The sequence below is a fragment of the Zootoca vivipara genome, chromosome 6 (genome assembly GCF_965207765.1).
Source record: "Zootoca vivipara chromosome 6, rZooViv2.hap1.1, whole genome shotgun sequence".
Lineage (NCBI taxonomy): Eukaryota > Metazoa > Chordata > Lepidosauria > Squamata > Lacertidae > Zootoca > Zootoca vivipara.
The window spans coordinates 9,665,661-9,948,495 of record NC_142589.1 but is presented as its reverse complement, the minus strand read 5'-3'; the positions used below and the strand labels follow the sequence as shown (position 1 = coordinate 9,948,495).

The 282,835-nt window shown below is 47.8% G+C and overlaps 12 protein-coding genes across 22 annotated transcripts in view; 5 read left to right on the top strand and 7 right to left on the bottom strand.

Moving 5' to 3' along the window:
- The window catches only part of CAPZB (capping actin protein of muscle Z-line subunit beta), a 69,760-nt gene extending 68,604 nt beyond the window's left edge, over window positions 1-1,156 (bottom strand). For both annotated transcript variants that reach the window (XM_035117843.3, XM_035117844.3), the window contains exon 1: window positions 993-1,156. In XM_035117843.3, coding sequence (XP_034973734.1) covers window positions 993-995 — 3 coding nt within the window. In that variant the 5' untranslated portion in view covers window positions 996-1,156. The remainder of the gene's footprint in view (window positions 1-992) is intronic.
- Window positions 1,157-9,098: 7,942 nt separating this feature from the next.
- MICOS10 (mitochondrial contact site and cristae organizing system subunit 10) lies at window positions 9,099-30,955 on the top strand. Its single transcript, XM_035119965.3, has 4 exons — window positions 9,099-9,174; window positions 24,736-24,783; window positions 26,751-26,860; window positions 30,712-30,955. Exons 1-4 carry the CDS (start codon window positions 9,108-9,110, stop codon window positions 30,718-30,720), a joined length of 234 nt encoding a protein of 77 aa, XP_034975856.1. The 5' UTR covers window positions 9,099-9,107; the 3' UTR covers window positions 30,721-30,955.
- Window positions 30,956-39,332: 8,377 nt separating this feature from the next.
- Window positions 39,333-62,229, top strand: NBL1 (NBL1, DAN family BMP antagonist). The gene is made up of 4 exons (XM_035121127.3): window positions 39,333-40,447; window positions 56,114-56,309; window positions 58,518-58,629; window positions 60,311-62,229. The coding sequence occupies exons 2-4, from the start codon at window positions 56,140-56,142 to the stop codon at window positions 60,554-60,556; spliced, it is 528 nt and encodes a 175-aa protein (XP_034977018.3). The 5' UTR covers window positions 39,333-40,447; window positions 56,114-56,139; the 3' UTR covers window positions 60,557-62,229.
- A 4,589-nt stretch (window positions 62,230-66,818) lies between these two features.
- On the top strand, window positions 66,819-81,297 carry HTR6 (5-hydroxytryptamine receptor 6). The gene is made up of 3 exons (XM_035121128.3): window positions 66,819-68,138; window positions 79,385-79,543; window positions 80,151-81,297. Exons 1-3 carry the CDS (start codon window positions 67,407-67,409, stop codon window positions 80,559-80,561), a joined length of 1,302 nt encoding a protein of 433 aa, XP_034977019.3. The 5' UTR covers window positions 66,819-67,406; the 3' UTR covers window positions 80,562-81,297.
- Window positions 81,298-81,655: 358 nt separating this feature from the next.
- On the bottom strand, window positions 81,656-117,955 carry TMCO4 (transmembrane and coiled-coil domains 4). 4 transcript variants are annotated; one of them, XR_009557816.2, is made up of 15 exons: window positions 113,295-113,446; window positions 110,425-110,612; window positions 109,238-109,412; window positions 107,091-107,118; window positions 106,144-106,279; window positions 103,928-104,025; window positions 102,401-102,544; window positions 101,107-101,226; window positions 98,583-98,747; window positions 96,004-96,140; window positions 94,939-95,023; window positions 89,705-89,822; window positions 88,244-88,361; window positions 86,542-86,647; window positions 84,607-84,733 (listed from the first exon to the last, which is right to left on the bottom strand). XR_009557816.2 is itself a non-coding variant. In XM_035121124.3 (14 exons), exons 2-14 carry the CDS (start codon window positions 110,598-110,600, stop codon window positions 84,302-84,304), a joined length of 1,932 nt encoding a protein of 643 aa, XP_034977015.1. In that variant the 5' UTR covers window positions 110,601-110,612; window positions 117,640-117,955; the 3' UTR covers window positions 81,656-84,301. The 4 variants fall into 4 exon arrangements, 3 of the variants coding, with proteins under 3 accessions (XP_034977015.1, XP_034977016.1, XP_034977012.1); XM_035121124.3 differs by lacking the exons at window positions 86,542-86,647; window positions 113,295-113,446 and adding an exon at window positions 117,640-117,955 and having other exon boundaries at window positions 81,656-84,733; XM_035121125.3 differs by lacking the exons at window positions 86,542-86,647; window positions 113,295-113,446 and adding an exon at window positions 117,640-117,777 and having other exon boundaries at window positions 81,656-84,733; window positions 110,425-110,609.
- A 4,270-nt stretch (window positions 117,956-122,225) lies between these two features.
- Window positions 122,226-125,017, bottom strand: RNF186 (ring finger protein 186). The gene has a single exon (XM_035119993.3). It carries the CDS (start codon window positions 124,991-124,993, stop codon window positions 123,956-123,958), a length of 1,038 nt encoding a protein of 345 aa, XP_034975884.2. The 5' UTR covers window positions 124,994-125,017; the 3' UTR covers window positions 122,226-123,955.
- Window positions 125,018-129,036: 4,019 nt separating this feature from the next.
- On the bottom strand, window positions 129,037-139,973 carry LOC118086839 (tumor necrosis factor receptor superfamily member 8). The gene is made up of 8 exons (XM_088670985.1): window positions 139,949-139,973; window positions 138,044-138,199; window positions 136,135-136,228; window positions 135,770-135,984; window positions 134,319-134,486; window positions 131,620-131,645; window positions 130,638-130,848; window positions 129,037-129,859 (listed from the first exon to the last, which is right to left on the bottom strand). Exons 1-8 carry the CDS (start codon window positions 139,971-139,973, stop codon window positions 129,612-129,614), a joined length of 1,143 nt encoding a protein of 380 aa, XP_088527111.1. The 3' UTR covers window positions 129,037-129,611.
- A 23,526-nt stretch (window positions 139,974-163,499) lies between these two features.
- MIIP (migration and invasion inhibitory protein) lies at window positions 163,500-181,934 on the bottom strand. 4 transcript variants are annotated; one of them, XM_035120921.3, is made up of 10 exons: window positions 181,899-181,934; window positions 179,256-179,501; window positions 176,789-177,265; window positions 174,656-174,758; window positions 173,870-173,981; window positions 172,259-172,323; window positions 170,926-171,055; window positions 169,521-169,617; window positions 166,602-166,709; window positions 163,500-164,218 (listed from the first exon to the last, which is right to left on the bottom strand). In XM_035120921.3, exons 2-10 carry the CDS (start codon window positions 179,409-179,411, stop codon window positions 164,195-164,197), a joined length of 1,272 nt encoding a protein of 423 aa, XP_034976812.3. In that variant the 5' UTR covers window positions 179,412-179,501; window positions 181,899-181,934; the 3' UTR covers window positions 163,500-164,194. The 4 variants fall into 4 exon arrangements, with proteins under 4 accessions (XP_034976812.3, XP_034976809.3, XP_088527641.1 ...); XM_035120918.3 differs by having other exon boundaries at window positions 163,500-164,056; XM_088671515.1 differs by having other exon boundaries at window positions 179,256-179,426.
- A 1,406-nt stretch (window positions 181,935-183,340) lies between these two features.
- On the bottom strand, window positions 183,341-209,450 carry MFN2 (mitofusin 2). Of its 4 annotated transcripts, none has more exons than XM_035117777.3 (19): window positions 209,303-209,450; window positions 205,894-206,015; window positions 203,366-203,544; window positions 202,647-202,782; window positions 201,022-201,184; window positions 199,468-199,592; window positions 198,140-198,248; window positions 196,337-196,444; window positions 196,091-196,244; window positions 194,756-194,823; window positions 194,241-194,362; window positions 193,305-193,431; window positions 192,357-192,461; window positions 191,784-191,886; window positions 190,632-190,852; window positions 189,878-190,033; window positions 189,158-189,354; window positions 187,892-188,026; window positions 183,341-185,942 (listed from the first exon to the last, which is right to left on the bottom strand). In XM_035117777.3, exons 3-19 carry the CDS (start codon window positions 203,538-203,540, stop codon window positions 185,873-185,875), a joined length of 2,274 nt encoding a protein of 757 aa, XP_034973668.2. In that variant the 5' UTR covers window positions 203,541-203,544; window positions 205,894-206,015; window positions 209,303-209,450; the 3' UTR covers window positions 183,341-185,872. The 4 variants fall into 4 exon arrangements, with proteins under 4 accessions (XP_034973668.2, XP_034973670.2, XP_088527640.1 ...); XM_035117779.3 differs by having other exon boundaries at window positions 209,384-209,444; XM_088671514.1 differs by having other exon boundaries at window positions 209,167-209,405.
- Window positions 209,451-211,543: 2,093 nt separating this feature from the next.
- On the bottom strand, window positions 211,544-239,829 carry PLOD1 (procollagen-lysine,2-oxoglutarate 5-dioxygenase 1). The gene is made up of 19 exons (XM_035117780.3): window positions 239,361-239,829; window positions 234,736-234,827; window positions 234,056-234,192; window positions 233,356-233,519; window positions 231,847-231,959; window positions 231,139-231,202; window positions 229,153-229,250; window positions 228,300-228,401; window positions 225,773-225,904; window positions 225,502-225,623; window positions 225,016-225,120; window positions 224,213-224,338; window positions 222,544-222,685; window positions 221,706-221,819; window positions 220,822-220,887; window positions 219,345-219,449; window positions 217,275-217,421; window positions 215,837-215,962; window positions 211,544-213,190 (listed from the first exon to the last, which is right to left on the bottom strand). Exons 1-19 carry the CDS (start codon window positions 239,440-239,442, stop codon window positions 213,035-213,037), a joined length of 2,193 nt encoding a protein of 730 aa, XP_034973671.2. The 5' UTR covers window positions 239,443-239,829; the 3' UTR covers window positions 211,544-213,034.
- A 441-nt stretch (window positions 239,830-240,270) lies between these two features.
- Window positions 240,271-248,366, top strand: KIAA2013 (KIAA2013 ortholog). Its single transcript, XM_035117781.3, has 2 exons — window positions 240,271-241,813; window positions 244,896-248,366. The coding sequence occupies exons 1-2, from the start codon at window positions 240,793-240,795 to the stop codon at window positions 245,753-245,755; spliced, it is 1,881 nt and encodes a 626-aa protein (XP_034973672.3). The 5' UTR covers window positions 240,271-240,792; the 3' UTR covers window positions 245,756-248,366.
- Window positions 248,367-249,742: 1,376 nt separating this feature from the next.
- On the top strand, window positions 249,743-265,339 carry LOC118086840 (uncharacterized). Its single transcript, XM_088671512.1, has 8 exons — window positions 249,743-250,351; window positions 252,574-253,654; window positions 257,357-257,491; window positions 258,918-259,092; window positions 260,381-260,479; window positions 261,368-261,459; window positions 262,631-262,768; window positions 264,473-265,339. Exons 1-8 carry the CDS (start codon window positions 250,215-250,217, stop codon window positions 264,782-264,784), a joined length of 2,169 nt encoding a protein of 722 aa, XP_088527638.1. The 5' UTR covers window positions 249,743-250,214; the 3' UTR covers window positions 264,785-265,339.
- The last annotated feature ends 17,496 nt before the right edge of the window (window positions 265,340-282,835 follow it).

Sequence of the window (282,835 nt, the reverse complement as noted above, 5' to 3'; positions counted from 1 at the left end):
CACAACCACTGCCATCCTACTTGCCCTCTTGCCCTCAACACCACCATTGCCTCCTCCAAGGCCTTCCACCTTCATATGGCGGCTTTGGCTACATAGTGTCACCACAAAAACAAGCTGCACCCTGCAGTCCTCTATCTGTCCTCTTCTCCCACATCACCAATTCAGCATGCAGTGGGGCGGGGAGAAAAAGCAACACGGGGAGGAACTTCCCTTCCTGACAGATACACCCTCTTCCCATTTCCCCCGCCCAGGCCTTGCCTCTCCCCCAGAGCCACACCCAGCCCCTTGCCTCTTTTTGCTCCAGCCCGGACCCTGACAGGAAGCACAAATCACTCACTCTCCTCAAGCCACCACTACCCGACTCCTCTCCCCCAAAATCCAAATGAATATCTGGGTCCTCCTACTCCCCCCCCCTCCCCAGCGTATCTACAACGCCTCCCCACTTTTAACTCCACCCCAGGCCCTGACAGGAAACACAGGTAACCGTCGAAAGTGACACCCAGAGTCTTCTTTCCTCCCCGGTCCCCTCTCCCCTCCACAGTGGCCACTCCCCTAGGAGACCTCAGACTGGCCCTTCCTCCCCACTTCCAGGATCCGACAAGAAGCGCGAATAACTCTTTCTCTCCCACACCCAGCCCTGCTCCAGAACCTGATCGTGTCCTGGCTTTTATCCCCCGCCTCGCCTCACCACCCCGATACTGGCCAGGAGCACAAATAACCCCCTCGACACCACCACCCCTGATTTCCCTACCAGCAGCCGCCGCACCTGGCTCCCCCGGCCCCCGAGCTGTAACCCCTGCCTGTCCCCTTTTCACCCCAGACAGGAAGCACCAACAACTCCCCCCGTGAGCCCTCCAACGCCACCTGGATTCTATTCTCCGCCTCCCCCCGCTCCCCTCAGCAGTGGCCCCTCCCCCCAAGAGGACCCAGGCCGGCCTTTCCCTCACAGGAAGCGGCTCCCCACTTCCCCAGAGGAGTCGCCGTCTTCTTACCATGATGCCTCCTCGGGACGGGGCCTCTCAGCAGTGGCGGGGGGGGCGGGGGCGGCGACGGCGGTGGCTCTTCAGTCCCTCCGTCCGGCCTCTCCGAATTCTGAGCCAGGCCGCAGCCCTCCTCCACCGCCTCCCTTCTTCTTTTTCTTTTTGCCACTTCCGCCGTTGCCTAGCAGTAGCGCATCCGGGTCAACGGCGCGCGAGCGCGCGAGAATAGGAACAGCCGCCGCCGCCACCGCCCCTCAGCTCGTCAGCCAATCAGAAGGCGGCTCGCCGGCCATCGCCAAGTATGGAGCTGGAGGCGGCGCGCGCGGGGGAAGGAGTGGGAGAGACCATTTTCGGTATGAATGGAAAGGGGGAGCAGGCGCAGGTATGGGAGGGACCATTTGGTTAAAGAGGGGAGGGGGATCTCAGAACAAGGGGATACGAAGGGTTTGGAAGGTAGAGTCCATTGGGAAGGCTACTGAGTGGGGAGAGTGAGCGCAAAGGCGTAGGAGAGACCATTATGCTGAAGAGGGGAAGGGGATATTCAAAGCAAGAAAAGCTAGCTGGAGTGGGAGGAGGGTTTGGGAAGGGAGAGACCAACTAGTGGGTAATAGAGAGAGGGGAAAGCATGATGTTCTGGGGGGGGGGGGTTGACTCAAGTTGGGAAGAGCCTGTTTCCCCTTAATCTGCAACATTTACCCAGAGTTTAAAGGCAAGGAGCTCCTCCCCCTCCGCTCCCCACTGCTTGATCCCAACAAGAGGTTCAGAGAGGGTAGACTGCTCCTGAGCATGGAGGTTTTTTCCCTAAATGTCATGGCTATTATATTCCTTGGGGAATTCAATACATCATAATATGAGCCTGCTGGGTCACACCAAAGAGACAATCTAGGGCTAGGCCATTCTTCAGTCTTCCTACATCCTAAACCTGTGGGTTTAAGCAGGAGTGGCACTATTACAACTGTGAATCTTTAGAAGCAGGAGACCTGATGAAGGGGCATCAGCTTTCCATGCAAAGCGTCCAAGATTGTATCCCCAGCATCTCCAGGTAGGGCTGGCAACATCCCTGCCTGAAACCCCAGAGAGCTGCTGCCACTCAACAATGCTGAGCTAGATGAACCAAATGTTTCACTCAGTATGTGGCTGCTTCCTGTGTTTATATAGTCCTAATAGGATTGTTTACCAGCAATGAGGGGTTGCACTCCTTCTGCAGGAACAGTTTAGAAGTTTTGGGGTGCTCCTAGATCCATCACTTGTCAGAGGCCCAGGTGACCTCAGCAGCTCGGAACACACGTTTCCAACTTTGGTTGATGTGTCCACTATGACTGTTCCTCAACAGAGAGAGGCTTGCCATAGCAGTCCATACATTAGTAATTTCACAATTAGACTACTGTACAGTAGCTGCAATATTCATGGCACTTCACCACCTGATTTCTGCAAATCAAGGCACGAGAGTGGGGCAGACAGCCTCTGCCTTGCTCCATTAGCAACTCTATATACCACCTTACCCTATCTTCCTATTATGTGCTTTCCCCATAACCAGGAAGTGAGATGAGTACTGTAGAAACTCTTGCACTTTCAGCAGGATTCAAAGACATTTCCTGGATAGATAACAGAATCAGAGCTGGTGCAGTACAGTATTTGATATGGATGGGACGGGGTACTCCAATATATTGGAGCTGTAACAGGAACCCCATGTCCCCAGGGAAGAACTGTTTCAGTTTTTCCACAGACATCACATCACACCTGCAGACATGGGTCCTGCAGGCTGGAGAACTGCTTTGATCTCACTGTGAATTGTGTTACGGCAGGCTGCTTTGTGGCTGGGAGCAGAAAGGCTGCCTGCTCTTGCAGAATTGGTAAAATGCCCACTGCTATGGATGGAGGACAGCCTTTCTGTTCCTCTATTGTTCCATGGATTCACCCTGCCCCCTCTCTCGCTGTGCCTGCCTTCTGTTTTGATCTAGAGGTTTCCCTAAAATTAATCCCGGTACTGGTGCATGCTGACAGTTCTCGGTTCAAGTCTTTCCCCCCTTTCTTCCGGGTTACTGATGCGCACCAGCGCATAGGTGCATGGATTAAATCACAGCTTCAGAGAAAAATGTTGATCATAAGAAACAGCCTTGCACAGAGTTAAGTAGAGCCATAGCTACATGGGGGCTATCTGGGGTTTTTTGCCCCTGGTGATGCCTCCAGCCTGTGTGTAAGTATGGAAATGCGTGGGGGGGGGGTGCGTACTAAACTGGGTCTTTGACCCGGGTGAAATAAAGCCTAGTTTCACCCCTGGAGACCATTGGTCCACCTAACTCATTACTATCCACACCAAGGGTAGACAAATTAGTGCCCCCATGTTTGTTGCCCTACAATTTATGCTTGTTCACATCATCCTTGACCACTGAATTGCCTTCTCTTTTTCCTTACCTCCCGCACACACATCTCAAGGTGACGTTCAAAATGCAATAAAGACAGCTTTAAAACTGCTGGCATGAACACATATAAACTTAAAAGCAATATAAAGAAGACACCCATTTTTCCAGCTGCAAAGGCCTGTTGGAACAGAAGTGCCTTCAGTTGTTGTTGTTTTAATGCAGATAAAGTGATTGCCTGTAGTTTCTTGGCATGGTTGCTATTCCACAGCAGAGGAGCAGCTACACTGAAGGCCCTGCTGTGTGATACGGTGGAGTGGGCTCCTGAGATCTTTTTAGTTTAGACTAGAAAAGGCAAGCAGGAGGTGACATGATAGCAGAAAACGATGCATGGCATGGGGAATGCAAATAACCTAGTCCTAGAGAAACTTGTCTCCCTCTCTCATAACACTAGAACTCGTGGACACCCAGTGAAGCTGAATATCAGAAGATTCAAGGCGGAGAAAAGGAAGTCCTCCTTCATGCAGCGCATAGTTAAACAATGGAACTCACTCCCACAAGAGGCAGTGATGGCCACCGGTTTGTATGGTTTTAAAAGTGGATTAGACATATTCACAGAGGAGAGGTCTATCAGTGGCTAATACCTATATCCTCTGCCTCCACGGTTGCTGGAATACCAGTTGCTGTAAACCACAGGAGGGGAGAGCGCTCTTGTGCTCTAACCCTACCTGCCGGTTTCCCAGAGGCATCCGGTTGGCCACTGTGAGAACAAAACATGGTCATAGCAAATATTATTGAAAAGTATTCAATTATCTGAGGTTCCCCCCCCCCCGGAAGAAGCTTGCCCCCCGCAACTTTGATTTCCTAAAAAAAAAACCTCAACAACTTTGGCTGCCCCCCTCCAAACCCAAATCCTGGCTATGCCCATGGAACAAGATGTGGGAGAAGTGCATCGACTGGATAGCTCCGTTGGTTAGAGCATGGTGCTGATAACACAAAGGTTGCAGTTTTGATCCCTGTAGGGAACAGCTGCAAAGGAGGTCGGACTACTAGATGATCCTCAGGGTCCCTTCAAACTCCTATGATTCTATGCCTAGATGAGCAATTGGCCTGATCCAGCAGGCTCCTCTTATGTTTAGGAGAGCTTATGTGCAAAAGAGCTTTCTGCGTTCCTGATCTTGATTACTTGGTACTCAGCAACATCCAGCTGTCTGTGCTCATTTACCACCCTGTGAGCCTTAAGCTTTCATTCCCTCCATGCAGAGGTCTTCCCCCACCCCGTGTCCTACAATGCATCGCCCTAGGCGTTCACTCCATCCTCTTCCCCACCAAACAAATGTGCTCATTTCCAAACGGGCCCTGCCATAAACATCCACATGCATGCAGCTGGTCCTCATTTCAGACCGTGTTCTCTCGGAGGCTGGAGAGCGCAAACATTTTTTGGCCGGTGAACTTAAATGCAAATATTTGGGGCAAAAACGAAAAGCAGCTGTTTGATCCTTTTTATACCTCTTCTTAAGAGCAAATGCAAACTCCCGCCTTCCACCACCCCAGTGCTTGTCTCTGAGCCATAAAGGGGGGGAAAAAACATCCTTGCCTTGAACTCTGGGTGTGTACTAAATAATGATTAAGGAAATGATGCTATGTGGACTAACGAATCATTCAGGAATCTCTATGGCCTTTTGAACACACATGGAGTACCACCTTCCACGGAGTGGGGGGGGGGGCGAACTGAATCATGAGCCAAAACAGAAAATCCTAAGTGATCCCCCCCCCCGTACCCTTGGCTTATGAATTATTTTTTAAGGTATTCTGTTATAAAGGAGAATGGAGGTCCAAGATGAATCCCAGGCAGTGTCTACAAGTTCTGTCATTATGAAAGAGGGACAAAAACTTATATGCACCTTCTCCATGTCATGACTAATTTTGTAAACTTATTATCACCTTTTATAAACTAAAAAGTCCCAAATGCTGCAACCATTCTTTGTAGAGGAGTTGCTCCATCCTCCTGATTATTTTGAGCTGCCTTTTCGGAATCTTTTCCAACTTTGCAATATCCTTTTTGAGGTGAGGCAACCAGAACTGTACGCTGTACTCCAAATGCAGTCACATCAATGGTCTGGCTCCATATAAAGCATCTTATTAGATTCTGTATCTCCCAGTTACAAGCATACTAACAAACATAGTCCAAGAGGTTAGCTTGATAGCGCTTAACCTGTTCACAAAGGCACCCCATATGCATTTAATAAGGGGTCTTTTGGATCGCATGGGCAGTTAAAATCAATTCCCATTCACGTACTTCCTCTCTCTGTGTTACAGCAAAGGTGGTGGTGGTGGGGAGATGCTGTCTTTATGAGCATTGGAAAGCATTTCATCACAGTGAGCCAGGATTTCTTCTTTAAAAGGGTTTTTAAAGACTGTGGGGTTTGCGGCAGATCTCCCAAAGATTCACTGCATGTGGAAAGAAGCCATAACCACCGGCCTTAAACAAAGGAGTGCTCTCTTTAACTTAGTAACCCCCAAATGTTAACTATGGGACAAGTTAGATCCACACATGACAAGTTTTCCCGTCCGTGCTTTAAGATCAGTCTCTGAGGCCCCACTGGCATCTGATTGTAGTGCGCTTTGGTAGCCTGTAGCTTAGATTACTGCACATGGGGCTACTACCAAAGACTGTTTGGAAACTGCAGATGTCATCGGATGGATTATTAACTGGGACCAGAGTTCTTTGAAAGAGGGACTGGTGGTTAAACCACTCTGGGAGGTCCAGCTCCGAGGGCCTTCTGGCGGTTCCCTCACTACGAGAAGCCAAGTTACAGGGAACCAGGCAGAGGGCCTTCTCGGTAGTGGCACCCACCCTGTGGAATGCCCTCCCACTAGAGGTCAAAGAGAACAACAATTACCAGACCTTTAGAAGGCATCTCAAGGCAGCCCTGTTTAGGGAAGCTTTTAATGTTTGATGGATTTCTGTATTTTAATGTTTGATGGATTTCTGTATTTTAGAATTTCTGTTTTGTTGGAAGCCGCCCAGAGTGGCTGGGGGAACCCGGCCAGATGGGCGGGGTATAAATAATAAATTATTATTATTATTATTATTATTATTATTATTATTATTATTGCTCGGTGAGGGAAACAGGAACCCTACTAACAAATCTCAGCACTACAGTCCTCAGGATAATTTGGGGAAAGACGTTCCTGTTAAAGTGGTACATGAGTGCTTTAAATGTATGGTGCGGACGTGACAGAGTGGTTAACTTGTTATTTACTAATCACTCTGAATGTGGCTTCTTCAAAAGCTTACTCACCATCATGCTATGAACCTGGTTCCCCTCTGAATCCCCCCTTGCCCTTAAAAATTCCTCTCCTTTTTCCTTATTTATTTATCAGGCTCGGTATTATGAAAAGTGCTTGTAAAAGTCATGAGATGGCGGCGGGGAGGATTTGGAAACAGAGTCATCTGATAATAAATATCCACAATTGCATTGGATGGGTTTAATTGCTGGTGTGTGTCCATGGCAACTGAAGGGGGGGGCGGGAACCTGACCTTTTGTATAAATTTTTTTGCTCTGCCATCAACTTTCTTTCCCAGGAGGTGGGAAATGGATTCAAGGCTGCTAATGGAAAACGTCTTCCAGACTGCTCTTTGATAGCCTGGCGACTCCTGGATTAAAAAGCAGCAGACGAAATTCACCAAAAAAAGAAAAAAAAAGTCAGACTTAGGAAACAATTAGATGGGATGTTTTCCATACCTCTCAAATAGAATTTTGCACCCTGGGGAATCTAATGCAGGATGACTGCCAGAGACCACGGGTGGGAGAAGTGAAGTTTTTTGGGATAATACGATCCATATTCAAGAATGAAATCATTCTCAGTGAGACTGATACATTTAAATTGGTATACTGTTGGTATATTACCAGTTATGTCATCACACAAATCCAGTTGAGAGTAGGCTGCGCTGGAAAGGGTGCAAACCAGATTGGCACCAGGTTCCACATGGTGATGGTCCTGTCCTGTGGTACAGGCAGTGTTGCCATGTCACATGGGGCAAGTCCCATGCCAGGCATGCATGCAGCCTCATAAACCTATCCTCCCCTTGAGCCCAGCCTGGTTCTTTTTCTTCCTTTGTGGTGCTTCTATTCACTAAGCCCTGGAGATGGAGGTTAATTGGGAATGGGGTGGGAGCAGAAGAGCAGAAACCCCCACTATTAGAGTCTTTGCCATAATTTGTAGGTGGCTCCAGGCAGCCAGGCTAAAGCTTGCAAGCTGTGTCCACGGTTATCATCATCATCATAACTTAAATGTTCTCTCACCTACCTGGCGATTCAAGACCTTCCCTTGCCACCTGTGGGAGCTGGGGAGGAGACATGCAAACCTTCAGGCTTGAGGTTAGTCCTGAAGGTTTGGCAACCCTAGGTACAGACTTGGTGGGTCAGTTTTTCTGTCTGATTGGTTACAACCATCAGCAGGCAGTGAGAATAGCATAAGACCTTGAGAACGTATTGATATTTACAAAATATTTTTTAATGGCATGTTATTGCCCTCCAATATCAGAATTGGTTCATTGTGCATTGTGAATGCACTGACCCAAATTGTATTTTGCATGTTCAGTTTTAATCATCATGCAGGTGCATAGATTCCTTTTAATTTTGTTATTTTAATACAGTATGTTACTGGAATATATACTTTTGATTGAATAAAGTATATATATATATATATATATATATATATATATATATATATATATATGAGGGACACGGGTGGGTTATATATATATACTATATATATATATATATATATATATATATATGAATGAAACCAAGAGGCAGGGAGGGCGATACTTTTACACACACTCCGCACCATTTCACAGATACAAGTAAGGACATTCTGTGTGTATTTGTAACTTCCTTATCGTTAACACCAACAATTGCAGCTTAATTTGCACATCACTCTTCTCTCCCATCTGTATGTCAAACTGAAGCTAAGTGGAGTTTGCTTTTTTACAAGTAGGGATATTGTTTTTACTGTTTATTTAAAATATGAATATATATGCAACAGATAAAGTAGGAATATGTGATTGAATGTATATCCTTTTATTTAACCCCCCCCCCCAGCCCCAGCTAGCTCAGGGCAACATACAGTCTCCCCAGTCACCCATACATTGTTTTTAATCTTCAGAACAACCCTGCGAGGTAGTGTAGGCTAAGTGGCTGGCCTTACCTCACATAGTGAGCTCCATGGCTGTGGGGATTTGAACCCAGAACCACCCTATGCCCTTGCCCAACAAAGTAACGTGGTGGGTTTGTTTTTGATCTGCATTTACACTCATATCTTTGGAAAAGGGGTTTGTAAATACCACACAATAAAACTGACAGGCTGAAGGGCCACGTGTGCTTTCTGGAGAGGAAGATGCCCGCAGATTACAATCAACGAGGCCTGCAACCTAGGATGCCTCCTTCATCCTAGCTAGCCTTTCTCTTTCGGGCCTAGCCGGTTTCCGCCCCAAGGTCAAGCCTCCGGCCCAGGTTGCTAAGGATAACCCTGGCTACCCTTGGCAACGGGAGCCAGTTATGCCGGGTGGGGCAGCGGAAGCTGAGGCCGCGAAAGCGGAAAACCTTTCTCGTCCCTTCCCTTCAACTCCTTTGGACGCTCGCGAGAGCCGCCCGCTGTCAGCTACAGCAGCAGTATCTCTCGCGAGACTTAATGCTTAAGGAGGCGGGCGGGAAGGCTGAGTGGCAGCTCTTAGAGGGAGCAGGAGGCGGTGGCCAAGATGGCGTCGGAGGGTGATTTGGGAAGGAAGTGGGACCGGTGCTTGGCTGACTCCGCCGTCAAGCTGGGTAAGGGGGCGAGGGTGGGAACTGTGGAATAGGGAGCGGGAGGGGGCTCGCCTTGTGTCTAGGGTGTGGTGCTGAGGGGGAGGAAGACCTGGGTTAAGGAAGGGGCAGCCCTTGCTCTAGCCCTGCTCAGGTTATCCTCGCCTGGAGTGAGGCCTCGTGCATTTAGCAGCTATGTCCTTAGGATTAGAGGGCCGGTGCCTGGCTTGCCAATAAATCGTCATGCTGCAGGGATAAGTTATTTATGCACGCACGCAGTTTTGAAAGGCATTTTTTAAAGGAGTTGCAATGCATCCAAAACATTGCAACCCACTTTAAAAAACCAACCAAATTCTTAAATACGGCAGCCTGCTTTTCAAAAGCAGTCATTGTGTATATATATATAATATCTTGCCCCCCTCATCACAGACCTTTCTTCCTGTAAGGAGGGGAGGGAACTCTGTTGCAACAGAAAAATAAATATATGCCTTGCTTTCCACCGGATCCTGCCTCCATTCATTCTTCTCTGACCGATCATGGACATAGGGGACTCAGAGTCCCATGGGGAGTTGGGCAGCAAAAGCCAGACCCCAGTTTTTACTAGTTACAGGTAGGTAGCCGTGTTGGTCTACGTAGTCGAAACAAAAAATAAAAAAAATTCCTTCCAGTAGCACCTTAGAGACCAAGTAAGTTTGTCATTAGTACAGTATGAGGCTTTCGTGTGCATGCACACTTTTTCAGATATGTACTGAAGATCTTCTTCAGATCTTCTTCAGCAGTAACAAGAATCATGCTGTCAGGGTGTGTTTACAGGTCTGGTGGAGGCATAGTTCATTGGTTGAGCGCCTTTTTTGCATGGCAGACGTCACATGTTCAAATCCTAGCACATCCAAATAAAAGGATTGTGGGTGAGCCAGTCTGGGAAAGACTGAGATTCTGCTCCCTGGAAGCGTGGGCGGTAATGTTCAGTTACAAAATAACAGCAATATGTGTATCATTTCTGTAATTTTAAGCCGTTTGAACACGCCATCATAGCAGTTGTTGTATCAGTCCTGTAAGGTGGGGGAGCCCTCAGTATGGGGGTGGGGATAATGCTGTCAGAGTGATTTGCCTAAAGCCACATGGTTTTGTCCTTGGGCTTGGCAGAAGTGAAATCAAAACTAATAACTGTAGATCTGTGGTGTTATCTTTTAGCTACTACAGTGGTACCTCGGTTTATGAACACAATTGGTTCCGGAAGTCTGTTCATAAACTGAAGCGAACTTTCCCATTGAAAGTAATGGCAAGTGGATTAATCCGTTCCAGACAGTCCGCGGAGTAACCGTTCATAAACTGAAGCGAACTTTCCCATTGAAAGTAATGGCAAGTGGATTAATCCGTTCCAGACGGGTCCGCGGAGTACTTAAACTGAAGCGTTCATAAACTGAAACATGGGTGTAATTGGTTCCGGAAGTCTGTTCATAAACTGAAGCGTTCATAAACTGAAGCGAACTTTCCCATTAAAAGTAATGGAAAGTGAATTAATCCGTTCCAGATGGGTCCGCGGCGTTCATAAACCGAAAATTCATAAACCGAGGTGTTCATAAACCGAGGTTCCACTGTACTACCAATTCCTAGTTGATGGGGCCATTGCAGGTTATTGATGGTAGGGGGTAGGTTCACTTCCAACCACAGTGGTGCCCCTGGCTTTCCTATATTTATTTTATTTGTTGCATTGCATTTATATCCCATCTTTTTCTCCAAGGAGCTCACAGTGACATACATACCCCCCCCCCCATTTACTCCTCACAACAACCTTGTGTGAGGTAGGTTAGGCTGAGAGGCAGTGACTGTCCCAAGCTCGCCCAGTGAGCTTCATGACTGAGTGGGGATTTGAACCCTGGTCTCTTAGGCCTTAGGTAAAGGTAAAGGGACCCCTGCCTATTAGGTGTAGTCGTGACCAACTCTGGGGTTGCGACACTCATCTCTCATTATTGGCCGAGGGAGCCGGCGTACAGCTTCCAGGTCATGTGGCCAGCATGACAACGCCGCTTCTGGCGAACCAGAGCAGCACACGGAAACACCATTTACCTTCTCGCTGTATTGGTACCTATTTATCTACTTGCACTTTGATGTGCTTTCGAACTGCTAGGTTGGCAGGAGCTGGGACTGAGCAAGGGGAGCTCACCCCTGTCGTGGGGATTCGAACCGCCGACCTTCTGATCGGCAAGCCCTAGGCTCTGTGGTTTAACCCACAGCGCCACCCGCGTCCCTTCCCTTAGGCCTTATTCCAACACTAATCAGTATACCACACTGACTCTCATATGAACCGATCCTCTGACACTGAAAAACCAGGCTGTCTTTGACAAAGGTTTTGCAGGGGACTGTATGACTAAAGTTGGAGGATTCTTTGTGGTGTATGAGAGAGAGGGAGAGAGAGAGAGGGAGAGAGAGAGAGAGAGAGAGAGAGAGAGAGAGAGAGAGAGAGACCCCTGTCTCATAGTGACAAATCATTTTGCTACCTTTTAGTCACCATTCATAGAGCTTTCAGAATTTCAAAAAGTGTCTCACCTAACATTCTCTTCTTGTAATGCATTACAACAAGCCTGTGAGGTAGTCCAGTGTTATCCCAATATTGCAGGTTTGGGGCTGAAAGGGGAGTTGCTTTCCTAAGGTCACCTAACAATAACAAGTTTATTGCGAGTGTGAAGTTTGATCTGGGGGACACACCTACCTACTGGGGAGAGGTTTTCCCCATGGAATTTCTGCTTGACCCACATCTGTTAAACACGCACATCTGTCAAACAAAAAGGTGACCACCTGAGGCACAGGAATGGGTCGACATCCAATGTGAATGGGTTGTATGTGAGTTCTAACCCATTGAAATTAATAACTGACTAACCAAGTTCACTTATTTCAGGGGGCCTACCTACTCTGAGTAGAACTTAGTTTGCAGGAGACTGAGGTATTGATGAGAGTTGGATTTCTCCTGAGGTGTGATATGAGGAGGAACTTGCCTAAATGAGATCCATGTTGGTGCAGTAGATAGTGTGTATGTTGGATTTCTGCTGGGAAGATCTGGGTTCAAATACCAACTCAGCTATGAAGTTCTGCCTTGGGCGGATCCCCATCTCACAGTAGGGGATAGAGAAGGCAGTTGTTCTCATGTCCTGCTTATAGGCCTTTGGTGGGCCTCTGTGAGAACAGGATGCTAGACTAGTTGGGCCTTGGCCTGATCCAGCAGTCATGCTCTTCTGATGGCTGTGAAATAGAAACCTGAAGGGTGGGTGAAGGGGTGGGTCTGTGTTGAGACACAAGGAAGCAATAGTTGGGAATAGCTGGACTTATTTACTGGTGCTTGCTTAGTACAGGCAGAGAATGAGTTCAAACTAATGTGTAAATTTGATCCCCCACCAGCCCCTTCTTGCCTCTGGTTCCTATCACCTCCATCTTGTCAAAAGGTTTTCTTAGCTTGGCTGCCTCTTGGGATTTCTTTCCAGTCTTTGACCTGTCCTGCAAAGCTATTACTGTCTTTAGGACATGTGTGATCGTATTAATCCCAGCCAAATTAAAATATTTCCCCTTCCCTGAGCACTTAGGAAGTTTGTGAACATTCTATGCCATCATGTCAGCTCAGCCAATCTGCATTGGAAGCCGCAAATGCTATATAAGAGGTGTCCTTTGCCCAATTTTTGGCATGCTCATATCCAGGCTTGGTTATGGTTTGGGGGTCACTAAGTTGATTTGTTTTCGTTGTCACTGATGAGCATTAGTGAGAAGAGGTTGGGACTCTGCCCTCTTTCCCAAGGTAGGAGGGTGGAGGGTGGCCGCCTCCCGATGTGTCTTGTTTCACCTGCACTCCTACACTGAAAACCTCCCATGAACCCCTTTGAAATTAGTTGTGCAACATGTTCCCAGTAATATTGCGCCCAGAGTTGGCTGCGGTTTTGAGGTTTCTGTTTGCAGCCAACTCATCCGTTCCCATACCGGGAGAAAGTGCTTTTAAGTTTTGTGTTATAAGACTTGTTTACATGCAAGTGGGGTGGGTAAGAAGAGCAAGAAGAAATAACAATGATCCAGTTTGAATTGCAAATGAGTTAATAATTCGATTTGTGCTTGCTGTTGCAATTTTCTTCTCCTCTGGCTTCTTCTGGGTAGGTATTAATTTGATTTTAAATGAGCAGGTGTCTCATGCTTTGTAAGAGGGATTGAGGATGTGATAAGAAGGTTTCTGGATTCATAAACAACCTAAGTAGAATCCTGCTGGATTAGGCTAAAGAGAAACTATCTCTGGTCCAGCACCTGTTATAGCAGTGGCCCACTAGATGCCTCCAAAAAGCCCACAAGGAGAGTATGGAGGCATCGGCTCTTCTTCTTCTTCCTCTTTGGCGATCACTCGTAGCTGAGTAAGATTGTCTTCCATAAACATGGTTTTAACAATGAGTCCATAAGTGACTGTGGAGGCCATTTCTGAATACACACGTCCTTCCACAGTGGGGACATTGGTTTCCGGGCGGGAGTTGATCATGGTGTGGATTTGCCAAGTGTGCCTTCCTCTTAGCACATTTCTCCCTTGCGCCCTGAGTTCGAGTGTCTTCAAAGCCCATGACACCTTTGGTAAAGGCTGTTCTCCAACTGGAGAGCTTGCAGGCCAGTGTTTTCCAGTTGTCAGTGTTTATACTACATTTTTAAAGATTTGCCTTGAGACAGTCTTTAAACCTCTTTTGTTGACCACCAGCATTACGCTTTCCATTTTAAAGTTCGGAATAGAGTAGTTGCTTTGGAAGACGATCATCAGGCATCCGCACAATATGACCAGTCCAACGAAGTTGATGTTGGAGATTTGAACCCAGGAACTTCTGAATGCAAAGTGGATACCCCGCCACTGAGCTATGGCCCTTCCTTTAGAACACATAGGAAGCTGCCTTTGACTGAGTCAACTGTCTTATCTAGGGTAGTGCTGTCCACGTTGACTGACAGCAGCTCTCCAGGATTTCATACAGGACATTCCCAGCCTACCTGGAGGTGATGGGAATTGAACCTGGGGCCTTCTGTGTACAATGTGGGTGCTCTTCCACTGAACCGTGGCCCATGTTTGTCCCTAGCACCTGACAGTCATAGGTAAATTGCGTTGGAAGATGAAGGGACAGTTTAGTGGTTGATAAGACTTCCCCTTCATGAACTTGTTGTAATCTTTTCATAAACCATCTACAAAGTATTGATGGATATTATCAGAGTTTAGAGCAATTCCATAGTCAGACATCTTTAAAACAAAGCATAATCACACAGCAAAGTGCCTGTGGGTCAGTGCCCAAAATCCCCTAAGTGCCAGACGCATTTTGCTATTGGCACAGGCCCAATTGCAACCATTTGGAGATCTCTGGATGCTTGGTTGGTGACTGACAATCTGCCTGGCCCCTCCAGCTTTCTTAAGCAGGTAAGCAGAAGAGCTTATTCATTGCATTTATATGCGTACTTCTGCATCTTGAGAGGTGGGTTTGGTGAGCCCCTTTGTGCACAGCAAATTTTGAGGCTGTTGAGTTAGATGTGAGTGTGTGCAAGCTCTTGGGTTTCACAGACTTCACAGTAAGGTGAAGTGATGAAAACTTCTGTGAAATGTGAGAGCTTGCATCAATGTGAAGCTGTCCCGTTTAAAAAGTCAGCATTTGACTTATTTGTGGCTGGTACTGCAACTGTCCCTTCTACTACAAGGTATTTGGTTTAATACCTTACTCTTCATCCCCACCAGTAACCAAGCTTAAGTACTGCATTTGCCTTTGTTTGCCCCTTGCCACCTACCTACCTCTTTTCTGTTTTTGCTGCCGACAGCTTGGGAAGAAGTAGCCTTTTGCAGATCTTCATAAAGAGACAAGTTATCTTGATGGTGTTATATATCAAGTATGGGGAACCTTTGGCCTTCTAGATCAAGCTTCCTCAAACTCTGCCCTCCAGATGTTTTTCGCCTACAACTCCCATGATCCCTAGCTAGTAGGACCAGTGGTCAGGGATGATGGGAATTGTAGTCTCAAAACATCTGGAGGGCCGAGTTCGAGGAAGCCTGTTCTAGATGCTTCTTAACCACAACTCTCATTACATCCTTGGCTATTGGCCATCCTTGCTGAGGCTGGGAGTTGTAGTTCAGCGACATCTGCAGGGGCAAAACCTGCGCACACCGGTTCTAGATGGATCAGTTGTCTCACCTGGTAGAGTATCTGATACAGTAACTAGCCATGATGGTTCTGTTTCTGCCTTCACAGTCAGAGACAGCAGTGCTTCTGAATACTGGTTGATTAGTCCACAGCAGTGGCAAACAGTCGGATGATCTTGCCTCTGTGTGAGGCTGCAGTAATGAGGGAACCATTGAGAGATGGGGCCTGTTGTGCCAATGGGGGAACCATTCAGCATCTGACACTGTTGCCCTCGTCCTGCTTGAGGGTTTCCCACAGGCATTGGCTGCTGTGAGAACAGGAGCCTGGACTAGATGCTCCATTGGCCTGATCCAGCAGGCTTCTCTTATGTCCTACGCTCATAAGCAGGGGAAAGATCTTAGCTTTGCAGGCTGCCCTCACAATAAACTGCTGCAGAGGAGCATGTAGATCCCCTGTCGGTGTGCATGCCCCCAGCTCTTGCTCGAACCAAACACACGCCTTGTTCTGAGGATTGCGCAAGGCAATTGACTCAATTTTTCCCAACCGAAGCCCTGCCAGAGGTTTCCCAGCAGGAGTTTCTCACCACCTGCTTGAACTGGGCCAGAGTCGTGTTTAGGCACAGGCACTTGGCCCAGAGCGTGAAAGGGAGCAGTGATGCTTATTTCACATGTATCAGGAATTAATGACATGCACGCACAGAGCCAGGGCCGCAGTTGCAGTGGTAAGCATAAATGAGCTTTGCCTAGTTGACAGTGGCATTCCAAACCCACCAGGTCCCGCATAATTCTCTGGGAGCAGTTTCTGATTTCCTTTTTTGCTGAATCCAAACATGCAGGCCTGATAAATCCTTAAGATGTAAAGCCATTTAGAAATAAAAGTCCATATATTTATTCAACAAAGTTATTTTATGAAAAAAAGCAAAACATGACTTGCAAAAACTTCAGGAAAACAAGCAACAAGGCAATGAAACAATTTTTTATTTTTTAAGATTTCCCCAGGGTATCCTGAAAATATATTATGAAAATCTGTATTCCCATACATAGAATGGTATACATCTGTAAAACATGTTCTTATAAAGTGATCCACAAGAACATGCTTTACAGATATATACTGTTCTATGTATGGGGATACATCTAAATTTTAGACATCTAAGTCTGAAAAAAGTGGGGTGTGTGCTTGATTTGCTGGATGGTTTGCTGCTCTTTCTGGTAAGCTTCTACTGGGTCAGGTGCAGAGTGCCTGCAGAGTTGATGTTTTGTTTAAAAAGGAAAGGGTTATGTCCAATCTTAGTCCTACCCACAGTAGACCAACTGGAATTAGTGGGCCTGAGCGCTTTATTTTCAATCAGTCTACTCCGACTGCAAGTAGGGCTAACACTCCAAACCTTATTTGGACTGAAAACTCTGGGTTGTATCTCACGTTAGTCCTATTCAGAGTGGAGTGGACCCATTGAAATGAATGGGCCTAGATAAGCTATGTCCATTAATTTCAACGAGTCTACTCTGTTGTTTGATACAACCCTCTTTGCCTCCATTTCTTACCCAGGATAAGTTTCATTTTATCAGGAGCCTTGGAGGAAAAAAACTCTCCTGTATTGCTGTTATAAGTGGAGGTGGGAAGTGAACCTGATAGCTTCTCCTGATGACGTGTGATGTGAAAGGCATCCCTGTTACATATGCTGAACACATCCCTGTTCAGCAGCGGCAATGCCACTGCTGAGATGCGGGCTGTTTTTCCCGGTGGGGAGGGCACAATTCCACTCCACTTCCACAAAAGGAGCTGCGAGCCGAAACAGCCCTTCCTCATCCTTCAAAAGCAGTGAAGTTGGGCTGTTCTGAAGTTGTCATAGTAGTGGGTTTGGAAACAATTAAATGAAGGAAGTGATCTAAGGGGCTTTAATCCACTTGTTGGTGGGCAAGTGACCAGGAGAAAGCTGCTCCTTTCCTGGCAAGCATATCTGATGGCTCCCTTCTGGGCACCCACTCCTTTGCAAGCCATGTTTTCCTGTAGAGCCACGCCTGTACATGAACTGGCAACAGCCTGCAAGTTGATAAATTGCCCACTCCTCTCTGGAAGACACTAATGTGCCTTTCGCCTCTAATCCTTTGTTTGTTTTGACATCTTGGAATAAAACACTTCAAACTATTAAATATTCCTTTTCAAAATACAGGTTTTTAAATTATAAGGATTTTCTTTTGAGGGTGGGGAGGTGATCAACTTGACCTTCAATTGTAGTTTCCTGCTGTTTATAATTTAGGGGATTTTCTGCTTCTATAGTCAGAGATAACCACTCAGATAGACATTGGACAGGTTCATGGCCTAACATCATGTAGGGTTGCCATACGTCTGGAATTATTCAGCCCCCTTAAGCTGTGCCCGGACGGAAATGTCCGGGAAAACAACCTTGGGCAAAGGATTTTCACTTTTTGAAATATGGCAACCCTAGCTAAATGGAGCTTCCAGGTTTGGGTTGGCCACTGTGAGAACAGGATGCTGGACTAGATGAGCCACTGGCCTGAGCCAGCAGGCTTTTCTTAGTTTCTTAAGAGACCAATCTGTTCTCTTCTTGTAGGTGGGTGGAAGGTAATTAGGAGAAGTCTTATTCAGCATCTGTTCATCTAATAAGCGGTGGAATAAGTGGGGGGCAGTAAAGGGGGGGTGCTGTCCGGCTTCCCAACAGCTGCAGCTGTGGGGGTCCGATGCCTGGGGAGAAGGAAAGCTTTGAGGATCGGTTCTGTGGGAGTGAAATAATACTGCAGATTGCTTTGAAGTCTGAAGCTGGAGCAGAGAGTCTGGGAAATTGCCTGTGCCCCTGTATTCCTTCAATTCTCAAACCCAATTCTGACTAGTTAGCATGAGTCTCCAAACTGGAAAATACATGGTGACTCTGAGGGATCAGGATTAGTCTTCCAAATAGCCCTTCTGTCTCCAGAACTTGACTGATTTGGAAGACCAAATCAGTGTCAAGCTGATCAGAACTGTATGAAGAGCCAGTTTTGGTGGCAAATGCAGGTGTGGGGGTGGAGAGAGAGAGAGAGAAAGGAGGTATCTGTATGCTCAGGGGGGACCCCAAGTGTTGGAGTAAGTAAGACCTGGGAGGTAAAGGTAAAGGGACCCCTGACCATTAGGTCCAGTCGTGACCGACTCTGGGGTTGCGCGCTCATCTCGCATTATTGGCCGAGGGAGCCGGCGTATAGCTTCCAGGTCATGTGGCCAGCATGACAAAGCCGCTTCTGGCAAACCAGAGCAGCACATGGAAACGCCGTTTACCTTCCCGCTATAGCGGTTCCTATTTATCTACTTGCATTTTGATGTGCTTTCGAACTGCTAGGTTGGCAGGAGCTGGGACCAAGCAACGGGAGCTCACCCCGTCACAGGGATTCGAACCGCCGAACTTCTGATCAGCAAGCCCTAGGCTCAGTGGTTTAGCCCACAGCGCCACCTGGGTCCCAAGACCTGGGAGACCAGGGTTCAAATCCCCACCTGGCAAAGAAGCTCACTGGATGTGACCTTGGGGCCAGTCACTGCCTCTCAGCTTAAACTACATCACAGGGTTGTTGCAGGGATTAAATGAGAGGGAGAGCCATTAATGCCATCTTGATCTCATTGCGGGGGTGGCAGGTGGGGATATAAGTGCAATAAATACACAAGTGCACGGCATATTTTATAAAGGAAACCCCAAGGGGCAACCTTCCTTCCAAATAGCCAGGTAACGGTAAAGGGACCCCTGACCATTAGGTCCAGTCGCGGACGACTCTGAGGTTGCAGTGCTCATCTCGCTTTACTGGCCGAGGGAGCCGGCGTACAGCTTCCAGGTCATGTGGCCAGCATGACCAAGCCGCTTCTGGCGAACCAGAGCAGCACACGGAAACGCCGTTTACCTTCCCGCTGTAGCGGTTCCTATTTATCTACTTGCACTTTGACGTGCTTTCGAACTGCTAGGTTGGCAGGAGCTGGGACCGAGCAACGGGAGCTCACCCCGTCACAGGGATTCGAACCGCTGACCTTCTGATCAGCAAGCCCTAGGCTCAGTGGTTTAACCCACAGCGCCACCTGGGTCCCTTAATAGCTGGTATATAACCGTAATAAAGCTTTGATTTGATTTGAACTTTAGGCACCAGGCGAAAGTGTTTTTCTTCAACCAGGCATCCGGCTGATTAATAATGTTTTTTTAAATGTGTAGGGGTTTTTTTGCTGGTGTTAGTCTTGTTTTTGTTTTGTGTTCTCATTTTGTATTTTTTTCATTTTGTATTTTTATCTACTTGCACTTTGTGGTGCTTTCGAACTGCTAGGTTGGCAGGAGCTGGGACCGAGCAATGGGAGCTCGCCCTGTCGCGGGGATTCAAACCTTCTGATCGGCAGGCCCTAGGCTCTGTGGTTTAACCCAATACAAAGCAGTAAACTTATCAGCCAAGGGGTGTTGAATTTCAGATGTAAAGGAAAAATTATAGTGGGGGGGGGAAGAGAAAGTGAGTGTACTGGAAGAGGGCAGAACTGGCTTTCTAGAACACTTGAGTAGCAGCACCTTGGTGAAGGATAAAACTGCATGATTTTGTTGCAAATGTCACTTGTCTGCATTAAAATATGGCCAGTGCTTATATTAAAAGAATGTAGATTAATTGCCTACGCAAACCTGACATTTGGCAGGATTGCAGCTATTGGAAAAGGGTCTTCTTTTTTCTTTGAGGAGATGAGAGGAAAGGGGTGAATTGACAAGAGGACTTAAAAGAAAAAACCCATTTTTTATGAAATTGGAATGACATTATATATGCCAATGGCTAGTGTAGCACGTGCCTTTGGTTTGGGAAAAAAACTTTGTATGTAATTCATCTTTCTGTGTCATTGCTCCATTTGCAATACTTACAGTGCAACAGGGACCCAGGTGGCGCTGTGGTTAAACCACTGAGCCTAGGGCTTGCTGATCAGAAGGTCAGTGGTTCGAATCCCTGCGACGGGGTGAGCTCCCGTTGCTCGGTCCCAGCTCCTGCCAACCTAGCAGTTCGAAAGCACGTCAAAATGCAAGTAGATAAATAGGAACCGCTACAGCGGGAAGGTAAACGGCGTTTCCATGTGCTGCTCTGGTTTGCCAGAAGCAGCTATGTCATGCTGGCCACATGACCTGGAAGCTATACGCTGGCTCCCTCGGCCAATAATGCGAGATGAGCGCCGCAACCCCAGAGTCGGTCACGACTGGACCTAATGGTCAGGGGTCCCTTTACCTTTACCTTTACAGTGCAACAGAGTAAACTTTGGAGGTGAAATTAATCTGTGGCAGAGAAGATTGGCATTTGGCATGGGGTGGGTGAGGAACAAAAGCACAGTTCCTGCCTCCCCAAGGATTGAGGAAAGATGTTATGGCCTGGCTGAACTAATTTCAAAATCCAATTTGAGGCTTTTCCAATTTTCTGGGAATTGTACTCCAGAACATCCAGAGAGCACCAAGTTGGTAAAGTTCTGTATGTTTCGTTCAGGAACGTTCCCCGTGCATCGATGGGACCCACAAATGGTGTGTGAGGCCCTACCTCAGTGCTGGGTCAATTGGATAGGGTTGCCTGGAAGGCCCCTTTCCTCCAGGCCAAGTGGCCGAAGCCATCTCAAAGAAGAAAACCACTTTCCTCCACTCTTCCCCTCCTCTTGTGCCTCTCCTGGCTTTGGAGGGAGGGAGGGAGAAGCCAGAGGGGGTCTGGGACTGCAAGATATTTGGCTTTTATTCCCTGTCTGTTTGTTTTCCTTGTAAGTGAGAGCTTTCATCTTTTATTGTTATGAAGTTAAAGGCTGGCCTGGAGGTGCCGGTCTTTAGTGAAAACAGCTGCCTGCTGCAGTCCCTCGATGTCCGCTCGGTCAGGTGGGAGGCCCTTCTGGAGCAGCGCCTTGTCCTCTTAAAAGGAAATTGAGCGTGCAGCTCCCCAAAATGGCAAAAGCCACCGGCTGGTGTGGCTTTTTGCCTCTTTGCTGGTCCCTTTGTACAGTACCGTCCGTAACCAAACTGGCAACTTGGCCATTTCACCTCTAGGGACTTATTTTGGATGAGACTCATTTGTTCCAGCAGCGTTTGTGTCTAAGAAAATCCCCAGTGGGGTTGGACACACACGGCTTCGAAAGATTGACTCAAACTCCCCTTTGCTTTCTTGGCGACATTAAGGAGATGACCGCAGAACCACAACAACCTCCTGGTTGGACGAAGAACTGTCCACAGCAACAGTTTCATAGATCTTAATTCCTGTTTGTGCTTTGAATTTCTTTTTTTTGGGGGGGGGGTGTCTGTTGAATTGCAGACCAAAACTGCCCTAGATAGAAATTATTTGAACTGAGCAGCTGGTTGGGCAGAGTGGGGAGGGGGGAACATTTGCCGCATTTTCTTCTCAATAAATACTGGCGATGCCCTCCATTATAACCCTTAGCATGTGACATCAGTCTTTATGGCCCTCCAGGTTGCAGTGGGAAGCTGGATAGGACATTCTTGAAAATCTCCCAAAGTTGCCTGAGCCTCACAGCCTCTGCCCCAGAGCTGTGGGGCCATTCCCATAAGAAGCTGCCCTGTTATTGAATCCAGCACATCTTCCTCACCTGATCCAGTCTTCACCAACCCTGTGCCCTTGTAGATGTTGCTGGGCTACAGCTCTCATCAGCCTCACCCAACACAGCCCATGGTCAAGGATTTTATATACTGTATATTCCTGCGTATAAGACTACTTTTTAACCCAGGGAAATCTTCTCAAAAGTTGGGGGTCGTCTTATATGCCGGATCGTATTTCTTATACGGCGAGTATATCCCAAACTCTATATTTTAACTGGAAACATTAGGGGTAGTCTTGTAGGCCCAGTCGTCTTATACGCCGGAATATACGGGTAGATGATATCTTGCTCTGAATCTATTCACGGGGGATAAAGTTATCAATGGCTGCTAGCCATGATGTCTGTGCTCTGCAGGCTCTTATGTTCACTCCTAACACATCTGGAGGGCACCAGTTTGATCTACTTAGAGTGATCTAGTTGTCCCCTCCCCCAAGCTCTGTGGTTATCGTATTCTGGGCAATCATCGGACATTGGTTTTTCCCTAACAGGATGGAAAATGGAAACGGAAGCAACTGTTTAAAGGTCGGTGTTCGCGTGATGCACAGTCCATCTCCCATGTAAACCATTTCTCATTGATTAGCTAACTTGTTTAAGTTGGCAGAGGGGGAGAGAGAGAGAGAAGCCATCCTTGAGCAGGAAGTCTAAGGCTGGACCGCAGCATGACTTGCTGAGCTGGACAGTTTGAGCGAACCACCCATCTCCTCGGTTCCCCGCCTCCCCCAGTTCTGCGTGTTGAAATAATTATTTTCTCTAAACAGCCTGATTTCCAGCAGTGGTACTCGAGAAAGAAAGGAACGGCAATCTGTAGCAAGGGAAGGAGTTTGTTTGAGCCTCGGGTCAAGGGGGCCAAACAGTTTGTGCTTTTGATGGATCCGTGCAGATGGTAATTTGGGTTTAATAGCATAAACACCCTCTCCACACACACACACACCCAACACCAGCTGTTCCATGGGGAAGCTGGAGTAGGGTGGGGAGACATCAGCCATTGCTAATAGTCGTTTGTGACTTGATGCCTGCTTGACTACAAATTCTAGGTGCCCCCCCCCCCCCGGGCATCTTTTTTAAATTAAATTTATTTTCTAATTTTAAAATTACAAACCCACAAAAATCATGCTTCTAGCTGTGTGGTAACACTGGTTGCAGTATCCAATCACCCCAATCAAAAGGTTCTGTAATGTGATGGAGGCAATGACTATGCTCTGCCTCCATGGTTGGAAGCAGCAATGCTTCTGCTGGAAACCACAGGAGGGGAGAGTGTTCTTGTGCTCGAATCCTGCTTGCGGGTTTCCCTTTGGGGCATCTGGTGAAAACGTCATGCTGGACTGCCTGACCCAGCAGGGCTTTCCTTAATAATCTTTATGGTGGATAATATCCTGTCATCTCTTCTATCTTGCCAGGAATCATCTTGCAGTATCTCACAATCCTGGGGCACACCATCTAAATACGATTTCAGATCTTGTCTGCCCCGTGCCCCGCTGCCAAGATAAACAATGAGTTCCCGTAATGGGTTCAGCTTAAACTAAGATGTGTAAGATATCATCTAAATAAAATCTCAGGAAGAACTTCCTGCAAAATCCACACACTGTATTGATCTGTGGCATCTTCTTCCAAATCCAAATCTATGACTTACGTTGACCTATAAATGGGACTCTACAGTGCTTAGCCTCGGGACGTGACAGTGTTCCAGAGCATGGGCAGAGTGCTTGCTTTACAGCTGCCATGAACAATAAACCAGCCATGTCGGTTTGGGGCCTTGCACGCTCAATTTCCTTTTAAGAGGGCAAGGCGCTGCTCCAGAAGGGCCTCCCACCTGACCGAAGGGACACAAAGTGAATGCACCAGGCAGCTGTTTCCACTAAAGACCAGCACCTCCAGGCTAGCCTTTAACTTCATAACAATAAAAGATGAAAGCTCTCACTTACAAGGAAAACAAGCAGACAGGGAATAAAAGCAGAGCAAAGGGCCCCCTTAAGTTCCCACCTTCCCAAGCCACAATGAGCGCTAGAGGACGGGGAGACCTCAAAGGAAGCAATTTTCCTCCGAGACTGCTCCGGGCTGCTTGACTTGGGAATAAACTGGCCTTCCAGGCGACCCCATCCTGTTGATGCAGGGCTGAGTTAGCGCTCCACAGACCATTTTGGGGGCCCATCAATATCTGGAGAACATTTCTGAAGGTCGCTGCCTCCAGGTTTACATCCAGAGTGAGACGTGCCAGGCTTTCCAGGGACTGCAACTCAGGGCCAAAGGAGCACATCCTCTGTGTGTAGAAGGTCCCACGGCTGAGTCTTGGGTACAAGGCCTGGGGAAGCCTTTGGCAAGCAGGATAAGCACTGGGCTAGCTTGGCCAATGGCCCAATTTGGCATCAGGCGTCCTTAGGAGGCCTGTAGCAAACGGTAGGCACTCCTGCTTCGCATGTGAAAGGTTGCAGTTTCAGTCCCTGCCGTCTCTACTAGTAAAAGCCAATAAGCCTTTTCCTTCTGTTGCTGTACTTTTGTGCACTTTTGTTTTTTTAAAAAAAGAAAGGGAGAGGCAGTGATGGCCATCAGCTTGGAGAATTGGACAGATTCAGGAAGATTAAGGCTATTGATGGTAGCTAGACACAATGGTTATGCTCTGCCTCGACAGCTGGAGGCACCAGTGGTTCTGCATACCAGTCACTGGAAACCACAGGAGAGGAGAGGGCTCTTGCTTGTGGGTCCTGCTTGTGGGTTTCCCACTGGAGCATCTGCTTGGCCACTGTGAGAACAGGATGCTGGAGTAGATGGGCTATTGGCCTCATCCAGCAGCGTCTTCTTATGCCCTGTAACAAATAGTATTGTTCCCTTGTGGGCATGTGGAGAGGCCTGGCAGGCTGTGCTAACTCTTTCCTTCCTCTTGCAGGTGCTGGCTTTGGGTTGGGTGTTGTCTTCTCGGTCATCTTCTTCAAAAGTAAGTGATGGGTAGCGGCCAGGTGCATACCCCGCTTCTGCTCCAGGCGCTTGTCTTCCTGACATCCATTCTGAGGGGACCTTGTGCCACCATCCCTCCCTTTATGCTTTTGGAGATTTGCCGGCCAATGAAGATGGCAGGGTAGCAGGGACCCATAGCTTAGTGGTTTGCATGTGAAAGGTCCCAGATTCAGTCCCCAACACCTCCCGTTAAAAAGATCAGGTAGGCAGCTGATGATGAAGACACTTCTGTGCCTGAGATCCTGGAGCTCCACTGCCGACCAGAGTTGGAAATATTGGGCGAGTTCAACCATTTCCCCAACCTGGTGACTTTCCAGCGGTTGCTGGGAGCCCCACCTCATGTGAGCCCCCAGCCAGCGCACTCGCAGGGTCGATGACCACTGATGTGTTAGTAACTCTATGTGTGTTTTGTAGCCTAAGTTTCAAAGGCAGGTTTGGTAGCCCCTTCTAAATAAAGATCCTCCTCTCAACATACTGCGGTATTTGCTTTCTCTAAATAAAAGCTGCCTTGTTGACATCAGGATGGGATTTGAGCACACGGGAAGAGCGCTTTCCAACAGCCATTTGCAGCTTGATAAACATTTTTAATATATATTTATGCAATACCTTCCTTCTGTTTAAAAAACAACAAGCACTGTGGAGCCCATCTGTGTGTCTTCCCCCTCCAAAGCCCAGCACCGTGACCCATTTTTAAAACAGGTTTTACTCCACCATGCATTTTGTGGGATAGGGTGGGGTGCAGGTTTTTAGGATTTGCAAACAGGGATGAGCCACTTGAAAAGATAAACCTAGTAGCTGTGGAAAGAGGGTTTCTTTATAACCAGGGGTGAGGAACCTCCCTTGCTTTGCCACCTTTGGAGGGGGCAATCTTTCAGGGGTCGGCTGCTGTCAGTGGGTGGGGCCCAGGCCAGAGGTGAGTGGGGCCACTTCCCTCCTCCTATTTCCTTACCAGGAGAGGGAGAGTGGCTGGAAGTGGGGAGGAAGAAAAAGCTGCTCCTTTCCTTCCACTCTGCAGTTTTAATCCGAATTCTTAGGCTCAGCACTGCGCCCAGAGCACAGAAACTGCTCATGCTAATGATATTCCCTGTCTCAAAATGCACCTAAAACAATGGGAGTTTCAAACACTGGCTGTGGGAATTAAATGGGGGGGGGCATGTATGCCACCTTGATCTCCTTGGAGAAAAAAGAGGGATATAAATATACAATGCAATAAATGAAATAAACGAATAATAATTTTGTTATAGTGGTCTGCATGTGTCACCTAGTTACAATCCCTCCAACAGCCCTGTGAGGCAAGGGTGGGGAACCTTTATCAGCCCACGTGCCCCATCCCCTCACGGGCAGTCTTCCGGGGGGGGGGGCGGAAACCACATGTCAGTAGTGGGCAGGGCTAAATGCAAATGTGGACAGAGCAATCTATGGCTTTCATCTCTTATTTAGTAGGTCAGCCTGAGGCTTCTGCAGCCTCCCTCCCCAAATGCCTCTGTATTCAGGCAAGCAAGAGTCACTTCTCCCAGTTCAAGGATGCATTCCATCTAGGCAAAAGCACTCAAAGGAGAGTGGCAAGTGGGCCATTGATGGGGCACAGAACTAGGGAGAATTCTAGGGACCACTCAGCAAGGCCTGGAGGGCCATTTCTGCTATAAGGAAAATCCCTATCAGTAATAGCCCCCTGTTTCAGATTTAATCCCGAGAGTCGCTTGCCTAAGACCCACCAGTGGGTCCATAACAGAGATAAGATTTGATCCAAGAACTTCCTCATTCATAGTTCAGTCCCTTAACCTCTCACTGTGTTGCTATACCAGCTATCATTGATGCCCTTGCAGAATTTCATTGCTAATTATCTGGACCTTGATGCAGACCATATTTCATAGTAACATTCCCATCGTTCTTCCATCTCTGTTCTCCCTCTTTCCCTCTCTTCCCTTCCACTTTCTATTGTTCCAGGGAAGACGTGGCCCATCACTCTCGGGTCAGGAATGGGCTTAGGAATGGCTTATTCAAACTGCCAGCATGACTTCCGGTCTCCTTACCTTCTCCATGGGCGGTTTGTCAAGGTGAGTCTGCTTTTGAGAACTACTCTCTTTGGTCACATCCACATAATACATTAAAAGCACTCATATACCACTTTAACTTCCCCAAAAGATCCTGGGGACAGTAGTTTGTTAACTGCTAACTACGGTTCCCAGAATTCTTTAGGGGAACCATGACAGTTTAGAGTCTCTTAAATGTGCTTAAAATGTGACCTTATAGAGATACTTGCTTGGTCTGGGGTAGGGAGTAATTCCTAAAAGAACAGCAGGCACCTTCTGTGCCAACTTTTAAACGCCTGCTGAAAACTTTTCTATTCTGCCAGGCCTATGCGGGCAAACAAGAATACCTGTTTCCACAATGGTTAATTGATGCCTTGTTTTTAACTTCTTTACGTTTTTATTGTATGGTTCTATGTTTTCATTGCTTTAAACCACTTTGATATTTTTTATGGCACAGCAGTATACAAATCATAGAATCATATAAATATTTTTATAAATAAATAAACTCAGGGGAAAGCAGGTAGCCTTCCAGATTTTTCCCCCCTTTTAACTTAACAACTAGTGCAGTTGAGAGTAAGAGGTTTGTGCGTCTAGCAGACGGCCGTCTTGAAAAAAGGTCGTGGGACACTGTTGTTTTTAAAAACAAATGGATGTCTTGCAGCAAAAGCTTTCACATGTTGGAGTCGTCTGTTTCAGACGCGCAGAGCGTTCACACATTTGGCAGAAATGCACACGGCTCTTTGGGGTGGGGTGATTGTAACCAGTGGAACCAAATGGTCACGAAAATTAAGAGAGTAAAAGTCTGTGACAATTATACATAAAGTTTAAAAGAGTGCTAGGTGGTCACAGGGATCGTTTGCAACAGCAATAATTGGGGGATAAATTTCATGCCTGTGGTGGCAGAGGAAACCCTGGTCTTTATTTGAGCCCTCAACTAGAACTATCAAACTTTTGGATTGGGGAGTTGCATCCAGTGCTAGCCCTACCTGTTGAAGTTAATGGGCAGACCTGATTTAGGTTCATTCATTTCAGCGAGCCTATTCTAACTTAGTTGGATACAACCCAGTTTCTGATTCAGCCATTTTCCCACGGTGCAGTAGGAAACCCTGGTCTCAGTTGAGCCCCAGTTTGTAAGAGCCCCATTCAGCCACTTTTCTTTGGCAAGGGGGCTCTGAAGTGCTGTCTCTTCTGATTATAAATCTGGAAATGTAACCAGGGTACAGCTATGGGGATTGGTTGCAAGAGCTTCCTGGCCTACTCAGCCAGGAGTGGGGTTCCCCCCCTCTTGTTGATTTACCGAACCCCCATTCCCTTTGCTTCTCCTCTTTCCTCATCCTCTCAGCCAAACCATCCTTGAGCCAATTTAGCCTCTTTCTTGCTTGCAGGTTTCCTGCCTCCTAATTCTCCCTTGAATTTTCTTTGCCTATTGCTTCTCCACCCTCTTGGAAATTGGCAAGCTTCGTGTTTGCCTGCCTCCCCCCCCCTCCTCCTAGAACCCCAAGATTTACCAGCCAGAGCCTGGTGCAAAAGTCTTATTGTTAGAATTGAAGAGCATTTTCGTCTAGCATCCTCTTCTCTCAGTGACCAGTCAGATACCTCTGGGAAGCCTGCAAACAGGCCCTGAATGCAACAGCAACTCTCCCCACTTGTGTTTCCCATCAACTGATATTCAGAAGCATTGCTGCCTTCGATTGCAGATTCACCCAGAGACCTAACCGTTGATCCTAAACTACATTCTGCCCACCTCTCAGTCCAGCCCTCAATTGTCTGGCTTTGCACACCGTCAGTGCTAATTAGTTTGATGACTTAACTCCCATCAAGCGTTGGTTGTGGCTTTCTTCCAAATGGGAGAAGAAAAGGGACTCTCTTTTCCAGTTGCTAATTCCAATTTGATGACTGGTATAGGTGGGGGGGGGGGTCAGACCCATCTAGCAGCCTCACCGCCGCCTGCCCCCCCCCCCGGAAGAATTGAGGCCTCCAGACCACTCAGCTGTCCACATCAAAACTGCGTCATGCTTCCCGCAATGTTGCGAAACGGCCATATAAAGTTTATAACACGACTCTTTTCGTGGTTTCCCTTCCTCCCACAAACGCACAAAAACTCTCTTATGGAGGAGCAAATCGCAGAACAGCTTCGGACATGAATCAGCCCCTCTAGTATGGCAAGTTGTGACTCTGTGCACTCAACTCTATGTTGCTTAATATTGGGGCTTGGTGTGCATAATACTTTTTTGGTGGGGGATTGTTTTGTGTAAAAAATAGAATTGTAATTCATTACTGCAGGTATAATCAATGCAAATGGAGAGCTAAACAATAGAAATTCATTATCACCTCCATCACCCTCCCTCAAACGACCTAATACAAACTCTCTTGATCTTCAGATATTATATTCACTGTTTACAGAGTCTGTTACATTCCATAAAACCTATTGCTTTCTAAAAAAAAATTAATTACTGTCTATATGGGAGCAAAGGGAAGGAGTTGATAAGGATCCCAGCTCTACAATTCTATGTTTCTGTGTTGCACACACACACACACAAACATATACAGTATTAGCACTTCTTTTTCTTCAAATTGTGGGGGAGCAGGAAGAAAAAATGTATTCTTTTGCTCTTATCATAGAATTTTTTTTATTAAATAAATTTTATTTTTTCAATACATATGAATACAAAATGCAAAAACTTTCCAACCGAAATACAGAATCAACTTATAAAATACAGTACATCAAACTTATAACTACCCTATATCTCCCTCCCTCTCTTTCCCTCCCATTCCCCAACCCCCCTTCTCTTCCTTTCTCCCTTTTTACATCTTTAATACTATTTAAACCAAATGTTTTAAAACAACAACAACAAATGTACTAAACAATAATTTGAATACAATAAACATTATGTTTTTACTGTATCTAAGTGTCTGTGTCGTTTTTTTCTTTTACTTTTCCTCTACATTGAGAATAGGAGGCGAAGGAGAGCCTATTCAGTGTCCTCTATACTTCTTTTTAATTCACCTAACGGACTTCCTGTCAATTCATGATGTATATTTTGGTTTTAAAGACGAACGCACATAACACAGTATAAATCTCTATAGCAATTTTCTAATACGTTCTTACCTCCTAATGTACCAAACTTCGAATCTGAATCTTATCTTTTTCCAATATTCTTCAAATTCAATCGATCATAGAATTGTAGAGTTGGAAGGGACCACGAGGGTCATCTAGTCCAACCCCCTGCAGTGCAGGAATCTTTTTGCCCGACGTGAGGGTCGAACCCACGACTCCGAGGTTAAGAGTCTCCTGCTCTGCTGAAATACCACCAGGCATTTGGCTCTGTAGGCTTTTGAGTGTGTCTTTGCAAAGGCAGCAGTAGCACAGCAGCACCTTTCCTTAAAGCTGAGACTTCCTGGATGCAGGAATCCATTTCCCCTGATGTGCTTGGAGACCAGGGAGTCCTCATGTCAGGGATCTAAAGGGAGGGGGAATAGCTGTGGTCATAGAGCGGGAGAGCCTTTCATATAAAGGTAACTCTTGGGTGGCTGTAAAAGAGGATTGAACAAATCCATGGGGAGGAGAGGGCTGTCAATGGCTATTAGCCACAATGGCTATGTGCTTCCTCGACGATCCGAGGCAGCACTGCTTCTGAACACCAGTTGCTAGAAACCACAGGTGGGGAGCGGGCTCTTGTGCTCGGGTTCTGCTTGTGGGTTTCCCACTGAAGTGTCTGCGTGGCTGCTGTGAGAAGAGGATGCTGGTCCAGAAGAGCCATTGGCCTGGTCCAGCAGGCTCGTAATGTTGCTCTGTTAAAGTTCTGCAGCAGGAACAGACCTGCAACCCTAAGGCCAAATGAGTAACCGCAAGCCGTTTTTTCTTCTTCCACCAGGAGCAATGACGCAGGCCCGACCCACGCCTCTCTTTTGCCAGAGGAACAGCGGCACCTTGGCAATTCCTTGGGAAGGTCGAAGCGTCCCGGCCTTGAGGCAACAGCCTTTGGAAGCGCTCTGCCTGTTGCTCTTTTTTCCTGCGACACCTGGAACCGAATATCTTTTTTTTTTTTGTAATCCCTCTTTTGGAAATGAAAATGGGGAAGGTGCTGTTATGGAAAGTGAAATAAAAACGAGAGTCCACCCCCTTGCCTCCTGCCCCGTCTGCTGTGTGTAGAAAGGGAATGTGTGGGGCGGCTTATTTTTCCGTTTGAACTAGCAGCTGGGGCCACCTGGTTAAGTTCCTCTTTGAAAGCCTCTCTCCCCCCCCAACCCAGTGACAGCTGTCCTCTGTTCCTCTCCCACTTGCAATCAGCCCCCGCTGAAGTTTACAGTTAAAGAAATTTAAAGAAAAGCAGCAGCCCCACCCCATAGATCAACCCCTTTATCTTTGCTGTAGTCTGGAGATGTCCTTTAGCAGCAGCAACTGTCTTAAAAGAAAAAAGACCAAAACTCATTAATGAGCAGGCAGATAGAAGAGGATCTGGGGGTGGGGTCTAGCCCTCTAGCCAGAGGAGGGGAGCGCGCTCTTGTGTTCAAAGTCAGCAGGAGACCCTTAGGCAGGCACCATCCGGTTGGGCACTGAGAACAGGATTCCAGACTAGATGGGCCATTGGCCTGCAGGACTCTTCTGATGTTCTGACCTGCTCTGTATGCCAAAGGCACACAATTTTAGTCTTCGCCATCCAGACAGGGCTGAGACGTAGCTCTGCCAAACCCTGGAGAGCTGCTGCTGCTGCCGCCTGTCAGCATTGACTGTTTCAAGCTAGTTGGGTTGAGGGTCCGACTGCTATGAGGCAGCTCCCTATATTCCTGCGCCTTAAGGGGAGGGCTGTAGCTTAGTAGCAGAGCACCTGCTTGGCATGCAGAAGGTCCCAGGTTCAATCCCCAGCAGCATCTCCCAAGTAGGGCAGGGAATGTCCTCCATTTGAAACCTTGGAGAGCTGCTGCTGGTTAGGATAGACTAGATCAGGCATCCCCAAACTGCGGCCCTCCAGATGTTTTGGCCTACAACTCCCATGATCCCTAGCTAACAGGCCCAGTGGTCAGGGATGATGGGAATTGTAGTCCAAAACATCTGGAGGGCCGAAGTTTGGGGATGCCTGGACTAGATGAACCATGGGCTTGGCTCACTGCAAGGCAGCTTCTTATTTAAACGAGCCCTTTATTCAGAATCATGAGCACTGGAACATTACTTTGCCTTTAGGAGAATCATAGAATTTCAGAGTTGGAAGGGGTCCCAGGGGTCATCGGTTCCAACCCCCTGCAATGCAGGAATCTCAACTAAAGCAGCCATGGCAGATGGCCATCCAAGCTCTGCTTAACAACCTCCAAGGAAGGAGAGTCCACCACCAGCTGAGGGCGTCCGCTCCGCTGTCCAAACAGCTCTTACTGCCAGAAAGTTATTCCTGATGTTTGGTCTGAATCTCCTTGTAACTCGAAGCCATGGGTTTGAGTCCTTCCCTCCAGAGCAGGATAAAACAAGCTCGCTCCATCTGTCATGTGACAGCCCTTGAGATATCGGAAGATGGCTCATATCTCCTCTCAGTCTCCTCTTTCCCAGGCTAAGCAGACCCAACTCCTTCAACCGTTCCTCATAAGGCTGGGTTTCCAGGCTCTTGATCATCTTGGTTGCCCTCCTCGGAACACTTTCCAGCTTGTCAGTATCCTTAAATTGAGGCGCCCAGAACTGGACACAAGACCTGGCCAGGTGTGGTCTGACCAAGGTAGAATAGAAGTAGTACAGATCAGCTGTAGAGAGCATCTCCTTTCTGTGGAGGAGGTCCTCTGTGTCTACGAAAGCTGTTTTGGTGTATATGTCTCTGGAAGGGCCAGTTCACGTAGTGCTGAGTTGATCAGGGCTTGTTGAGAAGAACAGAGGAACATCAGAAACTTTCCTTGTGCTGAGTCAGAACCTTGGTTCATCAATCTGTCTACACTGACTGGCAGTGGCTCCCCAGGGTTTCAGGCGGCGGCGGTGGGTAGGGTGGGGTGGCATTCCCAACCCTGCAGAGAGATGCCAGGGTTTGAACCCTGGGACCTTCTGCCTGCAGAGCTGGCGCTGTGCCACTGAGCCACGGCCTTTCCCCATTCCTTGCATTCCTCGGCAAGCTCCAGAATGCAACCCTGATTCCCTTCCAAACGAAGCACTTGCCCATCTCTCTAGTTTTCACAACATCCTGCTTCCCTAAGGCGCCCGGCTGGGTGCCTCCCTCCAGGGAATCCCGCATGCAGGGCACATAGGCAACCGCCCCACCCTGGCGCCGCTCCCCTCTAATCAGCCATTATGATCCCAATTCAGATCTGGCAGGGGTTAGCAGCGTTCGGGCAGTTTTGTAGCGCCAGTAAACCTGAATCCCTAATGAGAGATGTCATTCCCTTTTCCCGAGGCTTGGAGGAAATGCTTCGATCTCCTCCTTTGCACCTAACCTAACCACACAGACGCCGAGGGCTGTGAGGTTTGTATCTGGATTACTACTATGGAGTAGTTGAACATGGGCAGGCGAGCTGAATGATCCCATAGGCCAGGGGTCCCCCAAACTAAGGCCCAGGGGCCAGATGCGGCCCAATCACCTAAATCCGGCCCGCAGATGGTCCGGGAATCGGCATGTTTTTACATGAGTAAAATGTGTCCTTTTATTTAAAATGCATCTCTGAGTTATTTGTGGGGCCTGCCTGGTGTTTTTACATGAGTAGAATGTGTCCTTTTATTTAAAATGCATCTCTGGGTTATTTGTGGGGCACAGGAATTTGTTCATATTTTTTTTCAAAATATAGTCCGGCCCCCCACAAGGTCTGAGGGACAGTGGACCGGCCCCCTGCTAAAAAAGTTTGCTGACCCCTGCCATAGGCTTTGTGCAAAGCCCTGTATCTGGAAAAGCAGCTTGTCACAGATGTGTCGCCATGCTAGCTTTCTAGATGCAGGATTATTCCCCCCCCCAAAAAAAACATGGAAGAACTCCACCATGCTCATTCCTCTGCCCTGTGTTTTAGATTGGGTCCAGGCCAGCAACAGTTAGATGTAAGAATGCTAGCTCCATAACCTCTCTCTCTCTCTCTCTCTCTCTCTCTCTCTCTCTCTCTCTGTGTGTGTGTGTGTGTGTGTTGGTCTTTGGCGATCACTTGTGGCCGAGTAAGATTGTCTTCCATGAACATGGTCTTAGCGGTGTCTCCATAAGTGACTGTGGAGGCCAATTCTGGATCCACACGTCCTTCCACAGTGGGGGGACATGGGTTTCTGGGCGGGAGTTGGTCACGGTGAGGATTTGCCAAACATCTAAGAATTAGCTTGCCCCAAACTCAGGCGTATTTGTTAGGAGCACCTTGCCTGTAGTGAGCACAGTGCCAAAGGTCTGTTGCGTGGAGGGCTGTTTATTACCTTTCCTTATCGCCGCCACAGCATTTTTCTGTCAGATGATGCCGCCTTTGGAAAACGTCCTTTCGGAGAACAAATGGGAGCCAGAGTATCTCCGCATCCCCTCTCCGTTCTCATCTCTGCATGCAACCAGGGCTGTGATGTCGGAACAAAAGCAATTAACGTGCATGGAAGGCGGAGCACTGGGCTGGTTGGAAAGCGCTCTCTTTTTATGGGGCCCAAAGGAATGCCGAGTTTACTAAATAGCTTCATCTGCAAGCAATCAGATTCCTTCTCTCCCAGCAGCCCCCTTGCTTTTAAGCAGACTGATAGCACTCCTTTCCCCCCTGGCCTTTAAAGCAGAGTGCACAAATTTGACCTTGGAAGGTGTCACTTTAGTTGACAGTACTGTAATCAAATTATTGTTTTGTTATTATTTTAAAAAAAACAGTTTGGGGTGGGGTGTGTGTCTAATTTTAAATGCATTTTGGTCAAGGATAAATGCAAAAGAAATAAGGGCTTGAGCTTTCATAGGGCAATATATTTGTTGGTAGGCTTAAGATGAGCCTGCTGGGTCACAGCAAAGGCCCATCTAGTTCAGCATCCTAATTTCAGAGTGGCCAGCCTGATGCCTCAATAGGTCTGAATACTCTGCTCACCTGAAGTGCTCTGCCACCCTGAAGTTCCCAGAAACTGGCATTCAGAGGCCTCTGACAGTGAAGGCAGAACATGCGTCATTTTGGCTAGTAGCCACCGATATCCTTAAATTGCCTGATCCTCTTTTAAAGCACCCAATTGGTGGTCACCACTGCCTCCTGAGGGAGGGAGTTCCACAGTTTAATTATGTTCTGTGTGAAGGACTTCCCTTTATATCTATCTTGAATCCTCCCAGAATTCAGTTTCATTCGATGGCAACAACTTAAAAGTTGGAGAGGGAGAAAGGCGTTTTCCTATCCAGGCCATGCATCATGTTACAAACTGGACCATGTCGCCACTTGTGGTTTTTGTTCCCTCTAAGCTAAAAGTCCCTTTCCTTGCAGGGGAGTTGCTCTATCCTCTTGATCATTTGGGTTGCTAATTTTCTGAATCCTTTTCGACTCTGCAGTATCCTTTTCGAGGCAGCCAAACCTGATAATGCAGAGCCAGGAGAGCAGTTGTTAACCGGTGACAGCAGAAGAGCCATAACCGATTGAGGCCGGGAAGGAAACATTAAAACCTTGATGACGGATGCCTCGTCCGCATCCATGCCAGCCACCGGCCTCCCCTGGCGCCTTGCCCTGTTTGCCCTGGGCATGACTTGCCAAATGGCAGGGATTTAGCAAGAAAGGGGGGGAAAGCAGGGGCGGGGAACATCTCTCTGTCCAGAGGGGCGGCCACGATGCCAACCTTGGCGCATGGAGCATGGAATGGGGCAGGCATGTGCCGCATTCCGATGCGCTGAGAGACAGACACAGGCGGGGGGGGGGGGCTCTGCTGGGCCACCCACAGTGTGAACTCCCTGCAAGTGAGTCAGATCAAAACTGGCCGGGTGGGAGGGGGCAGCAGAAGGAAGAAAGGAGAGCAGGTTTTAACAGTTCATCTGTGGGCATCTCCCTATCAAAACCGCTCTTGTACGTGAAAAGCAATGCCCTCCTTCTTTTAGGAGCCATCTGATGGAGGCCTGTACGACACCTCTCTGCAACTCCCATCGTGCCCAGGCGGCACGCAGCGCAGGGTTGTTGTGTGAATGAAATAGTGGAGTGGGGAGGACAGCTATGTACTCCATCTCGAGATTCTTGGGGGAAAGGTGGGGTATAAATGTAAATAAAGAATATGTAGATAAAGAATAAATAAAATCCCCAACAGAAATTAAAGCGGGCGTCTAATTTTCAAAGAAAGAGCCGCACGCAAGCCTGGGATTTTTATCTACAAGCCTGGTGTCTCCCCCCACCCCACCCCACCCAAAAAATCTAAAATGGCAAAGGACAGGAGTCGAGCAGGGACACCTCTCTCTCCCTCTTTCTTTCTTTCCCCGCCACCCGGGGTTGACAGCATTGGAGGAAGCAGCTGCCTCTGCTCTGACCTGTGGGAGGCTGCATTTGGGGGGCCTCAGGAAGAGCAGCTTTTGCACCCCGCTGCTGAGGCGCATTCCACATTGTGCGCTGAGCCCAGATGTTTCCAAAACAGCTTTTTGGGTAGAGGTGTGTGTGTGTGTGTGTGTGTGTGTGTGTGTGTGTGTGGAGGCCTTTCTGCAGCCACTGCCAAGGCTCCTTTGTGCCACGGAGGCGGGAGTGCGCATCCTGAGAATGGCAAGGCTGGAAAAACATGATCCGACCAAAGAACCTGCCTAGCGAAGCATCTTGATCCTGAGAGATCAGGCAGGCAGGCTGCGTTAATAGCTTATGAAAGCCTGCTGGATCAGGCCAATGCCTGTCTAGTCCAGTCTCCTATGCCCAACCAGATGCCCATCATGGGAAAACCTGCGGAACCCAAAATTGAGAGCCCTCTCCCCTCCTGCGGCTTCTAGCAACTGGTGTTCAGGAGCATTTTCTGCTTCCAGCCATGGAGGCAGAGCATAGCCTTTGTGGCCAGCAGGCCACTGGTAGCTCTCTCTGAATTTGCCCAGCCCTCTTCCAAAGCCATCCAAGCCCGGACCGGGCCATCGCCACCTCTTGAGGGAGGGAGTTCCGTAGTTTAACTCTGCACTGGGTGAAGAAGGCCTGCTTAAAATCTGCTTCCAGAATCTCTCGACCAGAAGAGGTTGGGTTGCTTGATCATGCAAACAGCCCAGCACCCCGCAGCAGTCGTGTGGGAAGCCCACAAGCAGGCCATGAAGAATGAGAATAAATAATACAATGATCATTAGAATCATGGCTAAAGGATCCTTTGGAGGTGAACACACAAACTCTGCTTGGAAACCTTCAGTGAGGGGGGTGTCCGGGAGAGAAGAAGCAGCCAGTCTGCTCATGCCCCCACCTGTTGAAACATCCACCGCTCTCCCATGCTCAGACTACTCCCATCTCAGCTGCCTCTTTCCCTGCGCAGGTGTTCGCTCTGAGAACAAGGTGTGCAACCTCTATCCGTCGGGCCCTTCGGATCCCTGATCAAGTCCCAACAACAAGTTTATTTTCTCTCTCTTCTCTCCCCCCCCCCGCCCTTTCCTTCTCCCATGTACCAATCCTTCCAGCTCTCACGCCCACGCGGGTCCCTGCTGTGTCTTGACATGTTTGGAGAGTCCTGGCAGTGGCGCAGGGAGCCGGAGCCTCCGATAAAGCCAATTGCCAAGCAGATGGCGCAAGATGAGGCTCTGGCAGAACCCTTCAGTCCGTGTTCCCTCTGTCTAGGCTGGACAACCTGCACCCCTCCAGATGTTGATGGGACTCACTGTTACCCCTGACTGTTGGCCGTGCCGGCTGGACATGGAGTTGGTGTCCAGTGACATCAGGAGAGAGCTGCAGGTCACTGAAAGAGACCATCACTTGCCTTTACTGCCCCCAGCTAGCTCGACCACAACTTGCCATCTTTACAGGATGGGGAATTTGTGGCCACCCAGATGTTGCTGGCCTGTTGGCAGTGTTGGCTGGAGCTCAGAGGAGTCCGAGGTCAACCTCTGGAAGGCAGAAAGTTTCCCATGATGGAACTAGACCATCACTTGCCTTTAGTGCCCCTCACTTCCTGCATCACAACTCTGTCGTCATCAACCTGTTGCTGGACCATGGACCATGATTCCAGGAGCTTGTGGAAACGGGGAGTTCAGCAACATCAGAAGAGCTTCCAGTTTCACATTCTTAAAGCAGACCATCACTTGCCTTTAGTGCCCCATGCACGCTTCCTCCATCACAACTCTGCCATCTTTTAATGAAGCGATGGGGATCCTGTGGCTTCTCCAGATGTTGCTCGACCATTGGCTATGATGGGCTAGATAGAGCTCATGGAAATTGGAGTCTAGCAACATCAGAAAGGCCGCAAGTTCCCCATGTTTGATTTAGACCATCACTTGCCTTTAGTGCCCTTCACTAGCTCTAGCACAACTCTTACCATTTTTCAACGAAAGCAGCGGGAACCTGTGGCCGTCAAGATGCTACTGGACTCCCAACTCCAGTCATCATTGACCACTGCCCATGCAAGCTGGGGATGATGGGACTTGGGAGTCCAGGAACACCTGGAGACTTAAGAACGTACCTTTTCTAGCACACTGTTTCTGACAGCGCTTGGCTAAGTGCCTCTGGAAGGCTCACCACCAGGGAATGAGGGCAATATCCCTCCCTCGTTATTTGTCCCAGCGCACCTGTCATTTGGAGTAGACTGCCTCTGACCATGGAGGTTTTCCTTTACTCTTTTTCGGGGATAAGAAATGTAAGAAGAGCCCTACTGGGTTATTAGTATTAGTGTCAATATTCTGCCTTTTCCCCAAACTGGGAACTCAAGATGGCTTTGCAAGACAGATAAAATACAAAAGACTAAAAACATACAAAAGACAAACATTTTTTTTAAATTGAATTGCAGCAGAATTAAAAATGAAACAAACAACTAATGTCTTTAAAATACCACATTATCCTGGATCCAAGCACAGAGCAAATCTCCCTCCTTGCCGTTTCCAGCACCTAGAATCATAGAATAGAATCATAGAATCGTAGAGTTGGAAGAGACCACAAGGGCCATCCAGTCCAACCCCCTGCCGAGCAGGAAACACCACCAAAGCATTCTTGACATATGCCTGTCAAGCCTCTGCTTAAAGACCTCCAAAGAAGGAGACTCCACCACACTCCTTGGTAGCAAATCCCACTGCCGAACAGCTCTTACTGTCAGTAGCACCTGCTACTCAGAAGCATGTGCTGCCCCCAACCTTGGGGACAGAGCACAGCCATCGTGGCTAACAGCCGTCCATAGCCCTCTCTTTGCCCATGAACCTGCCCAACCCTCTTTTAAAGTTGACCCCAAGTCGGCGGCTGTTGCTACCTCCTCCGGGAGGCGAGTTCCGTAGTTCAGCGGGGCAGGTAGAGTGCCTCTGCCCAGGGAGGCTCTACCAGCCTCACCTCCCCCTGACCAAAGAACCCATCCTCAAAGGAAAAGACTAGGAAATTTGACACACACACACACACACACTTCTCCCTCCCTCATTTCTTGTTTTCCTTGGAGTCCAGACCCCTTTGCCTTCCCAGCCACTTTGCAGGAGTTTCTTGGCCCGTCTCCAGGCCGAGCTGCAACAGCAGGAAAGCCACCTCGCCCTGGAGAGAGAGAGAAAGAGAAAACAGGGTGAGGGCACTATATCTCCCATCACCACCAGCCATCGCCACCCATTCCCCCCTCGTCCTGGCTAGCTGGTTCTTGTCAGCTCACAATATAATCTGCTCCACTGAAGAGGCACAAGAGGCAGAGAGGATTTGCTTCCCACAACTACACCACCTTTCTTTTTTTTTCTTTAACAGGGAGCAGTCAAAGGCTGGGGTTGGTTGATTTACCCAGAGAAAAAGGGAGGAGAGAGACGAGGGGGGTTGATTTACTAGGAGGAGAGCCTGCTGTCTTTCCTTTTTTGAGCCTAGCCAGAAAGCACCGAGAAAGTTCACATCTCCCCTCTCTTCCCCCCCTCTTCTTCTTAGAGTTGAAAAATTCTTGCATTTTTAGGAAGCTTGGATCTTCGACAGGAGCTGCGCCGTACTCTGCAAAACTCTGCTTATTATAATTGGGTGTTTTTTTTCCTTCCTCCAAATTATTATTACGCCTGCACATTGTTTTGAAAGCAGCAGCAGCTCTTAAGAGTTCCTCCTCGCTCCTTTCTTTTCCTAGCATTCTTTCTGCTCCGATCTCTGATTTACTTGGGGTTTTTTTCCGGGGTGGTTTTTTTTTTTTGAAGCTTTCAATAGTTCCACCCCCCCACACACTTTTAAGTATTGACCAAGGGGGAGAGAAAAAAGTCATTCTGAATGGACTAGAGGGTTTCTCCCCCCCCCCGGATTTTTTTTTTATCCTGGTGCCTGGTTTGGAAATAATTTATTTTTCCTCCGTTCCTGAGGAGGAGATAAAAGTTTTGCTGAAGTTCAGGTCGCAAGGAATTCTCTCTCCTTGTCCACCTCCCCGCAAAAATACATTTCGCGTTCCCCTTAAACGTTTGGGATGAACTGGAAATAAACCTTTGGAGGATATTTGCTTACAGAAAGGCCAGGAATCGGATCCCACACTTTACTGGATAATGAGCTGTTTTAATTTTTGAGTGCCCCCCACCCCATTTTAAAAAAAGAAGAGACGAGAATATTATCCAATGAAGTTTTGATGGAACACCTCTCTGTCCAGTCCATTTAATGGTAAGTAAACATTTTTGGATGCCTTCTCTGCTATGGGTTTGTATCCCTTCTGGCTCCCTGTGGGTAGCTGAGATTTAGCTTACTTATGAAGTGTCTTGTGTGACCCGAACGTTTTGCCAATTCTGACATTGGCAAAGTTTGGCGACACAAGATTTTTGACCTTAAATGCAGTGTGTGAAACTTGCCGTACAAAAAAAGGAAAGATTGATATTAAAGCAACAGATTATATATATATATATATATATATATATATATATATATATATATATATATATATATATATATGGGGTTGTATCCAGAATGTCACACTCAGTAGTAGAGCCTATGGGTATTGACAAATGTAGGTCCATTAGTTTCAATGGGTATACTCCTGAGTAGAATTTTGTTGGTGCTATGCTTCTTAGGTCGATATGAAAAGGCATTTAAAAAAAAACACCAGAACGCACATCTGATTTTAATAATGTAAGTTCTCCGTGTTCCAACCTATAGTAACAGCTTTTGAACATCTGTGGCATGATGCTTCTTTACGAACATGATTCATACATCTCAGATGGTGTTGTGTGAGTGGCTTAGATGCCCCATCAGGCTAGAACAGGGAGAGATACGAAAGGAAGTAAGTGGTGGTCATTTCAGGACCTTTCTACACATATAGTAAAAGTGGAACGTAGCCGCCACTTTTTCCCACCCACCAGTGATTACCTGTGCTGATGCACCTATTTCAAAACATCCGCAGATTATATTTTCCAGTGGATTCTGTACTGCTTTTCAGCTGACACCCAACCGTCCCCTTGTTTACTCCATAGTAGGAAGCAGGAGGATTCAGTTTGCACTGAAAGGTGAAACTAGTGAATTTGCGCTTTCCGAGAAAATCTGGTGCAAAGCGAAACTTGTCCGTCCTTCGGAGTTTGCGCTTTGAATGCATTTATTTGACTTTATAAACAACACACAGAGTACAGTCACAGGGTGGCAGGAAAAATAGGTGCAGGATACAAGAATTAAACCCCTTGTGGAACGGCAGATGACAAGTGTCTAGCTCGGCGCTTTTCAAAATTTTGCAATGGGGTTCTCCAGCTGAGTGATGCATTTGAGAAGAAAGCACAGGCCAGGGTAAAGTGTGCAGTAAAACGCCTCTATTAGCGAAAACCACATATAAATATGCATTGTATTAGGGAACATTGCTTTGCAAAAATGCACACATTAGACAAAACTGGTTGCAGACTAAATTGTTGGTGCAATTGCTTGAGGACTTCTCCCATCCGCCCCCCCCCCCCAAGATAAATTGATATGGAAAAAGGTGGAGGGCTGAACTTAAGACCCCTGGGAATGGGATCCTGAATGAGATGAGCCACTGGCCTGATCCAGTGGCCTTTTTGAAAATGACAAACTGAAATGGACAGATCCACGCAACCCTACTCCCTTCATTAAGTGAGTTTATAATTCCTCCAACCGGCTAATTCTGGCGAACTTTGTCAAACACCTTGTCCTATGTTGAATTGTGGCAAACACACAAACCGTCCCTCTGGTTGCTGCAGAGGGAAGCTATCTCTGGGAATCCACACAATTATTTCCAGGCCCGTGACTCAGCCTACTCTTCTGGGGCGAGTAACTCTCAGTCCTAGGCGACCAGCTAGAGAGAGAGGGAGAGGGAGAGAGAGAGAAGCTTGGTGAAAGGGAAAATAATAGTGTTAGATCTTTCTTTTACATCCTGTCAATTTCATGTGTGGAAGGCGGGCAGGCATGCAGGCTAGTGATCTCTGTGGACTTATTTGCAAGGCTACCTTCATGTCCCCCCCTCCCAGCAGCAAAGGCAGAGGTGCCAGCCATCAGACACCCTTGCAAAGTTTCCCCCCTTCCCCTCCACCCTCCAGGGGGAGCCTTAAATGAAAGCAAACCTGTCTCTCTTTTTCTCCATTTATCAAGACCAGATTTTTATACTTCTCTCTCTCCCCCCCCCACTTTTCCTCCCCTTTTCCCTGCTGTGATTGATGGTTTGAAAGAGGAGAAATAGCTCACAAATAGAAATCAGTTACAGATGAAGACGGGGTGGGGGGTGGGGGCTCAGCTTTTGAGTCATTAAAATATTTCCACCTCCCATCTTTTCCTCTCTCCTGCGAAGAAAGAAGCAAATCCGTGAAGAATCGCATTTTGGAAATTTCTATTGTGTGTGCCCTTTCTCTCCCTCCCCCCCCCCACAGTTTTTCTTCTTCTCTTTTTTCCTTAAAAGGGGGGTAATAACTGAGCCAAGAAATCTGAAATTAATTCATTTTGGTGGGGGGGGGATTGGGAGTAAAGGGGAGGGAGAGGGGCTTGAACAAAGAGAAAACAAAAGATTTCCATTTTCAAAGAAAATTTAAAAGGTTGCATATGTTTCAATCTGCATCCTTAGAAGTATTTGCTGTCTTGCTGCCAGGAGATGTTTCAAAACCAGTTTAAAAAACCCAGTGACATTTGCTTGCACCCCTGTAGAAAAACACATATCTGAAGGCATCACAAATTGCTTTTCTTAGTGGGTTTGACTGACAAAAGCAATCTAGGTTGGCTTTGAAGGGCTCTTTCTGCCTCCTGACCTTTCTCATAAATATATAGTTTGTATTCACATCTTTTCACATCCTCTGACCTCCGGGGCAAATTTTTCCTAAATACATCCACATTCCTTCGAGAGGACTTTGCTGGGGAAGTTCCTGTTTCCCTTGAAAAATCCCAGCGGGGTTATTACTATTTTTTAATCTTTCTAAATCTGTCCTCAGTTGTATCAACACCTACCCTTTGAATCGGAGCGAAAATGTTGTGAATTAAAAGCTTCCCCAAATTCCTGATGGCTCGGGAAGATCCAGAGTTTTACTCCATTTTAATACCAATTTTAATGCCCCCCCCAAAAAAACTATGATGGAGTTTCGGTGGGGGAAACCCCATTGAAAAGAGATGAGGTTGTGTAGAATGTTGTGGTGGTGGTTTAGACATCACTCCCGAATTTCCAAAAACATTCCCTCCACTCAGTCATCCCCCAGAGATGACCATTGCCTAATTTTGGCTTTCTAGCTTTTGTGAAAGGTGGTTTAGCGTACACGTCGGCCGGTTCTCGGGGTTTGCATATATTTATTGCTGAACGAAATCCCCCTAGCACAGCCTAACCATTTTTAAACACACCCAGTCAACACAACCGGCTTTTGAGGATCTTAATTTTGTGAGGTCAGATTCTGTAACTGTGCTATCTATCAAAAACTTCCTGAAACCTTAGCGTTACTGGGTTCAGTTCATACCCTTGGCAAATTACCACTGTGAGCGGGGTACCGGCAACTCCCCATCTTTGTAAGATAATGGGCTTGTCCTGTGGAGTGAAGCTGAGAAAGAAAAGCTTTTCTTTGCTATAAAATCTGTGCAGTGAAGTCATATGAGTTCCTTCCTCTTAAGAACATAGAAAAAAATCCCTGCTGGATCAGGCCAGAGATCCACCTAGTGACTAGATCACTACCCCCTCCCCCGATCTAGATCCTCAACTTTTCCCCCATAGTGGCTTGTCTGATGCCTCCAGCATTTGGCATTCGGAGATAGACTGCCTCCAGGTGTGGAGGCTCAATTAAATGGTCACGGGTAATCCTTGCTGGTAGGCTTCTCTCTCCTCCATGAAGGTGCCTAGTCCCACTTTAGAGCAAGCTAAGTCTGTAAGCCACCTGCGCATCTTGTGGCAGTGAGTTCCATCAGTTGTTTTGGTGTAGCGCAAACAAGGATATCCTGGCATCTGCCCTCAACCTTGCTGATTTCGCTTGGGCGGTGGCTCTGAGTTCTTGTATTATGAGAGAGGGCAAAAGCTCTCTTTATTCACGATATTAGAAAATCTCCGCAATATCTATCCTTTCCTTTAGTCACCATCCTGCTAAAAAAAATTTAAAGGCGAAAATCAAACTCTTTCTCTTTTTTCCTCGCAGGGAAGATTGTGGGCTCCCTGCATGATTTGCACCTTTCTTCTATATCTTAGAAAGGATTTTCAGTTTCCTTTTAGGGCAGAGGTGGGGGGCCTGTATACTTGCAGGCTAGTCATTCTCCATTCCGCAACTAGACCTTCGCTTGCCCTTCACTGCCCTAGCTACCCCCTTAACAACCCTACCTTCTTTCGGTGTAGAGGTGAGGAACCCCTGGCATTCTAGATATTGTGCTAGACTACAACTCCCCCAACTGATGGGTCATTCCCTTAATTGGACCATCACTGGCCCTCACTGGCCCTAGCCATGCCCTTCGCAGCTCCGTCCTCTTGCCATGCGAGGGAGGGAAACTTGCAGCTCCCCACGCATTCCTGGACTCCCATCATCTCCCCTGACTGTTGGCCATGCTGACTCAGGACCTGAAGGACCCCACTGGTTCTCCAGCCTTGTCTGGGGATAAAGCCCTTGGAGATGGCTTGGTTGGACTGTGTTACCTGGAGGTGCAGGTGGGCTCAGGGTCCTCCGCCCTCTCAAAATCAACCCACCAGGCAGGCACTGGCAAAAGCTTGTAGGCTTGTCCACACAATGCCCCAATGCCATCCTGGGGTTACTGCAGGAATCTCAGGATGAGAGGCCAACGTGGCCCTTTGGCCCTCTCAGTCTGGCCTTCCCCCAAGCCATGCCCCTCCTGGGGCCGCACCCCTTATCAACCCCGTTCCCCACTCCCCCCCACCTAAAAGGCTGGGCTGTGTCCTTGAACTGTGGCAATGCCTCTTGCCTGCCTGGACAGAGGCCCTACCATTGTCTTGCCAGACTGGTCCATGCCCTGGTTATCTCCCGCTTGGACAACTGCCACATGCTCCACGTGGGACTATCTTTGAAGGTGATACGGAAACCACAACTAATCCGGGATGTGGCAGCTAGACGGGCGACTGGAACCATTTAACACCAGTCCTACATTGTCTCCCAGTCCGTTTCCGAGCACAATTCAAAGTGTTGATGCTGACCTTGAAAGCCCTAAATGGCCTCGGTCCATCTCCACCCCCCTCTGAGGTCCAGCTCCAAGGGCCTTCTGGGGGTTCCCTCACAGCGAGAAGCGAAGCTACAGGGAACCAGGCAGAGGGCCTTCTCGGTAGTGGCGCCATCCCTGTGGAACGCCCTCCCATCGGATGTCAAGGAAATAAACCACAATCTGACTTTTAAAAGACATTTGAAGACAGCCCTGTTTTGGGAAGCTTCTCGTGTTTGAGATGATGATGATGATGATAATGATGACGATGATGTTTTTGCAGTATTTTTGTTGCCCAGAGTAGCTGGGGCAACCCAGTCAGATGGGTGGGGTATAAGACATGAATTATTATTATTATTATTATTATTATTATTATTATTATTATTATTGACTGGTGTGTGTGTGTGGATATATACAGGACCCTTGTGCTCTTAAGTGTGGTTGAAATATAGCCCAGTAAACAAAGGGAACAGTCACACCCATAGCTCCACCCACTTTCCCCTCTAGCCCCACCCACCTTCAGGATGTGGCTCCCAGAAACTTAGCCAAGAGGAGACGTGGCTCTCAAGCTGAAAAAGTCCCCACTCAGCCCCTGACTGGGTCTCAACCCATCCATGAGTCATGGGGGTGAAGAGATTGTGTGAATGAATTGAGCACTTAGCTTATATTTTAATTGCTATTTTGTTAATGCTTTTAATATTGCTTTATGGATTCTAAAAGCAGCATTGATTTGTTAATCACATGACTTGCCATAATTGTGAGGTTTAGCTTATTTTTTTAGTTGCTGTTTTGTTCAGTTTTTTTATAGATTGCAACTGTTTATTATTATTATTATTTTATTTATACCCCGCCCATCTGGCTGGGTTTCCCCTGCCACTCTAGGCGGCTTCCAACAATTACCAAAATACTGTACATTAAAATATCACAGATTAAAAACTTCCCTAAACAGGGCTGCCTTTAGGTGTTTTCTAAATGTCACATAGTTGTTCATCTCCCTGACCTCTGATGGAAGGGCGTTCCACAGGGCGGGCGCCACTACCGAGAAGGCCCTCTGCCTGGTTCCCTGTAGCTTTGCTTCTCGCAGTGAGGGAACCGTTTTATTGATAATTTGTGGATTATTTTATATGATGTATTCTGTATTCGCGACGTGCTAGTATGTTTTATTATGCTATGGTTCTTTATTGGTTGTAAGCCGCTTTGAGATTCATTTGAATGAAAAGCAGCGTAAAGGTAAAGGTAAAGGGACCCCTGACCATTAGGTCCAGTCGTGACCAACTCTGGGGTTGCAGCGCTCATCTCGCGTTATTGGCCGAAGGAGCCAGCGTACAGCTTCCAGGTCATGTGGCAGCATGACTAAGCCGCTTCTGGCAAACCAGAGCAGCACACGGAAATGCCGTTTACCTTCCCGCTGTAGTGGTACCTATTTATCTACTTGCTTTCGAACTGCTAGGTGGGCAGGAGCTGGGACCAAACAATGGGAGCTCACCCCGTCACAGGGATTCGAACTGCCGACCTCCTGATCGGCAAGCCCTAGGCTTTGTGGTTTAACCCACAGCACCACCTGCGTCCCTTTGGCATAAAGATACAATCCACCTGCGTCCCTTTGGCATAAAGATACAATCCATCAAATCAAATCCGTGTGTGCAAATCTAGGGCCAATGCAACCGCTGGCCACCCACCCGTCTCACCCTCTTGGGATCACTGTCAGAGGGAACAAGGAGAGATTTTTTAGAGTCATATAATGCCCAATGCCCCAACAATTCAGCCTCCCCCCCCAAGATGGTCAGAGACTTTCTGGATGAAAGGGTCCCCCAATGAACACGCCTTGCCCAAGGACACCCCAAATTCTGAGGCTGACTCTTCTCCACCTAGTAAATGTGAACATGTGTGTGTGTGTGTGTGTGTGTGTTTAGAGAAGAGGATACAATTTGGGCTGAACCAGACAGGTTGTCCCCCAGAAGTCCAGGAATATTAAGAACAGGATTTTGGGAAGTAATGTAGAGCAGCAACAGATACATCAGAATTAAAAGAAGGAGCAGTTCCAGTGAGATGTTGCTCTTGAGAACAATTTGATCTGAAATGTAGTTACTATTGTTGTTGTTTAGTCGTTTAGTCGTGTCCGACTCTTCGTGACCCCATATATATATTTGGAAACAAAGCTTAACTTGCTTCAGCAAAACTCTTCCCCAAGTTGGTATGTTTGAAAGATTACGAGGTAGGTTGATTTTTTTAAAAAATGTGACAGAATAGCTGAATGTAGGATTGCTTCATGGCAGAGGGTTGGACTAGATGACCCTTGGAGTCCCTTCCAGTTCTACAAATTGGTGATTCTACGCTTGTGTGTGTTCGCGTTTGCACGTACAACCTTTCATTGCCAGAACTGATGATAAGGGTTGCTGTTTACGCAAACGGCACAGACAGATCCCTTCCACAGCGGTGATGAAGTCTATCCTAAACCTCTGACAATGCACAGTCCATAAAACTGTGTCTTTTCCTGAGCCAATTTAAGGTGATGGGAAAGTGTGCAAGGTTTGGAGTTTCACAGGTCTCTTTATTAAGCGGCACTGGAAAAAAACAACAACGGGAAAACCTCAAGCAAGAGAACACGCAAGATTGGTTGTGGGTTATTTGCAAAGTTCACTGACAATGTAGAAGGCCTCTACATTTTATAAACCATCCAGAATTTGCAAGCGGTTAGCAGTCATTATAATGCCGCAGAGACCCCTGATCTTCAAAAAGTCTCTTGCGGGGTTGTGTGCTTTTGTTAATAGTGACTAATTTTTCATCTCCATCCACATCTTTTAAAAAGTGTTTCATGGCTTCACTCCATAAGAGTGGAAATGGAATATTTCTGATAAGGAGCACATTCGTTGGGTGTTTGCATCGAATGCTAATCCTACGTAGAACAGACCCGTTGATGATGAACGGCTCTGGCTAACTGAGGCCTATGAACTTCAATGTGTCTAGGTAAAGGTAAAGGGACCCCCGACCATTAGGTCCAGTCGCGACCGACTCTGGGGTTGCGGCGCTCATCTCACGTTATTGGCCGAGGGAGCCGGCGTACAGCTTCCAGGTCATGTGGCCAGCATGACAAAGCCGCTTCTGGCGAACCAGATAGCACAATGTGTCTACTCTGAGTAAAACTTAGTAAACCACCAGAAAATATTTTGCATAGTTAAGTTTTTACCTCTAACTTCAGTACACTGTATTTTATTGCTATGGCTAAAAAATAAAAATTCTTCCGATTCTGATTCTTAGTTGGAGGCAACATTCAATTCTCCCTCGGCAGCCAGGACCTCAAGAGCTGCCTACATACCGTAATTTAGGTTCTATCTAGAGAGAGCATTCTATCTAGAGAGAGAGCATGGATGGCCACCTATTTTAAAACATTTTTATTTTCTTTAAAGGTTTGTTTTCGTGCTGGGTTCATGCTGTGCAGGGTGACATTAACTGGGACTGATGTCAAGAATTTCTGTCCCGTAAGGACCCAGTTGAGGCATGGCATGGAGATTTATTTGCTGACTTGCGATGTTTGGCAAAATGTTTGTAGACATATTAAAAGAAGTGTAATGCAACTTTTTAAAAATTTGGGGGGGGGGGTTAATGCTTGGCTTCTGTGGTGCTCATACCCTGTGTTAATTAATCTGGAATAATATCGTATTGAGATTCTGTTCCTGCAATTGATGAGGTCTGTTAGAAACCCAGCTTTGCCCAATCTGTCGCTCTTGTAGTGTGAGTCTTACCAAGGTGTGGGAATGGTTGTTCGGTCCAAAAGGCAAGTGATCTGCTATAACACACACTCTACCTGTCTCTTATTTACCACCGTTTATCTATCAGGTGCAGTCACTTACTAAATGCCTTTGCGTGTCACCTGCCCATGCAGTAGAAATTGGAGTTCTTGGGAAAGTCCAGAAATAAGCGGTAAATTGCAATAACTCAGGCCAAAAGAAGATGGATTTCAAATAAATCTTCACAAGGTTTTATTGATGTGATGCGGAGTTTAAATGGGAATCAATCCCAATGTTGAAGGCAAATAAAGGTAAATTCCAGTAAAAATCAGGACAAGGCCCTGTTTCGACTATTCTTTGTCAGCAAAGATTCACAGGTCAAAGTGTACCAAATATGTTTGCCTTGAGATTGATTCCCATTTAAACTCCGCATCACATCAATAAAACCTTGTGAAGATTTATTTGAAACCCATCTTCTTTTGGCCTGAGTTCTTGCAATTTACCGCTTATTTCTGTCACCTGCCCATGGCATCAAATGCCATTGCATGTTGCCCCTTTGAATACTGCCAGATGCCATTGCATGTTGCTTGTCAAAGACTGCTGTGCGTTAAACACCATTGTGTTTTACCTGCCAAGGCCTTATAGGTCTTCGTGCAATTCCATGGCGCTTATCAGCTGCAGCCTCAAGTATTTGATCAATATTTGAGGGCGCCTTCTTTAAAAGGTTGTTAGTGGGAAGTTCTGGAGAGATGCTTCGAGCCTGGCTCTCTCCTGAAGCCAAAGGTCTCGCCGAGGAATAAGCAGGCAGATCTTGCCTTTTGCACAGACACTTTTAAAGACAATCTCGTTCTGTCCAGCACATGTTTAACCTGAAGCACAAAAGAGGGCACTGTTGCGCATAAAATCTGCTCGTGCTGATTTGTAAATATTGATGAAGGTTTAGAAAGAAGACCTGTCCTTTAAATGGAAATGCAATACATCTCCCTGTGATGGGGAGTATTTATGATCGGGATCCGGCATCTGTCAAGTTTTCATTCTTTAGGGTCATAGAATCATAGAATTGTACGGTAGGAAGGGACCCAAGGGGCCCTCAAATGGAGGGCTGCTCCCCCCCTAAAGCCATTCTGGGTGTCAAATTGAGGGCACAGGGACCTTGTCCTTTGCCCTAGGCGGCAAAACATCCTGAGGCAAAGGACAATGCATTTATTGTACCACTTTTAACAGTCGTGGAAACTGTAGTTTGGGTGTTGGGATTGTACCTCGGTGAGATCAGCGCTGTTAAGAAATTGCCGTTCCCAGGACTCTCGTTGACGGTTAAAGTGGCGTAATGGTGTTTAAAATGCACTCTCCCTGCGGGATTAAACACCCCCAGGACGAGAATAGTTTGGGATAGGAGCACAGGAAACCTTCACACCAAATTGGAGCCTAAGTATTATTGTCTATAGATGCGCTGGCTTCGCGGGGTTTCTTTCCCAGCCCTCCCTAGCAATGCTGAGGATTTGAACCCGGGTCCTTCTGCATGCAAAGCAGGTGCTCTGGCGCTGAGCCAGGGGCCCTTTGCAGCTCGCTGTTCTGGACTGGCGTCCAGTCGGGGTTAGGAAACAAGGCCTTCTGCAGATGCTCAAGAGCAGGCATCCCCAAACTGCGGCCCTCCAGATGTTTTGGCCTACAACTCCCATGATCCCTAGCTAACAGGACCAGTGGTCAGGGATGATGGGGATTGTAGTCCAAAACATCTGGAGGGACAAAGTTTGGGGATGCCTGCTCAAGAGCATAGGCAGAGTCTTCAGCAGGATCAGGCCAGAGGCCCATCTAGCCCAGAATCCTGTTCTCACGGTGGCCAACCAGATGCTTCTGAGAAGCTCTCGGGCAGGATCTGAATACAAAAGCAGTCTCCCCTCCCATGGCTTCCAGAAACTGGCACTCAGAAGCATCACCGCCTCTGTCCATTGAGACAGAGCAGAGCCAGTAGCCACTGATATAGTCCTCTCCTCCATGAATTTGCCTAATCCTCTTTTAAAGCCATCCAAGTTAGTGGCCATCACTGTTTCCTGTTGCAGCGAGTTCCACAGTCTGACTATGCGCTGCCTGAAGAAGTCATTGTATTTTACCTGTCCCAAGACAGGTGCATCCCAAATAGCATTCGAAACTCCCATTGTTCTAGGCACATTTTGCAACCGGGAATTTCATTAGCACGAGCAGTTTCTGAGCTCTGGGCGCAGTGCTGCGCCTAAGATTTCAGATTGAAACTGCAGAGTGGAAGGAAAGGAGGACCTTTTCCTAGCCCCTTCCCCCTTCCAGCTACTCTCTGAAGACTGGAGAAGAGATCCTCTTAAGAATATTAGGGGGTGAGCAAGGGAAGTATGGCTTTCGTTTTTTGCAGTCTTCAGATGAGAAGTAGACCATGTGAAAAATGAATATAAGATTTCAGCCACAGCTCATTCTCAGCTTTGTATTCTTGTTATTAAAAAAAAAGCTCGCCTAGACATCCCGCTGTTGCTCCCATAACCTAGGTTAAAGGTGCCATTTAGCTCCTAGCTTTCCTATCTCAGTTTCTAACACTGATCCTGAATCCAGGGACAGTCCCAGATTTGATTGGATCCCAGAACGTCCCGCTTTTCCTTAGGACATCCCTATTTTCATCAGAGAAATGTTGGAGGATGTGGAGTTATGCAACCCTCAAGCTGAGGAGATAAGTAACTAGACAACCTTTAGAAGACACCTGCATAGGCAAGTTTTTTAAAAATAGTTAATGCTTTATTATGGTTTTTATATATGTTGGAAGCTGCCCAGAGTGGCTGGGGCAACCCAATCAGATGGGCACGGTATAAATAAAACAATAGAATAGGATGTCGCTATTTTCCCAGTAGTGATGTACAGAAGTGAGAGCTGGACCGTAAAGAAGGCTGATCGCCAAAGAATTGATGCTTTTGAATTATGGTGCTGGAGGAGACTCTTGAAGTCCCATGGACTGCAAGAAGATCAAACCTATCCATTCTGAAGGAAATCAGCCCTGAATGCTCACTGGAAAAGGACAGATCCTGAAGCTGGGGCGCCAGAAGAGAAGACTCCCTGGATGTTGGGAAAGATGGAGGTCACAAGGAGAAGGGGACGGCAGAGGACGAGATGGTTGGACAGTGTTCTCGAAGCTACCGACATGAGTTTGACCAAACTGCGGGAGGCAGTGGAAGACAGGAGTGCCTGGCGTACGCTGGTCCATGGGGTCACGAAGAGTCGGACATGATTAAACAACAACAACATTTTCATCAGAAAAGGGTTGGAGGGGATGTGCTTAGTGCAACAGCCCACACCATTTCCGATGCTTGTATGGTGACATTTCCACCAAATCATCCTGAGTGTAGCAGTTGTTGCTTTTGATGCCGTCCTCTTTCCCCTGAAATCTCCAGGCCTGCTTACTTCATCTGTCCGTGCGGGTCTGAGCTCGCACGACGGAGGGGAGATCTTTATAAACAAGGCTCAGGGAAAGATTGGGAGGGTGGTGATTGAGGGCTGCTCATGGCTTTGCGTCTTGGCTGCCGTACAAGGGCGGTTGGGCAAGAGTCCGTGTCGATACATGTCTGTTTGGGTACCCAGTTGCATCTTGCCTGTGTACCCGAGACCGGTTTTCTGCCTGTGCCAACGAGGAGTACGAAATCCTCTTGGGGCAAGTCTGTGCAGGGAACCCCAGCTTGACATCTCGGCACAAAGAGTTGCAGTGGCTGGTTTGTTTTTTTAAAGGGCACGAGCTTGCGAAGCCAAGAAAAAATAATGAATGGGTCCTTTTAAAAAATACGTCTTGTAGCTGAGCAACATTTAAAATGGTGTGAGATGTTAACATGCAAAATCAAGAAGAGCCCAGAGAGTTTACCAAGCATACTATATCTTCTAATATTATAAGACCACAAGAAGAACTCACTGGATCAGGCCGACAATTTGTCTAATCATCTCGGTTGGTGGACATTTCCCACTTCCTGTGGCAGTGAGTTCCATAGGTGCTTTTAGAAAATCTGTCCTAAATCCTCCAACATCCCAGTTCACTGAGTGTACACAAGTTCTGATGTTATGAGAGAGGGAGGAAAAACCCTTTCTCTATCCGTTATCTCCATGCTGTGCATAATTTTACAAATTTCTATCATTTCACCTCTCACCTTTTCTCTGAACCAAAGCACTCCAGCTGCCGCAACCTTTCCTCATAAGGGAGTTGCTCCACACCCACCCACCCACCCACCCACCCCCATTTAATTTTGGGCCGCCCTTTTTTCGGAACCTTTTCCAACTCTACAATATCCATTTTGAAGTGAGCCAACAGGAACTGTACACGGTATTCCTAGAATCTCAGAACTGTAGAGTTGGAAGGGGACCCCAAAACCTATCTAGTCTGACCCCATGCAATGCAGGAACTGCAGCAAATGTGGATGTATCACAGATTTTGTATAATGGCATTATGATTTTGAATCAAATGGCAGTTCCATTTTCAATTTCTTTCTCAATACAGTGGTACCTCGGTTTATGAACACAATTGGTTCCGGAAGTCTGTTCATGAACTGAAGCGTTCATAAACTGAAGCGAACTTTCCCATTGAAAGTAATGGAAAGTGGATTAATCTGTTCCAGATGGTCCACGGAGTACTTAAACTGAAGCGTTCATAAATTGAAGCAATTGAAAGTAATGGAAAGTGGATTAATCCGTTTTCAGACGGGTCCGCGGAGTACTCAACCTGAAGCGTACTTAACCCGAAGCATGGGTGTAATTGGTTCTAGAAGTCTGTTCATAAACTGAAGCGTTCATAAACTGAAGCGAACTTTCCCATTGAAAGTAATGGAAAGTGAATTAATCCGTTCCAGGTGGGTCTGCGGCGTTCATAAACTGAAAATTCGTAAACCGAGGTTCCACTGTAGTTATGGATTTCATAGTACTCCTGAGAACCAACGGCACGCATTCTGTATATTAGAAAGTTACAGTTCCTTCCCAACGCTCCAGTCAGATCAAAATGCTTTTGATCACATAGTAGTAATGGAGGCAGTGAAGGCAAGTGAAGGTCTAGTTCAGGGATTTCAAAGCTTGCAAATCATGCGTTGAGGATGGCGTCTTCTTAACTCCAGGAACAGAGCTTGTCCGATACTTTCTCTTTCCTTCTGTTGACCAAAACACACCAGAACCAAAGTAGCTCACTAATTAATCAGCTACAGCTCTGGTTAATTGATCTATTGCTTTAAAGCAGGCACCCCCCAAACTCAGCCCTCCAGCTGTTTGGGGACTGCAATTCCCATCATCCCTGACCACTGGGATGATGGGAGTTGTAGTCCCAAAACATCTGGAGGGCCGAGTTTGCCTATGCCTGTTTTAATGTGTTCTAAACAGCTTTGAATTTTTTTCCTAAAAAATACAAAGCGGTGTGGAAAATAATAATAATAATAATAATAATAATAATAATAATAATAATAATAATACCTCATTCCTGGGAGAAAGGATGGAATAAAAATAAAAATGGACTACAGTGGTACCTTGGTGTCCGTTTGTAAACCAAAACAGGCATGCTTTTGCCAATGGGGCCTCCAAAATTTTTTGTTTGTAATCCAAAAAAAAAAGGTTGCAAACCGGGACACGCACTTCTGGGTTTGACGTGTTTGTAATCCAAAACGTATGCAAGCCAAGGTACCACTGTATTTGGCAGCATGAAGAGAAGTATTACCACGGTCTCAAGCCACCTGAAAAATTATCAGCCCCACATAATTTATTTTAAATTCATTTTATATTTTTGAGATAGTGATATTGCTTCCCTTCATGCTGGTGAAGAGCCAATTTCTTCACATTCTGCTGGTACTAAAGGCAGAAGAGCATCCCAGGAAGATTTTTCTTTGGTCAGTTGGCAACCAGGGATGCTAAGGTGAATAAAATATTTGGGGGGGGGCAGGTAAACCCCACCATGCATAATAGGTCACATGATGCAGCAGATGCTCACTATTTGAATGGCAATGCTCATTAACTTTTTTTGGGGGGGCTCCCTCAAATATTTTAGGGGTGTGTGGAGGGATCTCGACCCTTAGGAGTTGGCTCCTATGTTGGCAATCCCCTACCCCCAAATACATTTTACACCAGAACTTCCTAGTTTGTCTTGCCTTGGAGCTCCACCTACTGGCCACACTCTGAAATATCAGCTTTCCGTTAGAAACATGGAAAACTGCCCCATATACACAAACTGGTGGGTGTTTCTCCAGGGGTTTGGGGTAAGGGGGGGGGTCTATGCAGATGCCAGAGATTACAGCTGGGGCCTTCTGCATGCAAAGCAGATGCTCTGCCCCTGAGCTACAGCCCTGTCCCTGCAGAACAGGTGCTTCCGAATACCAGGGAAGTTCCGAATACCAGGGAAGAATTGCTCCTGTGTTCGAATCCTGCTTTCGGGTTTCCCAGAAGAGGCATCTGGTCGGGCCCTGTGAGAACAGGATGCTGGACTAGATCAGCAGGACTCTTCTATTCTTACGTTCCTAATCCACTCGCCAGCAAGCAATTCCCACTCGCCCATGGCGACTCCCGACCAAGTCCTTAATTACGAGGCTGTTTTAGGTGGCGAGTTGGTGAAACAGAAGGGAACTGTAGTTTAGAAGGGAGTGCCCTGCTCTGATGGTCTAACCTGCCCGACCAAAATGACCAAATGAAATATTTCTCATCTATTCTTCGTATATGCTTCCAATACACAGTGTTTCAGGAACCCGGAATGCATTTCTTTACAGCGTTGTCTATTCCACAGGTAAGATTAAGAACCTCCTGTTTAACCTTATCATTGATTTAGCACAAAAGGCCTCCTTCCCTGGAGGTTTTTAAGCAGAGGTTGGAAGGCCATTTACCAGGCATTCTTTAGCTGTGGTTCCCGCATCGCAAGGGGTTGGATTGGATGACCCTTGGGGGTCCCTTGCAACTCTGCGACTCTACAATTATGTGCTATAATATACAATGCAGATTCTTCTGGTGTTCTGACGCTTCTTATCCTTCTCGAACCCCTTCCCCCCAGTTCTAGGATTTCGTCGGAAAAAGGCCATGATGTTGAAACTCCTGGTGGCCACCCTCCTCCCGGCCTTGATCCTGGCGGCGCCTCCGCCCATTAGCAAGCTGGCCCTCTTTCCGGACAAGAGCGCCTGGTGTGAGGCGAAGAACATCACCCAGATCGTTGGGCACAGCGGGTGCGAGTCCAAATCCATCCAGAATAGGTACAGTACTGGGCCAATGGATCCAACATCTCCAGATCGCCCGGCGCCATCTTCCCCAAGCTGTGTTGCACTCCCAACTTCCACCAGCTCCGGCCAGCAATGCTCCGGAAATTAATTTCTGCCTCTTCCTGCTAACGTATCACAAGTAAAAGCATCGTGGCTGAAAACCGGTTTGTAATTTTCTGCCGCGACGAAACGTGGGCTACATAGCATTGTTAAGGAGTTCCACATTTGTAAGAACTCAAAATTTTATCGTGGCAGCACCCACCCTTTGGAACTCCCTGCCTATTGATATCAGACAGGCACCTTTACTAATCCCCCTTTCATTTACTATACTTTCAGTGCCTGCTTTAAAAAAAACAACACATTTTTGTTTAGGCAAGCCTACCCAGTTATGTATGGTATCAAGTTTATTGCTTATAGCCAAAGGCTGCTGCAATGTATACAATCTAATTCAGTAAAATATATACAAATTTGGTACAAAACTTAGAACATTTACATTATCAAAACATGACCTAATCAGCACAAAGTTATGGAAACACTTTAATATACCAATTGAAACATTAAATAATAAAATTTATAAACTAAAATCACATGGCCACTGATGTATTAAAAGAAATATGAAACAATACAATTGATAATTCTGTACAACTTTGGTGAGAGAGCTGCCTCTTGGTATGGATGGAGTCAGATTAATTCATCTCCTTTACAGTTAATAGCTACCTCAGCAATATAATTTTTCCTAATTTTCCTGGCGGCAGTTGCAAAAAGTGCTACACGCCAGGTCACATATTTATCTGTGCCTGCAAGGAGATAAAGAATCATATCAGAAGGATTGGGGCCAGGGGACCTAGTCATTATACCCACATGTATTCTAATCTGTTTTTTAGGTTATTTAATTTTTAAAAAATGTTTTAAGTTGCTGTTTTTAACTGTTTTTACCGATAATTTTGTTTTATTCTTTTTGCAAATCACTTTGAGGTGGGTGTTGTTTTTACAATCAAGCAGTATATAAGTTTTATGACATAAAACAAACACTCAAAACAAAAGAATAATAAATAAGTAAAAAATGTTGAGAACCCAAGATAGCAATGACCTTTTAAAAAATAGGGATGTGGAATCTATGGCCCTCGAGCTTTTGTTGGGCTTCAGCCTCCATCAGTCGAAACCAGCAGGCCTAATGGTGAGGGTAGATGGGAGTTGGAGTCCGGAAACAACTGAAGTCAGAGATGTGATGGAGGTAGCTAGGGACAGTGAAGGCAAGGGATGGTCTAAGTTTGGGGAACGGGAGCCTGGCGTTCTCCAGATGTTGTAGCACTCCATTTTGCTCTCTAGCACCACCTGTTGGCCATGCTTGGGCCCAGTATGGCCAACGGTCCCCTTCCCTGTATGAAAGGTAGCTAGGGGCAGTGAAGGAAATTGATGACCTAGTTCAGGGGTGGCCAACTACCAAGAGACTGTGATCTACTTTCAGAATTAACATCTGGCAATGATCTACCCCCATTTTTAAGGGGTTCAGCTCAAACTTGTTGAGCTTTTTTGGGGAGGAGGAAAGCCCGTTTTGGGGGGGGGGTTCAGCTCAAAGTTCTTCAGCTTTTGGGGGGATGAGGGAAGCACCATTGGGGGGGGTTAAGGTGCAGGCTTTTGGGGGGGAAGGGAGTTCCGTTTGGGGAGGGAGGAAGGCAAGGGAAGTAGGGGTTAAGTCACTCACAAAAACATCACTATGAATGAAAACAGCCACACAGAGGAAGCCCCATCTTCCCTTCCTGAGTTCAAACAACAATGGAGGGTGGGCTGAGGGGGCGGGGCAGGAGCCAGATTTACAGATGCAGAGGAAAGGGAGCCAGAGATCAACCGTGATCTACCAAAACATTGCGGGGATCTACCAGTAGATCGTGATCGACCTGTTGGACATCCCTGACCTAGTTCTAACTGTTTTCAGACTTCAGTCCGCAATGGACGCAGCCAGCCTATTGCCAGTGGCCAGAGCTGTAGTTGAGAAACCGTTCGAGAGCTGCAGCTTCCCAGACCCTTGCATTAAAAGATGCCAGAGCTGGGATGGAGGTAGCTAGGGGCAGTGAAGGCAAGGGACGGTCTCAGTCCACTCGGGAAGTTTGGCACTCCTGAACACCACCCGCCCCGATTCTGAACCCGACCCTCATCTCACAGGCTTTTAGCATCTTCCTAATCTTCACCTCTCGTCCGCAGAGCCTGCTTGGGGCAGTGTTTCAGCTACAGCGTTCCCAACACCTTCCCACAGTCCACCGAGTCCCTTGTGCACTGCGACTCTTGCATGCCAGCCCTCTCCATGTGGGAAGTGGTAAGTCACGCCGCTCGGGGTGGGAAATTGTGCGGTGATCGTCCAGGGAAGGGCTGTTAGCATCCCCTCTCTAAAATAAATAAATAAATGGGAGTATTCGTGTGGAGGGGGGGGAATTCACTGTGGGGCAGCAAGCAGGGGGCTAGAGTGGGAATCACAAGTGGGAAGAGCGTTGCTGTTGGCTCTGGTTGGCCGATGTCAGTACAGGATGCGGGACTAAGTAGGCCACTGGCCTGATCTAAGTTTCTTCTTAGACCTCGCCCCTAGGTCCACACAAGATGTGGCGATGGGTACCACCTGCAATGGCTTTAGAAAGAGGATTAGAGAAATTCAAAGGAGATAAGGCTATCCCTCGCCACTAACTGTGATGACTGTGCTCTGCTCCCATGGCTGGAGGCAGCAATGCTTCTGAATACCAGTTGCTACAAAAAAAAGCAGGAAGGCGAGCGTGCTTTCATGGTCAGATCCTGTTTGCAGGTTTCCCCATAAGCGGCATCTTGTTGATCCCTGTGAGAACAGGGAGCTGGACTAGATGAAACTTTGACCTGACCCAACAGCAGGGCTCATGATGTTCTATGACGAGGATGAGGATTATAATTATGCCCCGCCCATCTGGCTGGGTTTCCCCAGCCACTCTGGGCGGCTTCCAACAAAATATTAAAAATACAGTAAAACACCAGACATTAAAAGCTTCCCTAAACAGGGATGCCTTCAGATGTCTTTTAAAAGCCAGGTACCCTGTTCCCCCTATTTTAAGACGTAGTCATAAAATAAGCCATAGCAGGATTTTTAAGCATTCAAGGAATATAAGCCACACCCTGAAAATAAAACATAGTGATAGGCGCAGCAGCAATGCCGGCCGTGGCAGGAGAAGGAGGGGGAAAAATAAGACATCCCCTGAAAATAAGCCATAGTGGTGTTGTTGTTTTCTGAGGAAAAATAAATATAAGACAGTGTCTTATTTTCGGAGAAACACGGTAGTGGTTTATTTTCTTGACATCTGACGGGAGCGCGTTCCACAGGGCGAGCGCCACCACCAAGAACGCTCTCTGTCTGGTTCCCCATAACCTCACTTCTCGCAGGGAGGGAACTGCCAGAAGGCCCTTGGAGCTGGACCTCAGAGTCTGGGCTGAGTGATGGGGGTGGAGATACTCCTTCAGATATTCTGGGCCAAGGCCATTTAGGGCAGGCATCCCCAAACTGCGGCCCTCAGGATGTTTTGGCCCACAACTCCCATGATCCCTAGCTAACAGGACTAGTGGTTGGGGAAGATGGGAATTGTAGTCCAAAACATCTGGAGGGCCGAAGTTTGGGGATGCCTAATTTAGAGTTTTAAAGGTCAGCACCAACACTGTGCTCGGAAACGTACTGGGAGCCAATGTAGGTCTTTCAGGACCGGTGTTATATGTTAGGTGATTGTGGTGGCTCCCTGAAAAAAGATGGTGAGCCAAATTTCGGGAGGCGGCGGCCACTGATGGTCGCTAGCCCTGAGAACTACCTACTTATGATTACCATCTGGTGGGAACCGCAGGAGAGGAGAGGGGTCTTGAGCTCAGGTCCTGCTTGAGGGGTTCCTACAGATTGACTGGTGTGAGAACAGAAGGGTGGACTAGATGGGCCATTGGCCTGATCCAGCAGCCAAGCTCTTCCTGTGTGTTCCGACGTCTTCTCCTTCCCCCAGGTGACATTGGACTGCCCCAGCAATGAAGACATCCCCAGGGTGGACAAATTAGTGGAGAAGATCCTCCATTGCAGCTGCCAGGCATGTGGGAAGGAGCAGAGCCAAGAGGGGGCGCTCCTCAACGTCTACGTCAACGGCGACGAGAACCTGCCGGCCGAGGGTCCTCACCCCCACCCCTACGGCCACCACCACCAAGGGGAAGAGGCCTCCAACCACCACCACCATGAAGACGAGGCCAAGGACTGACCTCCGACCTTCCGGGGGTGGACTGCCCCTTCAGCCCAGGCCTTGACGTCTTTCACCCGCCTCTCAAATACCCATCATGCTTTGCTCTTGGCAACGTTGTCGTGGGGAAGCACAGGCCAAGCTGAAGGCGGACCTTTCACCGGGGGCGGCCGATGGGACATTGGGACAAGCTGGCAACCGGCGAGGGAATTGTGGGAGGGGGTGGTTGGGAGGGCGTCATTGATGAAATTGCACACCGCTCTAATATATTGGGGGATGAGGGAAGAGGGAGGGGCAAAATGAGAGAGGGGGTCTCTGGGGCCTTTCCTCTTGAAGGTCCGGCGGACACTCGAAGCAAAAAGATCAAAGGCGGCTTCTCGGTTTCTGGCTTTCCATCAGGACATTTCTCTGTGAAGACTACATATAGAATTGTAGAGTCGGAAGGGACCCCCAAGGGTCATCTAGTCCAACCCCGCCGTGGGTCCAGTTCTACCACTGGGGATCGATCTCGGAGGAGCCAGACTGGAAACCCCCCCCCAAAAAAAACATTTTGACAAAAGAGACTCTCCCCTTTGGTGCTTTTTTAGCAGCAGAAGTGAGACATTTCTTGCATGTTTGTGTTCTGCCCTCACTTGCCTTCACTGCCCCTGGCTACCTCCATCACGACTCTGCCTTCTTTTAATGCAGGGCTGGCGAGCTTGTGTCCCTCCGGGTGTCGCTGGACTCCAACTCCCATCATTCTTGAACAGTGGTCATGCTGGCTGGGACTGCTGGGAGCTGGAGTCCAACAGTGTCTGGATGGGCACCACTTTGGCTATCCCTGTTTGACTTCCTAGCAGCACTTTAATGAATGGAAGATAGAAGGGAGCGAATGAAACTTTACTGGAGAGAACAGGGCGAGAGGGAAGAATCAGGTGGGCCGGCTCCAGACCATTTTTAGCGAGCCAGATCTAGCTCAGTATTGTCAACGCTGACTGGCAGCACTTCAATAGGCTTTCAGCCGTACCTGGAGATGACAGGGGTCGAACCGGGGACATTCTGAATGCAAAGCAGACACTCTTGTCACTGGGTTCTGGTTTTCCTAAATATTCTAGTCCTCATGGTTATGGATAAAGGGGCTGAATCAATGAGGAGGTGCACAGAAGGTAGTCTTATTCCAAGACAGACCACTGGTCCATCCAACCTAGGATTGCCAACACTGACCGGCAGGAGCTCTGCAGGAGTTCAGGCAGAGGACATTCCCACACTTACTTCTTCAATGTTGGGGATTGAACCTGGGAACTTCTGCCTACAAAAGCAGATACTCTACCACCGAGCAACAACCCTTTCCGCGGGAATTTAACGTAATCTGAATCTGACCCAACAATGGGGGTGAGTCAGATTATTGAATGAAGAGTCTGACATCTTGCCCAACCTTTTCCTTGAATTTTTACACATCTTAATCACGGAATGTTTAGAATGAGATTCGAACACTTGCCTATGTGCAAACCCAGCCTCTCTCCTTGTTCTGCTGACTACAACACTCTTCATGGTTTCTCTCTCTCTCTCTCTCTCTCTCTCTCTCTCTCTCTCTCTCTCTCTCTCTCTCTCACACACACACACACACACACACACACACACACGTTATATGCATTTCCATCTTTATCGTTGTGTTATTCATCTCTCTTAATTAAATAAAATAGATCCAACATCCACATACCGTGTCACTCCAGGTCTTTTGTTGAGTGAGACAATATAGTAAAGGTAAAGGGACCCCTGACTGTTTAGTCCAGTCGCGAATGACTCTGGGGTTGCGGCGCTCATCTCGCTTTACTGGCCGAGGGAGCAGGTGTACAGCTTCCAGGTCATGTAGCCAGCATGACTAAGCCGCTTCGGGCGAACCAGAGCAGCGCATGCAAACGCCATTTACTTTCCCACCGGAGCGGTACCTATTTATCTACTTGCACTTGACGTGCTTTCGAACTGCTAGGTTGGCAGGAGCTGGGACTGAGCAATGGGAGCTCACCCCGTCGCGAGGATTTTAACCGCCGACCTCCTGATCGGCAAGCCCTGGGTTCTGTGGTTTAGACCACAGTGCCACCGGTGTCCTGCCAGAGACAATATAGTCGAGAGCAAATGTGTGGGGCTGCTTCCCTCTGAGTCCTACTCAGAGTAGACCCACTGCGGGTAACAGACTTAAGTTGGTCATGTGCAGCAACATCTGTGAGTCTAAAACAGTGTCATACAAGGGGCAGAAGAATTGGACACGTAAGAGAGAGGCAATGGTACAGCAGCATTTTAGATCTTGCTATGCTGAAATTGACCTGCCCCCCCCCCACCATAGGAGGAATTAATTGTCCTGATACAAGGTAATAACAACTACAACAACAACAATTTATTATTTATACCCCGCCCATCTGGCTGGGTTTCCCCAGCCACTCTGGGCGGGCTTCCAACAAAATACTAAAAATACATTAAAACACCAGTCATTAGGAGGTCTCCCCAGCTGCACATTTCCTGATCTGTAGCCTCCCTGGCTGCCCGCACTTCCTGATCTAAAAATGCCCTAGGGGAGGTGTTAGATCATAATGGGAGGAGTTAACTTATGTTTCCCCGCCAAACTTTAATTGGCATACAGGCATCTGGGAGGTCTCCTCAGCTGCCCATGTTTCCTGATCTGAAGCCTCCCTGGCTGCCCACACTTCCTGATCTGAAAATGCCCCAGGGGAGGTGTTATAACAGGAAGAGTGACCTCACAATGTCTTCCCCTGAACTCTGATTGACATGCAGGCACCTGGGAGGTCTCCCCGGCTGCCTATACCTCCTGATCTGCAGCCTCCCTAGCTCGTGAAAATCCATCAGCATTTTTCTAAAGCACCCAGTTCTCCTAAACTAGATATTCTTGCAATCTCCCCCAACATAATGCATTTAGGCCTGTTATTTTCACAGAGATGTGCATTCCTAGGTGCATACTTCCCCTTGACACCTGCACTCTTTCGGTCGGGGAAAAACTGTGTTGCAAAATTCAGGGAAGTGCAGATTCCCGAAGACAGCTGCATTTCAGGACCCAGGTGGTTAGACAGGTGAACAGAACCAAATTTCTTCCCCATCTCCAGAGGCAAAGTTCGCAATCAGCAGAGATGCCTCGCTGCAGGATCAGTTGTTTGAAGTTGGGGGAGAAAGGAACCAAGTCTTTCTCGGGAAATGTGGTTTTTGGGGGAGCAATTCGAAAGGCGGTGGTAGGAGAAAAGGGGAATGGCCATTCCTGGATCTTTATGACCTGGAAGAAGGAGCTGTAGCAGGAGCAAATAGGATGAAAGGGTTATCAAGGGGAATGGGAAGCCGCCCTAGCTCCGCACTCATGTGGAAGCCGCCGCAGCTCTGCATTCAATTCCAGGGTTGCAACTGCCGAAAGCAGAGTCAAAAGAGCTTCCTGCTCAGGGATAGCAGAGCACCTCTGTGAGTTTTGGGGCACAGCAAATGGCATGCCTTTCTCATAGCCTCTTTGTGTGCATGGCACTTATTGAAGGAACACAGGAGAACGCCTTCAGCTACGCCAGAAAATTGGTCCAGCTAGTTCAGTGCTGCTTGCACTGGCTCGCAGCAGGTTTTCAAAATCTCAGGTGTGCTTGTGTGTGTCTTTCCCAGCCCTACCTGGAGATGCATTGGGATTCGAACCCGAGATCTTTCTGCATACAAGGCAGATGCTCCACCTCTGAGCTACGTGAGACTTTCAATTCCACCGCCTGGACACACATTGGATCCAAATGAATGTCAAGGAGCATATGTTGGAGCCAAAGGAGTAATAGATTTCTGGGATCTGTGGGTGGCTAATCAAACCCATCTCCCCTCCTCGATGGCCACCAGGTGGCACTCTAGGTCTAGCAAAGCTCCATGGGATGGGAAAGGGAGTATTTGTGGATACAAGGAATCTCTTCCGATTAAGGTCAAGCTGGTGTCTCCTGCTAAACACTTGTGCGAAGCCAGGAACGATGTCCTTCCTCCAGGGGGCGCAAGAGAGCACAGAGCTACAGGGATTTCTCTGCCCCCCCCGCCCTGCCCCGGGCATCACAACCTACGACCCTGTAACAAAGGTGAGGCTAAGAGCAACTGGACCACGTTCATGGCTAAACTCGTGAACCAAGGGCCTTAAAAATGATGAGGACTTAAGGCTACAGCTTTGTTAGCCTAATAGTTACAGCGGCCCTGCCCTTTCCAGGGTTTCAAGCAGAAATCTTCCCCAGAGATTGAACCCAGGGACAACTCAGGGTCTCCCCCTCCAAACACCCTCGCAAACACCCCTGTTTACAAGTCTTGGGCGTGAGCTCCTGGAGGCTGCAAGCAGCGAAACAGAACTGCTGCTGGCTGTAGTGAGGGGGAGTAAAGGCAAGTGATGGCCAGTGTTGTGGCGGAGGCAGCTGGGGCAATAAAGGCAAGCGACGGGTCTAGTTTGGGAAAGGGGAACCTCTGCCCTCAGGGCGTTGCTGGCCTCCAACTCCCCACAGCCTCAGGCAGCAGATCCAGTGAGAAGCAGCGATAGGATTTGGGAACACCAGGAAGGTCTCAGCTTCAGCATCCCTAACGCAGAGGCAGTTCTCGGCTCACTGGGCCATTGAGCTTGAGGAGGTTGCCAACGGGGAAGGTTGGCACCTCAGTGGCTGAGCAGGCACCTGCAGCCAGGAAAGGCCTGCTTCTAGATCAGGCAGATTTGTTTCTTAGTTACTGCAAGGAGGGACAGATTTACAAGAGGCCACGGAGTCTGCTTCTCCAGGAAACACGAGGCCAGAGCCTTGGGGCAGCCTCGGAGCGGTTTGAGCAGGATGCAAAAATCTGAGGGGAGGGAAAGTTAGCGCAGGTTTAAAGGAGGGTAGGAACATCCATAAAAACGGCTCGTTTTGTAAAAGCATCGTTAACGGCCTTGCCGGATCAGACTGGACTGCGTCCTGCCAGACCAGGATTGGGGAACCAGGTTGTTGGCCATTTTGGCTGAGGCTGGAGTGAGTTGGGAGTCCCAAAATTGCATGGAAGGCACAGGTCCCCATTTCTGAGCAGGGCCATCACTTGCCTTCGCTGCCCCTAGCTATTCCCCGTCACAACCCTGCCTTCTTTTAATGAAGGAATGGGGAACTGCTCGAGATTTTTTTTAGGGTGGGGGTGGTAGGCAATGCTGGCTAGAGCTCTGTGAGTCCTTGGAGAGCTTCAGATTTGGAAAGAATGGTCTATCACACCTCCTCCTTACAGTGCAATCCTGTACATTAGGGTCGGGGAACTTGTGTGTCTCCAGACAAAAGAAACGACTTACTCACGCAGGGCATAGTTAAGCTATGGAACTCACTGCCACAGGAGGCAGGGACAACCACCAACTGGGATGGCTTAGGAAAAGGGCTATCAGTGACTACGAGCCAAGCTGGCTAGGCTCTGCCTCCACAGTCACAGGCAGTGATGCTTCTGAATATCCGTTGTGGGAAACCGCAGTGGGGAAGGATGAGCTTGCGCTCAGATCCAATGGGGCACCAATGGATTCAAACTGCAAGAAAGGAGATTCCAACTAAACATTAGGAAGAACTTTCTGAGGGCAAGAGCTGTTTGACAGCGAAAAGCCGAGGGAAGGATGGGATAGCCTTCTGCCATCTGCCAGGGATTCTTCAGCTGTGATTCCCGCATTGCAGGGGCTTGGACTAGATGATCCTTTTGGATGGGGGGGTCCCTTCCATTTCTGGTTGGCCACGGTGAGAACAGGATGTCGGACATGGTAGGCCGTAGGCGTGATCCAGCAGACTCCTGTTATGTTCCCTGCTTCTACAAATAGAATTATAGAATCATAGAATCGTAGAGTTGGAAGAGACCACAAGGGCCATCCAGTCCAACCCCCTGCCAAGCAGGAAACACCATCAAAGCATTCTTGACATATGCCTGTCAAGTATCTGCTTAAAGACCGCCAAAGAAGGAGACTCCACCACACTTCTTGGCAGCAAATTCCACTGCTGAACAGCTCTTACTGTCAGGAAGTTCTTTCTAATGTTTAGGTGGAATCTTCTTTCTTGTAGTTTGAATCCATTCCAAGGGAATGACTCCAGGATTCTGAAGAGTTTGTAAAATGTTTGTAAAATGTTTAAAAACAACAACAACAACAACAACAACAACAACAACAACAACAACCACCCCGTAACTGTTTCTATGCTGCATTGGGTGATTGGAGCCTTAACTGCCCATGAAGGGGAAACAAACTCTGCGCACACACACAAGTTGGCATGCGGCTCCTGGAAACACCAGCTGCACACTCAGTGCTTCCTTCCCTCCCCACACTCAGCCGAATCTTCAGGGTGAGAAAATGCTACATCCTTTGTAGCAACAGAGCAGAGCTTTTGCTAGAGCGAGCGAGAGATAGATGCAGGAGTGGCGGAGAGGCATCGGCGGTGCTGCCAGCCAGCCAGCCACATCCGCGGCAGCGAGGAGAAGAGAGAGCGTGCCTTCTTTTCGTTTTCTTCTGCACTCCAGGAGAAGATCTGCAGGGAGCAACGTGAGGAGCTGAGACTCAAGACGGTTGCCGTGGGGGTGGGCAGAGAGAGCTCAGAGGATTGTGGCTTCTGTTGCTTCTCTCTCCCCCCCCCGACTTTCCCGGTTTGCCTCTTGATGGCTCGGAGGCTCCCGACTGATTGATGGGGATCTCCCTCCTCGCGGAGGAACGCTGTGCAGCTCTGGCTCCTGGCAAAGAGCAGGAGGAAGGAGAGAGGAGGAGGAGGAGGAGGAGAGAAGCAAGGAAAGAGCGAAAAGGGCACCGAATCCGTTTGCATCCTCCGAACGGCGAGCTCTCGGTGATGATCACCTAGCGCCGGCGTTCGGCCGAGCCGCAACACCCCCCTCCCTCCCGCCAGGCTCTCCTGTCTTGTCAATGGAAGGGGAGCTGGGGGGCAGCAACGCCAGCGTGGCCGGTGGGGAGCATTCCGTGCGGAGCGGCAGCGCTTGGACAGCCGCCTTCCTCGGCTTCATCATCCTCTTGACCATGCTGGGGAACTTCTCCTTCATCCTGCTGATCTTCACCCAGCGGGCGCTTCGCAACACCTCCAACTACTTCCTGGTGTCTCTCTTCATGTCCGACCTGATGGTGGGCTCGGTGGTGATGCCGCCGGCCCTGCTGAACCAGCACTACGGCCGCTGGGTGCTGGACGGCGCCTTCTGTTCCGTCTGGTTCGCCTTCGACGTGATGTGCACCAGCGCCTCCATCCTCAACCTGTGCGTCATCAGCCTCGACCGGTACCTGCTCATCATCTCCCCGCTCAGGTACAAGCTGAGGATGACGTCCTGCAGGGCTGTGCTGCTCATCCTGGCCACCTGGACCTTAGCCGCCCTGGTCTCCTTCCTGCCCGTCGAGATGGGCTGGCACAAGATGGAGTTCGGCCCGCGCCCCTTCAACGCCACCCTCCAGGCCGAAGAAGCGGGGCAGTGCCGCGTGGCGGTCAGCCTGCCCTACGCCCTCATCGCCTCGGGCCTGACCTTCTTCCTCCCGTCCGTCGCCATCCTCTTCACCTACTGCCGCATCCTGCTCGCCGCTCGGAAGCAGGCGGTGCAAGTGGCCTCCCTTACCAACAACGTGTCCGTCGCAGCTGGCGAACCCGCTCAACAGGTAGGTCCACGTCGCTCCAAGTTTCTAACTGGTTTCTGACAGGCGTCAGGTCTTTGGGCCAGGTTCCGAGGCCCAGCTGTACTTCTCTGTGGGGGTGGGAATAAAACTCAGAGAAGGTCACGCAGCTGTGCTGTCAGAGGATTCCCCCTCCCAGAGTCCTAAGAAGAGCTTGCTGGACCAAGCCAAGGGCCCATCTAGTTCAGCATCCCGCAAACAGGATTCGAGCACAAGAGCATTATCTCCCTCTGTGGTTTCCAGAAACTGGAATTCAGAAGCGTTACTGCCTCTGACTGTGGAGGCAGAGCATAGCCATCCACTGATAGCCATCTCCTCCATGAATTTGTCCAATTCTGTTCTAGAGCAATCCAAGTTGGTGGCCATCACTGCCTCCTGCGGCAGGGAGTTCCATAGTTCAACTCTGCACCGTGTCAAGAAGTCCTTTCTTTTTATTGCTCCTGAATCTGCCAACCTTCAGCTTCATTGGATATCCACAACTTCTAGTGTAAACGAGAGAAGCAGGGAAACTTTCCTCTACCCACTTCTGCCATGAGTAATTTTATAAACTTTGATCATGTCACCTCAAGCCAGAGATGCTGGAAGGAAGCACCTCCTATTGATAGGCAATCCTGCCCATTTCAGTCTTTCTCTGTTCCTTGACTTCCCAATCTTAAGTTCGCTTTGTAGCAAAATAATAATAAAGTTCTTGTGAAAGTTCACCAGCTTTTCGGGAAAATCTCTCCTGACAGACTCATGACTGTACACAATATCCCCTAATGGACGCATTCTTTGCAGAGTGATCTTCCCTGGCAGAACACACTTTCCCTTATTATTTTCACAAATGGGTGGATTTTGCGTGCATGCCTTAACGTGATATATGCACTTTATTTTATTAAGCATTACTTGGCTGGTGAAACAGTTGCAAAATTCGGAGAAGTGCGAATTTTTACGGATGGCTGAGTTCCATTTCACAGATTTTAAAACAAAGTGTGAAACAGACAGATTCTCCTTTAAATTTAATTCCCCCCCCAGGCCATTTCCCTCTATTGCTGCAAGGCCTCCCTGGTCCCCTGGTGCGGACATGGGGGGACACTCTCCCACCCCCAGTAGTCTTCTCAACTGCCTCAGGCAATGCAATTCCTTAGGCCAGTCAGCCCAGAGCAAGACAGATTCATCCAGTCCCCCTATTGTATTATCTGCGCTGAGAGTGATCAATCATCAAAATGAGCAGCTCATTGGGGCTTTTGTCACCTTCCAACCAGCCACTATCACACCATGACAACCAGCACAATTAGTTCATTCAAGGGGGCAAAGCCTCAGAGGAGTCTGCCCATTGCCTCCCTGTATGAGTCGCCCCTGCAAACCCGAAACCCCGGGGAGCTGCTGCCAGTCAGTGTAGACAGTACTGAGCTAGATGGACAAAGGGTCTGGCTCAGTGGAAGGCCGTTTCCTAGGTTCCTCTGTCCTCCCAACATCTCACTGTAAGTGGTTTACAATTGTTAATATTAATATTGTTGTCAACTGCCCTGGGACATGAGGGTGAAAGCAGGTAATAAATCGTAGTCGTCACTCCCCAGTATTTGCCACCTGAGGCAGCCACCCCAAACCACTTAATGATAGGGCTGGCTTGGTGCTTTGTGTGATATCTCCTGCAAGGAAAGCATCTTCTCCGGCTCAAGAATCTGGGAACATATGCAGGAACCGGAAAACAGTTTAAGATTAACCTGCATTTTTTCTTCTTGGCGGTGGTGGTGTTTGGAAACAGCTGGGCTTCTTTTTCGGAAGTCCTGTCAGAAGACAGGTGATAAAACCCGCAAATCCGGTGTGACTTGCTAGTTAACGGCTCAGTTTCCTGCTCGAAGTCAGGTGCTGTGTTTTCCCCAGATAAGGCCAATTCCTTTCATCTGCCTCCTCTTCCATTTCTCTCCCCACCGCTGCTTTTGGGTGGCTTTTGTGGGGAAGAGACAATCTCATTATAGAGAGAACAAAGTGCTCTTCGACTAACTTTGGAGCGGCTTTACAACAACTCAAGGGAGGCCTGTGTCGGAGAAAGCGTCTCTCAAAAACTGGGCTTTTGTGAAGGTTTTTGCTGCTGTTGGTGGTGGTGGAGACACTTTCCTAAGCTTGGAATCCCAAATCTGCTAAGGAACTCGGAGGACACCTAGACCAACCCCCAGAACCAGAGCCAATGATTGGCTGAGGCAGAGCTAATGAACGGCAAAGCCAACTCAGGGCAATTTTTACCACATCTTCCTCCTCCCTGTTGAGGTCTACAAGGAGCAACATGAAGGAGGAAGATGACAGGCGTGGCCTTTTAATGAGAACCTCCCCAGCTTGTTATTTTCTTTTAATACTTTAAACTTGTCAACAGACTAGAGGGCCTTGGCAGAAAGGCAGTCTAGAAATGCATGCATGCATGCATCAATCAATTGGTCAATCAATTACCAGTACTCCATACTTCTTGAAATGGGCGCGCAAACGGAAACCCAGCTGAAAACCTTTGAACATCAGACAGCTCCAAATTCGGCAATGCCATTCTCCAATCAGAAATGTGTCCATCAGCAGTAAAGTTGTGCATATTCTTCTGCAAATGACCTACCCTCATCCCGAAGTGTGATGTTAGGGGAAATTGTTTTTTTGGGGGGGAGTCTAGCTCAGGAGAAATGGACACTAGATAGAATTAAAAATGAAGAACTGAAGTGATGCAGTAATGAGGCAGGCTGAATTCCAGTGCAGAAAATTGAGGAACAGAAAGAAACTGAAATTGGTATGTTCACCAGTCCCTAGCAGTTGAGAGTAGGAAAGGGCCTAGGTTTGTGGCCATCACTGTCTCCTGTGGGAGAGAGTTCCACAGGCTAACTTTGCGCTGTGTGAAAAAGGGCTTTTAAAAATCCTTCCCGAATCGTCCAACATTCAGCTTCCACTAGTTTCCAGTGCTACAAGGCAGAAGAATCGTTCTCCATCCACTTTCTCCATGTCATGTAGAATTTTATAAAGGTCTACCATGCAGGCTCTAACTCGCCTTTCCTCCAAACCGAAAAGTCCCAAACACTGCAGCTTTTTATAGAATCATAGAATCGTAGAGTTGGAACGGACCCTGAGGATCATCTAGTCCATCCCCCTGCAATGCAGGAATCTCAGCTACAGCATCCACGACAGGTGGCCAGCCAACCTCTACCTAAGGAAAGAGAGTCCACCACTTTCCGAGGGAGTGTGTTCCTTTATCTTCATAGGGGAGTTGCTTCACCCCCGATCATTCTGCTTGCCCTTTACGTGACGCACAGCAATTCCTCCTTATATACTTATATAAGCAGATAGGAAACACAGGAAGTTGCTTTATTCTGAGTCAGGACACTTGGTCCACCTAGCTCAGCACTGCCTTCACTGACTGCCAGCAGCTCTCCTGGGTTTCGGACAGGGTTCTGCTCCAGTCCTACCCGGAGATGCCAGGGATTGAACTTGGGATCAAGGAACACACATTTCTGTTTTGCTTGGGGAGAGAAATCTCACCCTTTTCTCACGCTCTCTTTGTCTCTGACTCTTTTGTTCTCTCCTGAAGAAGATAGCTGAAGCCTCCGAAATGAAAACAGTGGAGGAGGAGGAAATCTGTCAGGCTCATTGTTGGAGAATATTGAGAAGCTGCTGCTCATCATGTAAAGCGGGGCGGGGAGGGGGGAGCAGCTACTCCGGTCCCCCCGCAACCCGGTGCCATGTGTGAGTGGGCAGCAAGCAGCCGCTGCGCAGGGAAGAAAGAGAGCAGGCAAGGGACATGGAGCAGTGACTCCAAAAGCTCGTTTCCTACGCTCCAACTGTCCCTGTTTACCGAGGGCAATGGCTGTGCACAGCACGTGCCTTTTGAAATGCAGATGACACAAAAGGAGGAGGCAGGAAAGGTTACTAGTCCTCATGATTTCTGAATGGAACCTCCAGGGACAGAGGCAGCCTACCTCTCTGGGGCTTCTCGTTGGGGCATTTTGGCGGCCTCTGTGGGGACAGGGTGCTGGATTAGATGGGCTTTTGGCATGATCCATTATTTTATTTTATGAGAAAAAAAATATTTTTTAATAATTATTGCTGTCCTTCCACCAGCAGATGAAGATGGTTTTATTCCAACAAGACTTCCAATAATGCTGTTCTGTCTTTATCACTTGTATTTTAAAATTTGCTTCTTACGTTGTTTCAGTTCGATTAGAATTCAATAGAAACATTTCTATTAGGGAATGTTAGGCGAAGAAATTAAGGCTAGAGAGAGATGCTTGATGATGTATGCAACGGTAGCTGGTAGACTCCTTATCGTGAAAAATTGGAAAAAGCGACAAAGTACCTAGTAAAGAGGATTGGCTAGTCAAATTGATAACATATCAAAACTTAGCAATAAAAGCCGGAGAAATAATAATAATAATAATAATAATAATAATAATAATAATAATAATAATAATTTATTATTTATACCCCGCCCATCTGGCTGGGTTTCCCCAGCCACTCTGGGCGGCTTCCAACAGAAAAATAAAACACAATAATCTATTAAACATTAAAAGCCTCCCTGAACAGGATTAAATGAGGAGAGAACGGAAAAAAGATTGGGAAATGTTAAAACAATGTTTAATGAAACAGGTAGAAAGAGTCAATCTCATAGCAGATGTGTGAAGGGCCCAAAAAAATACCTAAAGGAAAGAAAAACTTAGTAAAGAGTATGCATTGTAACAAAGATATATAAACCGAAATAAAGGGGAAGGTTGGAAGTCACATGAGGTGGAGGGGTGGGTGGGGGTGGGATGGAGGTGTTATTTTTGCATGTGTGTTTCCCTTTTTTCTGTTCGTTTTTCAAACATGATTATTTTGTATTTGGAGGGAATTTTATTTGTTCCATTTCCTTGCTTTTGATTTCTGTTGGACTTTTGTTTATGTTTGATTAGTTCTGTTTGATTTGTAATTTGTAATTTATAAATTCAATAAAGTTTCTTTTTTAAAAAAAAGAGAATTCAATTACTGTACTTTTTAACGATCACTTTTTATCACGTTTGCATTTTATCTGTGTCGATTTAATTTGCGCGTAAGCTGCCTTCTGGGGGAAGAGGCGGAATATTAATATTAATATTAATTATAGTTACAATACATTGCCTGCCTTTCATCTTAAGGCCCCGGGGTCAGTTGCCACAATTACAATCAAACAATTAAAATGCCATCTTAAAAAGATTTTAGAACAACTTTTCATTAGGGCATTAGACTGTCTGTCATGACAGCAGGATGCTGGACTGATCCAATAATAATAATAATAATAATAATAATAATAATAATAATAATAATAATAATTTATTATTTATACCCCGCCCATCTGGCCGGGTCTCCCCAGCCACTCTGGGCGGCTTCCAACATAAGAATAAAACACAATAATCTATTAAACATTAAAAGCCTCCCTGAACAGGGCTGCCTTCAGATGTCTTCTAAAAGTCTGATAGTTGTTTTCCTTTTTGACATCTGTTGGGAGGGCGTTCCACAGGGTAGGCGCCACCACCGAGAAGGCCCTCTGCCTAGTTCCCTGCAACTTGGCTTCTTGCAACGAGGGAACCGCCAGAAGGCCCTCGGTGCTGGACCTCAGTGTCCGGGCAGAATGATGGAGGTGGAGACGCTCCTTCAGGTATACTGGACCGAGGCCATTTAGGGCTTTAAAGGTCAGCACCAACACTTTGAATTGTTTGAATAGAACTCTGCTTTCATTTATACTGTACGGAGGCCCTTAAGCAGGTTCAGCTGAGGGGCAGGAAATAGATTCGAGGGAGAGCGAACAAAGCAGCATGCAGAGACACACCGAGTAATTCCAGACTTAATGGCTCGTGGGTTAACATGGCAGCTGCTCGTATCAGAAAGCATCACACCTGCGGCAGAGTATGAACCACTGAACGTGTTACTCATTTGTTTGTTGTATTTATACTTGTCCTTCCTCCCTTAGAAGCCCAGGCAGGCAGAATAAGATGTACAAATCAAAACATTTCAGAACAGATCGAAACCCTCTAAAAACCAATGACGATTGAAAACATCCACAGGCAAGAGGTTGCTTCTTATGCTACGCTGAAAGAGACTTCGTGTTAGTTGGACAGCACTAAAGTGCACTGAAGTGCACAGTCTGGTGATTTCTTTAACTGTGGTGTGGTAAAGCTGCAATGCTCTGGTTAAAAAACAACAACAACACAATGCCCATTTGGGAGGGAGCCCTACATTTGCAAGGGGGCAGGGGAGAATGCCCAGATTAATCCGCACCTCTCTGGAAATTAATCTTCATAAGGACGTAAATAAGTAAAAACTTGCTAGCCAGCCCAGTCTAGCTAGCTCCAGACTCCCAGGATCCTGCTCTGCTCATGCTTGCCATGTTGGGAAAATCTAATTAACCCCGTTGCCAAGTTCAATCAGCACTCGGACATGTCAGCAGGGCATTTGGGGGGGGGGGTTGAAGATTGGCAAACTATGCGATGAATAACATAATCTTTCTCCCGGCATTTGAGGATCAGATGCATCAGTAAGATGAAAATCAGCCTCCCCGGCGCCGCACTTTTCTAATGTCACCCTCTGACAAATGACTAATGTTCTAGGCAAGCGAGATTTAATTTGCCAAGACCATTTAGTCACTAGCGTGCTTGTGAAGGGGAAATGGAGCTGTTCCCAGGTCTTTCTCTCTCCTTCACTCCCTCCGTGTGTGTGCTGCAGTCAGCATGTGCAAGATCCAAATCTGGGAGCAAGGATCCAGCTTCCCAAGAATGCCAGCTTGGAATAATAAAACACATGTCAAGTTTCTGCTCCTTACAGGTGCAGAACCTAGCTTCTCGGCTTTCTTTTTTATCTCCCCCATTTCCCTTTAAGTTCCTTGTCCTCGTAGTTTTCCTTCCCTCTCCTCAAAAATAAGAGGCAACATGCTGCAGACAGCTTTCATTCTCCAGCAATCTCATCTATTGACCCCTTGTGCCCTACAGGAGAATGACAGGCATAATTACCTTTAAACGTTTTGGAGGCGGAACTTCAAAAACTCCCCATGTCAGGGCCAGACAGGTTATTTTCCCTTTTGGACAGTGATCAATATTAGCCGGATACCTGCAGCTTTTATTGCATTGCCGTAATTAGCACAATTCCGCTCCCCTCCTTCATTTACGTAATTGACTCGGCACCTTTGGTAAACAACATAATTGCTATGTTCCTCAGTAAATAGCTAATCTCAACTCCAACACCCCATAATTGCCCACCCCATTTATTGCAAACAATCACAAGCTAAAAGGGTCACAATGATGTTTTGCAACTTACAAAGCCATCATCAACCCTTCCATTGGGAATAATTGAAAGAACCAGGAGAATTGTGCAGGAAAAAGGACAGTGAGTGTTGAAAACTATGACTTGAGTTGTTTTAATCCATCCCGTTAAATTGCCTCAATGCGACGCTCTCTTGCTGGTGGTTAGCTCAAGGGGACTCCAGCTTCCATCAGCCCCAGCCAGCATGACCAATGGCCAGGGACGATGAGGACCACAGACCCACAACACTTGGAGGGCCACAGGTTGCCCACCCCTACATGAACTGAAGGCAGATGGAGGTAGGTGGGAGCAGCAAAAGCAAGGGATGGTTTAGTTCAGCGATGGGCAACCATTGATCCCCAGATACTGTTATTGACTCCAGTGCCCATCAGCCCCAGACGCCATGGGCAACAGTAATGGATGATGAGAACTGTAGTTCAATGACATCCGGAGGAGCACCAATGGAGGAAGGCAGCCCTAGTGCTGGAATGTGGACAGAGGAGAGTGAACAAGATGATCAAGGGCCTGGAAACTAAGCCTGATGAGGAACAGTTGAGGGAGCTGAGTATGCTTTGCCTGGAAAAGACTGAGAGGTGATTGGAGGATGGAGCAATGTTGTTTCCCCCTGCTCTGGAGGGTAGGGACTCGAACCCATGTATTCAAGTTACAAGAAAGGAGATTCTGACTAAACATCAGGAAGATGCTTCTGAGGATAGAAGCTGTTTGACCTTGGAACAGATTTCCATGGGAGGCAGTGGACTCTCCTTCCTTGGAGGTTTTTAAGCAGAGGTTGGATATGTGTCATGGATGCTTTAGTTGATATCCCTGATATGCAGCAGATTAGACTAGAAGACCTAACTCTACAATTCTATGATTATCTGATTGCAAATGCTGTTATTGGTCACTGATAGCAATAGACAACATCTTTGCTGCAGGGAGAAAAGAAGGACTTCACTTCTCCTCTGCTTCCCAGGACAGGGAAAGAGAAAAGGGAGATGGCCCTTCACCTCTGTCTGCCATCATTCACTAGTCTAGTCCTCAAGACCACTAGGAAACTCTGGGTTGGTCTCTTCTAGATAGCAATGGAGGCATTTCAGCACCACGGACAGTGGCCACTGCACCATCAACAGGGAGGGGACGTTGACTGGCAAATCCTTTTAGCCTCAGCCCATTGAAGGGTTTTGATATGGTGAATGGTCTCCCTTTAACAAAGCTTTTAAAATACCCCTGCAACTTACTCAAACCTCTAAGGCAGCGCCTAGTTCAGATGGTGATGCCTGAAACAACAGTCAGAGACACCTATAATTTAAGCCACTGGAAGGCTACCACCCCATGCTGGAAGGTTACAGCAGCAGGGGGGGAAAAAGCCCCAACAGTTATAATCCTAAATGGTGCTGCTGCCCTTAGTCCTCAGATTATAAACATGCCCTCACAGAGAAAAACTGAATCCTCACCAATCAAGCTTTTATTGGTTTGTTTAGCAATTAAGGCTCATGGCTCTTCATAAGTAAACCTCTCCCCATATGCAGATTCTGCCCTGGGAAAATCGGAACCCAGCTCTTGTAATTCCTTCCAGAAATGAAAACTTCTTTGCACATCATTTGCAACACCCACCTAGTGCATGATTGGCTGCTTTGCGCCAGGCGGTGAATCACAATGCAGGTTTGAGAGGCCTGGGCTGCCTTGTGGTGCGGACTCAAGCTCAGAACAGGAGAGACTAAGGACCAGTATGCTATGTTCTAGAGCTAAGTCCACAGGAAATGTCAACATTCACTTACTGCCAGGAGTTTTTCAGATGCCATATTCTATACCGACTAAGCAAGGGTCACTACAGCAAACCTCTACATGCTGAGGGTGCCAGAACCTCTGTTCAAACAGCCACACACTTCATTGCTGGGCAACAGCCCTTGGTGATATGGAATGCATGGCCACCATACCAAGATTCTAGGAGAGACAGTTTGTCATAGTAGTCTTCGACCTGGGAAAACAGGGTTAAAAGCCCCACTCAGCCAGGAGACTCCCTGGGTGACCTTGGGCTAGTCACTCACTTTCAGCCTAACTGGCCTCACCAGATTCTTGTGAGGAGAAGACAGGGAGAAGGAGAAATGTGGACCTCACCTTGAGCTTCTTGAGAAAAAGGCAGGATATACATGCCATAAACAGATCCATAAACCAGCCGCCCATTATTTCTTCCACAGGATTTTGTACTTGATAGTCCCCCATGCTAGACTGAGAATATCCCTTCCAACTTGCCTGCATTTAGACACAGCCGCAAGATTAAAAGTGAGGTAAATTTGGGTTCAAGCAAGACCCGAGGCTTAATGGCTTTACTGAGGCCTCAGGAACAGACTGGGGAAACAGGGGGAAGGGTCTCCTCTGCAACAAATAATTTGGATTTCCTCTTATAAGCAGACTCCCAGAGTGCAATAGCAACAAGATAAAATAAAGTACTTCTCCACACAAGCATGTAGTTAAACTATGGAAGTAACAGGTAGGTAGCCGTGTTGGTCTGACGTAGTCGAAACAAAATTAAAAAATTCCTTCCAGTAGCACCTTAGAGACCAACTAAGTTTGTCATTGGTATGAGCTTTCGTGTGCATGCACACTTCTTCAGATACTATGGAATTCACACCTGCAGGAGGCAGTGAGGGCCACTAACTTGGTTGCATTAAAAAGGGTAGTGGACATCTTCTTGGACTCTTGTCAATGACAGTGTGTGTGTGTGTGTGTTTTCATTACATTCTGTATTTACAAAGTAAAGTATTATTGTTCTGGACTATGGAGGTGAAGAATCGCATCCCTAAATTGTGCCTCTAGACACACTAAAATAAAAACTTTAATTTGCAAAACAAAATAATATTGAGGATGTATATGCATGCTATGGATCTTTTTCGGCAGAGTACCCCCCGAAAAATCAGGGTTTATTTAATTTAGAGATGATGCAGTGATAATAACTGACTGCTGGGAGAAAGAAGGAGCTCATGATTTGCCAACTGAAATATTCAAGGCTTGGAAAAAGAGAAAGAAATCTAATTAAGAAGCCTCTGTAATCAATAGCAAAAATCTTGTACCGTACGGCTGAGCTGAAAGGTATGATGGATTAATTAGATTTCATGAGCCTGGATTGCTTTCTATTGAGGGTAGAAGGAACAATGGAATTGTACAGTTGGAAGGGACCCCAAGAGTCATCTAGTCCATACCCCAACAATGCAGGAATCACTGCTCAACAATCCTTGACAGATGACTATTGAATAGCACTATTTAGTGGGAAGGGACGCCAATGAAAATCCTCATTCTTACATATTTTACATGGCTGTTTATCCGTATGTATTTTAAAATTTTATATATGGATGTTTTATGATGGCCTATATTTGTAATGCCTAACAAAGGTTTGGCGAAGTAAGACCATCAAATCACCTCTCAGTCTCCTCTTCTCCTGACTAAACATACTCACTTCCCTCTACCATTCCTCCCAAGGCTTGGTTTCCAGACCCTTTATCATCTTGGTCACTCTCAACACACATTCCAGCTTGTCAATATCCTTCTTAAATTGTGGTAGTCAAATCTTGGGTGTTTAACGTAATCCGTTCCGGAATCCCGTTCGGCTTCTGAAACATTCAACAACAAACAGAGGGGCGGCTTCTGATTGGTTGCAGGAGCTTCTCTGCACTCAAGTGGAAGCTGCGTCGGACGTTCGGCTTCCAAAAAACTGGAGCATTTACTTCCGGGTTTTCGACGTTTGGGAGCCAAAACATTCCAAAACAGAGCTGTTGGGGAACCGAGGTTTGATTGTACCCAGAACTGGTACCGCTAGGCCACCTCGGACTGCATTAGCCTTTTTTTGATGCTGCATCACACCGTCGACTCAAATATAGCTTTTGGAGCCGTGCTCTAATCTGATCAGAAACGAGGAGCACATTTGTGTATGTGTGCCTCTCTCTTCCTCATGCGCCACCTTGCCTTTCCCTTCATAGGTCCACAGAGTTCACAACCAATCAGCGGCCACGAGCGACACCCGAAAATTGGCCAACAAGCACAGCAAGAGAGCCCTGAAGGCCAGCCTAACTTTGGGCGTCCTTCTGGGGATGTTTTTCGTGGCCTGGCTCCCCTTTTTCGTCTGTAACGTGGCCCAGGTAAGTCCAGCTCAGCTCTCCAGAACCATGTCTGGTGGTGGAATCGCGTTCGGTGGGATTGTATTCAGCTCTATGATTCAGTATGGTGTAGTGATTAGTGCAGGCATCCCCAAACTTCGGCCCTCCAGATGTTTTGGACTACAATCCCCATCTTCCCTGACCACTGGTCCTGTTAGCTAGGGATCATGGGAGTTGTAGGCCAAAACATCTGGAGGGCCGCAGTTTGGGGATGCCTGGATTAGTGTGTTGGGCTAGGACAATCTACAAAAAAGAGAGAGAGGGGTTTGACTCAGTATGGTCTCGATTTATATTGTTTCGTTAACAATAGTACAGTTATCTCCCTTCTGTCTCAGCCGCAGTGGCCACGATGAAGAAATTTCCATAGCGCTTTAGATTGATGTACACCCCGTGGGTGGGAGCTGTATGTGGAATGCAAAAGGCTTTCCAAAAAGCCTGTTTTGATGCCCTGCAGATGGCTGCATGCAAGACTTAACACCTGCACAGGCATTTGCCATTGGGATACTGCACTTTATGCCTGGCGATGTTTTGCAGGGAAAGAAAAGGAAGTCCCGTAACATTAACCCTGCGCGCTCTTCCTTCCCTCCAGGCAGTCTGCAAGTGCATCTCGGAGGACTTCTTTGACACCCTGACTTGGCTGGGCTATTGCAACAGCACCATGAACCCAATCATCTACCCGCTCTTCATGCGGGACTTCAAGAGGGCCATGGCAAAGTACCTGCCCTGCTGCCGGGGGGCTTGGGACCGCCGCCCCAGCCCCATCTCGCTCTCCATGAGGAACTCAAACAGTGGGCCCCGGCCCGGCACGTCCCTCAAGAACGTCCTGGCGCTCCCGGGGGACACGGACTCGGCCGACTCCGTCACCCAAGTCCATGACGACTGTGGTCAGCGCCTGGGGTCCCTCCCAGCCACGGGGGCCGATTCGGTGACGCTTTTCCACCTGGAGCAAGCCATGGAGCAGGAGCTCCGTATCCACCATCTGAACACCCCCATGGACTGAGATGGCCTGCCTGGGCCTCCCACCTGCCCTAGACATTCACAAAGGATCTTGTGTGGTTAAACTATGGAACTTGCTCCATAGGAGGCAGGCGCGGCCAATGACTTGGCTGGCTTTAAAAGAGGATTGAACTAACTTGTGAAGGAGGGTAAGGCTGCTGGTGGTTATGAGCCACAGTGGCTGTGCTCCACCCTCCACGGTTGGAGGCAGGGATGGTTCTGAAAACCAGCTGTTGGAAACCACTAGAGGGGAAGAGTGTGCTCTTGTGCTCGGATCCGGCTTGCTGGTTCCCCACGGTGGTTGGCTGCTGTGAGAAGAGGAAGCTGGACTAGATGGGCCTTGAGCTTGATCCAGCTAGGGCTGTTCTTCTTCAGAGCTCTGGGAAGCATCTGCCGCAGGCAGCCATGGTGTTGAGATGCAGGTCGAGCTGCCCATCGCAGTGGCAAACGGTCAGATGCTCTCGACTCTATGTGAGGCACAACAGCTAAGCAGAAGCATGGCAGAATAATGAGGGAACCGTTGAGAGACGGAGCTTTTTGAGGGAGGAGGATATAAAGGCGGCAGGAACGGGGGCGATGCTTCTCTTTCGGCCATTATTTTCATGCAGACCTAACCAGAGTGTGCAAACTGAAATGCAGTGCTCTTTCCAAACTTGCGTCTCTCCGGATTTTTGAAGCGTAGTTTCTCTCCAAACAAAGATCGGGCGCATGAGTGTGTAGGCATTAGCGTGAAGCACATGGGGGGAAAAAACTGTGTTATGTTTAGCTAAAGCATACAGGAAAGGTATTCCGTTAGGGGAGGCTGGTTGCAAAGAAGCACCCATTAGGAAAAACTGCATTCGAAACCTTTTCTATAGGACACATGCAATTTTTATAGGAAAAAATATGTACTAATCTTCATGCAGACTTAAAAAAAAACAAACCCCACCAACATATGCAGAAATGGAGCGAATCAAACGTCAGATGGGAAAACTGAGACAAAATGAATTGACAGTCCCTGCTCAAGGATTTATATCGTTGTGTACGTGAACTGGAAATCTTTCTTGGCAGAACAACATATATACTCCTGACACATAAATTGATCCCAGGGTTCATCACTCTGATTTGAAAAACAACTAGATTTTATTTATTTATTTTAAAAGCCAGGTGTGAGGGAGGCCAGTCTATGTCTGCACCCTCTCAAGAAACCAGTGTCAGTTCTTGCGTAGGCGATATAGCTTGGGAGTTCCTTGCAGGGAATCTGAATTTTCTTTCTTGCTTGCTTGCTCTCTCGCTCTCTCCCCGCCCTGCTTCCCCATGATGTGGTTTGCTAACCATATCTCCTTCAGTTTGCATATCTCTATCAATTTTCAGAAACAGCAGAGTGAGAGGTGTGTGTTCCGTGTTTTAAAAGAAGGAACGCCTAGATTCTGCTAAGAAGGGACTGCCTTAATTTCTGTAAAAGGGCCTCCAAGGAATTCTATTTCTCCCCAAATTGATTTGTTTGGTCTTACTTGTCTTCTGGCACTTTCTATCGTATGCTGTAAAAAGGTTTAAGCTGCCTTTGTATGGAGCCACAGAGATTCACCTACAGTTTGTATATGTGCCAAATTTGGCACCAGCGTGGAAAGACTTGAGGAGAGATTGCTTCTGGCTGCACCGGTGAGCCTGTCTTTATCTCCCACTGCTTCCCAGGAGAGACTGGATCCCGATCCAGATTGCACCTGTGTACAAATTCTCGCCTTCTGCACACGTGGGCCTGGGGGCCCACTTAAGAATGCAGGAAGCAGATGCAGTCATTTTCCGTTGCCCGGTAGGCCACCTGTTTCTCGTGATTCACAAAGCAGAACAGGGACCAGCCATCCTCCTATCTTGGGCCGATGGGACCCAGAATCCCTTTCAACAACACCCAATAAAGAGGATTTAAAAACAGCGAGAGGCCTGTTTTGGATGACAGCTTTCTCGTGAAATGAAACAAGGCCACTGGATCTTTCATGTACGGGTGTGTGGAGAACTGGCTTTTGATTGACACTCTAGCTAGAGTGCAAGACCCTGTGATGCATGGAGATATAATCTCAGGTTCATTCCAATACAGCCTTTTCTTCCAAGAGTGTAAAATGATTCAAGACGTTAATTCGTTATTTGTTATTAACCTTTCTTACATGCGGCGGCGGGGGAGCATTTCCCAGTAAAATCATGCCACCCTGGTATATCTCAGACCCCCAACCCGACCTGCTTAGCTTCCTCCACAAGCTGGCTAAATTCTGTGCCTTCAAACAGTGCCCCTCGGGGGGGGGGGTTGCTCAGTCTTCCTGAGCAAGGATACCCGCAGCTTGAAGGGTCATGCAAAGCCTGATGGGATACGCAGGGCCAGCCCCTGCAACAGGCAGGGTGAAGCAGCCGCTCTGGGCAGCGGAAGCCCCAAGGCAGCACCCCTGCCTGTGCTCCCCACCAAGTCCAGAAACGGCAGAGAAATGACGCCAATTTCCAGCAAGATGGCACGATCTCGCCGGAACCCGCCATCGCTGTCTCTGCTGCTTTGTGCCGCCGCCACACAACCTAGGTAAGGGATGTTTTGGTGGTGGTGGTGGCAGGGCGACACTTTCCATTTCGCCTCAAGCAGGGAAACGGGGCACGTCACATCGGGAATATGTTTTGGGAGTTTCCTTAGAGGACTCGCACAGAACTTAGTGAGGGAGGCTAATACGGAAAAACAAACAGATGTGGTTTGTGCGAGCGGATGTCCGGGGGTGGTGGTGGTGAAGAAATCACAACTTTTGTCCCTCTCCCCACCCAACCCCCTGTCTTTTCAACCTGTGCAGTTATAAATAAAAGAGGTATATTTATTTTCTCCTTTCATATGAACCTTGCTATGTCTCCTGTGCAATCCCTGTTCTAGATTGAACCTGGGACTTTCTGCAGGTGCTTTGCCACTGAGCGAAAGCTCTTTCTCTAAAAACACTGCAAGGTTCTAGTCCTCAATATTGTCCATAAAGGGGATGGTCTATGAACCTAGGGAGCTGCCTTATATCATTATGTCCATCCAGGTCAGTATTATCAACACTGACCAGCAGTGGCTCTCCATGGTTTCAGGCAAGGGACATTCCCCCCACTAACCTGGAGATGTCATAGAATAGAGTTGGAAGGGACCCTAAGGTGCTGCAATGCAGGAATCTCAACTGAAGCATCCATGAGAGATGGTAATCCAACCTCTGCTTAAAAACCTCCAAGGAAGGAGAGTCCACAACCTCCGGAGGGAGTCCGTTCCACTGTCAAGCAGCTGTTAATGTCAGCCTGCTCGGTCACTGTGCAACGGCCCGTCCCCTCGGGAGAGTTCTAGATTGGCAAAAGGGACAAGCTTCTTCATACAGATGTGGAGTTACGGAATGTGAGTTACTGTAAGGCACGGCGATGGGCACTGGATGGATGAGTAGAAATTCACAGAGAAGTTGAGAGCTGTTTGCCATTGTAAAGTAAAGGTGGAAAGCTTCCATCCTCGGGGGGCAGGGCACCTACTCACCCACCCATCCCAGTTACCGTACAGCATGGAAAACAACAACTGTGGACAGCTTACTTCCATCACGCTCTGCGGCTGATGTTCTCAGGGGCGGACGACTGCTGGGGAACAGAGAATCCTAGCAGATCGATCTTTGGCCTGCTCCTGCAAAGGCAAGTCTTTGGTGTTCTTTGAAAACTTCAGCAAGGGCTGATGGGAAGACTCAGTGCAAACACTACAATAACCATCATGCTGCGTCACCTCAGATGTTATCTGAGAGTCAGAGGGGTGCTTGCGGAGCTGGAAAGTTCTTGGGAATGTGACGAGCTGGTGGGAAGAGGCTCTTCTAGCCCAGCTGCGTCCTGGTCCCTTGCGGCACTAGAGATTTCTCCCTGTCCAGAAACCGCCTCTGCTGGCGGTCGGGGGTCATTTGGGCCCAAACTGTGGCTGGAAACCGGCTCCCAGACCCAGTGGTCATCACCGTTGACGTCGCCTTCATTGGTACTGTCAGGCCCTTCCTCTCCCACGATGCGTTGCTCTTCCTGAGCGTCACATGGTACCAGCCCCGGGTCCTCCTCCTCAAGCTCAGTGGAGAGAGTGGCGAGGCTACCCTCCTCTTCCAAGCGGCACTGCTTTGTTTTGACACCCACGGCTTTCAAGATCGTGTCCATCTGCTTCATGTAGTCCAGATGGCCGCTCACCTGGAAAGAACCGCAGAGTTTAGGGACACAAGAAGACGCCCAAGACTGAGTCTGACCTATTGGTTCCTCTAGCTGAGTGTAGTCCACATTGACCAGCAGAAACAGCTCTCCGGGGTTTCAGGCAGCGAACTCTTCCAGCCCTACCTAGACATGCCAGGGGGATTCAGAGAAACCTAGAGCTGGAAGGGTCCCTCGAGGGTCATCTAGCCCAACCCCCTGCAATGCAGGTACTGTACTTCCGTGTACCAAGCAGGTGCTGCGTCACTGAGCTACGGTCCTTTCCTTAAAAACGAAGCAAGGTTTCTAGTCCCCATGAGGTTGGCTTAAATACATGAAACTGCTTTATCCTGAGTCAGACCTGTTCGTCATCTAGCTCAGTACTGCCAGCACTAACTGGCAGCAGCTCTCGGGGGTTTCAGGAAGGGAGTCTTTTCCCAGCCCTACCTGGAGATGCTACCGGCGGAGATTTTGAACCCGGGACCTTCTGCATCTGAAGTAGATGCTCTGCCGCCGAGCCACAACCCTTCCCCAAACAATGCCACCAGTTAGGAACAAAGCTTTAGTGCAGAGGGTCAGGGGCACAGGAGGAGAAAGGATGGAAGAGACTCCATTGTCTCCATTATCAGCCCTGCCTACTATTTGAAGGTATACTGCTCATGGAAATGGAGGCTCTATGCAGCTACGGTTTCTAATAGCCTCTGACAACAGACCTATCTGCCTACGCCGCTGAGGTTTTGTCAGGAACACTTTGACATTTGAAGCCACTTAGAACTTGGCACGAACAGCTCGCTGTCGTATTTTTAATCCACATTTTTTTACGAGGCAATCTGCAGCCATATGGCTCAACCGGTCTTTTTCTCTTCCCGGTTTTGGAGAGGTTAGAACTTTTAATTAAAAGGGGCTGTTGAGGGCTTAATGGAAGGAGACTCCAGATGTTGGTGGGGATCTTGAGAAGCGGAAGGTGGGAAGGGCGGCCCTGTTCTCCTCTTTAACCCCGTTTGGTTGCTAAGGAGACAGAAATTAAAAATCAGGCAGAGGGATAAAAGAGGAGAAGACTCTAAGTGTGAGAAGAGGGCAGCATTACTCTTGTGGTACTGGGGCCGCAGCAGCTTAAGACCTCTCTTTCTATCTTTTTGCATTATGTAGGCCTGGAAGGAGGCAGGCCCAGAACAGCTAATCATGCAGAGTCACGGCAGGCAGACTCTCCCTCTTGCCACATCTCTGCACAGGGAAGCGGACCAAAACGTTCAGTCACGGGTCACATCCACTGAAAGCACATCACTTTTCCCGAAAGTATCGCGGGGACCACAGTCCACCCCTCATGGTGCCACAATTCCCAGCACCTTGAACAGAGTACGGTTCCTAAGATTCTTGGGGATGGGGGAGGGAAGCCATGTGATTTAAATATGCTCAAAATGTATGGAGGAGAATACCGTATTTTTCGCTCCATAGGACGCACCTAGTTTCTAGAGTAGGAAAACAAGGGGGGGGGGGGAAATTGCTTTCTTGAATTGTCCTAGGCATAGCAGCCAACTCCTGGAGGCCTAGGTGCCTTTGCCCCACCCCCACATTAAATATTTGAGGAAGCTTCTTTTGCAAAGGGGGAAAGCTCCATTTTCTTGAGGATCAGCTCAAAGTTGTGCAGCTTTTTTTGCAAATGGGAAAAGCCCCGTTTGGGGGGGGGGGTCAGCTCACAGTTGTGCATCTTTTTTGCAAAGGGGGAAAGCTCCATTTTTGAGGATCAGCTCAAAGTTGTTGAGCTTACCTTGCAAAGGGAAAAAATCCTGTTTTTATGGGGTTGAACTCACAGTTCTGCAGCTTCTCTAGGAAAGGAAAAGGACCCATTTCTACAGTTTCCAGACAGATAATCTAATCAGCCAGTCACATGTCGCTGGGGAAACAAGCAGCCTCTCTCTGCAGACAACAATTGAGGGAAGGGAAGGGAGGTAGCTTGCAATCAGCATCTCTTGCAATCAGCTGCTGAGTGGGTCCTTTCAACACACTCTTCCCCTCTTGTTAGCCTTTAGCTCTTTCTTAAAAAAAAAAGCAGGATCTGCCTTTCGCCCCTGGGCAATTCGGCTCCAGGGACCATGCATTCGCTCCATAAGACACACAGACATTTCCTCTTACTTTTTAGGAGGGAAAAAGTGCGTCTTATGGAGCGAAAAATACAGTAAAGCATCGCTGCGTTTCAATCTGCTGATCGTTTCGGGAGGCGTGAATGAAGCAGGTTTGCCAAATCAATTTTCTCCCTTGTTCATACCCAGCTCTCGGTACTAAGAGTCCCCGACCCTCTCAAACACTGAGATTAGCAGAGAGGCCCCCCCCCCTCTTGGCAGTTCCTCAGAACCTGGTAGCTGTGGCAGCCCAGGAGAGAGCATTTTCTGTGGCAGCCCCTGAGCTTATTTTATTTTATTTGGAGTATTTGCGTCCAGCTCCTTGGCTGAACTGGCTCCCAGTGTGGCTCATGTACAATCAGTAAGTGCAAGCCGATAGGCTTACAAACTATAGGACACAACACAAAAGGAAAATGGGACAGGGAGGAAAGGGTGGGGGAATCAAACAGGCCACCAACTCTTATTTGGTTGTTCTTCTAATGAGCAGCTGGCACAGTTCAGTGGGAGGTGATGCCTATTGGGGGAGCCAGCCTGTCACAGCAGAGCCGATGCAGTGAGCCTTCTGCTTTCTGTCTTTCCCACGGAGTCAGTGTGACGGAACGGCTGCTCCCCAGTGAGGGAGAGGAGGGCTAAGCCCGCAGAGATGCAGCTGGCAGCTTCACTAGGCAGTTTTTGTCATATGCTGAAGATGCCCCTCTATCCTGGCCTCTGACACAGAGGTAGGTTTTCAGAACCCATCCCATTCTTGCAATTGTGTATTGTTTTGGACTGTTTTTAAAAGTTGCATTTTAAATTGCTGGGACTCGCCCCGGCGGGGCCTTAGGGTGCAGAGCAAGTCATCAAAATATTGTTGCATACCACCCCAATCTCTGAGAGGTGCGAGATTCCAGCGGTTCCGACCACTTACTCAGGGTTCGGTTTCCTTTGGAATCAGGCACAGCGGAGCCAGTTTAGGATACATGCTTTATTGACGCATATACAGAACCTGAGCCTACAATGGAGGGGTTCACACCACTAACACCCCAGGAGGGCCTTGCTTCCCCCATAGTTGCAGCCTCAGATTCCAACAGAAATCAGGCATGGCTCTGTCTCCCAGCTGCCCAGCCTGCAGCCTGCCAACTTCTAGCTCACGCAACTCAACTCTCAACTTCTGGCCTTTGTCTTTCTACCTAGCAATGAGTTGAGGGAACACAGGTCTCCCATTTGCCATCTGGCACGGGGCCACTTCCTTTGTTACTTTACTGGCTAGTCCAGGAACTGAATCCTTGCTTATATTTTAACACTTGCGGGGTCCAGGAACCAGAAAGGTCTCAAAATACAGCCCTCTGGCTTGGGAGAATTCAGCAGCCATCACTGACGTTTACTGCCTGCAGGACTGAAAAGCGTTACTTACGATCGACGAGAGATCCACATTCACCATTCTCCTGTCGTCCAGGTTAACTGGCTGAAGTCCAGCGACGTTGAGTTGAACAGAGGACGTCCGGTAGACATATCTCAGCAGCCAGTCTCCCCTGGGAGGAGAAAAAGGAACCACCACTACTGAGCAGCCATATCATTAAAACGACTGAAGCATATAACCGGATGGGCCACCAAACCCAGGGATCGGGATCCCTGTGACTCTCCAGATGCTGCAGGCCCATCATCCTGGAGCATTGCCCATGTCGGCTGGGGCTGATGGAAGTCCAACTGCACCTAGAGGGGCACAGGATCCCCATCCCTGAACTAGGCCATCACTTGCCTTCATTGCCCCTAGCTCCCGCTATCACAACTCTACCTTCTCTGAATGCAGATGATGCTGGACCACAACTCCCACCCCTCCGTGGCTGTTCGCCATGCTGGCTGGATAGCGGGCCAGCTCTGCAAGTGATGGCAAGTGATGGTCTAATTCAGGGATGGGAAACCTGGGGAGCTGCAGATGTTGCTGAATAACAACATCCATCTCTCCTTGGCCATTAGCCATGTCATCTGAATAGCTGATAGAAGTTTGGGTCCAGCAACAACTAAGAGGTTGCCAGGTATCACACCCCTGAACTAAACTGCCACTTGCCTTTACTGCCCCTAACTCCCACCATGACAACTCTGGCTTCATTTAATACAGGTCTTTTTTTTTAAAAAAAATAACCTTTATTGAGATTAAAACAATACTATACATAAAATACATACAAATAAAAACTACAACCAAAACATAAATCAAATCCGCCATTATACAAATCTTACATTTTCTTCTTATAAGTTGACTTCCACTCATCTTTATCCCGTGCTACAGATATACTTATTTGTACTGCTTTGAATCAATTTCATTTTGGAATCTCTACAGAATATTTGTTGTAAACCCAAGTCTTTTCAGATATTCTCCAAATTTTCCCCAATTATGATTAAATTTCTTATAGGTACCCCCTCTTATTGCATTTGTCAGTCTGGCCAATCAATGTAACTGATTACTTTTTCCTGCCAATCTCTAATTGTAGGCGTCTCCTGTGATTTCCACAATTTAGCGATTAAAATCCTTGCCGCTGCCACTGAGTACAGGAATGCTTTTTCGTCCTGTTTATCAATTCCCTCATCTACCATGCCCCATAGAAATGATTCTGGAGTTTTTTTTATGTTGTATTTGAGTTTGTTTGTTTTTTGAAAAAAATACATTTAATACAGGTCTGGCCCTCTTCGGTGCCTAACTCTCCTTCCTTCCTTCCTTCCCACACACAAACAACACACCTCGCCTCCCAGGAAGAATATCAAGGCAAAGACATCAGACCCAGCAATCTTTTTCAAGAGACCATCCAAACCACACGCTAACTTTTCCAAATGCTTACAGAAAACCAGCCCGCCCGCCCCATTTTTAGGGCCTACAGACCTGCAGTAGCCGTTGATGATCCTACCCGAAACGACCTTGGCAATTTGCTTCCAGTATTTGGCTTCCCCTTCCACTGGTGCCCCCAGGAGGACCACATCTTCGACGATGCCTCTGCAGTCTGAGAAGAGAGGGAGCCCACCCACCCCACAAAGCATCAGTGAGACGGCCTTGGAGGACAATGCTCCAGAGATGTGGCGGCGTCTTGGGAATGGCTGGTTGCTGCTTTCGAAACGCCGCTTGGGGAATCTGGCGCCACGAAACACAACAATGTGTGTGTGTGTTTACCCAGAAGAAAGCTGCACTTAATTCACAGGGACTCACTGCCACGTAACCATGCATACGGGGAGGCAGTCTCAAAGAGGGATCCAGATTCAATGAATGCCTAGTTTTATCCAGATTCTAGCAAAAGCCAGTGTGGCCTGTTGGTTAGAGTGTTGGACTAGGAACTGGGAGACCAGGGTTTGAATGCCCACTAGGCCCTGAAGCTCTCAATGGGTCACATTAGGCCAGTCACTGCTTACCATCCTAACCTACCTCACAGGGTTGTTGTGGGGATTAAATGAGGAGGGGGAGAACCATGAGCGCCAATTGGAGCTCCTTGGAAGAGGAAGAAGGTGGGATAGAAATGCAAGAAACACACAAGCGAGATGGACACCGAGGGTTGTCTCCAATGAAGGGCACATTCACACCTTATATTTGCTTTCAACAAACATGGCTTCTCCCAAAGAATCCTGGAAGCTGTAGTTAGTTATGGGTGCTGAGAGTTGGTAGGAGATTGCCTCCCTTTACATTCCCATCCCAGAGCTACAGTTCCCAAAGTTCCCTGTGAAGAGGGATGAACAGTTAGCCACTGTGGGAATTGGGAGTTCTGGGAGAGGAATAGCGGTGCCCTAACAATTCTCAACAAACTACAGTTCCAGGCTGGGAACGTTCCCCTACCTGAAACCCCAGGGAGCCGTTGCTGCCGGCCTGTGTTGACAATACTGAGCTGGATGGACCCACAGCCTAGATTCTTTTCCTCTCTTTCGAAGGACCACAGCTCACAGCACCTGCTTTGCATGCAGGGGGTTCCAGGATCAATCCCTGGCATCTCCAGGCAGGGCAGGGAAAGATCCCCTGCCTGAAAGCAGGGAGAGATGCTGCCAGTCAGTGTAGACAATACTGAGCTAGATAAGCCAAAGGCCTGATTCAGGATAAGGCAGCTTCTTACATTCCCAGGTGCGAGCGCCTGAATGTCTCCTCGGGAGCAGGTGCCACTGAATTCAATGGGCCTTAGCCCCTGCTAAGCACATAAAGAATTGCAACTTTTAATTGTCCGTCCCTCCATGCATAGCAGGAGATTGGACTAGATGACCGTTGGGGTCCCCCCTTCCAACTCAACAATTCTATAATACCTGCTTGTACCCAGGGCTAGTCCTACTCAAAGGAGACCCATCAAAACCAATGGACATTACTAAGTTGGGTCCATGTCCTTCAATGTGCTTACTCCCAGTAGGACTTAGTTAGATAGAACCTTTGAGATTTACTTATTTTTTCCCCCAACACCCAGAGTACAACCAGTACTCAAGCAACGGGGAAGACAATTTTTTTTAAAAAAATGATTGCAAATAACTATCAAAGCAGCTGCAGGCAGCCCTCAGGAGCAACTCAATTTACAATCTACGTTCTGATTCTTGGATTTTTTCCTAGAAGGGTCTTTTTTTGTGGGAGGGCGGAAGAGGGGGGGGGAGAATAAAGAGGAAACAAAAAAGATAAGACACTTCCAATTTGTCATTCTGAATGATCCAATTTGGGCAGATTGTAAGACTTATTCTAAGTGCATGCCAGAGAAAAAAGGAGTTGGCGGGGGGGGGGGAGCAATTTCTGCTGCCCAAAAAGGAATTCATAAGCCTGATTTGACTCATCCTAATTTGAATAGCAGCAAGGTTCTTTTGCAGAAGAAGTTCAGATGAGGGGAGGACGGATTCTGAGTGAGCATCACATTCAGGTAATGTGATCATCGCGTTTGCAGCTTGCGGCTCCTGACCTTAAAACCACCCCCTGTTTAAGACTGGACAGTGGGTGGTGGAAGGGTTGGGGTTGGAGGGAAGCTCCAGGCTGAATGGGGTGCATTCTGCATGGAACCTCCCCCCCCCAAAACACACAGCTACTGCCTAGTGCATTGGATGCTGAAGGAGCAACTGGAAATCAACAGAGTCGCCAGAGTTGCCTGGCAACCTCCTCCTCCTCCTCCCTCCTCCCCATCTCATCTTTCGGCCCCTGCACAGCCACCCAGTCTTAAGCCTGCGTGATCGAAAAAAAGGAGAAGGGAAAGAGGGCTGTGCAGACGTGCCACTGGGCTAGACTACTGCAGCACAGTGCTTGTGGGGCTGCCTTTGGAGACGGCTTGGGAAAAAATCACAGCTAGCTCACAACCAGGGAATTCGTCGCAGTGGTGCCTTGGCAAATGGGCTGGCCCTTGGGTTTGCTGTTGGGCTGGATGCAATTGCTCTTTTTCCTCGTTAAAGCCCTTGGTGGTTTGGGTCTAGCCCAGGCATCCCCAAACTACAGCCCTCCAGATGTTTTGGCCTACAACTCCCATGATCCCTAGCTAACAGGACCAGTGGTTGGGGAAGATGGGAATTGTAGTCCAAAACATCTGGAGGGCCGAAGTTTGTGGATGCCTGGTCTAGCCTGTCTGCACCCAAGGCTTTTTAAGAACTTAAAAACATAAGGAGAGCCTGCTGGATCACACTAATTGCCCGTCCTGTTCTTGCAGCAGCCGACTAGGTGTCCCAAAGGGAAACCCGCAACAGGATCCGAGCACAAGAGCCCTCCCCCCTCCTGTGGGATTCGGAAGCAATGCAGATTCCAACGAACGCAGAGCAGAGTCATCATGCCTATTTGCCATCAATAGTGCTCTCTTCCATTAATTTTTTTTTCCAATCCTCTTCTAAAGCCATCTATCTTGGTGGCCATCCCTGAGTCCTGAGAGAATGTCCTTAGCAGGTGCTGAATAGAGTGCAGTAAAGACACCTTCCTGGTGCCAAGAGGCATAGAATCACAGAATTGTAGAGTTGGGAGGGACCACCAAGAGCCATCTAGTCCAACCCCCCCTCCAATGCAGGAATCTCAGCTAAAGCATCCAAGACAAATGGCCGTCCAACCTCTGCTTAAAAACCTCCAAGGAAGGAGAGCCCAGTGGGAGTCTGTTCCACTGTCAAACAGCTCTTACTGTCAGAAAGTTCTTCCTGGTGTTTAGTCGGAATTTCCTTCCTTGTGACTTGAAGCCGACTTGGTTCCGGTCCTACCCTCCAGGGCAGGAGAAAACAAGTTTGTTTCCTCTTCAGGGAGTTCTAAAGTGAATGTGCTGCAAGGAGGGGAGAGGGCTCTTGTGCTCGGGAGCTGCTTGCAGATTTCCCCATTGGCATCTAGTCAGCCAATGAGAGAACAGGATGGACTAATGGGGACATTGGCCTGATCCTGATATGTCCTTGAGGCTGAGAGTTGAGGCTGGGGGCAGCAGGAAGAAGCAAAGACAAGGAGCGGGAGTTGAGGGCTGTGGATTGCCACGCAGCGATTTCAACGCAGCACCCGGAAATATTGGTTAGTGTCCCTCCCTTTTCAGTGGGGATGCGCCTCGTTATATTAATTGGTACAAATCGTCCCAACATAACCGTCTGCGGGAAGGAAGACTGGGACACACACACACGCATCGACGAGAGATCGTGACCATTCGATTCCTCGTTGCCGCCAAGTGGAGCTATTAATATGGGAGGGTGCGGCTCGTGTTAACAGTTGGCAGATGGCTTTCCAAGTTAAATAGAAGAAGTGTCGGGCATGGGGGTGGGCAACGGCAGCCGAGAACGGCGACTTTTAAGGAAAAGGAGGAGGAAAACAGGATGGTGTGCGAGGATGCAGAGACTGCTCGGGTGGACTTTTAGCAACGGATGCTGTTGTGACGAAAGAGCCTCTGTGGGAGGCTTGGAGGCGATCCCAGGAAGCCTGACGCCATGACACTTCGAGGAGGAAGGCACCAGCTTTTTGTAAAACGTTGCCTGGACTGTTACCTATGTACCTGGCCAATAAAGTGCACTGGGCAGGACGGGGCCTCCTGCAGATGCTTTCTTTATGATGGATAGGCCTTTAGGGTGTGGCCCCCTGCAGTGGTACTGTACTCTTGGGTCCAGATAGCTCCATACTGCCAGCACTGACTGGCAGCAATGGCGCATTCCCAGCCCAACTGGAGATGATGCTGGGGATTGAGCCAGGACCTTCTATAAGCAAACAGGTGTCCTTCCCCTTTGACAGGGTTTGCCACCTGCACAGGCCTGCAGCAAAACCAGGTTCTTTCAGGAGTGCACCTGTAAGTTACATACACCTTTTGCCACGTCCCTGAATTGACCCTAGCCAATTCAGATGTGCAGGGTCCCTTTGTGGTAATCACAAAGATTACCTCTTCTAAGATTATGTGATAATCTTATAATTATGTAATAATAATAATTAGGGTGCATTGCAACCCGAGATCATAGAATTGGAAGAGACCACAAGGGCCATCCAGTCCAACCCCCTGCCAAGCAGGAAACACCAGCAAAGCATTCCTGACAGATGGCTGTCAAGCCTCCGCTTAAAGACCTCCAAAGAAGGAGACTCCACCACACTCCTTGGCAGCAAATTGATCTCCGCACGTCGCCTTTCAGCTGGATCTATTTTCTGCGTGTGTCAATTCCTTTGGAGTGAGCCAAGTTGTGTTTCCCCTGGAGTTCTCCTTGTACCTAGCAGAACATGCGCCCCATTCTCTCAAGACAGAGTTGGAAGGGATCCCCAAAGGTCATCTGGCCCAACCCACTGCAATGCAGGAAGCTCCTTGTGCTTTCAGTGTGCCTAAGGTTCTCAAAATTGGGTCTCCGGCTGTTGTTGGGACTACAACTCCCATCATCCCTAGCTATCAGGACCAGTGGTCAAGGAAGATGGGAACTGTAGTGCAAAAACGGCTGGAGACCCAGGTTTGGCCTAAGTGGTCGGTTTTGGAGCCGCCTCCTTTCATTCGGATTGGCCCCTGTTGGTACAAAGGGTGAGAAGACTCCTTTTCAGTGGCTCCCCCTTTCATGCTGATTGGTCGGCCCTGGGATGCTGGAAGCGGAGACCCTGCTACAAAAATAGCAAGGGGTCTTTGAGACACACACCCCACGACCATGGACCACTACGCTGCTGATGAAGAATGAACAGTGTCTCAGCTTATCTCCAGCACGCACCTTCCTCCTTGGCCATTTCCTGGAGGCAGAAGTAGATGACCCGGGCGCCAAGACTGAAACCCATCAAGGTAACCGGCCGCTTGCCCTGGAAGGGGAAAGAACAGAATGACAGAACCCAAACAAGCTTAAAATCTCAAGCTCCCTGCCTCGAAAAAGCAGTAAAGATTACCACTTGATAGTGAAAAAGAAAGAAAGATTTTGCCTGGCTGGATCATGTCCTGGAAATTTGGTGATGCTTGCCTACATGCAGGGGCATTTGGCATTTGCAGGGATTGATCGACGTGACAGAGAGACTGTGTTTAAACCGTGTTTTGATGTATTTGCCACCCTGAGCTCCTCTGGGAAGAAATTCATTAACAGCAATGATTTGCGGTGGGTTAGACTAGATGACCTTTGGGTGCGTTCCAACCTGACAATTCTACAATTCCGTAGTGGCTGAAATGTAGCCTACTGTACAGATGTTAAGAGTCGTAAATCCTCACTCAGCCATGACTTTAGCATGGCCACTGCCCCTCTCAGAATAACCTACCTCACAAGGTTGTTGTGATGATTTATGGATTGGTGGAGAACCGGGCATGCCAACTTGAGCTCGCTGGAGAAAAAAAGGATGAGCTACAATTGCAGTAAATAAACTGAAATTGATGAGCCTCAGTTAGTCATGCCCATTCATTTCAGTGGGTCTGTTCCGCGTAGGACTAACACTACCACCGTGATAATAAATGTTTTCCCCACAATTCTTTCTTCCTGAGGATAAGCAGATTTACTTATTCATTGTGTTCCTATTGCACCTCTTATTCCAAGGAGCTCAAGGTGGGTTTCAATCAATCTCCACAACAACCCTGTGAGGTAGCTCAGGCTGGAAGAGTCACCCAGTGAGCTTCATGGGTGAGTGGGGGGTCTGAACCCTGGTCTCCCAAGTACTAGCAGTTCCAACGCTCTAACCGCTACACCTCACTGCTCCGCCAACTGAGCCAGGACCCCCTCTTACTACAGAGATCCCACAGAGATTTTTCCCAGCTCAGACACACTTGGACTCGGGTTGTGACCGTCAAACCACCTTCTTACCTGGTGCCGGCTGAGCAGGATTCGAGCCAGGTGTTTGCCGACCTCAGACGAGCGGTGGAGACACACTCCCCAGGGGTTATCAATCACGCTGGCCACCGTGAGCAGGGAGGCAGGTAATGCGAGAGCGGTGACGATGCCTGGGGGGTGGGGGTGGGGCAGGGGAGAGGAAACAGGACAGCTGGAAATCAGAAAGCTACATAATAATAATAATAATAATAATAATAATAATAATAATAATAATAATAATAATATATTTATACCCCGCCCATCTGGCTGGGTTTCCCCAGCCACTGTGGGCGGCTTCCAACAGAAAAATGAAATAAAACAATCTATTAAACATCAAAAGCCTCCCTAAACAGGGCTGCCGTCAGATGTCTTCTAAAAATCTGGTTGCTGTTTTTCTCTTTCACATCTGATGGGAGGGCATCCCACAGGGCCGGCGCCACCATTGAGAAGGCCCTCTGCCTGGTTCCCTGCAACTTGGCTTCTCGCAACGAGGGAACCACCAGAAGGCCCTCGGCACTGGACCTGAGTGTCTGGGCAGAAGGATGGGGGTGGAGACGCTCCTTCAGGTATAGAGGACCGAGGCCATTTAGGGCTTTAAAGGTCAGCGCCAACACTCTGAACTGTGCTCGGAAACGTACTGGGAGCCAGTGTTATGTGGTCTCGGCGGCCGCTCCCAGTCACCAGTCTAGCTGCCGCATTCTGGATTAGTTCTAGTTTCTGGGTCACCTTCAAAGGTAGCCCCACGTAGAGTGCATTGCAGTAGTCCAAGCGGGAGATAACTAGAGCATGCACCACTCTGGCGAGACAGTCTGCAGGCAGGTAGGGTCTCAGCCTGTGTACCAGATGGAGCTGATAGACAGCTGCCCTGGACACAGAATTGACCTGTGCCTCCATGGACAACTATGAGTCCAAAATGACTCCCAGGCTGCATACCTGGTCCTTCAGGGGCACGGTTACCCCATTCAGGACCAGGGAGTCCTCCACACCTGCCCGCCTCCTGTCCCCCACAAACAGTACTTCTGTCTTGTCAGGATTCAACCTCAATCTGTTAGCCGCCATCCATCCTCCAACTGCCTCCAGGCACTCACACAGGACCTTCACCACCTTCACTGGTTCTGATTTGAAAGAGAGGTAGAGCTGGGTATCATCCGCATACTGATGAACACCAGCCCAAACCCCCTGATGATCTCTCCCAGCGGCTGCATGTAGATGTTAAAAAGCAATGGGGAGAGGACAGAGCCCTGAGGCACTCCACAAGTGAGAGAGCCCAGGGGTCCAAACACTCATCCCCCACCACCACTTTCTGAACACGGTCCAGGAGGAAGGAGCAGAACGACTGCATGACAGTGCCCCCAGCTCCCAACCCTTCTAGACGGTCCAGTAGGATGTCATGGTCGATGGTGTCAAAAGCCACTGAGAGATCCAGCAGAACTAGGAAACAACTCTCACCTTTGTCCCCAGCCCGCCGGAGATCATCAACCAGTGCGACCAAGGCAGTTTCAGTCCCATGATGAGGCCTGAATCCTGACTGGAAGGGATCCAAATGGTCCTCTTCTTCCAGGCGTGCCTGGAGTTGTTCAGCAACCTTCCATACCAATGCAATACAATGCAAGAAGGCTGATCGTCGAAGAATTGATGCTTTTGAATTATGGTGCTGGAGGAGACTCTTGAGAGTCCCATGGACTGCTAGAAGATCAAACCTATCCATTCTTAAGGAAATCAGCCCTGAGTGCTCCCTGGAAGGACAGATCGTGAAGCTGAGGCTCCAATACTTTGGCCACCTCATGAGAAGAGAAGAATCCTTGGAAAAGACCCTGATGTTGGGAAAGATGGAGGGCACTAGGAGAAGGGGACGACAGAGGACGAGATGGTTGGACAGTGTTCTCGAAGCTACGAACATGAGTTTGACCAAACTGCGGGAGGCAGTGCAAGACAGGAGTGCCTGGCGTGCTATGGTCCATGGGGTCACGAAGAGTCGGACACGACTAAACAACTAAACAACAACAACAAGCTGTCTCTGGTGAGGGCAGCATCTGCACTGATTCTAGTTCTAAACCGCATTGAGGTTTTATTACAACCAAGCAGCATATAAACCTTTTGGAATGAAGAAAATAAAGCAGATAGAGTCCTGCGACTTTCTTCTTTTAAATGTGTTGGGGATTATTGAGTTGTCTTTGTTTTTAATTTTATTAAGTATTGGGGGGGGGGTTATACTGTAATTGTATGTTGTGAACTGCCCTGAGATGATACCGTATAATAATAATAATAATAATAATAATAATAATAATAATAATAATAGAAATAGTAATAATAATAATATTTATACCCCACCCACCTGGCTGCGTTTCCCAGCCACTCTGTACAGGTATGGGACAGCGTACAAATTTTAATAATAATAATGACTAGGAACTTGATTTTCTTTTTAAAAAAGAAACGGTAAGTATATCTGGCTATCCGAGAGTCATGGGATAATTGAGCGAGAGGGCTTCAAATTGAAGCAACCGGTGGATGGAGGAACATAGACTAATCGCGGGGAAATAACCGCCCAGAGTGGATGACCACCAACCACTTGCCTGATAAGACAGTGAATTTCAATGCTTCCTGAGCCACGACGTTGACCAATCCATTCAGCAAAGAGTCAAGGGTGTTGCCCAGCTCCATCAGGTACTTGCTCTCCCAGGCTAAGCAATACTGTTCTTTGGACTGCAGCAGGCTGCTCCAGGGAGCCGTGAAACTTCCTAAAGGTAGGAAGAAAAAGTTGCAGACACAAAGAATTAATAAGACACAGATGGGAAGGGGGCGGTGCAGAATCCATGCATAACACACACTTCCTGAAGCAATAAGCGGGCTGAAAAACGCAGCTGCCTTTCAAACGTCATGCTCTCCTGAATTTTGTAACGCAGCTCTTTAACAAATATTGTGTATACACAGAAAGAAGTGTTTTTAGGGAAGCATGGACACAGAAATAGGAATCGGGGGGGGGCATACATAATGCATTATATTATGGGGAGGGGGGACCGGCTTGCAAAAATGAACATACTGTATTAGGCAAAACGTGTGTCTTAAAGAAGACTGTTCCCCAAAATGCATGCAGATTTTGGTGCTATTTAAGAAATGCAAACTGACGCAAGAGTGCGATGTGCTGAATTCAAGACTGGAAAGGTGAGAAACGGGGAGGAAGCAAAACTGCAAGATTCAGCCACCCTCTGATGCAAACAGGCTTTGCTTTGTCATGGTCGTGGATAAAATTTTATCTCTCTATTTATTTAGAGTTTCAGTGCCCTGCTCTTCAGTCCCAAAGGCTCCCAGAGCGGCTTACGAACCATCAAAACAAGACAGTCCCTACCCTGCAGGCTTACAAGCTAAAAACCGCGACACACAAGGGAAAGCGGACAGCGAGGGAAGAGGAAAAACCAAAACTCAGGCATCAGTTTCTAAACAGTTGTTCCTATAATGACCAGCTGGCCCAGTTCAGGGGCAGGAGGTGCCCGATGGAGCTGCGCTTTTGGCAAAGTTGATGGAATGAGCCTTCTGCTTCCCATCTCTCCCAATGAGGCCGTCTGATGGGATGGGTGCCCTCAGGTGACAGTTGCAGGGAGAGGAGGCCTGATCTGGCACAGCAGAGCCGAATTAGGGAGCCCTGCTTCCCAGTTCTCCCACTGCTGGAATGTCTACCCCCAGATGATAGTTGAAAACCCCCTTTATCAGGGGTCAACAAACTTTTTAGGCAGGCGGCCGGTCCACCATCCCTCAGAACATGTGGTGGGCCGGACTATATTTTTTTGGGGGGGGGGGGGTGAACGAATTCCTATGCCCCACAAATAACCCAGAGATGCATTTTAAATAAAAGGACACATTCTACTCATGTGAAAACATGCTGATTCCCGGACCGCCCACGGGCCGGATTTAGAAGGCGATTGGGCTGGATCCGGCCCCCAGGCCTTAGCCTACCCATGCCCTACGTCAACCCTGATAGGTTGGCCATTCAACCCTGATAGGTTTTCCTCCAACTCTGCTTTAACATATAGGTGTTTTTCTAAAAACAAACAAACAAGCAAACCCTTCATGCTAGGATAACTCCAGAGGTGTTGCAGTTTTGTGGTAGGGTATTGAACCAGGTCTTGAAAGATCATGCCTGCGCTGTGCATATTAGTGCTGGGAGCAGATTCCTCCAAGGCAAAGGGCCAGCAACACTGCGTTGTAAAGTGGTGGCTGGGCTCCTCTGCTGCCTTCGAAACCTCTGCAAGAGCACATTAACACCTTCACCCTTTCACCCAGGAGTTTCTCCCCACAGCTCATGGGACGCCGCTTGTTATTAAGAAAATAAACTGGTGGGAAAGGCAAACGGAAATAGATTGTAAAAATAAAACAAAACATCTTTTGTTTTATAGAGCAAACAGGTTTAACGAGAACAGCGTCCTTGCGAGACTTAAATAGCAAATTGTCCCCACAAGCAGCAGAGCCAGGAACATTTGCTAAGACAAGAATCTACCCCGGGCGAGAGTGTTTACGGGATCAGATTGTAAGACAAACAGTTTTGGGGGGGGCATGTGTTTCCAGATGAAAACAATCCCATCTGTGCACCCAGGAAAACTTCAAACCTGCCATTGATACCGTGCCAATCTGACCCACAATTCTGCCCCCTGCCAGGCTTCGGCCCTGCTATTGGCCGTGCTGCTGTGATGCCATGGAATCTCCCCAAACGTTGCTGGTAGTATTGGGGACACTCTCGATTTCTGATATTCAGGCCGTTGCAGATGTGGTTGAGAGGGAGGCAGGAGCCAGAAGGTTTGGGCAGATCCCCAGTGTTCACAAAAGTACAAATATTTTTAGGAGGGAAAAGGCTAAGTGTGAATGTGTGGAGGGGGGGGGGCGGCGGCGGCCGGGGACCAAAGCAGCCCGACGGGGACTGAGCATGCTCAGCAAGCCACGGAATGTTGATTTGTTACAGTGGTTGTGGTAACCAAGAAATGGTTGGGGAAATGAATATGCTGAGAGAAGGCATGGCTGAATGCCAGGAATGCTGGACTGGGCGGCCCCACCGCACGCTGCAACATTTTTGCTGCAGCGCTCCCCTTTTGCTTGCCTCTTCCTTACCATATTTGCCGGTCGTGAGCCAGCCGGTGATGGCTATGGTGAGGTGGAGCTGCCTCCCTTCCGTTAAGGGCAGGAACTCAAACTCTTCAATGGCCCCCACGCGCTTCTTCATCTTGTAACCTAAACGGAAGGGGGGGGGAACAAGAGCCCCTCTTATAGCTTGCCCTTTGTCCGCAGGCCTCCAGGGCAGGTTACGTGGCGGCCAAGTTGCATAAATGGACATTGGGCTCAACCAATGAGAATAATAATTTATTATTTATACCCCGCCCATCTGGCTGGGTTCCCCCAGCCACTTTGGGCGGCTTCCAACAAAACATTAAAATACAGAAATCCATCAAACATTAAAAGCTTCCCTAAACAGGGCTGCCTTAAGATGCCTTCTAAAGGTCTGGTAATTGTTGTTCTCTTGACCTCTGGTGGGAGGGCGTTCCACAGGGTGGGTGCCACTACCGAGAATAAGATCCGTTGACTGTCAAACCAGCCACTCCCAGCTTTACTGCATTTGCACAGCGAGCAATAATTTTTAGAGGCTGAGCTGCGGAAATAGCCAAACACATAGGAAATAAATAACAGCGAGGAAAAACATCATGGGGACCCAAAGACAGGGTTTGGGTCACAGATTTGCCGCTGCCTGTTGTATCTTTTATTTGCACAGCGACTGTGGACACAGGATATGTGGATTTTGTATGTTTTGGATGTTTGTTTATTTTCTTTTTCTCTTTTCTTTTCTTTATTTTTAAAAATCAAATAAATAAAAAGATTATAAATATAAATAAATACACTGCTTGGCAGCAGCTCTCCAAAAATTCAAACAAGGTCCGTCCCCCCCGAGATGCTGGAGATTGAGCCCGGCCCCTTCTGCATGCAACGCTTCCCCACCTGAAATCCCGGAGAACTGCTGCCAGTCAGTGCAGACAACACTGAACCAGATAGTTGCAGTTTGCGCAACCCACTAAGGAAGGTAATAAAAATTCAATAAATGGTAACGGTTAATTGAACATTTGTTAAAAATCCAATTAAAACGTTTCAGTTTGATTAATTCAAACTTGATCCAGTGACACCAGTTTTGGGAACTCTTGATAGTCATGGACACTCGCTTGCCTCCGAGCGCCCCCTGCCAGGTAATCCCACCACCCCTACCACAGAGGGGGCTACTGCCCACTTAGGGAACCACTGGGTTAGGGTCCCTAAACAGATAGGTGGACACACTGCCCCCCTGCTTCCCCCAAGAGAGCCAGATGCATAGAAGAAGAGCTTGCTTTGCCCCCAAGGAACACCCAGTGATGTGGCTTACCTGTGAGTCCAGCTCCCGCAGCTCCAAAGAGCGACCCCATGACAGCCATCCCGGCCACCGAGCCGAGGGCAGCGGCCCCAGCGCTGCCAATGATTGCCGTCGCTCCCGTTGCCACCAGGGGGGCAGCCAGGCCCCCTGTCAGACCTAAAAACAGAGTAGATGTTGTTTCAACTCCTGGCAGAGGGTCGAGTGAAGGGGAACCTCAGACCTGGGAGCAAAGCGCAGATCCCCAGACCCTTTAGTCTCAGGGTCGTGGGTTTGAGCCCCACGTTGGGTAAAAGAGTCCTACACTGCAGGGGGGTGGGACCAGATGATTCTCGTGGTCCCTTCCAACTCTACAATTTAGGATCCTATGAGGAACGGCTTAGGGAGCTGTGTATGTTTAGCCTGGAGAAGAGAAGGGGTGATAAAGGGTGATATGATAGCCATGTTCAAATATATAAAAGGATGTCATGTAGAGGAGGGAGAAAGGTTGTTTTCTGCTGCTCCAGAGAAGCGGACACGGAGCAATGGATTCAAACTACAAGAAAGAAGATTCCACCTAAACATTAGGAAGAACTTCCTGACAGTAAGAGCTGTTCGGCAGTGGAATTTGCTGCCAAGGAGTGTGGTGGAGTCTCCTTCTTTGGAGGTCTTTTAGTGGAGGCTTGACAGCCATCTGTCAGGAATGCTTTGATGGTGTTTCCTGCTTGGCAGGGGCTTGGACTGGATGGCCCTTGTGATCTCTTCCAACTCTATGATTCTATGATTCTCTGGACTTTGGGAGTCTCTCATTCCTTCTCTCCTAAACCACTGAAGTCATTCATTCCGCAGACCAAAGCTCTAATTCGAAAAAAGAATTTCTACAAAACAAAAATAAACTTTTGTCCAAACTTTTGTTATTAGACTGGGAAACAAAAGACAAGCTTGTTAAAGCCTCAATGACACACTGGGCAATAGATATAGGACACGATATAGATTTTAACCTCTGGGAAAAACTCTGGAAAAGTGACTTGAAGTCTACAGGATATTATTCTTTGAAGGAGAACTACTTGAAAATCATTTACAGGTGGTATTTAACTCCGAATAGGCTTGCTAAGATGTATAAGACTGAATCAGAAAAGTGCTGGAGATGCAAAAAAATTGATGGAACATTCTTTCATATGTGGTGGACTTGTAGAAGGGTAAAAAGAGTATTGGGAAATGATCCATAATGAATTGAAAAAAAGTTGTGATTTCATGTTGTAACCACCCTGAAACCTGTGGGTATAAGGCAATATACACATTTAATAAATAGTAAAGCCATCGTAACTCTGCCTTCTTTCAATGCAGGGACGGGGACAGCCCAGGTTAGCTGCTGAGCAACGGATCCCATCGTCCCTAACTGTTAGCCATGTTGGCCAGAAGGGTGGGAGCTGGAGTCCATCAAAATCTGGAGGGCCACAGGTTAACTAGGCTGGGTCTGGAGGAGCAAGTGGCCGCAAGAAGGTGAGAAGCCGGCTGCCCCTAGCTGGCACGGACAACAAATGGGGGTGCGGTGTCACTCACCTATTACTGTCCCCCCACCAACAGTCGCCAAGCCAATCAACAGGTACCTCTTCAACCTCCTGTTTTTCTCTTTCTTCTTCCGTGCAGCTGCTGCCGTCCTGGCGGTGGCAGAAGAGATGGGCGTGAGAGTCTCAACAGCACCTGCACTTCAGAACTCCCTGCCTTATAATTGTGACTTCCCCAAATCTCTTCCTCCTGGTTTTCCTGACTTCTCTAATCAATTATGGCGGGTTTCTACTCTAGTTCAAAATCTTATTCTTACACTATTAACTTAATCCTCCTCCTTCTTCTTGCCGGCCTCCCACGAGCCCTCCTCTGCCACCAGAGGGACTCGCGGGGCCCAGCACTTCAAAGGTTCCATTTTTTGTGTCTGGGTTTCCCTCTACCCCCTCCCTTATAATGTTAAGAAATTAAGATCTGGGAAAAATTAATTTAATTTTTCTTTTTCCTTTTTTTCTTTTTTCCCCTATTTTATTGTTTTTTTGTTGCTGTTTTTTGATTGTTATGCTGAAGAATCAGCTGGGGGAAAACCGAGCCCCAGAGAACCTCCATCCCTGTCCTCTCAGTGGCAGGGAGGGGATGAGGGGGGAGGAAGGAGGGGGGAGGAAGGAGGGGGGAGGTTAAAACCCAGCTAAAAATGGACCCCTTTGGTTCCCAATGCTCACGGGCACTACTGGTGGCAGAAGTGGTCTTGTGGGTGGAGGGAAATTGCAGGGACAGAGTCTACATTGTATGTTATGTTTGTCTTCTTTGTATCAAAACCAATAAAAATTATTTTTTAAAAAAATAATAAAATAATAAAAAAGAACTCCCTGCCTATTGATATCAGCCAGATGCCTTCATTGAACTCTTTGCAGCACCTTTGCAAACTGGTCCCCCCCCCTTTTATTTTAAGAAAAGGGCTTTCATAGCACTGCGCTGCTTTTACCCTCTGTATTTTACACACTTGGGTTTTTTTATATCGTTTCGACTCTATTAGAATTGGATTGCTTTTTAACAATTATCTATAATGTATTATTTGGGGGGGGGGGACGCGGGTGGCGCTGTGGGTTAAACCACAGAGCCTAGGGCTTGCCGATCAGAAGGTTGGCGGTTCGAATCCCTGTGACGGGGTGAGCTCCCGTTGCTCGGTCCCAGCTCCTGCCAACCTAGCAGTTCGAAAGCAAAGTGCAAGTAGATAAATAGGTACCGCTACAGCGGGAAGGTAAACGGCGTTTCCGTGTGCTGCTCTGGTTTGCCAGAAGCGGCTTTGTCATGCTGGGCACATGACCTGGAAGCTGTACGCCGGCTCCCTCGACCAATAGAGCGAGATGAGCACTGCAACCCCAGAGTCGGTCATGACTGGACCTAATGATCAAGGGTCCTTTACCTTTATAATGTATTTTTAGCAACCTGAGTTTTATCTGTGTTGCTTTAAGTTGTGCAATCTGGGGGGGAAAGATGGGGTATAATAATAATAATAATAATAATAATAATAATAATAATAATAATAATGCTTATTTTTTATGGCTGAAAACATAACCTGAAATTATAATGGTAATAAAAGAACAGTACTGGCAATACTTACCTTGAAAATCCTTCCTAGCGATTTGGCAGCTTGTGTAGTGAAAACAGCAGCTATTAAAATATGTACACAGGCAATTTCCCAGAAGACCAATAACAGCAGCTTGAACCTATTTGTTTAAGGGAACAACCCTGCACCTCTGGCTGGCAGCTGATTTTTCATAGGGACCAGACTTGCAATTGCGCAAGGTTTCAAGGACACCTGTGGCAAAGGGGTTCTTAAACCCTTCCCAGCATGAGGACGTAAACGTTGTGCTGTTGTTTTTTTTTAAATGGCTACTAGCCACTATGGCCATGCTCTGCCTCTACAGCTGGATACTAGTTGCTGGAAGCCGCAGGAGGGAAGAGGGCTCTTGGGGCGTGATCCCTACTTGTGGGCTTTCCAATTGGGGCATTTGCTTGGCCACTGGGAGAAGATGATGCTGGACTAGATGGGCCACTGGCCTGATTCCTTGCAGGGCACTTCTTATGTTCTTACAAAAGAACTCTCCTTCCCTGGAGGTCTTTAAGGAGAGGTTGGATGGCCCACCTGCCATGGATGCTTTAGTTGAGATTCCTGCATTGCAGGGGGTTGGACCAGATGGCCCATGGGGTCCCTTCCAGCTCTACGATTCTATGGCTCTATGAAAGCATCTCTGGGGAAACAGCCTTACTCAGATTCCTCCTCCTCTTCCTCCTCTTTCAGGCACTCAAGCAGACGGTCCTCCGAAGCTTCCAGTTCTGCCGGGGGAATCCGCAGCAGCCAGGCGATGTGGGAGAGGAGAACCCTCGCCCGGGCGTCGTAGGCGCCTGGAAGGCAAGGAAAGAGCAAAGGGCCATCAGTGTCTCTCCCCCCTCCCCTTAAATTTTATTTATGCTTTTTAGATTTATACATTTCACTAATTGTCCAATCATTATAACATTTCAAAACTTGACTTCCTTCCCCCTCTTTCTGCGGTTCCTTAAATTTGTTTTTAATATCTTCTGCATATCCAAATTAACTTAATTTGGTCATTTATTCATCTTTAAATATATACTCTTATAAAACTGCAGGTTATTACAATAATCCTGTCAATGTTCTTGCCTCTTATTGTCTGACAAGGTAATCCTTATTGTCCCCTAGTTAATCCCCACTTTAGGAACCATTGGTTTAGAGCACGCATAGGCAAACTCGGCCCTCCAGATGTTTTGGGACTACAACTCCCATCATCCCTAGCTAATGGGACCAGTGGTCTGGGATGATGGGAATTGTAGTCTCAAAAAAACATCTGGAGGGCCAAGTTTGCCTATGCCTGGTTTAGAGTGTCGGACTAGGGCCTGGGAGAGACCAGGGTTCAAATCCCTCCCACCTGGCCATGAAGTTCACTGGGCGACCTTGGGCCAGTCACTGCCTCTCAGCTTAACCTACGTCACAGGGTTGCTGTGGGGATTAAATGGGGTGGGGAACCACGTATGCCAGTCTGAGCTCCTTGGAGGAAATGGTGGGATAGAAATGCAATAAGCCACATAAAATCACACCACATTTCCCTGAAATCATTTCCAAGACTGTTGTCTGCTTAACAGTTTTATATTTTTGATAACAACTCAGAGGAGAAAGGGCCCCCCCTCAAATCTCACTTACCGTCCTTGAGAGAGAAGGACACAAGATCCTAGAACAGAAGAAGGTGGGGGGAAGAATGATGAGAACATATTAAAAAGGGAAGCCCTTTAAGTGCAGGCTTCTGAACATGCACAAAAGTCTCAATTTAAAATGCACTTGATCTTTGGCATTGATGTGCCCGCGTAGTTAGCCATAACCCCTGCAACCAACAGCTAATCTTTTCTCTGAGAAAATGGGGGTACACAAAATAAAATGAAAAAAGAAGGTTGTGTGCAATTTTATTCTCATTCAGGCTAGGCTAACTTAGGGTCGGCCGATGCTAAAGTCCTTCTTTGCAGAGTTAAAGCTGTGCAACTTGCTTCCATAGGAGGTGGTGATGGCCACCAATTTCCACGGTTTTAAAAGAGGACTGGGCAAATCCATGGAAGAGAAGGCCACTAGCCACAATGGGAATATCCTGCCTCTGAATGTGAGTTGCTGAGAACCACATGTGATGTGTTCAGGTCCTGCTGTGGGGCTTCCTGCTGGGGTATCTGTTTAGTCACTGTGAGAGCAGGATGCGGGCCTGAACGGGTTATTGGCCTGATCCAACTTCCTTGGCATATCAGTGGATACCGAAAGGATCCATTGAAGGTGGAAAATCTGAAATCTGTGGTAGCTCAGGACAGAACAGCTGCTCAATGGTGCAAGTTCTAGTTATCTCCAGCTTGGAGTGCTGCAATGCACTCTATGTGGGGCTACCTTTGAAGGTGCCTCTGAAACTGCAATTAATCCAGAATGCGGCAGCTAGGCTGGTGACTGGGAGCGGCTGCCGAGACCACATAACACCGGTCTTGGAAGACCTATATTGGCTCCCAGTACATTTCCGAGCACAATTCAAAGTGTTGGTGCTGGCCTTGAAAGTCCTAAACGGCCTCGGTCCTGTATACCTGAAGGAGTGTCTCCACCCCCATCGTTCAGCCCAGACACTGAGGTCCAGCACCAAGCGCCTTCTGGCGGTTCCCTCGCTGCGGGAAGTGAGGTTACAGGGAACCAGGCTGAGGGCCTTCTCGGTAGTGGCGCCTGCCCTGTGGAACGCCCTCCCATCAGATGTCAAGGAAATAAGCAACTATCTTACTTTTAAAAGACATCTGATGGCAGTAGGGAAGTTTTTAATGTTTAATGCTGTATTGTTTTTAATATTTGGTTGGTAGGTGCCCAGAGTGGCTGGGGAAACCCACCCAGATGGGCAGGGTATAAATAAATATATTATTATTATTATTATTATTATTATTATTATTATTATTATTATTATTATCATCAGAGGAGACTATTCCGAGTAGTTCAGAAACAAGCTAAGCAACCACGTGGCTTATGCATTGTTAGTCTTAAGTTATTTTGAGGAAAGGCCACCTTTTTCTAACTAGAGGTCAAAAGCTACATTACTAAAAGTTCACAGAGGTCCATCTTGAATAAAATCATCTGCATATAGCTGGAAAACTACCATATATACTTGAGTATAAGCCGACTTTTCCAGCACATTTTTAATGCTGAAAAAGCCCCCCTCAGCTTATACAGTACTCGAGTGAGGTGGGAGGCGAAGGCGAAGGGACGAGCGGCCCAAAAGGAGCCCTTTCTCGCCGCTAGTCCCGCCGCCGCCTGCCTTTTGCAAGGGCAGGCACAGGAGCTGTGGTTAGGAGAGGCGCCAAGCTGTGCGCGGCAGAGGCGGCGGCAGAGGGATGAGCGTCACGAAAGCAGCCCTTTCTTGCCGCTGGACCCGCTGCTGCCCGCCTCTCGCTGTCGGCGGTGGCAGAGGAGGAACAAGCAGCCTGAAAACAGCCCTTTGGGGCTGCTCCTTCCTTCACCGCCGGTTTGTGGTGTGGTGAACCAGCTTATACTCGAGTCAATAAGTTTTCCCAGTTTTTTTGGGTAAAGTTAGGTGCCTCGGCTAATATTCGGGTCGGCTTATACTCAAGTATATATGGGTAAATATTTTTTTTCCTTCTCGCTTTCTCTCTCTTTAAAAAGCATAGCAACTTGTCTGCAGATTACGAAAGTGCAAGTAGATGGAGGATCTGCACCAGAGATCCTTCCAGTTAAGTCAGGCTCAACAGCAGTAAATTTTTGCCAAAGCATTATAACCTTTTCTCGGCTTCTTCACAGCGGTGCTAAGGTGGAGTTGAACCTACCTGTGTAATGATGCTGGGGTCATCTTTCATGAGCGGCTCCTTCAAGAGGATCTGTGCAAAGGTCTCCGTCCCTTCGCCCCCCAGACCACCAACAAACGCCAGCATGGCAGGCAGGACGGCGTCTGAAAGCTGCAGCCATTCCACCAGGCTCTCCACAAAACCCGTCCTATACGGCCTTCAAAACGTATACAACAAAGAAGACAAAAATGGTAAGCAAGCAGGGCCCAAGCACAAAAGCAACTCTCCCCTCCTGCCCTTTCCAACAGCTGGTATTCAGAGCAGACCAAAAGCCATCCTAGCTAGTAACCATTGATAGGCCTCTCCTCCTCAAATTAATCTTCTTTTAAACCTTGTTTTCCCCTGCTCTGGCAGGTAGGACTCGAACCAACGGCTTCAAGTTACAAGTAAGGAGATTCCGGCTAGACATCAGGAAGAACTTTCCGACAGCAGGAGCTGTTTGTCAAGTGGAATGGACTCCCTCGGGAGACGGTGGACTCTCCTTCCTTGGAGGTTTTTAAGCAGAGGTTGGAAGGCCATCTGTCACGGATGCTTCAGTCGAGGTTCCTGCACCGCAGGAATCCCTTCCAACTCGACAATCCTATGATTCTATGATTCATCCAAGCTGGTGGCCATCACTGCCTCCTGTGGGAGGGAGTTCCACAGTTTAACTCTGTGCTGTGTGAGGACGGACTTTCTTTCATATGTCCTGAATCCCAGTGTTGAGTTTCATTGGATGCCCCCCCCCCAGTTCTTGTCGTATGAGAGAGGGGCAGAAAAGCTTCTCTCTATCCAGCGTTTCTGTGATGCGTGTCATTTTACAAACTTCTATCATGTCGCCTTTTCCTCGCCTTGTCTCTAAACTAAAAAGTTTTGCACACGACTTTGAGGGAAAAACCTTTCCCCAAAGGGGAGTCGCTGCATCCCCTCGGATCATTTGAGTTGTCCTCTGAAGCTCCTACTCCCCTCATTATCTTCACAACCCTGTGAAAAAGGTTAGGTGCGGAGATAACAACTGCCTCAAGTTCACATTGGGGAGCTTCCTGGCGGAGTGGGGATTCTCCCCAGCCAATGTGGTGCCCTCCATAAGCTGCAGACTACAACTCCCATCATCCCCCTCCATGCCATCAGGAGGAACAAGCACAGAACAGAGCAGGACTTGCCATTCTCTCCTTCGCCCGAGAGCCTACCTTTCCTCTTCCTCAGGAAACAATGATGCCAAAGAGACAGCGCAGAGGGCTGCGTAGGCAAACTTCCCCGGGTCGCCCAGCTGCCGGCCCACGCATTCGGACGCCTCCTCCTTTTCCGGCTGTGGCTGCGCCAATCTTCCCCAGGGCCTCCACCGCTGCTGGCGGTTGGCTGCCATTTTCACCAGCTGCTGCAGAAAGGAGATATGTACAGGGAATAAACATGCAAGAATATATATCTATATCTATATCTATATCTATATCTATATCTATATCTATATCTATATCTATATCTATATCTATATACACACACACACACACACAGTGGTGCCTCGCTAGACAAATTTAATTCGTTCCACAGGTCTTTTCTTATAACGAAAAATTCGTCTAGCGAATCCCATAGGAATGCATTGATTTTTTTTGAATTTTTTTCTGCCCATAGGAACGCATTAATTGAATTTCAATGCATTCCTATGGGAAACCGCGATTTGCTAGACGAATTTTTCGTAAAACGCATTCGTCTAGCGAGGCAACCTCTGCTAGAAAAAACCTTTAATTAAGCGGAAAATTCGTTAAGCAGGGCATTCGTTAAGCGAGGCACCACTGTGTGTATATATATATATATATATATATATATATATATATATACACACACACACATACAAACACAAATATACAGTCGTATCTTGGTTCTCGAATGTAATCCATTCCAGAAGTCCATTCGACTTCTGAAAACGTTAATAAACCAAGGCGTGGCTTCTGATTGGCTGCAAGTGCTTCCTGCACTAAAGCGGAAGCCACGTCAGACGTTCAGCTTCCAAAAAAACGTTCAAAAACCGGAACACTTACTTCTGGGTTTCCGGTGTTCAGGAGCCAAAACATGGGTACCAAGGTGTTCGAGAACCAAGGAACAACTGTATCTAAAACTTCTCTGTCCGTGCCATGGATAGAGTCCTGGAGGTGAGGCAACCCTAATATATAGAGACACCTCTATTGGGTCGATGCATCTGAGAAGTTGTGGAGCCCCTTTATGAATGCCAATATTACTGGGATAAAGGCGCTGTTCATCTGTACATGAGATTCATTTTTCAGGGCCTTGCTGGTGGAACCGTAATCTGCCTCAACATAAACCCAACGTGTTGTCCGCGCAGGGCTGCAGAAGTCACAAAAAATGAACCTGTGCTCCAGAACTGCCATGGGATTACAGAGCCTGTTTTGCACTACGCTGATTGCTTTAAAGCTGTCAATAAACTTTCTTCCATATAGCTGCAATGGAGAAAACTACGCATTGCATGACATTTCAATAAGGACATTCCTTTATTACACATATAGTGGAACTGTCAATTCCAAGACAGCCATCGCCACGAGCCTGGCAAATCTGACAATCAAATCACACGAATATTCTTTCTTTATGTGAAGACGACTTTTAATCTCGCTGTTTTTCCTTTCATGACCTGGACTTTCTTACTTAATCCGGATGTAGCTGCACTTATTTTACCTATTTGTTCTGTTTTGTGTGTGTTCATTTCCATCTGTTGTCATAATTGTTCTGTTTTTTATACATTATAAAAAGAAATTTTAAACACTCTTCACACACACCCCAACAAAACCCAATTTTCCTTCTTTTTTTTTAAAAAAATGACTTGTTCTGGGTGAGATCCTAAAGGTAAAGGTAAAAGGACCCCTGACAGTTAAGTCCAGTTGCAGACGACTCTGGGACAGCGGCGCTCATCTCACTTTACAGGCCGAGGGAGCCGGCATTTGTCCGCAGACAGTTTTTCCAGGTCATGTGGCCAGCAGGACTAAACCGCTTCTGGCGCAACAGAACACCGAAACCAGAGCAGCACACAGAAACGCCGTTTACCTTCCCGCCACAGCGGTACCTATTTATTTACTTGCACTGGTGTGCTTTTGAACTGCTAGGTTGGCAGCTGAAACAAAGCAAAGGGAGCTCACTCTGTCACGGGGATTCAAACCACCGACCTTCTGATTGGCAAGCCCAAGAGGCTCAGTGGTTTAGACCACAGCACCACCCGCATCCCAGGCAAAATCCTAGATCTCATAATTATAGCAGAGCAGATTTTGATTGAATGTTGGCAGAGGCTTCTTGATGGCTCAAGCATTTTGATGAAACCAGTGACTTTAGTGTTTGTCTCATCCTTGGTGGCGGTCTCTGAGCAGAGCGGCCAGACGGATGTGGCGCAGGTTCGTGATCCAATAAATAAAGACTGCAGTGATGTTGGCCCCCTCCCAATCTATGAATTCCAGAGAAGATGCTCAGCGGGGTCTTGGCTAACAAGGCAGCATGCAAGCAACACATTTTAAAACTGACAGCACGGAGCCTACATAGCCCGGCCCAGTCTATCTTCTCCTCTTAACAGGGAGTAAGGTTGTTGTTGTTATTAAGATCATTATTATTTCTTAAAAATTTTAGACCACATGGTTGCAAAAAAAGTTTACAAAAACAATAAAACAATAACATTATCAGCAAGAAAACTCTACAACAATAATTTAACACTTTTAAAAAGTTAAAGTAACTGTAGGCTAAAAACAAGTTAAAACTCGCATCAAGTTTTCAAACTTCTAAAACTCTGTAGAGCTGCTGCCAGCCAGTGTAGGCAGTACTGAGCTAGATGGACCACAAGTCTGCTCAGTATAAGAGAGTATCCTATGTCTTGAGAGAAGGGACACAGCTTAATGCAGAAGCTCCCAGGTTCCGTCTCCAGGTAAGGCTGGGAGAGACTCCTGCCTGAAAGTCTCGAGAGCTGCTGCCAGTCAGTGGAGACAGTACTGTGCTAGATGGACCTGAGTCTGCATGACAGCTTCCTAAGTCCACTTCCTCTGTCCAGGTATGCCTCCTTTTACAGACTAACCTTCCTGCTTCCTGGAGAGAGGTGACCTCGAGCATCCCGCAAGCTCCAGACTATTTTGTTTATTTTCATTCTCCTCCTTTCTTTTTTAACGACCTCCCAGCTCTTGACGTTAGCCTGAAGGACAGCTCATGGTCTTTGCGTCCTGATAACGCGACCGTCACCCACAGTAAAAATTAAAAGGTGTGCCGCAATCTTGCCTGTGTGTACACACACACACCCCTTTACGACATCAAATCCAAACAGAGGGAGTATTGTGCAAGGACTTGAGACTGACTCCAAGAGCCTGCAAAACTCTGTTCCTCCCCTGCTCTATTTCCCTTCTATCGAAATATTTCCAGCAGCGTCTGAACCCCATCTGAAACCCTGGGGAGCAGCTGCCAACGGGTGCAGACAATGCTAAGCTAGATGGACCAACGGTCTAGCTCAGGGGTAGGCAACCTCAGGCCCGTGGGCTGGATGCGGCCCATTTGCCTTCTCAATCCGGCCCACGGACAGTCTGGGGATCAGCGTGTTTTTACATGAGTAGAATGTGTCCTTTTCTTTAAAATGCATCTCAGGGTTATTTGTATGGCCTGCCTAGTGTTTTTACATGAGTAGAATGTGTGCTTTTATTTAAAATGCATCTCTGGGTTATTTGTGGGGCATAGGAATTCGTTCATTTCTCCTCCCCCCCCCCAAAATAGTCCGGCCCACCACATGGTCTGAGGGACGGTGGACCGGCCCATGGCTGAAAAAGGTTGCTGACCCCCTGGTCTAGCTCCTATGCTCCTATGAAATTTGGAGGCAAAGTCGCAAGTCAAGGTGTCACAGAGTTGCCCCCCCCCCTGCCTTTCAACCTCGCAAATTATAAATCCTTCGCCCTGTTCATCACATCACCAGAGGGAAATATGTGGGGTATCAAGGAGCTTCCTTGCAGCTGCACAACTGATCACTAGGGACTAGTCACACCATTTTGATTTTTAAATTTAGAGTTGTGGGGGAGGCAAACGACAAGTGGTGGCTGGTGCCCATTGGGCAGATGGCAGGGAAGCCGGAGTTGGCACCAGAGCCAATGGCAAATATTTCTAGTTCTGTCCCCTTCCTCCAGATTAAAGGTAAAGGGACCCCTGACCATTAGGTCCAGTCGTGACCGATTCTGGGGTTGCGCACTCATCTCGCATTATTGGCCGAAGGAGGCGGCGTATAGCTTCCAGGTCATGTGGCCAGCATGACAAAGCCGCTTCTGGCAAACCAGAGCAGCACATGGAAACGCCGTTTACCTTCCCGCTGTAGCGGTTCCTATTTATCTACTTGCATTTTGACATGCTTTCGAACTCCTAGGTTGGCAGGAGCTGGGACCAAGCAACGGGAGCTCACCCCGTCACAGGGATTCCGCCGACCTTCTGATCAGCTAAGGACCCTTTTAACCCCCAGGGAGTGGGCAAATAAAACTCCCCTACCCCTATTTAGCTGACCCTAGCAACACAGAAAACTGAAAGCTGCCTTACACAGAGCAAGAACGTTGGTCCATCTAGCTCAGTACTGCCTACACTGACTGGCGGCAGCTCTCCAGGGTTTTATGCAGGGAACATTAACAGACTACTGGGAGATGCTGCTGAGGAATGAACCTGGGGCTTCAGAGCAGATGCGCTACCAACTGAGCTACAGCCTTTCCTAGTTTGTCTTGGAGGGAGTTTTTCGGATCACCTGCTTTTGAGGCACAAGGGTGGCTATGAGCAATTATTCTTGTTGTTGTTGTTTAGGCTGCTCATGTGATTTTGAATTTCTTTAGTGGGGGCGGGATCGGGGCCAGGAGGAAGAGAAGTGAAGAGGAATGTAGCAAATCTGTAAAAGGGGGGAGGAAATCATATAACCTCGTGAAATATGTCCCATGGCTGCTCGTGATTAGCTGTAATAAATCTGTTCCCATCCTTTAAGGCAGCGGTGCCCAAACTTTTTTCAAAGAGGGCCAGATTTGATGAAGTGAACATGCGTGAGGAGCAACCAAAGTTGCTGAGCTTTTTTTTTTTTTTACAATTTTAACCCAAACTTGTTGAGCTTTTTAAAGGATTTTATCCCAGGACATATACTGCCACGGGGGCCAGATTAAATCAGATTAGGCCCCCCGGATTAAATCGGATTAGGCCCCCGAAACGGACTTTGGAAATGCCTGCTTTAAGGTTACCCTCTGGAACTCACTCCCACATGCTTTTGAACACCAATTGCTGGAAACCACAGGACGGGAAGGTGCTCTTGCCCTGCTTGGGGGTTTCCCATAATGGGCATCTGGTTGGTCACTGTGAGAACAAGATGCTGGACCAGATGGGCCATTGGCCTGATCCAGTGGCCTCTTCTTATGTTCAGGGACAGCTGAAACTGACAATGCTTTCCTTTCACCTTCAAACGTAAAGGAAAAGATACAGTGGGGTGAAGGTGCCTAGACATAAGAAGAAAGGGGGTTAAGCCCCATCACCTGCTGTGTCAGGGTGGGGTTGTGCCTGTGGCCCATTGCAAAGCGTGGACCAGCATCTAGGGCAGACCCTCCGTCTGTCCCTATTTTCCAGGGACGTCCCTGATTTAGAGCAGCCATCCCGGTTTCTGATTTGATCCTGGAATGTCCCACTTTTCCTTACCGGTAGGATGTCCCTATTTTCATTGGAGAAATGTTGGAGGGTATGGAGTAGTTATCCGACCCCATAGCAGTTTGAAGGCAATCCTGTATAGGGAAGTTGTTGTGTTTTTGTTAATGTTTTTAAATGTTTTTATATGTGCTGCAAGCTGCCCAGAGTGGCTGGGCCAACCCGGTAAGATGTGCCGGGTATAAATAGTAAAATTATCATTATTTTCATTGAAGGAATGTTGAAGGGTATGTTAGGGCAGGAAGTGTGGCTGGGGTAACCCAGCCAGATAGGTGGGGTATAAATATTATTATTATTATTATTAAGATTGTCTTCTCTGGGGTGTAGCGGTGACGTTCAGAGTAGAGTGGGAGAAACTTACAATTCCCCAAAGGGCGGAACACATCTTAGCTGAAGTTCTAATTACAGGGCTTTAAAATTGTGCGTGGGATTTCAGTTATATAGCAGGTAAAAAGGGGTTAGGGGGTGGGGGCTTCTGAAGAATTTATTCTTCATGTGACAATAGCAGCAGGCTGCTATTTTCAGCGGTGAAAAGTGTGCCAATACCACCACCACCACCACCACCCCCGCCCCCAGTCCATGAATCACCCTGTCCTATCCATGCCTTAGTTTTATTTTTTTAAAGATGTAAGAGGGGCATTGTGTCTGGAGCCGTCCGTCCGTCCGTCATGTCCGCAGCAGAAAATGAAGGGTGAAAATTGAAGGCGCTTGCTTGCCACAGACACCATTTGGTGATCAAAAGGGACTAGTCACATGCATTGTATTGCTTTTGTTTCATATAGAGAGAGAGCTGGACCATAAAGAAGGCTGATCGCCGAAGAATTGATGCTTTTGAATTTTGGTGCTGGAGGAGACTCTTGAGAGTCCCATGGACTGCAAGAAGATCAAATCTATCTATCCATTCTGAAGGAAATCAGCCCTGAGTGCTCACTGGAAGGACAGATCGTGAAGCTGAGGCTCCAATACTTTGGCCACCTCATGAGAAGAGAAGATTCCCTGGAAAAGACCCTGATGTTGGGAAAGATGGAGGGCACAAGGAGAAGGGGACGACAGAGGACGAGATGGTTGGACAGTGTTCTCGAAGCTACCAACATGAGTTTGACCAAACTGCGGGAGGCAGTGGAAGACAGGAGTGCCTGGCGTGCTATGGTCCATGGGGTCACGAAGAGTCGGACACGACTAAACAACAACATATATAGAGAGAGGGGGTTGGAAAGAGAAACTCATGTAACGACCTGCTGACTTTTGGAGCCTCTTACTATTTATTTTTATTTTATTTATTTATTGAATTTATATATCGCCCTATACCCTGGGGTCTCGGGTGGTCCACAGAATAAAATCAAGATATAAAACCCACAAAACACATAATAAAAATAAAAACAAAAACCCAATAGCCCTGTCAGTGGGAACAGGAATGCCTTTGCATTTACACCAGTATGTCCTGAAATTGATGCAAAAAGGGGGGAGCAAAATTATTGTAATTTTTGTTTTCTAAGCCCCACCAAATGCAATTGGTAAATATCATTTGAAACCCACCAGCACTCCCCTTTTTATCCCTCCTAATATTGGGCGGAGGGAAAGTCTGCTACTGTACAGTACAGTCGAACTTTTTTTGGGGGGGGGAGGCAGCAGAAAGCCACGCCCCCACCCCTTAAATTTATTTTAGGAAGTTTCCCTCCATCCCACACCGCGGTCTAAATCCTCTCCCCTCTGCCTCGAAGCCCCACCTGGCCGCCCTCGAGGTGGAAAACGGCCACATCCGGACTCCCGACTCGTCCCCGCCTTCCCCGCGACGTCCACCGGCCGAGCGATCACTCCAGTCCGAGGCTGAGAAAAGCCGGTTTAGGCCCGTCGTGCGCCGACAGTTGCGCGAGAGCGCTACTCTGACAGGGCACTTCCGGCAGGAGGCTGGCGTAAGCGGCACGCGAGGGAGCGGGAGACTGCGCAAACTTCGTAGCGAACGGAAGGAGAAAGGCTCTCAAACTGGACTCTAGACTTGGAAGCGCTGATTTTGCCTTCCGATAGTTTCATTTTTGGGTGGGTGGAGCATGCAAAAAAAAAAAAGCAAAGGCCTGCCTTTCATTTCGGGGAAGGGAATTCCAAGAGGGGGTTGCCCAAGATTGCAAGAGTTTGGAAAAGTTTTTTTTGAAAAATATAATTTAATTGGAGATTCCTTCATATGTATTTTAATCCGTTATTTGCTGATTAACACGTTGCACAGTGCTCCTTATTGAATGTATATTTAATGCAATAGCATGTTTTTCAAAAGTATAAGCTGCACGGTGAAAATATGCCTTCATCATGTTATAAAATCATATGGGGGGGGTAAAGATTATTTAATAGTCTCTAGGCTATACGTTTAATTTGCTTACGGAAATTGCCGTTACGTTTCCATAAATCATGAATAAATATAAATATTGCTGTGTAAGTGTTAAAATCACAACCTAACCGTGCTTCAGAGTAAGAAAGTATTTTATATTATTTTCCCTTTCTCTCTTCCTCATTTTTTAATTTAAGAAACAAATCTATCCTCATCTTGGGATTTCTTTTTCAATTTATTGCATTGACCGGATTCCAAGTAAAAGGTTAAATACTTAGATGACCTCCCTGACCCGATAATAACTAGATAAACTGGGCTCCCTCTTTAAAAACAGCAGTGAGGAACCTTTTTTCAACATGAGGGCCACATTATCTTCATTGGAAGCTTCTGGGGGCCACAGAGGGAGGGGGTAATAATAATAATAATAATAATAATAATAATAATAATAATAATAATAATAATAAATACACCACCCATCTGGCAAAAGCAGGCTTGAAGTTTTCTGGGCTTAAAGCACAGGATGCTGGTGTTAATCTAGGGACAGAAATGCCAGAATGGCACTGATGGGTTTTTGATGTGCCCATATCTCCTTGTTCCAATAGGAATAACCCACACAGGTCTGTCCATCCTAACCAGCATTGCTCTTCTCTGGCAGACAGATTTCTTTTTAAAAAAATTCTCATCCTACCATGGTGAGATGTGTCGCATACATTTCTATTTAAATCACAACAATTATTTTTAATTGTTCACCTGCAAATAAATGAGCGTGTGGAACTTTCTGCGCAAATCTGCCCCCCCCCCCCGATGCAATTCCTCATTTCCCAATGCAGAAACAGTCACCTTGCCTATATAAGTGGCCCTTCACAGACGCTTCTGTCTATGGACCTCACCAAAATCCAAACCAGAAGAGTTTGGGGTTTGTTTGTTTTTTGGCATGTAGAAGGTCTCAGGTTCAAATCCTGGCATCTCCATCTGAAATCCTGGAGAGCTGTTGCCAGTCAGTTGCGGGGATCCTCATCCATAGGTGCCGAATGTGGCCCTCTGGGCCTCTCCATTTGGCCCTCAGGGCCTTCCCAAGCCACACACCCCACCCTCCCAGGCCATGCCCCTTTCCAGCCCTGCTTTGCACCCTCCTTGAATGTTTATGCTAGGCTGAAAAGTATGTCCTTGAGCTCTGACCATGTCTGGAGGATAAGAGGGTGCGTGTCAAACTAACCTACTGTACAGAGGCCAGTGTTTCCCAATTGTCAGTGTTTATACTACTCTTTTTTATTTGCCTTGAGACAGTCTTTAAACCTCTTTTGTTGACCACCAGCTTTACGCTTTCCATTTTTAAGTTCAGAATAGAGCAGTTGCTTTGGAAGACGATCATCAGGCATCCGCACAACATGACCAGTCCAACGAAGTTGATGTTGAAGAATCATTGCTTCAACACTGGTGATCTTTGCTTCTTCCGGTACACTGATATTAGTTCGTCTGTCTTCCCAAGTGATGTGCAAATTGGCAAATCCACACCACACTGTGATCAACTCCCGCCCGGGAACCAATGTCCTCACTGTGGAAGGGCGTGTGGATCCAGAACTGGCCTCCACAGTCACTTACGGACTCATTGTTAAAACCGTGTTTATGGAAGACAATCTTACTCTGCTACGAGTGATCACCAAAGAAGAAGAAGACAGAATAGAGGCCAAATTTGCATTTGTTGCTTCGTCTACTGTTGGCTATGGCTCTGCCCACCACTGGCTTGTGGCCTCCAGAAAGTTGTCCAAGAGGAAATGTGGCCCTCAGGCTGAAAAAAGCTCCTCTGCTCTATCATCTTCAATACTGAACTAGATGGACCATTGGCCAGGCTTGGCTTAAACCAGCTTTCTGAATCCCTCCTGGCTTTGTGACCCTTTATCCCAGGGAATCAGGTGCTTAACTGATTATTAGCCCTGTCCCTTTTTTTTATGGATACCTCATATAACAGGCCCTTCCTCCTTTGAAGCCTGCAAAGCTCTGTGGAAATGGACCCCCTATTGTTCTTAAGATAAACCCATCCTCACCCACCAGCTGCCAGTCTTCCCTGCCTCTTCAGAAGCTAAAGCTCTCTGCCGTCTTCCTATTAATATTATTTTTAGTAAGCTTTGCATTGTGACTGATATTCCGATTCTTTTCCCCGCATGCATGTGGGAGGGAGGGATGGACTGGCCCGTCAATCCCAATTTTCTGTTTCTCATTTCCAGGGCCTTATATTCAGCTCCCCACATCTCTACAGCAATCCTCAATTTAAAATAAATAAGGAAAAACCTCAGCATGGGGCTGCCCTTGGAGAACAGGGAAATTCAACTGGTTCAGAATGCAGAGGGCAGATTGTTGACCTGGGTCCCATTTAGAACTCACAAAACCTTGGCTTTAAAATAGCTGCACCGGAGGCTGGTTTGTTTCTGAGCAAGAACATCTTGGTACATTGTGCGCCGTGGACCAGATTTGTGACCTGCTGCTCCAAATGTATCATCTAAACAAGAGCACCCACAAATGCTTTGATGAAAGCATGTCAAGAATGCTTTGATGGTGTTTCCTGCTTGGCAGGGGGTTGGACTGGATGGCCCTTGTGGTCTCTTCCAACTCTATGATTCTATGATTCTATTTTACAAAATCAAAGTACGGCAGGCTCTCTATCTTCTCTGTCCCCGACAGAGCGGGGATGCAAGTGGTCTCAAGGCCAGATAGTACAAGCACGCCATGCATTGGTGGAGACACAAGGCCATATGAAAGTAAGATGAGTCTGCTGAGTCAGACCAGTGGTTCATCTAGTCCAGCCTCCTGTGGGAAACTAAATTCACTGGAGGAAATGTATCCAAGCAGCGACTGGGAAGTTGGGTGTGTGTGGACACAGAATATTTGGCAACACACACCTTGTGGAAGTGGTATGAGAGGTCAGTCTAAGGCAGGTGTGAGGAACGTGTTCAGATGTTGTTGGGCTTCAGGCACCCCTAGGGAAATTTCAGTTGAAACAATTGAAGTGGATTGAAGTACACTGTCATTCTGGTGCAACAAACCCATCTTTTATAAAAAATGAGCTGTCTGCTGTAAGGAAAGTGACTGAGAAATGCATTGGAAAGTGTGGGACGAGCGAAGGATTAATAGGAAGGCTTATAGCCTCCTCACAAGTAAAGGGAAACAAATGCAATCTAATCTCTGTATATGCTTCGGTGTAAGCAAATCAGGATGACTGTTGAATAAGCAGCTCACCTGGAGGAGCCTGACAATGCCTGTCTTTGTCCCTGGGGCAGATGGGAGTTGTAGTCCAATATTTGGGGAAGGCGCAAGTAAATGAAGCTGGGGACATTATTAGGTGGGCTGTGATAGCTGACGGGAATCATTGCCCATCGCTGATAAGCAAGCAGAGAGCTCCCCACACTACTGAGCCTTCACTCCATGGCAGAGCAGTTTATATAAGGCCTCTGGCCAATCAGAAGTTCCCATGACTCAGCCAATCAGGTTTCTGGAAATTGCGCCAAAGAGTTACCGCTACAAATCCTGAATACTAGGCAGTGGAGGACCATTGAACGCAGTTGATTTACGTGCACCAGATTGCGCTGTTAAGTGTAATGAATCCAGCAGAGAAAAGGTGCCTTTGAACCTTGGTGTAAGGTTGCCAACTGACCAGAAATGAAAGCTGCCCTGGAGTGCTCTTGTGCCTCAGGTGGCAATGATCATTGCAGGGTGGAAATTAACCAGTTGTGGGTTAGGTTGAGGCTCATGCTGCAGTTAGAGGCATGAGAGCAGTGATAAGCTGTTCCAACAAATCTTGTATGCTATGCCTCTTCTCCCTTCAACAATGTCTGTATCACAGCCAGATTTCAACACAGATAAAGTGCTTTCCTTCTATACAGAATGGGCCAGTTTGGTTTCTACTTACTAGTCAGTGGGGAGAAAAAGCATATTTTGTTGGTGATGGCAAGTACTTTGTCAGATTTGGAGCAGGGAGAAAGAAACAAAAGGACAAACTCGCAAGACAAATAGTCTATTTATACATATGAAAACCTATTAAATATATACACTATTTTGTAAAAATGAAAACACGGTACATTTTGATAATACTGAGTGTTTCAACTGCCCTTATTTGCAGAGGTACCCGAGTTGTGTTTGTGCTATATTTACTGTCACAGATCTTTTGCTCATCAGCATCTTTGCAGAAATAACAGGCACACAGGAACAAGCCCTTTTGCATTTTGCATTAAATGATGCCCATAAAGATCCACCCTTACTCTGCGTTAAATGATACCTGGAGGACTCAGCCTTTTCTAGCTGCTGTAATCCATGGATGGAAAACCTTCAGAGGTTGCTGGGACTCCAGCTCCCTTCATCATCCCTGACCACTGGGGCTTGGTGGCCGCTGGAGCTGGAGCACAATGTCTGGAGGGAGATGTACATTTCCCCCTCCCCACTATAGTCCATCTCTCTCACGTAGAAAGGTTGGGGAATCTCCATTTCATCTTGTTGGAAAATACACTCTTTACAAACAAACGCCCGACTGCAGGGACAACGCCCGACTGCAGGGGGAATTAAACAGCAGGTAAACTGTATTAAAGGGACGCAGGTAGCGCTGTGGGTTAGACCACAGAGCCTAGGGCTTGCCGATCAGAAGGTCGGCGGTTTGAATCCCCGTGACGGGGTGAGCTCCAGTTGCTCCTGCCAACCTAGCAGTTCGAAAGCACGTCAAACTGCAAGTAGATAAATAGGTACCGCTACAAGCGGGAAGGTAAACGGCGTTTCCGTGTGCTGCTCTGGTTCGCCAGGTGACCTGGAAGCTGTACGCCGGCTCCCTCGGCCAGTAAAGTGAGATGAGCGCCGCAACCCCAGAGTTGTTCACGACTGGACCTAATGGTCAGGGGTCCTTTTACCTTTATCTTTAAACTGTATTAAGGGTATCCTAAGGGAAGCCCTGATGGATCCATCCAAGCCAGGATCCATCCAACCCTCCAGCTTTTGTTGGGCTCTGTCTCCCATCATCTGCAGTCAACATGGCCAATGGTCAGGGGGTGGTGTGAATTTGTGGTCCAGCAATATCTGGAAGACCACAGATGCTCCCCCAACCCTGATCTAGGCCCATCTAGTCCAGCATCCTGTGGTCACAGCGGCCCGTCAGATGCCTCTGGAGAAGCAGAACGTTAAAGCAGCAGCCTTTGCTATCGGCCTCTCAGCATTCACAGGTAGACCGCATCTGAGCATGGAGGTTACACTTAGCCAACATGCTTAACAGCCATTGACCACGCTTGATGGAGATGTCCGACCCTGATTTCTTCAAGCCAGAAGCTCGGTTGCCTTGTAGTGAATCAACCAGACGTTCTCTGGCAACAACAAATCATTCAATGAGGCAGGCGGGTGAAACCACCCAAAACTCAACAGGGAGCTGCGTTTGTGTCTCTCGGTAGGCTCCCGCTGTGGGGCATGCGGGGCTGTGCCTCAACGGGAACAGGCACCAGGGGTTGTGTTAGCAAACTCTCCACCCTCCTCACCCTCTGGTCCAGCGACAGGACCAGCCTCTCTGCCTGATCTGTACAATGACCCAAAGAAGGAAGGCCTCTGTGGGTCCTTCTCCCAGCAGCGGATGACAGGTGCCCTGGCTCGAGGTCCCAGAGTAAGAAACCTCAACCGCTACAACGTTCCCCAAAAGCACGGGATCCATGCAACGCTCCCGAACCTGCAAATAAGGAAACCACAGCCTGACGGTCTTCTCAAGCAACCGGCGCCGCCTGGCTCTCCTTCCACCTCCAGGGAGACCGCGTGAGATCTGGGCAGCTCCAGCTGGGGTTGCAGCAAAGCAGCACCGACATGACGAGCCCCAGGACCACCACAGAACAAAGCACCCACTTCAGCATCCCCGTGTACATGAAGGGGAGGACCAGGACGATAAGGACGACCACCAGCAGCAAGAGCAGCACCAGCCTCTTGGCCGCTGCCCGGCTTGGTCCCCTGGCGGCACCATTCTCAGAGGCGGGGTTGCCGTCGGCGAGGCCGGTGCCAGGAGGGTCTGGCGGACAGGGGACCTCGGCGTCCAGGCTGGAGTAGCCCAGCCGGCCCACCACATCCTCCTTGTTGTGAAGGCTGCAGATCAGGCCTCCGAAAACGACGGTAGCCTTCCGGCAGAGCGGGCAGCTGACGACCCAGGTGTGGTCTTCGTTCCGCAGGAGGAGCTTCAAACAGACGCCACAGAAGACGTGCTGGCAGGCCAGGACTTTGGGCGGCCGGCTTGCGCTGTACCGGTTGAAGCAGATGAGGCAATCCATCTCGGCCAGCGAGACTTTGGAGGGGCGCGGGGGGTGCAGGTCGGCCACCGGCGGCACAGAAGTCTCCGTCAAAGCGGGCGGCTCCAAGGGAACTGAGGGCACCGGTTCTGGAGCGCCTAACTGGGCAGCATCCGGATCTGGGCCTTCCTTGGCAGGGGAACAGCAAGCCTTGCCCTCTTCTGTAGGATCAGCCGTATCTAATGGACCACCATCCTCTTGGTGTATTGGCCCTTTGGATGTCTCTGGCACGTCCGTTTCTACAGCGTCGCCTTCTGCCATCCCCAGCTGCCCTGTCTCCCTGCCTGGAGAGACAGTTTCGCTCTCAGTCTGTAAGTGATCCCTGGAGCCTTCCATAGGAGACAATGGCGGCCTCAGCGACAGCACAGCAGCCCCCTTCAGACTGCATGGGTGCATTTGGAAGCTCCTTTTATAAAGGCGCTTTGTCTGGCCAACACAGAGCGAAGGCTTTGTTTGCTCTCCGAACATCCCGCTTGCTCCGGGAAAGGCAGTGACGTCGTGGTGGTTGTCATTTAAAAAAAAAAACAAGGCAGGGATAGACGTTAATCAGTAACTCCAACGGCCACAGGGTTTTATGATGCCCGATAACATAAGCCGGGGAATTCTTGCCCGAAAGAGCAAAAGTTTTTTGTTTGTTTTTTAAACTGAGATCCAAAACATAAGGAGGACGCTTGAGGTTTGTTTTTTTTTCAGAGAAGGTGTAGCCAGCATTCAGAATCACACAAGTATAGAGTTGAAAGGTATTCCCAAGCATCGTCTAGTCCAATTCCAGGGGAGCGGGTGGTGCTGTGGTCTAAACCACTGAGCCTCTTGGGCTTGCTGATCAGAAGGTCGGCGGTTCGAATCCCCACAACGGAGGGAGCTCCTGTTGCTCTGTCTCAGCTCCTGCCAACCTAGCAGTTCGGAAACATGCCAGCGCAAGTAGATAAATAGGTACTGCGGCGGCGGGAAGACAAACGGCATTTCCATGCACTCTGGTTTCCATCATGGTGTTCGGTTGTGCCAAAAGCGGTCTAGTCATGCTGGCCACATGACCCGGAAAGTTGTCTGTGGACAAACGCTGGCTCCCTCGGCCTGAAAGCGAGATGAGCGCCACAACCCCATAGTCACCTTTGACTGAACTTAACCATCTAGGGGTCCTTTACCTTTACCTTTACCTAGTCCAACTCTATGCTGCAGTGCAGGAATTACAGATAAAGAATCCCTGGCTGATTGGATCCAAGCTCTGTTGAAAAGCACCCATTGAAGGGGGGTCCACCACCTTCTGAAGGAGTCTGTTCCACCGTCAAATACAGTGGTACCTCGCAAGACGAATGCCCTGCAAGACGAATTTTTCGCAAGACGAATGCGTCTTGCGATCTGATGGTGACTCGCAAGACGAATTTGTTTCGCGAAAAAATTGTCTTGCGAATCGCAGTTTCCCATAGGAATGCATTGAAATTTAATTAATGCGTTCCTATGGGCAAATATGCCAGCAAGTTTGGAAAATATGCCAGCAAGTTTGGAAAACTTATGCCAATATGCCAATGCCAATATGCCAATATGCCAGCAAGTTTGCCAATATGCCAATATGCCAATATGCCAGCAAGTTTGGAAAACTCAGCAATGGCCAGAGGATTGGAGAAGATCAGTCTACATCCCAATTCCAAAGAAGGGCAGTGTCAAAGAATGCTGCAACAACCGCACAATTGCGCTCATTTCACACGCTAGCAAGGTTATGCTTAAAATTCTACAAGGCAGGCTTAAGCAGTATGTGGACCGAGAACTCCCAGAAGTGCAAGCTGGATTTCGAAAGGGCAGAGGAACCAGAGACCAAATAGCAAACATGCGCTGGATTATGGAGAAAGCTAGAGAGTTCCAGAAAATCGTCTACTTCTGCTTCATTGACTATGCAAAAGCCTTTGACTGTGTCGACCACAGCAAACTATGGCAAGTTCTTAAAGAAATGGGAGTGCCTGATCACCTCATCTGTCTCCTGAGAAATCTCTATGTGGGACAAGAAGCTACAGTTAGAACTGGATATGGAACAACTGATTGGTTCAAAATTGGGAAAGGAGTACGACAAGGTTGTATATTGTCTCCCTGCTTATTTAACTTATATGCAGAATTCATCATGCGAAAGGCTGGACTAGATGAATCCCAAGCCGGAATTAAGATTGCTGGAAGAAATATCAACAACCTCAGATATGCAGATGACACAACCTTGATGGCAGAAAGCGAGGAGGAATTAAAGAACCTTTTAATGAGGGTGAAAGAGGAGAGCGCAAAATATGGTCTGAAGCTCAACATCAAAAAAACCAAGATCATGGCCACTGGTCCCATCACCTCCTGGCAAATAGAAGGGGAAGAAATGGAGGCAGTGAGAGATTTTACTTTCTTGGGCTCCTTGATCACTGCAGATGGTGACAGCAGTCACGAAATTAAAAGACGCCTGCTTCTGGGAAGAAAAGCAATGACAAACCTAGACAGCATCTTAAAAAGCAGAGACATCACCTTGCCGACAAAGGTCCGTATAGTTAAAGCTATGGTTTTCCCAGTAGTGATGTATGGAAGTGAGAGCTGGACCATAAAGAAGGCTGATCGCCGAAGAATTGATGCTTTTGAATTATGGTGCTGGAGGAGACTCTTGAGAGTGCCATGGACTGCAAGAAGATCAAACCTATCCATTCTGAAGGAAATCAGCCCTGAGTGCTCCCTGGAAGGACAGATCGTGAAGCTGAGGCTCCAATACTTTGGCCACCTCATGAGAAGAGAAGAATCCTTGGAAAAGACCCTGATGTTGGGAAAGATTGAGGGCACTAGGAGAAGGGGACGACAGAGGACAAGATGGTTGGACAGTGTCCTTGAAGCTACGAACATGAGTTTGACCAAACTGCGGGAGGCAGTGCAAGACAGGAGTGCCTGGCGTGCTATGGTCCATGGGGTCACGAAGAGTCGGACACGACTAAACGACTAAACAACAACATGGGCAAAAAAAGAAATTTCTGTGCATTCCTATGGGAAACCATGATTCGCAAGGCGAATTTTTCGCAAAACGAATTGACTCGCGGAACGAATTAAATTCGTCTTGCGAGGCACCACTGTAGCTTGTACTTCCAGAAATGTATTCCTAATGTTTAGTTGGAATCTCCTTTCTTGTCATATGAATCCATTGGTCCAGGTCCTAGCCTCTATAGCAGCAGAAAACAAGCTTGCTCCATCGTCCATGTGACTGCCTTTTAGATATGCGAAGATGGCTATCATATCTCCTCTCAGTCTCCTCTTCATTCTCCAGGCTAAACATACCCAGCTCCCTCAACTGTTCCTCATAAGGCTTGGTTTCCAGACCCTTGATCCTCTTGGTCGCAAGTTCCAGCTTGTCAATATTCTTCTTAAATTGTGGCACTCACAATTGGACACAGTATTCCAGGTGTGGTCCGACAAAGGCAAAATAGAGTGGTACTCTTACTTCCCTTAAAGTATCCAGACCCTAAACTTCTGTTGATGCAGCCTAAGATTTCATCACCTTTTTTTTGCTGCTGCATCACACTGTTGACTCCTGTTAAGCTTCTGGTCTACCTAGAAAATAAAATGACTCCAGGCAAACAAGAAGCAATTTCAGAAACTCATATGTGCTTTGAGGGACTCCTCACTCTCAAACACAAAAAAGCAGAGCTGAGAATTCCACACAGACTCCAAATGTGACCTGAAATGACCGTCTCCCTCTGGATATTCCAAAGACCTGCATATTTTAGTTGCGCATTCCAGCGTTTAGGGGTGCTTTAAGGAAATCGTCAAGGCTTGCCAATGACTTGAAGGCAACGTCTAAAAATAACCCAAAGTTTCAAAGAAACACCTTTGTGTGGGCGTGTTTTGTTTTCGATTAATAAAAAAAGCCTTGTGGCGTTCTAAAGTGGGGGTGGTTGGGAAAACAAAAAATCAAATATACGGCGGGGGGTGGGGGTGGGAGAAATACAGGGTGTGGAGGGGATTGTCATCAAATGAAAATAGAAGACAGCTCTGGGTTTCTTTGCAAACTACTTTAGGCTCAGAGAATCTGCCCGGGGAAAATTTACCACTACATTTCTGTTCTGGTTGTTGTCAGTTCCGCAGTTCCAAACCAGCAGCAGGAAACGAAACCCTGCCTAATAAAGCTTCTCCAACCTGGTGCCCTCTAGATTTTGGGGGCTGCAATTCCCATCGTCACCCCTGAGCATCGGCCATGTTGACCGGGGCTGCTGGGAGCTGGAGGCCAACGTCACCCCTAAAGCAGACCGTCGCTTGCCATTACAGCCCCCAGCTAACTCCATCATAACTCTGCCATCCTTCAATGCAGGGATCATAGAACGGAGAAACTGTGGTCCTCTGCTGTGGGGCTCCCATCATCATCCCTAACCATTGGTCCTGCTGGCTGGGGCTGATGGGGGTCAGATTCTGACAACATCCAGGGGACACTAGGATGGGGAAAGCTGGCTTACGGTATCAAAAAATCACAATCTTAGAGTTAGAAAAGACCCCCAAGAGTCATCTAGTCCAGCCCCCTGCAATGCAGGAATCTCAGCTAAAATATCATTGTCAATGGACTCCCACAAAGAAAAGGTGGGTTGAAAGGTGGTCAATTCACCTTCCGTTTCCGAATCTGGAGCAATTTTGCCTGCAAATTCACCCAGAACGGGACCACGCGAGACCAAGACTCAAATCATTGTACAGTCGTACATTGGTTTTTGAACAGAATGGGTTCTGGAAGTCCATTCGACTTCTGAAACGTTCGGAAACTAAGGAGCGGCTTCTGATTGGCTGCAGGAGTGCATCCTGCAGCCAATCAGAAGCTGTGGAAGCCATGCCAGACGTTCGACTTCCGAGGCAAAGTTTGCAAACCGGAACACCTACTTCTGGGTTTGCGACATTCGAGTTCCAAGTTGTTTGTGAACCAAGCTGTTCGGAAACCAAGGTACGACTGTTGAGCACTTCCTATGCTAAAAGCACCATAGAGATGGAGTCATGCTTCCCAGCTCAATAAGAGTGGCTGGGGAAACCCAGCCAGATGGGCAGGGCATAAATAATAAAATTATCATTTATTATTATAAGCGCACCCGTCATTTTCCAGCTAGATGGCCAAAGTCTTTTCACTGGAATTGTGGAATTCCCACTCTTCCTCCACGGGAGTTGTGATGTCACTTCCTGGGTGGAATTCCGTTTCCTGTTCTGGATAGCGCATGGCCAGTTTCTTCCCCTCTACATCCTCCTGGGTCTCAGAGCCTCGATCTTCCTCCTTGGCAAGGCACGTCTTCCCAGAAGGCACTTCCGAAACGGACCCCACAATCACCGTGTCAGCTCTCATGATGTATATTTTTTCTAGGATGGGGGAGAAGCAGGAAACAGTGTTATTTTCCCCTCCCTCAGTCACACATAAAGCATAGCTTCAGGTGGGGAAAAACTGTTGGGGGATCAAAACGTTCCACCCTTCTTTTTTAAAATGTTCTTTTCGCAAAAAAAAAAAAAAAGGATATGCAGTGGTACCTTGGTTGCTGAACTTAATCCGTTCCGGGAGTCAACTCCCAGAACCATTCAAAAACCAAGGTGCAGCTTCCGATTGGCTGCAGGAGCTTTCTGCACTCAACTGGAAGCTGTGGAAGCAAACCAGAACACTCACTTTCGGGTTTGCAGCGTTCGGGAGCTGATTTGTTTGGGAGCCAAGCCGTTCAACAACCAAGGTAAAGGTAAAGGGTAAAGGGACACCTGATCAATAGGTCCAGTCACGAATGACCCTGGGGTTGCGGCACTCATCTTGCTTTACTGGCCGAGGGAGCCGGCATACAGCTTCCGGGTCATGTGGGCAGCACGACTAAGCCGCTTCTGGTGAACCAGAGCAGCGCACGGAAACGCTCTTTACCTTCCCTATTTATCTACTTGCACCTTGAGGTGCTTTCGAACTGCTAGGTTGGCAGGAGCAGGGACCGAGCTCACCCCGTCGCGGGGATTCGAACCGCCGACCTTCTGATCGGCAAGCCCTAGGCTCTGTGGTTTAGACCACAGCGTCCCAACCGAGGTACCACTGTGTTATACAACCCATAACGGAGCACTGACTCCCGCAGGAGGCAGTGAGGGCCACCGACCTCGACGGCTGACTCACCGATGTGGTTACTCATGTGGTTCTGCAGGGGGGGCTCCACAAATGCCCCTCCATCCACCTGAAGCAGCTCAGCATCATTGGGACCAAGGACAGGAGTGTTTTCCATTTCCAAGATGGAGACGTCGTCAGGGGCTTCTGCGAGGGGTTCAGGATTCAGCTGGTCCTCCTCTCCTGATCCATGCCCTTCCGAGTCTGGCCCATTGATCCTCTCCTTGCAAAGACAGGAGATCAGTGGGTGAGGGGTCTATCCTGTGCAGGAAGGCAGACCATCTATTCTCACTGCCCAGTTCTCCCTCTCTGGCTTTTCCCTCCAGCAAGATTTAGGCTGCATAAGCCCCTGTAGAAGTTGCCTTTGACCCAGTGTGCTTACAGCGAAGGGCAGCGAAGGCAAGTGAGGCCCTGGTTCAGAGATGGGGGTACCTGTGCCCTTCGAGATGTTGCCAGAACACAACTTTTATCCACGCTGGCTGCTGGTCAGTGGCCAAGAGGTGGGGCCCAGTTACATTGGGACATCCACGGGTTCCCCTTCCCTGAACTAGGCCCTCACTTGCCTTCACTCCACTTTGTTACGTCCATCACAACTCTGCCTCCTTTGAATGCAGGGTTGGGAAACCAGAGGCCCTCACATCACCATCCCCGACCACTGAGCATGCTGGCTGAGGCTGATGGCAGCTGGTGTCCAGAATTTGGAGGGCCAGCAACCCATCCCATCAGGCAGACCTGATTTCAAATCCTTGCTCAGCCATGAGACTTACTGGGTGGCCTCGATCTCCCCATTTTCTCTTTCAGCTACTTGGCAGGGAAAGCAAACCTAATAATAATAATATAATAATAATTTATGATTTGTACCCCGCCCATTTGGCTGGGTTTCCCCTGCCACTCTGGGCAGCTTCCAACAAAGATTTAAAATACATTAAAATGGCCATTTGGACCATTCTCACCCCTCGATATGCCAAGTTGCAAGGCAAGGGATCATACTTACTTTGCAAACCTTCACCGGCTTAGAGGCTGCAAAAGAGAGAGAAAATGAGAGGGGGGATTAAATCTCTCGCCATTCACGTTTCTACATTAATTTCTGGAGACGGCATTCCCAAAAGGTTTCCCTCTCCCTTCACAAACAAAGCACTTCATTAGGAAAGGTCCCTGCCAAAGAAGATAATTGATGGCCTCAGGCTTTCAAAATCTTTTTAAAGAGGGAGAGATTGTTTTTTTTATTTATTTCATAAAATTTATATGCATTTATATTTCATGAAGTGTGTACATGATTTTAAAAAACAACAACAAGCAAAATCCCATCAGCGGTTTACAAAAAGAATAAAAGCACAAAATTATCCGTTAAAAGCAGGCAAAAACAATTATTCAAAATTAATTAAAACCAGTGGCAAGCAGATTAAAACACCTGCCAGCATTGTACGTGATATAGGCTTTCACTAAAACAAAATGTTTTTAGCAGATTATGTTTTTAGTGACATCAAGTGTATTCTTTTTGACACCTGCCAAAAACATTACGCTTTAGGCACGTCTACCCAGACATGTAGAAGGCTGTTGTGTCCTTTAATCTGTTTTTGATTTATTGCTGTTTTTTATATATATATAAAAAACGTTTCAAGTAGTAGTATAATTTTTATGAATTCTACAGATAAAAATATATGGATTAGGAAAACTCAGACAGAACGTTTGCCAATGGCTCTGAGTTTAAACACCCCCAGGTAGGGCCGGTGATGGTCCTTGCCAGAAATCCTGGAGAGCAGCTGCTAGCCCGTGCAGGCAATACTGAGCTAGATGGACCTATGGCGTCCTATGTTCCTGCGATATTCACACATAGCAATGGATGATGAGCTACACTGAGCTCCTAGGACAGGGGGCACCTGAAATGACTCGAAACATTATAAGCTGCATCCTGGTACCCAAAACAAAGGGAACTGTGGCACCTAGTGTTGCAATGAAGTCATGACAAGAGCCCAGCTCGACAAGAGCTCTTCTGCCACCCCAAACCTGAATGCCTTCTGACTTAAGTGGAAAAGAATAGCCCTGTTGGGTCCAGTGTATGGCCCATCTAGTCCAGCATTCTGTCCTGACAGTGGCAGCACTCCCTTCAGCTCCACAAAGCCCTCTTCTGCGGTTTCCAGCAACTGGTATCGAGAGGTATAATGCCTCTCACAGCAGACAGAGGACTGTCCGCTCCTCTTTTGAAGCCATCCAAGCTGCCAGCCACCGCCTGCTTCCTGAGGCAGGGAGTCCCGCAGTCTAATTCTGTGCTGCATGAATAAGGGCTTCCTTTTATCTGCCCTGACTCTCCCTGACATCCGGCTTCCTTGGATCTCCACAAATTCTGGTATAGAGAGGGAAGGAGGAAAAAGCTTTTCCCTGCTCACGTTCTCCAGGGGGTGCACGATTTTATACACCTGGAACCATAGAATCGTAGAGTTGGAAGGGACCCCCGAGGGTCATCTAGTCCAACCCCCTGCAATGCAGGAATCTTTCGCCCAACATGGGGCTCAAACTCATGACCCTGAGCTATCCCATGTCACCTCATGCTCGCATCTTACTAGAGGCAAGAGCCAGTGTGGCGTAGTGGTTAGAGTGCCCAATTAGGACCTCAGAGAGACCAGGGTTCAAATCTCCACTCAGCCAGGATATTTGCTGGGTTGACCTTGAGCCAGTCCTGCCTCGCCGCTTAACCTACCTCACAGGGGTAACTGTGCCCCTGAAGGACCAGGTGCGCAGCCTGGGAGTCATTCTGGACTCTCAGCTGTCCATGGAGGCACAGGTCAATTCTGTGTCCAGGGCAGCTGTCTATCAGCTCCATCTGGTACGCAGGCTGAGACCCTACCTGCCCGCAGACTGTCTCGCCAGATTGGTGCATGCTCTATTTATCTCTCACTTGGAGTACTGCAATGCGCTCTACATGGGTCTACCTTTGAAGGTGACCCGGAAACTACAACTAATCCAGAATGCAGCAGCTAGAGTGGTGACTGGGAGCGGCCGCCGAGACCACATAACACCGGTCTTGAAAGATCTACATTGGCGTTTCCGAGCACAGTTCAAAGTGTTGGTGCTGACCTTTAAAGCCCTAAATGGCCTCGGGCCAGTATACCTGAAGGAGTGTCTCCACCCCCATCGTTCTGCCCGGACACTGAGGTCCTCTACCGAGGGCCTTCTGGCGGTTCCCTCATTGCGAGAAGCCAAGTTGCAGGGAACCAGGCAGAGGGCCTTCTCGGTAGTGGCGCCCACCCTGTGGAACGCCCTCCCATCAGATGTCAAAGAGAAAAACAGCTACCAGATTTTTAGAAGGCATCTGAAGGCAGCCCTGTTTAGGGAGGCTTTTAATGTTTAATAGATTATTTTATTTCATCTTCTCTTGGAAGCCGCCCAGAGTGGCTGGGGAAACCCTGTCAGATGGGCGGGGTATAAATAAGAATATATTATTATTATTATTATTATTATTATTATTATTATTATTAGACATCGGGTGGGATTTTATTTCCTATGTTTCTGACTTGCATGCTCATCATGTCTCAATTATAAATTGGAATGTTTGTCGTTATTTCTTGCCTATTTACTGGGCGTTTGGCTTGTATATGGTATGATGTAATACCCAGCCACTGCACTTCTGGGTTGTTAATAATGTGATATGTTATTATATATATACATATATATATATCTTATAACAACAAGCACCTTGAAGATTGAGCATAGATTTCCTGCGAAAGAAGGTCAGCTCGCTCTTCGCTGCATGGGGGACGATCCACTCCTTGCAAAATCTCCTCCGCCAAAACATCAGCAAGCCGGCAAACAGGACCAACACGGAGAGGAGGACAGAAACCAAGAGGGTGAAATCCGTCTCCCCTGAAATGCCAAAGACACACAGAGGAATGGGCAAGAGATGAGAGGAAAGGGTGAGGAAGAAATATATGTAGAAGGTGGTTTAAAGAAGCAAGCACTGTAGAACTGAGTAACATCTTGTGATCTGTTCATTTCGGAAAGCGCAGCAGAAGGAATTAATTTCTGCACCTTTGATAACTCTATAGATATAGATTTGGGGGATTTCTAGCTGAGTCAGTTGGCCATTCCAGCCCCTTGACTCCTCAAGGCTAGACTACTGTAATGCACTGTGGTGTGGGGCTGCCCTGGGAGACAGCCAGGATAACTTTACTTGGTCCAGAACGCAGGCGCTAGGGTTTTCCCCAGGAGCCAGGGGATCAGATCAGATCACACTGATCTTTCTTGCAAACTGTTTTTTAACATTGTGCCTTTGAAATCACTGCGACTCGCCCTGGTACCTCACAGGAGAGGTACAGTGCTTTTCTTGACCCAACGATCGGATCTCCTCAGTGCAGAAGTTCAGCTTTTCGAAACACAAAAATACAGTTCTAAACAAAGTCACAGGAAAGAGAAAAGCAGCCGGCATTTTTGCAGTTTGCTTTCGGGAAAGAGTGGGCAGTGCTTTGAAGATGCAGACCCCATCTGCACTTTAGTTTTAAACCTGCATTGTACCACTTTAAACGGAATTTCCCATGATTCTTTGGGTGGAAGCCATGAATAATTTATTTATACCCCGCCCATCTGGCTGGGTTTCCCCCAGCCACTCTGGGCAGTTTCCAGCAGAATATTAAAATACAATGATTCATCAAATATTAAATGCTTCCCTAAACAGGGCTGCCTTCAGATGTCTTCTAAAAGTCCGATAGTTGTTTACAGTGGTGCCTCACAAGACGTATTTAATTCGTTCCGCGAGTCAATTCGTTTTGCAAAAAATTCGTCTTGCGAATCGCGGTTTCCCGTAGGAATGCATTGAAATTTCTTTTTTTGCCCACAGGAACGCATTAATTAAATTTCAATGCATTCCTACGGGAAACCGCAATTCGCAAGACGATTTTTTCGCAAAACGAATTCGTCTTGCGAGTCACCATCAGATCGCAAGACGCATTCGTCTTGGGAAAAATTCGTCTTGCAGGGCATTCGTCTTGTGAGGTACCACTGTATTTCTTTGACATCTGATGGGAGGGTGTTCCACGGATCGGGCGTCATGACTGTTTAAAGCGGTAGGCTACTGCTTTAAATGTACAGCGCAGACGAGGCCTATCACTTGATTTCCCCCCGTACCTCCCTGCCAAACACCATTTGCAAACCTCTGTTCGGTTTCTTCGCAGGCAAGATGCGGGTGGAGTGGAATTCACCTCTGCCTTCGCCAAGGGTTGTGCTGAGGACGCTGGCCGGCGAGGGATCCGGGAGAACAGCAGCCGTGCCCACCGGCGGCATTGACTGCCCTGGCAAGTGGCCCAGGCAGCATTTGTCCTGTGTAGTTGCACCTGTGCCCAGAGGGACCTTGTTTAACTTGGCATAGCTGGGGGCGGGTGAGAAGGAGGGAGAGAGGGGGGGGGAAAAACCCAACACAATGAGAGAAGTGTTACAAACGACCCTGCAAGGTAGTCCACTGGGTTTTTGTTTATATCCACACTAGATAAAGTATTGCGCAGAGGAAGTTATCACTCACTCAGCGCGAGGCTTGCAGATTTGGGTGCTGGAATCTTCATCAGAGACAGTACCCGGAGGGCATTCTTCACAGACGGTATCTGTGTCAGAGGTGCCTGGGGAAAATAATGATAAAAGACTAGATTAAAACAAACATCACCAGAGGTGCCGTGGTTGGGGGTCCCAGGAGGCCAAACACCTGTTCCTATTTCTGCACCTGGGCCTCACTCTCCAGCTTCCTAGAGCAGCCAAAAGAGGACTGGGACTAGTGACTGGGAGTGGCCGTCAGGACCACATAACACCGGTCCTGAGAGATCTACACTGGCTCCCAGTACGTTTCCGAGCACAATTCAAAGTGTTGGTACTGACCTTTAAAGCCCTCGGTCCTGTATACCTGAAGGAGCGTCTCCACCCCCACCATTCGGTCCGAACACTGAGATCCAGCACCGAGGGCCTTCTGGCGGTTCCCTCATTGCGAGAAGTGAGGTTACAGGGAACCAGACAGAGGGCCTTCTTGGTAGTGGCACCCGCCCTGTGGAACGCCCTCCCAGCAGATGTCAAGGCAATAAGTAACTATTCTACTTTCAGAAGACAGCTGAAGGCAGCCCTGTTTAGGGAAGTTTTTAATGTTTGATGCTGTACTGTTTTTAATATTCGTTTGGAAGCCGCCCAGAGTGTCTGGGGAAACCCAGCCGGATGGGCGGGGTATAAATAATAAATTATTATTATTATTATTATTATTATTAGGAGCTTTTAGGCACTGAGAAGGAGTCTCAGTGTCCCTATTTTCTAGGGACAGTCCCGGATTTACATAAGCCACCCTGGTTTTTTATTTGATCCCATAATAATAATAATAATAATAATAATAATAATAATAATAATAATAATAATTTATTATTTATACCCCGCCCATCTGGCTGGGTTTCCCCAGCCACTCTGGGCGGCTTACAACAGAAAAATGAAATAAAACAATTAAACATTAAAAGCCTCCCTAAACAGGGCTGCCTTCAGATGTCTTCTAAAAATCTGGTAGCTGTTTTTCTCTTTGACATCTGATGGGAGGGCGTTCCACAGGGCAGGCGCCACCACCGAGAAGGCCCTCTGCCTGGTTCCCTGCAACTTGGCTTCTCGCAACGAGGGAACCGTCAGAAGGCCCTCGGTACTGGACCTCAGTGTCCAGGCAGAATGATGGAGGTGGAGACGCTCCTTCAGGTATACTGGACCGAGGCCATTTAGGGCTTTAAAGGTCAGCACCAACACTTTGAATTGTGCTCGGAAACATACTGGGAGCCAATGTAGATCTTTCAAGACCGGTGCTATGTGGTCTTGGCAGCCGCCCCCAGTCACCAGTCTAGCTGCCGCATTCTGGATTAGTTGTAATTTCTGGGTCACCTTCAAAGGTAGCCCCATGTAGAGTGCATTGCAGTAGTCCAAGCGGGAGATAACTAGAGCATGCACCACTCTGGCTAGACAGTCTGCAGGCAGGTTGGGTCTCAGCCTGCCTACCAGATGGAGCTGATAGACAGCTGCCCTGGACACAGAATTGACCTGCGCCTCCATGGACAGCTGTGAGTCCAGAATGACTCCCAGGCTGCGCACCTGGTCCTTCAGGGGCACAGTTACCCCATTCAGGACCATGGAGTCCTCCACACCTGCCCGCCTCCTGTCCCCCACAAACAGTACTTCTGTCTTGTCAGGATTCAGCCTGCATTGTGTCCTGCATTTCCTTAAGACGCTCCTACCTTCATTAGAGAAATGTTGGACGGTAGGGAGTTATCCAAACTCTGAACCATCAGAAGGTAAAAAGGACCCCTGGATGGTTAAGTCATAATATGAGCATAAATAGGGCAGGATCTCCCCTGCCGCCCAATGGCAGAACGCATTTTCCCTGAAGCAAAATCCTGACAGGGTCTCAATTGCTTTGTACCTACCTTTGGTCTTGACCCCAGAGCCTGGCTTGCAAGTGGTCAGCGGAATGCAGGTAATACAGGTGCCCATCGACGGCTCCTTACAGTACCATCCAGGTTGGCACTGGCATGCCCGGTTGGAACGGTTGGTGCAGGGGTGTTTTTCTACTAGGTGGCGGTCTGTTGGAGAGGACCCAAACAGATGCTGTTTTAGTCCACAACACCCCTGCAAGGTAGGTGAGGCTGAGAGGTAGCGACTGAACGAGGCCTGCTCAGCGAGCTTCGTGGCCGAATGGGGTTTTGGACCCAGATTCTAGATCAGGGTGATCTAACCGCAGGGAAAACGTTCTAAGCATCAGAAAACAACAACAATCTATCTGACAGTAAGAGCTGCTCGACCATGGAACGGTCTCTCTCGGGTCTCTCCTGGGGGGGGGGGGCACCCTGTTGCAACAGTTGAATAAAGATCAGGATTACTAGCTGCTTTGCTTCTCAATACAGTGGTACCTCGGTTTATGAACACAATTGGTTCCGGAAGTCTGTTCATAAACTGAAGCGTTCATAAACTGAAGCGAACTTTCCCATTGAAAGTAATGGAAAGTGGATTAATCCGTTCCAGATGGGTCCGCGGAGTACTTAAACTGAAGCGTTCATAAACTGAAGCAAACTTTCCCATTGAAAGTAATGGAAAGTGGATTAATCCGTTCCAGATGGGTCCGCAGAGTACTCAACCTGAAGCGTACTTAACCCGAAGCATGGGTGTAATTGGTTCCAGAAGTCTGTTCATAAACCCTAAACGGCCTCGGTCCAGTATACCTGAAGGAGCGTCTCCACCCCCATCGTTCTGCCCGGACACTGAGGTCCAGCGCCGAGGGCCTTCTGGCGGTTCCCTCGCTACGAGAAGCCAAGTTACAGGGAACCAGGCAGAGGGCCTTCTCGGTAGTGGCACCCGCCCTGTGGAATGCCCTCCCACTAGAGGTCAAAGAGAACAACAACTACCAGACCTTTAGAAGGCATCTCAAGGCAGCCCTGTTCAGGGAAGCTTTTAATGTTTGATGGATTTCTGTATTTTAATATTTTGTTGGAAGCCGCCCAGAGTGGCTGGGGGAACCCGGCCAGATGGGCGGGGTATAAATAAATTATTATTATTATTATTATTATTATTATTATTATTATTATTTGAAGCGTTTATAAACTGAAGCGAACTTTCCCATTGAAAGTAATGGAAAGTGTTCATGGAACTGTCTGAGTTGACGAGGAGACTTCGGGACCGGAGCGAAGAAGCAGCGGAAGAAGAATGGAAGAAATTTAGAATTTGTTTGAAAAATAAGTATGTAATAGATTGATTTAATGGCAGTGAGGGAGATACAAGGATGTTGTAGATTATACAAGGGTTTAAAAAATAAGTAGTATTAGAAGATAGGGGTATTAGAATTAAGATGAAAGTTATAGACTGAGTGTTTAAAAGATAAGAAATAATAATTATAATAATATGGTAATATGGATGACAATTTAGAATTTATACAAGATTTAGAATTTACTAAATATGAAATGTAAAGAAGCGCAGCAGAAGGAGGGAGAGGAAGTCACTAGATTAGAAATAAGGTTTATAAATAAGAAGTTTTGGTTTTTTGCAAAAAATTTTCTTTGTGTGTGTTTCGTTCTTTGTATAATGTATTTTTTTGTATTTTTGTATGTGTATTGTATTTTTGCTTGCGTTTTGTATTTTTTGTATTCTTTGTATGTGTGAAAAAGTTTTAATAAATATATTTAAAAAAGAAAAAGAAAGTAATGGAAAGTGAACTAATCCGTTCCAGATGGGTCCGCGGCGTTCGAAAAACGAAAATTCGTAAACCGAGGTGTTCATAAACCGAGGTTCCACTGTATTCCCTGGTTGGCCTCTGTTGTTTTCTCCTACCGGTAGAGAACCTATATGGGCTCTTAGATACCCCATAAGGGAAAGGGAGCAGTATTTTTCTTATAACATGCTGAAGTCTTTACCACGGACTTTGACACCTGAGGAACCGGGCTGGTGCAGGAGGAGGCGAGCCCAGGCGCCAATCAAAAAGGTAGCGTGCTGCAAAGGGGAACGGGTGCCCGGGGGGGGGGGGGGCAAATACCTGGCAGGCACTGCTTGCAAGCCTCGCAACGGGGTGTGACGTGCGCTTCGTTCAGGTAGTGGTCGGCTTGGCACAGGTTCTTTTTGCAGTCTGTGAGATTTGCAGGGCAAGTCACAGTCTGGGTGTATCCTAAAAAAACAAACAGGATAGGAGGCCGCTTTTAACCCAGTCCCAGGGCCTTGCAGATCCCGCTGTTGTACTGTAACATCATAGGGTTGGAGAGGACTCTTTAGTTTTCGCCAAACGTGGCTTTTCTGCCCATTTATAATTTGATTTATTGTCTTGCGAGGATGATGTTGCGGTAAGACAGGCCAGCTGCTATTAAAGCCCCTGGTAAATTAATCTCTGCTGGCACATACTTTTGATCAGAATAAAAGGAGAGGTTTTAAATTAAAAGCTTGCTTTGCAGATTGCCATTCTTCCCACGCAGCAAGTTTAAAAATTGTAGATCCTGTGAGATGCAGGATCCTGAACTGTCAGGTCATTGACACCTGAGGAAGGGGAGCTCCTTTAAGAGTTGAAGCCTTGCTTTCCCTCCCTCCACCGACAGGACTCAGGAATCTCCTTTCCCGCCTTATAGGGGGAGCGTTAGGTCCTGCAAAGCCTATGCAGTGGCATAGCCCAGGCTGAAACTGACCAACTGCAGGAAAAACAAAGTCTTAAAAGGGGTCCTGGCCGGATTATACGTCTCTATTTCAGCACCCAGGACTGGAAGGGGAATACCCTTCTATTTAACGCCAGCCCCTGATGGCGTGCCGTTCATACCCAACAGAAAAAAAAGAACCGTCAGAAGGAGAAAATGTCAGAAATTTCCTCTAGAAAGACAGTAAAAACACACCCCACCCACAGAGTTCTCTTAAGTTCCTCGAGGGGAGTTTTGGGGCTTGGCTTCCAAGGCCACAGAGTTTGCAAACTTTGATGAGTCACCCAGCGGACCTCAGACAGCCCCCCAAAAGCACCATATCTCCGGAGGGAGGGGAAGCTCCCCCTTCTGGCATGACAGACCAAACCTCTCTGGTTTTCATGAAGAAACCACAACTAAGACTGCTCATGCTGGTTTCTGAGAGTTCGATAACAAAAGCACAGCGAAATTGCCTTGCCCTCATCTGCCCACCCAACTACTTCGATCCGCAGATCTGGCCCTGTTACAACTGCTGCATAGCACCCCTTCCACTTATGCAAGAACTCCATCTTTTAGCGTGGCAGAAGCCACACTTTAGAACTCCCTGCCACTTGACATCGGGCAGCTGCCTTTGCTGTGCTTTTCTCGGTGCCTGCTAAAATAGAACGCGTGTTTTTTAATTCATTGCTGGTTTTAATTCCCCCCCCTGCAATCTAATTGCTTCTGCTAAACATCTTACTGCTTTATTCTTCTTGTCAACCACCTTGAAGTTCTCTACAACCAAGCGGTATGTAATAATGAAATAAATCTGAGAGAATAAATAAGGAGGAATAACGATATTTAAACTCATTTCCAATGTTGCACTTTTACAGTGCTATGAGCTGATCTGGAAACCGGGGCAGGGGTGCAAGGCCGGTGCTAGGGTTTTTTGCGCCCTAGGCGAGATCACCTTCTGGCGCGCCCCCCCCCCCATTAATAAAAAACAAAATATTAAATAAATAAATGAAAATAGAAAATAGAAAAAATAAAAATAGAAAATAGAAGAAAATAAAAAAGTAGAAAAAATAAAAACAAAAACAAAATAAAAAACAGCTGAGAGGCGCGGTGAGGTGGCCCCAGGTGGGGAGCACGAACCTGGGGCCGTCTCCACTGTGTCTGTCAGCTGTTGAGCGGCTTCAGGCCGCTCTCTGTAGGCAAGTGCGTGCCTTAGGATAGCTGCCTGAAGCCGCTCAACAGGTGACAGGTGCAGTGGGGGTGGCACTGGGGGCGGCGGGCGACAGGCAGCGGCAGGTGGCGGGCAGGCTGGCCAGCGCCCCCTCCATTTTGGCGCCCTAGGCAGCTGCCTAGTTCGTCTAAATGGACGTGCTGGCCCTGCAGGGGTGTGTGTGTGTGGATAGAAAGCCAGTCAGCAAAGGGTTGACCTCGGGCCAGAGAGACATAGGTGGCCCTCCAGGATTCTCTCCCTGGCCCTCAGAACTCTGCGCAAGCCACACCCTCTTCTATCCAGGCCACACCCTCTCATTGATTCTGCTTCCTGCCCCAATAGATTTTGCCAGTCTGGAATGTGCCCTTTGCAGATCCCCCTTAATCTCTATGATTCTAGGATTCCAGTGAGGTTGTCCTTGCAGTGCACAGAGAGAGAGACTGACCTGGGGGGCAATGGTAGCAGCACCGTAGGGGTTCTTTGTTCGACCCGATGACCAGCCCAAAACAAGGCAAGTGACCCGATCCCTAGAAAGGCAGACAGAGAAAAGCCATTGTTAAAAGCTGAGAGGCTGCATGTTTCTACTGCATTGAGCAGGGCGGAGTCAGTGTTTCTAAATACATCCTATATAATAAAGTCCCTGTGTCTCTGCGTCCAGTATTCCCTGTGTCCATGGGTTTGCGCTAATGCGCATGTGCCCCACGGACACAGGGACTGGACGAAGAGGCGGGACGTACACACACCCGCGCGCTCTCCCCCCCTCAACCCTCTGCCTCCCATTCCCTGGCGGCGGCGGACCAAGATGGCGGCATCGGGCTCCAGGGCCGCGGCAGCGGGAGCCCGGTCCGGCTCCCGCCGCCGCCGCGGGCCATGACCCCGGAGCCCGATGCCGCCATCTTGGTCCTCCGCCGCCTCCTCCTGACAAGCCTACCTGGCCCGTGGGAGGAGCGGCGGGGCCGCGGCCTTCCCTCCCTCTCTGCGCTCGGCCGCGGGACACGACGGGAGAGCGCTTTGTTTAATTGCGTTCCTGGCACGCCCCACGGTCAAGCGCAGAAAGGGAGGGAAGGCCGCGGCCCCGTCGCACCTCTAGCACCCGTTTTCTTAATGGGCTGAATGAGACTAGTCCGAAATAATGCGCCAAGACATTGAAATATGGTGGAACTCTCCATATAAGCTCAGGATCAATGACCAGGACTTGAGTGCTGTTTCTCGAAAGAAAGGGAAAATAGCTTCAGGCGCGGTTTCGGGAGGAGGAAGATGACTGGTGGTTTTGTCGTGGTTTCTATTTTGATTCCATTTGAGGCCTTAAAAAGAATGAGGTTGTCAGGGGACCAAAACAGCTGATGGAATTTCCTGCCACAAGATCTGGCAAAAACCACTAACAAATTCATTAGCCCCTGAGAAAAGCCTGATTGCTGGATCAGGTCAGGCAGTGGCCCCTCTAGTCCAGCATCCTGTTCCCCACAGTGCTCATTCCTGACCATTAGCTCTGCTTGCTAGCACTGATGGGATTTGCAGTTCAGCAACATTTTGCAGGCCAAAGCTTCCCCACTCTGTCATGTCACTCGCCTTTTCTCTAAAAAGCCTCAGACGCTGCAAACTTTCCTTGCAGAGAAAGAACAGAACATTCTGGAACCGGCGTAAACAGAAAGGCATGCAATAGCCTTAGTCAGAAACACATGCAGTGTGCAGCAACATTTATTCTCAGGAAAGCAAGCATAGGATTTCAGCCACCATGAAGCATCTATTTCTTTTTTAATCCAAAATTATTTTATTAAACTTCAAGAAATTCCACCTACAATTCCAATACATATTTTTTTAAAATTCCTTTTATATTATTGACTTCCCAACCCCATTTTCCAGGATGCTTTCCTTATCCCCTGTTTGCCGCATCCTGTCTTCTTCCCTCATTTTACATCACAACAACACAATAGTCTCTCATTCGTTCGGTTGCTCATAATTCAAATCCTGCTCGCCGATTCTTCAAACCATAATATTCCGTGAAGCATTCATTTCTGAGACATCTTGTCTCTTCCGAGGCACCTCAGACAGCCCCGATTCTGGCTCAGCCGTAGAGAAAAGGTAGGACGTTTCTCTAGATTCGTCTCTGAATGAAAGACGCTGAATTTGATTTTTCTGAATGACTGGAGAAGTTCAGACTTGAGTCGAAACAAGACGTACTATCAAGAGATGAAAGGGGTTGGTAGCAACAGACGTTGACATTTCAAATCCCCCCCCCCCCCAAAAAAAAATTTGAGGTCAGTTTGGCAGAGATTGTAAAATAATGACACAATTGTAGACATGTGTGTGCGTCTTGAAGACTTGGGCAAGTTTATCTGCTAAACGCTTTTTTGTGTGCTTTCTGAGCCCAAACGACACATCGCAAGACGGTCAGGCGATCCCTGCTGGGTCAGAGCCAAAGCTCATCATTTCTCCAGGGAGCTCAAAGGCAGGGCATTAAGGCAGCGGTCCTCCTTCTCTGCTGTTCCTCAGAACCAAAGAAGAGTCTGGGCTGCCGAATCAGACCAACAACAGCCCTTCGGGTCCAGCATCCTGTAATCAAAGGCGCCAACTAGACTGCCCGGCTGCCTGGCCTCAAAAGGGATATTGCTGAGTTAGAAAAGGATCGAAGTTATCAAGGAGGGATGGAGAGCAATTCCCCTATGAAGAAAAGTTGCAGCACTCAGGCCTTTTTAGCTCAGAGCAGTTTGCTTCCCCAACTTGGGACTCTGACAGTTTTTGGACTACAATTCCCATCGTCCCTAGCTAACAGGACCAGTGGTCAGGGATGATGGGAATTGTAGTCCAAAAACTGTCAGAGACCCAAGTTGGGGGGGGGGAACCCTGGTTTAGAGAAAGGGCAAGAAAGAGGTGATATGATAGGCAGGAGATTCCTGCCGCCAATGTGGACGGTTTTAAATAGGATTAGCCAAATTCACGGAGGAGGTGAGGGCTATTGATGGATCCAACCAGGATGTTTCTGCTCTGCCTCCACAAATGGGAGGCAGAAGACCAGTTGCTGCAAACCACAGAAAAGGAGAATTGCTCTTGTGCTCAGATCCTGCTTGCGTGTTTTCCACAGGCATCTTTGTTTGCCACTAGGAAAACAGGAAGCTGGACTAGGTGGGGCATTGTCCTGATCCAGCAGGCTCTACTTATGGACTTACGTTCTCTGTGGGAAAACAGCAAGCAGGACTTGAGGACCGCTGCGCTCTTCCCCTTTGCAACTACCAACAATTCCAGGTCAGGCTGCTGGTTGGTCCATCCTGCAGAAATTTGGTTGTCACATCCGACAGCTCTCCGTGCCATCAGGTAGTGTTTCTGCCTGGCTTTGATGTCTGAGAGATCGCTTCAGCGCGGGAGCAGGAAACCCTCTTCTGCCCAAGGGCCGTGTTCCCTCATAGGAAGCCTCCCAGGGGCCGCATGACAACGGTGGGTGTGGCAAGACATTCCTCGTTTTATAAGAATAATTTATTATTTATACCCTGCCCATCTGGCTGGGTTTCCCCAGCCACTCTGGGCGGTTCCCAACAGAATATTAAAAACACGATAAAACATCAAACATTAAAAAATTCCCTAAACAGGATTGTCACCGGATGTCTTCTAAAAGTCAGGTACAGTCATATTTCGGGTTACAGACGCTTCAGGCTGCATCTTTTCATGTTGCATCCCATGCCGAACATGGAAGTACCCGAACGGGTTACTTCCGGGTTTCGGCAATCGTGCTTTGCACATGCGCAGAAGCGCCGAATTGTGACCCACACGTGCACAGACGCGGTGCTGCGGGTTGTGAACGCTGCGGGTTGCGAACGTGCCTCCCGCACGGATCACGTTCGCAACCCAAGCGTCCACTGTAGTTGTTTATTTCCTTGACATCTGATGGGAGGGCGTTCCACAGGGCGGGTGCCACTACTGAGAAGGCCCTCTGCCTGGTTCCCTGTAACCTGTGGTTACCAGACGTCCCTGTTTCCCGTGGACAGTCCTCGGATTTGCAAATGTGTCCCCAGACAAATTCTGTCCCTGGAATGTCCCCAGATTTCATTTACCGGTAATGTCCCCAGATTTATATTTTAAGTGTTGTAGATTTATTAGTAGGGAATGAATGTTGTGTGATTGGTTCAACGGCACAAGACACATCATATGGGGACTTCCGACGAGGCAAAATGGCGGGCGCCACAGCAGCCAGGAGCTCCTGAAGCCAGCCAGAGCCAACTGCCAGGCTGGCTCTGGGGTCCTGAGACTGCTATTGCCACAGCCACTGCCAAGGGGGAACCGGGGATGCCCGGCGTGTCACCTGGGGGAATGGCTGACACACTCACACAAACCCCTGTGACCCAAATTGAGCCAGGAGCGAGAGCACCCGGCCAACTGCCCAGCGGCGCTCCAGGGCCAGTAAAGACCCCAGAGCCGCTGCAGGGAGGAGGAGGAGAGGAGAAGAAGGAATTGCCACTGAGGAGGAGAGGTAGGAGAGCACCCGGAGGGCAAGGACATGTGGCCGAGCCCAGGCCTGACCCGAGCCTACTCCACGGCAGCTAGCGCTCCAAGAGAGCAGGCTGGCGCCCAGAGGAAGGCCGCGCGACAGAGGAGACCACAGAAGAGAAGATAATACTTCTTAATTTTTTTTTTTAAAAAAATATTTTTAAAATAACTTTTCCCCCTCTTTTCAAAAAAAAAAAAGTGTCCCCGGATTCTTTGAAAAAATAATAATCTGGTAACGTTTTCCCAGTAGTGATGTATGGAAGTGAGAGCTGGACCATAAAGAAGGCTGATCGCTGAAGAATTGATGCTTTTGAATTATGGTGCTGGAGGAGACTCTTGAGAGTCCCATGGACTGCAAGAAGATCAAAGCTCTCCATTCTTAAGGAAATAAGCCCTGAGTCCTCACTGGAAGGACAGATCGTGAAGCTGAGGCTCCAATACTTTGGCCACCTCTTGAGAAGAGAAGACTCCCTGGAAAAGACCCTGCTGTTGGGAAAGATGGAGGGCACAAGGAGAAGGGGACGACAGAGGACGAGATGGTTGGACAGTGTTCTTGAAGCTACGAACATGAGTTTGACCAAACTGCGGGAGGCAGTGCAAGACAGGAGTGCCTGGCGTGCTATGGTCCATGGGGTCACGAAGAGTCGGACACGACTAAACGACTAAACAACAACAGCAAACCTTGCTGTAACCTCACATCTCGCAGGGAGGGAACCGCCAGAAGGCCCTTGGAGCTGGACCTCAGTCTGAACAATGGGGGTGGAGACACTCCTTCAGGTATACTGGGCTGAGGCTGTTTAGAGCTTTCAAGGTGAGCACTGACACTTTGAATTGTGCTCGGGAATGTACTGGGAGTCAATGCAAGTCTTTCAGGACCGGTGTTATATGGTCTCGGTGGCCACTCCCAGTCGCCAGTTTTCCCTCCTCCATCCATCTCCCTGCACACATCAAGGGCTCCTTCCAGCCTTGTAAAATCTCCAGGGGAAGGATGCAGTTGGTGGCAGGCCAGATTTGGGCTCTTGGTCCTTCGGCGAAGATGCCAGGGATCGATCCGGGAAATCTTCCTTATGCCAAGCTTGTGGCCTATCGGCAAGCCACAGGTCTTCCCATCTGCTGTGGCTCTGCGGGACTTTTCTGCGCTCTTTACCTCCTCATTTCAAGAGCTACGAATGAGGCTACCTCGCTTCAGTTTTGACCTGGTGTTTACAGTCAACAAGTGTTTTTATTAATTAGGCATGATCTGCATTTGAACACACAGCTGGCTATTAGCTCTATTAATAGCCCTGCTTGTGCATCGGCTGGTGGCAAAAATATATTTTTAAAAAAATTGAGCAAAACCCACCCACTTGTTCCTTGATGTTTCCTGTTAAGGCAGGGGTGGGAAGTCCAAGGGGTTTCCATCTGGGCCATTTTGGGGAAACCACTGCCTAAAATCAGATGCAGACTGTTTGAATGTACAAAATATAGAGTTGGAAGGGACCCTGAGGATCTTCTAGTCCGACCCCCCTGCAATGCAATTCTTCTTGTAAAAGACTATAGCTGTTCTTTTACAAGCTTTATAGACCCCAGTAAGATTTACTCCTTGCCTTTTTAATTAGAGATATGCGAACCAAGCAAGAGAACTTGGGAGATCCATTACTATTCCTAGATTAATCAGTGGGAAGAAGCAGCTGGAAAGCAGATTCCGGCTAAACGCCAGACCATCCGGTAACTCCCAAGATGCCAGATATCCACCCTTGAAGTGTTTGATGCTAAGAACAGGGACTCATGGAGAGTTGCAACTGGCAGCTCTCACTAAAGAGGGAGTTGCCTGTCGCAACTCTGTACAAGTCCCTGTTCTGGGCATCGATGGGAAGGATTTGCAGGTTTAGCCAGTGGGCCAAAATGAAGCATGCATCTGTTATCGTAAGCTTGGAGGGGGTGTGTGCTTTTCTGTAGTTCTCCCAGAAAGCACTATTCAGTAACAAGGGGACGGGGTGGGGAGGCTCACCTCTCGATCCCATCCCACTCATGGACCCAATCCAGTCCAGTCTCCTCCAAAAACAGCCAGATTCCCTCATGCTCTCCACATGAATCGACCGGAGTCTTGACTTGCTGGCTGTTGCCTGTAACCTTGGCATTGTCACGCTCTAGCCAGCTGAGCTATCCAAGGTTGCAGGCAGGGTTAGACTGAACCTGGGGCCATCTGCGTGCAAGGCAAGTGCTCTGCCACCACGCTGCGGCATTTCCTCAAAAGGACAAGCAAGATTCTAGTCCTCATGGTTGCAAATAAAGGGATGGTACAATCGGAACACAGGAAGCCGCCTTATCCTGAGTCAGGTCATTGGCCTACACTGGCTGGCAGGGGTGTTGTTCCCAGCCTTACCTGGCAATGCTGCCTTTGGGGGATCGAACCTGGGGCCTTCTGCACACAATGTAGATCAGGGGCCAGCAAACCTTTTCAGCAGGGGGCTGTCCCTCAGACCTTGTGGGGGGGCCAGACTATATTTTGGAGGGGGGGAAATGAATGAATTCCTATGCCCCACAAATAACCCAGAGGTGCATTTAGAGAGCCAGTGTGGCGTAGTGGTTAAGAGGGTAGACTCATAATCTCGGGCCGCTCCTCCACATGCAGCTGCTGGGTGACCTTGGGCTAGTCACACTTCTCTGAAGTCTCTCAGCCCCACTCACCTCACAGAGTGTTTGTTGTGGGGGAGGAAGAGAAAGGAGAACGTTAGCGGCTTTGAGACTCCTTCGGGTAGTGATAAAGCAGGATATCAAATCCAAACTCCTCCTCCTCTTCTTCTTCTTTAAATAAAAGGACACATTCTACTCATGTCAAAACACGCTGATTTCCGGACTGTCCGTGGGCCGGATTTTAGAAGATGATTGGGCCAGAATCCGGCCCCCGGGCCTTAGTTTGACGACCCATGATGCTAATGCTCTCCCATTTGAACTGCAGCCCTTTCTCAGCTCTAAACTGCTGTGTCAAAGGCAGCTGGAGGAGGGTTATTGCACAATTTCTCAGATGTGGTCAGGTGGTTTTTGCAAAGAGCGTGCTTGGGGTGGGGACTGGGGAAAGCCAACTCAGAAAAGTGAGGGGTGCAGTTTTCTGCCCGCTGGCCAAGTCAATTCCCAAATGAGGACAGGATTTGTTGTCACCCCGCCGGTTTCCTGGTCTTGCCACTCATCTCTTGCAAACTGAAATTTTCTGAATCAGCTTTCTGGTTTCAGTGGCCCCAGAAAAATATTAGTGAATGAGTCATTTTCAGGCCGGCTTAGCCAGTAAGGGAGCCAAAAATGGCCGGGTTTCCTGCCCCCAAGAGAAAGAGCTGCTGGGTTGCACAAGATCCACAGCAAACACCTGCATGTGCGAGGTTTTGCTGTTATGCACACATGCCAGGAGGTGGACGGACACCGGCCTGTTCCCCGCCACATTAAAGCGCTCACTTGCAGCTCCGTCCGCAGCAAAACCGCAACAGGCAGTGTGGCGTAGTGGTTAGGGTGCAAGAGTGCTAGGGCGTGGGAGAGACCCAGGTTCAAATCTGCCACTCAGCCATGAAGCTCATTGAGGGTGACCTTGGGGCCAGGCACTGCCTCTCTCAGCTCAGCCTACCTTACAGGGTTGTAGTGTTGGGATTAAGTGAGGAGCGCATGTTTCGATCCCCAACGGCATCTCTTGGTAAGCCTGGGAATGCCTCCCCCTTGAAACCCAGGAGAGCTGCTGCCAGTCAGAGTAGATAATACTGAGCTGGATGGACTCATTGTTAGGCAGCTTCCTACGTTCCTTTTAAATCAGCCCTATATTCACAGTCATGAGGACTAGAATCTTACATTATTTTTTGAAGAAGCCACCATAGCATGGCGGCAAAAGAAGCTGCCTTCTATTCCTGTGCAATACCCAGACCTAACCCTAGATGTGCTGTTGCTCACTGCTAAGCGGCACTCGGCACATGCTCCAGGGCACTCTCGCCTAACTTAACATTTCACACCTCCGCAAGTGCTTAAAGTACAGTCATGGTCAGAGGGGTTGCCGTGTTCTCTCTCCTGCCCGGGCTCTTGTGCCTTTAACAAGCCAGATATAGGCTCTCACCCTGCAGGGAGGGCCAGATATCTTCGACCGAGGGTGTCTAACCTGAGACCCTCCAGACATCAGAGAGCTTTGCTTCCCAGCAGCCATCTCAATGGCTCAGCAATGTTTGGAGAGCCACGAATCTGCACCACCCCCTCCTGCTTAGACATTGAGGCTGGAAAGGCTCAGAATATTTTTTTTAAAACCACAATTCTGCTGTTAAGTGGATATCTTAGATAAACAGAGGTGTACTGAGCGGGATCAATCTCATGTTGCACCCCTTACTTGATGACTCAGCTGTGTCCATGTCGGGGCTGTGTGCGAACCCTCCTGACTCCGGGTTTGCTCGGCGACTGGTCAAAAGAGCTGAATATGTTTAATTTGGGAATATGTTTAGCCTGGGAGTCATTCTGGACTCACAGCTGTCCATGGAGGCGCAGGTCAGTTCTGTATCCAGGGCAGCTGTCTATCAGTTCCATCTGGAACGCAGGCTGAGACCCTTACTGCCTGCAGACTGTCTTGCCAGAGTGGTGCATGCTCTGGTTATCTCCCGCTGGGACTACTGCAATGCGCTCTACGTGGGGCTACCTTTGAAAGTGACCAGGAAACTACACTACGGTAATCCAGAATGTGGCAGCTAGACTGGTGACTGGGAGCGGCTGCTGAGACCACATAACACCGGTCCTGAAAGACCTACCTACCTTAATAAATATATTATTATTATTATTATTATTATTATTATTATAGAGCAAAAGAAATTAATTCAGAACTACGAGCCTAGGAAACAAAAGGGCATGGTCAGAGTGCCCCCCCCCCGCCCAAGAAGGAGCCTCTGTATTTAATAAGGTTGTTCCACAATATAAGAGCAGCCCTCATTTTGTTTTACGTTGGGGTGGGGGAAACTGGGCTCTTTGGATGCTGCCAAACCACAGCTCCCATCGGGCCTAGCCACAGCTCCCACCCCCCTCGCTCATTCCTATCCTGGATCCATAGAATTGTAGTTGGAAGGGATCCCAATGGTCATTGAATGGCAATGCATTTCCATCTCCAGTGGCTTTTAAGCACATCCAAAGCATGATCTTTCCCTCAAAGGATTCTGGGCATTGTAGTTTAAACCCCCCCCCCACGCTCTTTCAAAAAGTGACCTTCCCAAACTACAGTGCTCAGAATTCTTCAGGTTGGCGGGGGGGGGGGGGGGAGGAAATGCACTTTCAAGGTACAAGAATCTCACATCCACCCTCTCACTAGCAACAGTTCTTGAGTTTTCCAACCATCACTCTCTTCCTATGCTACCTAGAGACACCAGGGATCAAAGCTGGGGTGTTCTGCATGCCAAGCAGCTGTGGGCTCATTCCTCACCCTGATACTTTGTTGGCTTCCCAGAAGCACAAGCACTGGACCTGCAGTCCCCTGATATGACCCACCCAACAGGGTCTTTCTTACATTATTGGGTGCCTGCCGGCCAAGGGATTGTCTAGAGAGGACACCCATCTATTGGTGTCTCTCCCCCCCCAAAAAAAAACCTGGGCAAGATTTACCCTTGGAATAAAGTCAGGAGAAGGGGTGGGGAATAATGCCTTTTAGAAACACCAGGAGCTGTTTTAGAGTGAGCTGGGCCATTGGCGAGCCCATTGCTGCCAACACAGACTGGCAGCAGCTGTCCAGGATCTCAGGCAGGGGAGATGTCAAATCCTAACTGGAGATTGAAGCTGGGACCTTCTGCATGCAAAGCAGGTGCTCTAGCACCGAGCAAAGAACGTGAGGCGAGCCCGCTGGATCAGGATCAGGCCAATGGCCCATCTATTCCAGCATCCTGTCCTCACACAGCCAATATGCCCGGAAGGGAAAGCAGGATTCAAGTGCAAGAGAGCCCTCCTGTGATTTCCAGCAACTGGTCTTCAGAAGCACCCCTGCCTCCGACCGTGGACGGAGAGCATAGCCATGAGCCATCGCTACCCCCCCCCCGCTTCATGCATATGTCACTGCCTCCTGCGGCAGCGAGTTCCACAGTTTAACTCCGCGCTGCGTGCCCTTCCCCTAAAAAGTGCTGCAAGATCCCAGCCCTCATTGCTCAGAGAAGGGAGTCTATCACCACCGGGTAGGGCTCTCACACCGTGCGATGGTTCTTCCCCTTCTTAGAAGCGCAGAATTGTAGGGATCCGCAACGGTCATCTAGCCCAACCCCCGGCAATGCAGGAAGCTCAGCTAAAGCACCCATGACAGGTGGCCTCCACCCAACCTCTGCCCAAAAACCTCCAAGGAAGGAACTTAAAACCCCGATTGATTCCCCCGCCACCGCCTGGAGCGCGGCGCCACCACGTGCGTGCGCCCGATCTAAAGCCTCGCGGATGCCTCACCTGGGAAGGCGCCGCCGCCGCGACCCTCTGCAGAACCAAGAGGTGGAACAGCAGCCACGTAGGGCGACTCCAAGCGCCCATGGCGACTCCGGGTCTCTCTCCCCTCTTCTTCAGAAAAGGGAGGAGGGCGGCGAGGAAAGCGGAGGGCGCGGGACCTCTCCAGAGCGCACGGGATCTGCGCCGGGCGAAAGAAAAGAATAAAATCAACCACGTCCACAGGGGGGGGGGAGGTGTTGGGGCTGCGGTCAACCTCAGGACTCCGCCCCGAGGGGCCTACATACAACTAACTCCTTTTTAAAAAAATAAAAAACCCAAGCGGCCAAGCCAAGTCTGCGGCCACCCTTGCCTGAGAACATGGTTTCCAAATCACACATCACAGACGCCTACCGGTATCTTATCTCCTGCCTTTCCCGTTATCTGCCTCGATTTGCCTCCTGTGAAATGGGGACAAGCCTATCCAGGGTTGACCGGTCAGGTGTTTTGGGGGTTGTTGTTGTTGTTGTTGTTTTAAACGACCTTTGTTTTTGCACTCTTTTAAACGAATAAGTGTGCGCGCGCGTGAGGGAGGGAATCTTTGGCCCTCGCAGATGCTGCTGGATTTCAACTCCCAGCAAGCCAGCATGAGCAATGGTTAGAGCGCGGGTGTGGGTGTTTGCTGGGAGGTGAAATCCAGCATCATAGGGAGTGTTTCCCCTGCCTCGCCTTAAAAGGCTGCTGAGGTCTGCTGGCTGCCTGCGGGTCTCTCCAGCTTGCAGAGTTGTCACCTGCTAATTTTCCCCCGAGATAAGTTTGCTCTTAAAAAATCAGAAACAGAAAAGTGCTATTTAGAAGCCCTCTTTAGTAGGGGAAGTGGTGGAGCACCTGCTCTGCATGCAGAATGTCCCAGATTCAACCCCCACCCCACCCCCAGCACCTGTCGACTAACACCCTGGAGAGCTGCTGCCAGTCAGTGTAGACACCACTGAGCTAGATGGGACCAAGCGTCTCATTCCGTGTGAGGCAGCTGCTTTGTTCTCTCTCTCGTTCCCCTCCCTCTGCAGCAAGTAATCTCATGGCAGGCAGCCTGTGACAAGGCTGAACTGATAACAGAACTATTTGGGTGTTATTTTCATTTCTTAAAGGGTTTTTTAGGGGGGGGGGAGTTTGAAGGAGAAAGTCACACCTCTTTTTTAAAAGCGGCACTATTAAATGACTCTGCCTTTTGTAATGTGTAAGAACACACACACACTGAGAGCATTTATGCTTAAGCGATATGCTTGTAATGAATAGCAAGGAATAATGGCTGGTCTGGAGCAGTCTCATAGGTGGCTGTGGGTTCATTTATTTAGCAATGCAAGATGGGGGGGGGGCTTTCCCTGCTGGGTCAGACTGAAAGGGTCCAGCGTCTTGGTCACACAGTGGCCAACCAGTGCAGCTTTACTTAGACTTGATAAAGATAAAAGAAGAAACAAGATGGTGCTCGTTAATATGACGCAGCATGGAAAAAATGAGAATTCCTCCCTTTTTCGAGGGAAGTGGGAAATACTTGCTAGCTGACTTTAAAACGACTTGAGATAACAATTTGGGACAACATACAGTGCATCTGTTTGCAGAATTTCTTCATTATGAGTGAGAGAGAAGGCTAAGTGGATGTCCAGCAACCCCCCCCTTCTAGGGTCCAGAGGGGGCGGGTTGTGTGGTCTCTAGGAAAACTGATTGATCGCCAAATGACTTACATCTTTGGAGTACAGTTCATTTACATTGCAATATTGCAAACAGTCTGCTTAACAACGTTGGGAATTTATCGTGAACAGTAACAATTTAACAACTTAGGAGTTACTGCATCATTAAACTTCAAATGACAGGCTTGGACAACAGTCCGGATTGGAAGATTGGAATGAAGTCAGGAAAAGCTGTGCTGGCAAATAGGCAGTTGAAAAAATATATATACACAAATAAAGCTGTACCTGATGGGTGAAAGGATGTATGATTTCTGACATGATTGAGAGTCGCACAGCCAGGGATGGGGAACTTTAAAGCGTTAAGATCGGAATGTGGAAAATATGAAAACGAGGAGGCAGAAATTAAAATATTGGAGATATACTTCAGAGGTCCAGACTATGGGAAGCCCAAAACATTAATAATTAATAATTAGGGTTGTAATTTGGCTGTTTTTTATTTTATTATTTTTAATTGGATTATGATTTGATTTGTTAATTGGATGTTCTTATTGGAAAACTAATAAAAATGATTTATAAAACAAAAACAAAAACAAACACAGTGGCCAACCAGGACCCGAGCTTAAGACCACTTACCTGCAGCCGTTCACCACCAAAACTGTCATTTTGGGGGTAAACTGCCTCTAAATAGGGAGGCTCCATCAATTGGTTATGGCTGATTGCTGGGACCAGTGGTCCTGCCTTAAGAACATAAATGTCTGAGGTCAGAATCAAAAAATTATAGAGTTGGAAGGGTATCTTTTGACCAACATGGGGCTTGAACCCACGACCCACGAGCAGGACATGAGCGCAACACTCTCCAGACACACGATTCCCAGCTGCTAGTATCCAGATTTTGCTCTTGGTACTGGAATGCCTCAGGAAATTTCAGGAATTGTATTGGGGGGTGGGGTGGGATAAGGGATCTGCTAATGGCACAGCAATAAAACTGCTAGACCATTTGCCAAGCTAAGCAGGGTCTGGTCTGGTTTCAAATGGGATGTTGAGATCCCTGCATTGCAAGGGGGCTGGACTAGATGACTCCCGGAGTCCCAACAGTCTTACGATTCTATGAACTCTCAGCACCCTTAGCAAACAACAGCTCCCAGGATTATTTGAGGGAATCAATGGCTGTTCATGAAGGGGCGTCATGGTGCTTTGAATTTGATTGATGCCTTACCGGCACCTATGTCCTTTGTCAAAAAGCCCATTATGACCCATGCTCTGCAGAGGGAGGGAGAGGCACTGTGGCATAATGGTTAGAGTGCTGTGCATGTGATCAAGGGAAATCTAAAAAATGTAGTATAAACACCGACAACTGGAAAACACTGGCCTGCGAACACTCCAGCTGGAGAACAGCCTTTACCAAAGGTGTCATGGGCTTTGAAGACACTCGAACTCAGGGCGAAAGGGAGAAACGTGCAAAGAGGAAGGCACGCTTGGCAAGCCCTCACCGTGACCAACTCCTGCCTGGAAACCTAGGTCCCCACTGTGGAAGGACGTGTGGATCCAGAATTGGCCTCCGCAGTCACTTACGGACTCACTGTTAAAAACGTATCTGAAGAAGTGTGCATGCACACGAAAGCTCATACCAAAATAAAAACTTAGTTGGTCTTTAAGGTGCTACTGAAGGAATTTTTTTATGTTAAAAACGTGTTCATGGAAGACAATCTTACTCAGCTACAAGGGATTACAGAAGAAGTACCGTAGTTGTTTTGATAAGGAAATCTGAAAGAGGGTGATACAAGAGAATAGGACCAAACTCCTTGGAGCCAAGGTCCCTTCAGGCCCCCCCTAAAATATTTGAGGAAGCCACACACACACACCCCAAGTTGATGGGCATTGCCATTCAAATGGTGTGTGTGCGCACCATGTCTTGTGATTGATTATGCAGGGTGGTGTTTACTTGCGCCCCCCCCTCCCAATATTTTTTCAAGTTGCCATCCCCGGACAAGAGTCTGCTGCCCATCTAGTCCAGCATCCTGTTTTCGCAGTGGCCAACCAGATTCCTGTGGAAAACCCGAACTCAGGACCCCAGCCCAACAGCAACTTCCCCCTCCTCCAGTTTCCAGTAATTCAGAAGTATTATTGCCTTTAACAGTGGAGGCAGAGCATAGCTTTCTGTGGCTAGTAACTATCAATAGCCTTATTCTCCTCTGTGAATTTGCCCATCGCTCTTTCAAGGCCATCCAAGTTGCTGGCCATCACTGCCTCCTGCAGCGACGAGTTCCGCTGTTTACATTTCCACCCTGAATCATCCATTGCTGAAGATTGCAATGGAAGGAAAGTTTGAAATTGCAACTGAAGGTTGCAAAGAAAGGAAGGGTAACAAGAAGTCTAAGCATCCTTAGTGCCAAGTCATGAATTCATGGAGGACTAATTCTGATGAAGAGTAAAATTAATCAGAGGTGTGGCCAGAGAGAACCAATCAGAGGTGCGGCTGGAGATTTGACATGAGAATGGGGTTTCATGTTCAGGAAAACACACAGAGAGCAAGAAATCCTCTCTGTGTGATTTCTTGCAACTTTTAGCTGATGTACATTTTCGTCTTTCCCCCCAACAGCGGCTTCTACGAATGCATGCTAGCTTACTGTTTTTGAGAGATTTCACATTTCCTTGTGTGGTTGATAATAGGCCGCACAGATACTAGATTTTCTGTGGGTCCCCCCCCCCCCCGCTTTTATCAATTTTGTAACAGAAAGTGCCTTACAAATCATAAACAGTAAACAGCAGGAGAGAAATCTTCAGAATGAGAATAAAGGTAAGTTAAAAACTAAACAAGATATAAAGGAAAGGTCGACATTTAGTCCGATTATTTCTGTCTCTTTTCACGAGTTCCAGCATAGGAATTCCAAAATACCGGAACCTGGGATAGTCAATTTCAAATCTGGCAGTGTAAGTTTTTCCCAATTACTCATTCTTCCAGTCTTAAATTCAGTTCTCCACTAAGATAAAGGGCACCATTTGTCAGTTAGTTTTAAATAAATTTAAATTTTACATAACACTTTCTTTTCTGTTTTTCCCCCTGTTCTTTTTCCCTTCTGTAAGCTGGTTTGAGAGAGAGGAGTACGGTATAAATTCCTTAAACCAAAAAGTAAAACAAATAGATGAAAACCCACATGTCTAAAGGATAAAGACCTTACCATGCTCTGATTCAAAGTGAGAATGCGAAGAAGTGGGAAGAGAAAAACAATTAAGAATTATTCAGTTGGCAACATTTGTTAAAATGCAGCCAGGAATTAACAGTAGAAAAAATGAACTTTTTGTTTGACATCTCCTGACCTTTCTGTTTTTAATCATCCATTTTCAAGGAACCCACAGGGCAGTGAGTTCAGACTTTATCCACATTTCTTATCGAAAGAAAGACAGAAATCTCTGATTCATCCATTGCCAGGGTGATGCTTTTGTGGCATCATCAGATACTAGTTCGATCAGCGGCATCCCACACATTCCCTGTTCCTCAAAATGCTTCTCAAAGCTTTCCAATAAAAAAAGAGGGAGTTGCTTCTACACTCCCGCGCAGCTGTCCTGAACTCACATGATTAAGGGAACTGGCAACATTCCCCATATCACTATAGACTGCTGTGTGCTGCTGCCTTGAGACATTTATCGTTTAAGAATTTCTTCAATAAATCAATAAAAGCCGGCGGGTTGTTCGTGTTCGGTATAATTGCACCAGAGTGTAGAACAGGCATCCCCAAACTTCGGCCCGCCAGATGTTTTGGACTACAATTCCCATCATCCCTGACCACTGGTCCTGTTAGGTAGGGGTCATGGGAGTTGTAGGCCAAAACATCTGGAGGGCCGCAGTTTGGGGATGCCTGGTGTAGAAGGAACAAATATTTCATTCAATATCGACTGGCACTTGGATTTATCAATGGCCTCAGTTCTGCCTGCTAATTCCCATCTTTGGCAGTCAGTGCTGAAACACAATCTGGTTGTTACATTTTAGTTACTTTACTCTGTGTGTGTGTGCAATCTATAAAATAAATATTGCTATAAATATTCAAACAACACCCCACCCACCCAACCCAAAAACCAAGCCCATCTACACAAGAGAGAGGGAGAAGCACCCTTAATGGGGTTTTCAGAAGTATTTTTTTTAAAAAATGAAAAATCAGAGGCAGCATCCCTACCTGTGTGTAAAGGGGAGTGTGGCATTAAACTCATGGTTGCCCTCTGGCGGTTTAAATAAGTACATCTACCGTATTAAAAAGAAGTAAGATTTATTTTTATTTTTGAAAAAAGGAGTTCCCTCTGAGATTTGTGGGTGGTTTTCAGTCAATTAAAAGAGACTTTTAATTGACGCAACCATCCCTGGGGTGGCAAACGTCCCCTTCAGAAGCCTGATCCAGCCTTCCAAAGGTTGTAACTAGCTAAATCCTACTCGGGAGTAGATGCACAAAAATTGGCACACCTAGGATAGACATGCACAGGAATTTCAATGGGTCTGCCCTTGGTAGGGCAAGCATTGGATAATACCCCTTTTCACATATAATTGGTATGGAAAAACCGAGAAGGGCTATGGTGTGTGCGCACGTGAGAATATGGGGTGACACCTCCCAATTCTGTCCCTGTGGCGCCCTGAGGATATGTGGCTCCTCACCCCCCCCCCCAATGAATTGGTGGCACCCCTAGGGTGGTTGTACCCAACTAGGTTTTACTCAAGAGTAGAACCTCTGAAATTAATGGAACGAAGTCATGTCCATTAACATCAACAGGTCTGAGTAGGGCTGGCCCTACACAACCCCAAATTTCTAAGCGATGTGTGGTTTAGGAGGTGACTCACCGCGAGGACAAAGATGGTTAGAAACGTAAACAAATATCACACTTTTCCGTGTATAAGACTATGTTTCTTCTTTAAAAATCATGCTTTGAAAGTGGGGGTCGTCTTATACATAGGTACTGCATAGGGTGGACATTTGATTGGTTGGTGCTGCGGCTGTCAGCTGCTATTGTGCGTGTTATAGGTTGCTGCGTCAATGGGCGGTGTTGATTGACTGATGCTCCAGCAGTTGGGTGGGCGATTGGCAGTTTTGCCTGTGAGCGATTTACAGCAACCCCTACAACCCTGGGTAACCCCCCCCCAAAAGAAGCTCAACAACTCTGTGCCATCTCCCCCCATTTTGAGTCCCCAAAAATAGTCTTATACATGGGGGCGTCTTATAGACGGAAAAGTGTTGTTGTTTAGTCGTTTAGTCGTGTCCGACTCTTCGTGACCCCATGGACCAGAGCACGCCAGGCACTCCTGTCTTCCACTGCCTCCCGCAGTTTGGTCAAACTCATGTTCGTAGCTTTGAGAACACTGTCCAACCACCTCGTCCTCTGTTGTCCCCTTCTCCTAGTGCCCTCAATCTTTCCCAACATCAGGGTCTTTTCCAGGGAGTCTTCTCTTCTCATGAGGTGGCCAAAGTATTGGAGCCTCAGCTTCACGATCTGGAAAAGTACTGTCATTAAATTAAAAAAAAACCCCACACTACTTTGTTTCAGTCTGACTTTATTGACAACCAAAGACTCCAACAGAGCCCATGGGGGGGGGGGGGCCTGTAGCAATGGGCTCGCCTGGATCTCTGTCCGGGATCGCCCTAGGCGAGTTGGCTTTCGGGCGGCTCCTTGCCGCGGTCCAGGATACAGGCTTCTGCTGCGCTCCTCAAGCAAGCCCGACAACTCAGTGGGAGCCCTAGGTGACGAGACACCTTTGCTTAAAGGGTCTTACAACTGCCCGTTCTCTCCGGAGTCGTCGATGACAGGGAGGCTGTCATAGGAGGGGAATTCTAAATGGACGGGGAGAGGAATCTCGACCTCGTGGGGCTTGGGGGACGAGAGGCCCCGGAACCACGGGACAAAGCCGGACCGCTCGCTGCTGCCCGGACATTCGGCCACCGAGCACATGACGCAGTCGTCCAAATTGCAGGGCTTCTCCTGCCAAAACTCGGAGGCCTTGAGGTCCAGCGTGATGTTCATGGCCCACACGACAAAGTGGCGGATCCGGGCCTGCTTGTGTAAATCACACATGCAAACCCATGGCTGCCAGGGGTTCCAGTGGAAGTTGGATGCCTCTGTGGACGGCAAGATGAGGAGGACAACTGAGAACATAAGATACGAAGCCAACCTAGATGGCTTTCATCCATTCATTCAGCCAGAAAAAAATCCACCTCTAAAACATATAGGCATATTAAACACATAAAACGTTATATACAATAATTGAAAAGGATGTTAAAAAAAATTTAAAAAACCATCAGCTTTTCTTTTGGGAATTATAGAGATAGAACTACCTAAATTGTATAGAAATTTATCTATGAATGCTACTACAGCAGCCAAAAATTCTACTTGCCCCAAAGTGGAAAGAAACAGAAGTCCCAGTAAAGGAAGAATGGTAAGATATCAAGATAACAAACTTTTTATTATTATAAAATAATGGAACTGGTTTATTGAATATTTACAGATAAGAACATTGGCAGGCTTATTGTAATAACCTGCAGTTTCATAAGAGTATATATTTAAAGGAGAAAATTAAACGAGCAAATTAAGTGAATTTGGATATGAAGAAGGTATGAAAAATAAATTTAAGGAACCCCAGAAAGAGGGGGAAGGAAGACAAGCTTTGAAATGTTAAAATGACTGCAAAATTTATTTTAAAAATTCCTTCCAGTAGCACACACAAAAGCTCATACCAATGACAAACTTAGTTGGTCTCTAAGGTGCTACTGGAAGGAATTTTTTTTTATTTCGTTTCAACTACGCCAGACCAACACAGCTACCTACCTACATGTAAAATTTATGAAATGTATAAATCGGAAAAGTATATATATTTTCTTTTTTTTAAAAAAAGATGTACCGAAACTGACCACTAGCCCTTCCTTCCCCGCTCTAACCTCTCACTCTGGATCCCTCCCAATCAGACAAAGACTGTGTCGAGAGGTGGGCTGCTCCTCTGGACCTCCCCGGCTGGTTGTTCAGCCATGTGCAGGACTCTCCTCGATCGGGGTGTCAGGCTGGGAGGAGAGCCAGCAGGACTTGGGCTGCCCTGCTGCTGGGTAGCAGGGGCAACCTCTGACTCCTCTCTGTCTTGAGTTTGCACACACACTGTGACTCTCAGCCTCAAACCCTGTCCTGGAAAGCTTTCCTTCTCTTGCCCTCCCTTGATTGCTCAAACCTCCTGCTTCTGTCACCTCCCAGCTTGTCCCTTCTCCCAGCTTGTCCCTTCCCCTAGACTGCTCTTCCGTGTCCCACCCCCAGGAACTGGGATCTAAGTTGCCGTCTCCTGTGCCCCCCTCTTCCTCATCCAGCCAGTCCCTGACAACTGGACAGATTCATGGAGGACAAGGCTACTGATGGCTACAAGCCATGCTCTGCCTCGACATGTTTCTGACTCCCCAGTTGCTGGAAACTACAGGAAGGGATGGGGCTCTGGTGCTCAAATCTTGCTGATGGGTTCCCCATCAGGCACCTGGTTGGTGACTGCGAGAACAGGATGCTAGACTAGATGGGCCATTGGCCTGACCCAGCAGGCTCTTCTGAATTTTCTTAGGTCAGTGGTCCATCTATTCCTGCATCCTGTTCTCACAGTGGTAGGATAGCCGACTAAAACGCCTGATCCTGCAGGGATCTCCTCATGTTCTTGAGAAGACCCAAAAGTTGAGAGTGCCCTGCAGCCTGAGAGATCTTTACCGCTTCCCAGTTGTAAACTTGCGCTACTGACGTATCCCAGAAGCCACAGCTCTGAACTCAGCAAAAGCAACATCGCCAGCCTCTACTTAAGGATGGAGACAGACCCAGCTCTGTAACTCGGATGCTTGTTCCAAATCGGTCCAGCAACGGAGCATGTAGATGAGAGGTTGCGTACCTGCTGCCGTGGCAACAGGGAAGGAGCCAATCAGCACACAAAGAATGCCCGTAGCATCCTTTGGAGTGTGTTCCTGTGCTCAGGGAGAGGGATAGCTCCCATGTTTTGGCTAGGTTCAAATTTCGGTTGCCCATATTTATTTATTTATTAAAATTTACACGCTGCTCAACTGTAATAAGCAGTTTACGGAAAGGGATAGCTTATTCCAGAGACAGCCTGTGTGTGTCTTCAGCACAGCCCCTATCTCCATTGCAAAACAAACTTCCAAGGCAGGGCTAGCTAATTTGGTGTAGTATGGATTCCAGCCAGCAAGCGATGATGGGAGTCTTAGGCCAGCAGGTTTTCCGCCCCAGCAGTAGGGTGCCCAGAGTCCCTGGGCAGGTTTGCTGGTTCTCAGTCTCAGTTCACCACCTGTGAAATGGGCGCCATTCTTTCCACTGCTGCTCTATGGGAAAATTATTGGCATGGCCACATTCTTGCCTTGTTTATACTGGGTGGTGCTCAACTAAGTTTATTGAAATAAATGGAAATGACTAAGTTAGGTCCATTCATTTCAAAAGGCGTACTCTGAGTAAAACTTAGTTGAATACCACTCACATTTTACAAACCAACATTTCTGCATTTAACATGTATTCAAGGCAGTTCCCCCGCCCCCCAACTCCCAGTTCCCTTCCTATACGGATCTTAAGAGTTAAAAGTATGCTGCTAAGTTTTTAGCTCATCAGGTATTGGAGTTTTAGAGTTTCATGGTTTGTTTGCGTTTACGGACTTGTTAACCTTTTTACAAACTGCTTAGGGACAGTTTTAAGCAGTCTATAAACATACAAAATCAATTAATAAAAGCAGCCTGCAACTGTTCGACAACACAGTCTTCTTCCGGAGGCAAGTGGTGTGTTTATTATCTGCCTTTTAGTAGACTTTTTAAAAATATTGTTTTCATTCCATTAGGGTTACTTTTTAACAATGGCCTTTTATGTGTTTTTAGCTTTTTGCATTTTATCTACAGTATGTCCTTTTAAGTTCTGTAAGTCACCTACGGGGAAATGAAGGATGACGGTGATGATGATGGTGATGATAATAATAATAATAATAATAATAATAATAAAGTCAAAACCATATTTATTTACTTTTTTAAAAACAAGACAATTAAGAGACGCACACAGAGACACATCTTTTCCTCCACCAAATTAGTGTTTCTCTAAATGTCCTTAACTGCTACCATCCTTGGCTTTTTAAAAACAACAACGCGCTTTTTAATCTTTTGATTTCAAACCATGCTTCCATCATTTCAAGAGTTGTGAAAGGGCGTACCTGCCGCCGTGGACCAGAGATAAAAAGGCGGCGTATTAAAACGAACCCGTCCTGCAATTTCTCAAATGTCGCAAAGCGTTTGAGCGGCGTGCTGATGCAACAGGCTAGCAGGCAACCTCGCGAAGGAGGCCCTGATCCATAAACACACGCAGCTCCTCCTCATTCCCCATCGAGGACCAAAAGTGGGAAGTTCGAATCGGCGAGCTCTTTTAATTAGAAGTGGCTTTGTGGCATGGCGGCTTATGATGCTTGCTCCGCCAGGAGAGGTTGCAGAGTTCAAATTCCGCCACGCGGGAAAGGTCCAGCAGTTCGTCGGTCCTGCTTCCTCCTGACACTCTGGAGGCAGCGATCTGGAAGCCAGATATTTTTTTGTTAAGGGTTAAAAAAAAGAAGGGATTCAGCAAACCCATATAGGCCTGCACTATCTTAAGAATCTTTGGTGGGTCTGCTGCTGAGTTGCGGTCTTCAAGGCTCCTAAAGTCAAGACTCTAGTCCTCGTGATTCCGAACGATCTAAACAGAAATATATAGAAAGTTGCCTTATATACCGAGTCAGACATTGGGGCCCATCCAACTCAGGATTGCCTGCACTGACTGGCAGAGACTCTCTCCAGGGTTTCAGACAGGAAATATCTCCCGACCCTACAATGGTGATTGAACCCGGGATCTTCTGCAAGCCAAGCAGGTGCTCTGAGCTAAGGCCTTCCCCTGATCTTGCACAGAGACCCACTTTTGATTTATTAGTGAGACAAGAAATTTTATATCAGGTTGCCGGTTCTGTTCCAACCAATTGCAAATACAGGGAGCAAAGTTTTATTGAGGTTTTCGATCCAGCTAGCTCAGCACTTTTCTTTTTCGACAAGCAGTGATTTTTTAAAATGCCAATTGACATTTGTACTGGATTTGAAATTGTTCTCATCTTTGCAATGGGTTATGATTGGTGTGTGTGTGTGTTTTTTCAATGTGTTGTAAAATTGCTTTGGGATGCTTTATAGGAAGCAATTAATAAATGTATAACATCTGTCCTGACTTGGCAATGGCTCTCTAGGGTTCCCCACCTCCCACCCCGCTCTGCCTGGAGAAGCCTGGAATTGAACCAGCGACCTTTTGCATGCAAAACAGGGGCTTTACCACCAAGTCACAGCCCTTTCCAGCAGACCTAATCTTCCTACGTTTGCATATGAAGAAAAAAAACAACCCGGTTATTTTGAAGGGAAAAAACCACACAGCTTTTTGAACATGCATCCAACTTAAATACAGGAGTCCCCTCCTACAGGATAATACTGTAGTTTTAAGAGTACTTAAAAAAAAAAAAGACAACCAACAACTTTAATTACCATATTGGCCCGAATATAAGCCTCACCTGAATATAAGCCACACCTTTGAAATTCATGGGGGAGGGGGGGAGAAAAAAAGACCCGAATAAAAGCCGCTCCCTTAAAGTTCTGCAGGCACTCACACCCATTCCGTTTTACTGTATGTCTGTTTCAGATATCGTAAAAGCCCATTTTTGTAAGGTTGCGAATTTAAGCTGCACTTTTACTTTTCACGGTTGGAATTTGGAGGGGGGGGGGAAGTGTGGCCTGTATTCGGGCCAATACGGTATTTTCTTTTTAATGGAATATAATGGATAAATATAACCAACACCAGTAATAAGAGTAAAAGGGGCATCTAGAACCAGACAGAGCAGGATGAATTTCCCTACCAAAATAAAGAATAACAGATCAGAATTATAAGGTCCTAAGCAATACCATTTGGCTTCCATTGTCTCTGTGGCTTATTGCTCCTTGTTCCTCCCCAGTTTACCCGAGAAGCTCAGTCTGTGAAGGGGTTTGAGCTGGTTGCTCCACCTCAGACCGCATGGCTATCACAAGCCACCCTTGCGTTCCTTTGCCAATAATCTAGAAACCTTTACCACTTTGTTGCTAAGCCACGTTTTACTGCCTGTGCAACTTTCTGAAGCAGATGAATCTGACCTTCAGATAGTTTGGAAGTAAACCATTTTTTAAACTCACTAACATGTGGTCTTTTAAAGGGGACATCTTAAAGGTCTAACAGATTTAGTTTGTAACTTTACATCTCTGCTATGGTTCTCTCACCAAAGGGCACCCGCCCCAAACTTGGATCTTTCCATCCAGGAATTCTCCTTTCTCTACGATATTTTTCTGAACCAATGTTTTCATTCAGACAAGCTGGCATGTAGAACGTTGATGTAAGTGTTAGCCCGTTTCTTGTTTATTTCCGATTTTATTTCTTGGATTGTTTTTAAAGAGCTGCTTTTACCAATACTATTATTGTTGTTCTATTCTCCGTGTAAACTGCTTTGAGGTTTTGTTTTGCTTAACAACCAAGTGGTATGTAAATCTTATGAAATAAAATGAATAATCAAGAATCACAATCATTGCAACTCAATGGAAAACAGCCTCAAAACTTATGCAAGATACATGGTACCCTCACTATGGAATACAGCTAGAATGGAGAAAATTTTGCATAATTTGAGGTTTTGCCAAGGACTAGAACCTCCATATACAAACCTGGCAATTCTGGAACTAGATAAACTGGCAACAGTGATAGTCTCTTACTGGAGTCTGTAATTTTAACTCGGATGCAACTCTGCCCATTTTACTTGCCTCTTTTTTTACAGTTTTGTTCTTCACCTTTTAATTTTCACCTGCTGTTCTAAGCGTTCCGTCTGTTTTATGGACATCACAAAATTAAATTTAAAAACCCTTTACAAACCAAGAAAAATATCAAGAATCAGGACGGGGGAAAACGGAACTCAGAACCAAGAAACTGAACTCGAGAAAAACTCAGTGTTTGTGGTAACCCAGACTGAAGCCCGCCGTAAGGTATGAAACCCTGAATACTTGAGCACAATACCATTTAGCATCCTTACCCGATTCGTATGGCCAAGCGGCGCATCCCCCAGGGATGAATGAAGGTCGAGGCTGCTGAGAGTGGGGCTGAAAGCTTGAACGGGGTTCTGCCAACCGGCCAAACAGTGCTGGGGGGGGGGTCACAGAAAGGGGACATGCCTCATGTCAGGTATTAACTGCACCCCCAAAGGGCTGCTTGAATGAATGAATGAATGAATCTTTATTTGCGTCAGCCATCGGCCAGAGCAATAAAACTACAATATGATATACAAAGAATAGAAATAAAAAGTCAAGTTATATAAAATACATTTTAGGGTTTTGAATCAATAGCCAAATAGTGGGTCTTTTTCTGATTGCCCTAGCTAAAAAGCTTGCAACCTTCGCTGTCACCTGCTCATCTTGATCTGCCAAGAGAAAGGACACTGTGGCAGTGGTTGGGCGACCCGGAATGGACAATAAAAGAGGGGTGATGATCTCATTCCTCAAGTCTTTATAAAGAGTGGAAGCCAGAAGGGAACGCGTCACCGATTCGGGACTGCCACCTCCACAGGGACGTAAGCGTTTTTCGTGTGGAATCTATCGTAATCTGTTTCGTGTGGAATCTCAAGTACAGCCGAGGGCAATGCATTCAATCTTGCGAGAGTAAAAGCACGTCTATATTTCAGAATTGCTGGATTATGCAGATAAGGTGCCAGAGAGTCGAAATGGGAAGGTGGAAAATAGTCATACCACGGGCAAAATTTCCTTATTGTGGCCAGGTTGTTCTGGTGCTCGGTGTCATTTAGACGCTGATAAATTAGACTGTTTGCTTTACTAAAACCCAAAGTGAGGAGCTGTTGTGGCTGTTTCTATAGAACTTTAGAGTCGGAAGGGACCCTGAGAGCTATCGTGTCCAACCCCCTGCAATGCAGGAATTTCGGCTAAAACAAGGGAGACTGTTCCACTGTCAAACAGCTCTTGTGGCCAGGAAGTTCTTCCCGATGTTTAGTCGGAATCTCCTTTTTTGGGTTCGGGTCCTACCCTCCAGAGCAGGAGAAAACAAGCTCGCTCCATCTTCCATGTGCAGTGCCGGATTTACGTATAAGCTAAACAAGCTATAGCTTAGGACCCCACTCTCTTGGAATCAAAGGGAAAAAAAACCATGGATATACATTTCCAGAATAAAAGAAGAAAACAAATAAAACAAAACCTACATACAGCAACAGTGTTTTGTGTTGTGTAGGCTCCTATGATGTAATGGGCCCTGCCTGCTAGCCTGCTCCCTAAAATATCCCTGGTTTGCTCCTTTCTATATATAGGGTGCCTACATTCTACATGTGCAAATGGCTTTAGATACCCAGGTGGCGCTGTGGGTTAAACCACAGAGTCTAGGGCTTGCTGATCAGAAGGTCGGCGGTTCGAATCCCTGCAACGGGGTGAGCTCCCGTTGCTCGGTCCCAGCTCCTGCCCACCTAGCAGTTCGAAAGCACATCAAAGTGCAAGTAGATAAATAGGGACCACTTCGGCGGGAAGGTAAACGGCGTTTCCGTGTGCAGCTCTGGTTCACCAGAAGCAGCTTTGTCATGCTGGCCACATGACCCGGAAGCTGTCTGCAGACAAACGCCGGCTCCCTCGGCCTATAGAGCGAGATGAGCGCCGCAACCCCAGAGTCGGACACGACTGGACCTGATGGTCAGAGGCCCCTTTACCTAGGCTCCTATTATGTAATGGACCCTGCCTGCTAGCCTACTCCCTAAAATATCCCTGGTTTGCTCCTTTCTATATATAGAGTGCCTACATTCTACATGTGCAAATGTCTTTAGATACCCAGGTGGCACTGTGGGTTAAACCACAGAGTCTAGGGCTTGCTGATCAGAAGGTTGGCGGTTCGAATCCCTGCAATGGAGTGAGCTCCCGTTGCTCGGTCCCAGCTCCTGCCCACCTAGCAGTTCGAAAGCACACCAAAGTGCAAGTAGATAAATAGGTTCCGCTCCGGCGGGAAGGTAAACAGCGTTTCCGTGCGCTGCTCTGGTTCGCCAGAAACAGCTTTGTCATGCTGGCCACATGACCCGGAAGCTGTCTGCAGACAAACGCCGGCTCCCTCCGCCTATAGAGCGAGATGAGTGCCGCAGCCCCAGAGTCGGACACGGCTGGACCTGATGGTCAGGGGGCCCTTTACCTTTACCTAGGTCCATAATATTCAACGCAAAAAAACAGCGACAATCTGTTGTTGACAAAGGACAGCTGGACATATAGGGTGTTAGCATTTGTCGCCCGGGGCAGTTGTGAGACTGCCCCAGACGACAAATTCTAACATTGGTAGCAGAGGTTCGGAACCCCATTACCTTCAGTAGCTTAGGGCCTCATCAGACCTAAATCCGGCCCTGTCCATGGGACAGCCCTTTAGGTATTTGAAGATGGCTCTCATATCTCTTCTCAGTCTCCTCTTTCCCAGGCTAAATGTACTCAGCTCCCTCAACCGTTACTTGTAAGGCCTGGGATGTGCAAAATGCAAACTGCCCTCGCCCTGTCCCATCTAAAAAGAAGGTTGGCCTATCTAGCTCAGTCCTCTACACCAGGCATCCCTAAACTTCAGCCCTCCAGATGTTTTGGACTACAATTCCTATCTTCCCCGACCACTGGTCCTGTTAGCTAGGGCTCATGGGAGTTGTAGGCCAAAACATCTGGAGGGCCGCAGTTTTGGGGATGCCTGCTCTACACTGACAGGCAGCAGCTCTTCAGGGTTTCAGAGTCCAGTACCCTGAGATGCCAATGGGGATTGAACATGGGGCCTTCTGCATGCCAAGCAGCTGCTCTGCCAAAGAGCTATGGCCTTAACTACATTCTTCGCTCTGCCAGGGAAAGGGAGAAGGGAGGAGACGCCAGCAATGGGCAAGCTGCTCCCCCACGGCGCCCGGCCCCACGGCAAGAACCGGGCTCCCCCCGAAGCAGAAACTCACCGAGGGCAACGCCAGGTTGTCTGCAGGCTCGTAGCTTTTCCTGCGGTGGATCTTGTGCTTGTAGGCAGGGAGCAAAGTGGATCTCGGGATGCTGACCCTGCGGGGAAAATAAGGATGTCGGAAGAGTGCTGCTGGATCAGGCCAAAGTGGGGCCCAATGGGACCGGATGCCTCAATGGAAAACCTGCAAGCCGGACGCGAGCACAAGAACCTCCTTCCTTCCTGCAGGTTCCACCAACTGGGATTCAGAAGCACGGCTGTCTCTGGCACATAGCTGCCAAGTTCTCCCTTTTTTTAAGGGAAATTCCCTTATGCTGAATAGGCTTCCTCGCGAGAAAAGGGAAAACTTGGCAGCTATGCTATGGCAGTGGAGGTGGAACATAGACAAAAGCATCCCAAACAGGACCGAGCGAGCCAGGAAGCTCCTATTGGGTTATGAATCCTCCCCAATAAAAAAAAACATGACAACACACACCAGCCCTGAGCAGAAAGGCCTCTGAGATTAGTTCGCCCTCAGCAAAGGTGAGGTAACTCACTAACCCCCTCTCCCTTTGGGGAAAAAAAACCCCTACAATGAAGTGAGACTCTAGAGCAGGCACCCCCAAACTGCGTCCCTGCAGATGTTTTGGCCTACAACTCCCATGATCCCTAGCTAACAGGACCAGTGGTCAGGGATGATGGGAATTGTAGTCCAAAACATCTGGAGGGGCGAAGTTTGGGGATGCCTGCTCTAGAGAGTGAACAGGAGCACTGAGCAGTTCAGAACTGCGGGGGAGAACCCACAATCATGTGGTCGCCTGTGGTGACTGGAGAAATCGCCCCAGGTGACCAGGTGGGGGGGGGGGAAATGGGCCGAGGCCGAGGAAGAGCTGTTTCTTCCACTCCCCACCCCAATTTTCAGGTTCTCAAGTGACTATGCAGTGATTTGAATAAGGTACATATTAAAAGGCGGGTCGTATTTCTGACATTACAATGGACCCTCCGGATACAAACTTAATTCGTCCTGCGGGTCCGTACTTACCCCCAAAAAGTCCATATCTGGAGGCACCGCTTCTGCGCACGGCGCGATAGAGTGCTTCTGTGCACGCGCAAAGCGCACAGACCGCTTCTGTGCATGCGCGCACGGTGAAACCGGGAAGTGTACACTTCTGGGTTCGCCGCGTTCGTAACTCGAAATTACGTTACCTGAAGGTAACATAACCTTTTGTAAAGCCACTATCAGCAGCGATGTCACCAGGATTCAATCCCTGCCATGTCCAGGCTGGACTGGGAAAGATCTCCCTTTGAAACCCCGGAAAGTTGCCGCTGCCGGTCAGTGTAGACGTTACTGAGCTAGCTGGACCAAGGGTCTGAGCCAGCATAAGCAAGCTTTCCAGGTAAGTCTTCACCATCGCTTACGGACTCACCTGACGAAAGCAGGCTCCACCAGAGACTCTGGAGGCCGGTGGGCTCTGGGGGTTTTGCAGATGGGGCAGGCAGACTCCAAATCCAGGGGCACCGCGAAAAGGCGTTTATTCAGCCGGTAACAGAAGACACCTGTGGAGACAGAACCGGGTAGAGGCAGGGATATGCGGACTTCAAGTGCCTCAAACAGGGCCAGTGGGGATTTTGCGGTTCCCCCCACCCTTGTAAGCGTTCCAAGTTCCTAGTCCTTAGGATTGCTGAAGTTTAAAGCCATGTGGCGTGATGAAACAATGCGGGCCAAGGAGAGGCTGAGAAGGCAGGATTCACAGCTCTTACGAGCCACCTTCAAATATCTAAAGGCAACTTGTTTTCTGTTACTTCAGAGGGCTGGATTCAAACCAATGGATTAAAACTGCAAGAAAGGAGATTCCGGCTAAACATTGCGAATAACTTTCTGACAGTACGAGCTGTCAGTAAGAGGTAGTAAGTGGAACGGAATATCTCAGAAGGTAGCGGACCCTCCTTCCTTGGAGGTTCTTAAGCAGAGGTTAGCTGTGGTTCCTGCATGGCAGGGGTTAGGACAGTGATGGGCAACCTTTTGAGCTTGGTGTGACAAAATTCGCCAAAAAACCGAGCATAACTCGGGTGGTGTGTCACTTCGAGAAAAAACCCATAATTTCGCGATATTTATAGTTTAAATATCAAAAATGTATACTTGTAATATATAACTGTATTTAATAAACCAAAAACCCAATTATTTAACCAAACCAAAAAACCCTTATTTATCACAAAGTGCCCAGAGTTGTAGAGCTTTTTGGGGGGAGCTGCTGACCAAAGTTTTGGAGGTTTTTTTGGGGGTGCAAAATTTGCTTTGCTTTTTTTGGGGGGGATGCCCCAAAGCTGCTGCACTTTGGGGGGGGGGAAGAGAACAGAAATGAATGACGAATAATACCTTCGCTGGAACTAACACGCAGCACTGACATAGTCCGCCAAAGCGCAAAAAACCCCCAGCACAGAACAGGTTAAAAAACGAACATTGTTACACCCAATCGTCTGCCAAAGCGCCAGAAAAAACAGCACAGAAAGGGTTAAAAACCAATCTCTGGCTACCAGCAGCAGCAACAACAAAGGATCGGGGGGGGGGGGGGAAACAATAGCACAAATGTGCCGGTGGGGCGCGTGCCAGCAGTGAGGGCTCTGCGTGTCACGTCTGACACACGTGTCATAGGTTCGCCACCATAGGGTTAGGATAAATGGCTCTTGGCGTCCTTTTCCTGCCCTACGATTCTAGAACTGGCTGGGCTGCTGAGATGGGAAGATGGAATCTGACCGTACACTGATGGGAACCCAAGTCCATGTCCGATTCTCGATTGTGAGCAGAGGTACCCAGACCGTCCGATCTGCGGAGAGAGGAACGTTAAGAGTCATTTTCGGTTGCTCCCTGAAAGTCAGTGGCTGAGCTGTCACGCTGCATGCGGCAGGCTTCGGGTTCAATTCCCAGCAAAAAAATGAAATTAAAATCATCTCCTGTAACGGAGCTTAGAAGGACCCCTTAACTGAGATCCAGGATTGTTACTTCTCTCTGTCCCCCCCCCCCTTTTAACACAAAGTAGGACTAGAAACAGCAGCTGGAAATTGCAGGGAAGCAGAATTGGGCTAAATGTCCTCATGCAGGGAGCGAAAGCTTGGCCCGCGAGGCTGTTTTGCCCCACCTACCCCCATCGTATGTGATGGGGCCGCTGTGGGGCAGGTACAGACATGGCTTGAAATGAACAACTGGGAAGCGTTGAGCCCCAAGCGTTGCCCCTTTGCTGGAGGAAGGCCCGGCTCCTATCACCTATTGCAGGGGGCTGGACTAGATGAACGCTGGGGGTACCCTTCCAACATTACGGTTCTGAGATTCTCTGATCAGCGGGGAGCATTTTGCTAGCGGAAGGTGCGCCCCCATTGGCTGGGAGCATTTCACATGCACTCGTTATTCACCATCGTCCTCTTCCTTATTTTTGAACGTTCCTCTTCAGTCATCCCTTTGGCTGATTAATATTCTAAAAGGGACCCCTGACAATTAAGTCCAGTCGCGAACGACTCTGGGGTTGCGGCGCTCATCTCGCTTTACTGGCCGGGGGAGCCAGCATTTTGTCTGTAGACAGCAGGACTAAGCCACTTTTGGCGAACCAGAGCAGCACACGGAAACGCTGTTTACATACTTATCTACTTTTTGGCGTGGTTTTGAACTGTGAGGGTTGGCAGGAGCTGGGACCGAGCAGTGGGAGCTCACCCCGTCGCGGGGATTCAAACCGCCAACCTTTCGATCGGCAAGCCTGAGAGGCTCAACCCACATCTCTGATTCATATTCTACAGCCTTTTAAATGGATCTGTGGGAAGGGGGAGGGGCGGTGTTATTGTGTGTGTTTTTTTAAAAAAATATTTTTTATTAATTTTCTGAACATTACAAACAAAAAAAGACAAAGAACAGAAAAGGAAAATACAAAAAAGAACAATTAACAGAAAAAAATAAAAAAATAAGATACATCCAAACTCAGTTTTTGGGGAGCCATATTCTTATACCTTAACAATATAATACCCCTTAACCAGATTTTGCTCCCCTGTAATTCCTTTACTCTGTTGACTTCCTCCTTCCCCCCCCACTTCCACGTTTCTATTTATAACTAATATGGCACTCTCTAATTCATTCCTCCATTCTTCATTCTAATTCACTTATTACATTACTATTCCAATCCAATTTTTACATACAAACCTAAAATAATTAAAAATTCTCCTTAGAATCTGGAATCGGTGTTATCGTTTTGTACTTCTGGTTTAATTATTTGTGTTTTTATCTCGTATTTTATTCAGTGAACTGCCCTGAGCTCTTTTGACGAAGGACTGTAATAAATAAAATAGTAATAATAATATCACCATCTACCCCAACCCCCACCCCCTTACCGCAGGTCCCGGTCGTAGATGCAGGCCTCCCTGTTCACCTTCCGGAATTCCTGCAGCTCGGAGAAGTACTGATCGGGTTTCTCCGAGAGGGAGGTGTCCATGTCGAGCAGTCCTGGAGGAGGGAAGAGGAAAAGGCAAGACCCACCAGGTCAGACTCAAGGGACAAATGCGGTCCTTTCAGGCTTCTCTGATTTGGTTCTCGGACCTCTCTGCAGGCCACACCCCCTCTGGTCCTGCTCCACACACACCCCCATATGTTTTCACGGGGCTGGAATATGTTCATGAACTCTCGTTTCCCTGGACAGAGGGGAGTGTGTGCGTGTTTAGAAACTGGCCTACTGTACAAAGGTAAAATTTTACAAGTGCTGCTCTGGCCACTTTTCCTTCTGGCTCTGCCCACCACCAGCATGCGGCCCCCAGAAAGTTGCCTGGAAGGGAATGTGGCCCCTGGACTTAAAAACCCCTTTCCCAGCCCTCATAGATATGAAAAAATATAAATCTCTCTCTCCTGCCGTCCACAAAAATGATCTTCAAGGCACCCACAGCAATTTCATACAATAAAATGCGTGGATAAACAAAACAATATCCTGAAAATTGCAGGTAGACTGCCTCTGACCAGGCGGGCTCCATTTAGCTCTCGCAAGCCGCCATCTTGATTTCTGGAAACCACCCCAGGGGCTACTGTTTTTCTTTTTCCAAAAAGCCAGTTAGGACTAATCAGGCTAGCTGTGCAACCTTTCATTTTGTTTATTTTGCTTGGCTCCAAAATAGATTGAGCCGCCGTACCTGCGATCCAATCGTACCCCAGGAAAGGGCGGACCGACCAGTCATCTGCCGGTATGGCGCATTCCTCAGGGTCAGACATGAACGTCACGTGCCCAGATTCCTTCTGCAACAGGGTTAAAAAATGCAGGCAGACGGTTCTTTTGTTGAGATGACTCAATGAGTTTTGCCTTCGCTACTGCCGCACGCACAAACCTTTCATTTGCCCACGTTTGGACAAATGCTGCCATGCAGTTAATAAAATATTTACGGCAAACAAAGCAAGTTTCCCAGTACGTAACACAAAATTTTATCTTAAGCTCCGGCTATTGGCCTATCAAGCCAGGTACTGTCTACACTGAGCAGCAGTGGCTTTCAAGGGTTAAAAGGCAGGAGACAATTCCCAGCCATGGAACCCAGGACAGGTAGCATGCAAAACAGATGCAGTACAATTGAGACCTTACACTGAGTTAGACCATTTCTCTTCCATTTGTATACGCTCCTGTTCAATATTTGGTTTCCACATATGGTAGGACTACAACTCCCATCATCCCCTGTTGGCAAAGGTGGCTGGGGATGATGGGACGTGTAGTCCAACGACATCGGGGAACACAAGGTTGAAGAATCCTGGCCTACACTGGCTGGCAGAGGCTCTCCAGGGCTGCAGACAGGATGTCCCTCCCAGCCCAACGTGGAGATGGATCCTGGGACATTCTGCATGCAAAGCAGCTGCTCTTCCACTGAGCAATAATCTGAACAATAATCTGCGTCCTTATCCTTCGATGTTCTTTCACCTTCTTGCACTCCCACCAGACATGGATAAAAGTACCTGAGACAACTATTTGATGAGAAGGGGGAAAGGTTGTTATCTTGAAATCTAGTTACAAGTAGGTAGCCGTGTTGGTCTGCCGTAGTCGAAACAAAATGAAAAAATTCTTTCCAGTAGCGCCTTAGAGACCAACTAAGTTTGTTATTGGTATGAGCTTTTGTGTGCATGCACACTTCTTCAGATACCATGCACATGAAAGCTCATACCAGTGACAAACTCTAGTTGGTCTCTAAGGTGCTACTGGAAGGAATTTTTTAAATTTTATCTTGGAATGTAAGAGATAATGGGTTTTTGAGATGCGCCAAATCTTTGGCAGAGCACCGTCTTTAGCTGTACGGACAAAGAAAGGGAAATTAGAAACCTGATAGAGCTCTGGTGGGTTTTCAGTTAACTCTTTCCCCAGGCTGAAACATTTATATTATTATAATAACTAGTGTATTTCAGCCCGTTCAATAACGGGCGCTAGAACATCCTGGGGTTCGGAGAAGCACTTGCGCAGCGCTTCTCTGAACCCTGGGACCTGTCCTTGCTGTCGGCAGCGCTTTCTCCTCCTTCCTTCCTCTCCTCTAGCCGCGGACAGGAAGGACGCAGGACACAAACGCCTACCTCGCCGCCGCTGCTTCGCGGCCTCCCGCCGCTCCTCTCATGGGCCAGGGAGGGTTGTGAGAAGGAGGCCTCCGCCGGCCTCCACCCTCGCTTCCCTGACGTGCCCTGCAGTGAGGCGGTGTCCGGCCGGGAGCGGCGGTTGGAGGAGGCAGAGGGGGGGGGTGAGTGCGCACGTGCAGTCTCTCCGTCCAATCCCTGTGTCCCTGGGGCACATGCGCAGTGACCCAGGGACACACGGGACAGCTTGGACGCAGGGACAACTTGCATATTATTATATAGGATAGCAACTGAGAGAACGACTGGACCAACACATAACTTTTTGGGAAGAAAATATATGGACAAATAATTATTACACGCAGGATGAAGGGATATAGGTCTTCACTTGTGGATTGCTAAATTACTAAATATGTTAATTCAAATGGAAGTCACTAAAATTGCAGTTGTTGATTAAGACGAATACAAATGGTAATCCAGCAAATGGGAGGTCACCCAAATTATATAATTGGCTATTTGATTAATTGTTATTTGATTTGGTATAATGAGGTCTGTTTTGGATTTTTTGTAATTGAAAACTTATAAGAATTATTGGAAAAAATAAAAAAGTACCTTCCTTCTAGCCACAACCATCCTTGTTAATCTTCGGGGGTTGAAACACCAGCACTGCAGCGATGCCATAACCGCCAGCTGCCGACCTTTTAAGTAAAGACTTGTGACACACCCACCTTCGATTTCTCTTTAGATTCCTTGGCTTGAGGTGTGAGCAGGATTGGTTTCGGGGCTGGCGACATCCTCACGGAAGCTGTTGCCCTGCCTCTCCCCTCTTTGGCTCGTCCTGGGCCTGCCTGCTCTCTGGCCTGAGGCCTGTCCGTCTCCGGCAAGCCGTGCAAATATGGAGAGCGCCTTTTTGCCTCCGCGTGCCCCGCGGTTACCCTGGGCTTCCTCGGTCCTTTTGGGTGTCCGCCACTCGCGGTTTTGCGAGTTGATCTGGCGGGTGCTGCAGCCGACGGAACGTGCATCACCTCGGTCTCCCGGGTGGTGGGACGCAAGCGCCCTCGGTGACGGCCCTCTCGCTCGTCCTGGGGCAAGGCGGGTTTCAAGGGGGAGGCGAAGTTGCGCCGTGCCAGCTGAGGACTCACTTCCACGGACACAATCACCGCAGAATCGGCCGAGTCTTCGGGGAAACGTTCCCTATTCTCTCTCTGGGAACACGGGCATAGTTAATACCATGCACACACACGCACACACACAACATTTTATAAGAACTAAAGAGCCTAGGAAGAGCACTTCTGAATCAGGCCAGGGGCCCACCTGGTCCAACATCCTGCTCTCACAGATATCCCGCAAGCAGGATCCAAGCGCAAAGGTGTTCTCCCCTCTCGCAGTTTCCAGCTCATGGGAGCAAACTGGTATAGGCTGAATTTTAGCAGCCATTTTGCGCCCTGAAAGGCATCCAATTTTCACCTCTACACTTCTTTCCTTAGGAGTGTCACATTTCTGGCACTGAATAACTTTGGCGCAGGATACCTTAAGGACTGCTTTATGCCACGTATATCCCCAGTTGAATGAATAAGATCAACTGGGGGAATCACTATTAGTGGTCTCTAGGGATGGGGCAGAAATCTGTTTCCTCCACAAGTGCATAAGGAATAATAATTATTTATTATTATACCCCGCCCATTTGGCCGGGCCTCCCCAGCCACTCTAGGTGGCCCCCAAAATAATATTAAAAACAGAATAAAACATTAAAAACTTCCCTAAACAGGGCTGCCTTCAGATGTTTTCTAAAAGTCAGGTAGTTGTTTATTTCCTTGACATCTGATGGGAGGGCGTTCCACAGGGCGGGCACCACCACCGAGAAGGCCCTGTGCCTGGTTCCCTGTAATCTCACTTTTCGCAGGGAGGGAACCGCCAGAAGGCCCTCGGAGCTGGACCTCAGTGTCTGGGCTGAACGATGGGGGTGGAGACGCTCCTTCAGGTATACTGGGCCGAGGCCGCTTAGGGCTTTCAAGGTCAGCACCAACACTTTGAATTGTGCTCGGAAACGTACGGGGAGCCAATGTAGGTCTTTCAGGACCGGTGTCCTGCTGGATCAGGCCAAGGGTGGCCCATCAAATTCAGCATGGTGTTCTCACACTGGCCAACCAGATGCAAGCAGTACAAGAGCATTCTCTCCAGCTGAGGTTTCCAGCAACTGGAATTCAGCAGTATTGCTACCTCCAACTGCGGGGGCTGAGCACAGCCGTCGTGGCTGGTGGCAGCGATCAATAGCTTTCTCTTCCGCGAATTTGTGTAATCCTCTTTTAATGACACCCACGTTGGTGGCAATCGTTGCCTCCTGTGGGATTATCTGTCCTGACTCTTCCAACGCTCTGATCTATTCATTCATTCATTCATTGAATTTATAGAATACTCTTCATCCGAGGACATTCATCGGATGTCCACGAGTTCTCATGTTATGAGAGGGAGAAAAAATATTTCTCTATCCACTTTCTCCAAGCTGAACGTAATGTACATGTCACCTGTTACTCGCCATTTCTCTAAACTTTGTTGGCATCATCTGCCCGTCTCGAGAGACAATGGAGTGCCCCTCCGAGGGTGAAGCCAAACCGCTATGCTAGCAGCACCCAAATGACCTCCCCAGGGCACAAGTCCGGGCTGTGTGTATAGTCCTGGGCTTGCCCAGATGACAAGACCCACCTCCCTTCTTAGCCTTGCTGACGTGGTCCAAAGTTAAGCAGAGCAATACATCTGCCACCAGCCTTGGCTACAGGAGTTTCCGGAAGACATACAATGCACCATGCAACCGTTTTAGAGACTCCGCTACAGATTTGTGGAGGGTTTTCTTCTCCCGAAGAGATCCCACAAGGACATCTCAAAAGGCAGCGGAAGTTTAGGATCAGAGTTTTCCCTTCTCCTCAATGGGCTACCTTCCCAGGTTGACAAGAGCCTCATCTGCCCCTCGAAAACATCCCAAACGCTGCAACTTTCCCTGGGTCATTCTGCTCGCTCTTTTCTCACCCTTTGCTACGCCCCGTCCTCAGATGCGGGCCTCCAGACTCTCCAGATCCCAGCAGTCAGCTTGGCCAACCCTCAGGAAGCTGTGATCCAGCAATGTTTGTCAGGGCCCCATGGATTGAGGAGCCCTACATGCAAACACGAAACACAACCCAGCAGTCTCCCCCGACGCACCTCGCCCTTGCTGTCCGAGACCCACGCGCCTTGAGGAGTCGCTCTTTGCGATGGTGGCAACAGCTTGACTCGAACCCGCTCCCTGAACTCCTCTTGGTTCGTCCTCAGCCTCCGCAGGAGGTCCTGGTTCAGGTGCCGCAGCCTCTCCAGGTCCATCTTCTCACCTGCTTGCTTTAAAAAGAGAACAACATGGAAGGGGGTTGGACTAGATGACTGGGTGCCTGCCAACGCTACGTTCCTCCGATTCTATGAAAAGAAGGAGGAGAAAAGAAAGGAGATCGTTAGTTACGGGGTGCATCCGAACCCAGGTCACCTTCACAACCATGGATTTAAAGCACCACTTTTTATTTATTTGTTTGTGTCATAAAATGTATACATTGCTTTATTGTAGGAGGGTGAATCAAATGGTTTTCAAACTATTAAGTGATTGAAAGATCATACACAATAATTCTAAAAAAATAATCTTCAACTGGACTATTTATTTATTTTACTGCATTTATTTGTTCTCTCCAGTTACTCTGCAGTGCGCAGAGTAAGACAAGGCACAAAAAGAGTAAGAAACAAGAAATAGTGCCCATGTACAAAACAGAACACAAAAATATTGCACTTATTACAAAAATTCTCCATTTTTTGTGGCTTTTAGAAGGCTAATTACTTGTTCTTCTTTGATAATAATTTTTATTAGTTTTCAATTACAATAATCCAATAATAGCCTCATTATAACAATGCCAAATTATAATACGATTACTAAAACCAATCATTCAGATGCCAAATTATATAATTTAGGTGGCTCCCCCGGGATGCTAGAATTGGTTTGATGATTTACTTTAATTCTGCATTCCAAAATCTTATTAATTTCATTTACTAATCATTACTTCTCTATATAGGTTTATTTACTTCTTCCCAGCCCCCACAGAAAAAAAAAATCTTTAGCCCCGTATATTTTCCCTTATTTCTTCCCAACCGCACTAAACTGGGTAAACTGCACAGACTTAACATAAGAGAACAAGAAGAACATACGTTTAGAGAAGATTGGAAAACGTTTATTGAATATACATGGGGAAAGTGTGTACATTTGAAAATGCTGGCAGCATTAAGATAAATTCAACAGTGTAATTAAGCTTTGATGGAGGCAATAATGGAATACTAAATGTTTTAGTTTTTGTAAAATCTGCAGGGATTTATGATATGCAAAGTGAACCATGGAAAGAGAAAAGGGGAAGATTGAAATTTTAAGGATGTTTAAATGAGTATTTTAAAGTGTAAAACAAAAAAATTAATTTAAAAATTTATTAAAAGAAATAAACAAACTGGGTAACCCCCCTCCCATAAGTGCAAGCTGGATTTTGAAGGGGCAGAGGAACCAGAGACCAAATAGCAAACATGCGCTGGATTATGGAAAAAGCTAGAGTTCCAGAAAAACATATACTTCTGCTTCATCGACTATGCAAAAGCCTTTGACTGAGTTGACCACAGCAAACTACGGCAAGTTCTTAAAGAAATGGGAGTGCCTGATCACCTCATCTGTCTCCTGAGAAATCTTTATGTGGGACAAGAAGCTACAGTCAGAACTGGATATGGAACAATGATTGGTTCAAAATTGGGAAAGGAGTACAACAAGGTTGTACGGTATATTGTCTCCCTGCTTATTTAACTTATATGCAGAATTCATCATGCGAAAGGCTGGACGATGAATCCCCAGCCGGAATTAAGATTGCCAGAAGAAATAACAACCACCTCAGATATGCAGATGACACAACTTTGATGGCAGAAACTGAGGAGGAATTAAAGAACCTCTTAATGCGGGTGAAAGAGGAGAGCGCAAAATATGGTCTGAAGCTCAACATCAAAAAAACTAAGATCATGGCCACTAGTCGAATCACCTCCTGGCAAATAGAAGGGGAAAGAAATGGAGGCAGTGAGAGATTTTACTTTCTTGGGTTCCATGCTCACTGCAGATGGTGACAGCAGTCACGAAATTAAAAGACGCCTGATTCTTGGAAGAAAAGCAATGACAAACCAAGACAGCATCTTAAAAAGCAGAGACATCACCTTGCCGAAAAGGTCCATATAGTTAAAGCTATGGTTTTCCCAGTAGTGATGTATGGAAGTGAGAGCTGGACCATAAAGAAGGCTGATCGCCGAAGAATTGATGCTTTTGAATTATGGTGCTGGAGGAGACTCTTGAGCGTCCCATGGACTGCAAGAAGATCAAACCTATCCATTCTGAAAGAAAAACAGCCCTGAGTGCTCACTGGCAGGACAGATCCTGAAGCTGAGGCTCCAATACTTTGGCCACCTCATGAGAAGAGAAGGCTTCCTGGAAAGGACCCTGATGCTGGGAAAGATGGAGGGCACAAGGAGAAGGGGACGACAGAGGATGAGATGGTTGGACAGTGTTCTCGAAGCTACGAACATGAGTTTGACCAAACTGCGGGAGGCAGTGGAAGACAGGAGTGCCTGGCGTGCTATGGTCCATGGGGTCACGAAGAGTCGCGACACGACTAAACAACAACCACCACCCCCCACCTCGCCCCATAAACTCCCCACCCGCGTCTTAAGGCGCCATAAACTCCCCCCCCCTCTATTTCCAACCGCCCACCCCACACCCCCGAGATCAAAGGGACGCGCCGCTTCACTCACCCATTCAACTCTCCCGTCGGTTTCCTACTTTGTAGCAAAAGCCAAGCTTCCGAACGCCTCCTGATTGGCCGGCTCAGCCTTTCCAACCCAGCATGCATTGCACCAACCGCCTGTTACTTTCACTCTTAAAGGGGCCTCTCCCTCTCACTTCTTCCCGCCTCCAATGCCGGTATGACATTGCGCCTCGATATTTGTGTAAGAAATTAAATCATGCCATGTATGAAAGAAATGGTCATTTGAGCTCTGCCCTTTTATCGAGACGTTCAACGGGTTCACCCTCTTATCGAGATATTTGATAGATCAACTCTTCAATCCAAAATTGTCTTAATATATAAATGTCAAGAACAGCAATGTGTGTGTGTTTATCTGTTTATCTCCCCAATATTTATTTCCACAGCTGAATGGATATCTTACGATTATCAACCCCATTTGGATATTTGGACGTATGAACGTATATTACTGCACATACCACTATCAGTGGGTTAGGGCCAATAGAATGCTTTTTATTGTTTAATGCCAGCTGATGTTTTTTTGCAAACTTAAAAAGTAGAATTCCCAGAGTGTGGGACGTTCCAAGAGGGCTGGTGGGTTCCTTGCACTAAGCAGGGGGGCTGGGGAGTCTTACAGCACCACCAACCCAGTGCCCTCCTTTTTAAAAAAAAAATCAGAAGTTACTAGTCCTCATTACTCTTTTTCTATGGAGTGGCACAATTTCATTTCTTATACAGTGAGTAAAATCAACAACAACCATCTCCTCAAACTTTGGATATTTGGAAACACACCATTCCTGTCTACATGCTTCTTTACTTTCATGGTTTCTGATCCAGATGTTTTATAATGTGCATGCCAGGAACAAGGGAAGTCACTTAATCTTGGTTCATATGGTTTTCTCTTTTTCTTTTTCCTAATTTGCTCTTCCTCCATTGCTACAGCCTTGTTGTCATTACATGCATGTGATCACTGTTTAAGAACAAGAAGTTACTAGTCCTCAAACTTGCAGAGGCAAATTTGAAAGTCTCTGCCTGCGGAGAGAGTGGTGAGCGCCTGGCGGGGGGGGGGGGCGGAATGTCAAGATGACAAAGGTTCAGGAGCTCAGAGACTTTTCTGAAGTGTTAGAAACTTTGCTTAAAAATTATCAAGACTGTAACTCCCATCAGCCACAACCAACAGTGTCAATGATCAGGGATGATGGGAATTTGTAGTCTAGCAACATCTGGAGGGCACATCTGCACTAGATCACCCACTAGTTCCCCTCCAATTTTTCCACATCCCCTGAAGCATCTAAACTTTAAATGGCAGGGGAGTGATTTCTAAGTGTCTGCAAGACATAAACCCAAGTAGGAAAAGAGCCCCCAATCACTGCAGGGGATTGAACTAGATGACCTTTGGCATCCCTTCCAACTCTAATGAATGCTAAAACAAAAGAAGGCTGAAGCTTCAGACCGATTTTTCCCCTTCTTTTAATTGTTTGGTTTTGGGTATTAACAGCACTGATACAGCAAGAAAGGTAATTCATGCCCAAATAAAAAATATTACCATTGTACATAACAGCAGATAGAAGAGACACACCGCAGGGAGGATTTTTGGAGAGCCCCGAATTCAACCAATGACAGAAAAGGAAATATATATATATATATGGAGTAATCAAAATTAGCAGCAATAGAACAATAAAAAATAAAGTGCATTTGGCTAAACTTGTTGCTGTAATATTGGTTGTGGCGGATTGGCTACCAAAATCCAGAAATGGCACCCCCCGTGTCATTATCAAGTTGGTTGACAGAGGACCTGGTCTTAAAGGAGCATCAAATATCTTAACGAATGAGCTAAGCTGGGGATCTAGGGTTATATCCAATGCTAACGCTACTTAGAGTAGACCCAATGAAGTTCATGAGCATGACTAGCTTAGCCCATTCAGATTCCCTCCATCAATCCAAACTGGGGTGTTTTTTTTTTAAAGGGGGTGGGTGGGATGTCAATGGAACAAATTACATGAAGTGTACAAAGGGATCAAAATCTCCACTGCGGTCGGGTCTCCAATCCACACTGTTCCAGAAGACTCCCGAGGAGGCCTGTAGTAGCCAAGGAATTTATTTCAGCCAGGTAGGGAGGGGCGGGTTCCTCATCCTGCAATTCATAACTTCTTCGGCCTGGGAGGTGCACCCTCTAATGAATCTTGTCAGTGCTTGTGGTGCTCCATGAGGACTAGCGGCATGAGAGGCAGACGAACAAATTCCTTCAAGTGGAAGGTGGGGGGGGGGGCAAAGAGTCATAATTCAAAAGAATTAAGAGGCACAGGGGATAATGATGCTCATCTGTCCTGTTCAATACATGTGAACCTCCTTGTTATAAAGCAGGGGTCATCATCATAATAATAAAAGTTGGTGCCCTTGGGTAACACCTACGGTAGCACAGCCTGGTGCCCTTGAGGTGTTTCAGACTCCAACTCCCATCAGCCCCAGCCAGCATGGCCAATGGGAAGGGATGATAGGGAGTGTAGTCCACACCTGGAAGGTGGTTACCCCAAGAGTTGAACAGGTCACACATTACATACTTGGGAACATCTAGGCAAGAGTGAGGATCTATCCAAGCCACTTCTTTGCCCAGCAATATTTCCCCGTGTTGCCTCAATCCAAGTTTGGAAGTTGTATGAAATAGCTCAGGGCGCCTTCCTGCCCTGGCCAAGCCCAAGAGACAGGGCAAAGTTTCGAGGGCAGCTCTGAGAGGCGGGCAGGCTGGCCTCACCTGCAAATCACCCGGCACCAGGTGACTCAAGAGCTCAGGGCAAAGGAACAGATCGGCGCCAGCAGGTCTCCGTGGGTGGCAGAAGGTAAGAGACGTGGTTTGTCCAAAACGACCTGGCGGGCCAAATTCAGAAGAGGCCAGAGGTCCCTTTGCCACTGTCTCAGAGAATCGCATAAACTTGCGCAGGGGAGGGCATGGCTTGGGCAAACACTTGCCTCTCGGACACCGTGGGTCTCACCCAGCTCCCACGCTCCCTCTGAGAGCCCAGCTTGGCATAAAGCCACATCAGTGAGACAGATTGCTAGCCCTGCACAGGGTAAACCCATCAATTTAAATGGGCCATTTAAATGGGCCACTTCAGAGCAGGGCACATTCACACCACTGTGATGCCTCTTTAAGCAAATCAAGGCTTTCCCCCAGAGAATCATGGGAACTGTAGTTTGTTCAGGGTGCTGAAAGTTGTTTGTTAGGATACCTCTATTCTGCTCCCAGAGTGGCTTAATAGTCAACCCCTTTTTCCCCAGGGAACTGTAGCTCTGAGAGGGGGATGGGGGTCTCCTCACAACTCTCAGCACCCTTAACTACTGTTCCCAGGATTCTCTGGAGGAAGCCAGGACTGTTAATGTGGTATCACAGAGCTTTAAATGTGGCCTTTGTGGGATACAACGCTCTAGCTGTACTGCATCTTTACCTTGAAGAATGCAATATTATTATTATTATTTAAGGAATAGATAGGCATTAATTCATTGAGAGGTGGAATTGGAGAGGGCAGTGGGAGGTGAGGAGCTTTGGGGCTGATTTTCATCATAAACTTGCTGGGGAAAGGGGATCCAAACAGAATCTGCACAAGTTGATCTGGAAATTTCATTGTCGTTAAAAGACGAAGAAGAGGGGAACGCAGACCAGACTTGTCATTCCTCCTTGTAAGTGTATAAACACAGGCATTTTCTCTCCTGCTAATTATTAGCTTATTACCACTACTGGAAGGAGGAGTGGGGAAGGAGGACTCTAAAATAAAGTGTGTGCCAAACCGGGGTTGTGGGGTGTGTGTTTAGAAATGGATAAACCATGCAGAGGCCGTGTGATTCTCTCGGTCTCGGGGCGGAAAAGGAGAGACGGGGCAGCGATTGTCTCCTCTGTGGGGGGATCCCCACCGCCTGGAACAGGTTCTGCAAGCAGGTACTCCAAGTGGCGAGCAGAAATTTCTGCCCTCCTCCTCTGCCTTTCCTCGCTTATCTGCTCTGCTGCAAGTACTGGTGTGTGAACATGTTCAGCTCGCTGTCCAACCAACCGGCTTTATTCCTGCAGAGGGAAAAGATGTCTATTATGGGATGTCGTATCCAGGATGTAGGTAAAACTATGAACGCACATGGCTTTAGAAAGCAGAAGCGTGCAAATAGGGAGCACACGGCTGGCTGGTAACCATTTCAGTTCTGAGAACCTTAGCCTGCCAGACCTAGCAGTCGTTGCAACAGAGATGCTAACAGGCCTGCCCCCAATACGTGTGGTCGCATTCTGCTTGGTTGCTGCTCAAGTTTTTACTCAAGCTTTCCTTGTGTTACAAAACAAACAGACAAGGAAAAGTATATTGGAAAATAAATATATAGTAAGAATAATATTGGAGAAAACTGGGTATTGAAACTTGCTTAACCTAAATCATATATCCCAGTTTCCAGCGGCCCTTTAAAGTACGCTTCACACAGAGTATACGCAGTCAGAATTCGACCTGGCTAAGAAAGCAGCACCAAGAGCGTAGGGAATTATCTCCCTTATATGAAACCCCTTACTAGCTGCACACTTGTAAAAGTACGCAGATGAAAATACAAACGGTTGGGTTTCTTTAACTGAAAAACAAACTGACTCTAAAGAGACTTTAAGCTAAAGCTAAATGCTTTCTCTCTTTATGGTGCTGGAGGAATTATGGTGCTGGAGGAGACTCTTGAGAGTCCCATGGACTGCTAGAAGATCAAACCTATCCATTCTTAAGGAAATCAGCCCTGAGTGCTCCCTGGAAGGACAGATCGTGAAGCTGAGGCTCCAATACTTTGGCCACCTCATGAGAAGAGAAGAATCCTTGGAAAAGACCCTGATGTTGGGAAAGATTGAGGGCACTAGGAGAAGGGGACGACAGAGGACAAGATGGTTGGACAGTGTTCTCGAAGCTACGAACATGAGTTTGACCAAACTGCGGGAGGCAGTGCAAGACAGGAGTGCCTGGCGTGCTATGGTCCATGGGGTCACGAAGAGTCGGACACGACTAAACGACTAAACAACAACAAATGCTTTCTCTCTTAGCAATGTTATCTACGCACTTTCCAAACTTCCCACAAACCTCCCATTAAACTACCCAAGAATTAACAGTAAACTAGCTTTATAACTAAGCAACTCTCATACGAAGATTCAACTGGGAATCTCTTAAACTGAGAACAACTGAGAGAGTGATCTACTAAGAGATGAATCAAACTGAAAAGATCTAACTAAGAGATACAAAAGTCTTTCTGGCAGAGCCTTATATACAAGGAGCAGAGCCCACGCCTGTGAGCAATTAACAGAAACGCTGGCACCTGTTTCTCTTAAACAGACAGTATTTACATTAGACCGGCTCTAAAGTAACTTGTCTATTCAAAAAATCCAACATATAGTACATATAGCGCTCCACCATCAATTTGTAGAGTCTTTTTCACAGCTTGATTACTTTCATTATGAGACATTCTTGTTGTAGACATTGTGCGGTTAGGGGGAAAGAGAGGGAGGGAGATGGGGGGGGGGTGCTTTAATTGTTTTTAATTCTGACTTTTAAATCATCATAACCTGCCCTGGGACCTTCTGGTGAAGGGCAGGTAACACAATCAATCAATCAATCAATCCTCTCATACTCAAGTCCTGCTTATGGGCTTCCCATGGTGGCATCTCGTTGACCTTTGGCCTGATCTAGCAGGGATTTTCCTAGGTCCTAATGGAACCTCCAGATGCGGAGGCAGTCTATCTAGTTTCCTGGGTTCTTTGGGAGATTTGGCCCCTGGGAGGACAGGATGCTGGGCTAGAAGGGCCTCTAGCCAGCAGGTTCCTCTTAAGTTCTCATGGTACCAGCATCACGCAGCTTCAGCAAATGAAGCCCTTCTGCGCATTCCACCCCCCCCCCCCGAGTTCTGCACCTGCCACCCTGGGAACGGCTCATTATATTTCACTTTTATCAGAACAGCCGGTGAAGGTGGAAACTGGGAGACAGCCCAGCTTCCAATATTCCATACCTGAGCAGCTTGGCTTTGCTCTGCAGGGAGTCCAAGATCTCAATCTTTTGATTCAGGGCCGTGATCTCCTTCTCGAGATCTTCTCTCGTCACGTCGACCTGCTGGCAGAGCTGGGCAAAGGTCCCAGCAAGCTCCCTTTCCCCAAAAAAAGGGGGGAAATGGAGAAGAGGAAGAAGTCAACCAGAGGAAAAGAAACAAAAGGGCAAGACAGAGAAACAGCACATCAAGCTGCTTGCTTTGTACCAAGTGTAGATTATTGGTGCATGTTTGTGAACATGCCGTGACAGCCAGGGCACGCCTTGAAGAAAGAATGTCTACACAGGGTTATTCAGACCATATAATCAAGAAATATTATAGCATGATGAATTCACGAGCAGGATTTGAACTACGAGCGACAAAAGGAATTAGAGGTTACTGTATTATTGTTTTGATATAAGAGAGAGAAGATAGGGTGCAGCAGGGGGGAGAAATAAAAAAAACACCATGGAAAATGGGATGGGAAGTTGCTAAAACAAAACAAAAATCTACAGTGGTGCCTTGGTTCTCAAACGCCTTGGTAATCAAACAGCTTGGAACCCAAACACTGCAAACCTGGAAGTAAGTGTTCCGGTTCGCGAACATTTTTCAGAAGACGAACATGCTCCATTTTGAGTGTTACACTTCCGCTTTGAGTGTTACGCTGAGATCTGTCTGTTTTTGCTATTTATTTTGCGTTTTTGTGGCTCTTTTTTTGTGACTGTGTGGAACCCAGTTCAGCTACTGATTGAGGGTGTGACTGCAGTACATTGTTTATTGCTTTCATTTTATGGATCCAAGGTCTCGTTAGATAGTAAAATCCATGTTAAATTGTTGTTTTAGGGGTTGTTTTGAAAAGTCGATTTTGCATTACTTTCTATGCGAAAGCACACCTTGGTTTTGGAACGCTTTGGTTTAGGAACGGACTTCCGGAATGGATTAAGTTTGAGAACCAAGGTACTACTGTATTATGTACTGGAACGTTCATGTGAAGTTTTTGGAAACGTACCTAAAAATAAATAAACAAAAGTTACGCTCAATTGCTCCAGAGGTTATACAATGGTTAGAACGTTTGTGAACATGCCACAACACGCAGGGCAGGAATCTGAGCACGCTGAGCTCTCTCTGCAAGGAGTCATTTGTGTGTTCGTAAAACAGGAGCTCTTGACAGCCACATCAAGGCTCAGAAGGTCACAATTGCAGATTCCCCCCCCCATCCCCCGGAATGCGAGCGAGAAGCGAAAGACTCACTGCTGAACTTGGTGGCTGCAGTTTGAACCCGTGTAGCTGACGATGAGCTGGAGTTTCTCGCCGGCGTAGTCCACAAACTGTCGCTTGAAAGCCCTCTCCTTCGCTCTCGTGGTCCAGGTGAGACGCTCGTAGACGTACAGCAGTCCATAGAGGCCAAAAGAAAGGGCAATCAGCCTCCAGCCCACAGCCTTCCAGACCTGCGGGCAGGAGGAAATGTGACGGTCATTTTAAAAAAAAAAAAACAGCTGATGAATCGAATCAAATCTTTATCGCTATGGTCAACGGCTAGCATTAAAGAAGCAAAATAAGAGGGCAAAGCTGAACAAAAGCAGCAGAGAGTAAAATACAATGGGCGCCAACTTATTGGAAGTCGCCGCCATGTTATGATCTCCGAAGAGTAAAATACTCATCGGAGTAAATGTGAAAAGAGCCCCTGTTTTCTTATATATGAGGAGCACATGAATTACAACTACATTGCAAGGGAGAGGTCTTGGGAAGCATCAATAGTGGGGGGGGGGGGAATCATCCAACTCAGTACTGTCTACACTGACTGGCAGCAGCTCTCCAGGGTTATGGACAGGCGTATGTGCCAGTTCTACCTGGAGATGCCAAGGATTGCACTTTCTGCATGAAGGGCCGACGCTGTGTCACTGAGCTATAGGAGGGCAGGGCGAGGGAATCAAAACACCCTCAGATATCGAGGTTCTCCTTCAAACGTACCACTCCTCCAACCACGAGGATACCCATAGAGGTTCTGGATGTGAGAGAGGCCAGCCCAGTGACCATAGAGACCATCAGCTCTTCCTGAGTCAAGGATCCCTGAGGTAAGGGAGGCAGGCTTGGGTTGGCTGGAGTCAAAGGCAGAGGACGCTGAACCTAAGTTTGAAAAAAAGGGGGGGAGAGAGGAAGGTGCAGAGAGAAGAAAGAAAAGACTCAGAGAACGGTTTGACTCCAACAAACATGGTCGGTTTACATTTATGTGTTTCTCCGAAAATAAGACACCGTCTTATATTTATTTTTCCTAAAAAACCCCCCACAGTGGCCTATATTCAGGGGATGTCTTATTTTTTTATTACGCGTCCAGCCTTGCCTCTTCCTTGGGGCCCTCCAGAACTGCGGCTATCGCTATGTCTTAATTTCGGGGTACGGCTTATATTGCGCAAATGCTTAGAAATCCTGCTATTGCTTATTTTATGGGTATGTCTTATTTTAGGAGAAACAGGGTATATATATATAGATTAAGCCACATTGGGAGCCCCCTAATAATACCAGCTTTCTGGCTCTACCTGGGTATCGAACCCAAGACCTTCCGCATACAAGGCAGAGGCTCTATTTCTCTGCCACGACCCAAGAAGAGGAGAGGAAGCTGCCACTTCCTAGTCCTGCTTGGGGGGGGGGGGCTTTTCAGGAGCACCTGATCGGCTGCTGCTGGGTGAAGCAGGGTGCTGGAGGCTAGCCCAAAGGCTCTTCTCACCTGGTCATTGTAGCCCATCAAGGCCCGCCGGGTGTTCTTGGGTCCCAGGAACCTGTTCACGAGCATCGTCCAGCCGAGAGAAAAGTGGAACTGGATATCCTCCTGGAAGTCGGCGCAGAGCTTGTCGCAGTTGAGGTCGTAGCTCATGGCGAAGCACTGCCGGGGAATGAGCTTGTCTATCTGGCCTCTCAGGGAGGCTGGCAGGAGGGGCTTTAAGCCATCTTCACGGGGGAGGAAAGAGGCAACAGGACCTGCTATTAGAACAAGCCCCAATTCACTGACCAGTGTATCAGATGCGCTGGGGATAGGAACCCTGTTGGTAGGCTGGTTTCTGCCAGCCCCTGCCAGCCTGACCAATGGTCCTTGTCTCTGCACTGAAGTCAGCTAGGGGCAGCAAGGGCAAGTGACGGCCCAGTTCAGGGATGGGGAAGCTGTGGCCCTCCAGATGTTGCTGGACTCCCAACTCCCATCAGCCCCTGCCAGCATGGCCCGTTGTCCGTGTCCCTACATTTAGAACTACGCTGGGGCAAGTAAAGGCAAGTGATGGTCCAGGCAACTGAAGGCGCCCTCCGGATGTTGCTGGACTCCAACTCCCATTAGCCACAACAGCCAATGGCCTAGGGTGACAGAAGCTGTGGTCCAGCTGCAGGTTTCCCTAGCTCTGCTTTACAAGCGAGAAAACAGATCTGGTCTCCAGGTAAATAATGGTAATTTTGAAGGGAGAAAGCAATAAAGAAGTTACAACCTAGAAAAAAGAATGTGATTTTAGATTTGGAAACTGCAAGAGTTATTGTAATAATTAGAACTCAAGAAGGGGAAATGAGGAAGTCCGAAATGTTTAGATTGGAAGTTATAGAATTGTACTATTGTATCTTTATTTTTATCTTTTTAAAATTTCTTTTTCTTTACCTACTTTATTGATATTGAGATGTGAAGAATTTTGGGGAATAAGATCTGTTGAACTTGTTTTGTATTTTTCCTTTTTTGTATTTTCTTTATAAAACCCAATAAAAATTATTTTTTTAAAAAAGAGAAAGAAAACAGAAAAGGGAGTGTCTCTGAAGCAGCCTAAATCTCCAAACATCTGGCTCAGATACAGGTACAGTACTTAATTCCCAAGCCGCCCAGGAGAGCTGCTCCCTTCTCACTAACCGATCATCTCCTGCTGCATCGTCTGCAGGGACGCCGTGATGGAGCTGGAGCAGCGGTCAGACATATTCCGGCCGAGACCCTCCTCAATGTGCCGGTGGAGTTCCTGGGGGGGGGAGGGGAAGAGAGGTAGAGCTCAAGGCTGCTCTTTGCATGGCCCTTCTCACATGAAGTACCCCCCCTCCTTATTTTATTTGCATCAATATCCTGCCTTTTCTCTCCGAGTAGCTCACATTGGAGCACATCGTTCTTCCCTCTTCCTCACTTAATCCCCACCAACGACCCTACGAGGTAGGTTAAGTCGAGAGGCAGAGACTGCTCCCCAGGGTCATCCCGGGGAGATTCATGGTCGATTGGGGAAATGAACCCTGGTCCTAGTCCTGGGAACGGTAGTCTACCCCCTAGCAGAGCTGCAACTCCCAGCACCACCACCAAACTACAGTTTCCAAGATTCTTGGAGGGGGGGGAAATCTACCACTGAGCTACAAGCCACCCCAACAACAACAAACTTCTGAGCTCTTCCTCATGCACTTATAAACGTAAAACAAACAATAGATAATAATTGCTGCGACTCACATTCTTATAAACTTTAATGACTACGGGAGATGGGTGAAAATCTAGCTGGAAGTCGTCCACCAACACAGAGAGGCGTCTGATTTCTTCCGCCATCGCGTTGGAGACCTGGAAGGTGAAATTGCGTTATGGCAGGTGACTAAGGCAAAGCACAGAGGATCAGGGCCAGAGGTGGAGCTCTATCTATGCCCAGAGCATGAGTACTGAGTGTGTGTGTGTGTGTGTGTGTGTGTTTGTGTGTGTGTGTACCAAACCTCCGCCCTCCGCCAAAGGAAAAGCAGAATGGGTGCAAATTGAAGGAAGCGTGGTTTTGCACGAAGGAATCACTCTAAAAGGATGGGGAGTGGGGCAACAGAAAATGGGAGTCAAAATCAGGGCCACTCGGAAAACAGGAGAGGAATCAGCCCTGCTGGGGAAACCCCCAAAGTATTCCAAATAACCCCCCCAAAAAACCCCCTCTGTGGGCAAAAAGTCGCCTCCCCCCACAAAAAAACCTCTAGCCCAAAGAAGACTAAACATTCTTAGCAGCCACAGGATGTTGAAACCTGGGAAACTGGATTGCTCTGCATGGATCCTGACCTGGATCACTCCAATAAGAGGAGGATTTTGCTGAGTGTTCCTGCATCGCAGGGGGTTGGACTAGATGACCCTCGGGGTCCCTTCCAGCTCTACGATTCTATGTTCTGCCTATGCAGGTCTATAACCTCCATTCTCAAAATTTTTAATCTATAAATAAGTGTATCAGTAACATAATCAGAGCAGCCTCTGGAGACTTTGAACTGCAACTCCCATCTGTCCCTGGGAGCGCAGCCCTGTTTGCCATAGTTCGGAGCAGAGGGGATTCCGCAGAGGCAGGGCGCCACCACCGAAAAGGCCCTGGTCACTCGCTCTGCTGAGCGGCACCCTGGGCCTTTGCCCGAAGCCCAGCCCAGACAGCGCCGATGCCCTCACCTGCCGCTCCACCTCTTCTGTGATCTGCTTGATCTTCAGCTTGTAGTTTTGAGTGAGCAGGTCCAGCTGCTTGTCGATGAAGCCCAGGCGCTCCTGACGGTCTTCCCGCATCTCCAGGCAGTAAATCCTGGGAGACGGAACAATGCGTGTGTTGGAGTGGTGGGAAAGAGGAGAAACAAATAAGGCATTTTCTTGTACTAAAGGGAAAGTCGGGAGATGGGCCGGTGGTTTCCGGGAGACTCCCTTCCCTAGCAGGGAGAGGGAGGAGGAGGAGGAGGAGGAGGGCTGGCTAGCCCAGACAAGGAAGAGGAAATACAGGCACCTAATACTGAACAGAGCTAGGCAACCAGGCAAGTGGGTTGTTCGCAGTTCTGTATGCACAAGGACATAGAGCAAAAGAGATTGCAAGTCTCCTCCTGATCGGCCCTTTTGCATCAGCAGCCCCCCACCCCTAGCCCCTGATCAGCCCCTTAGCGGTGGCAAGCCTCCCCCAATCAGGTCCTTAACAGTGGCAGGATTCCCCACCCTGATCAGCCCCTTAGGGGCAGCAGACCTCCCCACCCCAATAATCCTGTTAGCAGTGGCAGGCCTCCACCTCGATCAACCCTTCCGCGGCAAATGTGTTCCATTGGGACAAACCATTTCATTTCACTTAAGTGCATTCTGCACCCTGCGTTGGAAGTCTGAGCCAAAGAGCTATTACTGCGTACATCTTCCCTTAACCTGTGACTTTGTATATTCTCTAAAAGAGATTAAAAGCCTGCCTTGCTCACTTTGAACCATCTCTGCATCCAGCTTCTTTGGACCAGAGAATCAGGCAAACTCATGGAGGCGGCGATCAGTGGCTACAACCAGCCACGGTGACTACATTTTGACTTCTACTTTCAGAAGAAAGCAACGCACACGACCATCTCCTGATGTTCTGCAGCTGCTCACCTCTGTTCCTGGGCAGCCACATGCACCGAGTCCATGATGTGGCGGACCTCTTCCGCGATCTGCTTGGCTCTGACCGTGTGCTGCTCAAACTTGGTCTTCACCGCCGACTGAGAGATGCATTCCTGCATGAGCAAAGGGAACAGGAAGTTCAGCTCAGCAACCTGCGTTTTATAGATCAAAAATCAAGCAAGTTTTACATACAGCAGGTTACCTGCTTCTGGCAATCTCCAGGGAGTTACATAACCCTGGCATTTGGTGATCCACTTTCAGTCCTAACTTTGCCACCTTGAGGACTAGCAACTTGATTTTCTCCTCAATTCCCCCACCCCACAATACAACAATGTAAACAGTGAACATTTGTCCAGCAGTATATCTTCATTTCCAACGGTCTGTGCACCAATCCCTTTCACAGGGCCTTCTCTTCCCAAATTTGTGATATGACTGTCAAACATTGGGGTGTTGCCCTTGGGGTGTTGGTGTACGGGATGAGCTCAGCAGACAAAATCAAGACTTGCCTCAAATCTCCTCTCAAAGTTCTGGAACTCAAACATCCTCACTTGGAACCCTTCTGCCAGTGCCCCGCCTAGGAGGGAAAAAAGCATCAAAAACCACTTGAAATGGTCAGGATATTCCTCCCCTGCCCCAAATTAAAATCTGCAAGGGAGCCCCTGCTTCTGATCCCATTGCACATGTAAAGGCGGCCTCTCAATGAAAACAGGGTCTTTTTGGTGGCACCCGTCTTCCCTAAGAACCTCAAAACGTCATCAGCAACTTTCCCCAAGTTGGTGAAGCTCATTTGACGACAATGAGAAATCGGGTCTTTAGTGCCGTCAGCCTAGTCCAGCGGAACTCTCTGCCACTGGGGATTCGGCGGGTGCCTTCTGTGCCGACTTTCAAATGCCTGCCAAAAACCTTCCTATTCCGCCAGGCCTAGGTAAGCCATTAAGGATGCGTCCTCCCACAATGCTTAATTGATGTCTGCTTTTAACTTTTTAATGCTTTACTGTTTTTATTGCTGCAAACCTCTCAAGGTATTTATGATATAGCAGTATGCAAATGTTTTCAGGAATAAAGAAAATTGAAAGCTGACCCGTTGGGGCTGAAATCTTGTTGGCACTCAGCACCTGAGTTTGTTATTAGGAGGAGTTACAGTATTTTATTCCTATCCCACCTTTCCTCCAAGGAGCCCAATGTGGTATGTATGTATGTATGTATGTATGTATGTATGTACAGTGGTATCTCGGTTTTCGAATGTAATCTGTTCCGGAAGGCCATTCAACCTCCGAAATGGAGAAAATTGGGGGGGCGGGGGGCGGGACTCAGCTGAAGCCGTTCAACTTCCAAGTTGAAAAACGGAAGCATTTACTTCCGGGTTTTCGGCATTCAAAAACTGAAACATTCGGCTTCCGAGACGTTTGAAAACCAAGGTACCACTGTATTTTAAACTGATATATGGCCCTTCCTCAAAAAATCTCAGGGAGGTTCACAGAATAAAATACAAGATAAAACACAAGTACATAATCGAACCAAAACAGAAAGACACACACGCTTCCCGCAGACACATTTAAAAAGCTGCAGAATATTAATTGGCCAAAGGCCTGGGTTGAAGAGGAACATTTTCACCTGGCGCCTGTACAAATATATAATGAAGGTGCCAGGTGAACCTCCTTGGGGAGCGCATTCCACAAACGGCGAGCCACTATAGATAAAGCCTATTCCTAGGCCCACTCCCCAATCTAGCTACACAACAACCCTGTGAGGTAGACTAGGCCGAGAGACTGCGACTGTTGTGTCCCAGCGTCGCCCGGTGAAGACTTCCTGCTCTGGGAAGTGGGGTCCCACTCAGTTACCTCCTTCGGGCATCCCCTGCGCCTTCTGGATTCGGGCGCTCAGCACCTCTTTGGCGGAGACGAAGAAGATGCGGTCGCCGGCCTGGGCCCGATCCACCACGCCCAGCTCGTCCACCAGGAAGCTGGTGCAGCGTTCCATATGTTGCCGCCGGACCTGGAAGGGGGAAACGGGGCACGCATGAGGAACGGTGGAATCCCCCCTTCCCAAACACACCGCCCTTCACGGCTCCCACCGAAAACCCTCACCTCTTCCATGTACTCCGGTTCGGAGGCAGAGGCATCCCATCGGTTGTTCAGGATGAAAATGTTGGGCCGCGACAACCGGGTGTTGACTTTGTGGAAGAACTGCTTCTCCTGGAAAAGGAGGGCCGAAGTCAGAGAATCAGGCGTGTGTGGCTGGGTGCCCCTGGGCCCAGGGCCTGCACTCACGGCCTCCAAAGTTTCCCTTCCACACGCTCAAAAAGATCCTCTACAGGGGTACCCTGGTTTTCGAACTTAATTCGTTCCGGGAGTCCGTTCCGACTCCCAAAACTGTTTGAAACCAAGGCACGGCTTCCGATTGGCTGCAGGAGCTTCCTGCACACAAGCGGAAGCTGCGTCGGACGTTTGGCTTCCGAAAAATGTTTGCAGACCGGAACACTTACTTCCGGGTTTGCGGCGTTTGGGAGCCAATTTGTTCAGCAACTGAGCCGTTTGGGAACCAAGGTTCCACTGTATATATGTACACACACACAGTTTAGCAACCAACACGGAGCAGAGCCCAGAGACTTGGGAGCATGCAAAGCAGTCTGGTCACTCCAGAAGGGGCGGCGGTTTCACCCATGATAATACTGCCTGGTCAAGCTGCCATCATGCTCTGGCCCTCATACTGGTCCTGGGCGATGCACTGATACATAATCCCGGCCTAATCTCCATACCTAATCTCCATACCTCCATACCTAATCTCTGGCCTAATCTCCATTCTGAAGGAAATCAGCCCTGAGTGCTCCCTGGAAGGACAGATCCTGAAGCTGAGGCTCCAATACTTTGGCCACCTCATGAGAAGAGAAGAATCCTTGGAAAAGACCCTGATGTTGGGAAATATTGAGGGCACTAGGAGAAGGGGACGACGGAGGACGAGATGGTTGGACAGTGTTCTCGAGGCTACGAACATGAGTTTGACCAAACAGCGGGAGGCAGTGCAAGACAGGAGTGCCTGGCGTGCTCTGGTCCATGGGGTCACAAAGAGTCGGACACGATTAAACGACTAAACAACAACAACAATCTCCATACAAGGATTTGGAGAAGGAGAAGATTATAAATGGTAATTATATTTGGATATGGAGCTGGAAGAAGAAGAAGAAAAGCTTTGGGATTTCGGCGCTGGCCGTTCTTAAGCTTTAGCAGAAAGAAAGGATTCTGTTTAAAAATCTGGAGTGGACTCAAAGATCTTTGCTATTAAAGCTATAGTATTGCCTCTGGAAAAAGATTGGAAAAAAGAAAGGGCCGAGAGCAGAGATCCCCAAACTTTGTGTCAGCTGCAGTGTGTAGGTGTGTCACACAAATGCTCCTTCCGGGGCTGGAAAGGGGGTTAGTTTAACTTCCAGTTTGCTAGTAAAACTGAATTACTGTGTCACGAAATGATGCCAAACTGAATTACTGTGTTGCGAAATGATGCACGTCTGAAAAGCGTGTCGCCAATATGGACAGTTTGGAAAGCCAGAGCCTAGAGCAAGGATACTACCATAAAAAACAAGAGGGATGCAACAGGATATTAAGCTGGAGATACATTACTGGACATGTGTAATGAGAAATCAAAGTGGGATAATACAACAGGAAGTGGAATACAATAAGATATAGAACTTAATGTGTTTGTTTAGACTAGTTTGTTCTATATTATGAAAAGCCTTTAATATATATATTTTTTAAAAAGCAACTCGCAAGCAACACCCAAACTCAATGGTGACTCTCTCTGCTTGTGATGATTCCCAGCCAACAGATATTGAGAGGCATGGCAAAGTCTCCTCCGAAAGCAGAGAGAAGGCGAATTAACCGAAGGGCGAGTGTTACCGTCTGCATCAGCGTTGATTCGGAGTTAGCCACCAAGACAAAGACGTCAGCGTCCAAGCAGAACTTGTCAATCCAGCTGTCCAATTCAGTGGTAACGTCGATCCCAGGGCTAATAGGATGGGGGGGGGGTGGAGGGGAGGAATGCCAGATGCAGAGGAAAGTGTTATTGACAGCTGTCTTGTTTTAATAGCCTTAGCCCGACAACACAACAGCCCCCCCCCCCGAACAACTGAGAAAGCAGGGCTTCAGTTCAAAGTTATTCATTTCCTAACATTTATAAACAGCTTGATTGCAAAAAGAAACCACCCTCCTTCAAACACACACACACACACACACACACACACACAATCAGACCTTCAGAAAACCAACAATGAGCTAAAAACCAGATTAAAACGCGTGTCGGCATTCTACACACGTGGGCAGCTTGGCCTACAAATGATTTTAGCGGGCACCAAAAAAGGAGCCTGCCTAGTGTCAAGTGGCAGGGAGTTCCAAAGCGCAGGTTCCACCACACTAGAAGATTTACCTCTTACAAATGCAGGAGGAGTATAATTTGGCACCTGCAGCAGCGCCAGTTCTGCAGATCAGAGAGGTCAAGCTGGCCTATTTGGGGGTAAGGTGATATTGCCGGGAAACCTGACCCAAACTGTTAAAGAGTTTTATGTGCTATTAGTAAAAACTTTAACTCAGCCTGGTAGCAAATCAGACACCAAAACAGATCTCTGAGCACAGGTGATACACACAAATAATTAGAAGAACACGGAAGAGCCAAAGGCCTAACTAGTCACGCTTCCTGTTTCTTGTGAAAGCTTCTGTGGGGCAGAAATAACTCCTGCAACAGACAGAACCTTATCCTGCCTCTTATTATGCATATAGTTCAATCGAGCCTCCATGGTCAGTCAGAGTCTACCTGTGAGTACCAGATACTGAGAATAGCATCCTGCATCTCAGCCAAATGGATGCTTTTGAGAAACTAACAGCCAGTTTTCAGGACTGGGAGAGAGGAGGTTTTTTTAAAAAGGCGCAAACTGTTTTTAGAAAGAGAGGGGCAGATTTTAGAAGCAGGGAAGGAATTAAAGCTATTATCTCAAATCGCCTACGGAGAAGGGCTAAGCTCGCTGCAATTAGCTCACCGGGAGAATATAGCATCCGTTTACAAATTAAACGCCTGCTAAGCCCGGGAGCTGGAAGATTGCCAGCAGCGCGGGAGGAGTTTCTGGAAAAACAGCTCCATCGTTTTCCGTCCTTCTACATGTGTACAGCAACTGAGCAGCCAACTGGTTTCAGGATTGTTCCCCAGGGCCATGGGGGAAAGGGAGATCTCTCACCTGTCCATCAAAACCAGGTCATCTTTGAGGAGGGGACACTTGGAGTTCGGCCACATGACGCTGACCATTCCTCCGGCAGTCAGGAGTTCGTCTTGATGGAGCGCGTGAGCCAGTTGGTTGACCGTCTGGACGTAGAGGGTTGGCAGATAGAAAGAGAGAAATAATAATAATAATATTTATTTTATTTATTTATACCCCGCAGCTTCCAACCCATATTAATAACAATCTGATTCAGTACCAAAAAAGTCTCAATAACTTAAAAACAAACAACTTATATCAAAGCAATATTCAAAGATCCATTAGAATCTAGTGGTAAACAGGAAAATGAAATATCAGCAAATAACAATTAAACGCTTTACACTTATCAGTTATGTCAGAGGTTGTTACGGCTCCTCCTGAGTAACGACTCTCCACGTACTTGTCTTTCTAAAGTCTTTATTGGTGCACATTATTTACAGTGCAGTGAGCTGTCGGTTTCATGTCTTCTCATTCCGTCTCAGAATCCGGCACTGCCCCCTTTCTCGACTTGGACCAGCATAAAAGCCTCGGGACAGTAAATCTCCTCCCCTTTCTCCTCCTCCTTAATTCCGGTGCCGGGGGAAAGGGTCTACGCTCCGTGCTTTCCCTTTCCCCCCTTTCCCCTTCTCTCTCTTCCCGCCTGTGGAGTCGGGGCTCTCCCATGCTGCCAGAGCCCTGGTACTCCCTCTCCGTTTCCTGACTAGCCCCTTCAGACCCTGCGCTTTCCTGGCAGCTTGGAGACGAACTGCTCCTGATGGGAGGGGGAGGTTCTCTATACTCTCTCCCCCTTACAAGTTACAATAGAGAATTACTAAACGACAATCAATGAAAACAAAGGCAAGTCACAATGCATAAAATACCACGGACATACAAAACCATGTAAAAGAATCAAAGAAAATTATGGGTTTGAGTGGGAAGTGGTTTTGGGAGGCTTAGAAGCCCACTCTACCATTAAGTGGTATAGAAACTATTTGTTCATAAAATTTACACAGCTCCTGATTGTAGGAAAAAACTCCTCGAAGTGCTTTGCAAAAAAATAAAAATAATAACAACAATAATTTATTATATATACCCCGCCCATCTGGCTGGGTTTCCCCAGCCACTCTGGGCGGCTTCCAACAAAAGTATTAAAATACAACAATTTATTAAACAATAAAAGCTTCCCTAAACAGGGCTGCCTTCAGATGTCCTCTAAAAGCCTGGCAGTTGTATTTCTCTTTGACATCTGGGTGGGAGGGCGTTCCACAGGGCGGGCACCACTACCGAGAAGGCCCTCTGCCTGGTTCCCTGTAACTTGGCTTCTCGCAGCGAGGGAACCGCCAGAAGGCCCTCGGCACTGGACCTCAGTGTCCGGGCAAAACGATGGAGGTGGAGACGCTCCAAGAAAAAAAAGAAAATTACCAGTAGGAAAAACCAGCAATAATAATGTAAAAGTTTCATGGAGTAAAAACAATAGTAGATTAAAAACATATGGACAGAGCTCCTTGCCCTCCCTTCCATAAACTGTCACCCTCCGCTGATCGGAGATGGGCTCACCTTGACGCTTTTCTTCTCCTCGGACCCCTCGGTGAGCAGAAAGGCGTCCTGGCCCTCTGTCCCCTCCACGCGCAAGAAGCAGTTTGTGGTGTGTCCGATGCCCGAGGGAAGGACCTTGTCCCACAACATGGCATTGATCACTGTGCTCTTCCCGTTGCTCGTCCTGAGAACACAAACGCATCTGTAAGGTCCTTGGGGCGGGGACCTGCCCTGCCTGGACAAAAGGGCTATGATGTAAAACCGGGGGGGAGGCCAGCTGACCCTTTATTACCGGCCCTTGATCAGTCCTCGCCAGCCACAAACAACAGACACGTCGTTGTGCCCGCAACTCCTCGGCTGTGAAGGGGATTTTGTTTTGTTTTTTAAATCATTTTATTTATTTAAGCAGGTAAATCTGTTCCAGCAACACACAAGAACAAAGGAAAACAACACAACCGGGTGAGATAAGGGAGATAAAAGAACTACACAACTCCTAGAAGACGCCTGAAGGCAGCCCTGTATCAGGAAATTTATATTGTTGGACGTTTTGTTATTTTTTTTAAAGTGCTGGAAGCCGCACAGAGTGGCTGGGGAAATAATAAGGTGATAAAAAGGCTAGCACATTTGCAAAGCTAAGCAGGGTCCGGGATGGTTTCAAATTGGATGGGGAGCCACATGTTGAGATGCCCACATTGCAGAGGGGTTGGGCTCTAAAAATTCTATGAAAATTAAACACACCCAAAGCATTTAGTCTGGGTTATTTCATTCATGTCCCCTGGAAAACAAATGCTGCTATTATTATTATTATTATTATTATTACTACAGGTACTTAACAAAGGTTGAAAATCCTGCAGCAAGAGTATTATTGGCACAGAAATGGAAGCAAGAAGAATTACCGACGAAAGAGGAATGGCAGACGAAATTAATGGACTATGCAGAATTGGATAAAATGACAGGGAGAATTCAAAACCAGCGGGACCAGAAATTCTCGAAAGATTGGTGTAAATATGCGAGTTATTTGAAAGACAATCAATTGACTACGTTCCTTACAAGACGTTTTGTAAGGAGAACTATATGAAATATTACAGAAAAGATTTATGAGAATGGATTTTACGTTATTGACTTGTAAAAGTAATACAGTAGTTAGGATAATAAATGTAAGATTAAAAGAGGTTTGAAAATCATTAGACGTGGTTGATGGAAATCTCAGGCTAAAATAGCCAAAATGATGAATAGAGATGAGATGAGATGATTTGTTTGGAAAATATATGCAAAAACACACACTCTCTCTCTCTCTCACACACACACACAGGTCAAAAATCCAGTTATTGCTCTATCCACTTTTTCCTCTGGCCCTGCAAAACACTGGCATGTGGCCCTCAGGAAGTTGTCCAGAAGGGAATGTGGCCCTCGGGGTGGGGGAAAAGGCTTCCCTGCCACCTTTTTATGGCTGAGCAGGGATCTGAGCTTCTGAAGTGTTAACTTTTTCCAGCCAAAAGTAAAATGAGAAGGTGACTCAATCAAGCTGGCATTTGTTGGCAGACAAGGGCACACTGGAGAGCTTCTGCCACCTGCTACAGACTTCCCTCCACCCTCAGTCAAATTCCCCACGGGGCACAAGACCGCTTGCCTGGCGCCCCACTCACCGTCCGAAAAAGGCCACCTTCATGTGACGCCGGGCCAACACCTGGCTGATGCCGCCCACCTTGGACAGGTAGCCTTTGACCTCCAGCACCTGCTCCTCTGTAGTGATGGGGTCCAGCTCCACGTTCTTGTGCGTTTCTGAAACCAAAAGGGAGCCAAATCTACAAGGGCTGCCATGCTTTTCCTAAAGTAAGGTTCTAGTCCTCATTGGTTCTTAACCAAGTTCTGGTTTCAAGAGAAACATAGGAAGGCGTCTTGTTCTGAGTCTGGCAAATCGATGGCTACCAGCCACAATGCTCAGAGGCAGCGACGCTTCTGAATACCAGTTGCCCTTGGGTCAATCTAGCTCAGTAATGTCTACACTGACAGGCAGCAGCTCTCCAAAGTTTCAGGCCAGGGGAATCTTGCAAGGTCATTCTCCAGTTAGAAGGAGAGAAGCAACTGAAGGAAGACTTTGGAGAACTGCAGACTGGGCAAGCTTCCTAGGTAAAGTAGACTCTGTATAAGGCTGCTTCCTCGGTTTCTGGTTAAATTCAGAACCATGAGGACTAGACTCTTGGTTCATCTTTAGCACCGACTCCGTACAAACCAGCTTACGTTTCCAATTTAAACCGGCCGCCCCCATTTATTCTCCGCTCGCTCGCCTACACAAATTCCTCATCGCCCGTGGCGAGCCGGCAAGTTGTTTTAAAAACACAACGCGCAGAAGAGGCCGCCTTACCCTCCAGGAATGCCGAGCTCTCCTGGATGTAGGCAGCCAGCTGTTCGAAGATGCCATTGATCTTCTTCTTGGCGGTGACGAAGTGCTTGAGCGGGGAGGCGTTGACTTCCGCCATGTGTCTCTTGTCCTTCTTGCCGGAGACAATGGACTTGGAGCAAGGGAAGAGCAGGGACATTGCGCTATAGGGGGAGCGGGGGGGGGGGGCAGGGAAGAGAGAAAGAGAGGAGTGAACAGTCAGATAAACCCTGTGGTTCTTCATGCGGCGCAGAGTTGAACTATGGAACTCACTGCCACAGGAGGTGTTGACGGACACCAACCTAGATGGCTGTAAAAGAGGACTGGACAATTGTTGTTGTTGTTGTTGTTATCCAGCAAGAGTTGTCTTAACATTCTTTTTTTTGTATATAATTTTTTATTAAATTTTCTGTTTTACAATTTAAAGAACTCATTTTTACATTCTTGAGATATCCATGACTTCCCTTCTTCTCTTTTCATGGTTCATTTTACATATCATAAACCCCTGCATATTTTACAAAAAATATACCATTCAGTATTCCATTATGACATCCATCAAAACTTATTTACACTGTTTATCTTAATGCCACCAACGTTTTCCGCTCTACACAATCATTTCCCATATATTCAATAAACGTTTTCCGATCTTCTCCAAACGTTTTCCATCTTCTTGTTCTCTTATTCTATATGTTAAGTCTGCAAGCTGCACATATTCTGTCAACTTAAGTTGCCATTCTTCTTCGGTTGTCGTCTTAAAGTCCTTATTACATTCTTATGCTCAAATGCAACATGAACCAACTACATCGACAGGAGGGTCCTCCAGGGATGCTAAAGGTTTTTCTTTTCAACCACTCTCCCCTCCCACCTGCTCAAAGTCCTGCCACTTTCGGAACAGGAAACAATGGAGACAGCTTAAAGTGGGGAATCAGCTCTCAGATTTGCTGCTCAGGAAAGAAAGCGAAGAGCGACAGGCTCAGAGGGAGAGGCGCTCCCCTTAATCACTCCATCTTTAGCACATGCCAGCTGAGCCAAGGTTGGAGGATGGAACTGAGCACCTTTCTTATGTAAGCGTAAGCTTAGGGAGAAAAGCAAGTGAGGGTCACAGTGTTCAAGGGCCTGGGGAAAGCAGGATGTGTGCAAAAACCCCACTAAGAATATGCGTATCTATCACACTGGTGCTGGGGATTAATGGCGTTTGAATATTCCGGACTCCAAAATGTTGGACCCCAAGGTATTTCTTAACACTCGGCTCTAATAAGCCCATTTAATTTTGAAACTCTTTACCAGAAAAGGCAACAGCCGCTAGCTTAGATGGTGTTGAAAAATGATCACAGGAAATGATTCTGTGGACCGCCCCAGGGATTTTGCGATGAAGGGCGGTAGACAAATTCAATAAATAAAATTCACAGAGAGCTATCCGAGCAAAATAAACTTACCCCATACAATGAAAGTATGCATCCAAATATCAGGTGCTGTAATACAAAAACCACCAAGAAACTTCATCTCTCGCCTTCACTCTTTCCTTTCATGCTGTGCCTTTCAGGATACAAGCTGCTCTGGGAGCCTTTTTCAGATGAAGAGCAGGGCAAGGCAAATCCTCCACCCCCCCCCCCTGTTCCAATGGGCTTTTGGTACACCTGGCTTTTGTGCCAAGTTCTTCTGTGTGTGACTTTGAATGGTTTCAAGTTTTCAAGAAATAAAAGATCAGGCTGAGTTCAAATTAAAGGCCGGGCGGAATTACAGGCCCGGCGGAAGGAGGTTAAATCCTGTAGGGCCCTAGTCTCAAGGGACAGTGCATTCCACCAGGTCGGAGCCATCACTGAAAAGGCCCTGGCCCTGGTGGAGGATAGTCTGACTTCCTTAGGGCCTCTAAACTATGGTTATTCATGGAACTTAAGGTCCTCTGCGGGGCATACCAGGAGAGGCAGTCCCGTAAATACGAGGGCCCTAACCCACAAAGGGCTTTAAAGTTCAAAAACAGCCCCTTGAACCTCACCCTATACTCCACTGGGAGCCAGTGCAACTGGTAAAGCACTGGGTGAATATGCTCCCATGCCAAGGACCCCGTGAAGAGCTTCATTGCAGCATTCTGCACCCGCTGGAGTTTCTGGGACAGTTGTTGTTATTCTCTTTGACATCTTGTGGGAGGGCGTTCCACAGGGCGGGTGCCACTACCAAGAAGGCCCTCTGCTTGGTTCCCTGTAACTTGGTTTCTCGCAGTGAGGGAACCGCCAGAAGACCCTTGGAGCTGGACCTCAGTGTCCGGGTAGAACAATGGGGGTGGAGATGCTCCTTCAGGTCTACTGGGCCAAGGCGGTTTAGGGATTTCAAGGTCAGCACTAACACTTTGAATTGTGCCCAGAAAGGTACTGGGAGCCAATGTAGGTCTTTCAATGTAGGTCTTTCAATGTAGGTCTTTCAATGTGGTCTCGGCGGCTGCTCCCAGTCACCATTAGGGATGCATGTATGTTTGAGGAATATCCCGCCCCACCCCAAATCGCTGCCCAACTTACTTCTAAGGCACAGGCTGGGTTCTCAAAGGGCGAGCATGGTCCGTGTCTTGTTTCCTAAGCGGTTCAGAGAAAAGGTGAAGACGCTGTCTCCCCTGCGCCAAATCCAATTTGCTCCCCCGTCACTGCAAGGAGAGAAAGTTGGACGGGATTAGAGAATGCCCATGGCCCAGACACACGGCTGCTGTTTGCATTTTTCTTGCCAATGGTGCAAATGCCCCCAAGCCCCCGCTGCGTATCCCTGGGGTTCCATCTGCACCACACATTTAAGGCCGCGCCAGATCACTTTAAAGAGCCCCGGCTTTCCCCCAAAGCATCCTGGGAACTGTAGTTTGTTAAGGGGTGCTAGGGGGTGTCAGGAGACCACAGTTTCCCGCACAGAGTGGCTTAACAATCAATGCCCCTTCCCAAGGAATTCTGGGAATTGTGGCTCTGTAAGGAGAATACTAGGGGGCGCAGGTGGCGCTGTGGGTTAAACCATAGAGCCTAAGGCTTGCCAATCAGAAGGTCGGCAGTTCGAATCCCTGCGATGGGGTGAGCTCCCGTTGCTCGGTCCTAGCTCCTGCCAACCTAGCAGTAGATAAACAGGTACCACTCTTGCGGGAAGGTAAACGGCGTTTCCGTGTGCTGCTCTGGTTCGTCAGAAGTGGCTTAGTCATGCTGGCCACATGACCCGGAAGCTGTCTGCCGGCTCCCTCGGCCAAGAAAGCGAGATGAGCGCTGCAACCCCAGAGTCAGTCACGACTGGACCTAATGGTCAGGGGTCCCTTTACCTTTACCTAAGGAGAACACTATTTTCTGGACCCTTAGCAAACTACAGTTCCTAGTGTTGGGGGTTTTTTTTGGTGGGGAAGTCATAACTGTTTAAAGTGCTGTAAATAGCGCTGGTGTTGTCTGAATCCAAATAAGAAACACACCATCCTTTCCACCATTTCCCTCCCCGACCCCATATTTTATTAAGTACCGGTATTTTCTAAGGCATTCAGAAATGATGGCGACAACATGGAATACCTCAATGCTATTCAGAAACAACAACTCCTTTCCTTACAGCAGAGAAAAATACATGGAAATAAATCTACCAAACCTATCATCCCTATTAGACTGATTACGCACTCAGGTCTCCAAGTGACTTACATTTAAAAACTTAACGACAATGCCAGCAAAAATTCACATATGAACACCTCTAATGTGTATACAGACATATAAAACAACCCACTAACAGCTACAGGAAGGTTTGGCAGCATAGCAGAGCAAAATCAGCTCCGTCCAAGCGTGGAGGGGAAAGTTAAGGCTTTACCTGGCGCCAAAAAGATCTCAGCGAAGACGCCAGGGGGAACTTCAATGGCGCCAGCAACCCACAGACCAGGGAGCAAACTTGCCTTTGCAAAGCGCTAGGAGAATCCAATTTGCCCAAAGAGCTGCGATCACATTGTTGGCCAGGTTTGGCTATGGGGTGCAGAAGGCTCCCTTGCTACAGAAACCCCTACTAGCTACTGGTCTGTTTCCAAGCACAACTCATAGCACTGGTTATGACCTATAAAAGTGATGTTAAACTCTCGAGAATAATCTTTTGGAGAATATTCTCAAGAATATTCTCGATTAATGAGAGTATTAGAGTATCTTCATTTAAAATAGGAGAATATTCATTTTAATGCATTGAAAATGATATAATTAGTTAATATACATCTTTATTCATGGGAAAACGTCAACTGTTTCAATCACATGCTGTCACACATAACTGTATAGGACCCCTGACAGTTAAGTCCAGTCACAAACGACTCTGGGGTTGCGGCACTCATCTCGCTTTACTGGCCGAGGGAGCCGACGTTTGTCCGCAGACAGTTTTTCTGGGTCATGTGGCCAGCATGACTAAGCCGCTTCTGGCGAAACCAGAGCAGTGCACGGAAACGCTGTTTACCTTCCCGCCGGAGCAGTACCTATTTATCTACTTGCACTTTGACGTGCTTTCGAACTGCTAGGTTGGCAGGAGCTGGGATCGAACAACGGGAGCTCACCCCATCGCGGGGATTTGAACTGCCAACCTTCCGATCGGCAAGCCCTAGGCTCAGTGGTTTAGACCACAGCGCCACCCGTGTCCCAGGACCCACCATACTATCACCCAAACGCATGAAAAAGTGCGTCTTCCCCCTGTCCCAAAATGAAGTACGTACAATGCGAGTCCTCATGGCTTATTTACACAGAAAGCTGTCTTATACAGAGTCAGACAAGGGGCTCAGAATTGTCAGCAACTGCCCAGGGTTTCAGGGGCCAGGAGCCTCTCCCTGGAAAAGCTGAGCACTGATCCCAGGACCTTTTAAATGCATACCAGAGATGGTTCGTTCCCACCCAAAATAAAGGAAGACCGTAGTTTTCGTGGCTTCAAATTAAAGGCTGGTTTAAATAGGAAGGTGCCATATCCAGAATCAGTTCCTGCACAGTGTTTCTAGGGTTCCAGGCAAGGGCCTTTGCCCCAGTCAGTGCCGGATTTACGTATAAGCTAAACAAGCTATAGCTTAGGGCCCCACTCTCTTGGCTCCCCCAAAAAACCTAAAGCAAAAAACAACAACAACTAGATGTACATTTCCAAAATATAAGATAAAAAACAAATAAAATAAAATCTACATACAGCAACAGCGTTTTGTATTGTGTAGGCTCCTATGATGTAAGTAATGGAATATACAGCATATATTCAACACAAAAAAACAGCGACAATTTGTTGTTGACAAAGGACAGCTGGACATATAAAGGGCCCCATTACCTTCAGTAGCTTAGGGCCTCAACAAACCTAAATCCGGCCCTGGTCCCAGTCCTGCCTGCAGATTCCAGGCATCAAACCTTCTGCATGCAAAGCAGATGTCCCGCCCCTGAACTGCAGGCCAGGTCACCCCTGCCCATGGACGTAGCCAGGATTTAGGGGGGAAGGCCTTTTGTTAGGGGCGCATAACCTCGTTTTGTTAGTCATTTTTATTAATTTGGGGGGCAGCTGCCCCTCCCTGCCCCTCCCTCCCTGCCCCTCCCTGCCCCCCAAACCCACCCCGCACCCAGCCAGCCCCCTACCTGCTTACCTTCACGCTCACACCTTGCAGAAGGCACAGTCGCGGGCGCCTTTCGTTTTGCAAGGGATTCCCGCACCTGGATCCTACCCTCACCCCGACCCCTCGCACCTGCCAGTCCGCCCCAAGGCCACCCATGCCAGCCACGCCCTTCAGACTGGGCTGCAGCGAGCAAGCGCCCGCCCACCTGGCACATGCCCGACCCACGTGCGCGGAGCCTCACCTGGCCGCCAACCCGAACGCGCGCACACACCTTGCACGCGTGACCCGAGCCGACACGTGTCGCGCACGCAAGGGAACGCCGCCGCCACCTTCCTCCTCCTCCAAACCTCAAGCAAGAGCGGTTTGCGAAGAGGTACCTGATTCGAAGGCTGCCCACGTCTGAACCCGCTGACACGCGTCCACTCGCCTCGCCCGCTCCCCAGTCGCTGCCCTCTCACCTTCACCTTCTCCCCCGACTGCGCTGCTGCGAGGAGGAACCAAACCCCGGGCATCGTCAGAGGGGAGCGCCGGGAGGTGACGTCACGCCAACCGCGACGGCCACCCCCACTGCCTCATGGGAGCTGTAGTTTCTGTGAGTCATTACCTTGAGTCCTTCCAGCCGCAAGGTTGCAGGGAAAGGTAAGTCCCGGGGCTGGAAGCTGCAACGGGATATATGTGGGCTGTAATAATTAATTAATTAATTAATTAATTAATTAATAATAATGTAATAATATTAATAATATAACAATTTGTATATAATCATAATAAAAATAGTAATAATAATAATAGTAATAATAATTATAATTTATTTATATCCCGCCCATCTGGCTGGGTTTCCCCAGCCACTCTGGGCGGCTTCCAACAGAATATTAAAATACAATGATCTATTAAGCATTAAAAGCTTCCCTAAACAGGGGTGCCTTCAGATGTCTTCTAAAAGTCTGGTAGTAATAGTAAAAGTCTGGTATTAATAATAATATGATGTATGTGTTTAAGTGATGTAGTGATATCATGGGCAGGGGGGCAGCTGCCCCCTCCAAATCAAGTAAATAAATAAAAGTACTTAACTAAAAGTGGAAATAATCAGAATATTTGAAATGGAAATGTTCGCTGAGGTTACTTGGATGATGTTGTGGCACAATCTAGCGACACAACTGGCAACCTGACGGAGCCTCTCTTGCTCAGCCGTGCGCCATATGTACTCTACGGAGTTCATTCAGTATCTTACGGGGAGTAAAGACCTGGGGAGCGTCCAAATGGGGTCTGCTTACTGAGCGTGCACAGAAAAACTGCATTGGGAGAAAAGGGGGCATTTGAGAAGGGAGTGCTGAAATGGTTTTCAGTAATCCAAGAAAACTTGTTTTAGTTTAGAATTATTTTTTTAATAAGATGGAAAAAAGGTTTGTTCTTCGTAATTTTGCAAAATGTACTCATTAACCACATGAAAGGTACTCCCTGATGTTAATTTTATACTTCCTAGTTTTCAAATGACTGAAGAGTGAGAGATTTCTCTGAACACTTGGGGTCCAAAGAAGGTAATTGAAAACAATGGCTGTTGAGCCATTTCATTCCCAATCTGCTAGAGCCAGAACCAGACAGGGAATGAAGACAGGTGGGTGTCCTGCCCCCGTAACATAAATCCTGGCTACACCCATGAGGGATAGGCTTTTAATTTCTAATTTCAATGTTATGTTGCATTGCTTTTTCTTTTTTAATCATATAGCTAATGTACTGTTGTATGTAGACTAGGCCATCCTGTGTCGGCAAATTTTTAATATCTAATGTTTTACCATTTTTTATGTGCTGTAAGCTGCCCAGAGTAGCTGGGGAAACCCAGCCAGATGGGCGGGGTATAATAATAATAATAATAATAATAATAATAATAATAATAATAATAATAACAACAACAACCACTTTGAGCAGAGAAGAAATGCCATGGTGCACCCGCAGCTGCACAACCAGACTCCCCACCTGCCCCAGCTGCAACAAAACATGTCTCTCCCGTATCTGTCTTGACGGCCACAGCAGGCGCTGAAACTCTCCAATGCTGTGACTTCACTCCCAAAGATGCTCTCCTCCACCGTCTTCTGGGACAGACGGATGCCAACGACTTTGAGCACAGATAATTAGCTGCCAGGTCAAGTTCAAGGTGTTGGGTTGGGTGTCGAAAGCCCTACACAGCCTGGGACCAGGATCCCTGAAAGATCACATTGTCCTGTATATGCCAATGGGTCACTGTGCTCTGCAAGCAAGGGCCAAATGCAGGTGCCATCTTATCAGGAGGTCCATTGCTCTGCCTGGGGGTGATTTTTATTTATTGATCCGGTGCTGAAGTGACTTCACAGCAAGCCAGTACAATCCATTGCAGCCTAACAGGATGGCCTCTCTGGAATTTATCTTTTTCTCATACACACACACACACACACATGCAAATCTGTCTGTGCTTTGCTACCCAGAGCTTAAATGCATGACATTGTTGATGAATCTATTCCGGTGAAGAGTTAAGAGGAGCAGGACCCACTGACTCCCCTCCCTGCACAGTGCAGTGTCTGAAATGCTAATCGGGACACCTCCCTCCATGAGCGCCCCACTGGTAAAGAAAACCAACATTTGTCTCATTTGTTTTTGTAAACTTTTTACTGTAAAAATCTCCGGTCGAAATCTGTACAACTTTTGCGCAGGGAAACTAGACATCCTACTAGGAAAGGGGCCAACTTTCCCAAATAAATACGTACAGTACAGCTCTTGGAAAGTGCCTCTCTGGGGCCTGCCTTCGATCTGTTTTGGGTGTGCTGTCAGACCAAGGGGAGAAATTCCTAGAATGCTAAGAATTTGCCTAGCAAATTGGTGCCTCCACTGATCCAATGTTAAGTCAAGCCTGACTTGACTTTCTCTTGCCCACTTTGCAGAAAAGGAGGAAGTGAAGTCAGCTAATGTTTCCATTCTGCCATTGCCTTACCACTTCAGTGTAGGTTAGGGCGGGGGGAGGTGGGGAGTTGTGGCTGCCACTGGGATGCAGAGAAAGGGGACCAAATCGCAAAATTATTCAGTTTATTATTATATAGGTAAAGGTAAAGGGACCCTGACCATTAGGTCCAGTCGTGACCGACTCTGGGGTTGCGCGCTCATCTCGCATTATTGGCCGAGGGAGCCGGCGTATAGCTTCCAGGTCATGTAGCCAGCATGACAAAGCCGCTTCTGGCAAACCAGAGCAGCACATGGAAACGCCGTTTACCTTCCCGCTGTAGCGGTACCTATTTATCTACTTGCATTTTGACGTGCTTTCGAACTGCTAGGTTGGCAGGAGCTGGGACCGAGCAACGGGAGCTCACCCCGTCACAGGGATTCGAACTGCCGACCTTCTGATCAGCAAGCCCTAGGCTCAGTGGTTTAACCCACAGCGCCACCTGGGTCCCCTTATTATTAGATATTTACCAGTAACTGGGAGGCACCATTTAGATGTTCTGCCTGGAAGTCTAGGGCTGTGTACACAGTGGCACATTGAAAGCACATGGCTCCCCCCTCCCAAAACAACAACAACAACCATGAGAAGTGCAGTTTACACTTAACTACATTTCCCAGGATTCTTGGGATCGAGGGAACCATGTGGTTTAAAGATATGGTGTGCGCGCAGCCTGAAACACTTTGGGCTGGCTCTGAATAGATGCTACAAAAGCAGAATCAGAGGCTGGAGGCTAAATGGAGGTGGCTTCCCCGAAGGAATTCCGAGCACCAGGTATGATGGCAGAAAGGTGGGCAGGATCAGTTGAGGCAGCTCTCCTTCTGGAACAAAATTGGGGGGGGGGGGTCAGCAAGGCTGGAGCAGGATAAATTTCCAAAGGATCCTGCCGTATGTTAAAGGTTAATTAGGAGGAAGGATGCTAATTAGGAGGAGGAAATATTCTGCCTAGAACACCAGGATCTCTCCCCCGACTTTGGAATGGACACCCTCCTCAAGAGGTGGGGCGCAGACATGACGGATCTGTCTCCAATCCTTTCCGTAAATTCAAGGGATTCCTCATTCCTGGTGGAGCTTTTCCTGCAGAGGCATAAAAATGGGAGGAAAGGATTCCCCCTCCCCGTTCTCTGTCCTTCCGGAAGAGGCAGCTCTAAGGGTCAAGAAAGGACACAGCAATGTAGCGGGTCCCTTTGGTGGTGGGGAGGCCCTCGTGGTAATGGGTCAGGCGGCCGGGGTGCATGAGAGTCCACCCCTTCCGGGGCGCTCTGATGGAGCAGTTGTACCTCAGGAACCGACAGCCTCCGCCCTGAAAAGAAAGAATAACATTTAAAACAACAACAACAGGCTTTTGTGGTGGAATTGTAGTGGAGTACTGTATATGCTTTGATAGATAGCCTAGATGCAAAGAAAAGTTTTTTTTAAAAAAGAGTGGTGAAAGGTTTTTCTTAGGAGAATCTGCTTACTCAGACTGTCTTGAGAATATGTCAAGGATGTTTGCGCAGGAAAAAGTCAGCCTTGAGCTAGCCGGACTGAGAAGAGACACCCTGTTCTTCTTGCTAAATCAGACATCCAGCTTTGATAACGCAGGCATGCTTTTCCTGGGAGAAGATGACTTAATTTTATATGCATGTGCAAAGCTAAAGTGTGGGAGTGCCTCTACATAAGTGTTGGATTAGGACCCAAGAGACCAGGGTTCAAATCCCCACTCAGCCATGCCACTCTGACTGGGGGGACCTTGGGCCAGTCACCGCCTCTCGACCCAACCTACCTTACAGGGTTGCTGTGGGGAATTAAATGAGGAAGAACCATGTATGCCACCTTGAGCTCCTTGGAGGAAAAGCTCGGATATTAATGCAATAAACAGAAAATGGTGTAAGTTCTCAAGGCCACCTCCTCTCCCACAGGGAAGAACTGTTCAGCAACCTCTCGCCTCTGCCTGCTTTGACTCTGGCCAAGTCCACCACCAGCATGTGCCCTGGCATGGCAAGAAGGGAATGTGATCTTCAAGCTTAACACGAGTCAACAGTGTGATGCAGCAGCAAAAAAAGGCTAATGCTATTCTAGGCTGCAACAACAGAAGTCTAGTGTCCAGATCAAGGGAAGTAATAGTTCCACTGTATTCTGCCTTGGTCAGACCACATCTGGAATACTGTGTCCTGTTCTGGGCACCACAATTTAGGAAGGATGTTGACCAGCTGGAAGGTGTCTAGGGGAGGGTGAACAAGATGATCAAGGGTCTGGAAACCAAGCCTTATGAGGAACGGTTGAAGGAGCTGGGTGTGTTTAGCCATCTTCACATATCTCAACGGCTGTCACATGGAAGAGGGAACATGCTTGTTTTCTCCTGCTCTGGAGGGTAGGATTCGAACCAATGGCTTCAAGTTACAAGAAAGGAGATTCTGACTAAACGTCAGGAAGACAGTAAGAGCTGTTTGACAGGGGAACAGATACCCTTGGGAGGTTGTGGCCTCTCCTTCCTTGGAGGTTTTTAAGCAGAGGTTGGATGGCCATCTGTCATGGATGCTTTAGTTGAGATTCCTGTTTGGAGTGGGCTGGATTAGATGACCCTTGGGATCCCTTCCAACTCTATGATTTTATGATCCCCCAAACATTTATGTGCTAAAGTACAGCTGGGCTTGGAAAGAGGAAGGTTATCGCCTCTTCTTCGCTGATGTAGTGATTGATTAGATGACCAGTTTGCATCTCTACCAAGCCATCGGTCTCTGGCCTCCCTCACAAGGTGTCTCCTTTAATTTTTGTCTTTACATTTTGTTGCCACAACCATGAACAATAGGATTGGGGGGTGGGCAGGATTTTGCTTGCAAGGTTGGGGCTGGATCAGGCCATTGAACTGGAATGATCACCAATGAATTCAAATGCCAAGAAAGTAGATTCCAACCAAACATCAGGAAGTGAACTTTCCGATGGTAAGAACCATTCGACTGCTGAATGGGTCTCCCTTGGAAAGTGGTGGCCTCTCCTTCCTTGGAGGTTTTTAAGCAGAGGTTGGGTGGCCATCTGTCATGGATGCTTTAGCCGAGGTTCCAGCATTGCAGGGGGTTGGACTAAATGGCCTTTGGGGTCCCTTCCAGCTCCATGATTCAAAAAGGGTTCCCCAGCTGTGACTTGGCACAAACATGCAAGCCTGTGTTGTTCTGGGAGAGGAGATGGTGGTTGCTTTCCTTCTCCCCAGTCGTTCTGCTATAAGTCACAATTTGGCTTAGTGTGTCGTCTGAACTTGGGCAGGAGGTTTACATCTCTCCAGGCTAATCATGAATGGTAACTGAGGTTAGCTAGTGAAGAAAGGTTTCAGTGTTTGGGCGAGTAAGAGACAACATGATAGATATATATAAAATCATGTATGGTATAGAGAAAGTGGATAGGGATTTTTTTTCCCCTCTCTCATAACCCTGGAACTTGTAGGCATCCAATGAAGCTGAGTGTTGGAAGATTCAAGAAAGATCATAAAATCACAGTGTTGACCCTGAGGATTATCTCCGCCTGCAATTCAGGAATATGCAGCTGTCCCATACAGGGATCAAACCTGCAGCCTTGGTGTTATCAGCACCACACTCTAACCAACTGAGCTATCCATAAAATAATGGACTTCTTGCAGAGTATACCTTAACCTGTGGAACTCATGCCCACAGGACAAATTCACGGAGAAGGGAAGGCTATCAAAGGCTACCAACCATTATGGCTATTGCTCTGCCTTCCACGGTCAGAGGCAGCAGGTCAACTGAATACCCGTTGCTGGAAACCAGGGGAGGAGAGAGGGCTTTGAGTCCTGCTTGTGGGTTTCCCCCAGGCATTTGATTGGCCACTGGAAGAATGTGGGACTAGGTGGGCCATTGGCCTGATCTAACAGCCTGTTCTTATTTTCTTGTGAATCCCAGCCGGTCAGGTTCCAGGTGCTTTTTGGGCCGGAAGAATGATTTCCGATGGCACTTACTTCATAATCTATTCCGACGTGGTTCAAGGCAATGTTGATGGTGAAAGTGGAGGCGTCATGGTGCGGCATCAGCGAAGGCTGCTCGTCAGGTTTGTACCGGACGACAAAGGCCAGCTCAAACTGGGTCTGTAATGGGGAGCAGAGAGAACATCATGAAAAGTGCCACCATGGCAATTGGAAGGAAGACAGAGCATTGTCAGGCTCCGGATCTGTCTATGGCAAAGCAGCAGAATTCAGCGACATTTCATTGCAGAAGAGTGGCGTTGCTGATTCAGTCGTCAGACTCGCCTCTCCCCATAAGCTTTGTGCAGCCATTAGTATATAAAGATTGTTTGGCACTTTTGTTTGGGGGGGACAATCAGGCTGCAAAACTGCTTGAGGGAAGGGAGGGTTTGAGACGTCACAGCCACTGGCCAGGTAGTGCTGTGCTTTGCTGGCTTCTGCAGCAAAGCAAAGCACTACCTGGCTGGTGGCTGTGACGTCTCAAACCCTCCCTTCCCTCAAGCAGTTTTGCAACCTGATTGTCCCCCCCCAACCAAACATGGCCAAATTGATTCCCCCACCCACCGAACGTTAACTAGTTAGAGAGCAAGCGGAAGCTGAGTGGCAGAGGATGTGCGTTGCATGGAGAAAGATCCAAGTCTTCCTGGGAAAATCTCTTGGCTGAAACCCTGGTGAACTGTGCTGCCAGTCAGTGCCCAGTTAGATGGCCCGATAGCCTGAGTCCATATAAGGTGGCTCAGGAACACAGGAACCTGTCTTCTACTTGGTCCATCCAGTTCAGTATTGTCTACACCGACTGGCAGTGGCTCTCAGTCAAGGGAAACTCTTCCCAGCTCAACCCAGAGCTTGGAACCTTCTTCATGCCAAGCAGTCACTCTAGCATTGAGCTACGGCCCTCCATTGAGCCGCCTTATACTGAGTTAGACCGATTGGCCCATCTAGCTCAGAACTGTCTACACTGGCTGGCAGCGGCTCTCTAGGGTTTCAGAAAAAGGGACATTCCCAGTTCTGCGTGAAGATGCCACAGACTGAACCTAAGACCTTCTGCATGCGAAGCAGGTGCTCCACCGTCTTATCCTGAATCAGAGTATTGGGCCACCTAGCTCGGTATTGTCTGCACTGACTGGCAGCAGCTCTCCAGGGTTTCAAGAGGAGATCTTCCCCAGTTTTACCTGGGGATTGAAGATGAGACCTTCTGCATGCATAGCAGCTGCTCTATGGCCCTTCCACAGCACAATACCTCCTGGGCATTTTTAACACATATTTGTGCATACTCCTCTCCCTGCAATTACTTCCCATGGTATCAACCCCCCCACACACACACACACCTTCACTAACTTAGGGTCCTCAGTTCAAATCCTGCTGCAGGACCCAATTCCTGTTGATTAGATTTCGGACGTTCTTTTCTCAGAACGACAGGTGAGCCGATCCTTACCTTGGTGTAGTACCCAGGGTACAGCTTCTCCGTAATGGGGGCGATGTACTCCAGGAGAAACTTGTACCACTCCCGTTCAAAGTTGATCTGGTTCATGTGGATATCGATCGTCGGGACGTTTTCGTATCCCCCCAGGATCCGGGTGTCCTGCCAGGTTAAGCGTGCAAAGAGTGATGGCTCGTTGGGAGACCCCCAATGCCCAGATGCGTTTGAGTTTTATTATCGCCTTTCTATCCCACCTCCCTTCCGACAAGCAACAGAGGTGCTCACATGCTTCAGACCCCTCCTCCCCGTTTGATCGCAGCAACGGTTGAAGGCTAACGGGTGGCGACTGGCCCAAATACACCCAGTAAGAACGTAAGCAGAGCCTGCAGGATGAGGCCAGTGGCCCGTCCAGTCCAGCATCCTTTTCTAACAGTGGCCAACCAAATGCCCCTTGTGAGAAGCCTGCAAGCAGGACTCAAGGCAACCACACTCTCCCTTCCTGTGGCTTGCAGCCAATAGTATTCAGGAGGATTCCTGCCTCTGAGTGGAGAAAGAGCATAGCCATCTTGCCTAGTAGAACTCCTCCATGAACTGGTCTAATCCTTTTTTTTTTAAGCCAACCAAGCTGGTGCCCATCACTGCCTCCTGCGGAAGTGAGTTCCACAGTTTGGGTACTAGGAACTCACTATCCCCACTGTGAGCCAATGGGTTTTGAGGGTTTGCTTCAGAATGATGCTATCTAGAAGCGTATTCCTTTCTGTGTGTACAAGGAAAGCTAGACCTCAGATGTCTGCGAAGGATAATGTCTTCTCAAGGGACGAAAGAACCCTTATTTGATCCTTTGTCGTACAGCTGCAGAACGGCTTAAGGACTATATATATTGTCTCTAATCCTTAAAATATATGAGGCAGAATATTCACATCTGTGCTCCTGAAAAAGGTGGAGTGGCTTGCATTGCACTAGTCCTGTATAATTAAGTGCTTTTGAAAGGTTGTTTTAAAAAATAATAAGAACCACACCCTTGTCTAATTGATTTATGATTATGATCATACCTTTATGGTCCCACACAGTTCAACATTTGATCAGAACTGTTGCTTCCTAGTATTTTTGTCACTTGGTATTTCAAGTTACTTTTAAATGCTGATTTGCATTACCCAACTGATGCAGGCTAGAGTATCAAACTGAATTACTACCAATGCTTCTTGTTCTGTGAACCGCACTGAGACTTCCAGGGATAGGGTGGTGTGCGTGTCATATTTTTCTGTCTATAAGATGCCCCTGTGTATAAGACGCCCCCTATTTTTTGGGCAACAGCCAATCACCAGTCCACCCTCAGCACTATCCGTGTATAAGACGCCCACTGATTTTTGACATGGGGGGGGGAGACCCTAGTCTTATACACGGAAAAATATGGTAAATTCAATATATAATAATAATAATAATAATAATAATAATAATAATAATAATATATATCCTTCAACCAACTGATACAGAAATGGAAAAAATACAGTTCACACAGAACGCTTTATCTAAGCAGAGAGGCAAGTCTGGGCTGTGTGCTTCTACAATGAGAAAGATATAGGCTTTCTTTTTAAAACAAAGATTCTTAATTGCTTAATTTTCCCTTTTCAGGCTTTTTTTTTTAAAAAAAAACATTTTGCTTAGTGATGAAGCGTTCTGCATAGCATAGAAGCTTGCATGGAACTGGCTCCCACAGGAGGCAGGGATGGCCAGCAGCCTAGATGGCTTGGAAAGAGGACTGAGCAAATTATTGTTATTATTGTTATTATTTATTATTTATACCCCGCCCATCTGGCTGGGTTTCCCCCGCCACTCTGGGCGGCTTCCAACAAATACAAAAATACATTAAAATATCACAGATTAAAATAAGCAGCGCATCATTTTATAAACTTCTATCCGGTGAGCTTCATAGCTGAGTGGGGATTTGAACCTCAACCTCTCAGGTCCTAGTTCAATCCTTTAACCCAGAGATACAAACAAGCAGAGCCCGGATTCAAACAATCGTTACAATTCTTTTTTTTCTTTCTTTTTTAAAAAGTGCATCTACCACCAAGACTGCCTTACCGTGTTGCCTCCCTTGGACCACTGGCCAAAATTCTCCATCTCTTCTACGAGTTCATCGCAAGCTGTGTTGGTAAATATCGGAAACCAGTAAACATCTGGGCAGGGCTAGCAAGACAGAAGAACCGTCAGAGCTTAGGGAGTATGACAGGAAAAGGCAAAAGAAACGAGCAAAACAGAAATAAAGACCAAAACAGCCAGGGTTCTGGATATTTCAGGAAACATCACCTCCTGTGTGAAAACAACCCACCCCACACCTGGCCCCCCACAAAGGTTTGAGAACCTATAATGAATCTCTACTGCAAATGTTGACTTTTTGTGCATGTCACAGTCACTAGCCAATCAGTGCTGGGCAGAGCGAATGAGGGCAGAGGAAGATGAGTGAATCTCTTGGGGATGGGAGTTCCAAAGCTCCAGAGCAATCACAGAAGAGGCACTGCTACTATGTGATTGCCCTCTGGGGTGCTTTTCCTCGGGGAGTTCCATTCATCTCCTTTTCTGTCACTCATCCATCGGCTGACTAAGATGAATTTATTCCGTCGGGTTTGTCTACACTTTGGCTTGTGCAGTGCCTAAAAAGCATGAATCCCCTTGCCCCCCTGCTTTCCAAGGGAAAACTTGCTCTTTAGCGATCAATTGGAACAAAAGGCAATTTGGGGAAAACCTGAATTACTGTTTGCTCCAATTGAGCACTAAGGAGTGGTTTTCCCCAGGGGAAAGCAGCAGAAGAGGAAGTGTGGTAACTCTCTTTTTTAATTTTTTTTTTTTTTTGACATTTTGATTTCTATTTTCATACGTTGTTTTGATTATCTTCTCTTAATCGCATGTTGCGTATCAGATGAAGAATGCCTCGTTGAAAAGCGTTTTCTTTTAAACTTCGTAAATAAACCAATAAATGGCAGGCAACAAAACGTCTCAGAAATAGATCAGGAAATAAAATACCGTGAATTCAGGTACTTATGTTAAAGGATTTATAACCCACCTTTTAAAAAATCCACAAGGCAGCTTACAAAGATAAGAAATATGCTCTTGAGACACAAGCAATATAAAATAAAATCCCATACACACAAACACACAAAGTGGTGCTAAACAGGATTTTTTTTTAAAATTAAAAATAACCACATATTAAAACTGGGTGAAAGGAAAACATAGAACATAAGAAGAGCCTGTTGGATCAGAACAAAGGCTCATTCAGCCCAGCATCCTGTTCACACAGCAGCCAATCAGATCCCAAGCAGGATCTGAGCCCAAGAGCTCTCTCTTCTCCTATGTTTTCCAGCAACTGCCAATCAGAAGCAGTAGTGCCTCCAGCTATGAAGCCAAATGAATGTCTCCGGGGAAGCCACCACCGAAAAGGCCAAGCGCACCCGAACGTGGGGCCCTAGGAGCAGGCACCTCCTTGAGTTTGCCTATGCCGCTCTTTTGGTCCTCTGCACCCCAATTCTGCAGTCCCGTTTCAAAAGAGTCAGGGGTTATTTACCGTTTCTACCAGCTTCCCTTTCAAGGCCGCGGTGTAGTTTTCGTGAATGTATTTCTCCTTCCAGTCCTGTGTCAGGAGAAAATAAGAACCAATGAACATTGGGTGGCTGGGTGGATGAGGAAGGTGACACATTCTTAAATCATATCCTTGTGGTGTAGGGACTAACAGGTGGACAGGAGAAATGGTTTTGTGTAAGCCATTACAGTGGCTATTAGAGACTTAAGGCTGGAAAGACAAGCGTCCGCCATGTATTACCCCATGGATTGAAGATATCATGTCCTTCTGTCTATGGCTTATGATTGCCAATTTTATTGAGACACCCATTTGGAGACAGGTACCCAGGGGCTCATGCATGAGAAAGATCCACTCTAATTTTAAAAGCTTGGGCTGGGGTTCATAATTAAGCTCTGCCATAAACATAACGGGTGGCCCTGGGGAAATCGCATGCCCCATGTCTCCCAAATGTTTGCAGCTGAATTAAAATTGGAAGCTCCCATTCACTTAAGAACATAAGGAGAGCCTGGCTGCAGGATCAGGCCAATGGCCCATCTAGTCCAGCTTCCTGTTCTCACAGTGGCCAACCAGATGCATCAATGGGAAGCTCACCAGCAAGACTTGAGCGCAGCAGCACTCTCCCCACTTGTGATTCCCATCCCTGCAGCTGGGATTATTCAAACTCCCACCGGCACTATGTAAAACCCTCTGGAAAACCCACATCACCGCTGAACACACAGCGGCAGCAGCAGGAACGCAGGAGCTCTCCTCTTGCTCTGCTTACACATCTCTCCCTTCCCTTTTCAAACTGGTTCCTAGAGAAATCCCGCTAGCTCCTAAGTTTTGCAAAAGGTACTGCTCGCTGGGTTATTCCGAAAGAGACACCTCACCTCCGGGTTGCTGAAGATCTGCCAGAGATCATTGTGCAGGTGGCTTGTCTGATAAGTCTCCAGGGAGAGGATATGGCCAAACTGTTGCTGATTTGTCACAAAGAGGAAGATCCCCTGCAAACGAGGAGAACCATTGCTCACGATTGAAAACTAGTATCCCGTGAAGCCAATCCGCCCTGTGGTTTCATTTCCCAGCTGGCCTAGTGTGTGGTTTTCCTCCCCACTATTCCAGAACAACACAGCTTCTTGCCCAGGAGTTTAGTGGCAAAATTGGAAGTGCAGGGTTGCTTCATGATAGCCCCCTTCAAAGATTATGCAACCTTCTAAGAATATCCAATAATTAGCATTGCAACGGCCAGTGCAGATCTCAATGCATTGCCTGTCAGCTAGATCTACTATTTTCTGTGCATGTGCACAGAACCTTAGCATTGCAGATTTGGAAGGGACCCCAAGGGTCATCTAGTTCAACCCCCTCCAATGCAGGGGTAAATTATGAGTGCTCCAATATCTTCTTTTGGAGAGACTTATGTTGCTTTTTCTGCAAAGTTCCATTTGCAGAATTTGCACACTTTTCTCTTGAACTAGAAGCATACAGGACCACTCCAACTCCTTGGTGCTCTGCTCCAGAGTCACCCCAGGAGCTGATCCTCACCTCATTTCTTTTCCTCTAGCTCCAATCAGCACCAAAAGGCGAGGAGATTCCTTCTCAGAGGCTAAAAAAAGCCCCTCTTTCATGCTGATTCAGTGGCTCTAGGATGCGGAAGGCAAGTACCCTGCTGCAGAGATAACAACACACCCCAACCCTGCACCACGACGCTTCTGTTCTTGCCACACCGACCTGTTCCCGGATGTTGTGGCAGAGAGCCATGTCTGCATCTAGCTTGCCGCTGTGGAAAACGTCGGTCTGAGCGAGCTGCGATCTCAGGATGCTGCCTTTTATCAGGTAGACGCTGGAGATGTATGGGACGTTCCACAGGCCACTGAAAAGGGGGAGGAGAGAGAATTAGGCATGAAGGGGCATCAACCACCCCAAGGCCTTTACCATATACAGTTATTAAGGCTGCCATTATTATTATTTTTTAGTTTCATCAGCTACCATATTTTTCCAGGTATAAGACGATACTTTTTGCTAAAAATAAATAACTGAATAGGGTTTTCCTATTGGCTTTGGACTGTAGGGGCTTACACCTCCCTGCAAATACAGTCTGGCAAGTATCTGTTAAGCTGAGCAAACTCAATATGCATAAGAGATTCAGGAACTATGGTATTTACCATCTCAATGGAATGGCCAGGCTACCCAGAAAATGCAATCAATAATAAATAATAATAATAATAAATTTTTATTTATACCCCGCCCTCCCCAGTCAAAAACCGGGCTCAGGGCGGCTGACACCAACAGAACCACAATAAAACATAAAAACAATTAATTAAAATACAGATTAAAATACAGTATTAAAATTTAAAGTGCAGCCTCATTTCAAGTAGGCCATAAGTGGCTGACACCAACAGAACCACAATAAAACATAACAACAATTAGTTAAAATACAGATTAAAATACAGTATTAAAATTTAAAGTGCAGCCTCATTTCAAGTAGGCCATAAATCCAAGCCATGAGGGAGAAAAACACAGGGGTCAGGCTGAGTCTAACCCAAAGGCCAGGCGGAACAGCTCTGTCTTGCAGGCCCTGCGGAAAGATGACAAATCCTGCAGGGCCCTGGTCTCCTGGGAAAGAGCGTTCCACCAGGTTGGGGCCAGTACTGAAAAGGCCCTGGCTCTAGTAGAGGCCAATCTAGCCATCTTATGACTCGGGATCTCCAGAATATTATTGTTTGTGGACCTTAAGGTCCTCCGCGGGGCATACCAGGAGAGGCGGTCCCGTAGGTACGAGGGTCCCAAGTCGCATAGGGCTTTAAAGGTCAAAACCAGCACCTTAAACCAAGTAAGGCAGGCACCCCCAAACTGCAGCCCTCCAGATGTTTTGGCCTACAACTCCCATGATCCCCAGCTAACAGGACAAGTGGTTGGGGAAGACGGGAATTGTAGTCCAAAACATCTGGAGGGCCAAAGTTTGGGGATGCCTGAACTAAGGCATTTTCAGGTATCCTGGCAGACAGGAGAGAAGCAACACTCTCAAATTTCTGCTGGAGACCACCTCCTTCTGTGATGTATGTATGATGTTTTGGGGGTGGTCTTGGGCTATAGGGGTCGGCAATTACTAAAGTCTTTCTTGGGGCTTGCACACCATTGCTGTGGGTCTCTCCTACCTCCTTGCAATGAGGGGAAGGAACTCTGTTGCAACAGAAAAATATCCCCCTTGCTTTCTGTGGATCTTGCCTCCATCCATTCATCTCTGACCAATCATGGACTTAGGGGACTCAGTCCCTTGGGGAGTTGGGCAGCAAAAGCCAAACCCCCTGTTTTTTCTATAACACTTTGTGCTAAACTATGGTTTAGTGTGACATGGAGAAGCAGCCAAAGCTTTGTTGAAATCCTTCATGATACTCACATCCGGCGCCCCTGGACGATATCCACATAGTCCTCTGAGCGGGCGTAGTAACCGTCGGCACTCAGGGCCCCCCAGAAATTTGACCACAGCTTCCCAAGACGGCTCACAAGTGGGGCAATCACAAATCTGGGAGGTGGGGGGGGGGGTAAGGAAGGCACAGAAAATAATTGGGTATTAGTGTGCATATGAACCCAAAACTTGGGGAGGTACTTCTGCTTATACGGAGGTGGGAAGAAGTGGCCACGTCCATTTGGCCCAAGATTAACTTCAGAACCTGCATAAAATTAAGCCAAGTACATTTGCATAACTTCTCCAAGATTGTGGCATTTACTAAGCAAAAGGAACTATGCAGGACAATGAACTTCCAACTCTGGAAAACCTTACTCAGAAACTCCTCTGGGTTTTGATAGCCAGTCATGCAGTTTCAAGCACATTTCCTCTTCCATAGGGGCTAGAAACTTGCATCTTTTAAAAGATTTGAAATACGAAAGCAGAGTTGCTCGAGAAACTGGAGTCTGTATCTCTTTCCCCCACCCCCAAACTCACACAAAATTGTGCAGTGGAGGGGGGGGCACCTTGAATAACAGAACTGTATAGTTGGGACCTCCAGTCCAACTCCTGCAATGCAGGAATCACTTCTGAAATTAACAATCCAATCCAGAAGGAAACAGGCTCTGTTGCATCAAGAGAGGTTTGTTTCAATCTGGCAGCCGCATCCAGATGTGGAACGATGAAGGACCACGCCTTCTCCCTGAACTTGCCTAAGGCACCCACGGAACAGGAAGCTGAGCTAAGAGACTCACTTGTTCTGTTCGATCAAGATCCGCAATACATCAGGATTCTTCAGCACCACTTCGGCATCCAGGCTGAAGTAATATTCACAGACTGGGTCTTGCCTGCACAGGTCCCTAAAGAGGCAATAAGCAGGCAGATCAGTCAGCCAGCCAGTCGGTCCGTGGCTGGCTCAAGAGGTTTTAAAGGGCAGATATGTACTATCAAGAGCCACTGCCTGTACCTCGGCCATCTCTTACCAGCAACCAAAAGGTCCGAGGTGTTTCAGCATCAGGAGAGACAGTGTGGTGTAGTTATTAAGAGTATTGGGCTAGGACCTGGGAGGCCCGGGTTCAAATCCCCACTCGGACATGAAGCTTACTGGATGACCACTCTCAGCCTCACCTACCTCACATGGTTGTTGTGGGGACAAAACAAGGGGGCCAGGAGAACAATGTGTGCCACCTTGAGCTTAATAATAATAATAATAATAATAATAATAATAATAATAGGCTTACATGCCCATGTTCCGGCCATCAGCATTCTCCACATGGTCATCTGGCCCAACCACTTTGACAGAGCGGTATTCTTGCCCATGTTCGTTCACAAACTCCTCTACCTGGTCGAGGTGATGCTCCTCCTGGACACGACAACACAAAGCAGAAGGCCTTATACCAGAGCTGAGGCTGGTCTGGTCAAAACAGCCACGCTCACCGGCTGAGAGCTTAAAGGAGCAAAGGCTTCTGGGAGGCGAACGGCCTTCCCTAAGGATGGGATGAAGGTGCTTACCCGATTGTGGATGAAAAGCTGGATCCGTTTCTTGGGGTAGTGCAGCTTCTGTAGGCGCTGGAAGAACGGGGTGAGGAACGGGGTGGGCTGCTCGACAAAGATGCCAATCAGGACAACAGGCAGCACATCTTCCTGAGTTCAGGTATGAGGGGCGAAAAGACAAGAATACATAAATAAGACGAGGTGGACCAAGACAGCCAGCCGCGATGGGCAACCTGATGTTTTCAGGAATCTGGTAAGAAGGTCAACAGATGCTGGATCAGGTCAAGGGAGCCTCTTTCAGCAATAGGGAGTCTCTTTCAGCCTGAGGGCCACATTCTCTTCTGGGCAACATTCTGGGGGTCAGATACCAGTGGTGGGCAGGGCCAGAGGCAAAAGTGGGCAGAGTGAAGAGTGTGAATTTCATCTTTCTGCAGTAGGTTAGTTTCTACACACAAACCACTCTGTCCAGACAAGCAAGAGGTACTGTATTGATCAGAGTTCAAGGATGCATGTCCTCTGCTCTGGGCCATTATTGGGGTCCTAAGATTACACACACATGAAGGTGATGGATGGCTTATGAAGGACCCTAAGTAAGAGGCAGGCAGGGAAGGGAAGATCTCCCAGGGTGGGAGGGTGGGGGAAGAAAGGAAAGCTCCCAGGTGAGAGCTGGGAGGGTCCACCTCTTTCTGTGTGAGAACTCCCTTTGAGAGAGGACCCTGCATTTTCTTTTCTCTCTCTCTCTTTTTGTTTCTATTTAAAATCATGGAATCATAGAACTGTAGAGTTGGAAGGGACCACGAAGGTCATCTCCTCCAACCCCTTGCCATGCAGGATATTTGTTTTACCCAATGTGGGGCTCGAACCCACAACCCTGAGATTAAGAGCCTCATGCTCTACCAACTGAGACAATTGGATAGCAAAGCTAGTTTCCTTTCTCTTATTGTATTATGAAAGAGCTTCAATAAAATCTTATGGGGAGAAAAGGAAGAAATGCACTGGGGTAAAGCAACCCCACTGCATTTTAAGCCACTTAAAGTAGGAAAGGATGCCTTAACAGTGATGCAAAATAACTCAATGGGTGTGTGAAGGAGAGGAGGGGCTTGTGGCCTGGAAAGATGGGGTGCAGCCTCAACTAGGGCCAGGGCCTTTTCAGTATTGGCCCCAACTTGGTGGAACGCTCTTTCACAGGAGACCAGGGCCCTGCAGGATTTGTCATCTTTCCACAGGGCCTGCAAGGCAGAGCTGTTCCGCCTGGCCTTTGGGTCGGATTCAGTCTGACCCCTGTGTTTTCCTCCCTCATGGTTTGGACTACTTAAAATGAGGCTGCATTTAAAATTTTAATATTGTATTTTAATCTGTATTTTAATTAATTCTTTTCTTTTATGTTTATTGTAATTTTATTGGTGTTAGCTGCCCTGAGCCTGGTTTTGACTGGGGAGGGCGGGGTATAAATAAAATTATTATTATTATTATTATTATTATTAAAGGTAAAGGGACCCCTGACCATTAGGTCCAGTCGTGACTGACTCTGGGGTTGCGCGCTCATCTCGCATTATTGGCCGAGGGAGCCGGCGTACAGCTTCCAGGTCATGTGGCTAGCATGACAAAGCCGCTTCTGGCGAACCAGAGCAGCACATGGAAACGCCGTTTACCTTCCTGCTGTAGCGGTTCCTATTTATCTACTTGCACTTTGATGTGCTTTCAAACTGCTAGGTTGGCAGGAGCTGGGACCAAGCAACGGGAGCTCAGCCCGTCACAGGGATTCGAACCGCCGACCTTCTGATCAGCAAGCCCTAGGCTCAGTGGTTTAACCCACAGCGCCAATTGTTGTTGTTGTTGTTGTTGTTGTTGTTGTTGTTGTTGTTGTTGTTTTAGTCTGTATACCACTTTGCAATACTGGTTATGAAAGTGTGGCTTCTAAGTATCAAAATAAATATATTAAAAATAAGAGAGAGGTCCGGTGATCCACTTGAGGCCCCTGGAGGTGAGGTTCCCCATCCAGGTTCCAGAATCCTATTTCTAACATTGGCCAACTAGGTACTTCCAGGAAACTCACAAGCACAGCATGGAGGCAACAGACCAGGAACCAGGTGTCATTGGGATTACACCAGCTCCCATCAGCCCAAGCCAGCAGGGCCACCAGTCAGGGACGATGGCAATTGTTGCCCAGCAAAAGCGGGAGCACCACAGCTTTCCCATCCTTCCGTCACAAGAAAGCAAGAGTCGTGACGGGGATAGCTAGCAGGCAGTGACGGCAAATGATGGCCTCATTCCAGGACGGAGAGCCTGTAGCTTACAATGCCCTGCTGGGACTCTAGCTTGCACCAGCCTCAACCAGAATGGGCAATGGCTAGGAATGGGGATGATGGGAGTTTTAGCAGAGGTAGCTAGGCGCACCAATGGTCTAGCTCAGCGAGTGGAGGATGTGTGTGACTCTCTGGTTGTTGTCCAATTCCCACCAGCTAGCACGGCTGATGAACAAGGCGTGATGGGAAACAGGGCCCACGGGTATCCCAGCCGCCCCAACAAGCCAGCCGGTCCTTACTTTCAGGTCTGCAAGGCTCTTCAAGCTTTCGTTGCAAATGGTGCAGCCCGTCTCAAAGGTCCAGGTACGAGGGATGTAGTTCCCCAGGTAGTTCAGCTGCAGCTTTTGAGGAGAGAGAAAGATTCCCGGATCCTTAGTGGCAAAGCTGGGGTGGAAACACTCGCTTTGCTCTGTTAAGTCTGCAAGTGAGGACATCTTTCCTTCTAGTCTTAAGAACACAAAACCGGATCATTCCAAAGGCCCATCTTGTTCTCCAAGTGGCTGCCCAGGTGCTCCAAAAATAGAAGTCTGCAAGTGGGGCCCGAGTTCGAGAAGCACTCTCCCCTCCTCAGGACGCTTTAGTTTAGAGAAAAGGCGAGCGAGAGGCGAGATGGGAGAAGTTTACAGAATTATGCATGGCATGGAGAGAAAAAGTTTTTTCCTCCCTCTCTTGTGACGCTAGAATTCACAGCCATCCAAATAAGCTGAATGTCGGAAGGTTCAGGACAGACGAAAAGAAGCCCTTCTTCCCGCAGCGCAGGGTTAAACTGTGGAACTCACTGCCACAGGAGGTGGTGATGGCCACGCACCTGGATGGCTTTAAAAGAGGATCAGGCAAATTCATGGAGGAGGATAGGGCTATGGATGGCCCCGAGCCATGATGGCTCTGCTTCCACCGTCGGATGTTTCTGAATGCCAATTGCCGGAAACCACAGGAGAGGAGAGAGCTCTTGTGGTCAGATCCTGCTTGACAGTTTCCCACAGGTCAGCCACTGTGAGAACAGGAAGCTGGACTAAATGGGTCACTGGCCCGATCCAGCAGCCAGGCTCTGCTCAAGTCCCTATGGTTCTGGAACATCCTGACTGGCCTTACCTTGGTGGGGCCGTTGCCATGAATGACAACCGCGAGGGTGTCAAATGCGAGGTTCCGTGCTCTCACGCGCCCGTTCTCAAACTTCAGGACCACCTCATCTTAAAAAAGGAGGGAGAGAACAGAAGGGAACAATGAACTATACGCATTACCATATTCAGTCAAGCTTTTCATATCAATTAAAGGTGCAATCCATGGATAGAAACCTAGATAGATGCTTTATATCAGGTGGGGCTGATGGGAATTGTAGTTCAAAAAGTCTGGAGAGCATAGGAAGCTGCCTTTATATTGAGTCAGACCCGTTGGTCCATTCAGCTCAGTATACTGGCAGAGGCTCTCCAGTTTCATAGAATCATAGAATTGTGGAGTTGGAAGGGAACCCCAAGGATTGTCTAGTCCCAACCCCATGAAGAAATCTCAGCAGGATCAAACAGGATAGGTGGGGCATCCAACCAGCTGGAGATGCTGGGGATTGAACCTGGGACCCTCTGCATGCAAGGCAGATGCTCTACCACTGAGCCACAGCACCAGATTGGGGAAAGCTGGTCCAGATAGATAGAGGAGGCCCAGGAAGCGATCCCTCGAGTCAGCTGACAGCTACTGATGCTGTGAACTATGACTGTGATCACCGTTGCCTCTGTGTGCTTGTTTGTAAAAGCATCTTCACTGTACAAAGTAATTATATGCCTATACAGTGGTACCTCTACTTACGAATTTAATGCGTTCCGAACACACATTTGTAAGTCGAAAAAAATTGTAAGTCAAATCCCATAGGAATGCATTGGGAGAAAAAAATCGTAAGTAGAAGCAACCCTATCTAGAAATTCGTAAGTAGAAAAAATCCTATATAAACCGCATCCAAGATGGCAGACGGAGCTCCATTCGTAAGTAGAAACATTCGTAAGTAGAGTTATTCGTAAGTAGAGGTACCACTGTAATTGTGAGATCACAATCGGCGCCGTTCCCATCCTGCTGCGGTTCAGTTCCCACCGAGCGCTGCAACACCCCTTCTCCTTGTCTGCTATTTAATGTCACTTAGCTGTGATTCCTGCGTTGCAGAGGGTTGGACCAGATGACCCTTGGGGTCCCTTTCAACTCTACAATGCTATGATTTACATAATTATTTCTGCATGTTACAAATTCGGTGCTGCTAATGACATAGTTAGTTCTGCACTTGCTGATTATGACAAAAACATCAAAACAATAAACATGGGGGGAAATACGAGACATTGTACTACCTTTGTAAACCAAGAAAATCCTTAATAAAAATTAATTAAAAAACAACAACAATATGAAGAAATAAGTCATTAATTGCATATCAGTTGTTGACTTTTTTTTTTAAAAAAAGAAACAAAACAAAACACAATGTTTTGAGAGAAAAACAATGACCTACACCCCCTGCAATCTAGTTTTGGTTCTTGCCATAGCCTTAGGCAAAGTTTTTTGTTGCTACTTCCATCAAGAGCTCGCCCCAAAACCAAACTGCTTGCTTTTTGTTCAGGGCATGCAGAGATCAGAGCAGCCAGAGGGATATGGATCAAGAAACTCCCACAATGCCTGACTACAGCTTTGCAAGATGACGCGAGAGGTTGAAACCAACTACGGTACTTAGAGCAGCCCCACTGAAAAAAAATGGAACTAAGTAAGTCGTCCCCACTTATTGTTACCATTTATATTGCATCCTTCCTTCTGAAGGCACCCAGGGCAGCAAGCCCTTTTTTATTATTGTAAAATAAATAAATAAATAGAATAAAATAAAATAAAAACAAATTTTAAAACAGCTGAAAACAATGAGATACAACAAAACATTTAAAATGGAACATGTGTTTGGAGAGGCTTCCCAAAACGGACAGGTTTTCAGCAGGTGTTAAGAAGATGGCGTCTGCCTCATGCCAACAGGCAGGGAGTTTCAACGTGGCTCCTCACAAACCCGGAACTGAGGCTGTAAAAATACAAGACACTTCTCTATCTCCTTTCCCAAATGCTCACCTAGGGCGCCATTCAGGTTTTGAAATATCCGACACCTGTGATCCAAAGTGATATTGATGTTGGTCTATGGGGGAGACAACATAAAAATAGAAATCACATTATCGTAAGAGCTGGAAAAGGGGTTTTGAAAGGCCATGAAGTCTGGCTCTTCTCTCTAAAGGTAGTGCAAAATGTCTGTTTACACCAGACAGGTACACCAGACAGGTGGTAGATTTTTAAATTTGTAAAGCACTCCTGCAAAGGAACAACCATGAGCCAACTTTCAGCTCCCAACTGTTCCTTAGAAGCCTTATCCACACACACACACCCCACCTGACATCCTTGTGGGCCAAATGACAAGCATCTTGGTGGCCAGTTTTGGCTCACGGGCCACAGGTTCCCAAATAAGTAGCTTTATTTCATGAAAAAAGGTAAAGGGACCCCTGACCATTAGGTCCAGTCGTGACCGACTCTCTCTCGCGTTATTGGCCGAGGGAGCTGGCGTACAGCTTCTGGGTCATGTGGCCAGCATGACAAAGCCGCTTCTGGTGAACCAGAGCAGGTAATTTAGGGGTTGTTTGAGCACCCAATGGCTTCTTTTATGTTTTATGTGTATTAGATTGATTGTAAATAAAATATTCATTCTTATTAAAAGGGGGAGAAAGTAACTACATTTTAAAAAGTTCGCCTGGCAAACATGCACACAGTTTCTCTGCACCCTCAATTTACCCGTTTTTCTGGATCCAAGAAGACTTTCGTATAAAACAGCTGGTCGCTATCACTGTCAAGACCCTCCCAATCTGCTACAAGCTTGTAGAGGTGTGAAGCGTAGCCTATGAACGCTGTCAGGAAGAGAGAGAGAGAGAGAGAGAGAGAGAGACGGAGAGAGAATTAACTTTCCCTTTTTTTGCCTTCAAGGTCAAGAAACATTCCAGGCCACATTAAATACCTAAATGCACGTGTCAACAGCTCTGGTTTCTAAAGAATAAGAAATAAGTTCATGTTGATCTGCAACAGAAGTATGCATAAGAACATAAAAAGTGCCTTCAGCTGGATCAGGCCAATGGCCCATCTTGGCCAGCCTCTGGTTTTCACAGTGGCCAACTAGATGCCTCTGGGAAGCCTTCAGGGAGGCCCTGAGCACAAGAGCCCTCTCCCCTGTGGTTTCTCATGGTATTCGGAAGCATTGCTGCCTCCGATTGTGGAGGCAGAGCATAGCCATTGTGGTTAGTAGCCATCAATAGTTCTCTACTCATCCATGAATTTGTCCAATCCTCTTTTAAAGCCATCTAGGTTCCTAGCCATCACTTCCTCCTATAGGAGCCTGTTCCATGCAAACCTCAGTGCTATGCAGAACTCTTCATCATTAAGCAAAAGTGTTTTGTTTTTTTAAGAAGTCTGAAAAGGGACTACTACCTAACATAATTAAGAACCGTTGCTTTTTTTAAAAAGCCTACATCTTTCTCAGGGTAGAAGCACAGCCTGGACTTACCTCACTTTTGGTTCTGCTTAGACAAGGTGTTCTGTGTTAACTGGAAATGTTCTATTTCTGTATTAGTTGGTTGACGGAAATGTATATCCCTTCAGCCATTTTGCAGTTGTAGCTGCACAACGAAGGATCAAGTAATGATTATTTAGTTCAGGGAGAAGACGGTATCCTTTACAGACTTTCACTGTGCACCCAGAAAAAGGGTAAGCTTCCAGATCTCATTATTATGAAGCACTAGAAGGAACGTTCCTAAATTTTGGACACTGTAGATTTGTCCCGTTCTGGTGCACGCAATGTCTTTTGTTTTGTAGTTGTGTTGATTTGTGCGTATGCGCTATTGTGATGGCCGTTGCCTATAAACAATAACATGTATTGAATGGGGCTGAATTACTATGAAGCAAACTCTCAAAACCCATTGGCTCACATGGCGACTCACCAGTACCCAGACTATGGAACTGACTCCCGCAGGAGCCAATGAGGCCCACCAACTTGGATGGCTTGAAAAGAAGATTAGACAAATACAAAACGGTCACTGATGGCTATGATAGCTGTGCTCTGCCTCCAAGGCTGGAGGCAGCAAAGCTTCCGATTACCAGTTGCTGGAAAACACAGTAGGGGAGAAAGTGCTCTTGTGCTTGGGATTTCTTCTTCTTCTTGTGTTCTTAGGTTTTGAAACTTGAACCTAATCCTGTTCTATCATTCTTGGTTACACCTCCAATGCTCCACACCGCAGCTCCAGTCCCTCTTACCTCCGGATCCGAGGAATCGCTTCCCTTCCTGGACCTGGGGGTACTTTGCTTCCAGCCTTCGGTCGGGGTAGATTAGGGTCTCCGACGAGAAGACGACTTTGGCCTTCGCTTGCCTGAATTTCTTCAGGAGTTCTGCCGGGCCTGAAGCAAATATGACGTCATAGCTGCAGGGGGAGGAAACGGGGAGGAAAGGATGGTATCGGAAAGAGCAGGAAGAAGAATTCAAGGAGGTGATTCTGCTGGGTTAGGTATAGAAGTTGTTTTTCCTTACTGCTCCATGACAAGGGAGGCTTATTTATGAGATGGGTCCCTCTGGATTTTGCTGAACTACAACTCCCACCAGCCTCTGCAAACACGGCCAGCGGCCAGGGATGATGGGAGTTGTGGCAAAGCAACATCCGGAGGGTGAAAGGTTCTCCTACACCTGCTTTTGGGGAATGGGATGCTGCCCCCACCAACCTCATTCTGCCCTCAGCCAGCCTCCGCCTGCCTGCCTTTCTTACCACCAGATCTGCACAGAACACACTGCTTATGGCAGGCATCTCCAAACTTCGGCCCTCCAGATGTTTTGGACTACAATCCCCATCATCCCTGACCACTGGTCCTGTTAGCTAGGGATCATGGGAGTTGTAGGCCAAGACATCTGGAGGGCCGCAGTTTGGGGATGCCTGGCTTATGGTCTCCTTTTCAGACCACTTACCTCTCTGTGAAGAGGATGACCAAATCCTCCTTCTCTGCATATTCTTCCAAAGCTGACTTTAAGAGACGGATCTTCTGACCACCTCCTGTCGTCCTTTTATTCTCTCCTCCGTGCCACTCTTCTCCTAATCCTAGGACCTAGAGGGTGGAAGCAGATTTGCAATGAAGCCTTTCTTTGCCCAAGTTCTCTGCTTCAACGGGTTAGCACTTGTGCATTTTAAACGAGTCCAAAGGTAGCAATTCCATTCCCTTACTGCTGCTGCAAGAACAGCTGCTGCTGCAAGAACAGCTGCCCAGTTTTCTATGGATCTTTAAACCAAAACATTTAAAACTGTGCCTTTAAATCACAGGTCATGTACGGAACATTAACACGGTATGTTGACAAGGCATATTGTGTAATGTGAAATGAGTTGGGCTTTGAATGTGAGATGAAAGCTACATGGAGAAGGCGTTTCCTGTGTCTTAAGGGAAATGCCACAACCTAGTGGCAGAGCATCTGCTTTGCAAGCAGAAGGTTCCAGGTTGAATCCACAGCATCTTTAGGTAGGGATGGGAATGCCCCCTGCCTGAAACCCTGGAGAGTTGCTGCCAGTCCGTGTAGACAACATGGAGCTAAACGGACCAATGGGTCTGACTTCTTGTGTCCTTGTTTCCGCATAACTCAGAATCTCCTGGCATCACCTTGACATTGTAGTTGAAGAACTGGGCTGATCTTCTGAACCGTTTGAATCCTTCCGTCTCCTTGGTGGCCACAGTAAGAACCAATAAATTATCTGGATGGAGGAGGAAGAAGGAAAAGGAGGCTTTTAAGAGTTGAGACAGAATCTCTAGTGGCAGCGCATCCCCCAGAACGGGGTCAGTGACACTCAAGGCTTGGTTCCTTGTTGATGTCAAATGAGCCTCACCAACTCAGGGAATGACCAATGACACTCCTTCAGATGATCTCAGTGATCATGGCAGGATATAAGGGTTCAGGCACTCCCTGAAACTGAGAGCCAATGCAATTCTTGGCTCCTTTCCACTGAAAAGCTGCCCTACTACTGTTTGGGCAGTTTAAAAGAAGAGTTGGTTTCGGATATTATTATTATTATTATTATTATTATTATTATTATTATTATTATTATTTGGGGGGGGACTTTTCAGAAACAAAGCCTGCTATACCAAAGCCTTTCAAAGAAGGCTAGAGAAAGGAAACCAAACCAAACAGGAAGCGCTCAAAGCATCAAGGAGCGGAAAGCTTATCTGCACATCTGAGATGGCCTGCTTGTCAACTTGGATTAAAGGGGAGGGGAATGAAAGTTTACCTTTGATTTCACAAGGGCAAATCTCCTGTTCAAGGGCTTCTTTTCCGACCATAATGCAAGCGTAACAGACCAGTGACTTTGGCCCTGCATCTGAGCAGGCTACTGTTGTGTTTTGACTCCTGCGACCTGCTCTTACAGCCCCTGGCAGTCACGTTCTGCATTCCAGATGTCATCCAGACTAAATATAATGCAGCTCTCCCCTTCCCATATCCCCTTTCCTGCCTACTTTGAAGGGAAGGTAGGAGGAGGGGGAAGTATCAAAAATTCTGCAATCTCCATTTGGTTCCATGCGTTATTAAGCGGAGTAGACAGCTACTGATGGAGAAGACAGGTTACTGGAAACTTCAGGAGGGCAAAATGCTCTTGTGCTCAAATCCTGCCTGGGGGTTTCCAACAGACACCTGGCTGGCCACTGTGAGAACAGGATGCTGGACTAGATGGGCCACTGCCCTGATCGAGCAGCTCTTCTTATGTTCTTACAGAAGCAAATATTTGCGGGTGGCGGATGGACACTGGAGGATGGCCCATGAGGGCAAATGGGGCACTGCAACACCACCCTCAATCTTACCCCCACCCACCTGCCAGCCCAGGAGGTGGCCCTGCCTGCCAGCGTCTTTCTCCTTAGTCTCAGTGTTGCTCTGGCGTCCCCTACTGTTGGGCTCCCCGCCTTCCGCCCCATCAGTTTCAATGGGCGCCAACCACCAGTGTGGGTAGGTAAAAAAAAGAGAGACCCTCCAAAACGAGAGTCTTGCACAAAATCAGTTGCCCAGCAAAACGCTGCAAAGGCAAAGCTGAGAGGCAGCTGTGGGGAAAGGATCCAGGAAACTCCACAGCTGTAAACACCCTAGAAAGTTTTTTAAGCCTCGCTATCGGATTTCTTCCACATTCCCAAATGCCCTGATGATCCGGTTACCGGGACTTTCCAGCATTCCATGCAGAAACACACTCCAGTCAGGAACAGTATTGTTCCCAAGTGCCCAGTTAATGCTTCCTGCAGGTCCAGGAAATGCATCCAGATGTAGCAGCAAACAACATCTGGTGTGTCAGTCAGGAGGCTCAGTGACACCGGATATGCCAAGCGGGGATAATGCAGGCTGCTGCATTGTGCTTTGGGAGATGTGCATGCATGTCTAACATTCTAAAATCTGCTGACATTGCCTGAACGCATTCTCCAACACATTTGCCATGCAGAATTTGATCTCCTGGGGCAGAGAGAGAAGGCAGTAAACATATTATTATTATTATTATTATTATTATTATTATTATTATTATTATTGGAAAGGGCGGTAGCTCAGTGGCAGAGCACCTGCTTTGCATGCAGAAGGTGCCGGGTTCGATCCCCAGTATCTCCAGGCAAGGCTGAGAAAGACTCCTGTCTGCAACAACTCTAAGAAATGCCTGCTGGATCAGGCCAATGGCTCATCTACTCCAGCATCCTGTTATCACAGTGGCTGGTCAGGTGCCTGTTGGAAACCTGCAAGCAGGATCTGAGCACAAGAGCACCCTCCCCACCTGCGGTTTCCAGCAATTGGTATTCAGAATCTCTTAAATAAAAACCCCTAGAAGGCTGCAATCAATCAGTGTAGAGTCAGGACTACAACTCCCATCATCCTTGACTACTGGTCCTGCTAGCCAGGTATATTGGGAGTTGTAGTCCAACAACAGCTGGAGATTCAACATTGAGAAATGCTTGTGTGGAGAATACTGAGCTAGACATACCAGTAGCCTGACTCAGTATGAGAAAGCTTCCTATGCCTTAAAGAGTGCTGTCCGCAGCTCAATGGTAGAGCCCCTGCCTTGCCTGCAAAACGTCCTAGGTTCAATCATCAGCATCTCCAGGTGCAGATATGGTAATAATATCCCCTGCTTGAAACACTGGAGCGCTGCTGCCAGTTAGTTCAGACCAGTGTTTCCCAAACTTGGGTCTCCAGCTGTTGTTGGACTACAACTCCCATCATCCCTAGCTAGCAGGACCAGTGGTCAGGGATGTTGGAGATTGTAGTCCAAAAACAGCTGGAGATCCAAATTTGGGAAACATACTGAGCTAGATGGGCCCCAGAGTCTGACTCAGTATAAGGCAGTTTCCTATGTTCCTGTGTCATAGAGACTTTGCTTGAAAAAGTCAAGCCAAAATGCATTTTCAGGCCAATCCATTTTAATCTCCGTTCAACGCAACTCTGAGCCTCAGGGCAAAAGGCAGCCACCAGCCAGCAACGATCAGCAACCTCCCTGACAGACGGACAGAAGTGGGTATCATATTTCGGAGAAAAAAGGTCGCACTGTGCAGACTGCCATTGAATTAGGAAAAGAATATTCCTGAATTCCTCTTTCTTCTGCACTGTAAGAGACTGACATCTGATGCCTGCCTGGCATTTGCACTCTCTGGAGGGAGGTCAGTTTGGGGGGGGAAAGGGGGGGAACCCTACCATTTGCCAAAGTTTGGCTTTGCCACGCTGCTCTCCCCGAACTCTCCCTCCCACGAAACCTTTCCAAGGAATACGTGCGGAGCGTGGTTTCAGATGGGGCAGGGATGGGTGTCCCAGCCTTACCGTTAGGCAGAGAGCAGCCAATTTTGAATGTCATGAACGGGCAGAAAATTTGGTCCAATTATTCACCATGATCTAACTCTCAGCCTTAGGCGTCAAAATAACTTGGCAGGCTTTGGGTACCATGCAACGCAACAGGGCAGCAGAGGCATTTCCTGGGCTTTGCCCTGCCCTCTGGCTGAGTGCTTTCCCTCTCCTGCCTCCCCGAATCAGACATGTATGAACAGATCATTACCCCAGGTGACCAGCCAGGGGTATGCAGCACGAGTGAATTGCAATTTAACCACCGTTTTGCTCTCTGCTGCGTGGCCACGGCAGAGCTGGAAACATTTCGCCGGCCAAAAATCTAAAATATTTTAACAACCATAATTCCCGGCAGCTCCTCGTTCCTACTGAAGCTGTGTCCACGTAGGGTCAGCTGGTGGGGTTCCCTCTCCTTTGCTTTTAAGAATCAGAACAGTGAATTTTTTTTTTAAAAAATTGTCCCATTCTTCATAAGCTGTGTTACTTAACATGGAACATTTAGCAAGTCTTCATGCAGTGTTTTCTACTAGGACAACTGGGGCACAGCGTTATCAAGGATACTCCCCCCTGCCTCAAAATAAATCTCAAACTTATACCCCAAGCACTTTGTCCTGTCCCCCACACTCACGCTCCAGTCCAGTGTACTTTCAGGGACCAGCAACATGCATTAAAAATCAGTGCAAGGATGTATCTTGCAAGGGTGTCTGTGTGAGAGAGAGAGAAATGTATTTTTCTAACTCCCTTCTATGATCCCAATCAAACATAAGAAGAGTCTTGAACCTGGATCAGGCCAAAGGCACATCTAGTCTGGCAGGCATACCCCAAATCGGACTGCAAATACCCAAGGTCTTAATGGGGGAAACGCTTTATGTGATCTTGACCAAATGCTTGCCCGACCCAACCCTAAACAAGTTCTCTTGGAAGTAGGATCACCAGAGATTTCAGCCAGAATTTACACCCCACCTCCCCCCCAAAGCATATGACGGTTCTCTATTCCACATTATCTAGCATGGAGTAAAAAGGCCTGGAATTGTGTGCATAATCGTAAATTCAGCATCCTGCTTTATCAGTGGCCAAATCTTGGTGGGCGATCCAGTGCCCCCTCAGGCCCTCAGTGCCCAACCAGTAGATCCAATGACAGGCACAGCCAGCTAAATTTTAGGTTTGTCTCCATGCTGAGTCCTACAAGGACAAACCTCAGACTAGGGAGGAGGAGATGGACGCTGGCTGGCAGCTCCATCCCTGGGCTGGATTGAAGTAAGAAGACAGGCAGCGGCGACACGGGCTTGGGGCACAGGCAGGCTGGTGGGGTAGCACCCCCATTCTCCCTCGCGGTCCAACCTCCACTGGGAGTTTCTGCCTGGGCCCGAGGGAGAAAAGGGGTGTCAAGCAAGCTTCCCCATGATGTGGGGCGACCAGCTCGGAGACTTACCTTCCTGTCGCTTGGCTCCTCCGTGGGTGCCCTGGGCGGCGAAGAAGAGCAGGATCAGCAGGATCTGGGATCGGAGGGGCATCGTGGGAACGGCTCCCTGCTTCCTTGGGGGCAAAAGTAGCTCTCACTTTTCGCGGGGGAGAGGGAAAGGCATCTGGGATGCAACTCGGCTCTGCACAAGTCCCTCCCAGCCGTCCCGGGGCTGCTGTGCCACGCAATAAACAACGCCCCTCCGGAGGGGAGCTCCTCCTCTCTCTCTCCAGCACAGCCCCACCGTATCCCGCCCACCCCACTTTCGTTTCTCCCCCCTGGAGCCATCCAGGAGCACCGAGATCTTGGGAAGGGATGCAGCTCAGGGGCAGAGCTCCTGCTTTGCATGTAGCAGAAGCTCCCGCTCCCGTTCCGGCAGCATCTCCAGGAAGAGCTGCGGAAAGCCGCGCCGCCGCTGCCAGTCAGTGTCGGCAACACTGAGCTCGGTGGAGCAAGAAGATGGCAGAGCACCTGACCCGCATGTAGAAAAGCCCCAGGTTCAATCCTCAGCATCTTCCAGGCAGAACTGGGACTGTCCCCTGGCTGAAAGCCATGAGAGCAGCTGCCTGTCACTGTCGACAATGCAGAGCTAGGGTCTGACTCTATAAGGCCACTTTCTGTGTTGCATGAGATTCTTCATCTCAAGGCAACCCATGATCGGCAAAAGATTCCTGCATTGCACGGGGTCGGACTAGATGACCCTAGGGATGGGACCCTCCCTTCCAGCTCTACAATTCCATGATTCTATACTTTGCACGCAGAAGGTCCCAGGTTCAATCCCCAGCAGCATCTACAGGAAGGGCTGGGAAAAGACTCCCTGCCTGAAAAATGCTCCTGCTGTGGAATGGGGCACTCTGCAAATGCCCAGAGACACTTTGCCAGCAGTCCCTTTCTTTCTCTTTAAAAATGCTCCTGCTGTGGAAACGGGCGCTCTGCAGATGCCCAGAGGCACTTTGACCATAGTCTCCCTTCAAAATAAAAATAAAAAATTATGCGTGCGGCGGCGGCAGGAGGAGCAGCGCCAGCCGCGGGAGCCGCCTGACGGCCGGGGCTTGCCCTTCCCGCTGGGCCGTCACTCAGCCGCCACCGCCCCGCCTTGCCGTTCACGAGAAAGCCCGTCCGGCTGACGCGAAGCCAGCGCCTCGCTCCGCGGCCGAGAGGAAGCCGCCCAATCCCCGCTCCGCCCTTGCGTCCTTCGTTCCGAGAGAGCCGCCGCCGAGTGGGCAGGCGGGCGGGCCGAGCCCGCGCACTGCTGGTCGGGCGAGCGCGACTAGGCCTCGGAGCCGGGGCCTTGCGTAGCCGCGCCGCCCGGGAACCATGAGGTAGCGGCCGAGCTGGCGGCGAGCGGCGTCCCGCTGTCTCCTTGCACCTGACTGACTGCTCTGCCCCCTCGCCGTCCTCCATGTGGATGCAGCAGCGGCTGAAGGGGCTGCCGGGCCTGCTGTCGAGCAGCTGGGCGAGGCGTCTGCTGGCCCTGCTGTGCTTCCTGCTGGTGGCCTACTGGTACCTCGGAGGCGCCTGGCCTCGACTCCTGCCCTGGAGTTCCCGGCAGCCGCCCGGGGGCGCGGCGGGGCTCTGCCTGCAGGCCGAGACGCGGGCCTGGCAGGCCTGGGCGCAGCAAGGGGAAGCCAGGCTGCTGCCCCAGGCCCCTGGGCACCCAGCGGGCAGCGACGATGCCAGCTCCCCACCCGCCCTGGTGGGCAACGGCTACCTGCTGCTGGACGCCACAGCCAACCGGCTCTGGGTGGCAGCCTCGGCGGGGAAAGGCCCGGCACCCACCTTGGCCCATGCCACCGAATACGCCGCTTTGACGCAGCTCCGGCCAGCGGCTAACGCTGTTGCCGAAGTGGGGGCTGCCATGGCCATGCTGAAGGAAGGCGCTGTCCGTTGGGCCCGGTGTGTCCAGACCGGGCCAGCAACCTCCGAGGCGGCCGGCGGGGGCTGTGTCACCGTCCGGGAGGAGCTGCTAGCCCACCGCGGGCGCCCCCACCTCTACCTGCAGCGAGTAGCCATCATCAACCCCACTGACCGCTTGGTGGCCTTCGAGGTGTCCAGCCCGGCCTCGGCCGCCTCCGGGGGAAACGGCGGCGGGAAGTTCATCACCAGCATGGAGAAGTCCGGAGACCGGCAGTTCTTCCTCTCCTCTGGGCGGGTGCTGCAGCCCGTTGGCGACAAGGTGGTCCTGGTGGTGGTGGCGGCCAAGAAGCTGGTCAACCGGGTGCAGGTGGCACCCAAGTCCCAGTTTGATGAGACCCTGCTGTCTGTGGTGCACACCTCGGAGCCCGTCGAGGCCGCCCGTGTGGACGAAGCCTTCGGCCGGCTCCGGGAAGCAGCCAAGAAGGAGATGCTGGAAGTCATGAGGATGAGGACAGAGGACTTGGTGCAAGAACACCGACAGGCGTGGGCCGATCTGTTTATCTCAGGTGAGAACTGGGCTGGCACGGCACCGGCTTGGAATGAAACAGTGACCTCAAGCTCTGTGGTTTCCCCTTGGCCCAAAACCAGGGCCAGATCCAGGTTCAAAGCAGGGGCTTTTTGCAAAGTGCCCCCTATTCCTGTCTCGGTCTGTTCTGGCAGTAGTGGGGCATGGCCATAGCAGCTGCTCTCTGAATTTCCACTATTTTAATTGCACCCACCAAAGAGCAATGCTACATCAGAGGCATTGTGGGGCATTTAAAGGCTGGTGCCTGCCTGGTGCTAATAAGAGCTGCTGGAAACATATTTGGACTGAGTCCCCACTAGCACGCTGGAGCCCTAACACCTGTGGGCACCAGTGCATAATTGAGTTTGGATCGATGCTGTTTGTCATTTGCACCTTCCACTGTCTCTTTGAGGGTGTTGTAGGGAGAGTGAGATTTGGGAGGTGTGCACAAACCATGAGCGATTGGCCTGGGTCTGTGAAAGCAATAGGAGTTACTCCTTGTAGGCGTTACATCAGAAGGGTGCCTCTTTCTTGATGTACAGCAGGGCAGAGGAACTTGGCCCCACTCAGCATGGCTGGGGGGGGGCTGATGGGAGTTGTCACCCAGCAGCACCCGTAGGTTCAGCATTCCTGGTGCACAGAAATTGAGGATTATGTCCAGCAATATAAGAAGTGGTCTTAGATAGGAGTTAGCCTATTGGACCATCTACCTCAGTTTTGTCCACACTGGCTGGCAGTGGCTCTCCAGGGACTTCAGGCAGGGGTCTTTTCCCAGCCCTATGTGGAGATGCCAGGGGTCAAACTTAGGACAATTGTGTGCAAAATGGATGCTCTACCTACCACTTCCTTTCCAGGAGGAAGTAGCTCGCTCTCTGGTGGGCAGAGGCATTCTGGGGAAGGTTGCAGTTAGCTTTTCTTCCAGTTATGATCCCCCGAACAAAAGATTTGTGAACAGGGACACACAATTTTCCCTTTTAAAGAAGAGCATGCGATTGCATCGAACTGCTTATGCTTCACTAACTCCTTTGCTAGTGATAATATATTGTCCTTTTCATGGACTTTAACAGTAGGCCGTTTTGAGAGAGCTAAGAAGTACTGTATAAATAAACGAGGTTAAGGGCTTGATAAGCAGAAGCAAGCAACTCATGTGAAATTGATGTTGGGGCTGTTTATATCCCATATTGCTCATCAACTAGGCTGTCTTATTTCCTGCATGTGTGCTGGCTTCTTCAAGGTACTTCTTAAGGATATGCAGAGTTCATCTCCTTCCTTACTGATTAACTGTGGCCCACTTCCACGCTCTGGGAAATAAGGAACAGAGCTTCTGGGGCATGTGATGTAACATCTCAGTTTGGTTGTTAGAGCCCTGTGACCTTGCAGTTTGCCCTGCTGTATAATCCAGAATTTTATGTGGATGGGTCTGATAAAATGCCCTTTCAGAGAAGTGGGAGGGGCTGTCACTGCAAACACACTTTGTTTGCAGAATGCTGCACCTTTTATTCCTGTCCTAAACTCCAGCGAGCAACTACCAATCAGTGTCAACAGTATTGCACGAGATGGGCTAAGAAGGCAACTTATTGTGTTCAAAGGAACATAGGAAGCTGTCTTCCACTGAGTCAAGCTATTGGTCCATCTAGCTTAGTACTGCCTACTCCAGCTGGCAGTGGCTCTCCAGGGTTTCAGAGAGGGAGCCCTACCTAGAGATGCTGGTGAGGCCTTCTGTATGCAGAACAGATGCTCTACCACTGAGCTGCTTCCCTTCCCTGAGAATTCCTCTTCCCTTTCCCTCCCTGGCTAATGAGAGTGACTAATTATGATACGACCTTTCCCCCACATGCTTCATGAAGCATTTCAGTGGATTAAACAATACAGTGGTACCTCCGCTTACATATCCCTCTGGTTACGAAAACTTCAGGATGTGTAAGCGGCAAACCCGGAAGTACAGTATTTTTCTGGATTTTTGCCACACACACATGCACAGAAGCGGTCTCTCTGGTTGCAAAAACCTCAGGACCCGGACGGACCTCCAGAATGGATCCCGTCTGCAACTGGAAGTACCACTGTATGTCAGTCAAACCATCATCTCACCACCTGGTTCAACACTTAACGCAAGATTCCTGCTTCTAAACTTTATGTCTGCTTCTAAGGTGTACATTTAGTTGCCTTGAGATACTTTGTATCTAGCAACCAAGGAAGCAAACAAATAATACGGGAAATAAACTTGGCATGTAAACTCCGGACCGTGGCTTCTCCCACAAGTTGCAGCGATGGCTGGCAATTTGGAAAGGGGGACAGACAAATGCCTGGAGGCTACTAACCACCATGGTTAGGTTCTTCCTCCGCTGTCGGAGGCAGTGTGCTTCTGAATGCCAGTTGCTGGGAATCACAAGTTGCTGCACTCAGGTTCTGCTTACAGGCTTCCCAGAGGTATCTGGGTTGGCCACGGTGACAACTGGATGCAGGACTAGATGGATCTTTGGCCGGATCCAGCTGCAGAGCTCTTATTATGTTATCATGTTCCTTTGTTAATCCTTAGGTCTGATTACCAAAACACTGCAGCCTTATGAAAACTAGTCACGCATTCAGCCACATAGTTTTCCTGGGAGTGTTGCAAAGTGGATTAAAATAGGAGGCATGTGACTATATAGAGATGCAGCTTCTTGGAGGAGTTTCTCCTCTTTAACTCTTCCCTTACATTTCACTCCCTACCGCCAGCCTTGTGACTACGATCCTTTCATTTGTGTGCAAGCACAGACTTCCAGTTCCTTCACACTTCTAAATTTGCAGCTGCCTGAGCTAGAGAAGTAGAGAAACAGGATTTCAAAAGGGGGGAGGGATGTCCAAGCTATAATTCATGTCTATCTCTGAGGTTTGATGTGTGGGCCATTCCAAGTGGCTCGTCCACAGCCAAGCCTACCTTGCACGGTGGTTGTAAGGATCAAATGGTGGGCAGCCCATGAAAGAACAGGATGCTGGACTAGGTGGATCATTGGCCTGATCCTGAAGGCTCTTCTTATGTTCTTATATATAAGCTCTGAGTTATGGAGGAATGATCTCTGTAATAATTCCTCTCTCCGTTTCAGGGGTCGAGATGAGGAAGATCATCGATGCTCACACCCCCTCAAGTGACACCGTTAACATGACCCTGTATTACGTCCTCTCCACCACGCCCTCTCCCCTCCTTGACCCTCTCATTGGCAGTGAGGAGAGAGAGAAGATGGAGGCCACCCTGAACTACGCTGACCACTGCTTCAGCGGCCATGCCACAATGCACGCCGAGAACCTCTGGCCGGGCCGGCTCTCAACTGTCCCCCAGATCCTCCAGCTCTCGAACTTGTGGAAGCTGACTCTCCAGAAGCGCGGCTGCAAAGGCCTGGTCGCCACGGGGGCCCATGGCCTCATGCAAGGGATGGTGCTCAGCTTTGGCGGGCTCCAGTTCACGGAGAACCACCTCCAGTTCCAGGCCGACCCTGACGTGCTCCACAACAGCTACTCCCTGCGCGGCATCCACTACAACAAGGACCTGATCAACCTGGCCGTCCTGCTGGACTCAGATGGGAAGCCCTTCCTGCATGTCTCGGTCAAGTTCCAGGACAAGCCAGTCAAGCTGTATGCCTGCGAGGGAGGCTGCGCCAACGACCCCATCGAGCTCACTTCGGAGCCGCGAGGACACACCTTCCCCGTCATGGTGACGCAGCCCATCACCCCGCTGCTCTACATCTCCACGGACCTGGTCCACCTGCAGGACCTGAGGCACACGCTGCACCTGAAAGCCATCCTGGACCACGAGGAGCACATGGCCAAGCAGTACCCTGGCCTGCCCTTCCTCTTCTGGTTCAGCGTGGCTTCCCTCATCACCCTATTCCACTTGTTCCTCTTCAAACTCATCTACAACGAGTACTGTGGGCCAGGAGCCAAGCCGCTCTTTCGGAGCAAGGTATAAACCCTTGCCAGCCGGGCCTGCTTCAGATGCCTGGTGCTCAGCAGACCGACTCAGCCTCTTGGGTTGCCTTTTGTGTGTGTGTAATCCTACCCCCCCCCCCTCAGAGCCAGCGAGTTTCAAACAACCTGCAGGTGAGCAGCATGGCTCCGTGGAAGGCAACCAGACCTTGCCTGGGAGCCTATAAAGAGGAGTCCGAACGCTTTTATTTTTAATTTTCCAAATTGCAGTGTTGGCTCCTTTACAAGAAAGTATCTGGGGTGGGTGCACACCAGCAGTTTCTGCTTCATTGGGGTCCCTCGCAGACGGCCTTCACATTAAAACGATCTCCCCGTGGCTGTCCCGAAGGTAGCTCACCAGCTATAATGCTCTGATCTTGCTGTGTTGCAGGCCCAGGGCCGCCAATAGAAAGGGGATCTCATCAACTGCTAAGCTAGTATTAAGGGTGTTTGCTGTATAGACATGCACACTATTTCCCTTGAAGGAGAGCAGCTGGGGTTAACTGCTCCCTGTAAATTGATCATCTCTGTGTTGCAGGTGGCCCTGCTGCTAGTCCTAGAGGTAGGAAAGTGTGTGGCGGATTATTAGATGAGATGTGCCACGCTCACGGTGCAGTGGAGGTACAGAGGAGCCAGAGGAGTAAAACTCCTTCGCTTCTAACTCCTAAGGGAAAGAAGGCTTTCCCTTGCCGAGAATTGAATAGCCCAAGAGGCGGTGGTGGGGCAGCTTCACATAGCCGGCCTGCTTTTTCCTCCCTCTGGAGCTGAAATGGCATGTGGGGTTTGAACTTTGCCATATCCCGCAAGAGCTGAGGAGGCACTTCGCTTTGGTGCTCTGGATGACACTTGGGAGGGAGGTGTCATAATTAACAGCACCAAATTTTAGTGCCAGATTTTAGTGTTAAAACATAAGGGAGAAAACAAAACAAAAATTACAATCCCCACCCCACCCAAATAAAGCATGCAACCAAGGGAGAGTGGCTGGAAGTCTTTTGCATATAGTGTGTGTACTACTGGAATCCCGGAAACCTGCATTGTGCTCCCTTCATCCACTGCTGTGTGTTCAGGGTGTGTGTCCTTTTTACTCCTGGAAGATCTGACGCCCCTGTTGCCTGTTTTGGGGTTTCCCTCCCCTGCAATGCAGACCTGTTAACCATCAAGCCGTTGGTGCAACCAGCATTGTCGTCACCTGGAAAAAGTTGCTGATGAAGAAGACTCTATTCAGGGTGGGGGTTTGCCTGGGTGCCACTCAAAGCACTAGCCCCCCTGGGCCCGCTTGCAGATTCTCAACACCTGAAAGACAACATCACAGTGAGAGTTCAAAATCTTTCAAGTCGGAGGCCAGGAGGTGGAACCAAGATTGGGGAGTAAGGAAGAGAGACACTTTTGAGACTTTGCTAATCTCGCTTGGTACCCTCAAGATGTTTTGGACTACATCTCCCTGCGAGCTGGCTGGGGCTGATGGGAGTTGTAGTCAAAACACCTGGAAGGCACAAGGCTGGCAAAAGACCTTGCTGAAAGAGAAGGTGGGAGGGGTTAAGAGTTTGCCTTTCCCTGTAGTGGTGCCATCAGCAGTTTTCTTGCTTAAAACAAAACCTGGAGTTTTTGCACTGCAAAATGTTCAGCTTTAGAGATAGAATCAGTTTGCTAACCTTAAATGTTTCTGAGAGCTCCTGCTCTCTCTCTGTGTGTGTGTGCACACCCATCCATCATTCGGGGGGGGGGGAGCGCAACTGAGTGTCTTTTCTGACTGTGAGCTAAACAATGCGGACTGACACCCTGCGCTATTAAATGAACCAAAAGATCTCTGCATCTTGAGTGTGTGACTGACTCCGATCTCTCAGCGACCCAGCACTGGACAAGACTTCAGCTGGAGAACAAGGACCTTTTTGAAAGCAACATATGCCCTTTTGTGCCTTGGTGGGAGGGTTCATGGGTGGGTGGGGAAAATGAAAATGTCTCTGAGAAATTATACTAGCACGTGTTTCTTTCCCATATCTGTCTCTCTCTTCCGCATCGCTCTCTTTGGCTTCCATTAACATCTACTCTCTTTAGTGGAGAATACTTGAAAAATACATGTTGGCTTGTTATGTTTAGTGTTTATAGGAAATGAATAAAATCCCATCTTCTCCCCTCCCCTCTCTTTTTTGTTTTTGTTTTTTGGCTGGTTCCCAATCTAATTCAAGATTTTCCCCACCCCATAATTGAATGTTGGCTCATTCTTTTCATGTACTTTAATTTATTGTTGTTAAAAATGTGGTGTTGATTCTTTGAGCTCGCAGTGCTACTCTGCAGAGTGAGTTAACAGCAATTAAGAATGTATATGTGTTCATCTCTCACAGGTTAACGCTTGTGCTGGTAATGAATTTCTCTGCCTTCTCCGTGAGCATAATGTACAAAATAGTCTACTTTAATTAGAATTTGAAGGAAGGGGGGAGAAATAGTTATTGCTCCAAACCTGTTGCAGCGTTCTCTTTTCTAAGCTTCTGGGTTGTGGGGAGACATAGACTTTCTGATGATTTGAATGTGATTTGTTTTATTTAAAACACCAAAGGTTTTGAGGTTGGGTGGGTTGTTGTTGTTTTTCTAGGAAATAAAAACTTTCCAAAATGACACCTACTGACTCCGTCAACATTTTTTATATTTTGGGGGGTGCGTTTTTGTTCTGTTTTTTGCCTCACTTATTTATTGCATTTATATATCACATTTTTCTCCCAAGTAGCTCAAGGTGGCATACATGGTTCTCCCCTTTCTCATTTAATCCCCACAACAACCCTGTGAGAGGCAATGACTGGCCCAAGGTCACCCAGTGAGTTACATCGCCAAGTGGGGATTGAACCCTGATCTCTGAGGTCCTAGTCCTTACACTCTCACCATGACACCGCATTGGATCTCAACAGGGCTCAGGTAGATTAGAAACCTAAATAATAATTGTCCGTAACACACCCTAGGGGCCCAGGGCGTTGTCTGGCGTTGCACTCCCCCAGAACGGACATCAATCTTCATTCCAGTGTGCTCAGTGACACAGGTCGGACGCTATTAATTAGCAGAGTCTGCAGTGATGACTGGAAGCATGAATGTGAGCATTCTTAGATTTATTTTGCAATATTTACGGGACAAATCATAATGACGTCTGCTCTCTTCTTCAGCAGCAGACAGAGAGAGAGGGAGAGAAACACAGTGCAAAAGCACAACATAAAGGAAAGAGATAAGACGTAACTTTCCCAGCTCAGGAAAGTAAACAGTGACATGTGACTTTCCAGCCACATACCTGATTTGCTAACAATAATTACCATGCCGTCTTCATGTTATAACATCCCTGCTTGGCAGTATCTAAAGGTTTTTTCTTTTTTTACATTTTGCAAAACGCTTTTTATTCATCCTGTACTACTAGCTTCAATGCAGACGGAAGGAGCACTTTGCTACTGCATTCCTATGGGGTGCAACCTGCTACCTTTCTCCTTGCTGTCTTCAGAGCAATGGCAGCTGCTGCCCTTTGCGACTGCAGGGGCGGAAGGCAGGGAGCCCCACAGTAGGCAGAGGCAGTGACAGGGAGAGCCAACTAATTCTAGTTTCACTCCCATCCTCCTGCCTGCTGAATTCTAACAAGGGCAACACTGAGACTAAGCTGGCAGGCAGGGCCACCCACAGGGCTGGTTGGCAGGCAGGCAGGTGGGGGCTGGCTGACAGCAGACTAAGGTTGGTGAGGCAACACCCCATTTGCCCCCAACTGACTAGCCACCCGTGCTTCAGAGACTGAACTGACGTGGGGAGGAAGACCTGTGAACCCCAATCCTATATAGGCATTTTGACCCAGAATAATTAAATTCTAGTGCCTGCAGTGGGGCTTCATCCTAGTGAGCATTAATCAGCTAGTGCCTTTTCCTTTTTGAAAACTGATTTGCAACACAGTCCTTGCCTTCACTTCCAGCAGGGGTGGGGAGGCTTTTTCAAGCTGGGGTCTGGATACGTACCTTCCGAGAGCCAGGTTGCACCGCACAATAAAGAGAGCATTTTTCACTTTATAAGTGAGCAAATAAATTGTCCATGCACACGCACGTTTAAAAACTTTGCAAATGAATTTTCATTAGGGAGACTTTGCATCCCAAACATATTTAAGTCTAACCGCTCACCTTTTCCCCAATTTACAGCCGCTAGATAATTCTGCTCCCGCCCTTTGCATGACCAAAGTGGGGAGTTAGCCAACATGGCTTGCAGACCTGGAATGGTTCTGTGGGTCCTCTCCATCTTTTGCCAAAAACAGACATGTCAGTTGCACTCCCAGCATCAGCACTGCCCTTTATGCACAGAGAGGGGAGAGGCACTGGTACCCTACCAAGCCTCCAGAGGGGGATAACTGCTGCTTCCAGGCACCAGGAATCAAAGGAGCTTTTGAACAAGGTATCATCTCTGGCCAATTCCCATCATTTTGTTTACCAGTCCCCAAGTCCGGGAAGGGTTCCATGTCTGGAGTGGGCAGCCAACGGTTTTTTACCTCCTCGACTTCACTCAAGGGGAAACCCAACCTCAGGCAAAACAACGGCAAGGAAGAGCAAGTTTGGGGGCAAGGGAACTCGTGGAACAGCTGTGCAACCTGCAGGTAGGTGCTATAAAGGAGACAAAAACCAGGAGAAAAGTTGTGCTGAATTTTTACTGGAAAGGGGGGAAAGTGGGAAGTTTCGGGGAGGGGTGAGATCCAGGAGGCCTAGGAAGCTGGAAGCTACGTATAAGAAAATAACGGTTGTGTGTTTTTGCGTGTTTAATATGCCTTTCCATATACAGGGAAAACAAAGCAGCAGAAACTGATCTAAACAGCATAAAACAGCAATCAAACAACTTTGAAACTGGCTAAGGAGACAGACACAGATTTGGTCAAATTGATGGACCAGATTCTGAATATAAAAAGCTTTTTTTAAAAAAAATTATTCAGATGATCCATAAACTAACCAAGGAACCAAAATTTACCACCAGAATGCAAACCTTTTTCAGCTGACCCCCTCTGCACAATTCCCATTGAGAAAATTAAATTTCATCTCTTGAGTGAGAAGCTGGGTAATTCAAGCCAAGCAAACTGATTGGGGATAAGAATTATCAAAGATGGACACAGAGAGAAAATGATTACAATTAAGTGGTCCCCCCCATTTACAAGAATTTGTTCTGTGCTACCCACAATATATAATTATTTTACTGAATCATGTACCTTTAAATATAAAAAATAGGTGCAGTAGGAGAAAATGAAAGGGCTAGTGACCCAGATACTTATTTTAAAAAACATTGAGATTGCCAGGTGTTTTTGTTTTAAAAATTGCATGGTTGACTTGAAACGTAAAAACTTGTATTGCCAGAAAAAGAAAATTGAATAGCTCAGAATAGCTCAGAATTGAATAGCTCAGAATGAAATTATTTGTACCCTCAAATGTTCATATTTTTGTCTAAAACGTCTTGCAATCTGTTTTGGATCCCCCCCCCCAGTTTGCATCAATAAAACAGCTGCTATCCAAACCAACTTGTGTGAGATAAATGTTTGCTAGACTGAAAGCCTCTTTTTCATCATTTCAACTGGGAAGGCTTATTAGGAAACCAAGACATAAATAAATGTTACGCTGATACTTATTATTGCAGATGTAAAACCATCACATTTCTAGATCATCACCACAGCTCCATCTTGCACTATGGGTTCATTAAAAAAATCCTAAACTCCGCAGCAAATTCATGAAGCAATCTTCCAGAATATATTTTTCTCCTGTTAACTCAAATGCTCTGTTGTCCAGTTGCATCATTTTTGCTATAGTTGCGCTGGAAAAAAGTGGGGTTCCATCTTCCCTCTTTTTATTTATTTGCACAGAGGTGCTCCTATGCATGTGTTTTATTACAAATATAGCAAAGGGGAAAAGGGAGAAGGAAGAGGAAAAAACAAATACCAATTCCTATTGACATTAAGAATAATTCATCATCCAAAAAGATAAGAACAAGCCATCAAAAAGGCTGTTGATTTTTCATCAGGTCTTTTTTTAAAAATACAGTGTGTGTGTGTAACCATTGATTTATTAACCGCCTTCTCAAGGCAATTTACACATAAGGTAATGTCAAACTGTTAATAACACTGAGACAACAAAAACACTTAAAGCAACACTAAAACTGCCAAAAGTTGTTGGGGTTTTAGCCTTGCTTTAAATTTATTTTTTTGTCTTCTTGCTTTGAACTGTTTTACATTACTTTATGTCCCATTTAGGGACCCAGGTGGCGCTGTGGTTAAACCACTGAGCCTAGGGCTTGCTGATCAGAAGGTCGGCGGTTCGAATCCCTGCGACGGGGTGAGCTCCCGTTGCTTGGTCCCAGCTCCTGCCAACCTAGCAGTTCGAAAGCACGTCAAAATGCAAGTACCGGTAGATAAATAGGAACCGCTACAGCGGGACGGTAAATGGCATTTCCATGTGCTGCTCTGGTTTGCCAGAAGCGGCTTTGTCATGCTGGCCACATGACCTGGAAGCTATACGCCGGCTCCCTCGGCCAATAATGCGAGATGAGCGCGCAACCCCAGAGTCGGTCACGACTGGACCTAATGGTCAGGGGTCCCTTTACCTTTACCTTTATGTCCCATTTATCCAGCTGGGAAAACCTGTCGTGACGTGAAAATGTGGAGAAATGAATGGAAAAACCTGAAAGGGAGAAAAACTGAGATTGATATTGACTCAGCTGTGATTCCTGCATTGCAGGGGTTGGACTAGATGTTCCTTCGGTCCCATACAATTCTATGAGTCTGCATATCTTTCCACTTGTGAAGGGGATGGATTTAACCAGTTTCTCCTTTCCTTTCCTTAGCTTTCGTCCCTGTAGCACCAGCAAGACAGTGAGGCGACTCCTGGTCGCCTGCCTGGTCTCCGTGGCCACCCTGATGGGGAGCATCTCTCTGGATTTAAGCCAAACTCTGGAATCGTGGAGGAACACTAAGGCGGCCCTCGCCAGCCTCCCCTCCTGCCAGACCGTCTGGGTCCTCCATCTCGCCAGTCTCTTCCAAGATGAGATTCGTTGCCAGGAAGATGGCGAGGGCAAAGCACTGGATGCGTTTTTCCTGGATCACGTCTTGGGGAAGTTTGCAGTTTCCTGCGAGGGATCCGGAGCGAAGGTCCGTGGGATGCAGCTGCTGTGCAAGGAAGACTGTCGCTGCCAAACTTTCGCCAGCGAAATCAGGGAGAGGCTGAACGGCACCCAAGCGGTGGCGATGCTTCTCGCATGGTCCAGGATTGTTTCAGAAATTCTCGAAGTGCTTGGGAGTCCTGAGGAGGACCTCGAAGCGGTAAAGTCGAACCCAGATTGGGTTGACGTGGCGACCCTCAGAGCCATCCTCAGAACCAAAGGAGGCTTCCTGAAATCCCGAGGAATGGCTCCATCATCTTCTGTGGATGCCCAAGGCCTATGGTACCAAATGTCTGCCGTTCTGACCTATGGCGTCTTCGCATCCGAAAGCGTCCGAGGGTGTTGGGCGGAGAACCCAAACCTCTCCATCTCTTCCACCCAATATGGGGGCATCCCGGTTTTCTCCCCACCACCCTCGCCATTGCCACCGGACGAGCGTTTGGTGAAGGACTTGGATTCCTTCCAGGCCTGCTTGTGGGAGAAGAGCCGGCAGAGGCTCGGCGAGAAATCCAGAGATATCCTCTCTCTGGTGAGCCTCAAAATCAGCCTGCTGGCAGTTGCCAGCCTCATCTACCCCATCGTCCTGCTGTCGTTCAAGGAGATGGCAGATTGGATCCGGAATTACGCCAGGAGCCTGAAGGAACGGACGGAGGATTTGAAGCGTGAGCGGAGCTTGGCCGAGGACCTCCTCCACCAGATGTTGCCCAAATCCGTCGCCAAGCAGCTGAGGAAATGCAAGCATGTGGAGGCGGAAAACTACGACCAGGTAAAAAACGTCGCCACAAGTGACTTGCACACCTTGCACACCGCTAGCCTGGTCTCTTCAATTCAGGGATGTCGCTCGAGGCCAGTCAGTGCAGAGTATAAATTAATAATAAAATTTGTATCCTACCTTTCCTCCCAAAGGATCCCAGTGTAGCAACCACCTCCATCCAAAACATCCTACAAAACAGTGAAAAACCAGCCACATTTTCTCTCCCAGTGAGTTCAGGGTTGCCAGAAATGTTCAAATGTTTGCCGTTACATTTTAAAAATTATTATTATTACTATTATTATTATTATTATTATTATTGACCTTTAAATCCCACTTTTTTGTCCAAGGAACTCAAGGTGTCGTACCCAGTGATCTCCCTCCTCAGTCAATTCTCAAAACAACCCTGTGAGGTAGGTTAGGCCAAGAGGCAGTGACTGGCCCCGAGGCCATCCAGGGAGCTTCATGGCCAAGTGGGGGGATTCGAACCCTGGTCTCTTTGAGGTCCTAGTGATGTAGCACGAGAGGATGGCAAGCGTGGCAGGAAGATTCAAGGACAATCAAAGAAACATTTCAGTGTAGTGTAGTATCAAAATATTTTTTAACGGATTTCAAAGGGGCCCAGGTGGCGCTGTGGTTAAACCACTGAGCCTAGGGCTTGCTGATCAGAAGGTCGGCGGTTCGAATCCCTGTGACGGGGTGAGCTCCCGTTGCTTGGTCCCAGCTCCTGCCAACCTAGCAGTTCGAAAGCACGTCAAAATGCAAGTAGATAAATAGGAACCGCTACAGCGGGAAGGTAAACGGCGTTTCCGTGTGCTGCTCTGGTTTGCCAGAAGCGGCTTTGTCATGCTGGCCACATGACCTGGAAGCTGTACGCCGGCTCCCTCGGCCAATAATGCAAGATGAGCGCGCAACCCCAGAGTCGGTCACGACTGGACCTAATGGTCAGGGGTCCCTTTACCTTTACCTTACCCTTTTCAAAATGAGATCAAGGACATCAAGTGATACTGAGGGCATTCCTAGTTGTGTTTTCCAATGTATTTCTGAGCAATACAAAATTTGGTGTGGCGTGAGCAGATTTTTATTCCGAAAGCCGTGGCCCAGAGGAGAGTGGTGGTATAGGTCGACAGGGGTAGGAAATTTTTGGAAATAAATCGAATAAATGAAAACAGGTAACAGGCCAAGAGCCTTGAGGCTTTCACCTTCCCAACAGACCCCCTCCCCAAATGCCAAACGAACGGATTTCCGTTCAGAGAGCTTTTCTTCAAAATTCTCAGTAACAAATGATTTTATCAGCTGTTGTCTTTATGCCTTAGTGATAAGAATCGAAAGGAGAGTAAGGGGGTCCGGTGGCATTGCAGGGTGCTGGCCTAGTTGAACTCTGCAATTCTATGAAGAGCTACTAATCTTCATAGTTCCCTCGCACCTCTTGTGTGGTCACATGTCGGCAGCCATTTTGAAACGCATTCTGCGCCCCAAAGGTTTGCCAGGAAATGGTACCTCGCAGGGAAATAAATAAATGGTCCCGCATTTTCACTGTCTCCTTTCTCGTCTCTGGGTGCTCGGCGATTGTCATCCGGGGCGGGGGGGGGCGGACCCTCTTGACCCCACCCCAACCTGAAAAAGAATTATATTTGCATTTCAACGAGAGGTGTAATTTCCCAAACAATCCCATAATTGAGCAATTACAAACAGCCGGATCAGAACCCTCGGCATCAAAGACGAAGCCTTGGAGGAGAGAATTGCGAGAAAGACATCTGGAGATAATTGCGGCAGCTATGGGGAATTCAGAGCGGGAAACGAAGAAGAATTAAGCGAGGATCCGGGCAGCCTTTAGGACAGAATATCAAAGAGGGCTTTCAGCATCACTTCATAATCACGGGAAAGACATCTTTCCTTAAACCCTGCGGTGGAGCTGTTTCCCCGAACCTGGAGTAGTGTAGTGGTTAGAGTGCTGGAGTGGGACCTGAGAGACCTGGGTTCGAATCTCCACTGGGCCAGTCACTGCCTCTCAGCCTGACCCACCTCACAGGGTTGTTGTGGGGGTTAAATGAGTGAGCCACCTGGAGCTCCCATGGAGAAAAAGGTGGGACAAAAACGCAATAAACATGTAAGCCCACAGCTATGTATCGCGTAGATGTGATAGCTGCTTAAACACTTGTCCCGTGATGGTTTGGCCCAGAAGAAGAGCAGCCTGCTAAGAGCCGCCACAACTTCTGGGAGCAACCATTTTTATTTCCCACAATGCTCATGGTGGTGGCCATGCTCCGATGGATTGTGGGGAAATTGAAAGAGTAGCCGCCCTAGCGAAGGTCTGGGAGCAGCCATTTTGATTTCCCAAGATGCTAAAATGGGAAATTAAAACAGCAGCTCCAGGGGGAGGTTTCAACATTTCTCTGATGAAAATAGGGATGTCCTATTCTTCTTCTTCTATTATTATTTACTTATACCAGGCATAGGCAAATTCGGCCCCCAGATGTTTTGAGACTACAATTCCCATCATCCCTGACCACTGGTCCTGTTAGCTAGGGATCATGGGAGTTGTAGTCCTAAAACATATGGCAGGCCGAGTTTGCCTATGCCTGACTTATACAGTACCCTGCTCATCTGACTGGGTTGCCCCAGCCACTCTTGGGTAGTTTCCAACATATATAAATACAATAAAACATTAAACATTTAAACAACTGCCTTCAGGTGGCTCGGGGGTCAGATAACTCCATAGCCTCCGACATTTATCTGATGAAAATAAGGACATCTGACCATATCCTTCAACTTTTCTCCGATGAAAATAGAGCTGTCCTAAGGAAAAGTGGGACATTCTGGGATCAAATCAGAACCTGGGACAGCTTCTGTAAATCCAGGACTGTCCCTGGAAAGTAGGGACACTTGTGTGGGAATGTTCAGGGTGGCAGGAGAGGATATATTGTTTATTAATATCCTTCCTAACTTGCGCTAGCAAGTTTCTTTATGTAGCAGAGTTACATTCCCCATTGTGACATGCACAGCAGATAGTTGGTTGCAGGCTTGTGTAAACCTCTCACTATTAAACAATTCAGTCTGTCTTCAGATTGAATTGTATATTCCTGGTAAATTCCCTTTAATCCCTCTTAAAAGAATAAAGACACAACAATCTTATTCAAAGTCAAAAAAAATGTTTACTCACATCAGTTCACAGTTGGATTCCTGAAGGCAGACTTAGTTACAAATACATACATGTGGATCTACCCCATATGGGGGAATAATCCAGTGCTTTTGCTGGCTGAGAAGCTAGCAGAGCATTCCTAGCTAAAAAGCTGGTCAAACAAAGAAGGAAGTGAAAGAGAGAGTGTGTGTGCTGCGTGACTCGTCCTTTTGTTACCTGGACAGGTAAGGTCACTCCCACCTCTAGTCACATGCTAGGAAGGATGCTCCAGCCCAGGAGGAAGAGGAAGTTTCAACTGGGTGGACCAACATCCCCTTGCATGCCCACTCTAGGAAAACAAGGAATGTTGTATTTGACTGCTCCCAGTGTATTACATCCCACAACTTGGTGGGTCAGCACTTTTACCACTGCCCCCCTCTACTTCCAAGTAGGCCTGGGCCCCCCTATAGTAGAAAGGTGCTCACCTTATGAAGGCCCCCCCCCCAACCTGGAGCCAGCTCCACCTGTAACCCAGGAACCAGACCCCTTTGTTGGAGAGGTATGATAATACAGCCCGATCCATCTCCCCACAACAGGTAACCATCTTCTTCTCGGACGTTGTGGGCTTCACCAGCATCGCCGCCTCCTGCACCCCGTTACAGGTGGTTGAGATGCTCAACAACCTCTACGTCTGCTTCGATACCCGGATCGAATCCTACGACGTTTACAAGGTCAGTGGCTTCCGGCTTTGTTAAAGCAGCGGCGTGGTCAAGGAAGACTTCTCAGGCAGGAAAAGAAGAGGGCAACCCAAAAACGACGGAGTGGCCAGAGCGCTTTGCTTTCCAGGGGCCTACCTGGCAGAGCCGTTGTGAATAATAATAACAAGATTTTCTGGAGATCAACTTGATGGATCATGTTGATGGGTTATGGTGAAATGGCTAAAATGACCGGAAGAATCAGAAATCAGGAAGACCAAAATTTTAATAAAGAATGGGGGGGATTCCTGTTAACAGGGCCGGTGCTAGGGCTTTTTGCGCCCTAGGCAAAATCAGCTTCTGGCGCCCCAGCACATGCGTCATGACGCATGCGTCATGGCCCACGCACAACGCCACTGCGTCCCCTCCATAGGCTGGAGGAGCACAAGCCAAAAGCAGAGCTCAGCGCCCTCCTGCCTATGGAGGGGACGCTGTGAGCTCCTCTGCGGCTGCAGCGAGCGAGCGGCGGCAGCACCAGCAGTGCCCATAGCTGAAGGCTTCAGCTACGGGCGCTGCCGCCGCTCACTCACTGCAGCCGCTGAGGAGCTCACAGCGTCCCCTCCATAGGCGGGAGGGCACTGAGCTCTGCTTTTGGCTCGCGCTCCTCCCGCCTATGGAGGGCAGGCTGTGAGCGCCTCAGCGGTGGCTGTAGCAAGTGAGCGGCGGCGGCAGCAGCCGCGCCCATAACTGAAGGCTTCAGCTACGGGCGCTGCTGCCGCCACCGCTCACTCGTTGCAGCCGTTGAGGAGCTCACAGCGTCCCCTCCATAGGCAGGAGGAGCGTGAGCACGCGCCGTGGGAGGGCGGCGGTGGCCCGGGGGTTTTGCGGGGCAGGCTGCCCAGCGCCCCCTCCATTTACGCGCTCTAGGCAACTGCCTAGTTCGCCTAAATGGACACACCGGCCCTGCCTGTTAATAGGATTAGAATAACACTTGTAGCTTAAATGGTGAATTTTGGACGTAATGGAGATGTAAAAGGTTTGGATTATTGTAAAAGATGCAGGAGGAAATGATTAACAAGAGGACCCACAAAGGAGAAGAGGAAAGTCCGGGAGATTCTTTGGAATCTTGTCTTTATGTTGTATGTTGGATATGTGATTGTAAAACTTTAATCTGACAACCATATGCATATATATAAAGATTTTCTGGAGATGCACCTCTTTTGACACTTGGGGTGCCTATTTTTGCAATTGTAAGTCATTTCAAATTGCTTTTAATATTGTGTCTTAATTACCCTTAGGGTAGAAAGCAGGTAAAAATAAATTTGAAGTAGTAGTAGTAGTAGTAATTTGCATGGTGACCAAGCCACCGAAAGCATGTTTTATATTTTCGCTTAGATCTTGACTAGATGACCGTCAAGGTCTTTTCCGATTCCACAGTTTTTGGGTTCCTCTTCCCCACCAGGTGGAGACCATCGGGGACGCCTACATGGTCGTGAGCGGCTTGCCAGAGAGGAACGGCACAAAGCATGCCGATGAGATCGCCAAGATGGCTCTGGACTTGGTGGCCGCTGTCCGACAAGTCGTGATACCCCACATGCCCAGCGGCAAGCTGCAGCTACGGGCCGGGATTCATACAGGTGAGACAGGTTGGCAGAATTGGAGAAAAGGCAGCCACATGGGGGCAGCATTGTCCAACTCTTTGACCTGGTATTCACCTTACTGTCAATCATTTTTAAAGGCCTTTAACTGATTATTTAAAAACCTGATGGTTTCATTTTTATTCTTTTTGTAAACTGATTTGTGGGTGTCGGGTTGTTGTTGTTGTTGTTGTTGTTTTACAATCAAGTAGTGCACATTATTTAATGAAATCAATGACTGCAATGATAAAGGGGAAGGAGCGACTCTGCCTATGGGGAAAGTTTGCATCATTTGGGACTTTTCTGTTGAGAGAAAAGGCAAGTAAGAGGTGACATGTAGAAGTGTAGAAGGGCAGGGAACAATTTTTCTCCCTCTGGAATCCGAGGACATCCAATGAAGCTGAATGCTGGGAGATTTGCGACAGAAATCTCCTGAATTTCAGTCCATGCAGCACAAAGTTAAACTACGGAACTCCCTGCCACGGGAGGCAGGGATGGCCACCAACGTGGGTGGCTTTAAGAGAGGATTAGAAAAATTCATGGAGGAGGAGAGGGCTATCGATGGCTACTAGCCACGATGCCTGTGCTCTGCCTCCACAGCAGGAGGCAGCAATGCTTCTGAATACCAGTTGCTGGAAACCGCAGGAGAGGAGAGAGCTCTTGTGCTCTGGTTTCCCACAAACAGTGGTGCCTTGGTTCTCAAACACCTTGGTACTCAAACAACTTGGAACCCAGACACTGCAAACCCGGAAGTGTGTGCTCCGGTTTGCGAACTTTTTTTGGAAGCCAAACATACTCCGTTTTGAGTGTTACGCTTCCGATTTGAGTGCCACATTTCCGTTTTGAGTGTTACGTGAGGTCTGTCTGTTTTTGCTATTTATTTTGCGTTTTTGCTTTTGCGGCTCTTTTTTTTTGCTTTGTGACTGTGTGGAACCCAGTTCAGCTACTGATTGATTGATTGTGTGACTGCAGTACATTGTTTATTGCTTCCATTTTATGGCTCAGTAGTCTCGTTAGATAGCCAAATGCATGTTAAATGCCTGTTTTAGAGGTTGTTTTTAAAAGTCTAGAACGGATTAATCCATTTTGTGTTGCTTTCTATGGGAAAACACGCCTTGGTTTTGGAACGGATGAAGTTTGAGAACCAAGGTACCACTGTAGTTGGCTACTGTAAGAAAAGGATGCTGGACTGGATCTGGCCTGGCCCAGCAGTTTCTTCTTATGTTCTTGAACAAAAAAGCATCTCAGTCTGCCCTGACGTTTACCCTCCTCTGTTTCTCCCACCTAGGTCCGTGTGTGGCTGGCGTCGTCGGACACAAAATGCCTCGGTATTGCCTCTTTGGTGACACGGTGAACACGGCCTCTCGTATGGAGTCCACCAGTTTGCGTGAGCGGCTGTGCCCCCCCCCTGCCCCCTCCCTCCACGTCCCCCTGTCCCACGAGATCCTAGAGATCTGCCATCGCAGCCAGTTTGCACGATTCTGTTCGGGTTTTATTATTATTTTATTTGGTTTTTCAGATTAAAATTTGACTGTCACATATCGAACATACAACATGCCGAAGAATCTCCCGAACTTCCCTCCTCCCCTTTGTGGGTCCTATTGTTAATCATATCCTCCTGCCTCTTTTATAATAATCCTAATCTTTTACCTCTCCATTGTGTTCCAAATTCACCATTAAACTACAAGTGATATTCCAATCCTACTAACGATTTTAACTGTTTACAATGGTTTTTAAGATCAAACTATCAATTTCCCCCATTTTCCTATCTTCTTTAAACACATGTTCTTCTTGTTCTCTTATTCTATAAACTGCAAATATTCTTTCAGTTTAAGTTCCCTTTCTTCTTTGGCTGGAACCTCGCGCATTTTCCATTTGGGGGCTAACAAAACATGGGCCACAGTAGTAGCATACATAAATAACCTTTTCTGATACCTGGGAATTTCCATCTGAATTATCCCCAACAAAAAGGACTCTCTCTCTCTCTTTTTTTGAAAAGTACTTTAAAACATTTTTTTTCAGTTCATTATGGATTATTTCCCAATACAGTAATCTTTTACCCTTACAGGCCCACCACATATAAAAGAACGTTCCCTCAACCTCATTGACATCTGATGGGATGGTCAATAAATAAATGCAATAAATAAATAAATAAGGAATAAAGCAATAAATAAAGTAGTAAATAAATAAAACAATAAATAAATAAGCCAGGAGGATTATGGCGCAGGGACAGCTCCACAGTTAACCATGTGTCTTCTGATAACTCATTTCCCAGCTCAGAGGATCCACATCAGTTCAGCCACATACCTTGCGCTGCTGGAGGACGATGCGTACGACATTGAGCTGAGAGGGGAGATTGAAGTGAAGGTGACTGTTACTATTATCTCCACTCATTTTAGCAGAGCCCGGGGCATTTGCAGGAGAAAGGAGAAATGAGAAAGGAAGGCGAGTTCTCTGCCCCAAGGAGCTTACAGTGGGGTTGTGCCCAATTCTGTTTTAATCAGAGGAGATCCCTTGAAATTAATGTGTATGCTCTGAGCAGGACTAACTATAGGTTGTATCCAACTAAGTTGTATTAATTTGAAATTAATGGACCTAAGTTATTCTTGAGGACTACTGTAATAACTTTTGTATTTTAAAAAATGAAGTGAGATTTCTTGGGTGCACCAGTTTGAGCCGGATATCACATTCTGGGTTGTTTCTAAGTTCAACACAGAGCAAACCTGTTGAAATTCATGGACCTTAGTCACTCACGTCCATTAACTTCAGTGGGTCTACTCTGAGTACAACCAGCACTAGCTAAAATCCATTCTGGATTTATATATATATATATAAAAGAGGATGAAAATAACTTTCTGTTATGATTATGATTATGATTATGATTATGATTATTTAGGGATGCTTTTAATGTTTAATCAATTATTTTATTTCATTTTTCTGTTGGAAGCCGCCCAGAGTGGCTGGGGAAACCCAGCCAGATGGGCGGGGTATAAATAAATAATAATAATAATAATAATAATAATTATTATTATTATTATTATTTTAAAAAATTGATTACATTTACCAAATACACCAAATACCTAATAATTGACTATATGTTTTGGAAAGTTTTTTTTCCCAAAACTATATGTTTTGGAAAGTTGTTTTCTATATGTTTTTGAGAAGTTGTTTTTCTGTGCTTTTGGATACCTCTTGAGATATCATGGCCAAATGTTGCACAAAGCCAAGGAGCAGGTTTTCATCTATGTTTTGATACAGTTGGGTGCCATTTTGAATCAAGATGGCAGACGGACCCTTTCAAAACTGCACAGATTTCGACCACCTTTTGGTTTATGGTTCCTGCGATCAAGAAGCTGTGTCTGGATGCAACCGGGTGCCATTTTGAATCAAGATGGCGGACCAAACCGTTTGAAGCTGCACTGATTTTGAACCCCTGATTTCGTGGCTGTGCTGATTTCTTTGGCTTCTGAGAATCCCCAAATATCCCCACCCAGACTGACACATGATTACATCCCCTTTTCTCTCTCATCCTGGGCAGGGAAAAGGGAAAATGAAGACTTACTGGCTGCTTGGGAACAAGAATTACAGCGTCCAAAACGATAGCCTCGTGTGCCACTGGAATCCGGGGTTATCGCAGAAGAAGAGGATGGAACTCAGCCTCGCCTCCATTCAGAAAGTATGGGGTTGATCGCTCTGAAATAGTGGGCTGACTTCATTTCAGTCATTGATTTAGATCTGGTTTAATCCCCATAGGACCCAGGTGGCGCTGTGGGTTAAACCACAGAGTCTAGGGCTTGCTGATCAGGAGGTCGGCGGTTCGAATCCCTGCAATGGGGTGAGCTCCCGTTGCTCGGTCCCAGCTCCTGCCCACCTAGCAGTTCAAAAGCACATCAAAAAGTGCAAGTAGATAAATAGGCACGGCTCTGGCGGGAAGGTAAACGCCGTTTCCGTGTGCTGCTCTGGTTTGCCAGAAGCAGCTTTGTCATGCTGGCCACATGACCCGGAAGCTGTCTGCGGACAAACGCCGGCTCCCTCGGCCTATAGAGCGAGATGAGCGCCGCAACCCCAGAGTCAGACACAACTGGACCTAATGGTCAGGGGGCCCTTTACCTTAACCTTTAATCCCCATAATAATGGCTGTGGCAACAGTAGACATGCTTGTCAGCAAGCCACATTGGAGGGAGGGAGGGAGCCTCTGCCAGGTCTACCTGGAGATGTCCTAACTCGAACCCAAGACAAGATCATCTTCATGCAAAGCAATTGCTCTCCCACTGAGCTACAGTGTTTGGGTTTTTTTTAATAAGACAAAAGGCATGTAAGAGGCGACATGATAGAAGTCTGCAAAATTAAGCGTGGGGTGGAGAAAGTAGGTAGAGGAAGGTCTCCCCCCCTTCTCTCATAATGCTAGAACTCACAGACATCCAATGAAGTGGAGCGTTGGACGATTCAAAGCCGATAAAAGAAAGCCCTACAGAGTTAACCTGTGGAACTCTCTCCCACAGGCAGCCACCAACTTGGATGGCTTTAAAAGAGGACTGGGCAAATTGATGGAGGAGGCAGCTAGCCAGGATGTCTGTGTTCAGCCAGTCGCAGGCAGAAACGCTTCTGAATCCCAGTTGCTGGAAGCCACAGGAGGGGAGGGTACTCTAGTGCTCGGATCCTGCTTGTAGGATTCCCCCATCAGGGCAAGAAGAAGATGCTGGCCTAGATGGGCCATTGGCCTGATCCATTTATATGGCATTGTAAAAATGAAGAGGGGGGAGGAATTGAATTTTTCTAGTACAGACTTCCCAATTTCACTGCTTGCCTGCGGAGAGGGAGATAAGCTATTAGAAAATAATAATAATAATAATAATAATAATAATAATAATAATAATAATAATATATTTATACCCCACCCACCTGTCTGGGTTCCCCCAGCCACTCTGGGCGGCTTCCAGCAAAATATTTAAATACAGGAATTCATCCCTAATCAGGGCTGCCTTCAGATGTCTTCTAAAAGTCAGAGAGTTGTTTATTTCCTTGACATCTGGTGGGAGGGTGTTCCACAGGGCAGGTGCCTCTACTGAGAAGGCCCTCTGCCTGGTTCGCTGTAACCTCACTTCTCTCAGTGAGGGAACCACCAGAAGGCCCTCTGAGCTGGACCTCAGTGTCTGGGCTGAACGATGGGGGTGGAGACGCTCCTTCAGGTCTACTTGGCCGAGGCCGTTTAGGGCTTTCAAGGTCAGCACCAACACTTTGAGTTGTGCTCGGAAACGTACTGGGAGCCAATGTAGGTCTTTCAGGACCGGTGTTGTGTGGTCTCGGCAGCCATTCCCAGTCGCCAGTCTAACTGTGTTGCTCTACCTTCTGCTTTTGAGCTGTTTTCCTCTCTCAACAGTCAAGCACAGGTACAGCCGAGACCCTGGCGGACGAGAGAAGCACAGCAGAACCCCATGATCAGAGAGGTTCCCTTGGCCATCATGGGACGAAGCCGCTTGATGTGACCATCGGCGACGGAAGCCAAGGGCACACCTGTCCTGCTTTCCAAGAGAGCCCGAGGGCAAGTCACCTCCACTTTGCTGGGCCCCCGAATTCAAGAGAGGAGGAGAGAGGCCCAGATTTACTGAACCACCAGCGGCACCGCCCAGACTGCGAGAAGCTGCCGCTGCAAAAGACAGAGCTGCTGCCAGGGTTTGTGGGTGCTTTGTGAAGGGGTGGGTGCCCCGGGAAAATCGGCTTTCCCATTGCACCCAATATGGAGCTCTTGCCGGTTTGGGAGATGGAGTTTGAGTGGAAGGGTGCAGTGGGAAAATAGACTATACTATGGTGCCCAATAAGGCTCTCTCCCTGGGTTTTGGGAAAGGGAGGGTGCACTGGGAAAACAGATCTTCCTATGGCACCCAAAATCTGGAGGCACTTTTCTCAAACTGCTATGCTTTAGTGTCCAGCATTCATTTTCGCTTCTGGTTAGCACTAGGCAGATTCCTAAGTCACTGTCGATGTGGATATTTATGGACAGTATATAAGAACTTTAGAAGATCAGGTCCATTTAGTCCAGTGCCTTGTATTGCAGGAATCTTTCACCCAACATGAGACTCGAACACATGACCCCAAGATAAAGTCTCGTGCTCTACCGACCAAGTTATCCCAGGCTATGGTTAGACCCAAACAGTTAGGATCAAACTGTGCCATGTGTCTAATTAATCTGTGTCCCGATTCAGCAATTTCTGTCTAAAAAACAATAAATTTGTCAGTCTTCAGGGTGCCACAAGAATCTGTGTGAACTTTTTTTCCTGCAAGAGACTTAAAGCAGTCAGGGAACAAAGGCTGAGCTTACATACAATGACCACTAGGTGGCAACCAAGGCCTATCCACAAGGGATATTTTAGCAAATACAGATTTGATTCCCTCCCCCCCCCCCCCCCAAGTGCGTCTTGCACCTTCGCTATACTGTACGGCTTTCATCATGTTTAGAAGATTTATTATGACTTTTAAGGGTGTTCCTTTAACCTGACCTTTGACACCTGATACCCCATCCTAGCCTTCTGATTCCAAATTGGTGTGTGTGTGTTTCAAATTACAGTTTTACACATATCCAACATATGAAATAAAAACAAGATTCCAAGGAATCTCCTGGACTTCTCTCCTCCCCTTTGTGGGTCCTATCATTAGTCATTTCCTCCTGCATCTTTTATAAAAATCCAAACCTTTTACATCTCTAATATATCCAAAATTCACCATTAAACTACAAGTGTTAGTCCAATCCTACTAACAATTTTAACTGTTTACAATGGTTTTTAAGATGAATTTTAATAATTTCCCTATTCCTTTTTTAAAATTTTTAGCCTTCCTGATTTCTGATTCTTCTGGTCATTTTTGCCGTTTCGGCGTAATCCATCACTTAATCTGCCATTCTTCTCCGGTCGAGTCTTTATCTTCTTTCCATCTCTGATTCAAAATTGTTTTACTTGGGTTGCAGCCCTTGCTACTCCTCCTACTCAGAGTAGACCCATTGATGTTAACAGGCATGACTAACCAAGGCTTGTTAGTTTCAGGGGGTCCATAGAGTAGAAAGCTCAGACTGACCACACACCATGCATTTAAAGCACACGGCTTCTCCCAAAGGAATTCTGGGAATTGTGGTTTTTTTAAGGATGCTGGGAAGGAATAAACTACCGTTCCCAGAATATGGGGTGGGGGGTGGGGAGTCATGCGTTTTAAATGTATGGTATGAAGGCAGTCTCACTGGCTTTCATGTAACATTTTTAAAATTACCAAAAACCCATCCTAGGATAAGACGATAAGAAGAACCTGCTGGATCAGGCCAGTGGCCCTTCTAACCCAGCCTCCTATTCTCACAGCAGCCACCCAGATCCCCCAAGCAGGATTCGAACACAAAAGCCCTCTCCCCCTCCTTTGGTTTCCAGAAACTGGCATTCAGAAGCATTGCTGCCTCCATCTGTGTTGGGCACGGCATAGTAGCCGCCGAGAGCTTTATCCTCTATGCATTTGCCTGATCCTCTTTTAAAGCCACCCAGATCGGTGGCCATCACTGTCCCCTGTGGCAGGGAGTTCCACAGTTTAATTTTGTGCTGCACGAAGGAGCAGCTTCATTTGTCCTGAATCTTCCAACCTTCAGCTTTATCGGGCGCCCAGACTTTTCTCTCTCCGCCTTCTCTCCACGGCACGCATGATAATGCTCTAAACTTCTATCATGTCAACCTTGCCTTTTCTCTAAACCGAAAAGCCCCAAACGGTGCCTTCGTTCCTCACAGGGGAGTCATGGGTTGGAGGAGGTGTGGAGTGTAATTTTGCCCCCTCAAATCTGAACCAAACTCGACCGGATGCCCAATCTCATTTCGGAAGTTCGCTTTCCATAGTTGTTTGCCCTCAGCGGAGGGAATCTGGTCTGTGGCCTCCTCTCCCTCCTCCTCATTAGCTAAACTCCCAGGCATCCTGCTCTCCTTTTTTCTGTACAAACACCTCCCTTTATCAGGCCCAATAAGAGGGACGTGTCACCACTTCTTCATGTCGGCTGATGCCAAGGGAACGCTTGCTCCACACCCATAATGTGGGCTTGGCAACACCCGCCGTGGCATTCCCGTCAGATGGAGCAGAGAACTGGGAGGTTAAAAAGACGGTCAAGGAATGGAATGTGGCCATGGAGGCTCATGCCCTAATGGAGAACCATGTTAGTTGGACCTGTAAAAGGGTAAAAGAGTTTTGGGAAATAATCCATAATGAATTGGGGGGGGGGAAAGATGTTTAAAAGTCCTTTTCAAAAAACCAATACAAAACCAGAGTCCTTTTCGCTGGGGATAATTCAGATGGAAATTCCCAGGTGTCCAAAAAGGTTATTTATGTATGCCACTACTGCAGCCCGTGTTTCGTTAGCCCAAAAATGGAAAACGAGCGAGGTCCCAACTAAAGAAGATTGGCAACTTAAGCTGACCGACTACACGCAGCTTGAAGACTTAATATAGAATAAGGGAACAAAAGAACGTACGTTTAGAGAAGACTGGAAAAGGTTTATTGAGTATATGGGTGGAGATTGTGTACACTTGAAAATGCTGGCAGCATTAAGATACATTCAACAATGTAAATAAGTTTTGATGGATGTAATAGTGGAATGCTGAATGGTTTAAGTTTATGTGAAATATGCAGGGATTGGTGATGTGCAAAATGAGCCATGGAAAGAGAAGAAGGGAAGTATTGATATTTTAAAGGTAAAGGTAAAGGGACCCCTGACCATTAGGTCCAGTCGTGACCGACTCTGGGGTTGCGCGCTCATCTCGCATTATTGGCCGAGGGAGCTGGCGTACAGCTTCCAGGTCATGTGGCCAGCATGACAAAGACGCTTCTCGCAAACCAGAGCAGCACATGGAAACGCTGTTTACCTTCCCGCTGTAGCGGTTCCTATTTATCTATTTGCATTTTGACGTGCTTTCGAACTGCTAGGTTAGCACGAACTGCTAGGTTGATGTTTTCGAACTGCTAGGTTTTCGAACTGCTAGGTTGATATTTTAAGGGTGTTTAAATGAGCATTTTAAATTGTAAAACAGAAAATTCACACACACACACACACACACACACACCGTACATATAAAGAGAACCACGCTAACATCCTGCTCTCACAGGAATCAACCCAGATGCTTCTTCTGGGAAGCCCCATGTTGTTGCTGGACTCCAGCTCTCTTCACCCCTGACCCTGCTGGCTGGCGACAATGCGAGTTGGATTCTGGCAACACCAAGAGGACCAGAGGTTTTTCCCTCCCCGAACGAGACCATCACTTGCCTTCACTGCCCTTAGTTATCTCGATCATGACTCTGCCTTCTTCTAAAACAGGGTGGTCCAATTTTTCATACCAAGTGGGCAGCAAGAGTACTTTGACACAGAACACCGTGTTGGGAAGTGAGGTCAAATTTTGATGCCCCCCCCCCGCCGCCGCCGCCCTTGCACAGCCTTCCCAAAGCTAGCCATCCAACGGAGGCACTAGGCTTTCAGGAAGGACCCTGGCCTCGCACCTCCTCCCCAAAGCCCAGTGTCTCACTTACGGATCTCTGGGAAGGCAGAGCAAGGGCTATGTTGGAGGGGGGGGGCGAGTGTCGAATGTTGCCCAGGGCAAATAAAAAGGACTTCAAGGGCAGCATGATGCAGCCCTCAGGCTGCACATTGAACCACCCTGTTCTAAAGCAAGAGTAAGAAACCCTTGGTCCTCCAAAGGTTGCTGAACTACTGGGCAAAAGATTTTGGGCATAATATTGAGTATGATGTGTGGTTGAAATTATGGAATCAAACATTGAAGTTTACTGCATGTACCGCCCTGAAAGAGAATGTTTGGAAGATGATGTATAGATGGTATTTAACACCAGCAAAATTAGCTAAAATGTATAGGATGAGTAATAAAATGTGCTGGAAATGTAAGGAGAAGGAGGGAGAGCTTTATCATATGTGGTGGAAATGCGAAAAAGTTAAAATGTTTTGGGAAATGATATATAATGAACTGAAAAAGATTCTTAGGTATACCTTTCCCAAAAAACCTGAGGCATTTTTATTAGGACTTATTGGACAAGAGATTGCAAAGGAGGACTACATAATATTTTTGTATGCGACAACCGCGGCCAGGACTTTGTTAGCCCAAAATCGAAAAACTCAGGATTTACCGACGATTGAAGAGTGGCAGACAAAAATGATAGACTATGCGGAATCAGCTAGACTGACTAGCAGGATCCGGAACCAGGGGGAAACAAGGTTCCAAAAAGATTGGAGTAAATTTGTGGACTATATGGAAAAGAACTGTAGAAGTTTAAAGACACTTGCAGGACTGAAATAAATCCTACGAATTGACTTTAAATGGATGGAATAAAGGAACTGCGAGATAAGAGTTGAAAAGAAAACCAAATGAGGGGAGGGAGGGAAGTCAAGCTCAGCAGAGCATTGGGAATGAGAGATTTGGGAAGAATTGCTAAAAAGATAAATGTGTGTGTTGTATTTGTTTTTGAATGTTTGTTTTGTTTATTGTCTTTAATGTGTTTATTTGGAAAACTTAATAAATTGCTTTTAACAAAAAACAAAGGTTGCTGAACTACAACTCCCATTACCATAGCTGCCAAGTTATCCCTTTTTTACAGGGATTTTCCCTTATGCTGAATAGGCTTCCTCGCGAGAAAAGGGAAAACTTGGCAGCTATGCATTACTGTCACCGTCAACTTTTCCAATGCAGATGTTTGCTGGACCACAACTCTCAAGCACTGGCCATCTTGGCTGCTTTAAGTCTGGCAGCACCGTGTTGGCCACCCCTGTTCCGCAGACACCATTCAGCCCATCTTTGCAAAGGAGCCTCAAACAACACCTGACGTCTGTGGCCCAGCTGGGTCTTGGAGGGTCCTATTTGCCTGCTTCTATTTTTGTGCTCCAAACTCTGGTGCGCTGGACCAGCAGGCAGCCCATTAGCCAATCCAGCCGAGCTCCAGAGACTAAAGGCTGGGCTAATTACCCCAGTATTTGGGGAAAGGGGCTCGGGGCGAAGCTGGTGGAAGCGAAAGCAGCGGGGCAGTGGTGCTTTCTGGATCGAATGGGGTCTCCAGACAACACCGCCCCCCAAGGGGATATTTGTGCTGTGCTTTAATGAAGTGAGCAAAACGGAAGGGGTGAGGGTGGGGTGGGTCACGCTTTTCAAAACCAAGTGCCCACAAAAGCTGGCTAATTAAAACCACCTTTTGAGAGTTTCAGCAGGATGTGGAGTGGGTGGGAAAAGGAAGGGAGGAAGGAAGGGGCACAAATTCTAATCTTGGAGAAATTCAAGCCAGACCCACTGTGATCTTTTCCCAGGTTTTGTTAGCTGGGGTGGATAAACAGGGGCCCCCTCCGGTTGCTGCCGGACTCCATCTCCTATCAACCCCAGCCAGCACCGCCCAATGGTCAGGGATGGTGGGAGCTGTAGTCCAGCAGGTCACAGGTTCCCCCCATCCCTACATTTAAAGTTGTGATGGAAGTTGCAAGGGGCAGTAAAGGCAAGTGATGGCCAGAGTGGTGATGGAAGGAGCTAGAGGCAGTAAAGGCAAGTGATGGCCAGGGTGGCGATGGAGGGAGCTGGTAGCAGTAAAGGCAGGTGGTGGGCTAGTTCCGGGATGGGGAGACTTTGGCCCTCCAGAGACTGTTGGACTCCAATTCCCATCAACCGCAGCTAACATGGCCGGTGGTGAGCGGGATGACGGGAACTGGAGTCCATCAATATCCAAGCCCCCCCCCCATCTGAGCATTAAAAGAATTGTGATGGGGGTAGCGAGGGGCAGTAAAGGCAAGTGATGGTCCAGTTTAGAGTCACAGGCTGCAGCAGGGGCAGATAAACCTCAGACCTGGGAGCTACATGTGGCTCTCGGGCCTTTCTATCTGGCCCTTGGAATTCTTCCTAGGACACACCCCCTGGACAGCTTTCGCTGAGCTGGAATATAAATAAACCACACATGCACCAATAAGTCACCTCTGTTTTTAGCAACTTGCTCCCCGTGACCCCGGGGCCCATCTCTGGATCCTATTGGTTCGGGAGATAGGGGCAGATCACACGCTATTTCGAGAGGGTGTCGGTTTGTTTTCTGCAGAAGGGAGTCTAAAATTAGAGGCCCACACTCCCGTGGCTGACTTTGGAGACAACCCCCCTACCCCAATGTTTTGGAAAAGACCCTTGACTTGGGAATGTGTCCCTGGAAGGGCTTGCATGGCCAGCGCCGGTGATGTCACCTACCCTATGCGGCCAATGAGGGCTGTTTGATGAGAAGAGGAGAGGCCGTGGGGGGGGGGAATGGCAGCCAAGAGTGCTGGATGCTGGTCAAGCCACTGTGTCGTGGCAGGCGGCGGCGCGAGGCGTTGGGTGTGAGGTTGATATGCCAGCAGCCCGACCTCTTAGTTCAGTCCGATAATGGAACACCGCCGAGATAATGAAGGACGCCTTTCAGCCAGGGCAGTTGCCCAGCAGGGAAGGGCTGTGGCTCAGTGGCAGAGCACCTGCTTGGCATGCAGAAGGTCTCCGGTTCAACCCCCAACAACACCTATTTTTGCTGTGAAGTGGCACCTCCTGTTCACTTTATTCAGGCCATGAGGACTGCAAACTTGACTTCTTCTTAGGGAATGCGACGTGACTCACCGGGAAGAGATGTAGCTCAGTGCTGGAGCATCAGCTTGGCATGCAGAAGGGTCCGTGGTTCGATCCCCGGGTAGGGCTGGGAGATAGCCTGCCTGAATCCAGGGAGAGATGCTGCCGGTCAGCATAGGCAGTACCGAGTGAGGTGGACCAATAAGTCCGACTCAGTAAAAGACAGGTTTGAGCCCAACAAGATCTCAGGGGGACTGCAAGCTTTTTTTCTTTTTAGGGAATGGCTATCGGTCCATGGTAGAGCCCTGGACTTCAGTGCAGAAGGTCCTGGGCTCAATTTTAAAAGAAGTTTTCCGAAAGCAGGGGGAAGGAGATCTGAAGCCCATACCAAAAGACCCGAGGGATGGGTTCTCCGTCCCACCCTCACCCCTAGCAAAACCCCGCAAACAGCAAACAGGAGACAACCGTATTCCCAAGATTCACACCAGTTGCCGGTTTAGGCGAGAAACCCCCAGAAAAGCAGACACGGAGCAATGGATTCAAACTACAAGAAAGAAGATTCCACCTAAACATTAGGAAGAACTTCCTGACAGTAAGAGCTGTTCGGCAGTGGAATTTGCTGCCAAGGAGTGTGGTGGAGTCTCCTTCTTTGGAGGTCTTTAAGCGGAGGCTTGACAGCCATCTGTCAGGAATGCTTTGATGGTGTTTCCTGCTTGGCAGGGGGTTGGACTGGATGGCCCTTGTGGTCTCTTACAACTCTATGATTTTATGATTCCTTAGAAGTAAAATATCGGCACCCTTTCCGGAGGGAGGGAGGAGGTGGCCAAACCACGCTCCTTATCCAAACTCAGCTCTGCTCTCGGGATCGCTGATAGCACTTGTTTCAGAAGGGGTGGGGTGATGTCATGGGGCTTGCATTGCCCCACACACGTCAACACACTAGCAGAAAAAAGCCGTTATCCCCTGGCAGATGCCATCGCGAATAAAGCCCTCTTGAGCCAATAGGATGGCTTCTATGTCAGGAATTCCTGAAGGGTGATCAGAGAATTTGGGGAATGGCTTACGCTTTGGGGCTGCACCGACTTCTGTTCCTTTTACCTAAATGAGAAAAGGGTAAGCTTCTGTGAGCATGTTCATTATCATAAGAAGAGACTGCTGGATCAGGCCGGTGGCCCATCCAGCCCAGCATTTTGTTCTCAGAATGGCTAACCAGATGCCCATAGGAAACCCCGCAAGCAGGATTTGAACTCAGGGATGCTTCCTCCCCTCCTGTCCTTTCCCGCAACAGCAGAGGCACAGCATGGCTTATAACTGCCAATGGCCCTCTACTCCCTCATTGAATTTGTCCAGTCCTCTTTTAAAGCCACCCAAATTGGTGGCCATCCCTGCCTCCTGCAGCAGTGAGTTCCATAGTTTAACTTTGCTCTGTGTAAAGATGTCCTTTCTTTTATCTTGTCCCAAATCTTCCAACTTTCAGCTTCTCTAGATGCCTGCAAATTCTGGTGTTTTTAGAGAGGGTGGAAAAACTTTTCTCTATCCACTGTGCATGATTTTGCCCACATTGGGCAAAAGATTCCTGTGTTGCAGGGGGTTGGACTAGATGACCCTCGGGGTCCCTTCCAACTCTACAATTCCTATGGTTCTACGATTCTGTACACCTCTGTCACGCTCCTCTCACTCAACTTCTTCTTACCTAAAAAACTCCAAATGTTGCAACCTTTCCTCATAGGCAATTTGCTGAAGCCCTTGATCATTTTTGTTTAACTTGACTACCATTTTCCCAGTTTTCCTCTAACTTTTTTGGGGTGGGGTGGGGGTGGGGGGAGTGGTAACCAGGACTGCCCGCAGTATTCCAAGCATGGTTGCGCCATAGATTTGTATAAAGGCTCTGCAGTGTTGCCAGAATGAAATCCCACATTAGAGATTCATATCCCTTCCTAATAATCCCTAGCATGGAATTCGAATTGACTTTTGTAAAATCAGGCAGATTTCCTTCCTCCCTCTGCCCCCCCCCCCACAGCTGCCATGAGGAAATATTGCAGTGTTTGGGACTTTTCAGTTTAGAATATAAATGCAAGAAAGAGGTGTCGTGATTGCAGTTCATTTCCCAGGCCTGATCAGGTGACCAGGCCTGATCTGGTTGCTAAGAAACATCTTTTATTTAAAGTGTTCCAATTGTACTTATTTTAAAAGATAAAACTGGCCGGAGGAGCTTAGGTGTTGGGTCATGTCGACCTCTTGATACGAGAGCGTTATGTTTAAACTGGGTAGTTTTGCCTTGCTGGCTCTAAACCATAGGATTGGCGTGGCTTCGAAATTCCTATGAACGAATGAGTTGCCGTCTCACTGATGATGTCGTTGGTGGGAATTGTGGTCCAGCAACATATTCAGGGCTGCTTCTCCCCATCCTTGCCTTAGAGGATGTGGACATGATGTCCTCCCTGTGGACATGAACAACAAGGTAAAGGTAAAGGTAAAGGTAAAGGGACCCCTGACCATTAGGTCCAGCCGTGGATGACTCTGGGGTTGCGGCGTTCATCTCGCTTTAACTGGCCGATGGAGTCGGTGTACAGCTTCCGGGTCATGTGGCCAGCATGACTAAGTCACTTCTAGCGAACCAGAGCAGCGCACGGAAACGCCGTTTACCTTCCCGCCGGAGCAGTACCTATTTATCTACTTGCACTGCATGCTTTCGAACTGCTAGGTTGGCAGGAGCTGGGACCGAACAACGGGAGCTCACCCCGTCGCGGGGATTCGAACCGCCGACCTTCTGATCAGCAAGCCCTAGGCTCTGTGGTTTAACCCACAGCGCCACCCGCATCTGACTTAAGATTTACTAAATCCTAAATAGTCTGCAAGAGGAGCCCTACTGGATCAGGCAGAGTCCATCACCCAGGATCACCTAGTCCAATTGCCTGCTATGCAAGAATCATAGCTAAAAGTCCTGACTCTATTTAATCTTGACCAGCATCCCATTCTGGCCAACCAGATGCCTGCAGGAATCCTGAAAGCAGGACCTGGATGCTTCAGCTGAGATGCTTGCATTGCAGTGGGTTGGACTAGATGACTCTTGGGAGTCCCTCCCAACTCCACGATTCTAACAGCAACTCTCCCCCATTGAGATCCCCAGCAGCTGGTATACTCAAGCATTACTGCCTCCCAACAGTGGAGGCAGAACAGAGCCATTGTGGCTGGTAGCCATCGGCTCTCTCCCCTCCATGAATTTGCTCTAATCCTCTTTTAAACCCACCCAAGTTGGTGGCCTTTGCTGCCTCCTGCAGGACTGAGTTCCATAGTTTAAGGGCTACTTGAGTAAGCCCTTCCTTATTTCTGTGCCAAATCTTCCAATAATCAACTTCACTTTCACTTTATTAAATTTTCTGTTTTACAATTTAAAATACTCATTTTTACATCCTTAAGATATCAGTGACCTCCCTTCTTCTCTTTCCATGGTTCATTTTGCATATCATAAATCCCTGCATATTTTACAAAAACTATGCCATTCAGTATTCCATTATTACATCCATCAAAACTACACCGTTGAATTTATCTTAATGCTGCCAGCGTTTTCAGCTGTGCACAGTTATTTATTGAACGTTTATTCAATCAACGTTTTCCAATTGTCTCTAAACGTATGTTCTTCTTGTTCTCTTAACCAATGCCCACTCTCTCAATGACATGTGCAATTTTATTCAGCTCGACTTTCCTCTAAATTAAAAAGTCCCCCGAGGCTGAAATCGTCCCATACATTTTGCAGTCGACACCCATCTTCCCCCCACAAATCTGCTAAGATAGGTGACTCTCTCAGCCAATGTTCAGGCGCTGCCGAGGTGTGAACACAGAGCTGACAGCTTGAGTTATCTCCTGCCCTTGCCCAGGCTCCAGACCCTCCAGGCTGCTGAGCTCCTTATCAGGGCTTCCAAAGTGTGAGGTTTCGAAGCTTTGCCTCCTAATCGGCTGGCGTTGACAAGCAACAGTTAAAATATCCTGCCCACCCACTCTCCCAGCCCCCTCTAGGAACGCAGTGTGGCATGCCACCCCAATCTCCAAGCAGCGCGAGACCCCAGGGACACAACACATATACACAACCTGAGCCTACAATTGTGTGTGTGTCTGTATTCACAACAATGGCACCCCAAGAAGGTGTTGCATGCTCCCTTCGGATTCCAGCAGAAATCAGGCATGGCTCTGTCTCCCAGCTGCCCAGCCTCGCTTCCAGCCAAGCACACACCCAACCCTCCATCCTGGCCTTTGTCTTCTAACTACCAGTTGGCCAGGGGGGGGGGGCACCTGGTTTTTTTTAAATCTGGCACAGAACCACTTCCTTTGTTACCTTAATGGCCCGTTCTTAGAGGGCCATTACCTCACCAGGAAGCCGGCCTGGCTATTTCAGGAATTTGAATCCGTGCCAAATTAGAAGGGGGCCCAGTCATACTGTACATCAAAACCCTCCACCCCCTCAAAGAAAAACCACTGGGGAAAGTGTTATGGCTGTGTCATCCAATTGTATTATTGCAACTGAGACTTAAAAAATAATTTTAAAAGTTTTACTATTGCTCAGGTCTGTGGTGGGATCACTATTATCGCCGTCATTTGTTTGGCGAAGCTGCTTGGAAACTTAGCATTCCTGTGTTGTTGCTCCCCTGCCTGCTGTAGCTGTTGGCAATATCTGAGCTCTCAAGAAGCTCCAGCACCTTCGATTTGTGTTGTCCAGCAGTTCCATGTTAAGCACAAAGCAAGCTGTGAAACTCCCTTCTTTGTGATGCACTGGTATGCTCCTTGATTTGGCAAATTCGCTCAGGAAGGCCCCAAAGGAAATAATAATAATAATAATAATAATAATAATAATAATAATAATAATAATAATATCAATTCTATCTGGCTGGGTTTCCCCAGCCACTTTGGGGGGCTCCCAACAGAATATTAAAAACACAATAAAACATCAAGCGTTAATAACTTCCTTAAACAGGGTTGCCTTCAGATGTCTTCTAAAAGTCAGATAGTTGTCAGATAGTTGGGTAGTTGTTTATTTCTTTGATACAGTGGTACCTTGGTTCTCAAACGCCTTGGTACTCGAACAACTTGGAACCTGAACACTGCAAACCCGGAAGAGTGCTTTTTTTGGAAGCTGCCGAACGTGTTCCGTTTTGAGTGCTACACTTCTGTTTTGAGTGTTACGCTGAGGTCTGTCTGTTTTTGCTATTTATTTTGCGTTTTTGCGGCTTCTTTGTTTCATTTCTGTGACTGCGTGGAACCCAGTTATAGGTAGGTAGCCATGTTGGTCTGCCATGGTCGAAACAAAATGAAAAAAAATTCCTTCCAGTAGCACCTTAGAGACCAACTAAGTTTGTTATTGGTATGAGCTTTCGTGTCTGAAGAAGAGTGCATATAACAAACTTAGTTGGTCTCTAAGGTGCTACTGCAATGAATTTTTTTAAATTTTGTGTGGAACCTAGTTCAGCTACTGATTGATTGATTGATTGATTGATTTTGTGACTGCAGTACATTGTTTATTGCTTTCCTTTTATGGATCAGTGGTCTCGTTGGATAGTAAAATTCATATTCAATGGCTGTTTTAGGGGTTGTTTTTAAAAGTCTGGAATGGATTAATCCATTTTGCATTACTTTCTATGGGAAAGCGCGCCTTGGTTTTGGAACGGACTTCCAGAAAGCATTAAGTTTGAGAACCAAGGTACCACTGTATCTGATGGGAGGGCCTTCCACAGGGCCACAACTCATAATAAACTCATCAGTGTTGATATACAATTGTCTTCTATAATGTCCATATTTCTGTACGCAGTTTCCCCTAATATCCAATATCCTAATAGCCATGTATTTTGAAAGCAATTTTCCCTGCATGAAGAAGTCCTTTCTTTCATCCCAACGTTTTATCTCCCAACGTTCAGCCAGCTTCCTTGCATTCCCATGAGTTCTAGCGCTACGAGAGGGAGAACAAACTTTTCTCTAGTCGCAATTACTGACCAGACCCTTAAGCTCTCTGCCTGTAACATTTACCGAGGACCCATTTCGGGGCACGAACTCCGTTCGCCAGCAGCGATCTCTGTACATGCCCCATTACACAAAGCACTGTCTGGAGCTATAGATGTTTTGAGGTGGAATTCAAAAGAGCAGCAGGACAGAAGGTGCTGGCTGACTCACTTGCAAGAACCGTGCTTTGAACACAAAAGGACAGTTTTAGCTGCTCGTCGGGCTAATGAAAGCTTCGCGAGACATTTCTCCTCCAACGGGGTCAAAACAGAGATGAGTGACCTGTCCATGAAGCACAAACAGTTGACCCCCCCCCCAGATAATAGATGCCAGAAACTCAAAAGCAGGCACATTTAGAGAGGAAAGGTAAACAGAACAGATGTAATTGGGAAGCCATCTTGGGGTGTCCTTGTTTGTGACACATTGACCAATGGAATGATTGGACGACCCCATTTATATCTCACCTTTTGGGAGCTCAAGGTGACATGTGTTGTTCTTTTGGGCTGATGGACAGGGTAGGACCCAAACCACAGGGGTTCATATGACAAGGAAGTGTGGGAATGTTCAGGGTGGCAGGAGAGGGTATATTGTTTAGTAATATCCTTCCTAACTTGTGCTAGCAAGTTCCTTTACTTAGCAGAGTTTACATCCCCCTTTTTACGCAGAGCAGATAACTGGTTGCAGGCTCGTGTGAGCGTCTCACTATTATACAATTCAATCTGTCTCAGATTGAGTTGTACGTTCCTGGTAAATTCCCTCTCTTAAAAAGAATAAAGACGCCACAATCTTATTCAAAGTCAATAGAAGAAGTTTACTCACAGCAGTTCACAGTTGGATCCCTGAAGGCAGACTTGGTTACAAATATGTACATGTGGATCTACCCCATACGGGGGGAATAATCCCGGTGCTTCTCCTAGCTGAGAGCTAGCAGAGCAGTCCTTGCTAAAAGCTGGTCAAATGATGAAGGAAGTCAAAAAGAGGGAGGGGGTGCTGTGTGACTCGTTCTTCTGTTACCTGGACAGGTAAGGTCACGCCCACCTTCTATCACATGCAAAAGGAAGGATGCTCCAGCCAGGAGGAACAGGAAGCTTTGACTGGCTGGACCTGTTTTCTGCTGCTCCAGAGAAGCGGACATGGAGCAATGGATTCAAACTTCAAGAAAGAAGATTCCACCTAAACATTAGAAAGAACTTCCTGACAGTAAGAGCTGTTCGGCAGTGGAATTTGCTGCCAAGGAGTGTGGTGGAGTCTCCTTCTTTGGAGGTCTTTAAGCAGAGGCTTGACAAGCATATGTCAAGAATGCTTTGACGGTGTTTCCTGCTTGGCAGGGGGTTGGACTGGATGGCCCTTGTGGTCTCTTCCAACTCTATGATTCTATGATTCCCCCGCATGTCCTGCATGTCCTCTCTAGCATTACAAGCAATGTTGCACTTGACTGCTTCTCATGCTTCTCATCACATCCCACAGGAAGGAGATTCCAACTAAACTCCAGGAATAACTTTCTGGTGGTAAGGACTGTGCAAGAGTGAAATGGACTCCCACAGAAGGCGGTGGATTCTCTTTCATCAGAGGTTTATACGCAGAGGTTGGATAACCATCTGTCAGGGACGCTGTAGCTGAGATTCCTGTACTGCAGGAGGTTGGACTAGATGGCTCTTGAGGTCCCTTCCAGCTTTATGATACTGTACTATGATCAGATGGCTCACTAGCTCTTCTATTGCTCTTACAAAACTAGTCCCAACTTTGTTACGACCCAGGTTCCCCAATTGGATGCAAATATCTCCGCTGGCTTCATCGCTGACCGGGCTACACATTTCCGAATCAATTTCATCGGTAATTCTGTCAGCCCCTAAAAACTGCCAGGGTCATCTCTGGCTAGATGGGAGTCATGCTAGCAGAGCCTTGGAGCTGTTCGGCCGCCCTAACAGCAGCTCTCTCACATCTTCCTGACCCAAACTCAATCCGCCACCCTGCTGGGCTTCATTAGCGTCAGCAAAATGGTGACAAATGGGCCTGACAGAACTAATCCGGAGCTCTTGGCCGTCCAAACCCAGCACTCCAGAACAACCTCCGACCTGCTTTTAAGCTCCAAAGGGCCGCCATCCTCGCCACTTCGAGCCAAGGCAGACTCCAGAGCCAAGAAAGAGATGGAGGGAGGCAAAGGTGCCAGGAACGGCAGGTGGAGATGTCTGGTCTGTGGAGCCTCCACGGACAGTGGCAGTCTAGCTGGAAAGAGCAGGCGAAGGGAGGTTAGCAGTGAGTTTTTAACTTGGGGACTCGCCAAATCTTGCTGGGAACTGCAGTTGGGTGAGCGCGCTCTTGTGCTCGGATCCTGTTTGCTGGTTTCCCACAGGCAACTGTTTCATGGACTAGATGGGTCAATGACCTGATCCAGCAGGCTCTTCTTATGTTCTTGAACCTGGAGAGAATAAAAAATATGGAAAGAAAGGTGGAACCTTTGACTCACACGTTTCCTCAAACATTTTGCTTCCCCTGAGAATCACAGAACTGGAAGGCCCTCCAAGGGCTATCCAGTCCATCCCTCTGGAATCCAGCTAATTCCTTTTTTTCCTGCCTCTTCCTCTCCCAGAGCTTTCTTCAGGTGCAGGGTTCCCCCCCCCCCCGGCTTATATGTTTTTATTTTGTACTTTTCAAGTTTATACATTTCACTAATTTTACAATCATTTTAACATTTCAAAACTTGACTTCCTTCCCCCTCCTTCTGCAGTTCCTTAAATTTGTTTTTAATATATTATGCATATATCCAAATTAACTCAACTTACTCATTAATTTGTTGTTGTTTGTTGTTGTTTAGTCGTTTAGTCGTGTCCGACTCTTCGTGACCCCATGGACCAGAGCACGCCAGGTACTTCTGTCTTCCACTGTCTCCCGCAGTTTGGTCAAACTCATGTTCGTAGCTGCGAGAACACTGTCCAACCATCTCATCCTCTGTCGTCCCCTTCTCCTAGTGCCCTCAATCTTTCCCAACATCAGGGTCTTTTCCAGGGAGTCCTCTCTTCTCATGAGGTAGCCAAAGTATTGGAGCCTCAGCTTCATGATCTGTCCTTCCAGAGAGCACTCAGGGCTGATTTCCTTCAGAATGGAGAGGTTTGATCTTCTTGCAGTCCATGGGACTCTCAAGAGTCTCCTCCAGCACCGTAATTCAAAAGCATCAATTCTTCGGTGATCAGCCTTCTTTATGGTCCAGCTCTCACTTCCATACATCACTACTGTGAAAACCAAAGCTTTAACTATATGGACCTTTGCAGGCAAGGTGATGTCTCTGCTTTTTAAGATGTTGTCTAGGTTTGTCACTCATTAATTTATCTTCTTTAAATATATACCCTCATGAAACTGCAGGTTATTACAATAATCCTGCCAATGTTTGTATCTGTTTATAATTTATCTGTAAATATTCAATAAAACATTTCCATTCTTTTATAAAAAAAAGAGAGTTTGTTATCTTTATTTCTTATTCTTCAGGTAAATATCATCACTTCTGCATATTCCATAAGTTTCTGTATCCATCCTTTTTTTCCTGGGACTTCTCCTTCTTACCATTTTGGGGCAATCCTTAAGTGCATGGTTTAGCTTGTTTTATTGTTGCAAGGTGGTGGTTCTTGGTAGTGTGTGTTTTCCTTTTCATTAAATCAGGGGTTGGGAGCCTCTGGTTGGCAGGCCCATCTCAGCCTACCAGGAAGTTGGGGCCCCAATGTAGCTCTTGATGCCTCCTGAGAATCCTTTCCATTTCCTCTACACCAGTCACATCCACCTGCCAACCAGCAGGTAGCCGGAGAAACGGTTTTCCAAATGAAGCAGAAGACACAAAAACACACACCTTTGCTGAGTGAAACGGAAGCATGTGCTGTGTGCCAGTGTCATGTAGTGGTTAGAGTGTTGGATAGGACGAGGGTGGCGCTGTGGTCTAAACCACCGAGCCTCTTGGGCTTGCCAATCAGAAGGTCGGGGGTTCGAATCCCCACAACGGAGTGAGCTCCCGCTGCTTTGTCCCAGCTCCTGCCAACCTAGCAGTTCGAAAGCACGCCAGCGCAAGTAGATAAATAGGTACCGCTGCAGCGGGAAGGTAAATTCTCTGTGCGCTCTGGTTTCCGTCATGGTGTTCCGTTGCGCCAGAAGTGGTTTAGTCCTGCTGGCCACATGACCCGGAAAGCTGTCTGTGGACAAACGCCAGCTCCCTTGGCTTGAAAGCGAGATGAGCACTGCAACCATACGCGTGAGATCGTTCCTGTCTCACCTCCTTTCTCTACCCAGGTGCCTTGTCTGAGCACCCTAGGGCAATCGTTCCCCGCTTCCCCTGTCCCCCGCTTCCTCGACTTCTGCAGAAGCCCCCTCCATCTTCCTCCCACCTCCGTTAATTCCACAAGAACCCTCCACGCCTCCCCATTTCCTGACACCGCTCTGGTCTTGCATGACCTGCTCCACTTCAAAGGCGAGGGTGACGTCACTCTGGGGTCCTCGTCAGCGCAAAAATCTCCAATTCCTTATTATGGCACATTAACGTTTCTCGCTCAGGGGCCCCGGCCTTCACCCAGTGCCAAGGTTCAATGCTCAGCGTCACGCAGGCTGAGTCCCGGCTGGTAATTACCCGGCTAAGATCACCCGCCAGGGTCCTCCATCACTTAGACGCCTTCGTGTTTCATTACGCGATGGCGAGGCCTTGCCAGACGAGGGGGCCTGGGGGTGGTGTGCCAGCTCTGATCAGAAAAGGGCCAAACTCCAGCACCTATCTGAATGCCAGTCAGGAGCAGGAGAAAACGCCATCATGGCAAGAGCTGGTTGGCTTCAAAAAGCCCAGTGGATTTTCGCGGCGATTCCCTCCACCTCCAAACACCTGGAACACAAGAACTCCTCAACATCCAAGGAAGCTGAAGGTTAGAAGATTCCAGACAGAGAAAAGAAAGTCATTCTTCATGCAGCGCATAGTTCAAACTGCGGAACTCGCTGCTGCAGGAGGGCAGTGATGGCCACCAACTTGAATGGCTTTAAAAGAAGATCAGACAAAATCATGGAGGAGGAGAAGCCTATTGGTGGCTAAAAGCCCCAAGGGATTCTAGCTCCGCCTCCACTGCAGCTTCCAAATACCAGTTGCTCGAAACCGCAGGAGGCGAGAGTGATCTTGTGCTCAAATCCTGCTTGCGGGTTTCCCAAAAGTGGCATCC

Coding starts and splice junctions, on each gene's coding strand:
- MICOS10 (XM_035119965.3), top strand. CDS start 9,108: ATGGCGTCGGAGGGTGATTTGGGAAGGAAGTGGGACCGGTGCTTGGCT. Junction 9,175..24,735: donor TGACTCCGCCGTCAAGCTGG/GTAAGGGGGCGA, acceptor TTCCTCTTGCAG/GTGCTGGCTTTGGGTTGGGT. Junction 24,784..26,750: donor CTCGGTCATCTTCTTCAAAA/GTAAGTGATGGG, acceptor CTATTGTTCCAG/GGAAGACGTGGCCCATCACT.
- NBL1 (XM_035121127.3), top strand. CDS start 56,140: ATGATGTTGAAACTCCTGGTGGCCACCCTCCTCCCGGCCTTGATCCTG. Junction 56,310..58,517: donor TCCAAATCCATCCAGAATAG/GTACAGTACTGG, acceptor TCTCGTCCGCAG/AGCCTGCTTGGGGCAGTGTT. Junction 58,630..60,310: donor CCCTCTCCATGTGGGAAGTG/GTAAGTCACGCC, acceptor TCCTTCCCCCAG/GTGACATTGGACTGCCCCAG.
- HTR6 (XM_035121128.3), top strand. CDS start 67,407: ATGGAAGGGGAGCTGGGGGGCAGCAACGCCAGCGTGGCCGGTGGGGAG. Junction 68,139..79,384: donor CTGGCGAACCCGCTCAACAG/GTAGGTCCACGT, acceptor TTCCCTTCATAG/GTCCACAGAGTTCACAACCA. Junction 79,544..80,150: donor TCGTCTGTAACGTGGCCCAG/GTAAGTCCAGCT, acceptor CCTTCCCTCCAG/GCAGTCTGCAAGTGCATCTC.
- TMCO4 (XM_035121121.3), bottom strand. CDS start 113,363: ATGAAAATAAACAAAATAGTCTGGAGCTTGCGGGATGCTCGAGGTCAC. Junction 104,026..106,143: donor GAAGAGGAGGAGGAATCTGA/GTAAGGCTGTTT, acceptor TGCCACCGCCAG/GACGGCAGCAGCTGCACGGA. Junction 101,227..102,400: donor TGCGGGAGCTGGACTCACAG/GTAAGCCACATC, acceptor CCTTCCGTTTAG/GTTACAAGATGAAGAAGCGC.
- RNF186 (XM_035119993.3), bottom strand. CDS start 124,993: ATGTTCGGAGAGCAAACAAAGCCTTCGCTCTGTGTTGGCCAGACAAAG.
- LOC118086839 (XM_088670985.1), bottom strand. CDS start 139,973: ATGGGGTATCTAAGAGCCCATATAG. Junction 131,646..134,318: donor ATCTATGCTCAATCTTCAAG/GTGCTTGTTGTT, acceptor TCTCTTTTGCAG/CCTCTAAGCCGGTGAAGGTT. Junction 130,849..131,619: donor AGCCGGTGAAGGTTTGCAAA/GTAAGTATGATC, acceptor TGTCTTTGCAAG/GAGAGGATCAATGGGCCAGA.
- MIIP (XM_035120918.3), bottom strand. CDS start 179,411: ATGGACCTGGAGAGGCTGCGGCACCTGAACCAGGACCTCCTGCGGAGG. Junction 174,759..176,788: donor AATCTAAAGAGAAATCGAAG/GTGGGTGTGTCA, acceptor ACCCTGTTGCAG/AAGGAATCTGGGCACGTGAC. Junction 166,710..169,520: donor ACAACCTGGCGTTGCCCTCG/GTGAGTTTCTGC, acceptor CCCCCCCCCCAG/CACTGTTTGGCCGGTTGGCA.
- MFN2 (XM_035117777.3), bottom strand. CDS start 203,540: ATGTCCCTGCTCTTCCCTTGCTCCAAGTCCATTGTCTCCGGCAAGAAG. Junction 194,363..194,755: donor ACTTTGAGAGGAGATTTGAG/GCAAGTCTTGAT, acceptor TTGCTCATGCAG/GAATGCATCTCTCAGTCGGC. Junction 188,027..189,157: donor TGCAGCCACCAAGTTCAGCA/GTGAGTCTTTCG, acceptor TTTTGGGGAAAG/GGAGCTTGCTGGGACCTTTG.
- PLOD1 (XM_035117780.3), bottom strand. CDS start 239,442: ATGCCCCTCCGATCCCAGATCCTGCTGATCCTGCTCTTCTTCGCCGCC. Junction 224,339..225,015: donor ATCTTGATCGAACAGAACAA/GTGAGTCTCTTA, acceptor CCCACCTCCCAG/ATTTGTGATTGCCCCACTTG. Junction 219,450..220,821: donor AAGGGAAGCTGGTAGAAACG/GTAAATAACCCC, acceptor CTGTCTTGCTAG/CCCTGCCCAGATGTTTACTG.
- KIAA2013 (XM_035117781.3), top strand. CDS start 240,793: ATGTGGATGCAGCAGCGGCTGAAGGGGCTGCCGGGCCTGCTGTCGAGC. Junction 241,814..244,895: donor GGCCGATCTGTTTATCTCAG/GTGAGAACTGGG, acceptor TCTCCGTTTCAG/GGGTCGAGATGAGGAAGATC.
- LOC118086840 (XM_088671512.1), top strand. CDS start 250,215: ATGTCTGGAGTGGGCAGCCAACGGTTTTTTACCTCCTCGACTTCACTC. Junction 260,480..261,367: donor TATGGAGTCCACCAGTTTGC/GTGAGCGGCTGT, acceptor CTCATTTCCCAG/CTCAGAGGATCCACATCAGT. Junction 262,769..264,472: donor GCCTCGCCTCCATTCAGAAA/GTATGGGGTTGA, acceptor CTCTCTCAACAG/TCAAGCACAGGTACAGCCGA.